Source organism: Passer domesticus, chromosome 10 (genome assembly GCF_036417665.1).
Source record: "Passer domesticus isolate bPasDom1 chromosome 10, bPasDom1.hap1, whole genome shotgun sequence".
Taxonomy (NCBI): domain Eukaryota; kingdom Metazoa; phylum Chordata; class Aves; order Passeriformes; family Passeridae; genus Passer; species Passer domesticus.
Window position 1 is genome coordinate 22,424,335 of NC_087483.1, and position 288,358 is coordinate 22,712,692.

Below are 288,358 nucleotides of genomic sequence, written 5' to 3' on the forward strand. Positions count from 1 at the left end.
ATATGTGTGTGCCCATATTTTCTTTGTACTAGCTAAAAATAATATTGAAAAAATCTTAAAACAGTGGTGCTAAACAATGTACTTTAATTTCCATGCTCTTTTATGTAAATTTACATTCACAAGAGTAGTTTAAATGAATTTCAGAGAGGACATTCCACATTTGTACAAGTGTAAATAACACTGCAAAATAAAGTGGTTATCTGGTCATAAGGCTTCAATGAGACTACTGCCATAACATCAAATCTTCTGTTTATTTGTGAAGGTATAAAACATTGGGGTGAACCTGAAGACAGCAGTGTTGAAAACAGCATCACAAATCCTGTTGCTCAGTTTAAAATTCTGAATAGATAGGGTGAAGTTCAGATTTTTTTTTTCAATATGTAGCTGAAAATATTTTGTAAGTAAATTATTTCCTCCCATATTTCAGTGTATTTAAAAACATACACGCTTGTATGTATTTTGACTTTTAAGAATGCTAGCTCCAGTTTTAAGAATGCAACAAGTTCAGCATTAATCTATCTTCTGGAGTTTCTGGTGTAGCCACACAGCTGAGTCAGGTTTAACTGACACATTTTGATCACACGTGATTTGACATAAAAAGGTGAAAGTGGTACTACAGATGCCTGCAGTTTGACTGATAATGCTAAGAATGTTCATCCACACACTGTCCATTAGATTTGCTTTGCTGAGGTGAGGTTCCTCAACCTGAGATCATTTCATACAGGCAACAGATCTGAAGTTTTGAAATCAAGAGTACTGCATGCTCCTCTTTTATGCTCCACATGGGTTGTAAGTGCATGTAACAAGTGTTAATGAGATGCAGTAAATTTATTAACAACACAAATCTCTTGCATTCACACCACTCTGCTGTAACTAGGATTGAGAGGACAAGCTTTAAACAGAAAGAGCTTTCAAACCCCTCTCTAGGCGTGTGACCAGCCGTGGTAGGTTGCTCTTGGACTCATAACTATGAGAGGACTTTTGAAATGGGCACTATTTGAACTTCTGAGCGTGGTCTATAATCTTGCTTAATAATTACATCAACTGTGACAGTTTAATTCAGTGTAGGTACCTAAAACTATTCCTGCAATTAATAATAGGCATGCTTTATAGCTTATGCATGTCAAAAGTTGTAAGACAAGTCTCATCATGGAATGTAACTATTTTAACATGACTTTTTAAACAGTCCAACCATTTAAAACAATTACATAACATTTTTTCTCCAATTTTTTAAAACAAAAAAACTTTCTTTGTATTTATAGGGTTGAATATAGTTAAGTGACCTCTACAAAAACTTCCTCTTTGAAGTTTTCTCTGAAGAGATCTTCAAGGCAGCTGAGTACTCAGATTGTGATTTTGTAAGGTTTTGATGGTAGAAAATTGTTTAACAAACAGCTCCAAAATATTGAGATTTTGATTAATAACATACAGTGTCACGGTATTTAAATAATACAAAGTTTGAAATCTAACATGTGGCAGAAGAGTATGTGTTCCACATGGTTAGGAGAATGGGAATGGGGGAATACCAATATCTGAGCAGGAGGAAAATAGTTGTATAAAGGCAATTAAACTATTGTTTAGGAATGTATTATACTGCTGTCTCTACTTGTGCCAGAACTATTCCTCTAAATTCACGGTTGAAGAGGGTGATCCTTCAGCAGAATAGGGAGTTTGGGTTGCTGTTGCTCTGTTTTTTAAATGTACATACTGTATGACTCTGCAGAGTCCTGGATTTGGTTAACATTGACTTCTCAGCAGAGAAAAGTTTGGGAATATTAGCCTAATTTCCTAATATAGTAATATATGAATAATATAACTCAGGAAATCTAGTTGAGTATAACAATCTTGAAGAGCAATTCTCACACTGAAATCAGTCTTAAGGCCTCAGAGCCTTTCACTGTAGTTAATTTCCTATAGGGTTTCATACTCTCCTCAATGCTGAAACTTTTCTCATAAAAGAGTACTCTGCCAAAAGAAGTTTTTCTCTGTCTAAGGAAGGAAAATACTGCTGTATTTGGAGTCTTTCCCATGACAGGACTTGAACTAATGTTAAGAAATGCTGTACTGGCCTACACTGAGGGGCTAATTTAAAAATCCCACCTCATTTATACCCTCATTACCATTAGATTAGGATTGCATCAAATCCTGTAGTAATTACATATTAGTTGTATATATTAGCTCTAGGGTGGGATCTGTTTTTTGCATGCAAGTATTTATTTTACTAAGTGAAAAAGAGAAATACCTACCCAGCTCTGGCATCATACATCTCTACGCCATTTGCATATATACCTTTTAAATTCTAAACCAGAAACAATTTGTAACTTTAATTTCTGTTTTGGGGTAAGCCGAAAGGGATTTTTAAAAAGCCAAAAGCGTTGATTAAAACAAAAAATTACAGGAGCAAAATGCAAAGTAGTTAACTATTGAATGTGAATACATTAACATTAGAATATACAAACTGCCATTTACCATTGCAATACTGCAACTGTCCAGACATAACACTGTTGGAAGATGAAGTGTATCTGTAATTCTTACCAATGCCAACATTTCTGTGTTGCTTTTAATGGTTGGAAGTAATGAGCAGCCATAGAGATGTACAGTGGAACAGGTTCATAACCTATATCTCTGAGCAGTTTTGCATTTGATCCATCAGTTTGAGGAAAATACTACCAAATGCAGTTCTCTATTAGTGATGGAAAGTGGTTGCAATATGAATATGCTTTCAGCAGTGCACTATGGAAAATGGACAATAAAACTAAAGTTATTCTGTCTTCAGATCAATGTAGGCATGAATCTTAAAAATGTGAATAAAAGAGCTCATTCAGCAAGCCCTACTAACTATGTCTAGCCCGCATTTGCAAATTATTTAATTGTGGATTGATATTACTAAATCTCAAGGATTATTTTGCAGCTTTTGGAATCAACATTAAAAATAGTCTCTATTTAATCTCTTTCAGAAGAGTTGAAGCTAAATGTTACAAAACTAAAATGTAAATAATGAATAAGAGTCTTATTGCCAAATTATTATCTAATGACTGGAATCCAGCTTCAGAATCATTGCAGAACTTCTTTTTTAGTGTTCATTCACCCCACCATAGACACAATTACATAAAATTGTTTAAAGAACATTTTAATAAGCAGGAATATGACAAATCTTTGTGAGTTAGGATTTTGAGACTGCAGATTACCATCTTTAATTTCAGCTAAACAGAAAATAGTCTCTCAAAATTCTTATGCACAAATACATTTTAGTTAGGGTTTTTTTTTCTCTAAATAGTTTCTGTGGGTGAATTTCCAGCCTATTGATGCACATACCTACCACAGCTCACAGTCTATTGCAATTTCAAATTTCAAAACTAAGTAGACTGGTATCTCTTCAGTCAATAATGCTGAAAGGTACATACTGAAAAAGGAGGAAAGCCCTAAAAAATTTAAATATCAAGTATTTTCAAAGTGCTTAACTCACGCAGTCTTTAGGAATTACAGAAATTTAAAACTGCACTACTGAAGTTGCTGACAACATGCTTTTCAGTAGTGAGCTCTTTGTCATGGATGGGAAGGCTAATCAAAGGCTCAGGCAGCCTTGGTGTTCCAGTTTCATCTTTCCAGAAAGAAAACTGGTCTCTGAGACACCAGTTTTTCACCTGATGGATTGTTGATGAGGCTTCAAAACCAAATCCTCATGGTATGTGAGTTACAGAGCTGGCTCTAGGCAAGTTCAAGTTAAGCCATTTGTATCCATGTCACTTTGGACGTGTCTCGTTTTGTGAGCAATTAAAAAAATAGGTCATGTGTTGTACTCTGGAGATATTGCTGTTTGTGATTCTCTCAAAATTTAAACATTTTGCATGCCTCAGACCACTTGCAGGGTAAATGGAGTCCCCTGCTGAGTAGCTAATAGGGGAACTCACACTTTCAAGAAAAGTGTGTCTAATAGCAGGGGATTACTATAAATCTCCTGGTTTGATGTACATCCTCACTTAAATGTTATGGGAGTGGCTTCAGTATCCTGCAGTTTCTGCATCCCACTTGTAGCTGCAGCCAGGCATATTTACAAATTCATTGAAAGCAGAAATTTTTAAAGAGGAGTTATCAGCTCTCCTTGGAGATATCAAAAATCAAAAATTAATTAATTGCTTTACCTTTCTGCCCTCTTTCAAAATGCTTCATGTGCTTATTATTTTTAAGTTGAAGTCACAACTCTGGGGGATTTTTGAGTTCTGTGATAATTGCATATGGACTGCATATATATTTATTCAATTTTAAGTAGAGAAGGTAAAAGAAGTAAAACTACTTTTAAAATTAATTTATAAAATGAGTGCATTGCATATAATACTATGTTGTGTACTAGATAGTATTGATACAAAACTGACCTCTGGAGTAAGAACAAAGTCCAACCACAAAATATTTATTTGGTAAATATAATGATAATGATTGCATTTGTTCGTGTTATACTCTTGGACATAGCATCTCCCAGGCACTGTTTGTGATTCACAGACTGCTGATTATTTCTAAAAGAATCTCTGGAAATTTTCTGAAAATTTAGGTTCATCCACAGAACATCACTTGAACAATGAATGGTTTTCACTAATTTTGTAGTTCCCTGAAACACTAGAGAAGCTTCCTAGATTTTCTTTTCTAGGCCAAAGATCTCTTGAGCTTTGTCTGTTTCCTGAAAGCCCTTGCTTGGGTGTTTCTAAGACAGCTTGATGTTCATCAGCTGGGCAGAAGGCATGCAAACAGGTGCTAAGTGTAATAAGGCTAGATAAGAGACCAATTATGTTTCTAATTGCCTTAGTCTTCTCCTGGTTTTGGCAAGTCGATAGTGTGTCATGCTTACTCTGCTGGTCATACTTTCAGGTACAGACTGGGGAGGTGGCTGGGATTAGTACAACAAGTACTTCTTAATAAATCTGGCTATTACAGGTAGTTTTGTGGCTAGTACAGCTGTCAGTCTGGTAGCAGACATAGCTTCAGTTCTGTGGAGGTCATTTACCCCCCTGTGTTATCACAGCAGTGAGGTGAGTACTCGTGCTGGTGACCATCATCTCTTTCTAGACTGAGTGCTGTTCTCAGGCATTTTGTGCTTCACAGTACACCTCTCCAGAGAAGTGGGAATCTTAAGCTTGAAAGACTCCTGAGGCAAATGCTATTTCAGTCTCATTGAAATCCAGCGAGGCACCGAGCACTGAACAAAAGCCCCACAGAAATTACAGAAGAAATAACAGGAGAGATTTGAAATCACCTGAATCAATAGGAGTTCTTACCCTGCCCTGCAGATTGGTGAGTTCTCAAGTGTTGCTGCTGCTATTGCTAATTCCCTCGAATACCTGACCCATGAGACTGCAAGTGAGCTGATAGGATGTTTCCTGTGTTGCCACACATGGATAATTCAAAAATATGCAGAAGATATAGGCAAAGTATGATGACTGTTTTCCTATGGGGAAATGGGAGTTGGTAAGTGTATTGAGGTTTGTGTTGGGTGGACTCTCAGTCACTCAGAATCTTCCTTGGTTGTTGAATGCCATTAAAAGTAGCCCATGTTTCTGCTGGGATCATGCAGAAAACATTAGCCAACATGAGAACTGTCACAGATAAGTGCAGTGAAAGTGCTTAACTTTATCTCAGATTCATCTGTGAAATCATCTGGAGTTTTATTCAGTGAAACATGCAATGAATGTGTGAGCCCCTATTTTTGTTCTGAGGTATATTTTCTTCATTTTTAGCTTATTTTTTACAGTATGAATATTTCTATTTTTTGTGTATTTTAATTATTCTTTTGCTTTGAAAACAAGACATGATTTGTCTCTTTGCTTAGTAAAATTAAGAATGTCATCTTGAGTCTGCTGAATTAGGGAAAGCAACTTGGATACACTGAAGCATTTTGTAACTTCTGTTTTCTGTAATAGGAGTTAAGGCTGATTGGGACAGTAGTCACTATTTGTGCTAGTACTACTTTGAAACAAAGAATGATGAGGACTGGAACTTGCAGATTCAGAAAGGGCAACTATGTTTCCAGTGTAAGAGTTAAGAAAAGAGAAGCAATCATTCAAGTTATTATTTAATGATGGACTGAAACTTGCATTTGAGAAATGACTTCAAAACTTATCCCAGATAAAATGAAAAGAGAAGTACCTTTTACCTAGAAGATAAAAAAATAGTAATATTTTTCTCAACCATCTACTTAAGAAAATTGGGTATAAATTGACAGAAATTGGTTATTGAAGCCGAGGTACCACTAAAACTGTGACTGATTCTATTAAGTGTTCTCCCACTTTGTGCTGCAAAACAATCTCATCTTCTCATTAGAATGGCTGGAGACAGCTCTGTGAGTGACTGTAGGTACCTTTCCCAGGGTAAATGTTTCAGATGCATCTGTCGGGCCATACACCAGTTACTAACATTCTCCAAAAATAATGACACTTCATTGTTACTGAGCTAACATAACACAGCTATTCAAACTTGGCCACCTACCTACGCATTCCAATCTGCAAAACACTGTGAGGGAAGAAAATTGAAGTGGGATCATCATTTGGCAGATACATATCATAAATTAGTGATCTTCCCAAGGCTTTTCACTGAACCAGCAGTGCAGCTAAATAGCTGTCACTGAGGCACTATGCTCATATTGGAAGGGAATGGAGTAAGAAGAAATCATTAATACAAACATTATTAAACAGTCATCGATTCTTTGGAAGATAAACTGAGAGGGACATAAAAGCATTCTCAGCTGTATCAAAGCACCAAGGTGAGCAGTGTCAGTTATTGAAAGCTGCTTGAGTCAGGATCCCAAGTGAAGCACAAGGGGTCACTTATGTCATGACAACCTTTTTCCACCTGTTGAGGAGCGTGGCTGCCTGTGTTGGGGCAGGACTGTCACCTGGCATCAGGTGCTGTGAGTAGACAGGTAGGAGAGTCTCACTGGGCACTTGTCTGTTGAGAGGTATGTTTACACTCAGGTGTGAGGTTGTAGGTGTGCCAGCTCCTAGTTCTATGAACATCATGTGATCTAGTCTCTTGTCACTTGGCTACCCAGCTTGACCACACACTTGTTTTGTCACTACTGATTTTTCTGGCAGTGAATGATTTTTGGCTAACCTAGGTTGCCATTGCCAAACCTGCTTTGCTCTTTTTGTTGAGGTATTATGGGGAAGCTGTTCCCATGTCTGTGGGTCTTGCTGTCACCCTTTGTGCCTGGTTGGAGTCGTGTGGGTGGCTCACCTCTTCCAGGTCACCAGCTGCCCTGGTGAGAAGGGGACAGTGTTTGTAGCCCCTGAGAAGTTAGCTGGAGCCACCAACAGGGGCCTTTCAAACTTGGCTTCCTTAGAGAACTTCAAGGAATGTCAATACTTGTATTTCAAATGGAAGGAAACAGGACACATAGGAACTAGGTTTTCTCTAATTATTACCACAAGACTCATTTATTTTGGTGTGAGAGACTGTAGCCAATTGTAAATACCATTATAAATATTTTTGGAAATGATGATCTGCTTTGGCAAGCCTCTCCAGATCTTTAAGACCTTCAAGCTTTCCATCTGTTATCCAGAATGAAATACTAATGGATATAATTTTGCAGACTATGCTAAAAAAAAAGTAATGCTGAAATCACTGACATACTTGGTAAGTGTATTGTAATTAACATTTTCCCCCCTTTTAAACCATTAAAGCACTTTGTGGACTAAATTACTGTGCCACTTCTATCAAATAAGGTAGGAAATATTTTATAATATTTTGATTCCTATTTTTACCTCAATTTACATTATGGCATATTAAAGATTTCCGTTGTTTAAATTGGTGAACTGATGTTTAACTTTAAATGTCTTTACACTTTTGGTTTTCATCATGGGTTTGACATAATGCTACTGTAACTAATTAGTACTGAAGTACAACTTTTATCACATTTTTGCAGATATATTTTTAAAACACTTATTCTGATTATTTGTTTGTTATGATATGCTGATTCAAATTAAAATGTTGACTTGTTTTAATAAGAATTCTGACATCTGTTCATACATCCTTAATGTAAAATGCCTGACAAGAATTCTGTTAGTCCCATAACATAGTGGTATTGCTATAAATGTTACCAAAGGTTTATGTTATTGCCATTTTAAACAAAGATGTTCAATGCTAATACTTATTCCTCAACTATCTTTTTGAAACCATTATCCTGAGAAGTAAATAATGTTTGAAAAAGGCAAATTTTTAATGCAGAGCAGTGTAGTCATCAATAGCCTACAAAATACACTTTAAAAATCGTGCTTTTACAAACATGACACAGACTCTGCTGTAGCACTGTATGCTCTAAAAGCTGCAGATATATTTTAGAAAACACTGATGAAGCCATTACTGCTTCATGCATTTGTTCATAGTATATATCATTATTCAAGAAATTTAAGAACCATAATGATGGAAAATCACACAGAAAGAAAAGGAACATGGACTTTGTCAGAAACAAGGGCTACATTTTTATTCAAGAGGCCCATAATGATGGAAAATCACAGTGAAAGGCAGAGACGAAACAGGGATCCCGTAAAGGACTGACACACCACAGTGGCACAAGTAGTAGAACCGTCATAGCAAGTGGATAAAAATAAAGAAAACAAAATTAACTAGAGAAGAGCTGGATTCGGGGATGAAGCAGAAAACAGAAACAAATCACAGTAAATGCTGAAGATTAATTTCAAAGAATCTGCTGAGAGTGAGTGCAGAGACAAGTTCCATCAATATTAATGAAACTGAAATAGAACTCCAAATGACCATGAGTACAAAATGGCATAAAAAGCATTTTCTTTTAAATAGGTTGGAGATTAGATCATAAGACCTTTCCAAAAATGCACAGAATACACACAAGATGTTATTATGGGAAAAGCCATAAACAATCACAACATAATTAATATTTCTGTAGTTCTTTTTAAAGATTTATCTGCACGTACATTTATTATAAAAGGATGCTTCATAGAAGAGATATTTAGGAAAATAAGCAGAGGAGTATTTTCTCATGTCCAGTGTTCTACAAATATCTTAAAGGGATCTTGTATAACTTCAAGTAGCAGTCTTTGACTTTTTTTTTAAGCAGTCTGAAAGAGCTAGATACCTCAAACCCTTAATAATATGTTCCACTTTAGGTTTATATTATGTGCAAGAAAATATTATTGTCCATCTTGAAATTAACAAAGAATAACTGTTATATGTAACTTGACAGCAAAAGCTCTGTGCAGTCAGGAAATAAACTTTCCTTCCTAAGTTACTTAAGCTGCCCACTTGTATTAGACAGCCATGATACAGGCCATGGATCTTTCAGAGATTCTCACATTCTTGATGCTGAAAGTTTTGCCCTACCAGCTGACAACTGTATTCACTTCTCATCAGATAGCCTATGGTTAGAAACAAAGGGGCACACTTTAAAACCTGATTTTTAACAAAGACCAACACAAATGTGTAATTTCTTGGATGATGTTGTCAGGAGCCCTGTAAATTGTGACTGGCATGTCAAATATTGCAGAATCCTTAGTGCAAGAGCAATACCTTTCTGATAATGATTCTCTTCCCTTTGAACATTCGTTGTGACAGGCAAAATTTCAGTGTCATAAAGAGAGATAGTATCAATCTGTTTCACTCACGTAAAAAATTAAACTATTAAAGGTTTTTTCATCTGTCACAAGAAGGCCAAGTCTTTCTTCTTCTAGCAGGTCGCTGATGTTATTTCAGTGCCTTCTCACAGCCGATCAGCAGTAGTTCTTCTCCACTTTAGGGTTCTCAATGCGCTTCCTGCCAATGCACAAACCTTTCTTTCGCATTGTAGTAAAGATGTGATGATCTAAATAAAGCTATTGAGAAGAATAAAAATATTTTCTAAAGCATAGTTTTGGTTTAAAAGGGAGACTGAGATATAAATATATACATATATGCCTTACAAAGTACATAATTCCAGTATAAAAAATACTGGAATAAGTTTAAAAATAATGTAGATTAGGTTTGGCAGAAAACCAGTTATTTGTGGTAGGCCATACTCCTGTGTTTCTTCATTGAGGCAGAAATTACATAGTGACAGCCAGTAGTTAAACTGTGGCTGAAAATCCCTTTCCAGAATTGAATTGGGTTCTGAATCCCTAGTGAAATCTGTGTCCAAGCAGTCATGCTGTTAAGTCAAACTTTGGTTGCACCCACAACATATTACAGTTGTGAGGCAATGGAATTTCTATGATCATATGTTATTTCTTAACGTGGTGATAGTAATCTTTACCACTTGATAAGTCATTTCTTAGTGTTTGCTAATAGGGTTTTATTGTCTTTCCAGAGCTCCACTGCAGAGGTGTTCTCAAGCTTTGGCTGCTCAGCAGGCACTTCTGGCATGCCCAGTCCTGTCCTGCTGTGTGCATCCTCCAGAGCAGCAGCTAGCAGGGCAGGGCAGTGATCTCTTCCTGACAGGGACGTGAATGCAGCTCTCCTTTAGGACAACAGGGCATGGGATGCACTGGGAAGCTGACTGCTGGACAGGTTTGTATCAGGTGCACTGGCACCTGAACAGTTGTTGTCAGATGATGGTTGGGTGCAAGGCAACTGTGACAAGGCACCTTTAGAGAGGAGGACTGCCAGGGTCTCTGCAGTTGCTGTGGACCCTTGCTTTGTGCTGGCACCACCAATAGTGTGCATATACAGGTTGTTTCCTAAATTAAAATGTGGCAAATCCCACATGTACAGATGAGAGTACTGCACAGCTGAGAACAGAAAGTTAGGAACAACTTTTTAAAGTAAATTATGGGGAAAACATTGGTGTTGAGTGAAGCTTTGCTGAGCTTCTAAGCTTTTCTGAATAGAGAATTATGAAATTACAAAGTAGCTAAGAGGTCCTCTCCTGAACACACAAGTGAGGCATAATTGCATTGTGACTTTTTCTTATAAACAAGAACACTACCGTGAAATGAAAGAAAATGATATATATGTGATCCAAGTTTTAAATTGATTTTATTGGATTTTTGTAATATAGTAGCTGAGTTATGAGGAAGAAATTATTGGATTCTTATTATAGCCACAAGAATGCAGTATCAGCAGTATGCTATTAGTATTTACATGTAAACTGAAGCATTGTATAGAATAAATCTCCACTGTGTTTACAGAGGTCACTGTAATGCTAATGTCGCCCCACCTTCTCTAAGGGTGCAGTGCTACCTGTGACAGTGTTTTTGAATTGGACTGAGGTATACACTCATCTGTTCATGCTAAACAATATAGCTTCATGAGGCAAAACTAGCTGACTGCAGTTGTAAACTCTTGCAATTTTCCTCTGCAATCCCATCTTGAAGGTGTAGTCTGTATCCCTGTTACCATCTCTCTAGGGCTGGTGTGCTTTGGGGCTTTAATGAATAAGCCCAGAGGAACATGTCCCACCCCCTTTTTGTGCACCAGGCTCCACATCCAGCCATACATGCAGTTTTTGTGAGCACTCTGGATGACCTGGTAAAGGCTGCAGATTTTCTAGAGCATAAAGAATTCTTTGCTATTTTGCAAATACTGTCCTAACTATTTCCCACAAGTAACTCTTTTTCTAGGCCTCTAGAAATGTAGATGACTGATTAATCCCTTTTATCTGAATTTATCAGGTTATAAAATACTTTACAATCTGAAGTTAAGAGGTAGAATAAATATAATACAGAAAAAATTTTAAAGATTTCCAGAATTGCTGCATGATGTCTTTCAATATTTTGTTTGGTTTTCATTTTACAGTCATTTTGCAAATATGTAGTGTATAAAATGTATCATTATCACCTAACTAACTTTCTTTATTAGGTATCTCATTTTGTTCTTCCATCAAAATAGAATGCATCTTATGAGGCTAGAATATAACTGCTCAATCTGCATTAGATCCAGAATGACGTTTGTGGCTTTTTTCCTGAGATCATGTTTTGAAGTTCAGCTATCCAGATCTCTCTATCCTTTTTTTTTCTGTGTTCAATAAATGAAGTCATTTTATCTGTCCTAAGAAGTTACATCACAAACATTTTTGTGCCCTAGAAGAAAAAGATGAAATGTCTTTGAAAGCTAGCAAGAGTCTACTATTCTTGCATAGACATTTAATTGCACATAGTTAAAAGTCTACATTAAATGCCAAATGTTTGATGTTTTGTTTTGTAATTTCAAGCTACACACAAAATGTAGCATTTAGAGACATTTATAGAAAAGTAATTTTATTTTCCCTAAGGTTTCTCTCTTGCCAGTGTGTCCTAGGCTGCTGAACATTGCTCAAAGACTGCAAAAAACTGATTCAAGAATAAGTCCTCCTCTGGGCTTATTCCTAGTCAGCATTCTTGCAGGGTGGGTTGGTTTTGAATTTTTGTTTACTTTCTTTTTTTGAAGTATACAGGTATAGTCCAAATTCAGAGACAGAAGTCTCCCTACTTATAAATTAGAGGATTTTCTTTCATATTCAATAATACCTTCCCAGGCATGGGTAGTATTTAATACTTGCGTTCCTTTTTCATAGTTTGTTGTTCAACTATCAAGCAACTTGATTAATACACAGTTCAGTGCTACCATCTATGCAAAATAAAGTGAAATCTACATCTTTTTATTAGACCATTATAATTCATTTTGTTTTAAAAGTTCTTTCATGTCATATGGTTTATTTGTTGCAAAGAAGGTTGGGCTAGAATGGTCCTAGTCTCTTGGAGGCGTAGAAAAACCCTAGTATTGCTCACCTCATGATCAGTCCCAATTTAATTTTTTTTCTCTGTTTTTATTACTATTAATCATAAAAATATTTTTATTTTACAGTAGTACTTCCATTTTGCTATGGTACTGAAATGTTTAAAGTAGACCTGTCATTCTTGAACTGAAATTTTATTAATTCACTGGTAATTTGTCATACTATAGAACCTCTCTCTTCTTGTGAGCAAATCTCTTTCACTATGCTCACTGTGAATATCTCAGTATGCATTATGCCTGCTAGTGACATTGTCCATGTTAAAGTTATGAAATTCAGCTGATATTTCCAGTCTTATGATCTAGAAAAATATTAATAATGTGTGGCAAATCAGATTGTTCCGCACTAGCACTAGATGCTTCTAGACTGAGAAAGTCTGGGATGCCACAGAAAGGAATGAGAGAGATGTTTTATGCCATCACAGCAGCCCTGCCCATCTTTAGAGCTGCACTAACACCATTTACAATATTACCATTAAAACAAGGACAGTTATCACAATACAAAAGAATAAAAATGCATAAATATAAAATGCAAAGGGTAGTATGAATATAAGTGTGTAAAGAATGGAGTAAGTTCAGATTCTCTGTGAGATCAGCCAAATCCACCGCTAGAAGAACACTGTTGAACCCTACCAAATATAACATTTAAAAATACTGTATTCAAGAACAGTTCAGCTGTGTGATGACTGCCTATAAACTTCACAGAACTCAATGAACACCATTTAGTTTAGACCATGCTCTTGAGTAGTGTTTCTTTTTAGAACTGAGTGTATTTATTACTGGGAGTCATCTGGCTCCCTTCAAGTGGCAGGGACCTGGGTAATTCCAAGCTGGGGTATACAAAAGCAGCTGTGTTCTTCTCACCCCCTGGGCTGCACTGAATATTACCTGGTCACAGCAAGGATCAGGGGCTCTGTCTTTATTCTTTTAGTTCTACCAAACCGCTTATTTTTGCAGTTAGCGGTGACTTTGCTGTAAATATATGTTCTGGGCAGCAGAAAGCAAAGACTCTTGGTGGCAGAAACAATAAACTGTTTGTTTTATTACTGTCTCTTAAACATTGCTTTTAATCAGGTAGAGTTGCTCCAGGGCTGTTTGGCTTCTGCACATGATCCAGCTGCACAATAAGCTGTATTTGTGCAGTACTTCAGTGTTGGAGAGTTGACATTGAGATGATTGCCTTCTAGATGTGAGTGGTTTTTTCCATTAAACTTATAAAACACATTTTTTATGTAATATGGTCAAGATTATTATGGTTTAAACTATGTATGCCAGTTGAAAATGAGGTTTTCAGCATTATGACAGATTTGGATAGAAAATTCAGCCAAATAAGGCAAACCTTGACTTTAAAAGCAACTTGAAATCAAAAGCATGTAAGATGAAGTGTTACATGGTCATGAGTCAATTTCTAGCTGAAAGAATCATATGCTTTGAAGTCCTGTATCTGCATTTAGTGAAGTGGCTGTGCTAACAGTAAGTTAGATAGAGGAGCTATGGAGGGGGGGGAAGGGGAGAAGCAGGCCATTTTTACAGTACGTTAAATGAAGAGCATAAATTAAAAACTTATATTCAAACTTACACATTTTTGTACACACATCACTGACTTTGGTACCATATGTTGTCACACTGAAGTACATCAACAAAAGTAGGCAGGATTTTAATTTCTTTTTCTCTTCCAGTTCAGCTGTTTTCCCCAACAGCTAAAATCAAAATTATACCTATAGTAGGCTTTATTTTTTGTGTATACACAAACACACACACACATACACTCCTTCATGTATCAAACTGCTTATGCCTTACGCCTGTACTGTGCTTACAAACTGGTAAGTTAAGTATTTTTATTTTAAGAAGACGTTTGTCTACTGAGAGCTATTGTGCCTAGATTGGACAACAAAATTGTCTGACAAGATGTTTGGATTGCGGGAAAATTTAATAAGCAGAAAAGCTCTACAAAAGTAGTCTTTCAGAAAGTTTGTGGCCTTATTAATAGAGCTAGGCAAATCCATCCTGTACTGTTGCTGTGAAATAGTCCTGCAAAACGCTGCTTTCAGGACAAGTAAAGTGTCTTGGACTTATAAGCGTGGAAAATGATGATGTTTTTATTTTGTTCCTGAAAAGAAAACTAAATTTGGTTACTGAAGTTTGTAATTTATGGATGTGAAGAGAGCTGGGGCTGTGCTGAGTTTATAATAATTTCTGTTAATTTCAACTTTACTGAATGTTTGGTGTAGTAATACATTAGCTTTATTCAATAACTAAGTAACTGTATCTGAATCTGAACTAGATATACTTTTTCCCCTCTTACGTGTATAATGATATATTTTAAGACAGTAGAAAGACCACATAAATATATTACTATTATCAGTATTCTAATGGGAAAACTCCAAACAGATACGGCATCCTCTTCCTCAATATTATTGTTACAAAAATCACTGAAATATAAAAGTTGTAACAGACTTTTTAATGTATAATTTCAGATTAAGCTTAGTAAAAGTGTCCTTTCTTTAAAAAAAAAATCAAAAATCTGTTCAATATTACATTCCTTTTACTGTGACTGCGGTGATATATATCTGACAATACTCTCACCTTGACTCCTTCACTCTGGTGTTTTTCAAGTTTTGAGAATTTTGTCTTATGGACTTAAAATAGGGCATGCTATAAGAATAGTTTTTACTGCCTTCTCTCCTTCAATTTTCTTAGCAGGCAACACTTGATGGTGCCTGTCTTTAGTGGTTCAGAGAAGCAGAGCCTGAGTTAAAGAAAATGTCTAATTTTTTTCAAGAGTCCCGATCTGACTTCTCTAATATTTTCTACAATTAATTTTTCATAGATTCTGAATGTTTCATCTGTTCTTCATAACCTCTCTATTTCATTCCTAGATTATTTTATTAATTTGCCATGTAAATGCTATAAATCATCACAATTTATTTACAAGGGTCTCCTCCTGACCATATGCCTTTTATCTAGATAAGCATGCACAAAAATCTAATAGTGTGCCTAAGCACCAGTGCTCCTTTGAGTCCAAAAATCCTGTGGCACTTTTCTGGGCATGGGCTATTTCACCTTTCCAGTGCTTCCTGCTCTGGTGCGGGATTGATGGGTTGGCAAACAGAAGACCAGGACCTTAGCCTGGAGAGGAGGAGGCTCAGGGGTGACCTCATCGTCTGCAACTCCCTGGAAGGAGCTTGTAGCCAGGTAGGGGTCAGCCAGGCACCCAGTGACAGGATTAGAGGACATGGTCTTCTTCAGCTGTTCCTTGGAAGGTTTAGGCTGGACATGTGGAGAAATTTCTTCACAGAAAGGCTGATTAAACATTGGAATGGGCTGCCCAGGCAGGTGCTGGAGGTGTTTAAGGAAAGACTGACCGTGGCACTCAGTGCCATGGTCTAGTTGACAAGGTGGTGTTTGGGCGCAGGTTGGACTCCATGATCTCGGAGGTCTTTTCCAAGCTCCTCGATTTGCGCACGCACTTGCGAGCAGCGTTGCTGCGGGCGCTCCGCCGTCCGGCGGCAGCCGCTGCTGTCGCTGCGGCCGGGCCGGGGCCGTGCCGGGCTGTCGCTGCGGCCGGGCAGGAGACGTGCCGGGCTGTCACTGCGGCCGGGCCGGGGCCGTGCCGGGCTGTCGCTGCGGCCGGGCCGGGGCCGTGCCGGGCTGTCGCTGCGGCCGGGCCGGGGCCGTGCCGCGCTGTCGCTGCGGGCGGGGCGAGCCCGTGCCGGGCTCGGGCCGCGCTGTGGCGGGCGGGGCGGGCCCGGGGCTGCGCCCCTCCCGCTCGCCGCGACCTTTCCCCCGCGGCTGCGCCGCCCCTTCCGCCGGCGCGTCCGCGTGCGAGGGCCCTGGCGCTGTTGCTCCGAGGCGGCTCCGTGCCGAGGTGAGCCGGAACCTCGGCCACGGCCGGGACCGCCGCCTGCCCGGCCGCAGGAGCCCCGCACGGCCCCCGGCAGCCGCCGCCGCCGCCCGGGTGCCTCTCCTCGGCTTCCTGGCGGCGGAGGCCCCGGCTGGGCCGCTGCGCCGTGCCGGGAGGGGACGGGGCGTGGGGGGAGCGCGGGGGTGTCGCGGGGAGCTCAGTGTGCCCTCCTTGTGCTTGCAGATGCCCCCGAAAAAGGGAGGCGACGGGGTTAAGTCGCACCCGATTATCGGAAGGTTCGGGACGTCCCTGAAGATCGGGATCGTCGGGCTGCCGAACGTGGGGTAGGTGTTCGGGGCTGACTGCTCAGGGATGCACTTCCATCTTTAGCTGGAAGTACTTGCAGGTGGAGCGGCGCAAAACTGGCAGCGATAGGCAGGTGTGTGCGAGTCTGGACAAGATAATAGGGAAGGGTTCAAAGAAAGGAAAAGTCTTAGTAATTGCTGAGTTTCATCAAACCCTGTGTGTTTTGTCTCTCCTGTTTTCTTACTTCCACTGTTGTGTATGTGTAATGCATGTTTGCATGCAAATACTTAGGCAAACATGCACAACAAATTCCTTTTACATTTTGGGATGATGTGCGCAGGAAGGGGTTAATCATTCCATGTCAGTAGCAGTGAAGAGGACTTTCTTGTAACTTCTTCAGAGAAGAAGACTTCTCAGTGAGACAAGCCTGAGTGACAGTTTGGAAGAGATGATGGAATGTTAATAATTGATTTCTGTCATGTTTCTCATCTCTGGTTGTTATGGCTCCTCACAGGAGCTATGCTTGAAAAGGAGGATGAACTGATTACCTGGAGGATATCCATGTGAAACTTTTTGGTGTTAATTTTTGTATCCTGTTTACTAAGAGGAGGTCTCAGCATTCTCTTTAAAGTCTTTAAATCTTTAACACATTCAATTGTGTGCATGTCTTAAACCTGGAAGCACTGCTTTCTTATGTGTTCATTATAATTTATTTTATTTTTCAGGGTGTAGCTGAGATGTACTCCATAAAGGAAATAATTAGCTGTAGCATTGTACTGCATGTCAGTGGGGATAAATAGCATTTTCAACTATGTTATGATGTAACTTTCAAAGAAAATTGTTAGTGACTTTTGAGCACGTTGGCTGTATGCAGAGCAGTTCTGATAATCGCAACAACCTGAATATTTATTGTAGAAAATTTGGGAGCTAATAAATCAAGAATTGCTCTTTTGGCTTAATAAATTCCAGGTAACAAAGTAATCTGTTACTTGGTTGAAGGGAAAGTGTTCTCTTTTTTTCCCCCCTGTAGAGTACTTGTAGGCTTGTTGCCACTGATACTTAACAAGGATGAAAATAGTTTGATGCAGTTATACCTTATCTTCGTATGCACAAAATATTATTGGTAACTGATTAACTGATGTGGTTTGCCTTTTGTGCCACTGTTTTTCCTCTTTTCATTCTTGACTTTTATTGCTTAGATACTGAAATTGTGTTACAATGTAAATAAATCTTAAGGAACAGCATAGGTGTGGAAAGGATGAGTCATAGAAAAAACCAGGTAAAAAAAAGTTTCAACCATCCTTATGGTAGTCTCACTGTGCTTGAAGAAAATGAGAAATGGCCAGTAGGGCTGTGCAGTGCTTTTGACTTAACTTTTTTGGGTAACATGTGTGTACAGTATATGTACCTAGGGGAATTTTAAAGGGTAGGGAAGAGAGGTAAGCATCACTGGGTTTCAGTGGGGCATTCCAGATGCATGTGTCTTCTGCTAGAATCAGGGGAGTGGTCAATGCTGTTGAAGTAAATGGGAAACTCAGTATTACTTTGGGTTGAAACGTGGTTTAATCCAGTACTTTTAAATGCTTCTAAATTGAACTGCTTTAAGAGTGTTTGTATGTTATTTATAGGAAATCAACGTTTTTCAATGTGTTAACAAAGAGTCAAGCAGCAGCGGAAAATTTTCCTTTCTGTACTATTGATCCAAATGAGAGTCGAGTACCCGTGCCAGATGACAGATTTGACTTCCTGTGCCAGTATCACAAACCTCCAAGGTAATTCTTAATACCTTTCTCCAGTTAGGCAGCTGAAATAGTATTACTGAACCAAAACTTTTCATGAAAGTTTAATGCAACTATAATGTCTGGAAGTTTGTTACTGACATCTGTTTTAGAATGTGAAATTATGTGTCTACCTGGATTTTACCTTTCCCTTGCCCCTGATATGACCTTTGTTTTATAAGACTGGTAAATGTAGGAGCTCTCAGTCATTGCTCAGCACCATTTGGTGCTAGGTGTTCCTGTCTTTGAAGGTGGTTGCTCCCAGGTGCCATGGAGGATCTTCTGAAGAGATTTGGAAAACACAGTAGTGGACATACCTAACTTGTCATAAGGCTGCTCATTTGAAAGATTTCCACCCTATACATTGAAACATTCAGAATATTGCATGTGCTATGTGAAGCTAAACAAATATCTGTCATTATCCCTGCATCCTCAGTTATTTGGCAGTATGTTTGTGAGCAGTCTTTTGTGGCCGATTTTCTCTCCTTTCAATAGACTCTGCTACTTGTACATCTCTCCCGATTCTTTTGTTATTCCAGAAATGTGTTCATTTTGTCACATCATCTTTTTTTTTTGCTATTGACTGTAATCTGCTGTGTATGTTCAATGCGAGAACTCTTTTTGCTTGAACAGCAAAATTTAAGGTGGTTTCAGAAAACAGAAACTTAAATAGGGACTTGTGACTCATTAATTTTAGTTGCAGAGGTATCTTGAATCAAGTGAGTGTACATAAATCATAGGGCAAACTAGTGTGCATGTGTGTGCTTTTTTCCAACTCTCAGGCCTCAGTTTTAGAGCCAGATCTCACCCAGTTAAAAAAGATTAATTAGTTGCTAACCAAAAACCCATTTCCTGACTTAATTTTCAGGTCTAAGCAAGCTGTTTCCATCTGTAACTATTGTACAGCTTTTAAATACTGCACTAATATGAAGCTATTTGTTTAGGTGGATTGTTTTAGCATGTTGTCTTGTTTTTCTTGCTCAAGTCAGTGTTAAGCATGATGGGTTACTGCATGGATCTTAAAACTGTTGAATTAGAGACAGAGCTTTCCGACTGTTGACTGTGCAGAGGTAATGAGGTAATAGCTTTTAAATTTTGTTGACAGTTTTCTTCTAACTTGTACTGTTGGTGCTGCTTTGGTCGTGTTAGTAATCCCTTTTTATTCTCACCTAGCTGTGAATGGCTACTCCCATATTAATAGTTGAAGTGACAAAGACATTCTTACCTCTTCCCTCACCCTGCCTTTGGCCATCTGTCTTCACAGGGAGTGCTAAGATTGTTAATACTTGTATGTGTGTTCTCTGACTAGCAAATTCTCCTTCCCTCCCTCCCAACTCATCGCTCTAAAGTATTAATGAAAATAATATATTTTCTGTCTTTATTCAGTAAATATACTGAGTTTGTTAACAAGCTGGATAATCAGCCTTTATTTGAATGGTCTTTTGACTTTCTCCAGACATGTATCACTTAAAGCATGTGGGCATTAGTGGATAGTTATAGCTCCTGAGTTCACTTATGCTGCTTATATGATTTTTGTATTTCACTGTAAGAGTAATAAAGCAGAGATAATTAGTGATAGTGCAGTAGGATACTAGACTGAGGTAACTTAACTGGGCTGTTTGTGCTTGTCTGCCTCAGACTAACTCAGGAAAAGAAGGCTGTAGTCACAAAGATAGGCTACTGAATTGTAATTTAAATGTCTTAATTTCTCTCTATAGTCTTGATTTTGTTCTTCATCTTTATGTAATACATTCTGTGGTAATTTTCTACTTGTTTGGATTAGTAGATGTAATCCATCTGTGCACACAGAATGTTTATAAACAGTGAATTCTCTTTAAATTGGACTCTTGTCTAGCCTCAAGATTTTGTCTTTCAAAATCTAAAGCATTTGGGTTTTTATTTCCCATATGTTACACTTAGTTTTCACAGAACTGCAGTCATTGTTGGGAGATGGGGAAAAGTAAAAAGGGTGACTTTGTCTTAACTGAAATAATGTGTGAGAGGACAAAGTGATGTTGCCTTGGTGCCTGCTGGGAGCCAGCAGAGGGGAGAGGGCAGGGCTGGGCTGGCATTTGCTGTCTGTGCCACGGAGCTGGGACTGCTCTGCTGCAGCCACACTGACTGCTGCAGGGGCATTGCTGGTGTGAGTTAGCTCTGCTCTTCTGCCATTGCAGGAGGAGTTGGCATCTTCAGGTACTGTTTGTTGCTTGAAGATCCATTCCTCTCTCCAAAAGAGGAGAGCCTCAGCTTCGTTGGGACTGCTGTGCTGTTGCTTGTTAGCCCATGCTGAAAACTGACTGGTATTAATTAGAAGTGCAAATGTTTGTAAATGAAATCACATAGGCAAAAATTTAGAGACAATTATCTACAGGTAAATCTGTACTTAATAGATTAAGGTACACTGGCAGAAGTTGTAACCTGTGCTTTTTTTCTTTCTGCAGCAGTGGGATGTATGTGACTGTTGACAATAAATAAATTGAATGATATAGACTGTACACAGAAGGTGGACTCTAAGAACTTACAGTAAAAGCTGCTGTGCTGTTGCCAAATGATATAGATGATTTCTTTGAGCTTTAGTGTTACTACTGCATGCTTTTTGGTGTGAATGCAACTGTGGATACTAAAAAAATAAGAAACCTTAATATATTAAACACAATTCTGAATGCTTGTGATTTTAAGGTGTTTGTTTATATTATGTTATTAACTTAATGTATGTATTTAAACAACTTATTTGTTTGTTATAAATTTCTCACAATATTCAGTGAAAACTCATTTGTACATTGTGCCCATGTGTAGCTTTCTCAGAAGGGAGATGGTTGATTTTTAATTTTGTTGTCCTGCAGTACAGATACTTTCAAACAAGGTTTTACAGACTGATGATTGGATTAGTTCCAGTTTAGTAACTGGAAAGAGTGTTTTCTGTAGACTGATTCACTTCAGCAGGAACTAAAGCAGAAAGGTGTATTTCCCCACACCTATCTATGAATACTAAGTAGGTAGCAGAGGATGAGGTCTGCTAATTCTAATTTCTAATGGAAAAGAGATGTTTTTCATCTCAACAGGTAGCTCCTGACATGAAAATTATGACATGGAAGCCAGAAAGAGTTGCTCTGTTAACTGCAATTAATATTTTATGGGACACTGTGTTTTTAGGAGTGATAGGTATATCATATAAAAAAAGAACTGTGTGTGTAGTGCATCTGAAGAAATTTTAGTAACTTAATAAAAGCTTTAATGAAGCTATTTTCTTGTGTATATTTTGTTCTAGATTTAATTAAAGTGCTGCTTAATCACCTTAGATTTAGAACTACTTTTTTTTAGTGTAAGTATGTCAAACTCATGTAATTTGAACAGTGATTTTTGTCCTAACTCACAAGTAGCTTGAAAGCCTCTGGGTGTATGTACCCAGCACTCTTAAGCCGTAGGTCCCCCAGCCTGTTGCCACAGTTGTGGTGTGCTGTGCCTGACCAGGAGATGTGCCTCAAGTGACACTGGAGTCCAGCCTCAAAATAATTTCCACCGAGGTGGTAGAGGAAATTGCAATTTTCTCTTTATTTCATTTATTTTGTGCCACAATCATCTCCTCACTGCCATTATTTGCATTTTTCTACTTTAAGTTACATGACTAACTAAAAGAAGTACTCGGGAAGAAGCACTGTAAGCCTCAGGTAATTAACCTACAGCCTAACTGTAAGTAACTACACCCAGTGACTGCATTGGCTGATAGGAATCAGCCTGTCTGAAAATCGTAATGAAAGGTGATTTTAAAGTCATACATTTCTGCTTCCTCCCTTGCTTAAAATCAAGTAATATTATAAGCAGGAGTGAGTCAAGAGAAGGGGTGAATCAAACAACTTAAAAAGTTGTCAGGATTTGTTTCATTCCTTGTTTGCACCTGTGAGCTGCCTTGCACATGTGTACACAAAGCCTATTGCAACCACAAATGTTTCTCTTCCACCTAGACTATTTCGGATCTATCTTGGATGTCCTTTTCAAACTTAAATTTTAAGGCAATTTTGGTTATCTCAAAGGATGATAATACCTGAATTGCAGCTACCTCTCTTCAACTCCAGCACTGTGCATTATACTTCAGGATCTCTGTCTTTTTTGTCAGCAGATTGCTGACAAATGCATTGTCAGATTGTTCTGCATTGCAGATTGATAAAATTCATTCATTTTGATCTTTACTGCTCAAGTGATGGTTACTGAACTAAGTCTGAGTAAATCCCATTGCTGTCTACATCAGGAAAGTCTTCTGCAATATTAACTGAAAGTATCCATTGTAGGATAGCATATTCAGGTACACGATAAAGTTTTAAAGTAAAAAAATTACATAATCAGTTGCTGGAAAGCATTTTGTAGAAACCAGATCAGCAGTGGGACTTTCTGAGGGACATCATGTGGGACTTAGGCTGTGTTTAAGAAGAGCATTTATCTAAATGGAAACCACCTGTAGTTTCTAAGTGAGAGATCAATGACTTAGCAGGCTAGAACTCTTAACATATCAACATCTGTAAAATAATGCTTTTTTTTACAGAAAATTGCTGGAAATTGGTAACTATATCCTGTTGTTAATGTTCTTTTTCCTTAGGTCTTACTAAGTTTGCCTTCTCTTCAGTTTGTTCTGAGCCTGTGTAAGTCAGCTGGGCTGTGATGTGTGTTCTAGCTTTACTTATTTGTCAGCAGTGAATGAAAAATCTTAGGTAATGGTGACTTGAGCCATTTTTTCTGCCTGATAAGAGAAGGCAAAATGTAATAAGTTGTATTTTGTTGGTGTAATAACTTACTGAATAGTTTGAGAATGCAGGTGTTTGGTATGTACAGGACACAGAGCATGTGTTGTAATCCACATTGAGTCTCTTACCTTCTTATAATTCATATAAGCACAATTTAATTAGCAGATTTTTCACTTCTGGTTCATCTGCCATTAAGTTCAAGTCTTGTTTGTTAGTACCATGGATAAAATGCTATTAATTAAATAATTCTTGCGTAGAAATGACCAGGGTTCATCTGCGGTATCTAGTTCTATGGAAATAGATTCCCTTAACTGCCCATGAGGGGTTTTGCTTACATTGGTCAAAACTGCTTGCAGGATTGATTGGGGGAGCTGTAACAGTCTCTTGGAAGGGAGTTCCAAACTGTTCTGTGTGGAAATGAGCCAAAAATAGCAGTGAGGACAGACTGAGAGTTGAATGGTTCTCAAAGAGATTGCCATAATATACATGTTCTCTTTCTGTGTTGCTGCTTGTACCTCAGGTAATTTGTGAATGGTAACAGATGACTCTTACTTAAATTGTGTGAATTTTCAGGAAGGAAGGAAGAATTTCTCTTGTCTGCAAAATATGTAACCCTATAGATGCATAAGTGTTTCATTCCTGAAAATGCCCTAACCACCGGACTGCAAAACTGTGCTTTATCTGGCCCAGTGAGTCTTGTGCTCTTTACTGCATGGTTGCTCATAGAATGAAGGTGGTACACTAACACAAACTCAATGCTAATGCTTTTTGAAGTGAGGTAAAAAATCCCTGCTCAAGGATTAAACCTGTGGTTAAAATATAGAGATACTTCTGGATTTGGTGTTCTGTTTCATATTATAAATCTTTGTGACATGCTTTATGGTAGATTGGTGTAGCACTGATTTGTACAAATGCTCAGTTGATGCCACCTGTTCCTGATGATCATGTGAGGCTCAGTGACATTATGCTAATGCTGACTAACGAATCTTAAGAAATGGAAATTAATTTGTTTAGAGGAGGAGAAAAAAAGCAAAATGCAGTTAAGTCTTCAATAAACCATATTTAAGACATACGGTACTTTCCCCTCATTCTGTGCAGTGTTCTCTCATTATGTAGTTTCATAATGTTGACTCCTTGTCCTTCAGAGTACAGGCAAGTGTGACTAGCTTGTGCCTTTTTCTATTTTTCTGTGTGTTCATCTTTCTACCATGAAACCATGAAACAGAGATTTAAGCCAGGAAAGGTGTCTGCCAGTGGGAATAGTTTTAATTTGCTTGGAATGTGGGCTTTGTGGTACCCGAAGTGAAGGTGAGAAAGCGCCCTGGAAACCCACACACTTCAAAGGTCTCTTGCTTGTGTTACTCTACTGTGAAAGAAATGTGCTGGGGTTTTCTTTGCATTGTGTAGCAAATGAGGTTGATTCTGGTGATAAGAGTGCTCATCTGCATATGAAGGTATCTGTCTTGCCCTGATGTGGCGTCTTTGTAGTGAAAGTGTGAATTGTTCTGATGGCTGGCCAGGAGGTTAATCCTACCAGAAAGGTGAGAGGGGAGAATAGAGCGTTTCTTAGCCCACCTTTGTTTTCCTTAAAACACGGTTTAAAATGACAATGGAGAAGTGCTTTAAAGAGTGGTGTTTTTCTGGCTTGCTGCTGTGTAGTTAAATGTCAAAAAGCAAGGACTGGGAAGTTGCCTGCAGCTTCTTCTGAAGTATGTTGGTTCTTGTATCAGGCAAAAGGAGTTACTGGATTAATGCATTAATATTTACTGGCTTCTGTCTTCAGAATGTGAGTTATTCTTCCTAGTGTCTTAGGTAAGGATTTGTTCTGAGTTTGTGTACTGGTAGTTAAAAAAATATAGTGCGACAAAAAAGTGAAATTTGCAAAATTGGTTTACTTCAGAGTGTACTTATATTCGTGTACTTTTGACTGCATTCCACAGCATTAACTTGCAGCACACAATATCTGTCTTCCCAAGGATGGGCCCTTCTTTTCATGGGCCTAGTGAGGTTTAAAGTCAGTATTGTGTTACCTGAATGTAAGTAACATACTGTATTGTGTTACATAATTCTAAGTACATCACAAAGATATTAATTACTTGGAGCATGTCACTAAGTTGCTAATGTATTATACCTGACAGGTTTAGTGACACTTTGAACTTCCCCTTGGTGAACAGAAAGATGTTGTCCGGATCTTGTATTGTGAAATTATTTTACTTGAAATAAATAATTTTTCTTTGGAAGTGTTAGAGCAAGGTTGAAAACAAAACCTTTAGGTCACCACTCTTCCAGAAATAATTGATGTTCCATACTCAAATTCTAGTGAATCATATCTCCCTAAATTAGAGAGTTAATTTGAAGTGAGGAAGCTCATCTGCTGATTTTTTTTTTGCAATCAAATGAAAGTGGGGTAGCACCAGAGGAAAAAAAGTTGGAATTGTGTTTTGTTCTACCTAAGTCAGTTGCTCAGAACAGGGACAATGATCCATAGATTTCTGTAACTGCATTTTTTTCTGAGTTATAGCTGCCATACCAGGCACTGTGATGAGACAGGTGGAGTTTCCTGCTGTTACAGATCTGACAGAAATCATGTTGTCAAATATTCAGTATTTGAAAACACATATTTTTCAGCAAGTTGTCACACTAATAAAAATAAAACTCAGTTTAGGCTGTGGACAATAACGATTTCAGAAGTGTAATACTGCCTAGAAGATTACTGGCTAGGTTATCCCTTAGCCCTCAATTCCCACTTTTGTGGTTGTTTCTGTCTGGGGACAGCACTGCAAAGGTAGGTCTTTGGAAAAGGCATCTTAAGGTGGACCACAGAATCGATATCTTTGGATTTGAATCTCATGTTGAAGAACACTCACCATAGAACAGAGGGAGTGCTTTCCAGATCAGCTCTATTCCCCCATGCTGCCTTGGGGTGCTCACACCCCTCTCCTTGGGGCTCTGTGGAAGCTCTGGGTTTGGGACTTTGCTGCTGTACCTACTGCCAGTAAAATGGTGAGCTGCTGCATTAGTCCTAGCATAGTGCTTGTGAAATATGAGGGTGATGGAGTGTTTGATGGGAATGAACTCCTCTTCCACCATTTATTTTGCAGCCATCAGGCTGGAGATCTTGAGCCTGTGGTGTGCAGTTTCTGGTCTTGTGCAAGTGGGGGATTTGCAGCATTTCACTGCGGTTCTGTCTCTGCCACTGTTAATGATGATGGTGTTAGTTGCATAGAGCATATGAAGGTTCTTTTAGGTAACACCTTATCACAAAGTTTTAGTGATTTCTTGAGGTTTTTTCCTGATTTAGCTGGATTTTGAGAAGTAATTTGGTTTAGAGTGTACATGAAAAGTTTAATGCCCATTAAGTTACTTGTTAATTTTTTAACAAGTTGAGAATTTGTGGAGGATAGAAAGTTTGCACTTTATAAATTTCCCATAATTTAAAAGCTTTTTTCTGTTTTTTGTCAGCTAATTTGAACTTAATGACTATTCTGTTGTTGTGTATAAAATGTCATATGAACATGTCTGCTTAATCCTTTGCTGTTCACTATGGTGGAAGACATCACAGCTATTTATATTATAATACCATCTTAACTTACCTGCTTTTTTTTTTTTTCAATTGTTTGCATTACTCTGGTCACTGCTAATTTTAATCAGCACTGTATTTAAAAAAAGTGCTCTTTTGAGCAAGTTGCATAACCTGCTGAACTAAATGGTAACCTTGGAGGTTTGCAGTAGCAGAGTGCAATGGCCTTTTGTGTTTTATCCTTTTGGTCCTGTGAAAACTGTGCATTACACATGACATATTTATGCCTCAGCCTTCCAGGCCTGCTTGACTATTGTATAGGTATTTGTATGATTCCACACTTCAAAAGTAATTGACTTCATTTTACATAAATATTTACAAAGAACTTACAAAGAGAATAGATGTTTTACATGGGATGGGGGGAATTTTGTTTTATGCATTCCACACTGTGATGTTTAACTTGTTCCTGAAAAGAAGTGTTGGATTGTCATGTTCTGAATTTATTTTTGTGCCAAAAATGTTGGCTAATATGCTTTAGTAATGAAATTTCTAACTTTTATATTTCAGCAAAATTCCAGCATTTCTGAATGTGGTGGATATTGCTGGCCTTGTGAAAGGAGCCCACACTGGACAAGGCTTAGGAAATTCCTTCTTGTCTCACATTAACGCCTGTGATGGGATCTTTCATCTGATGCGTATGTAAACTTGCATGTTTTCTCTAGCTTAAGGACAGCATTGTTGTACGGTAATTAAGAACTGTGGAGCAAGTATCCATTACAATTCAACTTCTACCATTCAATTCAAAGCTATCAGGTTTTTCCAGCCAAGACAATCCTCATCCTCTGCTAAGTAACAGGTATGCCTTTCTTCATTAGCCTTGTACTGAAGACTTAAAAAGAAACTGGGTTTTTGGAAATCTGCAGTAATGAGGTTTCATTTTCTTTTGCTGGCAGTGCATGGCAGTTTGTCTAATTTCATGAAGAAGGAAAAATGGAATGTGTTAATAAATGACAGAAATGGAAGTAGAAATCTGCTGCTTTTGTAAATCCTTAAACTTTCCAGATCTGGAGAGGATGAAGTTTCTTGTGGCCTTTTGCCAGGGTTTGGTCCAAGTTCCTGATGATCTGTGTAGCTTTGGGAACCAGTGCCCTGAAACCATTTGCCAGTTTTCAGCCTGGTGGGTGGACACTGAACACTGAGTCTCTGCAGTCACAGTAGAAAGTGACTTAAGTAGAAGCCAGGCAGGCTGCTCCTGTCCAAGGGTAATAGGCAGGGGACTGGAGGGTGAGACTTGTATACCAGCAAGCTGGAAAGGAGGTGGTGTTGAAAGTGAAGAGAAGATAAGAATTATAAAGTGTTGGTAGGAAGAGCTGTAACAGGAAGTGATCTGGGGATTGTGCGTTTTCAAAGCATGAAAAATTTAGTGTTTGGTTTCACTTTGATTTGATCTGGAACACATTTTCACCTTTGAGCACTGAAAGTGTTGTTCCCTGAATTTGTGCTATTGTGATACACACTACTATTGCCTGTGGTAATGGCCAGCATGGGAAGCAGAGTCCTTCAGAGAATTGGACTTTGTTTTTGATGTTTGCCAGGCAGGAACTCAGAAGCAGTTCACTGGGGATTTGTGGTGTAGACTTCAAGCTCTACATGCCTGACTGTATTGAAGAAAGGCTTGTTAGGCTTTGACTTAGCTTGGTTCAGTTGGTAATTTTGCAGAAAGCAGTTTGAAAATTAACCAAGTTTTATTAGTTAAGGTAACAATAGGTAAGAAAGTGGCTTCATAGGAATGGAGTTGAGTGTGGTGACACCAACTTTGGGTAGCTCAGCAAAGGTATTTTATAGTTCTAGGCTGAAGGGTTTGATCCTGTTTTCTTTATTTATTGAGGATGTGTTAAACTGAGTTTTCTTTAGGACAGAAGATATATTTGTTATTTGTTTAGCTGCCATGACACAATACACTGTTGTTAAGTCTTTGTGTTCCGAGATGTTTTTTGGAGAAGGCTGTTGCCTGTCAGTTCATCCACCACAAGTTGCGCACGTGAGCTCTTACATGCCATAAAGCTGAGGAGAAATTCTGTTTCCACCTGGCTAATTCTTTACTTTCTTTACTTAATTTAAAAATAGACAATACCCACATCTTGAAATGGCTGCGAATTTTCAGTCTTCCAATTTCCATATCCTTGTTAGACTGTTACTTTTCCTGATATATATATAGTTTTGATTAAATCAATAAAAACATTGCTTATGCATCTAAGGTATATCGTATATATGCAAAGAAACAGGCCACACAAGGCAACCACACATGGTAGGGTAACAGGACAGGTAAAAGGAGAGGTAAGTTTGTTTTGAGCACCACTGGTTTTTTATACATGATTAGTGACACTATGGAGTAGATTCTTGTAGCTCAGCAAAAAAGGAATTAAGTTTTCCCCTGCAGAATAGAGCAATCCATTCTTGGGTTTTGATACTTTCTGTAGATACTTTTTTTCTGTAAAAATTTACAAACTGAAAATGCTGATACTTATGCTAAACCAGTTGGTCTCCATACACTTAAAAGGAAAAATTTCAGATGTTATCCCAGTTTCGTAGGGCTAGGGGCATAATTTACTTTTGGTCACACCCAGTTCTGAAAACCTCAGATATACTTGCTTGCTTACTTACTGGCTGAGTGAATGTGGGAGTTAATTTTGAAATGGTTGTCTGTCCTGGATAGTGATGCTTGCAGTCCCACAGTAACCTGGCACATGCTTTAAGGTATAGCTTTGTACATCTTCCAAGTTTCATGGTTTAATTTGGAGCATTTCTGACAGTTCTGTTCTCCATGTTTCAGGTGTTCTGCAGTTTTGACTGAAGCAGCAGTGTTTTGTGTGGTGACAGAAGGCAGGCTGTTTAAAGGTTATCATAGTGTTTCTTCCCCAGTTTAATGGCTTTAGCCACCTTTCAACTTTTATGGCAGATCAGTCACAAGTACTTGTAGAAAATTACTTTCTTTGTATGGTGAACTATAAATGGCAATTTTGTTACAAGTGTAAATTTACAAATTACGCTTAAACAATGCTCCACTGAGGAAAATGGTAGATATCAGTATTTAGTCACTGCTCTCTGTCAAGTTTTTGAACGTATTGGGTGTTAAATAGCCAGAGCTCTTCATGTTTTTGAATTTCTCTTCCCACTGATATTCTGCAGTCCTAGTTTTCTAGAAAATATGTTCCACATTTTTCTCTTATTTTTATTTTCTTTAATGAAATCCAGTCTTTCTCTTCAAAGGTACAGAAAATGGGAGGAAGCTTGTCTGTAAAAGAACTTCGCTATCAAATGCTCCTTTTCAATTAATTAAAAAAAACCATTAGAGTTGGATGCCCAGTGTTTGAAGTAGGGCAGGCAGCGCTGGGTTTTGCGGAAGAGCCTGGGAGCTCAGCTGTGCCATCCCCTGTGTGCCAGTCCTGAGCGGATCCTGCGAGCTGCCTGCCGTCACTCGGTGCTGGGGCACTGCAGGCACCGAGGGCTGGAAGTGCTTCTGGAAGTGCTCCGACTTCGCAGCAGAGGAGCTCCAGCTGCCTTTTAGCAGGATGGGGAGTTTGGTGGCTGATAATCCGTGAAATCTTGTTCTTTGTGGTAGGAGTGAAAGAGCTGTGAAGCTCGGTAAACATCCCCTGCGGTCTCGGAAGTGACTGGTGTGACCAATGCCCGTGGGTTCCTAGAAAGCTTTAATTGCTTTGACTCCAGTTTGATGTTTGTTAAAACTGGAAATGTTTAGTCCACCCCCTGGTTCTGCCTCCTTCAGGGTTTTAGGTAACTTCTAAAGCTATTTGTCATTACTTAAAGCTTTGATAGCTATGAATCATGTCAGTTGAGTGTAGTTTATTCTTTCTTGGAAAAAGCACGAATCAAAACTGAGTTTGACAATGTTTTTGCTGATTTTTGCTCAGCATTTAAAATTAAGTTGACTTAACTATTTTTTTACCATCATGAAGGTTAATGGTAACTTTTAGTAATACTGCCAGTGTTTTGATTTGCCCACAAAAATCAAAGTGATGATAAAGTTATTTAACTGAATAAGATACATCCTCTTTTTTTCATTGTTTTTTTTTTGACTTCCAGTAAAAATGTGTGTATTTTCTATATGAAGATGCTAATCATCTGTAGCTTTTATATGCTTGAGGCATGATGTATTTTCCCCCCATGTTCTCTAAGAAGAAACCACACCTGCTGATTGCTGCTCCTGGAATCTGACTGCTACTGAGAGGAGGCAGTGAGGATATCACTTGGCCACACTCCACTGCACAAACATTTCAGTGAACAAAGTATGACTTACATCTCATCCTTTCAGCATGTGTGTTCTGTGCTTTGGGAGTCACAGTGGCTCAGATTATGCAGCTGTAGCTTGACTCTGTCACTTCTAATATCTGAATAATGTGTCAAAATTCACCTTGAAATGATGTTAATATATCTGTCTTAGAAAAAGTGGTATTGTCTTTGACATATTTTGGTTCAAATTTTTGAAGATGGTTTGGTTTTGTTTTATATTACTAAGTGCAATTGACACCTGTTAAAAAAGCGTTGCCTGTTTACAAATACAAATAGTTCACTGCTAAGCTACCAGAGTTTAAAAATAGTCTGTACATATCAAACTTGTTAGTGTTACACTATTAAGACGTATTGATATATGCTAGTGAGTAGATGATAGTTCCTATTGAAATTTTATCTCCTTATTTATTGTTAGAGCAACTGAATTAAAGTTTAATAAAATATTTGCAATGGCTCATAGTTCAGCTCAACTTTCAGTTGGCTTTCAGTAACTTCTCCATATTAAATACAGAAATGGTGAAAGCTTTCAAATTAAACTGGCAGTTGTCTGTGTATTAATCTAGTGCTTTTGGGTTTTTTCTTTGTAGATTTTTTGGAGATTTTTTCGGTCAAATATTGTACAGTGTTTCATTTTTGAGAAAAGACTTCACATAGGTGATTTTTCTAATCACAGAGTTATGAAAATGGCATTCTTCTACTCCTTTTAGTGGGATCATCCCTAAAATTGAAATAATTTGTATTTGCAGTTTCAAAATTTCAGTGCAAGAACATGGAAAGAGACTTGGGATAAAGGCTTAAAAAGCGGTTGTTTGTAGAAGGATCTGAAGAGCAGAAAAGAGCTCTGTGTGTGCTTTGGAGACTAGTACGTTATTGTCCAAAATGTTGATAGTGGAGTTAAAGGACCAGGGTGGGATTCTTGTCAATCTTCTCTCATGAAGTTTCAATTACTACAACTTTGAAATCTACACTGGCAGGAGAGAGGGAGACATTTTGTACACCAGCATCCTGTTTGATAGATCAGTGCCAGTGCAGGATCAACTGGCTTAGTTTGGCTGGCTGTGGAAAACTTTGAACTAATCAGATTTTTCACTTAGCCAAGAAGGCCAGTAACCTGTTATGCTGAAAAATTGCAGAAGAACATTGCAAGATCTGTTGTCATCCTTGAACATAATGTTAGTGTGTTTGAGATGCAGGAAATCGCCTTATAAAATCACCCTAATCTCCTGTACATTGCTGGTGTTTCTTTTATTTTGGTGTGTGTACATGAGCAAAATTTGTGGGTTTGTACCTCAGAGCTGTTCACAGTATTCTGTTTGCAGCTTTGTCTCCAGCAGAGGAGTGAGTTTGTTTTCCTGAGCATGTTGGTGCAGATCGTGGAACAGGTGCTGGAAAATTATCATCACTGTAGTGAGTTAGCCTTTGTCTTTATTGAACAGTAAATTTATTGCCAGACTAAATTAAAGTGATACCTGAGCTTTAATCTGTGTTCCTCTAAGGCCAGGTGGTTACACTTTAAAGCACAAATAAACTCAGGTAAGTGTTAAAATAGGTTTCATTTAGAAATTTCTCACAAGTAGTTGTTCTGAGAGCTGAACAAGCCTCCACAAATATATGTATATTATGAGCAAAGATTTATATGTATCATATTAATCCATGATAATTAAATATCTCTCAAGGATATACTTTACTTCTTCAGATAGAGCTATGCATGTTGAAACATTGTTATTAATCAAACAGTCCAAAATTTGTTTTATGTTGAGGTTGCCTCTTGATGTAACAAATTGAATTTTTATTGTATTGTACCTAGGAGGTTGCAGTCTCAAATATTGTAAAGTATGTAATTTTATTTAATTACTTATTCTCATTGAGAAGGAAAATTACTGTTCTTGCATTCTTGTGTAGCCTTTATCATAGCTTGATAATGCTAGATTTGTTAGTATCACGCTGATTGAAGTGACAGTGGATTTTGGAACCCACTTTGTCATTCATCTTTAGCATAATATCCTATGCCTCTTTATGTCCAGTTTCTTTTTTTTATCAGAACAGATGAAAACATAAAATTTCCTGTCTAAAGTCCACCACCCTTACTAGAGTAGCAGCATCTAATGCCATTCTATTTATAGATGGAACTTGTTAAGTTTCCTCAGCAGGGACTTAAATCTATGACCTCGCAGGCCAGAAACAGGAGAGCTACCTACTGAGCTACAAGGGCAATCTCTCAATTCTAAAGAATACATAGAAAATTTCTAATATACTGTACTGTGAGTCATAAAGTACTTGACCAGTAAACCCTCCCTCCCCTGAGAATAAAGACCAGGCAGACTGTCTTTACTGACTCATTGCTATTATTTGACCTACGACTACTTTTATTACAGTTTTGTGTGTTGATTTGGCAGTGTGTAATTGCTATTTAGGCAATGCAGATGAGTTTTTCTTCTGTAATACTTCGAAGAAATTGTCAATGTGTGATAGAGTTGGGGTGTTCAGGTGACTGTTTGTGAAATACACGTGTACCTGTTTGAGTGGGTGTCTTTGCTGATGGTGTAGAGTATCCTGACTTCTTAAAAACAGTGATAGTTTAATAATTCATGAATTTTTTTTTTTTTGCTGTTTCATGGACTTCCTTGAAAGCTTGAAGGGAAAAGTACTGCAGATGGATTTTTTTTTTCCTAATGTTTCTAGTGTTTTTGTTTTCTATTATTAAATGTTTGCCTGTTTTCCTTTGGTCAGAGGAAGGCTACCTCAGAAAATGTAAAGTAACAGTTCTTTGCAAAAAGATAAGTGGTTGTTTTCACTTCAGTTAGCTTCATGATTGTGTCAGAAAGGTGAGTAATCTGTAAACTGAGAATATTGTAGCATCCCTTTCAGAAAGTTGCTTTTGTGAAAGCGTTGGGTTTTTTAAAAAATGCTTTTGATAAAGTGTTGTTGTTTTGATTTTTATTTTAATGCAGAGTTTTAAGGAAAACTTTAAATTAATTGGGGAGGTTCCTTGAAGCACTTCTGTTTCTCAGTTGAGTTGTAGATGGCTGTGCTTCCTAGCACAGCTGAGGGCATGGGCAGTAGGAGTTTGCTCAGGGGCTCTCTATCGCTGTCCCTTGTTGCTTTGGAGTTGAATCTGCAAGTGAGTCAATAGCCAATGAGCTGAGGTGATAATTTCCTTCAGTATTAAAATAGACAAGGAGCAGTTTACATATCTGATTGCTGTGTACTGAACAGTGGACTAACTACTGCAAATGAAGACCAGGAGGAACCTGGCTTCGGGTTTCTTATTCTGGCTCTAAGTTAATTATCCTAGACAAACTAAACAAAGCTTCTGGGTTAGTTAAGATATGCTGTTGTAAGATATAATTAATATATATACCCCCTTTTTGTTCTGTGTCAAGCAAATTTCTGAGATCCTTGGATTGTCAGTTTAGAGTTCCTTTGTCTTTGCCTGTGAGAGTTTATGAGACTCTTTAATAAACTGACAGAAAATGCTCTGGTTCAGTTTCCTTTCAGAATTGCTGTTAATGGGAGCTGCCTGGTTTCTACAGTAGCCAAAATGCTACTTACAGAAAAATAGGTGTTTGTACCTTTCCAAGTCATACATTGTGCCAGACTTGCACACTGGATGGGAAGGTCTTCTCCGAGCTGAAGCGGCTCCATACTCCGACACCTTTTCTCATAGATTAGCTGCCTCTTGGTTCTGTGCTCTTGGAACTGCTTGTGAAACCATGTAGTAAAAGGGAGTTTGGGTCTTTAAAATAACCATATTCTTCTTGCCGAGTTATTTTAAAAATAGGTCATTTCTCAAATCAGATTAAATATGTAATACAGCAAATAGTCATGCTGTTCTAGCTGAGGGAGCTGAGATTGGTAGGATGAAAAATGTTTGTAAAAAGGCAGCCATAGGAAATATGCCAGTTACATAATTTTTTTCCCCCCATTTTCTTCTAAATTTACAAGACTTAGGGATGTTTTCTTTCAAACCTTGCATGTTGCCCACTGGAATCTGAAGAAATCTGACTTTCTTATGACTATTATTTATGCTGAGATGTAATTGAGATGCAGGGTTTGGTTGCAGATGTGCCTTTGTGCTGTTGTAATGCTGAAGTATTGTTGTGGAAATCTGCTGGCTTCTTTTGGGGAGCCTTCAACAAAGATAGTATGTTTTCAATATGCTTTCCAGACTTTCTCTTCTGTTCTGATGAAGTCCAGCTTCACTTTGGGTGAAGATGAAGTTTTGCTTTTCTACTTGGGTTTACAATGAGTTATGTATTAGTTATCAATGGCATCTCAGCAAAAATACTTATGGCCTGATTTTTGCTCGATTTGGAATTTGTCACTCTTGTATTTGCTTCACACAGTTTCTCCCAACTATTTTTTAGTGTATTTCAAGATGAATTTTTATTCTGGTATCTTCTGTGGAGAACAGAATTAGCAATGGGCTGGATTTAAATGCTGGATGTTTATCAACAGTAGTTGCAAGAGCTGCTTTGGGAACTGTTGTTTTTAGGTTTGATGCCAGGGAGGTCTTTAGTCTCAAGCAACACCTTGGAGCCTCTGTGCCTGGAGACAATTAACAAAATACCAAGCCAAACATTTATTTGTTTTTGCGAAATACCTCTGAAATGCTACTTTCAGTACTTATTTTAGATTTTACAGTTAAAGTGAAACATCATCTGTTGTTGATAAAATAGCAAGAAGATTCTTCAGAACCTCAGTGTTTCTCATTAGGTATGTAATTAAATTTCTGCGTATTCAAGTAATACATGATTAATTTGTTTTCTTTAAAGTTAGTTTAAAAGACTCTCTTTACAAAATCAAACAACATCCCTTCTTCCTTCTCTCTGCCTTTAAACTTTTAAAATACGTTTGAGCATAGGTTTGCATTTCAGTACTAGCCTAGATAGCTGTTACTGAGGTAACAGTTCCTTGACACTTTACTGAATATTTTTATGCACCCAAGCTTTGGTAATTTGATGTGAGAAGAATTATTATCTCAAAGCTAAATAGCAGCAGGAATGGGAAGTCGAGTGTGTGAAAGAGTTACAGATGGGGGGAAATGTAGAAGTACAGGAACTTGTGCTACCTGAGAGGGATTGCTTGCTTTCAGACAAAATATGTAAAGAAGCAGAGGGAATCCAAAAGTTGGGCAGTTTTAGACTCTGGGTTGGTTTCTATACAGTGTTAAAACCAGAAAAATTAATCCCATGAAAATCACCATAGAAATTGTGTGTGTGTGTGTAGTGTACAAGATAAGAAATATTGATGTCATATTTTTAAATTGTTAGGGATAGTATGATGAAACTGCCACGTAGAAGAAAGAGTTTATGTGAGTTTAATCTATCCAAACCAGCAAACACTAAAATGTTTTAATCATAAGCAGATGATTATTTCATAGCTTAATTACAAGGCAGAATATAATTGTTTTGGTATTCTTACTGGGTTTTTGTCTTCTCAACTTACCTTCCGGTTTTTAAAAAATGTAACAAAATCAGCGAATACTGCTCTAGGTTATTTTATTTTAGTTCTCTTTTTTTAATCTGAATTCTCTGTGTTTATGGTGTCTTTTATTTTTCTTTGAAGTTCTTTGCACTTAAATGCAAATGTAAATGAAGTATGTTCCAACATTCTGTGCAGCATAGCTGCTTTAATGTTTTTTTTTAAATAACTCTCTGTGCGTAAAAAAACAAAACTGTTCATTGGACTCTGCAGTATTTAGGAAAAAACCACGTTTTTTCTGTAATGCCACTCTTGGCCCAAAACTACATTAAGCAACAACTGAAATGCATCGCTTTCAGTTGGTTTTAAGACTTGAAAATACACTTCCAGACATTTCCTTTCAAGGGTACCACAACATTCAGCTGTTGTTTGAGAGAGATATATAAAAGACAGCAGGAAAATACAATTTTTTTTGTCTTAGTGTTTTTAATTTATATATCTTAAGCTACTGTTTAAATATTGAGTGCTTTGTGCAATTACAAAACGTTTTAAGTGTAGGCAGAGCTCAAGTCAGTGGGATGCAGAACCTTACCTCAGTTACTGTTTTTAGCAAAATAATGGATCCTTTTCCCTGAGCCATGGTTCATCTTTGTAGTTAGTATGTTGAGCTTTAACTTGTAGAGATTGTTTAGTCATTATGATAAAACTTATTATAAAAATTCTTGATAATGAAGAGTTAAAAAGCTCTTAGTGTTTTCTTTTTATAAGCCACCTGTTGCCTTAGATGCGTAAGTATATGAATTCGAACAAAGTGCTCATCACTTGTCAGCCATCAGTGGCAGCATAAAAATTACTTGTGGTGCTTGCTTTGCAAGAAGTTCTTTTGTGTTTGTGACATCAGCTTTGTTTTATACAATTAAAGTATTACACGCTAGAATAATCTAAATTGCAACCACTAAATGGTGATGTAGTTCTTTTTTCATAGAGCTGAATTTGTTTACTGGTTGTATACAGCTATTGACTACTGTTTAACATGACATGTCCCTTTTGCCTAGAACAATCTTTGGAAAAGGTGGTTTTTTGTGTCCTGTTCTTGTCTCCCACCCCCTCCATTCCTCCTCCCTTCACCATTATGGAGAGCTTTTCTTGTACTTTTTTTAACAAGTAGATAAAAATACATGTTAGGCTCAGGGTTTTTTTTTTTTTCAACTAGCAAATTAATGGCACATGATGATATTGGAACAGAGAAACAAGCCTTGCGGTGTAGTGATCTGGACTGCAGGAGATGTTTTGTTCCATATGAGCACGTTTTGATATGAACAGAATAGTTTTTGTTTGCACAGTTTAAAATAAAACCCACAAGCAAACCACGTTTTTCTGTTTCTGACCCTACTATACTAATGACTGTGCAGATACCTACTGAATAGCTTTCTCTGTTGGAAATATCTCATCTGTGATGTTCTGTTCCTCTGTTATTGCTGTATTTTTTTTTATTTACGTGTCTTCCCATTTCACACTGAATGGGAAGAATTTGCATGTGACTTGGCCATGATTTCTTAAAGTTGTTCTCCTTCTATTAAATCAGATATTCAGTGCTGTAGAAATTTGTGAAAAATCTGCTGTCCCCTTCTCAAATGACATTGTATTGAATAAAATGTGGTTTTTGTGGACAATTCAATCAAGAGGGTGAAGTTAGTAGTGTTTTGTATGTTGTCTGAATATGCAGTAGGCCCCATAACCTTAAGAAAGGCATAACATCTCTTCAGAATTTCTATATACCTAAGTCAGGTGAGGCATAGTTCCCATTTGAAGAAATGAGGCTCTAACTAAGCTACTTTATTGCTGATTTTTTAAATTCAGTTGCTTTGGTTTTGGAAGGAATATGACTACTGTGTAATTCCATATTTGTGTGCAGGACTTAGTGGGTCTACTGAATCTGTGATAAAATCTCTATGGCTGCATACTGGTCCTGGAGCATTAAAGGTTCCCTTCAGCAGTCACTCCTCCTCCTTGGGCCTGAAGCCCTGAGACAGGAGCATATAAATTCAACTTCACTGTTCTTGCTCACTGGTCTAGTAACTTGGTCTTCTGAGAAATAATCCAAGTTACAGGTTTAGATAGAAATAAAGTGAAAAGTAGCTTACAGTCAGATAACGACTACAGCACTTTTCCAACAATAATCCTGTGGGGATGGGATATGAAAAAATGTAAATGCAAGCTAAAAACCAAGCAAAACAGTATTAAAAAATACAGCTGTCATTTAATCCCATTCCCATACAGTGGCTTTGATAAGAATATTATTATTTTTAAACTGATAAGCCATTAACAACATTCACTTTATTAAGATACTTCCATTTTATTATTCCAGCATAATTCCAAGCTGTTAACTGGCTAATTATTAATTCATGCTCTCATCCTTTCATATCTTTTCCTGTTGTCATTTTTCCTAAAATGTGTATGTAAGCAAGTAGGGAGAGAGAACAAAAGTGACCTTTTAAAGTGTTTCTGTATTTTTTCCAAGGGTGTAGTTCTTCTATTTAGTCATACTATGTGATTCAAGTTCCATGAATTGCAGTCAAGTTCTGCTCAGTGTGAATAAATATGGCTTGGTCTGAACCTTAACTAATCAGCATATATTTATAGAAAACAAAAATAAACATCTTGCTCTCTTGTGTATTGTTTACTTTTGCAGACTCATGTTAAGGTGACTGTGCATTTAGCATATGAGTTAATATACATTTAGCATATGAGTTAATTGATCATTTACAAATTTGCATTCTTCTTGTGAGGATGTAGATTGTTTACTTCTAGTTGATTTGTCCCACACCAAAATAAAATAACAAGACTTGTTTAAATTTAATTTTCCCTCTCTCTGTATGGATTCACTGTGAGTGATTTTGAGTATTAATGGATACAGTTGCACTTTTAAGTAAATAATTGAGAGGGGGGTAGTTGCATATATATTTTTTCCTTAGGGAGAAGTGTTGCAGTTTCATTGTTGACTTGCTGTAGCCATTGTTGGAGCTGGGAACTGCAGTGTGAATAGGCCTAGCAGAGCAAAGGTACTGCCAGCTCAATTGGCTACTCAGCTCTTCAGTTGTCTTGCTCACTTAACCTCAGCAGGGTTTCAGTTACTAAAAGAAGGTAAAACCATTCCAAATTATTTGATAATTTGCTTTTAATGAAGCCCCCTATTTTAAAAAAAGTGTTAGTTGTTATTAAATTTTCATTTTCCTCCTATATGGTTAGTGTAATGTTGCCATGCTAAGGTATTTTGACTACCTCGTTTGAGTATTGTTGTTGAATTATGTGATGAACTAAACACTTCTAAAGGTAATTTACATCATAATCGTGATTCTCCTAACCAGCCACCATTTTGGGCAAGAATTTTGCAGTTTTTCCTAGTCTTGCTGTAGGTGGAAAGGTGCAGCTTGCTGCTCAGTGACTTAAGGGAACCAGTGGAGTCCAGGAGAGCGGTGTATCCGAGTGGTGCGTGGATGTGTCCAGTGTGCTTCCCACAGTGGTACCCCGTGGATGTGTGTGGATTCCCTGAGCAGGGGGATGAGCTGATGGCTACAGGCTCTTCTTTCCTCTGGGGGCAGGCTGGGCAGCTTCCTTGCTATTGGCTGTCCTTGTGCTGTGAACCCCTGGGGCCGGATTTGGGAGAGGGGACCCGGCATTCCCAGGAAGTGATGCTGGGAGGCAGGGCTGGCAGGCACTGCCTGTCTGGAAGGTGCCCTGAGCTGCCACTGCATGGACAGCTTGGAGCAGAACCCCAGCGTTTCCAGCTTGTGTGCTGTGGTCATAGGAGGAGTCCCTTCATCTGGTTCCCATAAGCAACATTCAAATTCCCTCCCTGCTGGAGAGAAATGCTGCTTTTGTCAGCTAAAACCAGCAAGTTAAGCTTTTCTCTCATCTCTTTCTGTTTGTGGATTTTTTTTTTTCCAGAATGCCTCTGGATGTTTGCTGATTTGAGTTTTTTTTTCCCTTTCCACTTTTGTTTTCTTGCTGTGTAACAGCAGGGTGATGTTGTTTAACAGGATTTTGTACACCAGTGGTGCTATTTACTGGAATGTTGTTAATTTATTGTATTAGAGCAGTGAAAATATGAGAAACAATAATTTGTTCACGGTCTCAGAGAACTGAAGGCTTTTTGACTGGCAAGATATCTCTGGGACCACTGCATCTATAGGAGAATTGTTCTAAGTTGAAACCTTAAATTTGCTGAAATTTGATAAGTTAGTACAAAGCAACTTCAAATCTCAGCCATAAAATCACTATGAAGTTACTTTTTTTTTTCTGTTTTGAACTTTGCCTTGGTGAACAAGTGACGTTGTTTCATAGCATCTGTAATTATATGAAAGTGCATTAATTCTGCATTATGCAAGCACTGCATAGAAATACTTCCACAAAACTAGGCTGAAATAGTCAGGATTTTTAAGAAGAAAGAACCTTTTGGAAATCTTTGGTAAGGGAAAATACTCCTTGTATCTAAATGCAGTTTGAATTTTTGGTGCAGTTTGAATTGATAAATCAGTATCATATGCCATCAGTTTTGATGTCTTGATGGAGTGAGTAGATGGGTAAGCTGGGCTTTGGGCTGGCTGGGGGGGAGAAGGGCAGATGGAGCTGCACCGAGAGCAAGGCTCTGTTCCTGTGGAATGCAGACAGGGTATAACGGCCTCTCCTAGGAGGAAGGGATATTGTAATATTATCAGCAATGTTGTATTGAAAATTGAAAACAAGTAACTGAAAGCAGATTGTAAAGAAACACATGATTTAAATGATTCGGAGAACATTTCTAATGTTAGTAATCAGCAAACCACAGAGAAATTTGCTTGTGATCAGAGTTCTGATTTTTCACCAAAATGGAAAGTCTAGTCAGGGGTAATCCATCTTTTGTTCACTTAACATGTTTTTTCTTAGCTATACTGCCTATCAATTTATTTAAAGGAAAATATTTTATATGCATATATACTATTAAATAAATGTCAGAATAGGAACTTAACAGCTTTATAATAAGCTTTTTGGAAGTTTCCTTCTTCTGAAGTAGCATGTCATAAAATTTAGAAAACTTTCATAGACAAGAACTGTTTGAAAAATAAGCATTTCGTTAATGTTGGCTAACTGAAAAACAAAATGCATCCTGTTTTCATAGCATTACAACAGCTCTGCTTTCTTCAAACTTTTTTTTGAGAAAAGTCTCTTGTTGATTTGTTGTGTATTTCTTCTAAACTTTTTGAAGTTTAAGCTTATTTTCAAAATATCTGAAGTAAGGTTTTCCTGCTATATCAAAAAGAAATAGTAACACTTTCATTGTGTATTATGTGATATAGTTGAGTTTTTATTTTAATCCCTGATCTAATTTAGGTTAGAACATTACATTACGTAAAAAGTACATACAGTATTCTGTATCAAGGTTGTTACAAAAAGAAAAATTAAACAGTGAACTGTCTTTTTATAACAAACTCATTTGAAATCATAAAGTTACTTTAAAATAGGATGTAATCTTAAGGAATTTTCTTTTCTGTCAGATTCTCCTCCTCGAGCTGGCAGGGGCATGAAGTCTGCTAGAACAGTTCTGGCCTCTGGCTTGCTCCTGTCAGCTCTGTCCTGTGGGCAAAGGCTGGGCAGGCTGTAACTTGGGTGAAACTGTGTGAAGGGATGGTGGGGCTTGGCTGGCTGGCCTGGGGGGCATCTACAGCAGTAGTGTTAGAGGCATTGATGTTGGTGTTGGAATATTGCGTGTGCCTTTTGCACATCCTTTGGAATTTGGGGAGTTTTGTCATCTTTCATGTATTCTGAAGAAGTTTAAGTATTGTGGCTCAGCATCTTCTGAGAGTCTTACTAGTTTTAGGAACCCTAAAATAATTCTGTGGTGTTTTTTTGTTGGTTTTTTTTTTTTTTGTTTATTTGTTGTTTTTTTTTTATAATAATGACAGCCTCTTCAGGATAGATGTGGTCCAAGACAAGTGCTACATGATAGCTTTTGGGGAAAAATTGCAAGGAACCTTCCTATAATAATTGGATGAAAGTTTTTTTATAGATGTAAGGGCATCTGATGGATGACAGCTTGCTTCAGACTTCAAAAATTGCCAAAGCATGATAGCCAGTATGATCCTTTTCTTTTGAAGAGTTTCTTTGAGTGTTTTGAGATGGAGCGAATCTTCATTCTGTCTTAAGAATGATTTTTAGGTTAATTTTATCAGGAAAATAAGACTAGGGTCAAACCAAACCTTGAATAAATTATGTTTTGTTCTGGAATTAGCAGTCAGCATTGTTTATTTCAGTGTTTTCTGAAAGTGTCTCACTGCCCGTGAGTTTGACAATTTGTATCACAGCCTATTGAAGAAGTTATTCTAGCAGTGATGTTTAAAAAGGCAGGGGTCAAGTGAAGGATAGTAACATTAGTATTTATTTTTCTTTTTGGAATGTTTGAACTAAAAAATACTTTTTTTTTATCAGAGAGGAAATGTTTTAAGATACATGTTTCCTCATGCTAAAAAGCAATTTGAGGTGGCCTGCTTGATACAGGCTTTCTTTGCTGTGTGATACAAATGTACATACTGATATTCAGATGTAGAGAATTTGGGTGTACCTTTGTATAAGCACATCTGTTGGATTTCAAAATCTAAAGAAACCCTGCAAGGCTGTGCATAGAATTGCCAGCTTATAGTGCCTAGGAAACCAAGGCAATACTGCTGAGAAAGGCAGTCTGCCCTCTGTGTTGGCCATGTTTTTGCCTCTGCACTGCCCTGTGCCTGGATGTGAGCACAAAATTAGCTGTGGTTGTGTGCCAAACTTTATGGAAGGCCTGATTTTTGTTTACTACTGACCAGCTACTGCTTTTTAGCTGTAATCCTTGTGTTTGCCCATCTAGTCATTATGAAACTCTGCAGAAAGGTAATACACCTGCATATGCACTGTGTTTGGAAAGCTTAGGAAACATGGCAGGTGACACAAAATAATTCTTGACATTGAAAAATTCTGTGGAGTGATAAAAATATATCAGAACAGATAAGAATATATGGAAGCTGTTAAATAATGGGAAAAATATAAGAGTGTATTTTCATACTGAAGTGTTGCTCTCCACAGAGGCTGCTTGCTAAAGCTGATTGTGCACTCAGCTTTTACCTTGTAAGCATTTTTAGGTATTACATTTAATACAGACAGATATAAGATATGATGTAAGAAGTAGAAGGTGGGTTTAAAAGTAGCATGTAGAGGTAAAATGCTGTCATTGCTTTGAAGTGGTAATTTAATAACAAAGCAGAAAATAACTATCTAGCAAAGTTTACTGCTGTACTGGCATTGCAAGCCAGAGTGTTCAGGAGAGCACAGAGGCTGTCTGGCAGCCATCCCCAAACTCCAGCCCAGGCTGCCTGTCATTGTCACAGCCTGAGGTAGCCTTTGCTGCTTGTCCCTAGCTGCAGTTCAGGTGCTGTGGTGATGCCAAAATACTTCCATTGGCCATGAAAATAGTGAGACTGTATTATTTCTTCAACTCAGCATGCATGAGGATAATGTAGAGGTTGGCCATGTTTGTGGGTGGTGAGCTGTCCTTTGGGACACAGCAGATTATGTGAATGGTCCTTGCCCTACATGAGCCATGTGGTGCAAGGGTAGTCCCTAAATGGCTTACCTAATCATGCAGAACCTGCTCTGACATTTTTAATTCATGAATTAAAAGTAGTTTAACTTCACATTCCCAAGCTGAAGTTTTCAGTGTTTTAAACCAAAAGGTTCGTAACAAACTCTTCCTCATGCTACAGTATTTTATATAATCTTTGTCTTTTTCTAGCATTAAGAAAAGTGTTTCTGTAATGTTAATTAGCTAGTAACTGCTGTTTTCAGTGTGCTTTAATTACTGTATGTTGCTTGATTATATGTTATGAAATAAACTTAAGGTTATTCTAGATTGTTAAACGGTGAGCTAATATATAACTAGTGTGCTTAAGATGAGGTTTTTCAGATATAGTGGTGGGAATATTGGGAAGAGGAAAAGCTGGAAGTGCAGCTCTCATTCTTAGAGACATATGAAGACAACTGTAAGAATTGCCTGCTAGATTTTGAAATTAATATTTATGAGAAATATCTAGTAAAATACCATGAAAATACTTTAAAACATGTATAATCATAGAATAAATTGTAAAAATGTAACTCTGGGACGATTTGCATTTGTGTTACTAATAGTTATCCTTTGCTGACAGTCTAACTGTACGATTCAGGGTACTTCTAATTTACTGTTACTAAAGAATTTTTAAAAAATGCTCCTGTTTAAATTTCATTTAGCAATAGCTACACTGCAAAATTACATGTATATAGTTTTGTCTACACATGCAGGTTTTGTTGCAGTGACAGTTGTACTTTTTAATTAGTAAGATATTCAGTTAACTTGATGGTCATGGACAGTTTTATTTTCAATTTCAGCTGGACCAAATGCTCAATGAAGGGTTGTACATGGTGGGTATATTATGTTTGGTGAACAGACAAAAAGAAGTAAGCTAAGCATTATAGATAACTTAAAACATCTGATAACAAAGATATTTGATTGCCTTCCACATTGAAATAAAGAAGTTGGAAATTTTCTTGAGTAAAAATTATGAGTATTGTCAAACGTATCCTGTAACTGCTCTGTCCCTTTAAAAAGATATTTGCAGTAGTAACCGATCTAGCATTGAAAACCACTAAGAATTTTAATATCGTTCATATGTAATTGCTGTAATCTCTGGTCTTTGCAGGAGATGGTACTTAACATACTCAAGGTTTTTTCCCATGGTGTTCTTTCTCAGATTGCTAGAAAAAGGTCTGTGTTTATTTCAGTCGTTTGTACATAGAAATAAACAGTTTACATTTTTAGTTGATGCATAACATTTTTATTTGCTTTACTCTATCTTAAATTCTAGCTTGATCCTTAGTTAAATTTTGTGGTAATGTTCAGATACTTCCCCTCAGATCTTCAAGTAGTACATGTAAGCAGCTGTGTAGCTCTGATCTTGGGCTGCTTTGCAAACAGTGAAAAATACATGAACATAAATCCTCTATTGTGCCAGTTTATTCCCCCAAAGATTTTCCTCATAATTTCTTTTACAGTAATTTTTCAAAATTACTTCACCAATATTTTAACTCTCAGTAACCTACTACTCAGTAAATCATATATTCAAGACCTTTTAGTTTTATGGGTTATTTTTATAAGTTCCTAATTTTTAAAGAGTTTTTCTTTGAAGTGGTGTAAGAGTATGGCTCAGGAGTGCCGATACCTAGGAGAATAAGGTCAGTGAAGGGGGAGGGGGTTGTTCTTTTCTCTGAAGGCTAATAAAATGTGGCATTTTAAGTGTTGTGGAGAGGGTCTCAATTGTGGCCACTCTCTGTTAAGTAACTACTTAGGGACTGAATATGCATTTTTTTATTCAAAGAAGTAAAACAATTAAGTGTTCCTTCCTCTACAAATGTTTCAAAATATGACATATATGTTAGTTTCCCTTATTTCACTATTCTTCATGGATACTGGGGCCTCAGTGCAGGTGGGGGCCGTCTCTTGTTCCTTTTAAGTTTCATGCATTTTACTGCAGTTGTTAAATACCAGCATCTCACTGCCAAGTCACTAAGTGGTGATTCTTCGGATTTTTTTTTTTCTGAGTAAACTTACTGCTCATTTTGTAAAAATCTGTTAGTGGCATTTTGACATATGAAAAGTTTGAAGTCTTCTGAATTCTTTAGTTGCCAGATAACGATATTAATAACGTAGTAGTGTATAGCAGTGCATAGGTGAGATTTTAAAACATTTGAATTCAGCTTGTGTATAATGTTGATAAATATGAGTAAATCAGCCTGGGGTTTTAGGTGAAAATATTTTTAAATTTAAAACTCTTGTGCCCCGATGGGATTATTTCAGTTGACTGAAACATTCAGGAGAAGTGAAATGTTTCTTTAATGCCAAACAGAGGGAATTGAGCTAGGAATTGGGAACAGAAAAAGGAAAAAAATCCCCAAATTTAAACATCCCTCTCATTATGATTATCATGAAACTGAGCTTTGCGTCAAGATTTTAGCCAATGCTGTGTTTTCATAATTTAATGGGTATTTATTTTCTGAGTAGTAAGTGATTTATATTTCTTAGAAGATGCCTATAACGAACTGGGTCTATCAATAAGTAACTCATTTGCAGCATTATTGTACTCAAATCACAAGAAGTTTAATTGCAGTTTGCTTCTATCATTTTCCTTGACAGCTGTTGAAAAAAAATAATGTGGTAGATTTGGATTTATACTGACTTCCAAGGAGGAGATATTTGTTCAAAAGCAGTCAGGGAGTGCAAAGATCCATGCCAATATTCAGAATTCGTATTTCCCTTGAATGGAAGGTTGTGATAAAATGGTACATGGTGTGTTTTCATTGCCTGTTGAAAGACTTTCATGCAGTTAAAATAAGCATTTTGATGGTGGTTGAATTAAGAGTTTTTGTCAGTCTCTTCTCATCATGGATGATTAGACTAAAACGTCTGCTTGTCTTGACTTGAGATCACCACAGCTTCAGATAACATGCTTTGTGATTGAAGGTCGAAATATTTTGAATTCTAATAGGCTGCCAGATGAATTGCTTGAAATAGACTGTAAAATTTCAAGGCTTCCTTTTCCATCTGCTGTGAAAAGAACCATTGGGAATGGTTGAGCTTGATGATCATAGAATTACGGGATGGTGATTCTAAAACCCTCAAAGGGAAGTTGCTATGGAGATCTAGTTCCAAACTGTGAAATGATTCACCTCTGAAAGGCTTCAGGGTCTGAGAAGCTGAACACATCATTGTTCAGGTGGTCATTGGTTAGGAAATTGCTGGTGCCTGTGTAATCAGCACTCCTGTGGTAGTTAACGATCTAAAAAGGTTTGTTCTGAATGATGTGGGACAACAGCAATGTGCATAAGATGGCTTCTCTCAATCATAGTTTGCTCAGCCTGGTGCTTGTAAAAATATAGTGAGCTAAATGGCAGGGAGACGAACTGCTTCATTGAGGAGGTCTTTTAGAAACAAAATTCTTTTCTGTGATGGATTTGACATCTAAAGTAAAAGAAGAACAACTGTTTCTGCTTAAAAGGCTGTGGTTAGATGCTGCAAAAATATCATATATTTATTTTGCAAGGAGCAGAACAGCGGGGCTGCATATTTGTATTTGCTCGCAGGCTAAAGGAGTAATACCATTGGAAATAAAGATTTCTACCCAGTCACACCTTGGGAACATAATGAAGTAGCCTTGATATATTCTTATTACTCCTGTTCCATCCCTCCTCCCATGTATTAGGGCCTACAAGGCACTCTGCTCTGGCAGTCATGGAAAAAACACCCTGTATATCCAGGATTCAGGTTAATCAAAGCCTGTGTTTTCTTTCTCAGGTTCTAATTTATTTGTGTGCTTTGAGGATAGGAAAAGGCAATAACAGGCCGGTTTTTTGCATACATGCATAAAGCAACACATTTTGTCAACTGCTGCTAAAATTTGCCGGCAGATTCTTGGATTGCTTGAAAACTCCAACATACACACAAGTATTTAATGTACTTTTTCAAGGAAGCCAGAAGTCACTTGCACAGTACACAGGTAGTGAGGATACCTGCCTACCTAATTCAACATAAAACATTTTCTTGACCATGTGATGTTCAAGAAGTCTGAGTTATTATTCCTTGCATACTCAGTATCACCCTTTCTTATCACAATTTCTTAACACAGTCTCTTAATAGTTTCTAGTAAAGAAGATGCCAGTGGCTACTAGGTGGTGCCAGATAGTTACAGAACACAATTGATATGTTCCATAGTGTAGTTGCCATTTAAGTAAAATGTTGCTAGGGAAAAAAGTAAATGTCTTGAGGGCTAGGGATTACTTTACTGAAATAATGTACAAAATTAGTTCTTTCCTTCCCATGTGATGGGCCAGCCAATCTATAGCAAGCAATTTATTAATTTTTTGTTGGGATTTTTTTTTTTATAACTGTAAAGGAAGAGACTTAACATCCAAAATAAAATACTAGTATCAGGTCTTGTGTGGCCAGCTGTTACATGAAGATTTGAACATTGAACAGGAAATGTTGCACACCCTCTTTATCAAGTTTAGCATCTCTGATAAGATGCAAATTACATATTACCTTGTGTTTTTAGTATTTCAGATTCTGATCTAAAAAGATCACTTGATATTTCTTGTAATTGCAAGCCTATACAGTGATGTGAGGTCCTAAGAACTGTGACATCTCTTAATTTATACAGAAGTAAACATGTGAAAAATAATAAGCTCTTAACCTAATGATGCAGCTAAAGCTAATGATATATTTTAAAATGATTGTTATTAATTTTTATTACCAGAAACCCATAGGCAGCACTCTTCTAAAATTGGTATTGATTTGCAAAGGATAAATCTGGATTAATAGTATTGCTTCTTTTGCATTAAATCTGTTTTACACTATGAATGTGGGTCAGAATGTCCAGAGGGAAGGCTTTATGATAAGGCACATTTTTTAAGGTAAATTTACTGAGACATGTTGCTTTTGTTTTTAAAGTTATTTTATTCACTTAGCAACACTGCACTTCATTATAAACTTATATAGGACATATGCATACTTAATGGCACTGATAAAACAATATTTGCTGATCTAAATCTTTACCAACTCTCATTTTTGTTATACATCAGCTGGTCTTCCCTTAAGTATGTTTACTCCTCCACACCTCCCTTGTGCAACAAAACAGATCCTCAAAGGAGCAGCATTGAGATAATGGAAAATAAGGTTCTTTGTTAACATGTGATAGACTGAGTTTAAAACTCCTTGTGAGTACTCTTCTTCCAAATAATGTCTTGTTCTTCTGGTAAACAATGACTTCTCTGTAAACATAGCTTTCTTTTCCCTCACCAGTCAAATTCTATAATCCATTTTTATAGCGTTTTTGTAAGGCACTGCAAGGAGTTTTGACAGCTTTATAGGGCTGTTGTTCTTTCATAGCAAAAACATCATTTTAACTTTTGGAATATTTGGAATATTCTTGGATAACTAATTTCTTGTGCTGAAAACTTCTGAGTTTTTTTTTTCCTTGGTATTTATATATCTTAAGTTATTGCTTTAAATGCTTTTGAAGAGAAGTTGCTGTATTGAAACAATTTTGTACTCTTTGCTGTGGGTTTCAGGAGGATTGTAGTTTTGCATTCTGTGCTGAACTGAACTGCTCATTCTCTGTTCATTATTTTGGAAAGACCTTTCAGGTTGTGAAGAATGTGAAACAGGGAGCTGAGCTGTCTCTGCACAGCAATCAGAGTGGGCTCAGCAGAGTTTAGTGGCTTAGACTTTGTTTTAACATTTGGAATTCAGAGTGTTTCAGTAGGAGTACAGTCATGGTAACCGCTAGGTAGTGGCATTCCAGACCCCATAAAAACTTCAGAGCTCAAGTGGGTTTTTTATATTACTGCATCTTCGACATAATCAATCTGTGACTCAGATAAATAGTCCATGAATAATTCAGATGTTTCCTATATGTCTGGTCATTTAAGGCTAGGTAAACTGCCCTGTGTGTTTCTGCTAATGGCTGCTAGTTGCTATTAATGATCTCTGTAGATATATTGTCTTAAAAACATAGTTACTGCTAGCAGTTATATTTTGTTATGGGGACCCTCAGAGATTCCAGATATAACTGGCACCATAGAGGTTGACACTGAGTATTCCTAAAGAGAAGCCCAGGATGACTGACCTTCAGATAAAAGGGGCAAAACGCAGCACAGAGATAGGGTGTTTCTGGAAGCAGTATGAATGTACAGTTATACATATGGGCATATTTCTACTTTCCAAATGGTTTCTGCTTAGGAACCATATTTTTGTACAGTGTAGATTTCATCACACTGCAAATACATGAATTCTAGTCTACTACTTTTGAATAGGAGAATCTGAATGTGTGGTACACAGAGACATGTTACAAGTTATCTAGTGGTGTTTGTGGCCAGACTTTGCTGTGTGCTGTATGCTTGTGCAGGCAGTGCTGCTGCAGAACGCTCACCAAGGAGGGGGTTCTGTAGAGACTCCCCCTTGTTCCTGTTTGCTTCTCTTCTAGTGTTTTAAACTCACAAAGGAAGGTTTTCAGTCATTAGAGCAGAAAATAATATAAAATAGCACAAGGCTGAGCTCAGGGTGACAAGAGCACTTGTCTCTGGAGCAAGCAGATGCATTCTTCAGGTATTTAGATTTTTGACCAGGCTAAGTTCCTAATATGTCCCTTCTTCCAGTTAACACAGTTGTGATTTGCAAAAATCTGAATAAAGAGACTATTTTTTCCTAGGGAATTTTAAACAATTTATGTGACATGCTAGCCATCTCAAAAAGTTTTACATTGTGTGCTGCCCTTCCCAGGGTGTCTTCTGAGAGTGAATCTTTGTGAATTACCAGGTAACGCACTGCAAGAAAGGAAATTAAGGAGCATGGCCCAATTGTGTCCCTGCTGTTTGGTGGGAAGTGCAGTGATAGTATTTAAAATACATAATCAAGGGCAGTCAGAGCAAGGCCTTGGCACACAGAGACAAAGAGCTTAAAGGTTTATTACTTCAGCTGTCAAATAATGTTCTTTACTCAGTATGACCAACTTGATGGCAAATCTCAGCAGGTAGAAGGTTTTGCCTGTGGCTGAGTGATGACTACAGCCCAGTGGTGCCAGGATGAAAGAGCAGTGGCAAATAAACATGTTTTACATCTGAAATAAATCACAAATATTTGTCAGACACACTCAAGAGTAGGAGCTCTGGAGCAGGATTTTACAGCGAAGCTCATTGGAGTGACTGTCTTGGTAACAACTTTTCTTTGACAAAACTGCCTCCACCAGGAACTGGATTGTGGTTTCTTCTGCCAACTCTCATGTCCTGAAGTGAATTGCTTTGCCTCAGTGTTTCCCAGGGAGATTTTAATTTTTATCTCTGACCTTGTTCAGTACTCGCTTTACGGGTACTTTTATGCAAATGTAAATTCTTTGTATGCTTAAGAAGTTGATACTACAGTCATTTAGAATCCTGTATTGCTTCTCCACGCTCTCATTGTGTGTCTGCTGGTGCAGAAATAGACGTGCCCTTTTTTGTCAAATACTCCCAATAGATTTGGTATTGAAAGGGCTGCCATTCAGCTGCTGTTTCAGACTTTTGGGGAGCGGTTTGCTCTCTCCTGACTGGTGTGATATTAGGGCTCAGCAGGGTAAATGTAGCTGCTTGTCTTTTATATAGGTAAGTAATGAATTAAGTCCTAACACTACACCAGTCAAGAAAGCCCAGAGCAGCTGCTTTTACCATCCTGTGTCTGTATAGCCATATGGTACACATAAACTGTAATGCTGTGTTCAAAGTCGTTAATGCTGCACCTAATATTCTGAACTGGTTTTTCTTGCTAAAAATCAGCTAAACTTGAGAATAAAAGCAAGTGTTTTAAATGGAGATGAAAACCTTTTCTTATATTTTTACGATGCAGGTAAGACAAAATAATTATTGCCAGAGTGACTGCTTGCATTTGAAATAAATTTATACATATTATTTTAAAAAAATCTAGTTAACTTTAAAATATGTAAGTTTTCTTGTCATTTAGGGTTCTGTGAAGCTGATCATCAAGAGGGTTGCAAATCATTGGCGGTTTCTATTTTCAGAGTTCCACATCCCAGAGTAATTTGCTTTAATTTCACCCAATTTAACCTATACTTCACACCATCACCATTCAGCTTTAATAGCTATGTTCTATGCATAAGAAAAGCAGATAAATGTCCACAATTAGACTGCAAGTGATTACAACTAGTTAGGGCTTTATGAAGACAAAACTTAAGGGGCTGTAGCACAAAACAAAGCCACAAAAGATGTCTAAAAAAATTCTTTCTTCAGAAGTCAAGGTTTGCTACAACGTTTTTTTTAATGTTTTTTGTACTTGATTTTGCTTATGTTGAAGATGTAGGCAGGTGCATCTTCTTCAACTGAAAATTACTCTGCTTAAAGAATATTAGGTTTGTGTTACAGGTGACTAATTTCACTTGAAATTAGCTTCTAAGGGAAAACATGCTAAACCTACTTTATTTTTGGTTCTTTGTTAACATGTGCTTTGTTTAAGGTGCTGTAAAATGTTGATTCTGATAGTATTGTTTTCTCCTTCTAATTCTAAATATGCATAGTAAAATGTACTATCATCAAAGTTTAGTACATTCTGAAATGTTAAATATACCTGTACCTCAGTCAGAAATAGCAGTATCTTTTACTGTTTAAATCTTTGGAATACTGATGATAGCATGTCAAGCCAGTCTAAGTATAGATATTATTTATAATTTTTTTTTGACACTTCTAATCTTGTTTTTTTGTAGCTCAATGAAATACCCTACTTCTAGCTTCCCACTGAAGTTACTGTATTTTAGTTTGTTTTGCTGTCTCCCCCATTCCCAGCAGTAAGTGGCCAGACAGATCTCACTGCTCGTTTGTGTCAGGGCTGATCCCAGGGCTGTGTGCGCCGTGATGTGCCGTGCCCGCCTGTGCCGAGCAGCTCCCTTTGATAGCAGTCATTGAACGTATGTGGGAGAGCAAGTACCAATTATTCTCTAGGTCTGGTTTGTGGTGCTGTTATTAAACATTCCCTTATGGTTTATTGACAAAAATGCTGGTCATTACCCTAAACACCAATGGGAGTTTCAGCTTGTGAAGCAGTTCAGATTCTGATGAAATTGTACATACCCCCCTTAATTGCAGCATAACATGTACCAATACACTGCTTACCTTTAGTAAATGAATGCAGGATGCCAGAATGCCATTATGTGAAGCTTAGTGTTAGCCAAATGTTTGGTTACATTTTACTTTAAGGGTAAGGATAATTAGAGAAATGAAGCGACTGGTATATAAAAGAGAAATTAATCTTGAAGATAATAATTAATTTCCATAATTGCAATTAGGAGCAGAATAAGATAAGTTTAGAAGTAGTATTTTGATTTGGATTTTAGCATCTCAGGGGCAGCTTGGAGCAGCTAGAAACAATAAGGTTTAGGTTATAGGCAGCTTCTTCGTTTTTATGTCGAACTAGTTTTATATGCTATATCATAAAACTTTCAGTCCAATCAGCAACTACATTTAAATACTGCAAATTGTGGCAGCAAAACAATAATTCTGCTGATTAGCCCCTTTCCATTTCTTGTAAGTGAACTGTTTATGCTGTTGAGTACCTTTTGAAAAAAGAAAAAGCCAAAACAGCCTTGATTAGTCAAGGAGTAATTGGATGACTTGATTTTAGCAAGAGAATGAATTGGTTGATGATAGCCTGTAACTAAGTGTAGTGGTTCTGTTCAGATGAATACATAACATACAGTCATCAGATCTTGACAGGTATAACATAAGCAATGCAAAAATTTCTGGAGGCTGAGAGGTAAATTTTGTCAAAGGAATTTTGAAGCTGATTTTTGAAAGAAATGGGAAGAAATGTGCATGCCATTAGATGATACCATTTAAAAGTGACATTCGTTACGGCTGTCCTGTATACATATTTATGTGCTCTTATTTTTGCTTGTCAGGAACAAATCTAGACTGTGTGTCCTGCCTGCCATCAAGACCCTGCAAATTGACAGTTCCTGCACTTGCACAGGAAAAAAACAGAGTCGAGTTGCACATCTTCTACATTCACTTGTTTTGTTTTCTGCATTTTTTAAGCTAATAATTTGAAAGAAACATGCAGAACCAGCTATTGCTGCATCATATCTTTAACGCCACTTTAAAAATTATTTTTGGCCCACCACACTTGGATCCATACAACCCAGATAAAGTGTCAGCTAAAGATAAACCCTTACCCAAAACTGAAGAATATTTCAAGTTCTAACCTAAGGGTGACAGAAGAGGGACCTGGGTGTGGCAGTGGTAATTTCCAAGCTCGTTACTTCTAGTAATTTCAGTTTATATCATTACTTTAGGGCTGTTAGCTGGCAAAAATGAATCCTGCTCCAGAGTTATGCTTTACCATCTTCCTGTCTAAATACTGGTCTTGTTTTAATAGCAGTATCTGGATACTGCTAAAACATTAAGGGAATTTACTACAGCAGATGTTTACTTGCAGTGAGCCTGATGTTTTTAGCTCTGTAATCTTTGTTGTTGTACACTAAAGGAAGTGACAGGGTTTTTTAAGGGTAGAGTGCAAATCCATCCGGATGTTATGGGAGATTATTTGAGAAAAGGCTTATATATATATGTGTGTGTGTGTGTGTGTATATAGGATACTTAAATAAAAAACATGGTTTCCGATCAAGTTCATTTTTCTGATAAAATTATAGTTTACCTCTGCTAGGATATGCGAGAGAGATGCCAGAGAAGTTAAAATGATTTTTCTAAATAATTGAATTACTAATTAGAGTTTCTTGGTTGACCTTCCTGTTACTGCTGTGTGATTAGCTTGGCTGTTGACAAACACATGGTTCCTTGGGGAGATTCCTGAGTAAGTCTATTTTATGTATGTATTGCTATTTTTTTGCCCATGTGGCAGATGGATTCCTTTTTCCTCTTACAGTAGAACGCCATAGTAGAAAGAGGGCTGTTTTGGAGCACAGGCAGTATAACTCAAGGAAGCAGTCAAAAGGAATGTGGTGTGGTTTGGGGTAATGTTTGAGGAATGCTGAGTCTCCTTATATTTTAAAAGCAAATGCTTTGGTGAAGGCATGGCAGGTACAATGGATTTACATTCCATTCATTGGAGAAGGTCATTGTCCATGGGTCATACTGTCTTGAGAACACAGTGGTGTGACTAGTTTTGGAGATGTTAATTGTAAATATGCTTTTAAATTACTATTATTTTAAAATAAATAAAGTAGTTAGATCAATTTGTTGTTTGTTGAAATTCCAGGATATCATAACAACTTTTTTAAAGATAATTTTTTGAGTGAAACTTGGAAAAAATTAATTTCTTAATGAGAACTTAGACCACAGAGCTCAGCTGCCTGTATCCTGCAGGTGTGCATGTACTACAGAGGATATTGTGTGAACAAGTTGCTAACCTTGTAAACCTCCCTCCTGTTTACAGCAGTTGAGGCCTCATTATGTCAGTAAGAAGACAGACATGGTTTGTTTGAGGTTCACCAAATTTAAACACACCTCATCGTCAGTGTGGGCTTTACCTCTGACGTGTGGCCATGTTTGCAGTCTCTGCTGTTTTACAACTATCCCATTCTAGTCCTTTGCTTCCTCACCTGGATGCCCTCTTAGTATAATTTTGGGGAACCTTTGCTCCCTCATTTTCCTACCAAGCTCTCCCAAGCTATATTCAGCTTGAGATCAAAGTAAGACTACCAAATGTCTGTTTTTCCTTTCCCCCATTATTTTTCTCATAGATTCTGTTGTAATGAGAGAGCTGTATCAGACAAGCCAGTCTGAGGATTTGTCGGTGTTTGTTTTTCATTTTTCTTCTTCAATGTCCATAAACTAACTGATTTTGGGGTTTTGCCTGATACACTAGACAGTCTTACCTGTTCCTTCAGAAAAACACGCCAGATGGAGAAGGATGTGATAATATATTATTTATATGGTCATGGAGGCTTTTTTCTTGATACAAGGAAGAAAGTTAAACATTTAGTGGGTGAATGCTATGTACCTGTTGAGAAGGCTGAGGCAAGTAGACTTTCTGTTGGTCTCCGTGTTGGCATCTTCCTACTTCTACCCTTTTTATTCAGTATTTTCCTTGTAAATTAGAACGGAGCAGTTAAACTGTTCTCTAGTATTTGCTCATCTGAACAGCCTGTATCTCATTCTGTGAGGTGGGCAAGTTAGAATTTATGGAAGACAAGGGCTATGATATCTCTTCCTTGATTGCCTGGCACTGGTATAGATTAGTGTGGAGTGTTTCCATTTAACAGAGCAGCCTGTTCTCCCATCGTGGCCAGCATCAGGATGTGTTGCTGAGGTAATTCTGCTTGTACCCAGGGAGTTCACTGATCAGCCTGGAGAGAAACAGTCACTGAGAGAGGAGAGGACTTCTGGTAACCACTATTTGAAAGACTGTTCATAAGTTTATGTAAAAATTATTTTGATATTTGTCTATGAACATCCTTTTAAACCTCCGTTCAATGTGCATTGATGTAAGAGCTTAGTTGATAAAAATCTTGTTTTTCAGTAAGTTAAAACAAAAAAATGAAGTTTAAGATGTTCATGATGACAAAGAACCCCCACAACTTTCTATGTATCAGTTAAGGAATTGTTTGGTGTTTACCCTGTTTCCTATATTTTTCAGTACAAGAAATGTCTTGGATTTTTTTCCTTTGTAAGAAATCAGTTGATTTTAATTTTGGTAATGTTCAAGTAACATTCTTTTCATGGTTGATTTCTCATGCATGTCTTTAATGTTACAGGTTAGGCATACAAATACAGTGAAAATTGATCCAGAGAGAAGTAGTAAACTCTTTTTATCTGTTAATGTTTTACTTTTAAAACATATATTGGTTTTTTGGAGAGAGCAGAATTTTTTTTAAGTGATGCTGCTTATCTGATAATTTCAATCCTAGTTGAATTATGTTGCCAGATTGTCATCAGAAGGGCATGAAGTCAGCACACATGCGTCAGTAATATCTGGTTGTTTTAACCTTATGTTTCCAGTTGGCAATTTGAAATTATGGCTTCAACTGCACTTTAAATATGTGATAATAGCATGTGTTTCTAATAAGGGCCAGCACCATTTTGTTCAGATACTGTGAATGGTTGTCACTCATATATGACAAATGCACCTTCATCTGCTTCTTTGATGGCCCCCTAAAAACCATACCCTCAAATCAGGCCGATGAAATTAGCTGCTGTGTAAATTGTGTGTCTGAGTGGTTCATTATCTAATCACCGTCAGAACCACAGTGATAAAGTAGATTGAAACAGGGACGAGGTCTGCCAGATGATTTCAGGCCTTTTTTTCTAAGCCCTGTTTCCCTTGGAAACACTAAGAGTCATTCAGAACTTCAGAATTCTTTGTCTAGAACTTCTTCATTTCTTAATACATAAAATTGGGCAGCCAGTGAGGTTTGCCAAGTTGATTTGAAAAGTTTTCTCTCCATCATTCTTGTAATCATTACTGTGTGTATTGAAGTGGTCCACGATGTCTGGTTTAGCTACCATGTTTGCTACTTCTGGGTTAGATATTGTTAAACACACCAGCTATTTTCAGGAAATTGCTCCAGCCTATTCCTTTGTAGGAGAAACTCTTAAATTCTCCAAGTCCTGTCCTGAAATGGCCAAGTGCTATGCTTTGAAAATACAGAGAAGGAGCTTTGGGTCCTGGAGTTGATATTAAACCAGTATTAGTTGATACTAAACCAGTATGATATAAACCATTGCACAGGACGATTGCACGTGGTGGGACAACCATGTGGCTTTTCAATTTCAAACTTTCTTGACTCATTAAAGTATGTTCTAGATATATATTTCTTGTCTTTTTAACTTAATAGGTGATTTAAATGTTCTTTTGTTTCAGGAGCATTTGAAGATGATGACATCACTCATGTTGAAGGAAGTGTAGATCCTGTTCGTGACATTGAAATTATACATGAAGAACTTAGACTTAAGGATGAGGAGCTGATCATGCAGAGCATAGATAAGCTTGAAAAAGTAGCTGTAAGAGGAGGAGACAAGAAATTAAAACCTGAATATGTAAGTACATGACCTATAAAAGTAAATCATTAAGTCTTCTCAGCATTGAATTGAAATATTTGTATTGTTGGGTTTTCTTATTGATTCCACATGTGTAATACAAAACACTATTACTTCTTTTATATGTATTTAAAAGTAATTATTATGAGTTGAAAAAAATACCAGACTGACTGGCTGTGCTGTCACTGTAAGATTTCATAGATATAGCTAATTGTAACTTTTAAAATTCAGCTGTTATTTTCTTGCTGACACAGCTTTGTATGAGAATTGCCAATCCTTTGTCAAACTTGCATCAATGTCTAAGTTGTAATTCAGAGTTACTTCTGACTTTTTCCTGCTGTTAAGTTCTACTATGATGCTGATATTAGTATTCCTGTAGCCTGCAAGTGAATGTATTTTTTTTGTGTGATTGCACTTTGTGTCTTTTAGTGCATGTTAAATGAAGACTGGTAGTTGAAATTAATTTTAGAATGTTGTTGTGGAAAGCTGCTTAAATGAGCTCAATTACCACAGGGTAGTAGTGGTATTTCTTTATAAATTAGTAATGTGTAATAATTATCAACTTCCAAGTATATTTTTTGCAAATTGTTGTTTTACTGCCTCTTGTCTTTTGAGTCCCCTATACTTTGCCAGTAGTCATTAATTTTTCTTTGTCATTAATATTCTATAAATATTTCAGGTGGTATATAAAATGCATTCCCTAATTATTACAGCAGTTTATCAGTGTGGAAATAGATTATTTATGTCTAGCAAGTAAGTACTAAATACATACTGTTTCTCAGATGGATTTTTTGCTAGCAAGTAATAAGAAAAATATTGTTATATTGGTGCTGGCAGGTTAATTTGTCAATATCGAAGTGCAGTGAAATTTTTTGATCCTGCCTAGTGTCTGGAGACAGATAGGAGCTGAAAGTGAACGTCCCCCTCCAAAATACTCAGCTCCATGATGCAGTGTTTAAAAGCACTTCTGTGGTAGCTTCTGTTGGTGAAGAACTAATCTTCATCTGGCATGAAAACTGTTTTATTTCTTGATTTGTCTAGGCCAGAAAAAAATAGCTATTGTTGGAAGATTTAAAGGCTTTATATAAGCCCAGAGAGAGAGAGAACCTTCATTTAAGAACCTTCATTTCAGGTCTTATCTGTCATGTGAACCTGGCCCTGAGTACATGTGGGCAGCGATTTTTATCTTTCACAAAAGGTTTCACATGCTTAGACGAACAGTGCAGTTTATGCCTGCAGTTTCAAATAGCATCCACACAGTATTTCACCTTTTAATTCATGTTGAAGAAAGGGGCAAGCAAAAATCCTGTCCATAGCAAATTCAAAGTTCATCCTAAAGCTAAATTTCACATTGGTATGACAGAATGAAAATGAGGAGTGCTGTGATGCTGTTCTGCCCCAGCCTGGAGCTCTTCTCACTCACTTTGTTGTGTGGCTGTCTCTGGAAACAGCTTTGCTCAGCTCCTTGTGATGGAACATTCTGTCTAGTTTTTGAGTGTACCTCTGTGGATGCTTTGAGGGTTTTATATCACAATATACGTTCTTCGTGTGCGAAGGAAGAAGTTGGCACTTTTGTGATTACAAAGAATCATAACTGAACTGTGTTTTAAATAGAATTTGTAATAGTGATCGTGTAACTTAATGGGTGGTAGGTACAGTAATGATTGTATGGCAAGAGTTGCTCTTAGTAATTTTTTAACCACAGGAAGTTGGTATGTCTTTGAAAACAGAAAATGCCACATTATTCTCAAATTAAAGGAGACACTAAATAAAAACCTCAAATTTAGGAATGCAATTTGAATTAATTAAAGAAAAATTTTGAATCTTCATTATTATCTTTCTTTACCCAGCTTCAGTTTCTCATCCATTTCTTTGCCTCTTCCTTCAGTGTCCTTACCATTACTTCTTCTGTAGTTCACCTATCAAAATGACTTTGTCACCTTTTATTTGTAATATACACTTCCTGTCATTTGTTGTGTTTTCTTAATCCTGTTTTTATGAACACATGCACAGAAAAGATCGGGTTCTTGATGTCATGTTGCTCTGCCAGTTCTGTTCCCAATAGTAGCTGTCACACATGACCAGTCTCAGCTGAGTTTGTCAACAACAATAGGGGTTTCAAAGGCATGAAATTCCTTTGTTTCCTGGGAAGGGGTGGCTGAACAGAGTGGGGAGGCACAAATTAATGCTTCCCTTGAGACAAAGGCTGCACGTAGGAACTATAGTCACTAGGGAATCTCTTCAAGGAAGTGTGGGGCATAATGCCCGTGAGTCTTGCTGATCTTGGACCTTCTTGCCTCTCTTCCCTATGACTTGTATGATTGAATTGTAATGTATATACACTGGACTTGGTAAAATGGACATTTTTATTGGTGAAGGCCTGTGAAAGCTCCTTTCTTCTCCTGGTTAATAAATCTTTAGGTCCAGTTATGCAGCTTCTAGAAGCAGGTTTGTGTAGCTGTAAGACTGTAACAGCAGCTCTTGGGCATTTTCAGCCACTACTGGACTTCAGATCCTCATCCACTGGGTTGGGAGGCATTCCTGTACAGTCTGCCTTGCCTCTTTTCCTTTCATATTTGGTGTTGCACAGAAGGCCTGTGGTTACATTATATATAATACACTATAGTACAGTATAGCAGGATTGACTATGCAGTAAATTATTTACAGGTCTAGGAGGGAAACCATGTGGGATTAGTGAAAAAAACAGTTAAAGGTTATTCCTCCTTCCTGAAGTGGTAGCCAAATGTTAGGAGTGTATTTGGTCTGTTTGATCAGCCTGCATTTCTCCAATCCATTGCATTCTGCATTTAGGTTGTCTGTCACAGAGAGTTCCCTGTCCAGCACAGTTAGTAATGTTTCCATGCAGCTTGCAGCTACTGTTCAAGGCTTGCTTTTTCCAGTGGAAAAAAAAAACAAACAAAAAAAACACCAACCTATGATGAGACCTTCAGACTTTCAGTATGGCCTGAAATCAATACTTTTTTCCAAACAGATTGTCTTCAAAAAAATAGAGGATGGGACAGGACTGGGAGAGAACTTCTCAGGATTTGTGGTTTTTAATTATTTGCCAATATAATACACAGCCATTGCTAATATTCTGTCCTTAGCAATATTCTTCTTCTGTATTAGAGATGTGGAACAAACAGCTCTTGTCTGTACACCCGAGTGTTCCCAGTCATTTTTCCTTTCTGGAAAACCAGGAGGTTATGAAGGAAAAAAGTTGGTATTCATAGATTGTTTTGGTTTTGTTTTTAAGCACTATGTTAAAATTCTAGTGTCTCTCTTTTTTATTGTTTTCTTTCCCCCGTTTCTTTGGGAGCAATTCAAGGTGAAGATGCTTGAGAATGTCTCAAGAATTTCAACTGGTTGAGAGTTATAGAAGTCATTTGTCTCATTATATAAATATGAATTGTCTGCTTTAGAAGATTTGCTTTATTAATAAGCCACCACAATCGTAATTTGGTAATCTGAAATCTCCAAAAGGTTTAGGAGGAGAAGAATAAAAAATCGACAGTGTATGTCAGTCAGCAGTACTGAAATCTGAGATTTGAACTTGATTGCCTGCATTTTGCATGGTGTTAATTATAATTTTTCTTCTGTCTAAGCCCACATTGCCTACAGGTGGTAAATCCACCTTTGTGCATTGACTTGGCTTGGCAGTTGAATAGTGTTAACTGTTTGTCCTGTCTCTCAGAGAATTGATTTCTCAATCCCCTGTCAGCAGAAATAAAATAGCTGGCTGTTGTTAAGGAGCTATCAATGAAATAATTTTCAAGTTCTACTTAAAAATCAGTGGCACAATGTGGTCCAAGATCACCAGCATGTAATGTTGACATAAGCTTGGAATAGCTTCCTTTACACATTTATTGTCTGTTTTGCAAGTATTCCCACTGTCTTCTCAGAAATGACTGTCTGCTATTACTAAGGGTGCTAGTCTTTCAGACTTGATATACCTTTAGAATAAAAATACTCCTGTTATTTGCTTGTATTTAAACAGTGCAAATGTAATTTCAGAAAGCAATCAGAGTACTTTTGATTTTTTATTTTAAATCTGTCTGGTGCTGGTGTATGCAGAGTTATGAGATAGATATTGAATTAAACTTTATTATTAGCTTATTATTGATCTGTCATTTTGGATAGCAGGGGATTTCAAGGTAAAATTCAAATATGTATGAGTTTATAAATCAGGATGCACAAATGATAAAATTAATTTTAAAATATATTTTTAATTGGTGGGATTTTTCAGTCCTGGAGACAAGTCTCTAAGTTAATACCATCTAATACAATGAGGTGAACATTATTTCAGGATTCTCTTCCAGTGTCCTTCCAACCTGATTCAGTTCTAGTCCTTAGAAATTGTTACCTCTGCAAGAAATAACTATTCCTTGAGTCCTTGGTTGGTGCCCAAAATCTTGAATTCCAGCACAGAAGAATTCTTATGTTAACAGTATTGAGATCTACGTATCTGACCACAAGGGTATTGTTTATAGTGGAGTTGATGCAGGTTATTGGTATTAGTGATATGAAGACACAATCTTTAGGTCAGAATCAATGTGCACATTGTTTGACCTTCCTTTTTTTGTTGAAAGGTGGCTTCTGCAATAGGTCAGGATCAGCATTCACTGGATTTGAACGTCCAGCCTTGGGTTGAATGGGATGCTTTCACAAGTCTCCTTTGTGAAGTCTGTCATTTTAAAAATAAGATGAGTTTATCAAATCAAGCACATTCTTAGCAGGAAAAGCAATTGCAGTTATGAAAATAGCAGTTAGAAACTCCTTTTTATGTAATGGTACCAGAACCATCTAGTGCATATTCAACTTAAAAGAAAGGCATCAAGCTTTGTTTTGTTACTGTGATGGGCAATGACCTAATAATGGACATGTACACTCTGCCTGTGTTCATTGTATTTGTCAGCATATATGTACTATGAAGAGTAAAGCAAAATATTCCTAATGGTCGTTTAAGTGGCTTTAATCCCTTCCATTCCCCTCCCTTACATTTAATGTCTTGGTTCTGTCCTGAGAATATAGTAACTGTTTGAAAGTTGTTCTTTTGTTAATTGTTTGTTGTTAAAATTGCCAGTATGGTATGGGAGATACTTCACATACAGCAAAGAGCTGGTAGATTCAGTTTGCTCTTACTACCAATATATACTGGATGAAAATCTTTCCTTCCTGCAATATTCTGATGAATGGGATGTGCCAAGCAGAATTTGCTGACCTCTTGCTGCAAGCACTTGCCAGAGTTCTCACGGATGGATGAACTCTTATTTCCTCTAACTGATGATGTCAGTTGGGAAGGTTCACCTTTCTTTCATTCCAAGTTGAAGATAAATACAGCGATGAATTGTATAAATTTTTTTGCCAGTTTCCTTGGTCTCCTTGTGTGAGGACAGAGTTTGGGAGGCCAGTTTGTTCCACAGGAGAGGGAAAAAAAGGAGCAGTGTACACATGCACTGTTGACATACTCTCTGCTGATGGCTTTTACAATTGCTAACTTAAATCATAGGGAATCGAGAAAATATTTATATTCTTAATGCATATAATTATGCCTAAAATCTTGAGTGGACCATTTACTGTGCTTAATGTGGTATTTAGCGGAAATTAAAGTTCATTCTGAAGAACATTTTGAATGTAGCATGGCAGATGTTTGTAAATTGATTGGTAGTAAAGCCTGACTTAAAAATACATAATGTGTAAACACACGTTTGGATTTTTTTGGTATTATTTTTTTGGTATTATTATTTAAGTGCTTAAATACTTCCTGTCAAGGCTGGTCTTTCCTGTGCAGATTTGACAAGTAGCTTAAAGTAATTAATTTTTTTAAATCATGCCTCTCTTGGTTCGTCTAGATCCAAGTAGTTTTAAACTGCATGTGCATATGCCAAAAATAACACTATATACAAATAACTGTATTCTGAAAAAGACACCTTTTTCATTTGGCTTAATTCACACAAATCTACAACAAATGCATTCACACATGGATTTATTTGAAAATTTTTGTGGATTGGCTAATGCAATAAGAAGAGTTTAGTGAAATTCTGCTAAAGATGTTTCATTTTACTTTTCAATGCAATTTCCCTGTTCTGAATTTCTGAACTGCTGGAAATAATCACTTGTAGATAGACTGCTTTCTTTATTCTTGCTTGCTTTTTTTTTGAGAAGCGACATGTAACTGAGTTGTTTCATGTATAATGCTGTAGAGCCCACAAGGATGACCCACACAGGAGAATTTGGGGATTATTAACATGAATTAGGTTGCTTGGAATGCCTGTAGATGTTTTGAGTGAAAATGCTTGTTGTGGTTCCTAAACATTATTGGCATCTAGTTCTAAGTAAATCTTATATCACGTACAGCTTGTACCAGCTCTGTGAGAAGGTATTAAATAGAAGGAAGGGTAATACACTTGTCCTAAATCCATTACTTGTCCCGTTGTATTTTTATTAAAGTCAGTGAGCAAGGGAATTGTAAGAGATTAGACATTGTTTTGTACCACAGAGGAGCTCATTGTCACTCCAGTTGGTGCAGTACCTGGCTTGTTCTCTTTCCTGCACCCAGCTGCTACAGCTTATTTAAGCACTTAGCACAATGAAAAAACATGATCTAGCCTTCTCTTTAAACTGCAAAATTTGTCTTAATTGTCCTTTAAAATACCATTGTTTTTAAACAGTGTTTTTAGAATAAGTTCTTACCGTGTCATTTCATCCTCAATCTTCTAAATTGCCACAAAACCTCCAAGAAGAGCAGACACCTGAGGTTGTGCTCAAAGAAGTGAAAAGATTTCCAAGGAAAGCCAAGGAAGGACTATGGGCTCGGTGCACTCCATCCACCTTGTGTGTACTTGGTAAATTGTTCTTGGTGCAGCACAGTTAAACTAGCTATGAGAACCTCAACTAGCATTGTTCTCTATCTGTATCTGAAAAACCATTTTGAAATTTTGAAGGCCAGATGGAATAATAATTATCCAGTTTGATCCCTTGCATATCCCAACTTAATTCTTACAACTGTGGTTAAAATGAAATGTATCTCTCACAGGAAAAATTAACCTTTATTGAAATATTTTCTGGCTAGAGTTCAATTACTTTACCTTGTATTAGCTATGCCAGTAATTAATTATCTTTATTGTTTAGAAATAAGACACCGTTTTAGTCTGTATTTGTCAAGCTTTAGCAGTCATTTGATTTCTCTATGCTAGTGTGAAAAATGCTGTATATGTGAGATTTTTGGTATATATATATGTATATAAATAATGCAATAAGAACAAAAACATAGATGTTAAGAGCACCAAATCTTCATACATAAGCACTTTCTCAAAACCTCTGGTTTTTTTCCAGTTTTTCATTATTTCAGCAGAGATAAGTGTAAAATGATTCCCATTGGACACTAGGCTATTTATATACTCCAGGATTGCATTAGTCTTCTAGTTACAGTACAGTTCATTTGCTTGTGACCCTCCAGGCTTCTCAGTCACTCTTGCAAGAGGGAAGTGCTGTGTTGGTAAATACTGTATCCACCCTCCCTTTGCCCCTGCCCAGCAGTGCATGAACTTCAGGGTTTCATATTCAAAAGCATGGTGTGCTTTCACTAGAGCTGTGGGGCAGTTCTGGTCCCTACACAGGTTCCCATTGTTGGTAAGTTACTGTTCTCAGGATGTGTGTGTCATTAACGTGGCCTTTTTTGGCTGCTGAAAGATGGTAACCAGTGAAAGGCAAAGAGTTTGTTTGGGATGCTATCAGAAGCACACATTGGGATTTTTATTTACAGTTGTATTCTGAGACCTACTGGGTAAGTGGTGTTGACTCCATTTAGTATATGCAGTGATTTATTAGAGAAATATCTTCTGCCACTGAGCCAGATTCTTTAGGGAAGTCAGAATATGTTATTCATACACTACCACCTACATTACTGATGTGCAATGGTGTTGGACTTTGAAATGAAGTGAGAGGAGCTAAGAGCTACAGATAATGTTTTAGGTACTCCTTGTAGCTTTTCCTAGCAGCAGAGAAGTGTAAATTATAGAATTTTAGACAATTGAAACATTTTAATAAAATGTATCTGAGTGTTTTTGAGGCTTTTACAGGGAGATGGTAAATTTTTACATCTTGGATGTTTTGAAGGGAATGAATGAGGTGCTGAAAAATGCCCCATATGTCCCTTGCTGGGGGGCAAAAACCTTACTGTACTCACAGTTACTCTGTAGCAGTGGAGACTTTTGCACTGCCTGCAGGATCACAGGGAATTCACTTGCACTTTGAAGTGTGAAGTGATAATCCTCACAACTGCTTATTTCTTTATTAAATTTGCGGAAGTTAATTACATGCCCTGGTAATTTACAACAAAAAAATCACAATTCTCTGATGCCAAGTAGGCAAGTGAGTATTCCAAGCTTCACTTTAGTCCCTCATGCTGTAAGAAGAATTTGGCATTGGCACACATTATTACTATCATTCATCCAGAAAGTCTATTAATGTATGCACATTTTTCTGCACAGTAGTGTTTCATGAGTAGGTCTTGGTAAATCTGCTATATGCAATTTACATGTATTTAATTGTTTTATATTGCTGGACTTACTGTTAATGTCCTGCTTAGCATTTGTGGGTTGAGTACTCGTGGTCTTTGGAAAATGAGTGCAGGACATAAATAAAATCACTGTATTTCATATGGCTAAATATACGGAGTATTCGTAAGTGCTAAACGTATTGCCATGCATATAGTCAGAAATTAACTGACTTTACAAACAGTGATATTTGATATTCATTAAGTTTGCTGTATTTCATATGCCTTGACAACTGTAAGGAGATTGGAATTTGGAGGGATTTTTGGTGGCTTTCTGAATGGCTCTTGTTATAATGTTGGTAGGTGGAAAACAAGAGTACTGCTCTCATCAAAGAAGGCAAAGTGGATCATTGCTCTATATTCTGTTATTAAGCATCTCAAAATTAACTTGAGTAGTGATTAAATGTGTTTAAATGACTAGTACAGTGATAGAGAAAATAAAAAGTTCGGGTTTTACTCTTTTACCAGTCCTAAATAGAACCAAATAATTTAAAATGGTGCTGCATGAGAAATAATTCCTTAACAAAACTTTGTTCAATACAGATGACAATATGAAGAAAGGCACATATTTCCATGTATTTCTTTTTTAACTCAGCTGCCCCAATACTCTCAACAAATGTACAAATAGCACATTTTTTGTTAAGTCTCATTTCATTGGAACACCACCACTGATGCGGGGGAATCTTAAGCTGACCATTTTTAAGTTTCTGGGCTCTCTACTTACATTCTATATGGTGTGACTGCTGCCCATATAGTCCCCTCAGAGAACTTCTTTGTGTCTCACTGCTTCATCAACTTCATCAAAAAATGCTGCATTTGCTTACGTTTCCATCTTTTACCTACAGAAAGTTTTCCAATACTTTGCCAGCCTCCCTTTAAAACCAAAATAAAATTGCAAGTAGGTGGTTCTTAGTTGTCCCCAGCATACTCAGCTGTAGATCTGCCTTACCTGTGGAAATTGTCCAGGTAATCTCTCCTTTAGAACAACAGTTGCAAACAGCTTTAAGTCAGGTGCATAAATGGGAAATTAATAAAATTAGGTCAGTGCCAAAATGGATTTAGACTGTGTGTCACTGTAAGTAGTAAATGAATGTGGAGGAGAGGTTTTGATTGGCAGCTCTATGCTTAGACAGGCTTTAGAAAGGCCAAACTTCATTTGCTGTGTTGATGCTTGAAATTTTGTGGTGGTTCTGTGTAATGTAGTTCCCCTTACAGTGTGATTACAGAACATTTAATTTCTGCTTAAGCAGAAACTTAAAAGTTTGGCTCCAGTGACTTTTGCTATAGTGGTTTTTTTGCTGTCAGTTTTTTATTGACTCCAATTTATATGTGGCAATGCGTTGCGTGGGAGAAACTGTAGTGCTGAAAGTCACGTGGTAGGTGCCTACAGAACTAGTTTAAAACCCAAAATAGTGTGTAACCAGAATTCCTTCACTGCTGAACAGGAATCTTCGTGGTTGTGTCCATTTTTATATATATCTATTTAAAGAGAAGCTGAGGATAAATATCTTAAAAGTACTTACTGGTAGAATGGCTTCCCTTATCTTATTTATACAGATTAATTAAAAAATAAAAAGCACATAGGGTTAAAGATAAGATGGTGCCAGTGTTTTCTTCTTTATGTGTAATCTTGTTGCATGTCTCTACATAAGCTGTTCTGGCCACTCATCATAGTAACCAGCTGGGCCATTTCACCTGCTGGAGCCATTAAAGAGGACTCTCTCCCCCTAGATTAATCCCCTCCGACATTAGTTTTTTGCTCTGACAACTGGAGCAGGCATTCAGAATTTGCAGGTGGCCAGTGTGACGCACATAATTGCCTACAATTTTAGGCAATGAATAAAAATGGTCTACATTACTTGTCAAAGGTTGTATATGCAGTGCCAAGTGAGATCTATGGGAAGCCTTTTAGGGTTTAAAGAACAGTTAATAGCAAAGCTGCACAGTGCTTTTTTAATCATAATGCATTTGTAATATAGCACTTTGATCTTCTCCTTGTAGGAAATGGTGTTATATTAGCCACTTTTAAACATTTATGAGTGAAATTCAGTTATAGGAGAGTAAAAGTGATTATTCTTAGGCAGAACATGTTAGATTTCATTAAAAGTTTTAGCTTGCCCCTTCCTTGTTAAAATCTGTGGGGAGTCCTGTTCCTGGAGGGTTTCAAATCAGGATCTGAAGATTTAGAAGAGCTTTTTTTTTTTTCCCCTCCACTAAAGCTACTGCAAGACTAGAAAAGACGGTAGTAAATACTGATGTTATTTGTGGCTGTTTATAAATGTACTTCAACTGCATAGCATTAAGTGCAAAAAATGTTGCGTGCTCAACAGTTCAGGGAATGTTTCCTTGTATTTTAAAGATCCTAATGCTCAGTTGCATCAATTTCAACTTAAAAAAATGCATTATTTAAAGCATGATCATAAATTATCTACAACAAAAAATAGGCGACTCTAAAATGTACTACTCCTAGAAGAGCAGAGTTTGACCTTTCAGACCCAAGAGCCTTTTATTAACACCTGCCTGTAAGGAAAACCGTGCCACACGCAGCTTTCGGATTCACGACCACAAAACTGATGAGGAAAGGCTTGAAGGGTTCAGTTTGTGTCACTTGCTGTTTGCCGTTTCCATTTCACAGATGATTAATCTTTCTGTGAAGAAAGGCCAGAGAAACAAAGCACATTGGGCTCTTCCTGCAGTTACTCCTTCTGAATGCACACTAGCTTGCTAACTAAAAGGCCTTTAGATTTCCTGCCGAGAGAGATGTTCTGAAAGTGAATGCAGCTGGTTGGAGGTCACCAGTGCAAGGCTCTTGCCATTGTGTAATGGAGGCTTTGGCAGGTTTCATTTTGGGGGGGGAGGGAGAAGGTGTTGGCGAAAAATTAATGCGGAATAAAAAGGGCTTTGGCCGTTTGAATTAATTTCTTGAGGGTGGATCATCAATAATAGGCTCCATTTCTTTTGCTCACAATTTAAAAAAAAAAAAATTTGCTGTGTTTTGTCCCACCCATTCCCTTTTCTTAATGGCATGTTTATATTGTACGTGGTCTCTCCCGCTGGATGCTGAAATGTTGCGTCTTACTGAGTTCGAAAAGCAATCTAAAATGTACTGATTTTTACATATATTTTATGAGCTCTGCTGATGTTCTTGGTGACAAGAGATGATACTTGAGTCTTGTGTATTTAACTTTCTAATTGTGGGATTTGGATGACTTTAATAATCCATATTGCTCTTTAGCGACTTTTAAAGCAGCAATTTCTGTTTTTCTGGGAGAGTAAAAATTTGTTTATAAAAGGTATTATCTAATTTTTCATTTGTGTGTATGTTTTGAATCTCAATGGATACACGCCTTGTTTATGGAAGAGAATAGTCTTGATATCCAGCTGAGTTTTTGACTTTGGGTTTTTTTTTGATCTTGCGTAGGACGTAATGTGCAAAATCAAGACATGGGTAATAGATGAAAAGAAAGCTGTCCGCTTCTATCATGATTGGAATGACAAAGAGGTAGGCTATAAATATTACTCCATGAATTGACTTCTAATTTTGCTACCTGTTACTGGTTCTTTTTAAAGTTGTTGGTTTTGGGTTTTGTTTTTTTTTTTTTTTTAGATTTCATATTCATAGTGTATTGAACGCTGAATTTATTAGCTGAATCTATACTTATCTGTGATTTATGTATTACCCTTGAATTCTGTAGCATTCTCAGACATGCCATGAAGAAAATGATCATAAAATTATTTAAAGTTGATATAAACTGTTTTTAAAATTATCCCCCTCTATTCTCACTTTCAGATTGATGTTTTGAACAAACATTTGTTTTTTACTTCAAAACCGATGATCTACTTGGTTAATCTGTCTGAAAAAGACTACATCAGAAAGAAAAACAAGTGGTGAGTGTGTACAGGTTAAATGTCTAAATTTATATTTCTGTTTCACATTTTTCAATGGTCAGTAATTCCTTGCACATTGAGATCACCAAGGATATTAGTTAAAATAGCTGTATGAACTAATCTTGCACTTCTGTTACTTGTTATGCTCCCACTGACATGCTGCTTGAGTACAATGCATATGGTGAAACCTTGACAGAAACTGCAGAAAAGAATATGCTTTCCATCCTTACGATTTAACATGAAGCCATTAACTTTGAAGAAAATAGATTGGATTTAGAAGTACTAATTTAAATAAGCATGTGGCTTTATCATGTTCTGTAATGCTGGTTGTCTGAACAGCATCTTTTTCATTCCAAAGGAGTGAATTGAGTGCCAGAAGACTAAAGCTGTGTGAGTTGCACAGAAGTATTTCAAACAAAATTGCACATTTTAACGTTACTCTGCTGTTTGTAGTTGGTTGCCTGGCTTTCTTGCCACTTCTTGTGCCTTGCATGTGGTTTTCAGGCCTCTTTTGGTGGGCTTTTATGCCATTAATAGCTCGGGTTTTAGTCAGGTATTTCCGGCATCAGTGTTGTGACTCAGGTCCATAATGTTTACAAAATCAATCTATCAGACGTTCAGTGAACTGGATGAAGATCCAATCCTAACATGGCAGACATAAGGTGGGAATCCACTGTTGAGAAGTACAGCATTTAGCATGTCATTGGAAGCTCTAGATGGCATAAATATTGCTCTGTGGAGGAGGGGACAGATTGGGTAGTTAGCATATGATGAAGGAAAATCTATGGGAGTGTGTTTAGTTTTAAAAAACCCAACCAAACAGCAAATATTTTCTTACAATTTAGAATTTTAAACGCTGTACTTGTGAGATACTTTGAAGATGTATAAATGTATGTTTGTGAACAGATATATGCATGTAACTCATCCAAACAAATCAAAAGTATCTAAAGCGGAATATCTGAATTCTCCTAAAGTACACCCTCTGTTTCTCCCTGTACTTCATTAAGTACTTAGATGCACATGGTTTCAATTTTCCATTAAAAATTCTCATTTCCATATGATATCAAAGAGTGAGAAGGCTTTAAACTGAAAAATAAACATTCATAGACTGGAAGCCAAAACAATAATTAATGTCAGATGGTTAACTCCAATAAATCATTAGAATAAATTCTGTGAAATTACTGCAACTAAAACTGTCCTTTTGATACTCCAAGACATTTTGTGTTGGTACTAAAGAACAAAATTTAATGTATTTTAGTAGCAAACCCTCTCAGTCCGAAATACAGACTTCAGAATAGACTTCACAAGCAATATAATAATGCAAGCTCTTCATATTTGGCCAAATTTTATAATTTTAAATTTATTTTTTCCTCTAAATATTTTTTGGGCAGGACTATTTAAATATAAGAAGGAAGTATTTAAGATCAGGGTAGTTGTATTTGCTCTGTTGTTGTAAGGTGATACTTTTCTCCAAGTAAAAATGCTATGGTTTCTTAAGGCTTGCTGTAACAGTACAGATGTGGAAGCTTATGTGGAAATGGATGAGTCAGTTTCCATGTCCCAAAAAGGATCCTCACACCTGTATTTGGATGATTACAGGTAGAGCTCCCTGGCTCTAATTGTACAGTAAATACCATTTCCCAGACCCTAATGGTAGCCAGACTACTTAGGCGACGCCAGTCTGTGATTTAGCTGTCGCCAGCCACCCCATGTTTTTTGTGAGACTACTTGTGATGATGACATAGTTAAACCCAATTGAAAGCAAATCTTTGGATAAATTGCAATTTTTAATTTGTAAAAAATCAGATGTTTGAGTTGCGGAGTCATATAATGAAACAGTTTAACTGTTTCTATTACAATTAGTGATTCAGTTTTTAAAAAGTATACCCAGATCTCATGGATGTGAGTGTAATTGTAGCTGAAAGATCAAAGCCTGGGTATCTGAGTGATGTTCCAGAAGAGAATTTACCACATAGCCATTTTCAGTACAGTTTCTGCCTCCTGCTGTTCCTATTTTCCCTCAAGCTAGCCATTGACTACCCCCTGTGCATCCCTGCTCGTAAAAAATGATTGAGGAAGTATTTGTCATGTATTTATGAGTGGGAAACATTGTGTGATAGGGAAAGGCATCTACTAGAACCAGAAAGATTGCCATTTCCTTTCCTTCAGCTACTCTGCCCCAGCCTTAAATCCTCTGTTTATGCAACATAGCTTTTATATTTAAGAGCAGAATAAATGTTTTCTATGAAGGATGCTAACGGTAGGCTTCTGTCATTTATGTGGTGCAAGCAGATGTAAATTATTAGAGTATATTTTACTGTTAGATGCCACTTTGTGATTTTTGTTAGTATTTTGAGGGGTAGGTATTCATATGTGAAATACAAGCCACATTTAGTTGTAGTCATTCTTCTCAAAAAAGTTTATTTCTGAGCTTAATTCATAATATAACAAAATTAAGGTTGATGCAGGAAATGCTCAGCCATAAAATGTTTTCATCAGACTTTTGCAACTATAAAAGTGTTTAAAACAGCAAAGGAGAGGAGAGGCTTTTAAATTTTGTGTGGAGAGGAAAACTGAAATTGTCTTAGTTTTACTCGGACACTCTTTCAGAATTAATTAACATTTTAATTGTTACTTAAAACACACTTACATTTAGGTGCCAATGTGTCATTTTTCAATCCAAGGAAAGAATAAAACACTGTGGAAGATAAGACTATTGTGTGTTTGAGTAGGTGTATTGACCTTTTGAAAGATGTAAAAACTGGAATGGCTCCAAGCAGTTACTTGCTGGTTTTAACAATGTTGAATTAGTCATTCAGTTGATTTATGATTAAGACCTAGCCCCTGAAGAGAAGCTGACATGGCAGCTGTGTTAGTCGCACTCGTGTTATGATCAGATGACAGTAATCTTGATGTTTATGGGGGAATCCACTGAAACCATTCCTAATATGTACTGCTGTGCTCTAAATGAATATTTTAACTCTTCTTTTAATAATTTCTAATTTTTTTAAAATCTAGATCTAGTGCCTTAACGATGGTATACTGTATTTGAGTTTAACCATGAAAATATTCAAAATAGTAATAATAATAATTATCAGTTAAAACTGCATTCTGAGTCCCAGGATGTCACATAAATCCAGGATATCTGATTTATCAGCCCTTCATCTAATTTAAGCTTTACATTTTAGTCTTGCTATAGAGCATGCATCTAGTGGCTCATAGAATAGATTCCAGTTATGAAATATATTGAGCTAAATAATGAGTGAATGTAGTGCACCATGCTTAGCATCATGCTGGTTTGGTATTTTGGACTTAATTGCAGCATGCACCAGATATACTTATGTGTTTATATGTTAGAGCTGCATAACTGATCTATTGACTCAATTTCTCTGGTCCAATAAAGTGAATTTCATCCTATGCCTAGACTGGAATTCAAAAAGCCACTTATGCTGCTTAAGATTTTCTAGTATCTCTAGCATTGTAACTAAATTGTCTGAGACTTAATAATGGATTTCTGAGCATTGTTTTCTCTAGTATAACTCAGAATTGTTGAATATCCAAATGTATGTTGACATTATTTTAAGGGATTGTTTCTCAAAATATTGTGGTAGGCATTCTGTTAAAAGTGTTGATCAGTGTTAATAGATTAGGGAACTTAGTATTTTGCTCCTGTGTATTTTAAAAAGTGACATATATGTAATAATAAATAAAATTTTACCCATTAATTTTCATAGCATTTTCAGTGTTCTTAAGCTAGAAGAGATATAATTGGGTCAGATGAAAGGTCCATCTTTTCTGGTATCATGTTTCTGACAGGCCACTAACAGATGTCCAGGGAAGATTATAGGAACAGATTAAGCAAACAGAGTATATGCATCCAGCTTCTTGCAATCTGTTATTGTAGAACTGACTAAGCCAGATATGATATACTTGTGCTTAATACTTTTTGACTGATTTTTATTCTATAAATTCACCCATTCACCTTTTGAACTCAAGTACACTTTTTGGTATCCCAATATCCTGAAGCAGGGACTTCCACAGCTTAACTATGTGCTATATGTAGAAGTACTTCCTTATGCTTGTTTTGGATCTGCCACATCATAATTTCATTTGATGCTCCTTAGATCTTGTATTATGAGAGTGAATAATCCTTTTCTATTCATCTTTTTCATATTGCTTCAGATGTTCCAAATATTTTTAAAAAATTGAGGGGGTAGGGAAATCTGACATGAAGAAAGAAATATCCAGGGTCAAGTAAAAGGAACACTCCATAGGTTTGAGTATGAATTAATCTGTTTCACTCAGTCTTTCACTTTTAAACTAGCTAGGAAACAAAGTTATAAAAGGAATTATTTATTACCATTTATGGTAACAAATGGAGCCTTGGAGTTCTTGTTTGTATTTCTGCAGGTATGGGTGTTGAGGCAGTGGCATTTTATTCCGATAAATATATTTGAGAAATCATTTAAAGGAATTTTAAAATCATAACTTGTAATGCCAAGGTGGTGTTGAGATGTTTTCTTGACTTAGATGCTTAATGATTTTAAGGTTGTTTTCTCTGCTGACAAATTTGGAAAATAATATTTAAAAAAATATATTACATAAATATATTTTTCCTGCCTTACAACTGAAGTGCTTTAAAAGAATATTAGGAGATGATTTATGTTATCTGGGTATAAGTAAAGTTTTGCACACACAAGTTGAGAAGTCAGATATTCAGAATTAATCAGATCCAGAAGTTAGGCATCCTGTGCTACATCTTTATTGCCTGACTGAGAGTATCTTACAGCTCAGGCAGTTGAAAGTAGGGAATTGTGTATGTTTTTCATGGAGCATCTACCTAGTATAGTAAGGGATAGTGCACGTTATTTGCTTAATAAACTGTTATTCTTTATTGTTTCTTATGCAAATGAATTAATGAATACAAATTAATTAGTCATCCATCAACCAAATGGCAGTCTGTTTTCTTTCCAGCACCATGTCCTGACATTGCCAATTGACTTCTTGTAGTCTTCTGTTTTACTGATTCCAGTGACTTCATTTAGTAGTTCTGTTCATCCCATACTTTTTGCCCCACTGTTTTCTTCGCTGGTATGTTCTCCATGGGTCTTTGCCAGATTCTCTCTGCTTTGATTTCATCCCATTCTTGCTGGCTTAATTCCAGTCCAGTCCTTTGGCCTGGATGATTTCTTTCACCAGACTTCCTGCTTTGCTTTGCTTTCTTTTGCCTGCCCCTCTGGAGTCCCCTGTCTGTTTGAATGGGAATGCATATTGTTTGGGTAATAGCAGGTGTTGGGAACATGTCTTTAAGCATGGAAAGATGGGTCCCATTTTCAGCTTCAGTATTTAACCTCGCTCCAGATGCAAAAGCACCTTCCTGGAGTCTAACTTCACTCATGTTCACCTTCTGCCCAGATGTGATGGTTTATCTCTGATAGCAAGTTTGCTCTGTGCCAAATGTCTTGGTTCCTACGTATTAGGACAGCAAAATTTTTTAAATAAGTTGTTTCTCTAAGATTTAAAAATGGGCAGTTTTATGTTGATGCTTTTTTCAAAAATTCTGGTCCACCTGATTACAACATGGCACTGCTAAATAGCTAAAGTGTAGGTTGCAAAATCAGGAAATAAAACTTCAATGGTTTCCTTAGAACGTGTTGACTCTTGAGCTAGTAAAGAGAGGAGTGGTCATAGTAGAGGGAAACCTGGATTTAGGGAAGACCTGTCCTGGGCAGATACAGGTACCATCACACTATGCTTAGAACCCATCAAAGGCTACAGATGTAGAGAGACTGGTGAGCAGGGAAATGAAGAACAGTCTCTCCAGCGTTCTGAGTGACACGTGACAGCCCAGCATCCCAGAGCACCACAAGCAGCCCAGCCCAGCAGCCATGACCTGTAGGCACACAGTTTGTGGTGATTGGGAGTGGGGCTGTGGCCGAGCCTCAGCCCCAGTGGGCTGCAGCTGTTAGGTCAGGTGAGCAGTATTGAAGGTAATGATGGGACATGGAGTGCCAAGGGGCACTGACTGACCACCAAAGGGACACACAGGTGCAGTGCATGAAGATAAGGATGTAAAAGGTTTGCTGAAGGATGAGAAGGGCAGATGCTGGCAGCCTTCTGAAGTGATAGGATGTTACTCTGTAAGGGCAGACACCTGATGCCTTCTGCTGAGGTATGGTGTTACTCTGTGTGGGCAAATGCTTAAAGCCTTCTGAAATGGTGTGGTGATATCTGTGTATCATGGCCATCTCAGCTGCAGCTTGTGCTGTGACGTTTGCTGTGACAATGACCCAGCAGACTTGTGGTACTCAGAGAGCATCGATGTCAGCTACAAGCAGCTTCTCAACTTCATTGCTGTGTGTATGATCCCTGTCCTGTCAGCTGCATGTCATCCAAACCTCCCTTTGAACAGTCCAGCATTGCTTCCCATCTTCTCTTCCTTTTCTTCTTCCCTGTGCAGATGCTCTTCTCAGTGTTTTTAATATTTTTGTTTGGCCATCACCACTGTAGTTTCTGCTCTGTTTATATCCAGTTCTATGGGTTCAGTTGTAATATTGAATGACTGCAGCTGTGGGTGTTTGAATGCCCTGCCAGTTTTATAGTTGGCTTGTGTAGTTTTATGAATTGTTATCTGCTAATGATGCTTCTTCTAATCTGCCATGGCAGTTGAGGAATCAAGTAATTTGTATGATATTTTATTTAAACTCTTGGACTTTCATAGGCAAAAAGTAAAAATACTTACTTGCAACAAGCAAAAACTTAACTGCTTGGAAAGTTTCCAAACCTGTGCAGGGTAAGAAAGGGCTTCTTTATTAGTATATACTGTCTGAACACTTTAGAAGCTTTGTTTCTTCCTGGTCTTCACTGGAATTTTTGTCTCTTTAATAAACACTTACTGTTTAAGATACAGAATACTAAGGGAGAGAATAATGTTGCACTAGATTCCAAATCAAATAATTACACAACTTGGATTAGTTCAGTTTTTAAAAACATGAGCAGCAGAGATAGGGATCTTCACAAAAAATGTTACGAGGTGACATTCCCAAAGACAGTAATGTAAATCTTGTTTATTGCAATGCAATGTTTCTGACTCTGGATTCATAACAAGGTACAAAGTGCTTTTTGAACTTAGGTCTTGTTTAAACCCAAAGAATGTTTAAATTGCTCAGAAGCAAACCTGAGATGCAGAGATGTCTTTTGAGTATGAATTTTGTTACTTTGTAGTGGATAGCTGTTCTTGCTTCTTCCCAGTATGCTGCGTAACAAACTTCAGTTTTCTGCTGCTTACTTTCAGTTGTAGAGAAACTCGTGCTACATGCCTCAGTTTTCTCCACTATTTCCCTAAAAGTCTTGATGCTGGTAAAATTATAGACATAATTTTTTGGGAAATGTTGTCTACTTTAAAATCAAGTTACCCAATGAAAATACCAATATTCTCTCATAATTGCAATTTTTTTTTCTGGAATGTTATCAGTGATTTATCTCCTGAACGACATCTGCAAAGACACTGTGTTCTGTCAGTCCTCTTTTTCAAAGGCCATCCAAACGTGCTCAGTCATTTAAGTGTTTGTTGTAGGTAGCTGTGGTCCCTCACTGAACAATGCTGTCACTGTCTTAGCTGGCTAAGCAATGCTTTCCTCATATTTATGATAGGTTAAAGTATAGTTTTAACAATGTATAGTTTAATATAGGTTTGCTATGTTAGTTTTACTAACAGCTTAAGGAGTTTGGGGATTTTCATTAGCTTGATACTTTCTTAATACTCTTTAAGTGAGATTTTTAGCTTCAGAGTGTCTCAGCTTGCTTTTTAATGTCCTAAGTTTTTAGATTCAGACTAGCTTATATGTAAGAGAACAGACCTTTCTCTTTCATAATACTCCAAGGCAGTGATGTCCTGAACGCTGAAATGGAAAAAGTGAAGGAGAAGCTGTGCTTTCCTCACTTGTTTTTTGTTATAGAATGGAAGAAAGCCGGAAGGTAGGCAGCTTAAGAAACCAGCTTTCATATTGAGGACCAGATTCTGTCATTTACAGCATGTTTCAGTCCAGGGTTGTCAGTCCTGAGCATCATCAGCACAACCTCATCACCTTGGAAACCTTGGAGGCAAATAGGGTGCTAGCCACAATATCAGTGCTGTCATCTCACTGTTGTATCATTATCTCAGATGCAGATTTCAAATCCTACTTTTAGTGATAAATACTTCAGTAGTGAATTTCACTCTTTCTTATTTTAGAATAAAGCAGTTTGATTGTGCATGTAAGGCTTAGATAGTCATGTCAAAATCTCTTTCACATTTGAAGGTCCTGATGAGAAACACCATCAGTAATGGAAAAGTAGAGCAGACTTTGTTTCTTTTGGGTTGTTAAGTGTTAGAAGCCCAGTCACCTTCACTGCACTGTGCACAGGTCTTACCCTAGAAAGTAGGATTGGGGGTTTTCTAATAGAGGGACGTTTGGTCCTGTTTTGCTTTACAAATAAACTAATAGAGATTTTTGCAAGAGATTGTTATTCTTGTTAACAGTCATTTATCCTTAAGTCACTGAATATTAAGTTACTTATTTCTTCTTCATATTAATTTATTAAGCCCCGTGCCTTTCATAATGAATGAACATTGTTAGCCTTTGTCAACTAGACAACATGGAAGTTGTGCATAGCCCTTAAAAAAAAAAAATTCTCTTTCAAATCAAGGGGAAAATAGATACTGTGAGGTTATGTCCCAATCTGTTGGGTCACTGTTCCTGTATCTGACATGGCATTTAAAAAACAGCAGTTGTTTTTGTGAGGGTCTGTTGAGAATCAGAACATGGAGAGGAGGCTGTGGTCTCACCTGGTGTGATGGGAGTAGATCCTCCTCTCTGTGAGGATCTGATACCTCCTCGCTGCCTTTAACTGGTGCGTTTTGAGAGGAAACACTCATGTTAGACACATCAACAGCTGTAATAACTGGCAGATAAGCTTTGATTTTAGATATTTTTTAAAGCAAGAAGTGCTTTGATAATATTGTCCTTTGTTAAGAAAAAGTGAGACAATACACTAATATTGCTTTGTATTTTGGATTAGGAACTGCAATCAGTATTGCTGTAATACCACCTCTTGAATAATGTCCCAGCTGATAAGTATCTTTCTTTTCATTACTTGGTATTGCAGTGTTTGATTTGCAGACAAGTACCTGTATATCTGTCTAAAATTCTGCTTATTGAATTCATTTCTTGAAACATTTCATGCTATCACTTCCTACAGAATTGTATTAATATCTTTAAGTTCTCATAGTTGAAGCTAATTTTATTCCACCTACCATTATTTCTCTCATGCATGGTGTTTGAGATACCTGTAGGGTCTGGGAAAAAGACTCATCTTGAAATTGTTCTTTGTGGGTGGTCTGCAACATCTCCTTCTCTGGCGGGAATACGTTCTGTAACATTGTTCTGTTTTCTATAAATAGGGACTGCATGGAAACATCAGGCAGTCAAGCATTTATTATAAATGGAAAAATAATATTTGAGGAGGATGATTCTTTTATACAATTGGAAATGTAGGTTCTGTGGCTCTGGTACCCCTTAAGTTTCCTTTTTCTAAGTGACGTCTTTGTTTCACAATTGACAGACACATTTTTCATTGATGATTATTTTGAAAATCTTATGCATTTTTTAGAAAAGAGTTTTCCTTTTAATTTTATGGTTATTTACAGCTCATTCTTTTGTCTCAAGTATATGGAAATCTGTTTTCATTTAACTGCTTGTTTTTCCCAAGAAACATATCTTACCTTCTAAAGGTTTGGCACAGTGTTTTATTTTCACAGCTAGAGTTTCTTCTAATCACTAATATGGATGACTGATGTTCAGATGCTGGTAGTCACTGGTCTTACAGTGGATGGAACCACGTATCCTTGTCTGAAAACAAGGAATAGATGCATGTTCATGTTTAAATTTGGGAGGAAAGTTTGTACATTTTATATGTTTAATTGAAGAACTGTGAGATGAGGCATTGAGTATGAGTATCATATTATCCTTTATTACCAATGCTTGAGCTTAATTATTGTTAATTTTAAGAGAAGTTGATTAGAATATAAATCTAAATAATGTTTGGAGCTTACTGTGCTCTGGTATTAATTTCTAAAGCCTGAAGAAATGTTTAGAAGATAAATATTTGGAAGAGACTTAAGTGTGTATGCTGGTATTGTACTTCATTGGGTTTAATCAGATTCATCGTATCAAGTCTTCCTCTTGTTCTTATGCATTGGCACAGTAGTACATTCCTGAAGCAAAAATGTATTGCAATCCAAATGGCTTTTATTAAAGAAAAAAAAAAGAAAATAAAGTCTTACACCTAATACATTGAAAACCTGCACAATATTGCCGATCTAAAACATGTGATGGTACTTCCAGCTCATGTTTTGTTTCAGAGGCTCATTAAATGCATACCTGTTTTTTATTTAATAAAATCTTAATGTCCCAGGATATTCAGAATAATGAAGTGTGCATGCATGTGCATGTGTGTTCAGTTTCCCATAGGATTTTTGAAAATTATTATTAGTAGTATTATTTAAAAATAACTTTATGGAGGGTAAATGTTTGTCTTTGGCTCCCTCTATCTGCCTGTCCCTACTTGTCTTTGTGAACTAACATTTGTTCATAACTTGATGCATCATATAGATTAGAATCAGTAGATAAGAGGTCTACAAGTATTTCATATTAGCATTTGGTTAAATAAATAAATAAATAGAATTATGGTAAAGAGACCTGGAGGACTAGTAAGAAATGTAGTTTTCAAGCATAAAAGCAAGGTTAATGTCTTTGTGCTCAGACAGTGTCTTGTTGAAGTACATTTCCATTCCAATCAGAGTCTAATTTTTGTACTAGGCTTTCCATAAGGACACAGATATATGATCACAGTACAGTAAATTGAAACGTGGGTTTAGCTGCCGGTCTTGCAGTAGCGTGTAGTGTTTGATAGCCTTTTGTTTCTGGTCTCTAGTTATGTTAGTACCCTGTTGACATGGAAGGTAACTAGATTGTTCTATTACTGATTTCTGACAAACAGAAATTGTTTGATATGCTAAAGCTCTTTCTGACAGAAGATAGAAAGTTTTGACAAACATGCATGGCACAGCAAGTGTCCAATTCTAAAGAGCAAAATAAATGCAAACCACCATTATGGGGAACACAAACAGCCTGAAAGCAAGTTATCAGTAAGCAAATAATTGTTGAACTGTTATGAATGGAATAGGATGTTGAAATAGGGCATGATTGGCTGATGTTACATATGTCCTTGATTACCTTCCTTGTGCTTTTATCCTAATAAGTGACATTCTTTGTATTCCCTTGGATGGCTAGACAGTCTGACACTGAAGAAGAATAAATATTGCATGTGGTACACATTAAGCTGTCATCTAGGACAGCATTTATAAAAAGTAACTAGAAAAATTCATAAGAAATTCTGCAGTGCTACAGTTTCCTGGCTCCAGTCATAATTGTCAAAGTTCTTGACACATTCAGGTCTTCTGAAATGATTTGGGTTTACAGCTACTTGGTGTATGAATAATTATTAAGGATTCATTTTTTCTGATAATGCAGACTGTTAATGTTCTCAAAATGATGCATTTTCATTGAAGACCATGGAGTGATAAAAAAAAACCCAAACCAGTGTTGTGTATGTAGCTAGTTCTCTTGCAGCAGTCGGAACTAAAAGATGTATTTGTATAAAATAAAACTGAATGATAAAATTAAGGAGCTAATTTTCAAATACTGTCTTTGAATCTTGGTAGAAAATCCATTATGAGCTCGTGTATTGTTGCAAATTATTGTAAATTATTGTAATTTGGAAATGGACCTTTTTATGTAAAATATCAACCTTCTGTTTTTCTTCACTGACTTGAAATTAAGACTCAAAAGCAACATAGCAGGATATCATCATCTCTGCAAGGGCAATGGAGAAAACCCCTTTTGAACTATCTAGCCTGATGAGTTAGTGTTTGAATGGTAATTATGTTACTCTTCAGTTTCAAGAAGAGGGAAGTGTAGGAATTCCATTCTTTGTACTCCTAAATCCCTGAATTCCTTGTGGTGGCTTGAACATTGACCAAGAAATATTTTATGGCCCGTTTGTACTTCCATGTATATATGTGTTGCCTAACACAATGCCATGATACTCACTGCAGTTTGACACAAAAATTCATGATCAGTATTTTAAAGGTTTGTCACAGTTCTGTCACTGTCCGTGTCATGGGAAACTGTACACTGTATTCATTGTATAACCTGGTTTCACTTCATATGAAAATGCAGCTTTCTTTCATTATTGTTTAGTTCATGTAAATAGGGTTTTTTTATTATTGCTATTTTTTAACTGCATTAAGCATATCCCATAAGGAAGAAGGGAAAAAGCCTGTTACCACCTCATCAAGTTACTTCAGGATTAACATAATTTTATAGGTGACATTGTGCTTATTCTCATTCCTCTTCCAAGCAGCCTATAACTTACAAGATCTCCTTGTGAGTAGCTTGGAATGGGAAAATAGACCCATTGGCTCTTTCATAAAATTTGCATTTAATGTTAAATGAAAGTCTTAAAAGAGTTCCTAGAAAAGGGTTGGAAAAAAAAATCTGTATTCATGTGAGGGATAAAGCTGAAACACCTGTTTAGGTTGAAAAAAGTTTTCTCCAAGTATAACACTACTCAAATGTTACAGGTAACTGTTAACTCTGTGGACCACTACAGAGCACAAAATATTTGCCCAACTGGTAAATTGAACTGTAAGCCCCACTGTGGGAAATTGCTTTGCTGTGCTCCAAACAGCAGTTATCTTAGTAATTGTACCTGAATTCTTTTGTGGCTAATAGACAGTTGATGTCCTTCTTACCATGACAGAATTAGTTTATTGCAGTATTTTAATTGTAAAAAATTCAGGTAAGATGTGTTCATGTAGTTTGAGATGGGCTGAGTATGATTTTTAATTGGTGCTTTGAGAGCACAGGCGTTTGAGTTGAGAATGTGCATAACCCCGCATTTCACATTCTAAACCGGCACTCGCAACAAGGAGCTTATCAGAGCAAATTGTCTAGTCCATCCCCTTCCTCACTCAAAACCTAATGACCCTTTATCATCATGGTTTAGATTGCTGGACACAGATGTGAGAAAATACAAGTAATCTACAGGTAACTACAGTAGCTGCACTGATGTTCTCAGAGAACTGACTGCTGGGAAGATAAAAAGCTTCCCACAGAGCCTGTGACTTTCCAGCAGCAAAGCACATCATGAGCTCATACATGAAGTTTTATTTGCTGAAGATTCACAATAAGATGCATTAGGACATTCAGCAGGGTCCCTTCTTAGATGAGCACAAGAATTCAGTGGGGTTGTTAGTTGATGCACTAGTGCATGGCTTCACACTAAAAAACCAAAACTAGAAAGTGTGACGATACCGATAACGTTTCTTTTTGAGAAAACCACAAACTGCTGCTATGATGTATTGATGTTAACATAGTTTGTTCCTTGTAGTAGGTCATCTCATGTCATTGGACTTTTTGTCTTGGTATGGAAAGTATTCGGGTGTGAAGCAAATGTTAGGAAACAAAGCTGCTGGCTGTTGAAATACAGTTAGCAGTACATGCGAGATATGAAGAAGTAAAGTAGAAGTAAAGTCTTAAAGGAAAGACTTGTGTATAATTACCATCTTTTTCACTCAGCATTTTTTGCTGTAATCATAAAGTAGATCTAACAGTCTCTGTGTTCAGATATTTTGCCAAGGAATGGGAAGGAAATAAAATATTGTTCAGATAAATTTCACATACCCTAAAGTTAATAAGGTAATGATCTTGTTTACTGTTTTTAATTTTTTTTAATTTTTTTTTTTTTTTTTGTAATTCAAGAAGCAGTTTTTAGTGGTTCAGTAAGGTTGAAATGTATCTATTGAACCATATGGGAATGATCAGTGTGAATCAGTGTGTCCGCACTTTTTCTCCTCTAAAGTAACTTAAGTATAAGCAAGTTACTTATGTAGGAAAAAATGAACGTGAATACCCAAATGCTTCCCCCCCCCCCCCCCCCCCCTTTTTTAATCATCTATAAATTTAGAGGTTGTGAGGAAAGAGATAACATGGCATGAGAGGTACAGGTCATCCAGAAATAATGATTCACAGAGGGTGGTATTAATTATTAAGCAGGCAGTAAGCATAACAGTGGTCTTTGCAGAGAATGGTAATCCCTCAAAAAGCCTAAAATGCAAGCTTAAGAAAACCTGTGAACAGCCTCCTCCCACCCAGAAAAAAAAACAAAATACAAATCTCACAAACACCATATCCCTTCCTCTGGTAGGATGAACATGACAAACTTATGTCTGTTTTTTAGGTGAAGTCCTTCTGCCCTGTTCAATCATCCTCAAAGCCTCTGTGTTCTTAGGGAGCTGCTTTGTTGACAGTTGCTGCGGTTGGTGCCAAACCTTTGAGCAAGAGGGCTGGCTGTCAGGCTGTGCCTCTCGAGCTGAGCCCATGGCCAGAACAGCAGTCTCCTTAATTTTGTGTCCTGTTGTTTGATCCTCCATGCAAGTGAACTACAAGACACTCTGAAAACTACATAATCTTTACTCCTCATTCTGTTCTGCTTCTTTATGTCAAATTTCCAGCTTATGCCCACCTAAGTGGTTATAAGCAGAACTCCTTATGCAGAGCCTGACAGACACGCTCTGAGAAATTATTTTCTGTGATTACACATATCTTTTGGTTCACAGTAAAGACATGCAGAAATGTTTTCTCTTGTTCAATAGCAAATAGAACATATGGGGAAAGAAATATATATTTCCTTGTTCTATTTTGTCTTTGATTGAGGAAGACAAAAGAAGTACAGTGCTATACATTCTGAAAGAATTATTCCTCCCCTTTTTAAAGTTTTAAATTATTGTGAAACCCAGGTACAAATTGCAGCAAACATTGGATATATCCTTTTATGAGATATGCTGTGTTTCGTATTCAGTAGTGACTTTAATTCTCAACTACAGTAGACATACAGAAAACCAGAAAAAACGTTGGCTGTTACAAAGTTTTGTTTGAGCTTTTTAAACTGAGTGATTAGCAGAAATAATGACCCTGTCAGCCTTAATCACATTAAAATGTGGTTAACATCATTTAATTTTTTCCACTTAATATGCGAAAATTTCCAGTAGATTTGCAGTGAAGGCCATTGAAATTCCATTAGAACAAGAATAAAAATTTCAGGCATCATTTATTCAGAGAGGGAATAAAGGTCTCGTCTGAAAACTGCTGAATCTTCCTATTAGAGAAACTATGAATCATTGCATTGAGCAGTACCTTTAGCTTCTGTAGTACTGAATCTAGGTTGCTTCTGAATGAGTGGAATGCATTTTTAGCATGGTGCTTTTCTGAAAATTGCAGCATGTAAGTGTTTTTTTCAAATTCAGTAAGAGCTTTCTCTGTAAAGGATTGTTATATAATCTGTTTTAACTGCTGTAGGGCTGGGAAATGCTTCTGGTTTAGGCATCTTATCACTGAAGTTCCATACATTGTGTTATTTTTATTGCAACATAAAAAAAGATGTCCTCTTTCTGATTGATTTATAATGTATAGTTGGGCTTTCTTTGTGGTGAAAAGTAAATTTGAGGACGTGCTTGAGGACAGCTTTGACTTGAGTATTGTCATATGAAGTCTTTAGCACTCTTGGCATTTCTTACTGCAGGCTCCACAGGTTTGTGCCAGAACATGTACAATAACGATGAATGTGTTACAGAAACTATCAGCTGCATATTTTCTGAGAGAAATTTTTGTTTCAGGGAAAGGTACAGTGTTGGTTAATGTGACCATGTTTCAGATTGCTATATTTATATCCCCATTTTTTAGTCCTTTTTCTACGTAAAAACATGGTATATATCTTTATTGTCTCTGGTACTTAAACTGCACAGTGTATTGTTTGTTTGTTTTTGTTTATTACACTGGTATTTTGTACCTGAGCCTTGTTTATTGCAGCCTATTACATAATTACTTTGTCCACTTTTTAGTGGGAAAAATCATAAATATGCATTTGATTTGTGCAGAATGGGTTTCAGAATGTCAGTATTTGTACAATTTATTTAAAAAAATATAAGAAAGTACAGTGATACTGTGATAGATTTAAAATAATCTATCAGTGATAGATGATTAATGTAACACTAAATACTGTAGACACACAGTGGTAAAGGATTTTTTCTTTGAAATAGCTGTTGCTAAATTTAAGAACTAAGCAGACCTGACAGGAATTTGGAAGTGTCTGAGATGTACCTCTGTATGTTGAAGCATGAATGAAGCTGAGCAGGAAGTGTGTCTGTGACCAGGAGCAGAACAGGTAACCCTGCTAATGAGATAAAAGGAAGTAGGGGTGTGGGAGTGAGGAGGGAGGTGTGGATTCAGTGACGTTTCAGTTCTGTGGCTCACATTTGGAAGCAACTTGCTAAAGAGCTCTTGGGCCAGGATGGAAGGCTTTGAAGACTGGAGAATAACACTGGGAGAAGAAAGCAGAGTGAGCAACAGAATGTTGGATGGCAAAGTGGCCATATTTGAGGGAAAATGATCAGAAGAGGCTGCACTCACTAGATTTTTCTCCTTGGAATGCATGGCATGAAATTCAAAGGTACTATGTGTTTTTGTTTCTGTGCTCTTGGCAAGTACCTGTGACACCTTGCAGCAGAACAGCTTCTAGTCTACTCAGGGGCAAATACTCCCTGTAGTTCCATTAGCTCAAAGATAGGTTTGTGTAATGGGTATTTAATGAGTACATTCAGTTTAGGATTCAGCATGTTTATTGGTGGCTTTTTTATAAATTGGAAATTATGTGCTGCTATATTAAGTGTCTTAATGCTGTAAAGGGACACATTTCAAAGCCAGAAAATGTCACAATGAAGGTTGTCAGTGCAGTTCACAATCTGTGTCCTGCCCCAAAGAGTTGTCTGCTTAGGAATGTGCCTTTCCTTTATGGCCAGCCTTGTTCCATGGAAAGGACAAAGGATGCAGTAGGGTTGGGTAGGTAGGAGACTCCTGATGATGGGATTCCTTTTTTCTGGAGCAAAACGCAGTACTAATGTGGGACTGTAGAAGGAGGGCCTTATGTTAAAGGCACATGCCTGAAGATCTGGTGATGAGGGACTGGATTTTTTGTCTCTTTTTGTGTCTCTTTTTGTCTCTTTATCTGTTTGTGATACCAAGTAGGAAAATTTAATTTAAAATTTTTGCACACTTCAGAATTAAAACACTCTTAATTTTCTTCATTTGACCAGTTAGTATAATGAAGTCCGGTGCTATTATTAGTACTATTTAAAAAATTGTACCTTGTACATATTTTGAGATAACTTACTGTCAAGCTATGCTTCAGCCACCTCTTCTGCTTTATCTGTGCTGTCCTTATGAGTGGAATTGGTAACTAAGTATGATATAATGGGCTACTTCTGACTTTATGTTCATTTTATTTTGGAGGAGCAGAACTCATGAAGTCTGGTTGTCCGGAAGTTTCCTTACAACAGTGATCCCAAATTTATGCTCCTCCTTTAGAAAGCAGTGACATCAGGCACTGAACACCGGTAGCATCAGTCTGGCAGTCCTGCTGCTGCTGGCCAGCACTAGCCAAGTCCAATATGTGGGGGTTGAGTTCTTTCTGTTGGGAGGTATCCCAGTGAAGGCATTGGTTCTTACAAAAGGTGTAGGAACTTGATTTGTATGAAATTGAGACCTCTTTGTACTCCTGTGCATTTCTGCATAGCATTTAAGTACTTCTGAATTCACAAAGTGTAGTGCTGCCTTGTAACTATATGGTAATCCCTAAATTACTGTAATCCCTCCTCTGCATTCAGTACAGAACCAGTTATTGTTGGTAGCTACACAGTATAATGACTTCCATAAATTAATTAAGGTGGTGATTTGTTGTGGATTTTTTTTAACAGTGGCTGATTGTTCTGCACTTAGTATTGGAAGGCAGTTCACAGAACCTTGCTGCTGCCTTGGGTTGAAAATGTTCTGCTAATTTCCAGCCCATGGTTTTGGGTTTTTTTTTTAATTTCATTGGTGGTTCAGGCAGCTTTGTCCTGTAGATTAAACAGTATCTTATCTAATTGGTGTTTATCTCCTTATTTGAAGCAGGCATTATCAATTTTCTGTGTGTCATTTACATGAAGTTCTCATCCCTCTGATAATCTTAGACCTGTTCTGAATTTAGCTGACCACAGTTGCACGTAGTGCTCCATATGCTTTCAGGAATACCTTGTGTGCAGATATAATACATCCTGTTAAGCAAAGGGAAGCAGTTCCAGTAGGATCTGTAGAAGATATTTGCCTTTTCCCTGTTGCATTGTCCTGATGGCTTGTAATTGCTTTGAAGAACACTAACCTAGTGTGATCTCCCTTCTCTGTTACTTTCAGTTGATGATGATGATGCCTTTCTTTGAAGAAAATGTCTCCTGCTCCTGTACTGAGCATAAAATTTGCGTGCAACTAATGTTTGTGTCAAGGTCATTAATGTATTTAACACGATCTGTCCTGAGTTTGCTCCTGGTGAAGTTTGATTTAGTACCCTAAAAGATTAATTTGTTCTGTTGTATTCAGTGCATTGCTCAGTCCTCAGTCTCTACAAATCCTCTTTCTCTTCTTCTCCAGCTGAACGAGTAGTTTCATACACAGCACACTATCAAATACTTTATAGATGCATTTCTCCTGCACAGAAAATCATATGTCATATCAATGAGAGAATAAATTTATCAGGACATGCTTTATTTTTTCCTTTAAACCAAATTACTTGTGTTTACCCAAGGTTATTTTCTGTCATCATTTCTTCTTTGATGGTATCATTACTCAACCAAACTAAGACTAAAATTGCATTGTGTATGTTGATTAAGTGACTCTTTGGTGGAGAAACGCATAGACTATCATGTCCCAGAATAACTGCCCAATATGATATTTTAGTATTTGGCTAGGTCTACTTTCAACCGTCTTTTACTTACTAGGGCTCTTCCCTCTTGAGCAGGTCTTTGCCAAACTTAAATTCTGTGCTGCTTCTAAAACAGAAGAAAACGTGAGCATTAAAATAGGAGCAGTGCTTTTAATTGAAAACGTCATTGAAATGTTCATTTTTACTGAAACATTTCTCAAACTGTATGTGCTAGAAGATTGTAGGTGATTGCTTGAAGCAAATAGACAGCATTTCTAATGGTAAGAAAGCATCTGGATGGAAGTTGAATAGTTCATAGTGTCAGTAGTGCTTTGGGTGTATGTATTAATTTTTGTCATCACTTGCCTAATTGCATGAAGTGTTTTCAACTGCTGTTTTGGATAGCAAGCATGAATAAAGTAGAAATCATTTTATAGAGGCTGTTAGAAGTCTATATATATTTTTTTACTTGGGAGATGAATAATGTTTTACATTTTTAATGGCTGCACATTTATTGTCATAGTTTTTCTTTTCAGTGTAACTGTAGATCAGATCACATTCCTTATAGTATATCCCATGTATGTTTGAACTACTTTGAAAAAATGAAATGATGTGATGTTTAGCTACAGAGAAACGTCAAAAACAATGCATTTATATGATATGAAAGATTTGCAAGTGCAAGCTAGCAATTGATAGTAATATTATAATTAGCTCTTTATAACAGCCTGTTTTTTATTCATGAACATTTTCATTTATGTTGACAACTATCATGTTTGCCACCACACATGGAGCCTTTTCTTTACTCAGGAGAGACTGAACATGGATTAGTATGTTTTTGGGCTTATGTTCTGAATTTATTGAAAAATGGTTTCTGGGCCAAGTCACAAAAATAAAAGTAGCTTGCTTTTTAGGTTTGGCTTTTTGATCCTATTGTAAGTGCTAGTGTTTGTAAGGGTAAAGCATACCACAGAGCACTGTAACTTCAAGGTGGAGTTCTTCTCAGTGAAATTGGTTTTTTTATTGTTGAAATTGCTGAGGGTGTTGAATGCTTCCTAATCCCATAACTGATACAAAAATTAAGATAGGTAAGATAGCAGTTTTATAATATATCACATTAATTTTTGTACTTGCAAATAAAAATGTTTTGTGCATACCCACCCACAGAATAAGATTATTTTCTTCTGACATAAATATACTTTGTCATTCCATTTTCAGCCTTAAAAATCTGTGTCTAACGGATCCTTTAGTCTGTCAGATAAATGAAGCGTGACACTGATCCAGATACTTATTCTGGCTTCTGAAAAAAATCAAAGTTACTGCTCCCCTAGGACAAGTACGTTTTAGTAGATGATTCAGACATGGTTAATTTTTTTTCCATTTCACCATAGTTTGGACAGGTAAACAGACTGTGTCTGTGGAATTGAACATTTCTGTGACAGCTTTTCAAATTAGTGAAATACATTTCATACAAGGCATCTCTGCACGCTGTGAAAATCCTGAACTCGTTCAGTGCATTACTCGGACATGGACAGGTTCATATGACAGTACAGTGTGTGCTGTTGGGTTTATTAGACATTGTTTTGGGGAAGTTGATCAGCAGGAGGCAAGACCGAGGCCCATCACAATTTTATGTGTGTCTTGGGCATATAAGGTGAGGGTTAGTTTCTAAAGCAGCCTATGGAAAGAGGAGAGGGGAGATGCTTTAAGAAGAAAATGAGAATGGGAGCCCTAATTTAAGTACTCTGAATTGCCCTCAGAAGAGCCTCCTACTTCATTAACTATATAGGGAACAGAGCTAGATTAGGTGTCTAAATCAGGGGTGTGAAATAAAGCCTTGTGTTCTTTGAGTTGTACTAGGTTGAGTATTAACCATTCAACTAAACACTTCTGCTATTATACTGAGAGTTTTGGGAATGTTCTTTCTCTGGATAAATGCCAAAGTTAATTTCTCTTCTGTTGAGTCGCATATTCCAGCCTAATAGCAAGTTTGATCTTTTTTTCATCAAAAACCCCACAATTTAGCCCAGTGTCGCCAGCTTCTGTGATTCTTTTTATTCATCTCATTTAAACTTTCTTGAAGCATACAATTGTAGTGTTGAGTGATCACAAAATGTGAGTAAGTAGTTGTTAATGGCCCAAGGGTGCAGGGGGAATAAGCATGGTTTATTATTTTAAATCAAATATTCTTATTGTAGTAATATTTGACTCACAGTTTTAATACTTACGGTAATTTTTAGCAACTGATAGAGGAAGAGAACCTTCATGTGAATTCTTTGGTCTGGAGAGGCTCTGGAATTAAGATCAGGCAGGCTAATTCTGGAGAAGTGAGGAAGGCATTTCCCTCTATCTTTTGTGAGTAGGAGAGGGTATTTCAGTAAGAGAACTAGAGAGGAATATGCTAACCCAGTATATTTAGGTTTCATTAAATTGAAACCATTAAAGTGAAAGCCAAAACTAACAATGTCATAGTCTGCATTTGTGTTACCCATTGCAGAACCTTAAATTAACAATAGAGAAATGTTGCCAATTAGTCTTTATATAGTGCCTTATTTCAAGTATCGTTTCTATATATTTATTTCCTTACATGGGATTTTTATATAGATTTTTTTTTTCTTGCAGTATGGCTTGGTATTTGCTTGCATGCACATAGTATATAAAATAATTAAAGAATAAAATAATTTAAAAAATAATAATAAAATAATGAAAAAATTTAAAATTATGTTGTCCATTTTGCGTTTCATGTAAACTTTCTGTTGTTAAGGCATCACATCTTTGGGAGGTTTTTTGTCATTACTCTTATTTATGAATGGCTCATAACTTTTTATGAGTTTATATGTTTGAGACTTTAATAGCATTGATATGAATTGTCTTGCTATGTACAGGACTCTCAAGAATAGCTTTCCATGTGATATGAAGAAGTCCTGTCAAGAGACAAAACTTAAAATTATCATTCTACTAATTTGTAATAGCTCAGTCATCATCAATTTGCACGGAAGTCTTGTGTCTGAGATTTGCTCCTTCTGCTATAATTTCTGAATGAGTAATTGTTAAATTATTTTGTTACAGTTTTCAAGATAACCATTCTAAATATGCCTTTCATAAATGATAGCAGAAAGAATGACAAGATGTGACTTCAAAAGCTTCTTTCTGATCCAAAGTGTATGTGCTTAAGTAGGGCTTGTTGTGCCCATACCTAGGAAATGTAATATGCAAGTAAGTTGCAGTCTCTGTTGTTATGTGGGTTCATCAGTCTTGGCTGTTCTTGATCCTTGCAACAGCCATCTCCTTTTTGTCATTTTAGTTCAGACAGAGTTAGTGTTCACAACTGGCAGACCAAGGAGACTGTGAGCCTTTCCCGTGCCAGCAGGTGCTACAGTGGCACTGTAGTACCACTTGTTGTTTAAGTCATAATTTGATTTGAATTGGTTGTGATACCAGTTTATAATTGGTTTCAGTCACCCTAGTGGGGACCATAATTTGGATAGGGATATTACTACAATCTTGAAAATTAAATCAGAAAGTAATGTTTTGAAAATGGATTTTAAGATCTTTATTCTTCATAAATGATGCTTCTTACAAATGTTTGAAATAGGGTTACCTTGACTGAGCTTTTGTTAGATTATACAGGCTGCATAATGTTCTGAAAAATCTTTTCTTACTGGGAGCTCTACATATATAGATCAGCAGAAAAAGTCATCCAAGATTATTTTTCTTCTTTGTCTTTCTGCCATCTTGATGTTTTTTAATTCAAAGTGGTTGTAGTCCATGAACTTTATTTTTCTGTTATGCGTGCTTCTCCTAGATACAGAAATTTTTTGTCCATTAACTGCTGTCTGTTCTGGATTACAGGTTCATGTACTCTGGTATTATTTCTTTCACAGCTCCCACATCTTGCAAACCAAAAAAGTTTCATGTCAGTTAAGCCAAATCTGTATATGAAATATGTGCAAAAAGTGGTTGATCATACATACAAATTTGTAAGTGAAGCATTGTATCCTTATGTGTTTTTAGCATACCATTAAAGTGCCAATGTCTCTGGGTAGCTCTCTAGACCAGGTAAGCTAAGAAACCTTTGTGCTACCGTGTTATGTTAGTTTGTTAACAGAGCTTTATCTTGAGGGCATAAAGGGATTTTCAGAATATTGCCTTGATTTTTTAAATTCTCTTGTCAACCAGTGTTTTCTGCCTGGAAGCATCCATTTATAAGTGATCTCATATGGGATAATTTTTACTCAGAATTCCTGCTATTTATAAGCATTCTTCAATAATAAATAACGATATTCCTGGTTGAACTTGGCTCCAAAATTGGTATTTTTTGGGTGGTTGGCTAACTTAAGACATGCTGTTCTTAGTAGTCTTCACCTGTTCCTGCACCACCCTTCAGTTATATTGGCACAGCCAGTTCTAAGGATATATGGGAAAGTGAACTGGTCCATCTTAAAAGACAATAGCTGGAGAGGGGAGCTGTGAAAGAACTAAATTCTCCCTCCAAAAGCTGCTTTTTTACTGGATTATTTTTGTTGGTGAACAGCTTGAGATTGCCTAGAGGGAGTGCTGTAGAGGCCCTGCTCCATGTGCTGCAGCTGGTAGCAGAAAAGCAAGTGTAACATCTGGATGGGTAAGGAATGAGTTGAGAAGCTCATGTCCAGGTTCTAAAAATGTTTCTTTAAAATCTGGGATGCAACTTGAATAAAATAGTAGATGCAATACTAGTCACCCCATCTAACAAATGATGTTGCAGAATTATTGGGGATTTAAGATAATGGCCATGATAGAGATCAAGGCTTTGGAAGAACTTGCTTTGACACACGAGGCAGAGAACCTGGGATTACTTACATTTCAAAGGAGAATGTTAAGGAGTTATAAACCCATCTATAATAAATGTCAATGACAGTGTTGGTCAGGAACGTCTATGATTCTTTTTTTGATACAATGTAAGTTGAAATTACAATGGAGTTTAAAAATATGAAATCTGGATCTGGTAGAACGAGATACTTTATGTATCCATTCTGTCATAAGATTCCTGTGACCATGGGATGTGTGGCAAGTCCCTAAAAGGTAAAGAATTTTAAGGGCTGTTCCACTTCTTGTTTCAAGGCTCAAGTCAGCCTGTGTTAGGAGATGGCAGTGATATCTAACATGGGAGATGGGTTCTCCACGCTGGCCTCTTGTAAGGTTCAGGTGGATGCAGTGACTAAATACTGGAGGTGGTATGGACACTGGGCTATGGGAAGGCAGGGACGAGCTGAAAGCATTCAGGCTATGTAGGATAAATGCAGAGCTGAGTTCCTCAAGCCCTTGTCCTGAGGGGCTGAGAGGAGGTGCTTGGCCAGAGAGCAGCCCAGTGCATGGACGCAGTGCTTTTGTTCTGAACTGTTACTAGAAAGCATTTGCAGGTGAGGGCTGGGAAAGGGCTTTTTGAAATTGAAGACTTGCTGTGTTTCATCTGGCCATCTGGGAGCAGGGAATAAAAAAATAAACTTATAAGCATTACTGGTGATTTAAGATGTGGTTGCTGAAGTCTGTAACCAGTACTCCCAAACCTTCTGTAGATTTGTCATCTTCATAAACTTATCATGGTGATGAAGACGGTACCTTTTTTCCTTAATGTTCTTCTGTTTAGTCATTCTTCTTATGTAATGCAAGAAGAAAGGGATACTCAAGAGAAAGGCACCTAGAGCACAGTGCTCCAATACAGCACCTGTGTTTTCCCTTTCTTCACTTCTGCCACAGACCATTTCTGTGATACACAATCATTATATACATTAGTTTTATATTTTATTTGCATATACATTTGTTCTGTTGTTTTTGCCATCCCATCCTTCGTTGACTCTAGACATTTGGAATGGAAGCTTCCTGAAGCTGTGACTGTTTCTATCTCCATAAGGATGCATACACATACTATCCTCCTCTGTGCACAGCACTGAGAACAGTGGGACCTGGTCTCCGTGGAGCCTGTGCATGCTACCAGAGCAGAAGGGAAGGACATCTCCTAGGCACTGTGCCATGCAGTACTAGTGCTTAGGTAGACAAGGTCTTCCTCTCCCATCCTACCAAATCAAGTAAACCTAGTTGTCCTCATGGTTTTAGGAAGTGGCAAAAGAAACAGTTCTTGCCTAACTCATCATCATTTTGTGGTTTCATTTGGAACCTCATAATGGATGAGATTTCAAAAGACAAATTTCACAAAGAGGAGAGAACAAGAAGAGATTTTTAAGTCAATGATTTTTCTTTTAATTTCAAGAAAAATGTTGGAACAATTCAACCTTTTAATCCCCTAAAAGCAACCCAGTTGTCTTCACAAATTCATGGTGACAGTTCATTACTTGTCTAGATTGTCAGATGTGTCTAATATTTCATTTGTGGTAAATGTAATGGTTTTGCATATAGCAAAAAAATATACTGCCTTTATTAAGCCTTTAAAGGTTTCAGTGCTTTACACCATTCTCATGAACAAGATAGGAAATATTGGCTAGATGGAAACTGCTGGAAGTTGAACGTGCAGGACTGGTTGGGAGATAATGCACGGAGTATGGTTATCAGTGGTACACTTTCCAAACAAAGAGTCTCGCGTTGTGAGATCCGCAGAAGCAGCTACTGGCTAAACACTGTTATGTATTTCCATTAATGAGCTGGATGACGAGCACTCTTGTTAAATCTCTGGATGACCCCCATTCTAAGAGATGTCCACATATGTGTAGAACAAAATTAGGACTTCAGAGCATCTCAAGAAACAAGAAATCATTAGGGAAAAATAGCCACAGTGCAACTCCTGAGAAGGATTTTATACAGGAATAATTAACTATGCAAACATAGTATTAAGAATAGCTAGTCAGATGGGGTCATGCAAGAAGTTACAACCTGAGCATGAGATAATGTTGCAATGCTGTCAGAAAAAAGCAAATGCTAGACTGGGTTTAATAAACAGGAAAATCACCTGAAAAATGAGTTAATCCTCTAGCTATTCTTAATGTTTATAATATATTATTATTGAAAGCTCTGAGAAGTGCATTGGTACTATGTGCTTTCAGAAACTTTTTGACCAATTGAAGAGAATCCAAACAAAAAGGTTCGAAGTTAGAAGTAATATGTGGCTTACAAGGAAGGCTAAAAATAAAAACTACCTAAAATTTTTAAGATATAAATAGGGAGTGTGTATTCTTGGTCCACAGCCCATAGGCTCAGTTTAACTCAAATAAAGGTGGCTGAGGCTCCACTTGTGGAAAACTTCAACAGTAGGGAGCAAGCACTAAACAGATGGAGTTTAGAAGCCTTTAAAAATTGGTATTGTGCAGAACTGCCAACAGGAAGAGCCTGTTGGAATTTTTAAGTCCTCTTATTCTCATTCCTATCTGTGGATCTTTTTTTGCAGTCTTTTGTAAATTTTGATCATTTAGTTTGGTCTTACCTACATTTTTTTCTTTCCTTCTTGTGCTGCCTGGTATTTTCTTTTTTCTTGCTGTGCTCTTTTGTTTCTTCCATTTTCCACTCATAATTCACATATAGAACAGAAAAACAGTTGTTTCTCTTCCATTAATTATGTGGGTTTTTTGGTCTTGCTTGTACAAAAGCATACTTTCACAAATCACCTTTCTTCTCAGGGGTCAGTTTTTCAGATCATCTTGTCTTGCAGGTGTCCACTGAGCTTAAGATTTCTCTGCAGCTTCTCTCTTCCATCACTACTTCAGATTTCCATCTGAACTCTGTCTCTGTTCCCAGCTGGATCTCTCATGTGAAACTCTCTCAAATATTGATTTGTAGGTAATATACTTTCTGCACCTTTTATACCTTTTTATTTTGGCTGGCTGCAGGTTTTGGTTTTTTCTGCCTCAGTCAGCATCACCATTTAAAGGGAACGAAATTCTGTACAACTCCTGTTTCTGGTGCTGTTTGCTTATTGGCCTTCTCAGTGAGTGCCATCATTTTTAAACCTTTCTCCAAGGTCTTTTGCATCCTGATTTAGTATCAGGAATTAACTCTGGTAGTTGCCCTGATCCATCTACACTTGAAGTCAGTGGTTTGGCCCCAGTGGTTTACTAGGTATGCTGATAATGCTGCTGATATTTCTTACATCCTTATCAAACAACAGTCAGTGTTAGGTGGAAATGAGCATCTGAATTCCTCTTTAGTGTTTTCCCTGATAAGAAATTTGAGTGCTGCCTTCACTTGCAAGTTGATGAGGTCTGGTTTTGCACTTGCCTTGGTTTTGTTCTTGTGTCAGGCTTTTATACAGTCATAATATGCTTTTTTGCTTGCCATCACAGAATGAATGGATGTCTTGCTGTCTCGTGAGTCTGTATTTTTTTTTCCAGAAAAGATATTTTGTCTGTTTTCTGGCATCAATCAGACTTCAATTGAGGAACCCTCTGTAGTTGCTGTTGGCACGCTCCTCTCCACAGGGAAGGGAGGAACCAAGCTACCCCACTTGGGAAAGTCTGTGGATATTGCAGAAATCCCACTCTGTTACACTGTTTTCACTTAGGTTTTGGTTTACTTTGTTAAGAAGGGTTTTCATCTCGAGCAGTTCCTCATTTCTTAAAGTAGTTTCAGCTGTTAATCATGGTCATTGGTGCTGTCAGTTCTACTTTTTGGTTTTTTACTTTTCATTTTTTTTACATTTTAGTGTGCACTGGGGGTTTTTAAGTATTAAAAGTCTTTAAGCATAAAATCCTTTTTCATTTTTCATTATTCATTTTAAACTATAGCGTGAAATAATGGTGAGATACTCCAGGATTTGCTTATCTTAACAAAGGCCCAGAATGAGTGTACTATTGCTGTCCTTTTACAGACATACATAATTTTTTTTGGAAAAATTAAGTGCTCAAATAAAACAGACTTTGACATTAATTGTTACCATTTGTTAAGACCATTTTGTTCCGTTTGGCGCACTTGGTTATCTGTAACAGGAAGGCAAACATGCACTATTATTTTACTGATTATTAGTTAAGCATTCTACTTTGGGGAAAACGTAAATTAGAAATACATCAATATTTATATTTGAGTGTTTACCTTTTTGTGTATTTTCTTTATTTTGATCACATTTAGGGGAATTCCTTGGTACTTTTCAGTAATTTCTGTGACACTGAAAGTCACAAAAGTAAAAGACTCGGGCAGAGAACCTGACTGTACAGAGTGGGATGCACTACCTTATTCTTTCAGTGAGGCTGTAGCAGGTCTGATGTCAGTCACTTCAGAGACCTTTAGACCTCAGTGCTCATTTATTGGTAAAATGTACCAGCTTTGCTCCTGCATTATGAAGATCGTCTGTCAACACTTTGAGATATTCTCCTTTGTTATTAAGCTTGTGATGCTCTACACTGTCAGGTTTTTTGCCAATTATAGTTAAGGTACAATGGTGTATTCACTGGATCAAAGTCTCACACTGGCGGTAGAGGAATGATTTGTAAGTCTTTATTCATCTGAATCGTACAATAGAATACCTGAGGAATGCAAATAATCCCTCTAAGGACTCAATAGAAAAGCTGTTAAAATGACAGTCTAAGACTATTATTATTCTGAATTGGTGTTTTAGCCAAAGTAATTATTTCTTATCTTGTTGTTCCACAATAGTTCTTAGTTTATTAGTCATGATGACCATATTTACCAAACAGAATTTGAATCAAATTTTTGACATTACTTTCATGCTCATTTCACTTTTTCAGGTTTACACGTTTCATTCCATCTTTCTTCGCTTGGCACATTATTTAATTAGTCTGGAGACCAGTGTTAGATAATTCCTTAAAAAAAAATCTATAAAGGATGTATGCATGTGTTGAAGTACACTTATGGATTGTAGATTCATTTTGAGATATATTTTCTGTTAAAAGTTGGCATTTTTAGGCTCTGAACTTTGATACCCAATTTGTTAGCCAAAATAAATGAGTTAACTGCAAATGTTAGTTTAAGAAATGCTGTTAAATGTCAGATGTCCCATTGAGAAACACACCTTAATTGTGATTTTCACTTCAGTTGTTTCTGAAGGCAGTAGTGTTTCAGTATCAGTCCTGGATACGAAACTGTGTTTTCACTGGGTAACTGGAGGCAAGAAAAGATTAGTATAATGAGGATTGAAAAACATTGACAGGGTATTTACATAAGTAAATGATAGAAGACCAGCCTTATATAACAAATGTATGAAAACTGTTGAGTGAACTTCTATATTCTTTGTACCATCTAAAACCATACTCAGTCGGCCATGCACTTAATCTCATAATAGCTCTGATCCCCTGCTATTTTCTCTGACAAATGTGTGTTGATGAACTTGTGGTTGAGTTCATTTTTTTCTGAAGTGACATTTGCATTGATTATTTAAAGGTTTGCAGGCCACAGTTTCAAAGCACTTCAGTATAATAGCAGCTAAAACCTTAGTCTAAACCTTACAGATTAGCAGGACTAAGAAAAAGAACTCAGCAAGCATAAAGCCTGTGCTGTATGGTGGGTACTTCAGGTCTGAAACATCACTGACACCAAAGTGCTGTGTTTTATGATTTGATTATTTGTGTACAGGAAGTATTCCCATGGCTCCTGTGTTTGCTTACTGAGCATAGAGCTGTCATTCTTACTGTTCACACATGTTTAGAAATAGTGTCCTATTAACAGTAGTGAGCTCCTCCCAGGTAATTTATAAATGTCTCCCTTAAATTTACAATAAATACTTGCAGTCGTGAATATAATGCTTGTGCTTAAAGATTTTTTAAATACCATCTACTACTCTTAAGTTTCTACAGAATCACAGAATATTCTGAGTTGGAAGGGACCCAAGAGGATCATTGAGTCCAGTTCCTGACCCTGCACAAAACATCCCCAAGAGTCACACCATGAGCCTGAGCATATTGTCCATCTGGGTGAAGAAACTTTTTCAAACACCCAACCTAAACCTCCCCTGACACCACTTCAGGCCATTCCCTCAGGTCCTGTCACTGTCACCAAGAGCAGAGATCAGTGCTGCCCCTCCTCTTCCCCTCACAGGAAACTGTAACTGCAGTGAGGTGTCCCCTCTGCCTCCTCCAGGCTGAACAGACCAAGTGACCTCAGCCTCTCCTCACACGGCTCCTCCTCAAGGCCCTTCACCATCGCTGTTGGCTTCCTTTGGACACTCTCTAAGAGCTTTATAACCTTCTCATATTGTGGCACCCAAAACTTCCCCCAGCACTCGAGGTGAGGCCACCCCAGTGCAGAGCAGAGCGGGACAGTCACATCCCTTGCCTGGCTGGCAATGCTGGGCCTGATGTACCCCAGGACAGGGTTGGCACTCCTGGCTGCCAGGAGGCTGCCAGTTTTAACTTTAGGGTAATTAACATTCAAAAACTAACACCCTACGTTTTTAGCTCTAAATTTGTTGTTTCATTCGACTCAAAGAAATGATGCACAGCAAACTATTGTAAATGCTGCCAATTACTGAAGATAAATAGGAAATTTTTTTTTATTTAAAAATAATCATAGTATAGTAGCCAGAAGCTTTGTCCTGGGACAACAGTAAAATGGTAGGAAAAACCAGTAGAAATGTGGAATTGTGGTGATCAGCCATGGCATACTCCAAGATCAATATGCAGAAAAAGCACGTGCAGCTTGCTATATAGGAGTGTAGTGTTCTTTCCTGTCTGCTAGTATCAGCAGTCTTAGCTACTGAGATGCCTTTTTTTTAAAATTAAAAAAAAAAAAGAGTCAGGAAAAACTAAAGGCCCTCAGTTTTACCACATTTGATAAATATAATTCTTGGAAGTACATTTTTCTGTCAGAAAGTTTTATTCACTTTTTAGACTGCAAGTATTTAACCTCTACCAAACACCTAGTTATTGTCCCAAATTATGCCTATTTCTGTAGATTAAATGCCAAACAGAAACCAGGAAACAGTGAAATGTTAATGGAGTACACCTGAAGCAATTGCTGCCTGTTAATGCCTTGACCTTGGAAAGCAATACACAAAAAGATGGCATCATAAATCCGTGCAATTCTTATGAATATGTATGTGCTACTTGATAATAATGAATGTGGTACAGCCATGCATGCACTACAAGATAATGTTGTGCCCTTTGTTGTCTACAGGTTGATAAAAATTAAAGAGTGGGTGGACAAGCATGACCCGGGTGCTTTGGTCATTCCTTTTAGTGGGGCCTTGGAACTCAAGTTGCAAGATATGAGTGCTGAGGAGAAACAGAAGTATCTGGAAGAGAACATGACACAAAGGTTAATTAGCATTCATTTTCCCTACACTTTATTATCAACTATTTCCTTGCAGTAATTTAATTGCTTGCGCTGATAGAATAATAAATGACAGAGTAATTACCATTATAAAGAGAGAATCTTCTCCTTTCTTTACCATGAGACAGAGTGAAAAGATTTATTTTAAATTAAGTTTTTAACTGTCATCTGTCATCTCTGTACAGTGTTTTAATTATAACATAGGTATTAGTTATGTATATTTTTGAGAAGGAATGATCACCAAAACTGTTTCGTCATCTATGGGGAATAAGGACAGTGGAGAAATTTTTGCCATAATTTTCTGAGGAACTGTAATAAATTGTTTCAATATTGAATTTCAGTCAAAGAGATACGCTTTCATGACCTGGAGTCCTGAAAATTGCATGAGACAAGAGTGCTGCCTGATAGGGTGATTTATATTTATCCCATGTTTCTGTAGGTTGCCAGATAAACAAATCAAAATACTATCTTTATGATTTTGCAGTAAAAAAGTAGTTCTTCTGAAGAGAGTTCAAAGTAAAAGGCTACTGCAATTATTGCTCTGTTCAAAAGTAGACCTGCTATCTTCAAAATATGTGATGTCTTTCCTCGTAAATTGATTACTTGGCACATTTAGCTGTTTTATGTGTATATGCTGAATGAATTGGATTCCTTCCCCCTTTTTTTTTTTTCAGTGCTTTAGCAAAGATCATTAAGGCTGGATATGCAGCACTCCAACTAGAATACTTTTTCACTGCAGGCCCAGATGAAGTGCGTGCATGGACCATCAGGGTAAGATTCATACTTATTCATCAGCTATATCCAGTTCCACACTATTGAATTCAGATTGATATCACTGACTTTGAAGTTTGTCATGGTGGCGGTTAGCTAGTCATTACAGATGAGGTTTTTGTCCAGGATAACTTTAATTATTTGTGAGCTGCTGAACAGTGAAAGTGGAGCTGCATTGATTGAGGCAGGTAACAATTGATTCTGCCTATTACATAGTCTGAATTTCTTCATCCTGTAGAATCTGTCTACCCTCCTCCTGTGGTCAGAGATAAGACGTACCAGTATTGTGCTTGCTTAATCTGTGTGACTGGGTTTGTCTGCAGTGAAATTGATGTTGCTTTTCATTTTGTATTCACTAAGTTTGTTTGGGTTGCGGATGGTTCATTCCTCCTGTGCTTTGCTGGGATTACATTTTAGCAATAAAAGCAATATAACGTCATTATATTCCTCGTGGATACACAGTTGGGCTCCAAATCCTAAAATCAGTGTGCAGTAATTCAGGTCTTTTACTCACTTTAGTATTTAGACCTAGTTTATTTTGGTAGTTTTATATGTTTATCTGGGTGCTTATGTAATGTCTAAAACAATATTATGTATTTTAAGTATTGATGCAGAGTGGTTATAGCCATAGACATCAACTGATTTATTCGATTTATTCCCAGAGGACAGTAAGAGCTGAGCTGTAGTGGTTTGCATTTGAATATAAATATGTTGCAATATAAAGATCAATATAGAAAAAATATTTCGGAATGTGTACAGTTGCAAACTCTTACCTTCAAAAATTACTATGTCAACTTTTTGTGGCACAGTTCAGTCTTTGAGCTTGATTTTTTGCATCACTGTATTTAGGGCTGTGCAATGAGTTTCAGTGCTGTATTTCATTTCATTCACTGGAATTAATTTGTTTTCATTAATCAACATAATTTCCTGTAAATTTATATTTTTAATAGTACTGCTACAGATGTTTGTGTATGTGTTTTAGCACATTAAACTTATTTTCTTAATAAGGTTTAAGCTTACTTTTTAGCTTTGTTTCCTCATCTCTGTTTACATGATAACTGCTTGCTAAAGTCCCTGAAACAGCAACCAAAATAATATAAAACCAGGATTTTGTTGCTCTGATTCTTGCCATAGTTTTTAAAAGCATATCGTGAAATTCCTCTTTTTTCAATAGAAGTGCTTGCTCTTTATTAGAGAATTTGAAAGCTGGTTTATCTTAAGACTGATTGTGAGTATCTTTGATTTAATGTGCAAAGATACTTAGTCAGGTAAGCATCAGTGAGTAGCCATATTAACCCAATACATCTTTTATTGTAAAAACTGTGCTTTACAGTGTCAGACTCCTTAGCACTTTAACATGCTTTATTAAGCAGCCTTTAGGTCACCATTATTGCTCAAATTTCTCTCCATGGTTGTGTGTGCACAGAATGTATGTCCTTGTAATTTGAAGCATGCAGCTATAATGCATTCTCCTCTATTGCATGAACTTAAATTATCGTATAGTTGTCGGTGATTTTTTATTTTTTAGTGATTCAGTTTTTGATGTTTTGGTAAGAATACTCAGTTTGTTCTGTATCAAACTTAGTAAAATTATTCTGAAATAAAAATAAGCTAATGTGTACGGCTTGACATACATACATTTCTCATTACAAACGTTGTTCACCATGAATGTTATCTTTAATTGAAAGTATGTGGATATAAGTGAAAGTCTTGAGTAATTCAGATTTTAAAGTTATTTAAAAATCTGTACCTTCCTCACTTTCTGTGTAGAAAGCTAGGGGTCGAAGCGAATCTCACAACAAAACAGAGTCATAGGTTCTAAAATCAATACTGCTGTTGATACCTATTAGGAAAAACAAAGCTGCTGTTCTTTAATGTCGGTTGGTTTATCTGTGGCGAAGGCTCTGCCTGTGTCCCAGTATTGAGCATCGCCCAGCTGCATGTGTGGCATTTTAGCTGATATGAAACAAAGTTTCAGCAGAACCTTAAAGCACGTAAAAAAGGAGAGACCTCTTTCCTGCAATCAATCTTCTTAAATGCAATTAATTTTCTTCTTGTCTTTCGTTTGACAGAAGGGGACGAAGGCTCCTCAGGCAGCAGGGAAGATTCACACAGATTTTGAAAAGGGATTCATTATGGCTGAAGTAATGAAATATGAAGATTTTAAAGAAGGAGGTTCAGAGGCTGCTGTCAAGGTGAGCTCCCCACTTTTTCTTCTTCCTCCACATGTGCCATTCTTCCATTTCAATTCTAAATTTTCACTGGAAAAAAGTTCTTAATGCTAAGTGAATCTTCAGTCACCTCTAGCAATAGACCAAAATTCATTTTCATATTTTACTTAAGAAGGAGTTCAAATGTGCCAACTAACTGGGCAGGAATGCAACTATTTCAGTACATATAATAGTGCATGGACTACATGCCAGCACTAAGACTAAATGTTATGCTGATATATTGGGGTGTTTTTCTCTCTGTTTACGTATTTGTGTTCAGAATTTAATAAGCTTTAAAACTGACTTGTTTTTGAAAAAAGTTTTTAAGATGCAAGAGATTTTTTTAATCACTTCTAAAAGGAAACATGAAACAGAAAAATCTGTTTCTTCTAAAAGTGTGTCGTCTTGTTTTGAAGAACGATATTAAAAATGTCAGATGCAAATGGTTAAGAAAATATCGTAATAGAAAATTGTGCTCTTTTTACAGGATTAGTGGGTTCCAGTTTTAGGCTCTGATAAGCATAATTAGGATCTTAAAATTTACCATTTCAGTATTTTATTCACTTGCCCTTTGATGTCTTAATCAAAAATTCCATGCCTTAGTTTGGTCGTTCAGGTTGGCTGCTATGTGCTATAGGCAGTGAAGGTACTTAATGGAAAACTTTTCTCCTGGAGCCTACGCTTCTTTGTGGTGACACTTGTGTTGAGAAGAGTTTCATCTGCTTTCTCAACACTAGAGGGCAGAGACTGCTCAGGTGCCCAAAGTTGTGCCCTTTTAGAGCTCACAAATTATATCTGATTTGACATTAAGTATGAAATGAACTTGTACAAAAAATGTTGTAACCAAAGCTGTTCTTCTCTGTGTTGCTAATGTGTTATTTCCTTCTTCTTTAAGCATAAAAACTTACCTTTATTTCATATACGTTTGATTTCACGTTTGGCATTTTTGACATTTTCTTAAGATTTGTATTTTATGAAATTGCAATTACAAAGCACATTAGTTTGATTTACTCAATCTCAGTATTTCAAGGTTTCTACAAGCAATAATGTGTTAAAGAATTTAAAAGGTTCAGCTTTATTGTTTGCTATTTGATAGCTTGAAAGGTATGCAAAACTATGATTTCAAATTCAGCCTATTCTCAGTGGTATCACTAAGGAAGATCATACTGAGCAGCGGGACTTTAATAGGTTTGTTTGAACCCCAGGAAGTGAGGGAAAAAAATCCCATATAATTGGTTCGTTGCGGCATGTGAACTGCTTTATGAAAAGGGAAGTAGAGTTGTAGTTGTAAAGGGAAGCCACAGCTATAAATAAATCTAATATTCTGCAGTCAGAAACCACTTTACGTAACAGATTCAAATTTTGCCACCATCAGTTTTTGATGCCCAAATATGAGTGTTTTCCCTGAGAGGCTGCATCAGTTAACACCTAGCAAATTAATCAGTATTTCGCTTGTATATTTTTATTTGCTTTTCAGAATGTGTGATTCTAAAAATGCTCAAATCATGTTTAATGATTAAATTTTTTATTGTTATGACGTAGCTGTAAAACAAGCAGATTTGCATTTGTTACTCAGTTTTAAAGTCAAGGTTGGAAAAAAACCTTGTTCTTAGAATAAAGTGTCGTATTCCTCTGGTCTTTTCTAATTTGCATTTAATACAATGTTTCATGCCATAGACAATGCTAATTGCTTTTATATTGCTGGTAAATTTCAAAATTAAATTTAGGCGCTTGTAGGAGTCATCTTAAATAACAGTGGTAATGGGAGTTGCTTGCTTTGTATGTTATCAAGTTGATCGATTTTTAAGTTTGATTTTGTGTGTGTTTAACACCAGTACAGCATAACTAATTTAATGCCAGTGCTGTGAACTATACACTGAATAGCTCTGTGTGGGCTTTGTAGTCTACAGGGATATCACATTATTAGCAATCATATCTGCTTAGGCAAAGCTGGCTTCTACAGATGGCTGCTTTCAAGTGCAAATGAACTGGTTAGACGTGTCTTGTTTAATACATACTCAAGATTCACAAATGGGTATTGATTTTTTCAACCAGTGTTTCTGATAGCAATGGAAATGGATTAAATGGTCTCTAGAGAATTTAAAGGAACACTGTCACTTTTAATTAACTGTAAACTGGTAACAAAAATACATAAACTTACATTAGTGTATCAAAATGTATTTAATTAAAGAAGTCTATGCCACACTGATAGTGTGCACTACTGTGCTAAAAAAATATGTTATGTTACTTTGTGGAGGACAGTTTTTTCTACAAATATATGTGAGTAATAAATGTATTCAACTGTAAAATGTTTCTGTACCTGTGCCTGCAGCTTATATTTTCTGATGATTTTTACTGCACTGTTTTATTAGTATTTATGCCATCAATCTGTCTAATTACTCTTGACTTTAAGCATTAGTAGGATCTTCAAAAGAAAGAACTTGAAGCCTTTTACAGTCTAAACAGATTTCCAGGGGAAAGAAATAGGAAAACATTTGCAAAGTACTATTTTGTATGTATCAAAAATGTTATGTGGGGTAAGGTCAATTACTATTTCAGTGTGTATTTGTTGTCAGGGCTATCTTAGCTGCAGTTTTCCATAGGCTAGCATCACTGGGAACCACATTTAAATAAGGTATGGCAGCAACAAGCTTATCGAGCCTCTAAATTTCCAGGCAGCAATATGGGGAAATGGGCTGCTTTACAGAGCAGGTTTTGTGAAAGAAAGGTGTCTGAGTTAACTGTGTACCATTAATCTGATCTGTTCTACAGCAACTAAGGTCATTAGTTAACAGCTTTCCTGTAATGGGATCTTAGCATGCCACCACTGTGATAGTGTCATTGAGAATAATGGCACAGTGAGGTCTTGCATGGAAGCACTTTCTCCTGCAAGAGAAAACTTCAAAACAGGAATGGTTATTGAACTAAAGCAGAAGCTCTCAACTTTTCCATATTGTAGACACTTTTCAAGATAAATGCTTCCGCGGACCACCTCCCGCCCAGCCTGTCAGGCCTAATGCCACAGCCTCTGTAATACTGGGTTTAATTACGATGAGATAACAGTAGAAAAATAGAATAATAAATTGTAATGCAGAAAGTGCTGATATTTAATAGATTCCTTGCCTATTTTCTGCTCTCCTCAAGTACAGCATTTTAATAACGAATTTTCTTTTCATGTCTTTGGTCCGTATGCCTTTTCCTGTACCCTGGTTTCACAGCCTATCTGCTCTGCTGTCTGTCCTTCTGAAGCAAATGCCTTCTAAAGGAAATTCCTTACAGAAGAGCTGAGCCTGCATTTTGTGCTCCTGAGCCCCTCATTATGTGGGCACAAGCCAACGAGAGAGCCCCACGCGCAGGCAGGCGCAGCTGTGGCTTTTGCAGGGTGTCCCCATGGTCAGCGGGGACAGCGCCCTCGGGAAGCCGGGAGCTGTGGCACGGACAATGCTGGCTGCCCTCTCCAGCAATGCTGCTCTCCATTCCTGCTGCCACTGTTTGCCATCTGCAGGGCTTTCAGATGAAGGAAAAGAATGCCAAATTGAAAAAAGAAAAAAAAAATTGAACTGTTTTAGTGTCCTTTATCTTGCCAGGTTCTACCACAATGTAATGCAGGTGCATTTTAAGCACTACAGATCCAGTGGAGGCTAAATTACTTTTATATATATTTTATATATATGTCAAACCAAGTGATGTCAAGCTGAGGAGTATTGTGGCTGTCAGACTCTGAAGCTGAAATATTACCACCTCTTAACCAAAATGTATTTAAATAATTGCCATTTGAAAATACTATAAAATGTCTAATGAAGTAACCGATTTTCCTTTTGTCTGTTCCATTTACAGGCTGCTGGAAAATACAGACAACAAGGCAGAAATTACGTAGTGGAGGATGGAGATATTATCTTCTTTAAATTTAATACACCTCAACAACCCAAGAAGAAATGAATGCCAGATTTGTTCACTCTGAAATGAACTGTGCTGCTTCAAAAAGCATATGAATTTTTATTCGGAATTGGAATATCTGGAAACAAAAAGCATACAGTTTCTACCTAGGGAACCTCCCTTCCCCCCCAGTGAAATTATTCTTGTTTGTTTTGAATTAAAATATGGCACCTCCAGCAAACATGCAAGTTCACTAAATGTGAACAGCTTTGCATTTCAAACGATTAAGACCCTACTCCAAATTGTAGAAGCTTTTCGGGAACCATATTACTCTCATGATACTTCATTAATCTCCATCATGTATGCCAAGCCTGACACGTTTGACAGTGAGGACAATGTGGCTTGCTCCTTTTTGAATCTACAGATAATGCATGTTTTACAGTACTCCAGATGTCTACACTCAATAAAACATTTGACAAAACCAGCCTTGGTGTGTTTGGGGATGTCTGTATTGACTGACTGTGGTGTGCTGAATGCGATACGGCACCTGGTGGATGCTGATTACAGAATTTTAAGACGTGTATGATACAGTAACTGGCAGTGTGGGGCAGCTGCAATTGTATCTTGAAAGTGAGTCTTTCATGGGAATCAGAAGATTAGGATGCCAATGATTTGTCTCAAAAAAGTTAATGAATTTGTAGATGGACATTCACTGAAAGATGATACTAAGGATAATAATGATGGCAGCATAAATTATTTTTACTAGAGAGAGGAAATATATGTAGAAAAATCATGTTATCTATGAGACTGAAGCTTTTTCATTCAAATAATTTTGAAAAAGTATTTCACTCTTGCCTTGAAATTAATAAATCAGGCTGGAGCTGTAGTACCTGATGTTGTGCATTGTCCTCTCAGGTCTGGTTTTGAGGCCAGTGGAGAGTGACACGGATAGTGCTGTGCAGGAAGAGGTCACACTGTGCTGAACAGGTAAGTTGTTCTGCTGAACTGAGGTTGCAGCTGGGAGTACTTTTTACCTCTGCTTTTTAACCATGAAGGAGAGCTGGTCACTGGGTAACGGTGTTGGCAACATAAACCCAAGTTTGCTTTTTCAGGGTGAGGTGTAGAGCTGCCCTTTCTCACAGTATGTTTAATGTTTTTAAAACAGCCTGGCTTTGTCTGAGTGCCCCTGTGCTGGGGGTTTCGGCCGCAGCTTCACTGGGGTCGAGGCTGGGAGAGATGCTGTTGTTACTTGTTGTGTCTTGTTGCTGGGCCAGGCCTCTTGTGTCCTGGTGATAAATTCCCTAGCTGGGAACTTTGAAAAGGCAGCTTGCCACCAGCTCACCCCCGCTGTGCATAGGGCACTGGGAGTGCTGGCTGAGGCATTCCCTGGAGGTGCCACCTTTGAGCCTCATTGCTCCTTTCTGGGGGAGTGAGACATGCTTCAGCCAGAGCCACGAGCCTCCTTGCTGGCATCATGCCTTTAATTGCACCAAAGAGAAGAGGGGGGGCAGATGACTTCAACACATAGCTGTCGTTTTTGTTTTAAAGAGCATCTCCTGTTTTCATGGCAGGAGCAGAGTCAGTATTGTAGAGCAGAGAAATTAGGGCTTCAGATGTTTTGGAATCCTTGAAATTCTCTTTTGTATCATCTCCCTGGTACGGTTAGTATTTGTTCCTGGTGTTATTTTGATGTTACATAATTGAGAAAAGATTAGGACCATCAAATCTTGTGTTAAAAGTCAAATCCAAAAGAAAACAGAGCCTACCTTTTTCTCTTGGAAGTCAGCAAGGTGCTAGTACCAGAGAAGGGCTCATGCTGGGTTTTATGAAAGGTGAGTGAGAAGTGGAGTATGTGTGCTGCTGAAAGAGAAGTAACCTCTTTACTGCACTAATACCCACTGAAACGTGTTCCCTTGTCCTGGCTGAAATTTGTTCTGGTTTCCAAAATACTCCCATGGTCCTGAATTGTTTCTATTTCATTGTGTCTACTTCATGATACCTCCCTGTTCTAAAAATAAAAATAATTTAAAATCAAACTAGTTGTTTGTGGTAGACAGGGTTCTTTCAAGTTACTACAATATCCTGAATATAGAAAATGAACTTAAAATGTTTACCACAATTAAAAAAATATATATTCTATAATGGTTTATGTTTCAATTTATTAATTTGCGTGAACAGCTATCTCTTCAGCTGTTTAACTGCATTCTTTGAACTACTGAAGCTAATAAATTCCAGAATAATCACAAATTTTATTAAAAGAATAATCTGATAAGCTGTTATTTCTATCACCAGTGACTTGTGACAACTGCCATGTTAAATATATGCAGCCCATGTTTCTCCTTAGTGGGTTTATGCATTCAAGATGTACAAGTCCTTAAAACCTGCAGATATATGTAGCAAATGTAAAGCACTCTGTTTTAAATAGAATTGTGATTTAATTTATGCTAAGCACTAATTATTTTGCATTTCAACCTGCACAGGCTACTCCAGGTGTAATGTATCCATCCTACTCACATTTGCTATTTAAGAAAAAACCCGTGAAATCTGTCTGCACACTTTTCACTTCCACTGGCTTGGTGACAGTGGGTAAGGAGACATGTTGTTTCTCTAGCTGGAGGATGGAAAAACATTGTAGGCACTGGTCTTCCAAAATAAAGTAGGGAGTTTTGCAAGGGAGGAGAAGTACTAACCCCTTCTCTTGACTTGGCATTCCTCAGTGACATCAATGGCGTGTTTCTGGGATTAAACGAACACTGGTGGTACAGGGAAAAGGCTGCTACCAGCCTCCAAGCTTCCAAAAGAGAGTGCCCCAAAATGATGTGGAGATGGCAGTGAAAGGGGCCTGGGCCTGCAGTGCCCTCAGGCTTACTCTGTAGGAGCAGATCTGGAGAGTGAAGCCGTTGGCTGGGAGAGCTGATGCTCCCTGGAATTTGAGGGGCTGCTTGGGCTGGTGGCAGGCTGGTCCCATGAGGAGTTACTATGGCAATTTCCACTTTAGGTTCAAGGGAAACAGTTTGCTCTAAGATACCCAAGGAGTAGCCAATTTGCCTGTAGTGAGTTCTGTGCCATGCAGAGCAGGCAGGGAGTGTGTGTGAAGAGGTGTGATAAGGAGGTTCACTTTTAAAGGTATGTTCCTGGTCACATAAAAGCAATGCTATAGACAAGGGCTTACAGCTGTTGGCTTTTGGCAGTATCATTAGCAATATTGAGGTGATGTGCTTGGGGACCCTGAGATGCGACATTTCAAACCATTAAGCAGCATAACAAGAACAGAAATTTAACTTTTGAACACTATTTGTATCCATAGATACTTCAGGTATAAGATACACTTTTCTGTCCTAATAGCCATTTCCTAATAACACATGGAAAGTGGGTTTGGCCTTTCTGTGTATCAGATAAAATATAGAAGTACTGTCTTAACTTCATGTCTATTTGTTCTTTCATTGCCTATGTCCAGCCCTGTAGAGATTGGTAGAATTGCCACAGTTGTTTTTAAGTATTTCATTTTCCTGAAGGATCCTTTCTTGCCTTTCTTTCCATCTGCCTTTTCTCAGCCAAGTTCACCCTGATCTCTTCCCAGCTCACAGGACCTGTCAAGGACTCTGTATGGCAGAGTGCAGGCTTTGGAGACGACGTGCTGTAAGCTGTATTTTCCTTCCCTCCTTTCCCACAGACCAGGCTTGCAGCTGGAGTGCAGCACTGCAGCTGGACTCGCTTTGCTGAACACCTCCTGGCACTTTGTTGGTGCTGGCTATGGGCAGGGACAGCCCTGCTCAGGCCATGTGTCCCCAAGCTTCCTACCCAGTGGCTGTGTCCCCCTCCCTGCTCTGCTCCAGCAAGCTGAGAAATCACCCTTGGAGCTTCACAAACATCAGGGAGGTGCATTCCTGGGGAAGTGTTTCATGTTCTTGTGGCTGCCAGGCTTGTTCAAACTGCCCTTGCACAGCTCTGTTGGTCCTTACTGGGGTAGGGATGCTGCATGCCCCATTCCAGTGGGTGGTTTAAACACCATTTATTCTACCAGGTGTGGGATAGGACCATAACGTTGCTTTTTGAAAAATCAGTATGTCTGGTGAAGTTTTCAGTTTGAACAATATTGGCTAAATTTTACCATTTCTGTCCACTCACAGACTCAACTCATGGAGGATGTAGCAGAGAAAGTCATTAAAAATTTGTAATTGTTTAAAACTAATAATCACTTCTTTTAGCTTTTACTCCCTCCATACTAATTCCAAGTGTTTGATTACACTATTCCACAATTTCAATTAAAACAGGAAAACCACCGGAGGCTTTAAAAAGAAATCAAAGTAATGGTGTTCATCTCAGTACCTCTGTGGATTGAAATAGCACTGTGCAGGTTGGGCTTAGAAAGGTGTAAAGTAAACTTTGCATTTCAGGGCTGTCTTTGGCGCAGTTATCTCTTGGCTGCTCTGCACGGGTAGTGCCCATTCCAGGTCCATGGGAACAGACACGTGTGGCAGTGTGTTTCATGTTGAGGCATGTTCCGTGTGTGTGCTTGCTGTCAGGAGTGGGGCCGGGTCCGTGCTGCCATCAGAGCTCATCGTGGCTCTGTGCAGGTAATGCCTGCAGCGTTTAGTTTGCTACATGCAAAATGTGTGTGCTCAGCAGAGAAACTGATAAACCACCCAGCAAATGAAATCTGCAGCTGTTGCAAGGGGGTGTGGGACGTGTAAGTTAACAAAATGCAGGCGCTGAGTCTCGGAAAGGCAGTGCCTGGCAGCCTGGGGCTGGGCAGCAGCAGCACGGGGGTTTCCTGCCCTTGGCAGCTCTGCTGCTGCTGCTGCTCTGCGAGGGGAAGGCTTTGGCTTCGGCCCTGCTGGCTCCTGAGGGGCAGGAGCTCTGCACAACAGGGGAATTGAAAAGGCTTAAATTGGGTATGGGGATTTCTCCAAACTCAGCTAAATAACATAACAAGGGCTCTTTTGGTAAGAGTGGGGATGGAAGAAGTGTTGCTGGGAGAAGACTGCTCTGTGTTGACCGTGTTTTCATCCCCAGTGACCCAGGCTCAGCACAGGGCCCCACCACAGGCACAGCAGAGACCCTCCACCCTCCCAGGCAGCGTCACCATGCCTCAAGGTACTTGAACCTGGAATCAAAAGAGCTGAGGTAAATTATTTTTTAGGAGGGCATGTAGGGACAGAACAAGGGACGATGGCTTTAAACTGGAGAGTTTGTGGTTAGATATTGGGAAAAGCTGTTCGCTCTGAGGGTGGTGAGGCACCGGAAGCTGTGGATGCCTGATCCCTGGAAGTGCTGAGGGCTGGGCTGGTGGGGCCTAGAGCAGCCTGGTGTAATGGAAGGTGTCCCTGCCCAAGGCTGGGCGTCGGATCCCATCTTTGAGGTCTCTGCCACGCCAACCCATTCTGTGATTCCATGAAAGCCCTGCACTGCTTGTGCCTCTGATATTAAGTTCACTTGCTGCGTTTTGGTGTAATGATCACAGCAGCATGCAAGGGAGGGGAGGAGGATTTATGAGGGTGATTTGGGAAACCCCCTTGTGAGGACCTTCAGCCCCCATGGCCGTGGCCTCAGAGGAGCTGCCTGTCCCCAAAGCACAGCACGAGGTGAACAGTTTGGTACCTGACAACAGAGGGAGTTACCCCGGGCAAAGGGGCTCACAGGGTTTGATTTATTGTAAACATGTAAGAGTTTAAAGGCCAATAAAGCTCTTGCTCAGCAATGAGGAAGGCCGTTGCCCACACAAAAGGGTTCCCAGGAGCAAGCCAAGCTCTGAGGGAAGACCAGGCAGACCAGCATGTGAGCACTGGGGGCTTTGACCTCACCAGGGCACTGCAGCTGGCCCCAGGCATGGGCAGGGGCCATGGGCTGGGGCTGCTGCTCTGGCCAGGCCCAGGCCTCGCTCCCTGCTCCTGTCCTGTGCTAGGAACACTCACCCATGAAGGGACACCTTGCCAAATCTGTCAGCAAAAGAGTCTTTCAAAAGTGCATGTAAAACCCTCTGGTTGCTGAAGAGTTAAACTTCCCTGTAATATGAATCATGTGCAAAGTATCCAAATTTGGTTATAAATCCTGTTTAAGTTTCAAAGCACAAGTGTTATTGGAGGTAGCAATACTAACATCAAACAGCCTTGATAAGATCAACAAATTACTAAGTATAATTGTTTGTGCTGGGGTGTGTGCAAGAGATAAATAACTCATAAATTAAACACCAGTGCCTGAGGGTGAGTCATTCATGGATTCAGAGCTGTCCTGACACTCACAAGCAAAAAGTAATTTTCTCTTAGTTCAGTAATTATGCATTTCAAGATATAAGATCAGCAATGAATGCTAGGTGTGCTTGCAAAGGTGGAAGGATACTTCAGCTATTGGAGTTTCCCATACAGAGATTAACAAGAAAAGTCTGTTGCTTTTCTCTGTAGTGGGGAGCATTCAGACTGAGGTACACTTCTTCAAAAAGATAATGACTAATAAAGGGATTAAGACTAGATTACAGCTCAGATTTTGCTGTTATAAATTGACAGCATTCTCCTGGCTCCTAGTTCATATTAGCAGAAAATATGTCCCAAATTGTTAAAGAAAATCAACAACCCCCCTGTGATAAGTGCTGTTAGTAATCCAGGCTGGTGCCTGCTTCTGAGAGGCACCTGGCACCTCGCTGGCTGCGCCGCAGCTCACGCGGGGTCATTAGAGCCCCTTCCTGACTTATTCATAAGACCCCATGAGGATCTTGGTCTAATCAGGGTTTTCCTAAGGACAGGGAATAGTAATGTAATCTGTTATTGTAACAACATCATCTTGATCTGCTTTTATTTACTAATGTTTTGCCAGCCATTAAATATTTTTCTGTTGAATTCAGACAGAGATCACACTGAGAAATCATATTTTTGGAAATGTGGTGTAAATCTCACAGCTGCTCAACAATAGTTGCTGCTGGGATAAACTCCCAGCCTGCAGGAGACAATTGATGTGTAACCTACACCCTCCTGACCAATCGGATCTCAAATAGCCTTGACCTCATCAGTCTGGGGAGTTTTCTGATGGGAGAAGTGTGGTGGGAATCCTTCTGGAGAAGGACAAGAAGTCTGTGACAGTCTTTGATGGGTTCTCTCAGTCCTCAAGAGTACTAATAGTGCATCAGTTTTCATCCACAGATATGCAGGAGGGATGGAAACACAGCTGGTTTACAGTTACATGTGTGACACACGCCTTGTCCATGAAGTGGTGCCATCTTCTTGTGACATCTCCATCCCGTGCACACAGCCTGGCCTCTGAAGGCTGTCTGAGTTTTCTGTGGTTCCTGCCAGCCCAGCAGTGCAGTCACATGGTGCTCAGGAACCTGCCACCAGGTAATAAGGACACTTCTGCTATTGCAAGCCACCTTTTACGTGCTGTGTTGTGGGAAACTTTCACCTGGAGGAGGTTTGTGTCCCACACCAGGTGCTGGTTTGGGATGTGCCTCTGGAAAGTGTTAGAGGTCATCACTGGCTTCACTGGCAGATCGTTCTGGGAAAGAAAGAGAACTGTTTAATTTATATTTACTATTTGGGAAAAAAGCTGTAAGCACAGCCTTTTATCCCAAAATAAAAATGAGCTAATGACTGGAGTGTTTAGCCCATTGGGGATGTCATTGTTTTCAATTACGTGCCATTCTGATGGGAGAGCACAGATTCTTAGGCTGAATGGAGATTTGTGCTCCAGCTATTTGTGCCTTTTAAAACATTTTCTTTACTACTTTAAGAGAAAACTGTAAAATGACAATAATGACATATTATTACAAGTAAATTACACTGTAAAATAGCATTAATATTGCAGTTGAAACCTAGAATTTGAAATAAGATGGAAATATTCATTTGCACACAGCTTTTGTTCTTATCAAAAGCAATTTGGATTAGGAATGAGATTTACTTAGCGCCTGCACTCTCAGGCGAGCTAATGCTCAGTCACCTGGACTGAGCAGGCTGTCAAGCTCATCTGTCACCAGCCGCCACAGGAGCCTCAGGCAAAGCCCGGCGCTCCCGGAGCGGCACAAAGGGAGCCGAGGTGCTGAAACAGCTCGGGAAGGCCGGGGCCGGGCTGCCGGGGGAGAGGGTCGGCCTCTGGTTTGTCCCCACAGCAGAGGAGGTTCTGTACCACAGCACGTGAAACCCACTCTTCTCCCCCCTAATGGAGAAAGACTAATAGGAATTAGGAATTGATAAACACCAAGAGGGTGCAGGGTAGTAATCGGGGACCTTGTGCTTAGGGGCAATGCTGAGGAATTTAACACTCCATTTCATGAAAATTTTCCCCTGAATTTGACAGCCCTGTTCTTTAGAGGTCAAGGGAGTTTGGCTGTTTTTCTATCCTCCATTCACAAACCATCAAACCCTAGAAGGGCCACTTCTGTATAGAGCAATTTTGCAGTGGTGAGGACTGCAGGAGAGCCCCTTTACAGGAGTATGTAGAAGGGATGCAGTGTCAAACGGCATTTAATTGCTCTTTTTTGGGCTGTGTTGGCCTTAAAATTGGCTGGCCTTTCAAGTAGAACAATCTATTGTACATTTAATTAGGACCACCAGCAATGTCCCATGACCACCCCATGACAGTGGATCTTAAATCTTCCCCTCTCTCTATGCTTCATCATCATTCATTTCAAACAGAATGGACCTCCCCTTCCTCACACCTTGGGCAGGGGCAGCTGGCTCTCCAGGAGATCAGCCCACTGTTTGATGGACACAGGAGGAACAGGGGAACCCCAGGAATCCAATCACTTTTTTTTGCTCATAGCTTTCATTAATTTGTATTTGCATTTTCAGCACAAAAAAGAGAGTACTGAATCTAGAACAGACCTTTCAGGCAGCTTCTGCCTGACGTTACCCTTTTAGCCCTTGTTCTCTCTGCCCATCTAAATAACCCAAGGCAGACACAAAATTCCCACAGGGCGAAATAGGTGCAGAGCCTCCTATATTTCTATAATCCTTTGCAGCAGTGATAAATCTCTATTATGTGTCTTTGCAGTAATTTTGCTGTGGAGCAGAGGAAATGAACTGGCAGGCGCTGAACCCTGTCGCACGCTCCTCATGAGCACAGGTGATGTCTCTGGGAAACAGAAAATGGCAACGAAGGCCAGAGAGTGCTGCTGGGATGCCTCTGCTGTTCTGGCTGTGTAAGGTAAGCCCCAGGCAACCTTCCCTCTGCACTGTATAAATGGGGCTGCAGGGAGGTCCAGGCTGCTCCTGGTTCTGTAAACAGCTAATTTACTCCTGCACTGCTGACACACACAGAGGGCAAGCTGGGAATAAACCAGGGTATCCTTGTTGGAAACATTCTTATTCAGTAATTCCAAGGCTCTATGAAAGTGCATTTGGAAAGGATGGAGAAGTAACTTGACCAGCAACCTCTTGTGGCTCTGTGCCAGTCCCCAACCTGGTGCCTGGGAGTGGAGCAATGAGCTTGGCACAGTTGTGCTCCATCCCACCACCCCCTTCCATTTCTCCAGTGAGAGGGGTGCTCCTGTGACAAATCAGGCATTGTTAACCTGTTACATACGTTTTAGGATACAGGAGCACTTTGAAACTGTGTCTGAGCCATAAAAATACAAGGAGTTAGGACAGCAATGGGAGTCAGAGTATGCAATCCCAAGGCTGCCTACAGCTCCCAAAGCAGCCCTGCCAGAGCTCAGGCACCTTTGCAGGATGCTTCTACTGTGGGGGCTCTGCTTCCCTCCCCTGCTTCTGTCATCAGCTTTTACAAGTGTCCTGTGTGCTCCTGATGGCATGGTCCCAATGACAGCAAATTGGCCAAGCTAATGGTGCTCAGCGTTGCAGGGACTATGCAATGCTGTGCCTGTTCCTGCAGGACTGGGAGCGTTTCGGAAGGACAAAAACCTATTCTGGCAAACTGCAGTTTTGAAACATTTTTCGGTTCTTCCATAAGGAATAACATGAGGTGTTGTATAAGACAGGCTTGAAAAATGTGTTTTTATCTCCTAAGTAAGCTCCTGGAAGGGTTTGGAAGGGCATTGGCTTTGCAGTAGGTCTGAGATGAGTATATTCACTCTGAAATCAGTTCTATTTTCAAAGGCAGTGAAGGTCTATTTGTAGGACTTGTGTTTTAATACCATGTCAGACTGTATCTTAGAAATACTCATGGATTATTTCTAGCAATCAGTAAGAATACATATGTTATTTGTTTTCCACTAGATGTCTTTACTTGGGACAAAATATCTTTAAATGCGTTAGAAATCAAGTCAGATGCTATCCCTGACAGTCACAGTGGGCATCTTCAAAAATAAGAGAACTGTTTTCTTTTGGGGGCTCAGAGACCAGCACAGGAGACCAAAGGCATTTTGGTATGTGAGCCTTGCTGGGGGCCTGGCTCAGGGCATGTTGGCTCCCTTAGGAGTCCCTGCCCAAGTGGGGTGTAGGAACGAGTGTCCCTCATCTGATGGTATTAAAAAACCCAAACCTCAACTAGTTAATGCATTTTTGGGAAAGTATCTCTAATAAGACAGATATTCAAAAGCACTGTGCCAAAGCTGCTTCATTATAACAATGAGCAAATAAGAAAAAATAAGCAGGAGAGGTCCTGAGATAGGAGAGAGGAAACACTTTCTAGTTGTCCCATGTTAACAGAGGAGTTTTTATGCTTCATGTCTGAAATAACCTCAATGGAAGGCCATATCTAGGGCCAGTTCTGTTTTGATTTTCAGGCAAATGCAATTTTAATCATAATGATCCCACTGTATCCAGTGAAACTGCTCTGAGCTTGGAGTTAGTGTTGTGCCTATCTTTGCCTGAAGACAAATATATTTTTATAAGCAAATTAAGGGTAATCATTATTTAAATCTTTGTTATCCCAGTTAGTTAAATTGGGGTCCAAGGAAACCTTTCTGGCAGAATCAGAATACACTTCTGCATCTTAATTATCTAAATATTTTTATCAAATTTGTTATTTACCAGAGCTCCTGTGATGAGTGGGTATATGGGAAATGCAATGAAATATTAAAGTGTTTGCGACATATTCTTGCATATTTAATGATTTGAGGATTTTTTTCAGCAGCTGAGTTTATGAGCCTGCAATACCGTCATTTAGGCTTTCACTTCTTCATAAACCCATAGAAACTTTTCAGAAAAGTTTTAAGTACAACATGTCAATGAACTATAAAGGAAAGGTTTATTTAGTGTATACCCTCTTTACCTGAGGTCCATAGTTAGACTCTGCATTACAGCTTCTGGATCGCGTGTGCTCAGTTTGTGCTTTTGATCATGCCACTCTTTGCACAAAGCTGAGTGAATTTCTGCTTCATAAAGAGGAAAATACAGACACATTTTGATGTCTATAGAAATCATGTTTGCTCTTGTTTTTGAGGCAGGGGAACTTAGGGTTTAACATCTCAACAGTTTTTCTTAGGTTTTTGTGCCATCAAAGTTTCCAAGACGGACTTAATGGGGAATAGAAATCATTTGGTTGTGGTGGTGATGATATCCTTGATACGTTTTTCTTTAAAGGTTGTACATGGATAAAAATAGTAAGTAACCCAGTCTACTCATAACCACTTCATCCTTAAGTTCATGCAAGTTTAGGGAGGTGTAAGTGACTAAAAGGATGAGTGGCTTAAGATTCACTGAGTGATACTGCAAATACAAGGGCTGAAATACCAAAGGAGTAAAGGATATATAGACCTTTGCCCATTACATCAAGAAAATGAAAAAGTTAGGAAGGGGGAGGGGGGGAATCCTGTGCTATATTTTTCAAGTCCTACTCCAAAAGGGGTAACCAGCCCATTAGTATAGGTGCCAGGAAGCTGCTTTTGTGACATCTCACCAAACACACCTACTTTCACTGGACCATAGAAAGATCAATCCTGTCTGAAAACCACCCATTACCTAAGACACCTAATTTATATTAGAAGCTCTCTGAAAGGCACTGTCTGGCCCCCAACCTTCACTGCCAGTGATAAAGAGGATGTTTTACACCATATGTGACACTTAATCAAAACCGATATTCTTTAACAAACCCTTAACCTCTAGCACACAGGAGTCATATGAGGCCAAGGGACAAGACACAGATCCAGCTCAGGGTGGCATATCCTTTGATTAAGATGATACAGATTTCCCATTTTTATCAGGGTTACAAATTCTGGATATATCCCTTTTTGATTTGTCAGCATTAAATTTCAGTAGAGGTTCAAGCCAAAGAGAGACCAAGACTAGTTCTGTCTTCAACTGTGTATTAGGAGATAATTTCTCTGAATCCTCTGCAGTAATGATCCTCTGATCTTCTCATCTTTCTGTAAGCAAGTTTTCCTGGGAACCTGGATTTAAACTATGGCACAAACCTTGCTTGCATCTGGGTCCTTTCTTAAGGAGGAGTATCTAAATACTCTTATTCTGTGAGCCCTGAAATGGACCTTTTTTTTCTTTCCTTAGGTCTTTTTCAAAGAGGCAAACCTTCAAGTGAGTTCTTTCACCCTCTCTTGGATTTCTGGGGCAGGAGGTTTTACTTACGGAGTATACAGTACTTTAGATGAGGATTGCAAACTTCAGGGGGTTAGACAGTTTTCACTACCTGCAGTGCATTGGAATCTCACTTATAGTTGACTTTACTCCTGGGTGACTTCCCTTTCCCCCCCAATATTTTAGGTGAACCCTTATTCTAGCATTTGCATGTGGCTGGTTTGGGCATGGAGAAGTCTCTCAAACTTCTCATCACAGCAGTAAGTTTGGCTGGTTTCTCCCTTTGAAGTCAAATTTTTTCAGCTGGAGGTTTAGATTTTGTTAGGAATGTGGTTCTGCAGAGATTATTTCTAGTCACTATTCCTTGAAAATAACATGCTGCTTTATTATTAATGTGTGAAGGAGATCTTGGAGAGGGTTTTACTTTTCAGCTGTAAGTTTTTAAACACTGAACCAGCACATCTGTTCTGCGAGGCTCTGTGGCTGGCTGGAGGATATGGGCTCACTTTTGCCAAGTGCACAGTATCCTTGCTCAGCACACGGAAATGTGTCTTATTTGGACTGTTTTCATTGTTATGGTGGTTGCTAGTACATTTATAAGCAAAGCTCTCTCTGTGAGGAACTGTCTACCTCCTACTTTTCAATAGGAGCAAGGAAGCCCCTCTACTCTCACAGAGGAGACAAAATTATCTACAAATTTCTCTAGAAAAAAAAGGACAAGATTTTGCATGAGCTTAAGATTCCAGACAAAAGAGGCAAGTAGGAAGCAATGGCTCTCAAACCTTTCAGATCTTCTTTTTTCTTTACACTCCCTGAAGGAAAAGGGGCAATATATGTAGGCTACTCTCTTTAAGAGTGAACTTCAGTCATAGAAAGACCTGTAATCATGTTAAACTATATTCAAAGGCAGCTTCTGTTTCATAAATGCAAAGCTGACAAACAGCAATCTGGAGGACTGGTTCTAGTTTATGGCATATCACATACATCAAAGGTCATTATTCTCCTGTACCTTGGTTTTAAAGCTTCTTTAATATACAGAAGCACAATCAAGGAAGAAAGACTTGCAACTCAGCTGCCACTCCCAATTCCTTACCCATCTTGATTTCTTGATCAGAAAATTAATTTGGCCTTGGAATCTTAATTTTTCTTAAATCTCTTCAGATTTAATCAGTGTGTTCTGCTGGAAGCAATCTTTCACTTAAGATTTCATAGTAATGTAGCTAGAGAAACCATGTCATTTCCTGCATCAAATACATCAAAGTTATGTGTGTTGGAGTTTTTTAACTTTGTCCCATGCTTCAGTTTTAGTCTCTTTGCTCTAAAGAATGAGTGTGTTTTATTTTTTTTTTCTGCTGGGGGGTGAATCTGCTCTACTGCAATGCAGTCTAAAATTAATAAATTCCCAGGGAAAGAGGAGCAGATGCCTCCTCCTGTGCAGTGTGCTGGTACAGGAGCTGACAGCAGTGGCAGGGATGGTTTTCACAGCCAATGCCTTCTCTGTTGCACATGGTATGAAGCACAGCCTCTTGGTATCATTTAATTAAAAGGCAGAAGGCAGACTATGCTGTGACCAAGTGCTGCCACTATTATTTAATGACACTTCCCAAACATGAATGCTCTCACAGCAGTGAGAGCTGTAGCCTCCCTTATCCCTAACTTGGGCATTCAATTTACTGTTCGCAGTGTCCCAGTGAATACTTCGATTCTCTAATGAGATGGGAGGGTAGTTTGTGTTTCCAGATTTAAAGCTTGCTGTTGCAGAGATTTGGCTCTGGCATTTGCAGGAGGAAGTTGCCTTGGGGGCCAGAAGGCTGCATTACAGCATTTAACAGCCTGCTCAGGTTGCCATTACATATGAGGTCAGCTAAAAGCAGTGCAGTCCCATGGCAAGGTGCCTAGTTTGTGGTTTGTCTTAAATTGAACCTTTCTAAAGAGGCTTATGAATGTTTGGAGAGTTTTCCTTTTTGGCTTTGTTTAAAACCCAGGATTTGGCCCCAGTGTTAAAGTCAGTGCCACGTGCAGAGAAGAGTCTTGCTTGGTTTCCTGCACAGGTGCAAACCTCACTTTTCACTCCTGTGCATGCTGCAACTTTGAGCTTTCACCCCCACCCAGGTGAGAGTCTTCTGCAATTCTCCTCTCATCCATTTACCCCTGGCTGACCTTCCCAAGGGCTGGTGAACCTGAGATGTGGGACACTGCTGTGTTGGAGGCACCTGTTCCATCCCAACCATGCCTGAAAGCACGTGCTGGGTGTCGAGTGGCTGGAAGTTACCCCATGCTTTGTGAAGGGGAGCTGCTGTAAGATGGGCTGCTGGACTCCAGTCCCCTTTTCTTCTCTAGTCCCAAGAGGAGGCAGCAGCAGCTCCCTGTCTGTTCTGTGCTTTCCTCTCCTTGTCAGCTCTGTGACCTGCTCAGAGATGGGTATACACAAATGCCTGTACCTACCCTCTGCTTTGCAGGATTAGGAAATAAGTAAAACACCAGCCATCTGTGTGTTCCAGCAATCACAACAGCATCCACAGAGCATCGACTTCAGTTCACAAATATTAATTTAAAAAACCCTCTTTCATATTTGCCTGGAAAGAAAGCTGGAGCTCATTATGGCTGCACGCTTTATGGAAGCCTTGTAAGTGGTGAGTACAAGATACCTAGTAAAACTTTTACGATATGTAATGACCTCTGAGTTATCCATTTTCTGGAAAATATATTGAAATTGCCAGTTTTGGCCCTGGGATTAGGCTGTAATACAGGACACTTATAGTTTTGAAAAAATTCAGGAGTAAAAATACAAAACAGCTTGACAGAGAGTAATAGAAGGGAAAAAAAAGGCTATCTTAAATGCTGGTGGCAGGCCAACATGAGTATTTAGAAATTAAATCCTAAATCTGATTTGTGGACTAGCAGCAGCCTGAGATGAGTGCTGCAGGGGACAAGGGGCAGTTTTGAGGTTTGTGCATGTCCTGGCTCTCCAGAGGGCTGCAGGTGCCATCCTCAGGCCAGCTCTGTTGGCTCCATCAGCAGCTGGGCAGGGAGCTCGTGGGGGCTGCTCTGCCCTCTTTGCCCCAAACCTCCTGACAGACAGACTGGACGAATGGCAGAAAAAATGAAAAAGCTGATGGCTGTGGAAGGGTTAAGAAGTCTGTTGATGCCCAGTTCGGCCATGCAGCTCCAGCCCTGCTTTCCAAGAGGCTGAGGTCTTGTACACTGGTTCTACCTCTCCCCAGGGCTTGCAGCTACCCAGGTCCCACAGACTCCCCTGCATTTGAGGGGGATGAGGATTTTAGGTCTTTCAAAACCAGACAGGAAAAGAATTTAGAGCTAAAGTATTTCATGAGCAGCAGGTTGTTGGATGCAAGCACGGAGAAGGAGCCTAACTCATTCCATGTGAGACACATGCTGTAGCAGACAGAAGGGCTACAAGGGCATGTCACCCCTGTCCTGGAGGAGGGACAGTGCTGCTGAGGGCTGACACACCTGTGTGCTGTCAGGTCTTGGCTGCGAGGTTCCATTGCTCCTCTTTACTCCTTTCTTTCACTTTCACTGCTAATTGGCACTTTTTAGCCATTTTTGCGTGTGGAGTGTGTTAACACAGGATAGGGTTATTATCAAATTAATCAGGAGCTCCCTCCAATTATTCCTGCTGTGCCTGCCGGGCTCTCCCCGCTCCCCCCGACGGGCTGATTGTCTACCTTAGCCCCTGTGCTCTGAGCGCCGGAGCGGTGCCGCGGGCTCGTTCCGGGCTGCTCCTGCCCCATCCCCGGCGCTGCTGCCAGGCTGGCTCCCAGGTGCCCGCCAAGCGCCGGCACCCAGCGAGCTCTGGAGAGGCTGGAGCCGAGATGCTGCTCCCAGGGGTGAGGGTAGCTGCCCGGCTCGGCCCAGCGAGCTCAGGGATGGCTCCAGCCAGAGGGCGGCACTTCTGCTCGCACAGGTAAGCACGGGGGCTGCAGGGCTTTGGGTGGATGCCAGAGGGCACGGCTGCAGTGGAGAGCTTATCCCAGCACCAGCCTCGCCTCAGCCAGGGTGAAGCTGCGGTACCTGGTGTAGGAAACAGCTGAGGCTCTCAGGCAGGGGACAGGGATTTATATAGTGAAACTTGCAACATACAAAACCACAAAAGCAGCTGAAGCCAACCAGCATGTGGACATTTGCTTAATTGAGAAATAAGCACATAGTTGTGGGTCAGTGACTATACAGCTGATTGGCTGAGGCTATTTTATTTTGGAATAATTTACAGTTGTTAAATGGATTTGGAAAAGCCTTAATAGTGGTTATTAAACTATTGACTTAGCCTGACGTGTTCAGTGTAGTAATCCGTGTTTGTGTTTGTCGCTGTGACGAGGCTGCTGGAGCTGGGAAAGGTGCTGGAGCGCTGTCAGCCCAGGCAGGGAGCTGCGGGCCGGGCGGCCAGGGCTCCCCCTGCGCCCACATCACCAAAGCCCTTCGCATTTTATCTGGGTCAGAAGGAATGCTCTGCTTCCTCGTAGCTACAAATTCATTATGTGCATCTCCATCATCATCTATTGAAACTAATTTAGTGTCAAAAAACCCTCCTCTACAAAGAGTGACTTTTTTGCACCTGTGCAGAATCAGACTCGTTTTCAACTGTTTGTGCAATGAATAACTTCAAGTGCAGCACTTGTCGAGTTTGCCCTTCTGGCCAGCAGTTCAAACTGTTCACATTCATTTATACCACGGCGCAGGATACATTTGCTAAGGACTACAGAGCACATATTTTTCGACGCGTGGAAGAAATCTCTCTAAATGAACTAAATATCTTTCCTACTCATCATGTCTCCTGTCCACAGGTGATGTACAGAGCAATTCCTATTTTCTTTTTATTGTTTTCTTTTGTATGATGGTTAAAAAGGCAGTGGACAGACACTTAAAAGACGAATCCCCTTTTTTTGCTCTGTTTAACCCCTTAAATGCACACAGTGGTAAATGCTGGTTTTTCCTGAGACATGGTTCTGTGGGCTGGCAGCTGTGTGTTAGTGTGGATGCTTTGGTAGAAGGAATGGAACTCTCAAATATTTTACAAAATGATTTTTTTTTCTCCAAATTGTCAGTTGATGACCAAACTCCAGTAGATATCAGGAAGAAGGAATGTTAAGCAGTCAGATTAAAAACAAAACAAAACAAAACAAAACAAAACAAAAAAAAAAAAAAAAAAAGAAAAGAAAAAAAAGAAAAACAAGTTACCTCTATATTTTGGCTCCCCTGTCTCTGACAATATTATTGTTTCATTAGTTGCCCAGTTAGCCAGAATCCCTTCTGGGAGAGACAGGGCCCTACATGTCAAAAGGAAAACAAACAAATACACAATCCTGTAAAACCTCTTATCCCTGTTAGTTTTCAAAGAAAAAGGTAATTCAAGACTTTTAAAATATGATACAAGAGCAGAGGAGGTCAGAGGCTCTGAGAGCACCTTTGGAGGGCTGCTGTCTGCAGCTGATGGCTGCAATGTTTTTATTTACTCCCCATCCTCTTTTTAAATCTCCACTTTGGAAACACACCTTCAGTGTGAAGGGGGATTTGAGGTTTCATGGGAGAAGAAAAGTCCCACCTAGTGAGCAGCAGTTACAGGAATGGTGTTTGGCCTGTTGCCAGGAGTCTGCTGTGAAGTGTGACCATCTCTCCAGTTTGGGCAAACCCTGACCTGCAATGGCCAATTCCCTGCTGAGGCTCTGCCCGCCAGGACTCCTACACCAGCCCAGTTGCCTGGCATGCTTGTTGATGTGCCAGAGATCATGTTATTGCTTTTCCAACCATTTCACAGGCCTAAGGCCAGACGAAAAGGCTCCTATTCTGGCAGCATTCCCAAGTTTTTTGTGTGCTTAGCAATGCACACCCAGGTAAGAGCAGTGACAAAACTGCATGTCTCTGTCTGGCCATTGCACTCAAGCAGTTGCATCTCTATGTTCTGGTGATGCAGGAGTTCACTTGCAATGTACAGCCAGGTGAGAGCAGTTTTGTTTTACTAATTATTATAAATTTTTATTTACCAATTATTTTTTAAACATATATGGACCTATTTTCTTCCTCTTGCCTTTTTTAAGAATGGTCGCTAGTATTTCTACTTTAGAAAGCCCATGTTCTCATTTCAATTATTCTGCAATTGTTTTCTAGCGTTGAGAGGTATTCCTGTATTAAAATATCTAATGTATAAGTACACTCAATGGATATTCATGCAGTATTTCAAATGAGAGTTGCTACTTTCCCCACATACTTAGTGATCCAATATGAGAGTTTTCTATCATGGAATGAAAAGCACACAAAAATCTGGAAGCTCCAAGTATTTCAGACCTGTGTAATGTCACTGGATTTACCTCCAAATACTCTGTGAAGTATCCTGTGTGAGGGCACTAACCTAGATAGTTTACGTAAGACTGCAGAAATTCAATTCCAGAAATGAACCTTCGTATCTCTAGGAACAGCTGGAGAGGCTCAGGTCTACTCATCCTGCTCAGAATGGACACGAGGAATTTGGATTAGATGCAGATGGAGTGGGGATTTTGTTAATGACAGAAAGAGAGGCAAACATGTTGAGGCATAACTGCCTGAACACAATCACAAAATATCTGTGTACGTATTTCTGACTTTAAACGATGAACACCATAAACATGCTATCATACAAGAGGCAAAGCATATGTAAACGTAACAATATCCCATTAACTCTCCAGCAAAGGAGAATTTTCATCACTCATTCATATCCCATTGAATCAGCACAAAGATTCACTGCTGGCTGTTAATTATCCTCTACAAAGATCTGGTTATTTTGTTCAATTTTAGTAAAGGCACAGTTGTTATTGTAGCGTACATAGAGAGAATGGTACCTCAGGGATCAGTGAGGAAAGAAATAGGCTTGTGTAGAATTTTAACTAGGAGAGTTCTATTGCACTGAAGGGGTTCGTAGGGTAGGATTTTGATATGTGCTTCAGGAAATTAAGCTTTTTCAAGACAAAACACCTTGCTGTGACTCTCTGAGTATGTGATACCACTCAGTATTTGAAAGACATCAGCCACTTAAAATAGCTTGCTGTTACTTAAAAGAATTTCTAAGACTACTTTGACTGAAGGGTAGACAGGAGGAACTGGTCTGCTTTTCTCTGAAGTCTGTGACCCTCCAATCACATCAAGGAAGGTGTATGCAAGAGTTCACAAGGCCCACTCATCTCCCTGGGGTTTTTGAGGGGCACTTGGAGGCCACTAACCAAAGGCAGCAATCCATTTCCTCCACACCAGCATGCTGGAGGAGCTGGGACCTTAGACAGGAGCTTTCTTGGCAGGACCCAGTGTCACAGCAGGAGAGTGCCAGCTGGAACTGCCCTTGGGCTGGGTGTGATGCTGGAGTCACCAGGATTCACTGGAGTTGAGGAAAGAAGAGCTGGAAACAGTGGTGAGCTATGCCAGGGAGCTGTGTGTTTTGTGCACTGAACTGCTGCAAACACTGCAGTCACTTGGCACTTTAGGGGCTCAGGAAAGATCTGCTGAAGGTGTTATTTTAGAGGGTGAGTTCTTTCCACGTGCCTTCCACTATCTGAATGTCAGGCAGGAGGAAGTGAAGCCATGAGACACTTGGGCTGCTGAAGTCACTGCTGTTGGTATGAAGCAGGTAGGTGGCTCTGGGCTCATGTAGGAGGACTCTCCTTGCTCAGAGGCAGCACTGCAGCTGCAATGAATTCAGCCTCATTCCCTGTTTCTCATTTCTCCTCGATGTCTCTCTTCTCCTTGGTTGTGCAGGGATAAGTATAGAGTTCACAGAGTGGCTGTTTGTTCCAAGTGTGCAAGTTGAAAGGACAGGACAAAGCACATATCTTTGGGTGGAAATACTGAGAAAAATAAGAAAACAAAACAAAGCTGAAGGAAGATAATTAAAACTTCTATGAATATCAACAATGGCTAGGGATGAAGGGAACACAAAAAAGATATGAGGTTAGGAAAAGGAAGCAAGAACTTTGGTGTGGGATAAAAGAAACCACAAGACAACGACAGGATGATCACTGTTGGTCACTGAGACCCTGGCCATGGCACAGCCCTGCTGGGGTGCCTGTCCCTGCCACGCCACTTGAATGTGACTCTGGTAGACCTGCTGCTGCCTGCTTGACTAGACTCCAGCAGAATGGGACAATTTCTGTTGCAGACCCTTGTGGTTAATCCAGTATAGCAGCAAAAGGCACAGTTCACTTAGGAGATGCTCGGGTTCTTGCCTTGCATTGCAAAGGAAAGACCTGTGTAGGCTTCCCTCAGAATCCCACACTTGGGCTGATTCTAACAATGAAATAGATTGATTATACCTTCTGCCCATCTGTCAGCACTGTGTTCAGCATTAAATCCTGTCCAGCTTGGAGCAGCTACTTTTTTTTGCTCCACTGTAATGGAAGATTCATGATCAGAAACTTCCCACTCAGAGCAGCCAGAAACAGTTCATTAATGAAGTGTGGTATGTTGTTTCCTTTGCTTCTTTTAAGTTCTTTCAGAGCGAGGTGGGAGATGCCCACTGCCATATGGCCAACAAGAGCTGTGGAGTGCCTCTCCTATGATAAGACCTGATAGTTAAACCTGATGTTTGTTGCTCAAGTGATGCCTGTGAGCAAGCAGGATTCCAATGCATTTCTACTATTCTACAGCTATTCTGCATTTCTATTTCTACAGCTTAGAAAGTGTTGTGAGACCATTTTTTTCTGTATGTCTTCTTGTCACTGGAATTATTTTTTTCATTTTGGCATACCCTGGGTTATGCGGTAAGACCATAAACGTTTTTAGGGTTTTAATAGTGGTACTACTAACTGTGTAATATTCTAATAGCTGCTTGTAAAGCTCCTGTTTATTTAGGAGAGACTTGTATCACATTGGCATAATTTTTGATGTGTAATATTAAAACATCTTGAGAGGATTTTAAATACTTTTTTTTCTTATTGCTTTTTAGTGATGAGTCAGAAAATAGTTTTGATACCCCTTCCACCTCTGATTTTCCTGGCCCCCAGCTGTTGTCCTGCAGCTGAAACAGATGCACACTGTACCTCCCAATGTCTCACTGACACAAGGAGAAAATAGCCCTCAGCAAAATTCTGTGGGAGACATGCTGTGCTCCATGTGTAAAGCTGGTGGATCAAAGATATAAACTAGGAGTATGTGGGGTTTTCTTTCAGTTCCTGCAGGGGGGTAAGACTTGCCTTAACTAGATTTACCTTCTAGGAATGCAAAGTCAATGTAGAAGAATGTTGAGTCTTCTGGTTTCTTCAGTGTTTGGACTGTTTTTATCAGCCTTAAAATAAAAGGTTAGAAAAAATAATGTGCAAAATATTGCAAGAGAAACAATCAGCTGGGCAGCATCTAAGGGATGTATTTGTATTCATGTCCCAGAAGTTCAAGTGTGATCAAGTTCAGGTGCTCAAGTAGAGCAAGGAAGCAGGCAAATTTTTTGTGCTCTGACCTGAGGAGTGGGGAGAGTTTGCTTTCCCTCCTCCCCTCTGTGTTTTTCCCTTCATACAGCCAAGCAGGCTGACCACCCAGTGCCGCAGTGTTTCATTGCTATTTTGCATCAGATGCACACAACCCAAAGCATGGCCTTCCTAGCACATAAATTGCATCTTCTTATTATGCCTATCCTAATGTATTTCTAAAAGTGCTAGTTCTAGTAAATGGCTGTCATTTTCTTATGGCTCAATTCATACCATGGTTAAACATTCCCCAACAAAGGAAGGGGACGTTTGCTTGTGTAGCCTTTAGTTTTGGCCTGAATACTGTCTTACACAGGGTTAGTCTTTATGCACAAGGTAAAGAACATGAAGGCAAATGCTGAGTGAAAGTCTGAAAGCTGTTGAGATGAGCTGGGATCTCTGAATGTTCAAGAAAATGCGTATCAAAATCCAGAATACCTTATTAGAGTGGTATTTGTGGTCTTGCTTTTCACACTTTGTGTTGCAGCAGCAGAGGGAATTCCCTCAAGGTCTTTGTTTCCTGGTGGATGCTGTGCCTTAATGACATTCGGGGCAGCGTTGTTGGGAAGGAGCAAATGAGCTCAGCTTGGACCACCACCTTTGAGGGGTTGGGCCCCCATAGCAAGGCCTGGATCAGCCCAAAACACCCATCAAGGACACACCTGAAGAGAGAGAAGTCTAAGCAGTGCTGGGCCACAAGGTAAGTGACTGCAACTTTGGGTTGGTTTGTGCTGCATAACAGAGCTCATTTGGGACTTCAGCATGGAAGCAAATGTGTCAAATGCACAGGTGATGGATGGAGTGAGTAATCTCAGAAGATATGTGAGAAAAACACAGAGATGAGATCAGCCACAGAGGAAATAGACCAGAGGCTGGATAACAATGACAAAGAAACAAAGGCAGGGGAGAGTGATTCCACCTTCTTTAGAATCATAGAATTATTTAGGTCGAAAAAGTTCTTTAAGATCAAGTCCAGCCATTGACCCAGCACTGCCAAGTACACCACTAAACCATGTCCCTAAGCATCCCATCTCTCTGGGCAGCCTATTTCAATGTTTGATAACCCTTTCAGTGAAGAGATTTTTTCTGATATCCAATTTAAACCTCCCCTGGCACAACTTGAGGCTGTTTCCTCTGTTCTATTGCTTGTTACTTGGGAGAAGAGGCTGAGTCCCAACTGGCTATGCTCTCAGGTGGTGTGGAGTCATGAGGTCCCCCTTGAGCCTCCCTTTTTCCAGGCTAAACACCCCCAGCTGCCTCAGCTGCTCCTCATAGGACTTATTATCTAGACCCTTTAGCATCTTCATTGCATTTTTCTGGACACACTCCAGCACCTCAGGGTCTTTCTTGTAGTGAGGGGCCCAGGACTGAAGACAGATTTTGCAAATGTGGCCTCACCTGTGCAAAGTACAGGGGGACAATCACTACCCTGGTCCTCCTGGACACAGGTTTTGGGACTAAAACAACTACCCAGCATAAGTACTGAATCAGAAACATTTTCTTTGTGTGAAGGAATCTATAATGTTTTTTAGAGCAAAAACCGCTGATAAAATGAGAGTCTGCCTCCTGGGATGGAAAAAGGAATTTTATTCAGCATGAAAGGTGTTAAAAAGTAGCAGGAGAGGCTTTATCCTTCTCCTACTCATCCTTTATCTTTTCCTATGAACTACACTTCCTCATTAAAGGATATGTTAGGTAAACCATGCAAACTGGGGTTTTTTTTAATATCATGATTACACTTCAAATGTAAAAACACACGTGTTGCTCTGGGCTCTTCCTGGGCTTCTCCATGAGTGAGTGTGTACCTAAGGCACATGCTACTGCCTTACCCAGGGCTCTGCAGGGCTGGCACTGCAGGAGCAGCCAGAGGGCAACAGGGCAGAACAGCCAGGGGCCAAGGGAGCACTGGGTGCCTGGGACTGGAGCCCTGGTGGGAGAGGAGCTGGCAATTTTCAGTTTGACAGAGACCAAACATTGAGGCAAACCATTGTTGTAATGGCCAGATAAGATGGTAGCAGGAGCAGCAACTGTGGACAGCCGGTGCCTCTGGACAAGAGAATGTTACACCTTTGTTTTGGTTACTTTCAATATCTTTATGTTATTTAACAAGGACCCTGCTGAATGCCCCTTCCTATATGCGGGCAGGCTGCTGGAGCTAGGCATGCCTGTGTGATCTCTCCCACTCCCAGTGGAGTGGGAATGCCTCGGCACCCCTGGGAGCCTGGCTGAATCTCAGATGCCAACCAGGGCAAGTGAAGGAAAGGTCTGTATGGCCCCCAGGTCAGCCTGCAGGGGCATTTTGATTTAATAATGTCTCATATATGGCCAGGGGTATCATTGTATTTTTCAGCTTTGCTTTTTCCAAGTTTTAGATACCTCATGTGAGGAAAGTAGTATCTTTTAAAGAATACGTTCTATATTTGGTAGTGAGTGATTTGAGGCATGAATGTGTCTGAAGGAGAAAGGCTTTTCAAGCAGCATGCTGCTGGCTCAAAGGATCCCACAAATTCTGCTGGGCCCTGCCTCTGAGTCGTGCTGCCCTCTCAACAGCCTGAGCCTTGAGGAATCAATTCTGGAACTGCTTGAGACTCTGCATGATATTCTTCAATGGTCTCTTTCTACTCTGAAAGAAAAATGTCAGAGAGAATTAACAACTTAGATAGGCAGGTGGCAAGGCTTGAAAACCAGAGATGATTGAGATAGGAGCACTGTCCCACAAGGAAACAGCTACTAACATCGCACTGGTGGTGGGCTTGGAAAAAATCGTTTGGGGGTTTTATTAACTACAGCACAACCTTAAGTAAAAAGGTGGAAAACCAGATCTAATTTGTCTTCAGACAGTATATTGGCAGTAGAATTAATGGACAAAATGTTGGGAATGGCCTCTATTAACATCCATGATGAATATCTCAAGTTGGCTGTAATGCCATGGGGCTGTAAAGAGACACTTGTTACACACAAGCCTGTGCAAAATGGTCCAGAGAGCATGGACCAGGCAGCAGCAGGACTTGTGGGGGCTTTGTAGGATTTCAGGCTCAGGCTTCGAGGCACTCGAGAGGACTGAGATGCCGCTAAATTCAGAGCCTCTCGCGCCATTAATGCCTCAAGTTGTTCTCCTTCTGCATAACTACAGGTGCACGGTGGAGGCAGCACCTGGGCTGGTTGAGCTTGGGAGCTGTGCCTGCAGCTGGTCTGCTGCTTCCAGGAACACCAACCAATGCTGTGTGGCAGCACATTGCAAATTGTGAAGGTATGTGGAACATCTACAAGGAAAGGAAAAATGTTTTCCAAAGAACAGAATGGAACACTAGTTAGATACTTAGTCAGAAGAGACGAAAAGAAAAACTGTTGATCCATTCTTCAAGATAGATGGTGAAATGGAGGATGGACTGGCATTAAAAAATGGTAATTTATTTCTTGGTTCTGCCATGAGACTTCACATGTAACCTCTGACAAGGCTCTTGATGCTCTTGCACATCTCACTCATGTCTCTGAAATGGGGATAATGTCTTCCATGATCAAAAAAGATTTTATGAGAACATCCTCAATGGCTGGAATCCTCAGGTGGGGAGGTGGAGTGGTATCAGAGGGAGTTCTCTGATTTTTTTTTTTCTATTATGGGCACTGCTGAGTTAGATAAGAAGCAGTCCAGGATTTCAAACAGTTTTGGAGTTGAACAGTGTTGGTATCCTACAAAGAGCAAACGTTTTTATTGAGAGATAAGGATATTTTGTTTCTCACAGTGTAAACACAAAAATATTGGTCTTTGTAGATTAGCTGCAGCAATGAAAATACTTTGCATGTTCACTAGTTGGGAGTTCTCAGGCTTGGTTAATACATCCTAAAAGGTCTGGTACAGGCTGGAATGGGGAGTTGAATTAAACACAAGATACTGGGCAGGGTGAGGCTTTTTCACTTAGGATAAAGCCAGTTCTGTTCTCTGTGAAGCCTCTGTTTCACAGGAGCATCAGTAAAGGACCATCAGCTCACTGCCATGTTGGTTGCCACTGAATTTTGATGAGAGTGTCTGCCTCTCTGCCCCCATGGGAAACCCTTAATGTACTTTAATTCCTATTGATTTCTATTTGACAAAAGTGATATCTAACTCACAGAAGTCAAAATTTGAGGTCCTTTATTCTGACTTTGACCAATAAGTTTCTTCTCCTCATGGAAAGACTGGGGGCAGATTACAAAGTTTCACAGATAATTTGTAAACCCCTAAAATTGTTGTGAATTTTTGGTTTTGTTTTGTTTTCCTGTGGCCTTTAGAAACCTGCTTCCCAGCCTCCCTCCTCCATTGCCTGAAAATCATGGGAATAAAGAAATGCTTGCTGACTTTCAAATGTGAATTACAACAGAACTGTGAGGGTCCGGGTCCCAGAACCACAGAAATCAAGTGTGTGTTTAACTTTGAGCTTCTTCAGGGTCTTACTGCTCTGGGGCCTTGACTATTTAGGGAGCAGTAAATAAGAAAAAGGCAGCTATCTCCCTCTGGACTAGAAATAACTTGCAGACTTAATTGACTTGTTTTACTGTAGATGTTTATGCCCAATTGTCCTACTACAGAAATGGTATAATTCATCCAGGAAATAAAATGGCTCCAATGACTAACTTGAGAGTCGCATAAAAAAAATCAGTGAGTACTGCCAGCTTTCTAAGGTTTTATAGTACTGTTCCCTTAGACTGTTTGGAGTCAACTTGTTAAATATTTACTTATTTAACAAACATGCTGTTTTAACCTCCTCCTTATACCCTTAAGTAATAAATGACAAAGCACAAAAAGAAGGCTACTCACCTAGTTTATTTTAGATTAGGAAAAACAGAGACTAGTATAACAAACTGAATAGAATGGGTATTTGTATTAAAAACAGCAAAATGTAGCTAGTTTAGAAGACTAAGAGTAAACTCTAAGAGTTTAGAATACTTTATTGCTCCAAGCCTTGGAGATTCCTTATGCCTTGCTAGATCATTGTTGTTCTCTTAGCAACAAAGGATTAAAAAAAAAAAGGTTCATAAAAAATCTCAGGATAAGATCAAAAACATGTAGCAGCAAGAATAACAATGCTACATACATCCCTTTGTCACCCAGTGACAAGAATGGGCACATCTGTTTTACTGGAGTTAATCTTTTTGGGAAGAAGAGGGGAATAGGATTTGGATGTTGAATCCTTTCATTATCTTTCCTTTGTGTGGGATATGAAGGACAGTGAGCCAGAGCATGGCTAGATATGGCCACAGGCATCCAAGGCAGCCTAGGTGCATTGATTGCTTCAGCACCTGCAAGCAAGATTGCTGAGCTTGAGAGACAAGTTTCCACGTTACACAATATGAAGAATAAAAAGTTCCTGCATTGTATTTTTAGAGATGTAAGTGTGCTTAGCAAAGGAGAGTCTGAGGTATACAGTGCAAGAAGAGAGGGACAGATGAAAGCAGAGTTACTGTGACTAGAACATAAAAAGTCAGGCAGTCATCCAGAAGGGATTGTGAATGTTGAGTGCCAGAGTTTGTCCCTGGAGATGTTTTACTGACAGGTGATGAACACACAACCCTGGGGTGAAGTAAACAAACCTTGTCCATCACTCCCAAGCTATGAAGAGGGAGAAATGTGACTGAGACAAGCATTATAGTGGGTAAGTGGTTTCTGGAAGATTGTGTCCATTGATACATGGTGCAGCACTGGGCTTGGACTCCTCTCACTGTTTGTTTCCTTTAGCATCCAGTGAGGTGCCAGAGATGTGTGACACTGGCAGGAGTGTGTCTGGCAGACCAGCAGAGCTGGGGGCTCTGCATTGCACTGAGAAGGGTGAGCAGCGCCAAGAACTCTGACTTAACTTCCTTCAGCTGTGTCTTCTGAAGGATACCACACCTGTATAGCAGAAAAAACAGGAACATTTAGAGGCCCAAGAGGTGTGCCACTCACCAAACTCTTAAGAATGGGTAGACCGAGGGACATCAGTGATGTGACAGATCAGAAAGTGGGATGAGAGGCTTTTTAACAGCACTGGCTCCTGCTACCTTAAGATCAAACTCCAGGCTGTCAGGGCATGAACTTTATCTCTAGTTTGCCGTGAACCGGTAGGTGCTGTTTTCTCTTTGTCTAGTGTGCTGCACATGCAGATTCTTGTAAGGGTATCCTATGGGGTCTTTAAAAACAAAATCTGGTCCTTCCTTTCATGTAGGGTTTCAGCTCATCAGGTTTGAGAAATCTGCATTTAAAAAAAAATCTTTTTTCCCCCAAAGTCAAAGGGCAAAAAATGGAGTATGTCACCATCAAAGCTGGACAGTGATGGATTAGAAATCCAGCACAAACCAGCAGTCCTCTGAGCTGCAGATCTGATAGGGCTTGGTTCCCCTTGGGCAAATCTTATTTGGATTCTCCTAGGTCTACATAGCTGGAAGCTCTGACTGCAGCTTTTCCTGTGGGGTAAGAGCTTTCATCTTTGCAGCTTTCTTGGTGTTCAATAAGGGCTTAATTCAAACGTTGGTGGGTCTCCTTTTACTCAGCAGCTTGTTGTTATGAAACATACAGGAATTTTTCAGACTTTTTTTGCTCTGTCAGATGTGGTTAAAATTGGCTACTGTTTGTTCTTGTTCCTTCTCTCTTGCACAACATGCAAGTAGGTACACGCACATCTGTGTGCACACATGCGCGCACACACAGAGATTTATTTTATATATGAAGAGATAATGATCTCAACCCCATTTTATTTTCTGTAGGAATCCAGGCTAGGAAAAAAAGTATTGCAATGTTACTTCTTTGGGAGAAGAAAACGAGAATGAACTATTTTTTTTTTCTGTGCAGTACACAGATTATTCAATTACCATTTTGCTTAAACATAATATGTTTTGCTGAAAATCTGGCACTACTATTAAAAAGTAAAAGATGTAGTGGGCTCTGTGTCCTGGAACTGCAGAGTTGTGCTTGTGCACGGCATGCACGCTTTGCCTCCAGTGCAGAGCAGTCCTGCTGAGACTGGAGGAATGCATGGGGAACTGAGGCTTGCCACAACATCCTGTCTCCATTATGTCTTTTGGACCTCTGCCACAGAAAAGAAGGAATTTTATCCTTCATTTGTAAGTAATTAAGATGATAGCGGAGTTTGAATTTTCCAACTTTGTGAAAACAAACTAATAGCAATGATCCACTTCAATAACTCAGATACTAATTGACACAAGAGAGAGAAACAATACATTAAAAAATAATTAACTTTTGTTAATTAATTTTTAGGAATAGGAAGGACACCTGCAGCATGTGCAGATGTTTGCAAGTGTCATTAGACTGGGAAGGTTGTGCAGTAGTTTGGAAACAGAAATAGGTCAAAGGGGCCAGGAATGATCTGCAGCATTGTTTGAGAAGTAAAGTGACTGCTAGTGAGCTGCAATAAAGGTGATGAAGATGTGCCTTTTTTAGGGATGTTTATAGAAGCCAGAGGTTAATTAGCAGTTAAAAAGCATCCACTGGTATTTTATGTGAGCACCATGAGTGTGTTAATTATCATTCTCAGCCTCGAATATACCTCTTTCAGACTTAAGCTGAAACAGATTGATGATTCTTTTACTGAGGAATTTTTTAGATAAATTTTAATTAGTAACTTCCCCCCTCCCCGCAAACAGTTTTCTTCTATGACCAGAAGTGGAATTTCATCTCACTCGGCTTTCCCTTCCTTGCTGTTTGTGATGCAGTTCCAGCACCTGTGGCAAAGCACGAAGGTAAGAGATAAGGGGAGTTCATCTGTTACCAAGTCTTGTCCAAATTATAGATTCGGACTTCTCAGACATGTAGACACAGGAATATGTGAAATAAACCCTAGAACTTTCCACCTCCTTTTTCAAAGTTAGGCACAAACCTAATTTGTTCTGTACATCCTAATGCTTTTGTCTGCTCTAAAATGATGCTTCTAAGAAAGACCACAGGAGTTTTATATGCCACTGTGAACATGCCAGACCTCTCCAAAAACTGGGGTTCCTCATAGGGAGACTGGACCAGGAACAATGGGGGCATTTAAGCCCCCAAACTTAAGAGATGACACAGGCTGTGTGTAATTTTAATTGGTAGCACCAATTAAAAGAAAATGCTGAGAACCTCTCTGAGGTCTGGTTGCTCTTTGCATCAGACACCTCTCAGGGAAGGCTCTCGTCTCACAGTTTCCTGTCTAGCCCTGTTCTGTAGGTTGTTACCCACAACTCCTTTTTCAAAGATCCTGTCAGGGATTTTGTTTTTCCCCAAGAAACAAAACACCTCCCTCACCTGAAGATATGTAAGAATTCAGAACTTAGATACAGGTTTCCAAATAACCTTACAGGCACATTCATTTCATCTCTCTGTTCAGACCACACTGTGGCCTTCTGGCTGCTGGACTGAGACTTGCCAGGGAAAGCACGGAATGTGGTTTGGACTACAGCCCCAGACTTCCTTCTCCTAGAGGGAGCCACAGAGTCTTACTTGCTTTTGTTTTGGGAATGGCAATTCAGACTGAGATTCACAGAAGTCACTTAATCCCTCCAGAAAGACTTCCTTTCAGAATTTGTGCACACATAATTTGCTAGTCTCTTTCATTTCACTGGCCTACTTTTCTATCAGTACTATTAAAAATACCAAATTGTGAGAAAGAATTACACTAGACAAGAAATACACAAGAGTTTTTCCCATTAAGGTGACTTTATATTTTATCTATGTATCAATTTAATTACTTGCATTCCAATTTTGTGATGGGTAATGGAGGAAAATCCTTAGATGCTATATTACTGATTCTGCAAGTCACAGTTATGTGGCCTCTTCCTATGAACAATTTTTCTAACCTTACCTAATGGATCTACAATTTTTCCCCCAATTATTTCTATGATTAGGTTTTATCTGTTGTGATGACCTTGAAGGGCATGAATTAAGGATAAACAAACAGGATAATGATGGGGCCCAAAGACAGTAACTTCTAGGAAGTTTGAAAAGACATCTATTTCTCATTTAAGAAAGGTGAAATGAAGAATTATTAACTTGCTAAATGGCAAGTTTTCAGGTATCTGAAACTGATAACTGATCTGCTTTTTCCTGTTGCCTCTTCCCACACATGAGGGATATTAGATGACTTTGTCTCATCTTCAGTATGAAGAAACTTTGTTAATAAAAAATATTCTTACTTAGATGGACTGTGCTGCCAGTTGAATAAAAACCACACATATTTTGCAAGATTTAACTAATATACTCTTTATTTATTTCTTTACACAACTAAAACCAAGATAATGAAATTAAAGGGAAAAAAACCCCAAAACCTTGGGCAATTATACTGAACTTTGTTCTCTATTGTAATGACATACTTTAACACAGGAAAGTTTTCTCAAATATTATTAAGATATTTACCAGTCAAAAATACTAGACATCTCTAGTGAATTTGAAAATTTGCAAAACATACAAAAATGTATCACCTGGGGAAAGTTACAGCTGTAACAAACAAGGAAGAATTTCTGGTTAAAAAGGAACATGACTTATTTTGTCCCAATTGCTCAGAAAAAATTCATAAATACAATGACTAGGTTGAAAGCAATGTTCCAGAGGTCTGTCCTCACGTATTGGTGCATGTAGACTTTCTGTTGGCCCCATTCCTTGAAGATCAGTCATCTGTGCTGGTGAAGACTCACAGCCTTCAGATTTGTGCACTGGGTTGTTAGGCTACTTATTCACAGGTTCTTCCTCTTACCAGGCAGCGTGTTTCAACCTCCAGGGAAGTGCACGAAGAGCCTGGAGCGGGCACATTCCTGCTGTGGCTGTCCATGAGTTTGCTAGGCCTGCCTCTACCCCATCCGTAGCTTCTACTGGATGTGAGCAGAGCAGTGGAACCCAATGTCTCCCCTGCTAACAGCTGGATCCAGGTACCACACACTTCCCTTTGACCTTTCTTTAATGGAGTTGTTTCAAGCAGAGACCAGTACTCTTACAATTGCTTCTCCATTTAAAACAGAAAAAATGCTCTCCTAAAATCCAATTTCACTAAGTATTATTTGTCTTTCATATGTTTACACTTGAATACCAACACACTTATGCAGCAAACTAAACCAATGCCTTCATATTTCACATGCTCTCACGTAACATTTGTGCTCTGCTAAAGGCTTGAAATCCGGGGCTACTGACAAGACATTTTTCACAAAACATAGCCAAAAGCAAGTTCCTGTGTTGTTCAGCAAGTCTGACACCCTGGATTAATCTACTTGCAGCTGTTGAAGGGTGTCTTACCTCTCCTTGTCTACTCCCACCCATGGAGCTCTGTTGCTCCTTGTGTCTCGTTTGACTCAATTTAGCTTGCAATATCAGAAGCATATTTTTGCAGGATTTTCTTATGGCAATGTCCATGAGCTGTTAGGTTGGCTCATCTTCTGGGTAGACCACACCCACTGCTAAAGCCTACTTCCCCCCAGCAAAATTTTTGTTTTTGTAGCCAGAAGAACAGGGAGGTGCTTTCTGGAGGATGATGACACAATGCCAGCCAAGACTCTTCTCTAACCACTGCTGATATTATACTGGCAAGGGCTCATTTCTCTATTTGATGAACTCGAGTCATGCAACTATCTCAACTACTACGTGCTGACTCACAAAACCTCACAGGTCAACTTCCTGTCAGTCCTGCCTGTGGCCCTGTGTAAAGATGACTCAATATTCCTAAGCAAATGGACCCATATGGGATGTAGAAATGAAGAGTGCAGTATATCCAGGACTGCTAGCTGCACTCTTATTCATGTCTCCTAAGACTTAAACGAATTGCAAAAGCGGGCTGAAATTCAGAATGAAGTTGAATTCTAGGAAGTTTAAGAGGTCTGATTCAAAACCTTGTCATTATCTTGGGTTTTGTAGTACCATGCAAATGTTTAGCACTTAGGAAAACATATGGATTTCCAGATTCTTCTGAAATTTTAAACAGATTACTAAAACAGAAGAATGTATCTCACATTCAAAGATACCTCTCCTGAATAGTTAGTTTTTTTGATGCTCTAGTTATTTTCTGAGGTATGAGATTTACAGATAATCCTGCTTGTCCCTCAAGTAAAGGACACGTTTAACAGCAGATTGTTGAATGAAATCCCAACTGATTCTTCACAGGCATTTCAGACCCAGCCTTTCAAACTGAGGTTGACCTGAGCCTGAGTTTTCCTGGTGTTACATTCTGTCACAGCAGAATGCATTCCTGTCCATCTTGTCCAGTTGCATTCTAGGCTTCAGCATGGCAAAACCACCACTGAACAGAGGAATGGAGTATCACAGCTGTGAAAACTGAACTGGACTACATACCAACAAACCTTCAATAATATAATCCTTTAAGGAAATGCAGGGCTACCCATAGCAGGGACCACTAAAGACATAAATACCATGTCAGAGCTCAGAAATTTCGAAGGACTATAGAAAAGCTATTTCCAAGTTTAGCAGACACTGTTCTGAATGGAAGTTGTGTTAAGACAGTGCACTTCCTTCTGAATTTGTACTGAACTGACACTGAGACTGAGCTCCAAGACTTAAACCAATGAGATATAAGTAACAGCGGACAAATACAGCATTGAGCTTACAACTGAAATACCGGGTAGGTATCAAGTTTTAGCATTCTTTCCAAGCTGCATCTTGTTTCATCTGTCAAAAGCTTCTCTCAAGTTTCATCAGAAGCTGGTAGACATTGTTTCCTTTTCCATGTTATTTTGCTACTTACCCCAAAGGCTGCATCTCAGTTCTGAAACTGCTGCATTTTGGTATCTGGTAGAAGTACTCTTATTATTTATAGAGCAGTATTACCTTCTCAGTATCTACACAGCTCAAATTACAACACACCATTTTCAGCAAACGGATGAAGACTTCATCCCAGGACCTGCAGTTAACCTGGAACTGCCTAGAAGCAGGAGTCAAGGTCTTACAGAGGGAAGGCTCTGTAAGAATTAACTGGTCATGGTTAGTTTATTCATATGGATATGGTACATCTGCTGGGCAAGCTCAAGAAAGAGGAAACAACGGCTCCTCTAGTTGGCCATGGAGCTCAGTCTCTGGGGCTACTGCCCCAGCGCTAACTCTGCAGGAAAATCAGCACCAAGGGGAACTCAGATGTCCAGTTCTGATACAGCATCTCCCTCATGCATCCAGGATTTTTCTAATGATTAATGTCTTAATGCTAGTAGTGTCTTTTCTCATTTTCTTTTTACATTTTTTTTCTTCTCCTGTGTTCTTAATGGCTGCTGGGAAGCAGTAAACAGAGGCGTGATTTCTATTACCAAGCAGTTTGTATTTAACAATTCTGAGTATCTTTACACCTCTTTTCATATGAGCATTTATTTTTTGCAACTTTCTTGTAATTTATCTTGATTTTTTGTCTATGTTTTAAACGGTCTATTCATATTCTGGTTTAGTTCTTTATCTGAATTTAATATATCATAACAGTGTCCCCCCAGCTTTACATATTTGACTACAAAAAAAATGGTCCTCTGCTAGTGTTAAGCCTGATTACATCTGAGTTTTCTTGCATTGGAAAACTCTTTTATATATAAACCCAATCCCATTATTGGTATTTCAGATCTTCAGTCACGTCCCAAGCCTGCAACCAGATCCATGTAGGTGAACTACTCTATTGACAACATCCCCCTTAAGTCAGACAGCTCTCAGCATGCACCCACCCAGCTGCAGGAGAAAGAACACCTTTCATATTTAGATTAATCCCCAGACAACATGATCTTCCTAAAGCAAAATGTCATTGATAGTATTTGGCAAAACCCTGCTAAATAGCAAGGGCTAGTTTTTCAATGTAATTTTCCCCCTCACAGCATCTTAACAGAAATTATTTCTCTTATACCTCAGTCTTTAAATGAACATCTCAGTTACTGAAAGTCTGAAGTCACAAGTAATAGCTCTGGTTCCAGGATAACAGACTCTCATATGTTTCACTAGCAGCTTCTGATATTGCCAAACAAACTCTTAAGTTCTTCTTGCTGTAGAAGTCTTTTTTTTTTTTTAATACTGCAATAGTCAGGCAAGTTTGCATTTTAATTTTTTTCCTGAAATGTCCTTATATATGTATACTGATGGATTTTTACAGGTTGTGTATATTAGCTTTCACTGGCTAAAAATGATTTCTGACATTTAAAAAAAACCCTGAGACTTCTGTTCCTACTTCCAACTTTTGTTTATTAAAATAAAAAATACAAATTGCAAAAAAACCCATTTTCTTTATGGCTGTGTTATCTACCTTGTCAACAACTAACTCTAAAGTAGAATTACATGAGACTATGTAAATAATACAGACATTTAACAAACAGAAGGGGTTGGTTGGTTTTTTGAACTACCTTGGGAAAAATGAATTGTGACAAAAAGACTGGGGACTAATTTATGACTTACTATTAAGTCACCTGAAGGTACTCTCAACATACCAGCAAAAGTAAATGGGTTAGAAATAAGACTGTACATCACACAGTATGAACAAGCTTTATCCATCATAACTTCCTGTTATTAAATTCACATTTTCTGAGTGCATTTTTTCCTGTTCTGTAATAGTTTATTAAGCTTGGGCAGTTACTGCAAGGTCATAGTGCTGGGACTGATTAAAAAGCACTGTTTATTCTCTGCTCAGAGAGGCTGTTGAAAATCCTGACCATACTTCTGGGTTTCCATGAGTTTATCTCAGGAGCCTGGGACTCCACACACTCAGCCCAACTGTGGACATATAAGACTGCGCTCACTGTATCTGCTAGCTAATCCTCAGTTCTAATTACATTAAAGATTGTACCAGGAAAGCAGGTTTGAGTTTTTTTGGCCTCATTCAGACTCCTTGGAATACCACACTAACTGTAACCATGAAAACAATGATTCTTCAGGAGAATTTGCAAACTAAGGGTTGAAACAGTGCCTCAGCCTGCACGCTGTGCTATGACCCTGCATACGCACTCAGATGTGACGGAGGGCCCAGCCCAAATTGTTCCCCTTCACAGGAACCCTTCACAAGCCAAGTGGTGTTACACACAAACAGGCCCCACTAATAATCATTCCTGTATCATCATATACTTATGTAACGTTTTAAACATATTTCCTGTCTTAGTTTAACAATCCGAGAGCTCCCAGTTTCCTTTGTGTTGCGTAACATGAGACCAGCAAACTGACGTTGAGGGGAATCTTATTAATTCTCCTTAACACGACGAAAATAAAGCCTGCTGGTACAAACGTTCGATCCGTGCCACGGCTCGGGTGCCCAGCTCACGGCAGGAACTCCCGCTGGGAGAACGTGGCGCGTTCAAACCGAACTGGCGGCCTTATCCGGGACGGGTTTTGTTCTGCCCCAGAGACAGGGGAGGTTCTGGGTTCCGCCGCCCGGCTCAGGCAGCTGCGAGCCCGCCACAGCGCTTATGCAACGGCGGCACGCCGGGGTGGCCGCGCTGCGGCGGACGCTGCTCGCCGCGCTGGCCCGGGCGCGCGGTCCGCAGCGGGGCGGCCGGCGGCAGCCGCCGGGCAGCGCCCGCCCGGGCGGGCCGGCTCCCCGGGGGACGCCGCGCCGACATCTTAGCGCCCGAGGGACAAAGCGCGGCGGCGCTGTCCGCCGGGCGGGCGCTGCTCGGCCGCCACCCCGGAGCCGCGGCCGTCGCCGGCCGTGAGTGACAGCCCCGGCGGGGAGACTTCGAAAGATCGCAGCCCTGGCCCGGCGCCCCCCGGGCACAACAGCGGCGGGGGCGCGGGGGGCATAGCGCCACCGCCGCGCAGCGGTGCCTGTGCGCTGACCCGTGCGGGCGGTCGGGCCCCGCGGTGTCAGGGGAGCGCGGCGGCGGTGCCGCCTCCCGGGACGGCGGGTCCCCGGCGGGCGCGGGCCGCGGCCTCCCGGCGGGTCCCGCTCATTGTTCCCCGCACTAGCCCTGGCAAACAGGAAGCCGCCCCGGCATGGGGCGCCCCCCCCGCCCCCGGCGGCTGACTGGCAGCCCGGGCGGCCCGTGCGAGCGGCGGCGGCGGCGCGGCGCAGCCAATGAGAGCGCGCGCGCGCGAGCGTAGGCGGGAGTTCCGGGCTGGCAGGCGGGCGGGCGGGCGGCGGTGTCGGCCGGGCCCCCTCTCCCGCGGCAAGCCCCACCTTTCGGCTTTCCCGCACCGTCAATCAAAATAGGAAAAAAAACCCGGAGTAGGCTCGGGCCGCCGCCGCCGCTTCAGCCCGCCGTGAGCACAATAAGCATGTCCCCGGCGGCAGCCGCCTAGCCCCAGCCAGCAGGGCCTGTGTGCGAGCCAGCCTGCCTGCCTGCCTGCCTCCCGCCCAGCCAGCCAGCCAGCCGGCCGCTCGCACTCACACCATGACCGGTACGTACGCACCGACCGAGCCGCCCCGGGGGCTCCCCGCTCCTGCTCCGGCCCTGCGCGTCCCCGCTCCGGCCCCGGAGCGTCCGTGTGCGAGCGAGGCGAGAGCGGCACTGAGAGCAGCAGCAGGAGGAGCAGGGGGAGGAGGGAGAAGAGGGGCAGGGGCAGCAGCACGGGGAGGAGGAGGAGGAGGAGGAGGAGGAGGAGGGCTCCGTGCGGGAGGGCGGGGGGAGCGCTGGGGTTAGGGGGGGGAGAGGGAGGGAGGGAGGAAGGGAGGGAGGGAGAGAGAGGGAGGGGGGTGATCGCTCCCGTCAGTGACTCTCCCCTCCCCCTCCCCGCTGTGCCCGCAGCTCCCGAGAAGCCCGTGAAACAAGAGGAAATGGCTGCCTTAGACGTGGACAGCAGCAGCCACAGCGAGTATCTCCAGCACGGCAACGGCGCCGCCTCGGCCTCCGCCGGGGCGGCCGCCCCCCAGGTGAGCGCAGGCCCGGCGGGGCCCCTTCCCCCCTCCCCCGGGTGACACGTTGTGAGCGGCTGCGGAGCCGGTGCCGCCGCCGCCGCTTCCTGTGTGCGCGTCTGCGAGGAGCCCGGTCGCTGTCCCGCACTAACCGCCACCCCCCTTCTCTCCCTGAACCCGCCCATTGTGGGTAGGACGCGCAGCCGTCACCGCTCGCTCTGCTGGCGGCCACCTGCAGCAAGATCGGCCCGCCGTCGCCGGAGGAGGATGAGGCCGCCGCCGCCGCTGCCTCTCACTCTGCCGGAGCGGTGAGTGCCCGCCCCGCCGCTCTCGCACGGCCTGCCGGGGGGAGAGACAGCACAGCCAGCCCGCCCGCCCGGGGGGAGGGACGGGACACACGGCACTGCCCGCCCGGGGGGAGGGACGATAGCAGGGCCGACCTGCCAGGAGAGGGGTCCCCGGGCTCCCCTGCCTCTCCAGGAGGAGCCGGGCTCCCGGGAGGAGGAGGGAGCCAAGCTCCCCCCTCCCCCGCCATTGGGAGCGGCGCCTTCATTTACTTTCAAAAACGGGGGGAGGCGGGAAGCCTCCCTCCCCCGACCCTGGCACCGGAACGGCTCGCTCGGAACCCGGAGAGGCTGGGAGGCATCTCACCTCCACCTGAGCGCGCCCCCGGTATCCTCGCTAGGCTGTCAGCCTGGAACCGCGCAGCCAGGCAGGAACACAAAATGAAGGCTGGCTGTAGGGAAGGATGTAGTGAAGTAAAATGGCTGTTTAGAAGCGAACGCGGTGGTGGAAAGCTGCTTCCTGTATCGCGCTGTTTTTCTAAGGGTTATCATGCGGTTCCTCGTAGCATTTTCTGTCCTTATCTCTCATGCACCGTTGCCTCTGAAAGGAGCCTTGATGACCTCGGGACCTGGTGTGATGAGATGGATCTTGCAGACTAGAAACGTATTCTTGCTGAAGCTAGTTTAACAATCCCCAGAACAAAAGCCTAATGAAAACTCCTGTTTCTTTAATTGGTCTAGCTAAATCTCGTAAAATTCAAAGCGATTATGCATTTCTAAATAACTGGTACCTAAAAATATTGGTATATTAAAAGAGAGTTCAAAAATATCTTCTAAAATGACGTGATGTAATTTTCTGGCCTTGGCCCTTGGAAAATTGCACATATTGCCTCTAATTTGTTTTTACAAAACCATCTTTAAAATTGAAAAAAATGTGCCTTTTTATTTTTCTTCTTTTAAAGCATGTCTTATTTTTTAACCTTGCTGTGCAACAGCCTTGTATGGTGTTAGGATTTTGCAAATAGGAAGAAAAACTGCAAAGCATTGTACTGGTAAATGAAGTGGCTTTGTCAAGCTTTTAACAAATGTCAAAGTGTTACTGACAGAAGTTTCTAAATACTTGTTAAACTTTAAAATACTTTTCATCTGTACCTTCCAGCTTACTTTACATAAAGGGAGGCTGAAGCAAAATAGCTGTCTGAGGTCATACAGCAGGTTGTAGACTAATGACAGAGCTCGAAAATATATTAGGATTCCAACCCCTTTCAAGCATCCTTTCTGCCAAACCTATTTATTTGCTCAAGCAGTTTGTTTTAAAAAAAATCTCTCTAGATGTTTTAAAGTGCCTGATAGCTTTTAAGATTTCTTTCATAGTACTGGATGCATACAGTGCTGAAGAGCATAAACATGCTGAAAAACAGATGATGTTTAAATGATTGCTTGCTTTCCTATATCGACCTCCAAGGTTGTTCTCGCTGTACAGCTGGAATTGTGCATCTTGGGGATGGATTGATTGATTAGGATGAGCAGTAGGTCTGACAGGATACTAGAATGCTGGCACAGGACAAATGGTTCCTGGCAGTTCAAAATGGGCAAAAGAGATTTGTTGTGGTACTTCTTTACTCCTATTAAGTTAATATGTTGTGGTGTTAATGTTTAAGAGGCTTTTCAGGGGAAAGCAAATGCAATTCGAAAGAAGTCAAAATCTTAGTTAAAAACTTAATTGAATATAAGCTCACTCACTACTTTCCATACGTGCAGATAGGCCCTTCCTACATGTCTTCTGTGAGTTAGGTTATAGCATTTTGATAATTTTTACACTCCTACAACCTAACTCTTGAATGATTCAGAATATTTTGGGTGGAAACTAAATATAAATTGAAGGAGATACCTAACAGTAGCTGAACTAGACACTGGAGTTAATTAATATGACCTTAATAAAGAGAGGGGAGGGACTAAAGGCCCCGAAATACATTCTTTGTGAAAAACAGAAGAATGAAAGAGATTTAGTGCAATAAAGAGTCTTTTTCTTTTTTTTTCTGGTCCTCCGTATTTATCATATTGGAGGGTGGAAGAAGGAGGAAGCTAAAAAGTCTTACATTGTAGGTACCTCATAAGTCATATGGAAAATGAAATCTATATGCACAGACAGACATCATTCTCTTCCTGCAGTTTGTGATGCTCATCCCTTTCCCAGGGGTGCAGGTCAATCTGTTTGAGACCTGTGCATGGGTGATGGTGCCTAATGTAGCAGTGGGAGGGCAGCTCTTTCCTGTTATATTCTATACTTGGACTGCAGTTCTGACTGCTGAACATCTGGTAGAACTCTCACTCTGCACAAATGGATAGTAGAAGTCAAACTAGGTATTTCCTCTTAGAAGTGCTTGAAGAGCCTGCACATCAATGGATAGCCATGCTGCTGTTTCAGGGTTGATTTGTTACTGCTTTACTGACATTTGCTTGGTAGAAACTGGCAGAGCTGGAGCCAGCATGCTGGGCTAGCATACTGCTTTTCTGGCTGAAATGATATGCTGCAGCTGCTCCCCAAGAGACCAGCAGTATGATTTAAAGGCAACAGCAAAACTCCCATAGGAACGCAGGGAATATTGTGTGTCTGGGATATGGGGAAGAGCTGGAGCAAATGTGACTGTGTTTGTAATGATCTAGCTGGCCCTGCTTTTGAGCCCAGGAGTTGGACCAGGTGACCTTCAGAGGTCCTTTCCAGCTGAAATTATCCTAGGATTCTGTATTGGTGTCTGAGTCCAGGCCTACTGTTTGAATGGACATTGCTGTAACACTACTGAAAGGATTAGTGAGGAAGTAAAAAGACTGATCAAAATGGCAGCTGCTTGTCATAGAAAGCAAATGAAGGCAATTGACAGAACTAAACTCAACCCTCTTCTCCTTTCCATCCTGTCAGTGACCTGGCAGGTTGTCTTTAGTTAGTAAGGTTTTCAGCTTGGCCAGTGATTCTGGTTGGAACTATTTCTTTTTGGATGAGAGGCACTAGCAGGCATTACTGCTGATCTTGTCTTTGTGCACTGATGAAGATTGCAGTCTTTCACCTTTGACACCGTGATTTACTCTGCCTAATGATCAACCAACACCAGTATGTTGCCTGATGGTGTTTGGTATTAATGTAGATGGCCTTGAGTTTGTGGCTGACTTACCTGAGCATCTTTTCCTTGGTTGCCATACTGCTACATCCATGGTTGGGTCAAACACTTGCCATGGGAACTTTGCCTTGAATATTGCTACCTGCCTGACCTAGAATGACAACTCATGTTTTGGCCTCTAAGGATATCTTTGTCTTGGGAGTTCAAAATCTGAGAAGTTTTAATTTGGGTTTTGCTTTTTCACTATCTTTGACTAATAATTCCACTTCAAACTTTCATATTTAGAATTCTTTTTCATTTAGTTATAAATACTCTAGTTTCATTTTAAACATCTGCAAAGATTTTAGTGTTAGGTGAAAATGAGAAGCAAAGCAGAAGATGGTAAAGCTATACATAAGGGAGGAAACAAAAGAGCAGACATATTTAGGTCAAGCAGAGCCTTAATGGTCAGCTGTATGGTTGTAGCATGATCAGCTGATTGTTTAAGAAGCTATAAAGCTGAGGTGATAACCAGTTGTTTATGTTCTCTTACTTCATTGTAATGCACAGCTAAAGGCTGTCCTGGAACTCTTATGCTCCCAAGGGCCATTCTTATGGTTGTGCTGGGTGGGACTGGGTAGGTGAGGATGGGGTGCAAGACTGATTGGAGGCTGTGTGGGAGGTCTGGAGGGCGGGTGAGTTGGGATGAGTGGCAGGCTGGCTCTGATAGCCACCAGAGAATGGGAGCTGTCAGATATGACTGCCCCAGCCAAGGTGTGTAGATGCACCTTGTGTGAAGTGGGCTGCACTGATTCACTAGCATTTAAAAAAAAAAAACAAGGTTGGGAGGAATTATTTATATGATTTATTTGGTGGTGTTGCTTACCAACAAGATGTTGAAAACCTTTGGACAGGTTAATAATTAGCATATGTGGGGAAGATGAATATAATTTCTCTGCTGTAGACAAAGCATTTTTGTGTATCTTGTGCAAGTATAGATTGTTGAGTGTTTTAAGACTGCTTCGGCGTATCTTGAGCCTTAGAATTGAGTATCAGTGCTTCACAGAATTTAATAAAAGTCTGGAATTATAGTAGGTTTATGCCTCAGAAGGTTAACCATCTGAGATGCACCTAGTTTAAACTCAGTTTAAGAGGAAATAGGAATATTGCTGACAGGATGGAGAAAAAGAGGAAGGCGTTTTCAATTTCATGTTTTCCATCCATTAGGCAAAAATATGCTTGAGTGCCACGTGTGTCAGAGTTAACCATACTACTTGGGTTTCTGGCCTGTATGGTCATTTTGAGGAAGTTCAGAATTATTCTGACATCCATTTTTGCTTCTGTGGGTGATAAAATGGCTTCCTGATGCTAGGTTTCGGGATGTGAACAGATGCACCAGAATGTGTTCAGCCACTATAGAAAAGTCTGCCTGGAATGTCTTGCTTCTCTCTGTTCTCTACTTTTGCAAAACAAAGAAGTTTCACTAGAATGTGATGGCTGACAGTGTATTTGTCCTGCTGCTGTCCAGAAGCTCACCTTTTAAAATGTTCTTTGGTTTTTGTATTCCAATTATGTCTTTCTAATACTGGATCAGAGCCAAGTGTTGGAGTTCTTTTAGAAGGTGCTTTAGGGATGTTCTTAAAAATTTTGTTTTATTTCTCCTAATAGTTTTGGAGAAAGCAAGAAAATGTATGGTTTAAAACATTTCCATATTTTAAAACTGCATAGACAAAAACGTTCTCTAATATTAAACATTAGCAAGAAGTCTAAGATTTTATAGAAAGTTGAAGCTGGTAAGGATGTCTGGAGAATGTCTGGTCTGCCCCTCCTTGCTCAAAGTATTGTCAGTGATAGGAAGCTGTTCAGAGCTGTGTCCAGGGGGTTTGAATACCTCCAAGGTTAGAGACTCCACTCTGGGCAGCATGTTCCAGAGTTTCATAACCCATATGATACCAAACTATCATCATAGGGCATTGTGAGGTTATTATTTGCAGCATTATTTCCCCTTCCTAAGTGTAGGCTGACTACTTCTGAACACTACTTTTTTTTTTTTTTACCCCTCAAGATTATTTGAAGGTTAATTTTTTCAAGGTTATTTTCAAGGTTATTTGCTCCCATGCCTTCCCAAAGATCAACCAGTGAGACTGACTGATCCCAGGTTCTCTTTCTTCTTCTCTTGATGGTTTGATAGACCCTTCAGCAGCTGAGTTGAAAGCAGGAAGAAACCAAACCATTCCATAGAATGCTAGTTTGGCATGTAGTTACATTGAGATTCATATACATATATAGATTTAGCAATTAATAAACAAAAGAGGTTACCTGTCATCTAGTTAAAAATGTCTCCTCCTTGCCACACCTCGTTTCCTAGTACTTCAGCTTCCTTGTTTCTACTAAGGTCAGGGATATTGTATTGTCTTAATTTGGAAAAGTTCTGAACTTCTGCTGATTGATAACAAACTGTTGAAGTTTTGGCTCCAGTTGTCCATGTCAAGCAAAAAGTTGTAGATGGTCTTTAACTGAAATACAGTTAGATATATTTCACTAGATTGGAATTTCTTTTAAAATAAGATTTTAAGCAGCCCTGGATAATATGTTTTTTCCCCAAAATGCTCTTTGTTTTTCTAGACATTTGATTTGGGCAGAAGTATTTCTCTAAATTGAGTGGTTTCATTGGCAGAGGGCTGAAACATGCAACAGAATTAATTTGTCTTAACAAACAGCTTTGTGTCAGCTGAACCACAGTGACTGATGTTGAGCATGTTTTTAACCTATGGCAAATACAAGATAGAATGTATTGGCTCATACTTTAATGAAAGAGTTGAAGCAAGTGCATTTTATCTTGCATTTGTAATGATCTAAGAATGCACAGATAGTTTACTGTAGCTTGGTAAACACATGGTATTATTAAACCCATGCATCAGAACCCTAACTCTTTCATAAAACAACAATTTGGATGAGGCAGTGTCCAATCTTCTTCATTAGGTGTGTGATTTTTGAATGTTTAGGAGCTCATGACTCATTATCTTCCCACCTCTGGTGGTTTTGCTGATGCTTTTGCTCCAGGGCTAAATGGGGCAAAAGTGACTTTATGAAAAGTTCAGTAAAAAGCTGTCCACCAGCACAGATGAATGTTTGGTAGACTTTTGTAATAACATACTGATGGCTAATGACATTTGACATGTTGAGATGCAGGTGTCTACAACAAATACCAGTTCTTACAGGGGTCTTTCTCTGCATTCCTCCTCTCCATTTTACTTTGGTGGAGCATATTTTATTTTTTTATTAAGTCCTATCATCCAGTATGGTTTAGATCACTTCTGAAAGGTATTTTGTCTTCTGTCTTTCTCTTATCTCCTTTCACATTTGACTTAATGTTGCTGTAATTTTCTCTAAATATATTGAACAAGACAATTACTAGATTTTTATTTATTTATTTTTTATTATGATTTTTCAGGGATGAGACTTTTCTCTCAGAGACATCTCTTTATTTTAGCCACTGGAAATTATACAAGGCCTGTTAAAGAATCAAAAGACAGGCTGAACAGTGGTTGTAGCTTTCACTCTTTGTTGGTACTTGACCTTTCTTCAGGTGGACATATCATTTGATTTTAATTCATCCTATGCCATGTGTCAGCTACTCTCTTTGCTCTGTTCCTGTCTCTTTTTCTTGTTTCCTGATGCTGCTTCCAGTGAATTCCCTGTTGCTTCCTGTTCTCTCCTCCTTGGCTGAGTGGTGCTGAACTTTCCTCAGATCTTTGTCCCTTCCTCTTGAAACAGCCTTTGGATTGAACCAGTCCAGCCTTCTCTTAAAGGAACAGCTGCCAAATAACTGCTGCCTGAGTATCAGTTGATAAGGAAACTGTTGCTTTATCTCTACCCTCTAAATAATTGTCACAGATGGCTGAGACAGCAAACAAAGTGCATTTTAAATACAAAGCTGAGTAAGTGACTGGGCTGCAGATATTGCTGCTCATGTATGAGTGGCAGAACTTTTGAGTTACTACAAAAGTGCTTAATTGCCTGAGCACGTAAAGAATGGTTATTACTCTTTAGTTAGTAGGAAAAGAAGTCCAAGAAATGTCTTCTTGTCTCAACAGACTTTGTGAAAGAACATAACAGTCAATCTTGTTTTGACAGACTGATGATGACCATTTGAGATTAGAGATCATCCTCAAATACTCTTTACCATAGGGTTTTTTTCGTGCTTTAATGCTAGCAATTTTGATAGCTGCCAGATAGCTTCTTGAAAGCCTCACCCTCTTTTTGCTCCTCCCTCCACGTGATTCAGCTGGTGGTGTCTGATACAGCCAGCTGTAAGAGCGATGTGAATAACGGGCATTTTATGTTGCATGTGTAGCATAGCTTCCTATCCTCATGTGTGGCTGCCCTGAACTTCTCCATGGACTGCCAAGTGCATCTACTAAAATACTGGCTCTATTATGCTAAAATCACTGCAGAGCAGGTTTTGAGGGAAGATTTCACTACATCATGAAAACGTGAGATGTGTGCCCAGCATGAAAATGCCAATATGGAAATCAACATATGTTTTGGGAGAAGAATAAAGTAGGTCATTTCCGTATCACTAAGGAGACGGGTTCCCTTTGAAGTATTTCTGTGGATGATGTTACATATGAGTAGACATAGACGTGTTACTGCATATTAGATCAGTCCAGTTCAACCTGAGCTTTCAACATTTGCTTGTACGTAGTTTTCAATCAGTGAGAAATTACATCAGATTTGTAATGGTTTATATTGCTCTTTTGTTCCAACAGCTATCAGCACATTGTATGATACATTTATTTTATAATGACACACTTTAAACATATAACAGTCATGTTTAAAGGAAAGGTTGATCAATATAAGCGGGAAAGAAAATAATAAAAGAGAATTCTTATTCTCCTTATTATGCTTCTTTTCCTTGAAGCATTAAGACCATAAAATTAGTTTTGTTCTGGTGATGTGGAATCTATTTACTAATATACTACCTGAAAAATTATGAATCACACTTAAGAACCACACAATATTTTAAGCTGGAAAGAATCCCCATGGATCACTGAGACCAACTCTTAATAAGAGTCAGTGGTCTGTGTCTTTGAGGACTGAAGAAGGCTATAGCATTCTTTTGTTTTTTGCACAATAATTATTTTTACTGTTCTTGAGAAGAATTTAGAACCACAATATGTGTTTCCTTATTGAAAATGAAGCTAGATAAAAACAGTAAAACTTCTTCTAGTAAGCACTCAGACTTAAATGCACTATTTTTCCTTTACTTGTAAACATTGTAGTGTTATGGGCTGGAATAGGATAAGAATGTGAAACTGGCAAAGTCCCATCTAATGCTGTGGACTAAATTCACTCAGGTGCATACTGCAGGATTCTTTCAGACTGGCTAGGTCTCAATGCTATGTTAGGAAAGAATTAAATGTGTGCTGTGTTTTGCATGCCCTCGTTTTGTTCTAAAGGAAGTCAGAATGCAGCATCAGAAAAAAGTTGTGATTTGTTCTGGTTAACTTCTCTACAAGGAGTGATCACAGGATGAGTGCAGAAGGCCAAACCAGAAGTGTTCTTTCTATGTCCTCTGGACTCAGCCAGAGAGACTAGATTTCTTTCACAGAGCTGAATTGGTTGTAGGACAACCAAGTTAGTTACATGTTGCTAATATTAAGTTATTCTATTGGTTTACTGTAGTATGGTTGAACAGATGAGGAGATATTTTACCTCATATTTTTTAGATTGATGGTTACTTACAATACCAAGCTGGCTGATTATGCGAATATGTGCTAGGCATTGCAGGATGTTAAATCTAATTCTTAATACTCTATTCTGAAAAAGCTTGCTTTGGTAAAGAAAGGTAAGTGCAATTTACCTTTTCTTTACTGAAAAAAAAAAGTCAAATGCATAATAGGTTCTTTAAGCATCTGGAGTCTACTCTGAAACACTGGCCTTTTCCATTGTTCTTAATGTTCTTAATTGTTCAACTTAATGAAGATAGATTTTTCCCCTCCTAACTGATGCATATGACTAATACAAATAGGATTTCAATGTGAAAGTTCTTCGTCTAGAAGTCTTCTTCCTTAGCAAAACTAACTCCTACAAGCTTATAAACACTATAGCTTTGTGTTATGTGTAGCAAACTGAGGTTGTCCTGTCTTTCCAACTGTGTGACTACATCACTTCTTAACATTCTCTGTACTGCTGGGAGTCACAACATGCACAAATAGCAGAGTTGGAAGGCTCCAGGAGATTGAGGCTGCACTGGTTTCATGGCCGTTCCTCCACTTGTGTGCAATAGGTGCCTAGCTGGGCAAAGAGTGTTTCTGGGTCTCAGGGCAGGTTGGTGATGAGAACTCCAGCAGCCCCTGCCAGCTCTCTCCTTCCCACAGCCAGGGGTTTGGATTACCCAGCAGCCCTGCCACCAGAATAACCCTGCTGCTGTCACCTGACATAGCCGTGACACAGGAGCTGCATTTGACATGTTCGCGAGCAACGCGCAGCTACGACCTGCAGGCTGGCTAGCCTGACTTGGGCAAGAGATCCTTATAAAATCTGTGTTTCGTCGTTTTGATCCATTTGCTGATGGTCACATGAGCTGTACTGCATGTTTTCCAGTAGTGTATCAATATCTGGTGCTGAATTGTATGACTGGTGTAACACATAGTCTGTACATTTGTTTTAATTTTTTGTTTTCTTTTTTTCTTTTTATTCAGACAGGGGATTTGGCTTCTGTGCAATTAGCTGGAGGTCCAAACAGATGGGAGGTCTTGTCTGCAGCTCCTACCACTATAAAGGATGAAGCTGGTAATATAGTACAGATTCCAGGTGCTGCCACAGTAACTTCAAGTGGGCAGTATGTCCTTCCTATTCAGAGTTTGCAAAATCAACAAATCTTTTCTGTTGCACCAGGATCAGATTCGTCGAATGGTACAGTGTCTAACGTACAATACCAAGTAATACCCCAGATCCAGACAGCGGATGGTCAGCAGGTTCAACTTGGCTTTGCAGCCTCTTCTGATAATAGCAGTATAAATCAAGAAACTGGTCAAATTCAGATCATTCCTGGCTCGAATCAAACCATCATTGCCTCTGGAACATCTTCAGCTAATATTCAGAATATCCTATCTGGTCAGTCTGGTCAAGTCCAGGTTCAGGGAGTTGCAATTGGTGGTTCGTCTTACCCTGGCCAAGCACAAGTGGTTGCTAATGTCCCTCTTGGACTGCCAGGGAATATTACTTTTGTACCCATTAATAGTGTTGATCTAGATTCTCTGGGACTTGGCAGTGGTTCTCAAACCATGACAGCAGGCATTAATGCAGATGGGCACTTGATAAATACCGGACAGGCCATGGATAGTTCAGATACTTCTGAGAGGACTGGTGAGCAAGTTTCTCCTGAAATTACAGAAACTGCCACTGATAATGACTTATTTGTGCCAACGTCATCTTCATCACAATTGCCCGTTACCATAGACAGTTCAAGTATATTGGAACAAAATGCAAATGACTTGACCACAACTAGTGGCCAAGTTCATGGTTCTGATCTTCAGGGAAATTACATCCAGACATCAGTCTCTGATGACACGCAGGCTCAGAATATTCAGGTCTCCACAGCACAGCCAATTGTACAACACATACAGCTACAAGAGTCGCAGCAGCCAACCAGTCAAGCCCAGATTGTACAAGGTATTGCGCAACAGACAATCCACGGTGTTCAAGCAAGTCAAAGTATATCTCAACAAGCTCTTCAAAATCTTCAACTGCAGCTGAATCCTGGAACTTTCTTAATTCAGGCACAAACAGTGACCCCTTCTGGGCAGATAACCTGGCAGACATTTCAAGTGCAAGGAGTTCAGAACTTGCAGAACTTGCAAATTCAGAATGCACCTGGTCAACAAATAACTCTGACCCCTGTGCAGACTCTCACTCTTGGTCAAGTTGCAGCAGGTGGTGCGTTGACATCAACTCCAGTTAGTCTAAGCACTGCTCAATTGCCAAATCTACAGACAGTTACAGTAAACTCTATAGATTCTGCTGGTATTCTGCATCAAGGAGAAAATGCTGGCAGTCCTGCAGGTATTTATTTTACTCTTTTACAAAAGATTGGGTTTTATTACTGCATGTTGTTGGTTTAAATGGTGATAATCAGAACATCATTGTCTCGCTATTGAAGCCTACAAATACAGTGGGTTCAACATGGTGATGATAGATTTTATTTGAAACTGCTGTTCAGTTAGAAACTATAATTGTAGAACATAGTTGTACCTCACTCCTTTTAGTATGACCTGATGTAACTCCCAAGTAGTTATATTAGTTAACAGCACTTCAGTGTTTGTATTAAAAGATCTTACCCTGGAGAAGATCTGTATACTAAATTGAAAAGGGGTAACCTGGCTGTCAGCTGCCACTCTTCTAAGGCATCAGTATCATTAACATTCCCATTCTTCCTAGTCCTGAATAGATGACATTTCTATGGAAAATCCAAATATTTCTGTTTATGCAATTTTTTTCCTCTTAAAATTTTCAGACCCCCTGAAGTGCTGTTATTTATCTGCTCTTTTGTTAAATTAATTTCCTACTGATTTACTATTAGTGCTACTATGATGTAGGAAACTTGTGTAAGGATCAGTGAAACAAGCATGCATATATCAAAATGGAGGCTGTGCTTAAGAATATGTGTGAATTTTCAGTACTGCTTACTTGTATTATGTTTTATAGTACAATCATTATGAGTAGCACAGTGTTTTATCATGGTGGAGAACAAATACAAATGTTTTCTTAAAATAGGCGTTTCTTAATGTGAGAAGAAAAACATGCTAAACAAAAAGAATAAGAGATGATTGTGGACCAGGAGGTTTTGCTATACCAGAAGTCATTTAAACACATTATTGGGTTGTGCCCAGGCTAGTTATGAGAGGCAGGGTGAACAGTAGAGGTCATTTGGGGGGGAAACCATTGCACAAAGTAGCTTGGAAATCCCTGTTTTACTATAATCATGTGATTCAGCTCTCTGGTTCATCAAGATACTGAAGCATAAATATTTAAGTGAAGCATGCATGGTTTGTATGTCTATTTTAGCTTGTGAGAAGAAGGCAATGTTAAGTGAAACATGCCTAGAAGACCTGCAGAGTTTTGTTTCAAAAGGCTACTGATTATAATACCTATAAGTTACTGATAGTGATATGTCAAGAAGCTTGCTTTCCCATTTGAAATCTCTAATTTGAATTGAAAGTACTGTGCTGGGATGTTTTTAGTTAATTTTGTTTTGGAATTTACTTCTGTATTATGAACTTACCATCAAGTAAAGTTATTCAGATCTAGATAAGGTTACTTTTCATTGGCTTGTAGACAACAACACCAAAGGAATATGCTCTGCTCACAGCATTTGCTCTTCTGTCTGATGTTGATTATTAAATTTTCTGTTTACAGTGACCACAGGAAGTCTTGCTTTGTCTCCATCACACATTGTTAGCTCCGAGGATGTAGATGTCAGTAACAAAAAGCATATATTCTGAATGTGAATACAGCTGAACTCAGATGCCAGAATCTAAGTCTCAGAAAAAGAGCCCTTTACTAATTATTATTAGCTCTCTGGCTAATACAAGGAGGATTATTTCTGAGATTTATATTTGGTATAGCATCATGTAGCTAATGATATTGCTTGTGGACTAATGTAGCAGAAACTTGAGAAGAAGAATAGAAAGGAGAAGGAGAAAGAAAGCAAAAAAACCCGAAACCAGCTAGGCAGTTGATAAAGAAGTTGAGTCTGATCTGTGGTGTGTATAATTTTGTGTGTTGATCATTCTCACGAGTGTTTCAATGGTGGTTTATAATAAAATGCAAGGGAGTTCCATCAGGCATTCTTTAACTGTATTCTCTTATAAGGAATTTCACGTGGGAAGGCAAGAGACTAAATGGGATATATGAAATGTGATTAAATAGGCAGAAGTACTGGATGAATAGCAGAAACTCTTGCCTGAAGTGCATAGCTATAAACACCTGGTTATATTAAAGATATGATGGAGATTTATAGTAACATTTTTCCTACTTGTTTAGGAATAATAAATGGATTGGAATGTATTAAAACTGCCATTCCCTAAATTTGGGGAGAATGTAATTGGCCCTTCCTTTATGTTAGAAGAAGCTCACTTTTCCACAGTAGTGATTAATGTGACACTGCTTCTGACAGAATCAAACTGAATTATCTTGATTGACTTCCAGTGTCTTTTCCATATGCATCTGGTATTTTGTCTGAGAGAATCTTTTTCAGAGGTGTTCCTCCCCTTCTTATTTATAACCCCTCATAGCCTTTCTTGAATTTGGAGAATAAATATGCAATTAGAAGCAGATTATGAAATCATAGGGGGCTTTTTTTTCAGTCAAAAGTATATTGTTGTTTTGCAAATAAGGAAAAACAGTTTAATTTTAAACCGAAAGAAAAAGGTAAGTGGAAGAGATAGCAGAATGAGAGAAATTAAAGTGTGTGAAGCTACTTGATTCCTTTTTTTTGTCCACTACCAAAGAGCTTTGAAGCAAGATAAAGAAGGGTTTCCCTGTATTTTCTCCCTCAAGCTGGAAAATACACTCCTTTCATACCAGGTAGAGTCAGACTGTATTTTCTGTTTTCATTTAAGAAAATTTGTCTACCTGAGGCAAAAATAAAAAGAACATATTCCTAGTTTTGTGTCAGAGATGGCTGGTAATTATCTGAAGTCCAAATGATGTACTTTGTTCTGTTAGCAGTGTGGCTGTGAAAGCAGTTAGGTTTTAGATTTTCATTGTTACAGCCCATTGTGTGAGAGGTGTTCTTCCAAGGCTCACTCCCCAGGTAGGCAGCAGAGGACATCTTTCCTGTGCTTGTGTGTGAGGGGAAAGAATGTCTTTACCTGGGTCCTACATTTTGTTTACATAATGGAAAACCATTGAAACCCTAATACAAAACTAATAGTTTTGTCCAGTAAATGTACAGTTCTCTTCAAAAGATGTCCAGTAATTATGTTTCTACCAAAATGTCCATTCTGTGCATAGACCCACATTGCAGTGAATTTGTTCTGAAAAGTCTTGGCCAAGCTTGTTTTTCTTAGGGTGTTGATTAGAGCTCACATTCCTCATGGTGCTTAGTGTTGTGGTGACCAGGGGAAGGGTATTGGTTCGTCACAGCCAGGACTCTTCAGCATTGCTTTTCCACCAAAACGCTCTATCAAAAAGTATCTGTATATTAAGCACTGCAGGGAGATACCTTTCTCACCGTTTTGGCTTCACTCTTCTGGTCTTGAGAGGAAATTAACCTAAGAAAGCTCACTAGAAATGTACTTCTTTTGTTGGCAGTTTGTTAAAAAATACTGTGTTGTGTGTAACAAATAGAGCCGTTCCATGCACAGTTCACATTACTCTTTAGTGATTTCCCTGGTCAAGAAAGGTGGAGTTTTTTATTAGCATGTTTATATAGATTTCTTCTTCAAACATTTCATATAAGTAGTGTTTATTTTGGAAAACAGGAACTGAAATGCACTAACTTAGCCTTCATGTTTCTGATCCTGTAAGTTTTGTCAGCTTGGAAGAATTTTTAAGTTACTGGATTTTCCCCCTGACCCCAAGCCATTGTCCAGCTGAAGGAAACTTAATGATGTCAATCAAATTCTAATTGTAATAGTGTCTCAGCTAATTTATTAATGTACTGAATCAGTTTGGGATTGGTTATTTCCTGGAAAAAAATTGGCAATTTTACCAGGTCTTATATAGGTTGCATAACTTGTTATAGGATGCTGGATAATTTTTTTTTAATATACTTCTTTTGACCATTGCAGTAGCACCTGAAGACACTAGCAAATTACCTGAAAGAAAGTAGCATTGACTTGAGAATGGACTTTACTGCTTATCAACTCAGACACACTCACCTGGAAGATTCATTTATTTCAATAGAAAAAACCCTGTCCTACAAACAGTTTTCCAGGTGGTCTGGAATCAAGGCAAAGGGATTCCTTTCAAGAGTTGGCTGAAGTGTCACTCCAGAACTGAGGTCTTCATTTCTGCATCTTTGTTCCCAGCTCCTCTTCTGCAGGAGTGTACCCAGCTGCTGAAGGGCTCACCTTGTGCTGCCATTGTCCTTAGAGCCAGGCCTGTAGCTGACTTACACAGTTGGTGGTGAGTGGGACTGGCTGCCTCTCGTGGTGGCAGCTCCATTCCGTTCCTGCCCCAATCTGACGGCTTTGTCATGCCGCAGTAATTCAGCTACTCTGAATTTGACCCAAAAATTGCCTGACAATTCTCAAGGTAAATAGTTGCCCAAGTGACAATTTATCTTTCATCTGCTGATATCTTGTGAGGCTTTGGTCTAATATCTGTTTCCTAAAACAGTCTAAATGCTGAAACAATATGAAAAATGAAGTATTCAGTTTTACTTGCTGGGATGGTTGTTTCCATGTTTTATAGTGCTTCAGATGAAGTGGTGCAGAGTGCTAAATAAAGCATAGCTTTCTTCCAGCCTCTAGAACTTTTAAAACAGTTTTTGGCTCGTTTTCAGTGTTTCTCAGCTTAGTTGTTTTTTAAGTTTCAGTTTTTAACCTTATTAATTTTAATTTTAATTATGCAGTTTTTCCTTCTAAGTCATTCTTTATAACAAGACTGTGAGACAAGGGCATGGTATCATTTTGAAATAGAATCTGATTTAAAAAAGAAAAAAGTCTTATGAAATGCATGAAGTAAACTGAAGCAATGATAAGTAAATATTTTCATCTGACAACGTCTGTCTTTGGCTATCCAATTTTCATTTGAGGCATTTAGTTTTCATGTCATAAAATCAAAACAGTTGAAACAATTCTCCTCACTATTTTCTTAATATGAAAATTAAATTAGAAATGGGTGAATTTAAGTTGGTGTGGGAATTAGAGCTATTTATGTTCCAATCTTGTGTAAATAGTTTGCTGTCAGCATGCTTAAATTACGTTCCTTATTTTGGCATCATTTCCAAAGGAAATTAATAAATTGTGGAAGAATTAGATGATCATGCTTGTATGTGTTTCGCAGTTGTGCTTATAACAGCACATAGTAAATTATCTCACTTAAAGTTTGCAGAACTTCAGTTAGTCTGGTTAATTTTTTAGTGCAATATCTATTCTGGAATGGAATGATATTTTTTCTTCAAATTCTTGAAAATACTGAATTGTTACATCCGTCCTCTGCATTAGTACTTCATGGGCTTTTCTCCTCTTTGTTCCAAAACTGCTCATCAATGATTTTTGGTGGTGGTGAGGTGAAAGATTTTGCATGTATATTACTCCTAAGTAAATGTATGTTGTGTATGCCAAGTGTCTGGGGATGCAATATAGATTCTCAGAGCTAAGGAGCTTAGCTTGAGTTACCTTAGTCTCAGATATCCTCAGGATGGTCACAAAAGAATATATTACCCAGTTTCAGGTACTCATTCCTTTTGCATTTTTCAAATACTCTTTTTACAAGATACTCCTGACACAAAATGAAAATTCACATACACCTGTGGGGATCTATGGCAAGTATCCATGGAGTGAAAGAAGGTAGGGATTTTTTTCCAGTACTGCTACAACTTAAGAAGAAGGCTGGAAACTTGTCTTCTGTCTTTTTTCAGCACTTCAGGGCCATTGTTTCAGGTTCTGTGCAGTTTTCTTGCCTTTTGAACCTCCTGGCAGGATGACATACTTTGTTCTGATCTCTGAGATCAGTACCAAACTTGTCAGTGCATCTGGCTCATGGAAAGTATCTGAAGTTTCTACCAAGGACAATGACAGTCTTTCTATAATGCTAGGAATACTCCCCAGGACCCTAGTTGTGATTGCCCTCTTGAAGGTCAGGCTGGGCTGTAGGTTGTCTTTTACTGCTTGTGGAAGACTCAAATTTTTCCAAAAGGCAGTAATTTCAACAGCAAAAGGTGGTAAAAATACATATTGTCAATGACATCGTCATAATTTAACATGGAGAAATGATAGTTCTCAACCTGCATCTAAAATTCATGCCAGTATTTAATTCATGTATTCCAAGTATGTCTTGTACTTCATTTAATCAAAGTGTTTTCCTGTATCCTAGTAAGACACTTGCTGTGCAGAACTCTCAAGTATATTATATCAACAACAGTGTCATCATTGATTTAAATAAAAAAATTAGTTTTTAATCTAATTGTTCATATAATTGCATTTTGAGTGCACTAATTCTGTCCCTACTTCTTTGAGTCTTTGTTTACTCTTTTTCAGTATTATCACAGTATTAGCTTTTTTCTAATCCACTGGAGCATTCACATGGCCAAAGGCTCACAGCATTAAAACTGCAGAGAGCTCTTCAGCCTTCTCTTAAAAAGTATCAAATGAAAATTATCCTAATCTGTTGATTTATTAAGTGTTTGCTTCCGTAGCTGTTCTTACATGTTCCTGACTTACTGTCAGTGGGAAGCTTTTCATTGTCATCTACTAGTAGGACAATTATTTGGCTTTTACCTAAACACAGGACAGAAACACTTACTGAAAGTTCTGTCTTCCTGAATTGCTGCTGACAATTCTGTTGTTTCACCCTAGTTGCAGTCTGATATTCTTCTATGAAGAGACAGTCCTGCTGGTCAGAGAATTCTGTGTCCTCTTGCTTTCCTTAGATATTTCTGGAGTTAGTGACTTCTTCAGTATTAAGCATGATCAACTCTTCTTCCCTTATTTAGTTAGACCTTCTTAGATTGTCAGCTGTGAGAAGAACAGAAAAATTAAGTGCATTCTGCAGCAGGCATTACTGTCTATAAGAATCCAGAAACTTGCATCTGTAGATATCTCAAGTGAGTACAGTTAGGGCAAGTAACTGTTCCTTGATGCATAGTGTGTTCCTTGAGGTAGCACTGACTGAAGAACTTTAATCATTTAAATACTTAAATATTTGCTTTAGAGTAATGTATAGAATCAGTTGGAGATACACTGTGTAGCATTTCTTGCAAGGAAACAAATCTGGTATCCTTGAGTACTGTAAGGTCCTGCTCTTAGGCCTGGACACAACAGTTGTTTTTGCTGAGAATCTTAAAATCTGATTTAGAGCTATTGAATCTAGATGACAGTCTTTTTTCTGAGTTGAGGTTCACCAGTATTTCAAGATGATGCTTTGCAGTGTACCTCACGTTGCCTTGTAATTTATTGTGTAATAAAAATGTCTAAATTCATGCTGCAGATCTGGGGCAAATCAGAGTAAAAATCATTATTTCTGTTTAGTTTCCTGTCTGAAAGACTTGAACAGCTGGTCAGCTAATAGAGGGAGTTTAATTTAGACAGTTCAGTTTAGATGGGAAGGAACAAGAACGGTGTCTTAAGAAATTGAATTCCAAGGGAATGTGGGTTGAACTGTAGAGAAAACAGAAAACAGAAGAAGATGGAAAGGAAGTGGGGATTAACATCTCTTTAACATCTCTTTTCTTGGGAAAGGTAGGAAGGGAAGCCCCTGTTTAGAAAAATAAACAATCAGAAAATTGAAATGGCAGTCAAATTGTGATTTTGTGAGGAAATTGATGGGGAGGTATGTGCAGTGCTGCTGTGAATCTGTTTTCAGTTCAAAGACCATGTTTCAGATCAGGAGCTTGTAAACCTTGGCTGGGTGGAAGGGCTGGGTGGCTTTCAGCATCTAGGAAAAGCAGCTGAACTAGAAGCTCGCATTTTTCAGACTGTTACAATGTAATACTAAGTGTAGCTTTGTGACATTCTGTAAAGGCAGATACATTAAAAAATCTGCATCCTCTTCCCTTCTCAGTTTACCCCTGTTTCTGTGGCTCTTGGGCAAACTAAAAACTTTTTCCATAGATGAAGAAAATAGCATGTTCTGAAGTCCTGGTTGAAACAGACAAGACATAATGTGAAGATTAATTGATGCATTCATCTGATACCTGGAGAAGTGGGTAAATGACTTGGCAATATCAGTGGGCAACAGTATTTTTCTCCACACTAGATTATAGTTCCCATGTACTCAAGAATAGTTTAAACTGCATTTCCATCTGCATTGTTTCATCCTGTCAGTTTAGTTATTCTTCTCTGAAGCACTTCAAACAAATCTCTTGCGTATTGGTTTTGTTTGCCAAATACACTCAATCTTGTTCCGTGTTGTAGCCAGCTCTGGGCTTTCTATGACTATGAAATACTACCACTGGATCGGAATTATTCACCAAGATCCCAGTTTCCATCTCGGAAAAGCCAAACCTAAACCAAATCTAGCACACTAGACAGGAAGCAGAGCTTGAACACAATATAAGTTTTTCAGCATCTGTTGGCAGTTTGCAACAATATCTTTGTCTAAAATTCCCCTTGATACTTACCTAGAACTAAGTCTTGAATTTAAAAGTAAGGGCATATAGAAATTTGAAAGCATGGAAATAAAAGACTAATGAAGAAAATGTAACCTTTATTTAGCCTGTATTTAATTGATAGAAGACAAAAGTTGCCTCAAATTTGCTAATGTTTGCGTCAACTTGCCATGACTTTAGGGATTATTATTCTTTTAAGCCTCTTTTTTCACAGAGTTTATGTAAATTGTCTCAGTTGAGGCTGAATTAGAATAGAGCACATCTAGAAGAACACTATGGAGAAATGTAGTCTCTGGTATCTGTGTGATTTTCATAATCTCAAATACCATTGCATTGGAGAACACTTAATGTCTAGCTCTTCTCCATGGTTTGCCCTTTCAACAGCTTCACGAGTGGCCCTCTCTCCTCCTTCCAAAAATACTGGTGGAATTTTAACCTTATCTCTTGAAATAATGTAAAAACCTACTTGGAGAGCAACAGACTCATTGGTTCTGAGGGCCTCATTTGAGGCAATCACATTCATTGTGGGTTTTGATGCAGTTCACTCTCTGCTGTACTACTCCTGGTGAGGCTGTTTAAACACTTGATGTATTGATATTTCTTCTAATTGTGTTTTGTTTAAAATATAGTCTGTATAGATAAGTATTAAAAAGTCCTGTCTGTAAATTGCCAGTTTGTATTGTACTTTCCTGTGTGCCAGGAGTGGAAGGTAGTCCTTCTGATGAATAACTAAAGCAATAGCTACACTTTCTGCCATACCAAGATAACCAGAAAGCACAACACAAAATAAAAACCATAGTACTACTTTGTCTTCATTTCAGTTGTGCATTTTTTAGAATAATGCTATAAACTATTCTATATCTATGCAAATTGTTGTCTTCTCCAGTATCCTCAACTGTTAGGTATGTTTTGACTGCCCTGCTTTTTTTTATGTCCAAGTAAGTTTCCCAATTATGTATCTATCTTTATAGAACTGTTATAAGTCTCTGCTGCTGCAGTAATGGTGGTGATTGGGAGAACCTGGGAATAGAGAGATACTAATGAAAAAGTGGAAGGAACTCATGACAAAAGTTTGTAAAGTGGAACAGACATTGCACAGAAGGTAGAAAGTCATGGATACTGGCTTGCAGTAATAGACTTTTGGAGATGCTTCTACTCTTATGTGTATCTCTATTATTAGAGTGTGACTTTGGGAGGTCAGTGTAATAGGAGAATGTTTGACTTCAGTAGTGGACTTGGGTCTTGGGAGCACAGATCCATACCCTAATTTGTCCCATTTGTCTTTGCATTTCTCTTTTGAAGTATATGTATGCAGTCTTAACTGGATTCAGCTTCTCACTTTGCATGGACACTGTATGCTACTTTCCATTGTTAGGGAGATCATAATGAAATTACCTTCTTAAAACTGTGTGTTATTTTATTAATAGTATTTTAATTGTTATTTTAAATAAAGCAAGAATTTATACAGTGTACATGTTGTGCTACATTTGATTGGTAAAAGAATTTTGAGTATAATGTGTAACACACAGTCCTAAAGAACTGGTTGGAGACTTGCATTGGCCTGTGCTGGCAGCCTTGCTGTATTTATGTGCCCTTTTGTGCAAGAGTGAATCAGGCTTCTGCTTTTTTCTAAAGTTGCTCTAAAATGTATTAGTTTACTTAGTAGTTATTTGAAAGATAATTCTATAAACTTTGTTTTATAGTGGTTTAATGTTTGCTTATATGAAACAAATGTTTTATATAACATACAGATAATGAAGTTATTTTTTAAGTTATTTTCTGAAGTTATCTCAGAAAATAACTTAATTTGGTAGCAAAAGCTCATATAGAAGACCAGAAGTTGCCACAGGTTTTCTAGGTCTTCTCATGAAAGATATTTATTGTGGTGCTGTCTGAAATTGTGAACTTGTGATGGTAACAGCAGAGATGTGCAGGTGACTTTGGGCAAGCTTATCACAGTAGTACCATGTGTGTGAAAAATCAGCAGATGTGACTGTGCTTGCTCCTGGATTTCCACAGCTCAGACCCTATCCCATTCATGCAAACTTAATTTTTCACACTGGCTTTTGCAGCCAAACCAGAAAATATTCTAGAGTTCCATGGTTTTGACCTGGCGTTCTCTTCCCAATACAGTGATTTCCTAGAGAATTACTTCAACTGTAGTTACATGAGTGATGTAGGGTGCAGACAGTCCTGCATATGGTTATATGTGTGAAAAGAAAGGCAAACTGCTGTTGGGGATGACTGGGCTGAGACTCTGTTAGCATCTAGCAAATTTTTGTGTAGCAATATCCTTTAAACAGATGAATACTAGAGATGATTTTGAAGGTAGACCAGGTAACTATTACTCTTTATGTATTTTGTTATTGGTTTCTTTCCTGATCTCTGCTGGGACAGGATACTCTTCATCATATGACCCAGCACAGTTTTTCTTATGTTTTATCAGGTAATCTGCAGCTTTCTCTTCATTACAAAGATATGATGGCTGATGCACTGACTTCCAGAAAGAACTTAAGAGGGGCCACAATGCTCAGTTAAACTTTCAGTGTTTAAGGATAAAAATCTATGTGATAATTGGGTTAGTTTTGCTGGAAAAGCAGTCTCTTGAATGTGTCCAGAAAGATTGAAGCTTAAAACAAACAAACAAACCAAATCCTACATTATGTAGGTTTGCTTATTAGTTTGTGCTAGTGGCTAATCATTTTCACAGAAAAAATGCAAAGTAAACTACTCTGCTGAACCAAAGAAGGGGCTGGGGTTCAGCATTCTAAAATGATACATACAAATTGTCTTTTTTTGGAATCCAGACTTGGGAGTCCACTGGGAATGCACAATAGTGTTTGAGGGGAAGATGTTCCTATTAAAATGTAAATTTGTTAAAACAGTTGTTGTTATGACACTGTAATTAATTCTTGGATTAGATTGAATGAATGCTCTGCAGGAAGAAGGTACACATACTTGCAAATGTCCATCCTATAAGGAATAACTAGGAGGCCTTTTTGCATGCAGAAAACTGCTAAGAGCTATTTTGACTACTGGTATATCAAAACACTGATGTGGCTAATCTGTTGTTTATCTCTGTCTAATGCTGAATAACATTCTTCCCTAAATGTTTTCTATGTGTTATGTAGAAGACATAAATTTCAGGTGAAAAGAGGGAATGGAACAAAACCATTAATTTGTTTGTTTTCCTTAGGTTATCTTGGTCTTTCTCGGGTGAAAACCTTTTATTAGATTGATCTCTCACATTACTTTATATATCTCTGTGCATACTAAAACCTTCTGAAGACCCCTGAGGAGAAGGCTGTTGCTACTACATGCGACACTAATTCAGAAATGCTGTGGAAATAGAAATGGCTACTCAGGATCATTTGAAACATGTGTTTACATTTTCTTCTACATCTGTCCAACCTCTTGTTCCTCAGTTTTTCCCATGTTTCAAGCAATATTCTCCTATTGACAGCATTCCTCACCAAGAACAGTTCAAACTTAAACTATAATGCTGTGTTATAGCTTATCTTCAGCTTTGAAATGTATAGTAAGATAAACTTTTAAATACAGGTTACAAGGGCACAGAAACAATGTCAGAATGCACTTAAGGATGTTGACTTTTGACTGGCGTAGTGCTCTCAAGAATAAAAAGATTTGATCATTATGGTTTCCTTTCTGTCTATTTAATGGGCTACTTACAGATCTGTGTTTGTTCTTTTCCCCAGATATTAGGATTAAAGAAGAGGATCCTGATCCAGATGAGTGGCAGCTCAGTGGTGATTCTACACTGAATACTAATGATCTAACACATTTGAGAGTACAGGTGGTAGATGAGGAAGGGGACCAACCACATCAGGAGGGAAAAAGGCTGCGACGAGTAGCATGTACATGTCCCAACTGCAAAGAAGGTGGTGGAAGGTATGTCAAGTTCAGTGCCATATCACACATGTAATGATGAAAAATGGATAATGGGCAAGGAAAAATGAGCTTTTGTTAACAGCAGTTGTCTGCAGTGAGAGGAAACTACAGGCTTATTCAAAGGAGTTTATGCAATAAAGGACTACCACTTCCATTTTGGGGTTTGCAGATGAAAAAGCAGATTATTCCACCCTTTTGGAGTTACTCCTTTGAGATTAGTTGAAAAAATGTGGAGTTAGATGTCACCTAGTACAAGTGAGGGGGATAGAATATTGCCCTAAAAATATGAAAATTAAATATTTTGCAATATGCACATCTGTGATTGGCTTCCTATCATATGCCAAGAACTTGATTAAATCCTGTGTTCCTGCATTTCCTCAGTGATTGAGCAGTTTTCCACAGTTTAATTGCTTTAGAGTGTTACAAAAATACAGTTTTCCTAGTTTTCTTATTCACTGGTTTCTTAGGAAAAACAAGGTTTTTGTAATATAACAAGATTTGTATAATATTTCTAAATAGCAAATTTTGAGCTGTTTTCAGTCACAATTATTGAGACTTGACTAACAAAGAGGTACTGAGTTCCAATTCATTAAACTTCAGTGTTGCACTGGAACCTATGCTTTATTATTGTGCATCTCATTAAAAGATTACTTTTTTTTGTTGTTGTTCGGAAGATTTTATTCTACTTCCAAACACTTAATTTTGAATGCCTTGATTATGGATATGAAAGGGGAAGGGTAATAAGCTGCCTTTCAAAAGTGGAAATATTTAGTTGTGTTTGTGCTTGAGAGAATTGTGCAGGGGCTTTTTTCCAATATGCTAAAATTTGTCCAATTTGATAACAGTTTCTTCACTAAAATGGAGAACTTTATTTGTTTGGGAACTATGGTGTAAATCACTAAAATGTCTTTAAAGAACCTGTCAGTGTCCAGTGGCACTGAGTTCTAATAGCACAGGCTGACTCTTACCAAGTCTCTTGTCAGTTCTTGGTGCATATTCTAGATACCTGCCTTGCAGGCACAGGGAGGTAATATCTCAGGCAGCCATGCCAAGTAAGTTTTAAGTGTGTTGAAGAGAAAAAGACTCTGATACACTTACATCACCAGCAAAGGTGGTGATGATATCTGTGTGTAATCCAGCATCTTTGTCCATCAGATTCCTCTTGTTAAATTTCTGTTTGTAGCTCACTGGAACATGTCACAGACATTTCTAAGTTCTTGGTGAACTTCTCTGCTGTGAAAATCTGCCCAAAGTACACCCTGGATTGAGATTTGCTTCATTTCAGGAGAAAACTTTGAAAATGTGATTTGCACTGCATGTGCTCTTAGAAAACAGAGATTTAACAGGTGTTAAATATTCCTCATGCTCTATTCCAAACTACAGTGGTTTAATTTAGAAATCTGTACTGTAAAATCCTTGTCCTTCTGAGTGGAGTTGCTATGAAATGAAATGAAATGAAATTTTCAAGTTTCAGCCCAAGAGAGAATCTTTTTGAGAGATCATTTGGGAAGTCTGGAGAAGGGTGTAGTCTGACTGAAAACTCAGATATGCGGTTTTTGGGAAAGAGTTAAGAGCTACAACAGAGTTAAGATGGATGAGAATCTGAAATTCCCTGTAAAGAAAGGCCTGGACACATCAAACATACAAAGTAACTAGGAAAAGTAGGACAAGGAGTCAGGATGTGAGAAGAATTAGAAGTGGAATAGAAACGGGATAATGAAGGAGACAATGGTGGGGAAACAGAAAAGAGTGAAAGTGCTTACAGTTGCTAGATTAACTTTCCCACCAGAATGCAGAAGTCCTTTAGAGTTTAGGAGAAGGAAATAAGCCCAGTTGAAAGAATATTTGAGTGTTAATGTTCCATAGCTGCTAGAGTTACTTGTTTATCCCTAGTGCTGGAATTCTGAGTTTTGATTAGTCTTTTAACTCTGCTGATGATTTGCAGAGTTTCAGATGATAAGACATTTGCTTTTGTAAATTCTTTCAGATAGCATTCATAATTCTTAAAATTATGTTCAATTTGCAAAATTTAAAACTGGGCGAGTGCTTAGTTAAGATATCCTGGGCAACTTGAACTTAATTCCTTGTGCATATACATTATCACTTGGTTTCTAATTACTTAACTGGATACTATTTTTTTCATATGGCATCAGTGCCATTTGATGGATGGGATGGCTGATACTGAGCCATCAGGGCTGTGTAATGATTGTCACCTGCTTCACTTATTGCAGCAATTGGGAGGTGTTTAGGAAACGAGACACAGGACTGCAGCAACAGGGCTCTGAAATTTTGGAGGTGTAGGTCTATATACCCCACCTTCTCCTCTGCAGAAGTACTGAGTTCCTTCCCGTGAAGAACTTTAACACATCTAGGGTACTCTGAGAAAATATGCTTCTAGTACATTAAACTTGATGCCTCAAACTGGTGGGTTTTTCACAATTTTGGCCTTAATCTCTTTCTACCTCCTAGATGGAGGTACAAAGTGATTGTACCAGTTCAGGTTCACCATACTATAATATTAAGATGATAAAGCCATTAATGTTTGTGAGCTGCTTAGAGACTGCGAGTGAATGTTGTCAGTACCTATGATGAGGAAAAAAAGCCCTGGAGAAATGAATAATTTTGTATTTAACGTAGTACAGAAATAACATGTAACTACTAAAACAAGGAAAGTACTTTAAATCAGTGTGAAAAACTGAATAATGTTTCACTCAATTAAAACTGAGCTCCTATGCTCTGAATAGAGAAGGAAAGGGAAAATGGCTTCACATAATTTCATCTGTCATATAGTGTTGCTTTTGGTATTTCTTGCTGCATTTTCTATTTTCTGGATTCAGAGGCGAGGTGAGAAGTTCTTTCTGGTTTTTCTTGTTGGCTTTTGGAATTGAACTGCATTGCAATCTTCAGATTTGTACCATTTTTGTGAAGTAGGAAGCCGCTATTATCATTTGCTTTACTTGGTGGGAGGGAAGGTAGGAAAGAAAGAAGATGATGTATTAGATTTGTTAATTAACACCTTTTACCCCAAGCTTATATAATAAATAGGGAATAAGCAAGTGGACAGAGAGATACACATCTCAAAGGATGACTCTGTTTCCAAACAGAATGTATTAGGCTTATAGTTAAGGTGTCTGAAGTTAAGGAGAAATTTAGTCTCCTCTAGGTTACACCTAGAGATTTCACCCCCCTAACAATTACATCTGGAATTACATTGAGATATAACTAGTACTGTCTGATATATAGAGGAGCTGTGCTTCTGAGTACCACTGCAGGTGTGTAACCCTAAAAACCACATTCTTCAAATAATTAAAAAGTGTGTGGTTTACCCTTGAAATACTTAATGTTATTGCTGGAAATACTGCTGAATATAAAGTCCAGTTTCCAGTGGATGAAGGTGTTTCCTGCTGAAACTGTGGCAGTCTGCCTGGTTATTGAGAAACGTCATATCCAGTCTTTGTAAAGCTAAAATGTACTGTGGAAATACTTTAATATTAATATTTTTTAGACTCCACTCAAGGGGTAGGCTGGAGTCATATACATCTATTCAGTGATGATGGCTATTGGCCAGTGCAGCAAGAAGGGCTCTTAGCATCATGTGTTAGGGCATAGTGCCAGACTGTCACAGCTGCAAAGTGTCCAGATAGAATTTGCCTTGTATCCTCTTAGTTTAGAGCACACATGAAGCAAACATGCAGGTGCCCATATGAAGTTGTATAGAGTAAATACACTTAGATGCTAATTCACAGTAATCTTGTGAGTTTCATTCTGTGGATCTTTAACTGCCCCCTCACTTGGAACTTTGGAGTGTGCTAAGGAATTCTGTCAGCAGTTAGATGAGGTGGTTGGAATTGCGTGTTCTGTATCACCTGTGCACAGTAATGACCACGAGTTAAACCTTGGTTTCCTTCAGTCTAGACTAGAGGTGCAATGAAGCCATTTCAAATGATTGACATAGGAATATTAACATTATTCTGAAGGAATTTTGATGTTATTTCATCCAATTTGTGTACTATATCATGCCAAGTAACAAAATACTTGTAATTACTGTGGAAGGGAAGACACTGGAGTTTATTTGGAGAAGATGTGAGGGTAAAGTCCTTAGATGATTCTCCTGCTGCAACAGGATCAAAAGCCTTCTGGACTCTGCTTCTGCTTCCATTCAATTAGTTCTGAAATCAAAACTTGTATTTGTCATGACAAATAATTAGTAGGTGCAGGTGATGTTTTTATCTTCTGAGATGAAATGACTAATGAAGCACTATGAAGATTGCTCTATATTGAGAATTCGTAGAAACATTTCCAAGGACTTAATGGGATTTTTTCTCCTTACTTTTCTAGACTGTCTGTAATGTTTTAGGTACATATGTGATTAGGTTGGAATCCCCTTTAGACACTGTGAAGTTTTAGAGTGAGTTCCTTTTTTTGCATGTTCAGAAATGCTTGTGGCAATTGCTAGCTCCTTGAAGCGTGTACACACTTTAACCTGAACCTTTGTTAGATGTAAACCAGAAGCTAAAGCACACAGTTTAAAGAGAAAACTTTTCATGGGGAGGCGGCTGAAAATTGTATAATCAGTCATGGATGATGGAGCACCCAAGACTGTGATTTCAGAATCCACTTAAGGTGTTCTAAGTTAATGTTGCTGATGAATAAGGTGGCATGATGCCTGGCTGCAGTTTCCAATCTCCTCCCTTGTACCAGCATTTTCCATTCATATAGCTGTGTTGTCAGCCAGACCTATTCCCTCAAGTGCCCCTTTCGGCAGTAGCAAGCACTTAAATTGGCAAAAATCAATCATGATACCCTGCACTGGCCAGACTGATCTCTTTCTCTGGGTCTATCTCTTGTGATTTGATTAAAAAAAAAGTCTGTTGTATCAGGTGCTTCCCCTGATCACCTGCCATTTTGGTGAGACAGCATCTTAAAATAAGCATCAAGTTTAGTCTGGATTATATGATCTGTGAATTCTGTCTTCATTGTGATGGATTTCTTTTTTTTAACTGAAAAACCAAGGAATTTGTTTAAATGTCAGCAAGATCATCTTCCACCTCTTTTAGTGAAAGCATTCAGGTTAGTATGCTTGTCTTCAAATCTCAGACTGATTCTCAGGTTTCCCCAAGATGCCAAAAGTCCCATCTGTTCTCTACCCAGTTGCCAAAATCTCCAGTGTCCATTTTGGCAGTTGCAGTAATTTGTGTTTTTCTTTGCCAAAACTATCTTTGATATGGTAAAAGCCTGAAACTGTGAGAAATGTAAAATATGGACACTTCAACATCAAAGTGGCACAAACTGCTGTAATAACTGTATTTCCAACTTCATATACATGTATGCTTCTTAGAGATTATGCTTCTGTCACATATATTTCACACACAACTGAATTTGTAGTTTTCTGTGGAGCTGGGATAGCATTATAGAATTTATTTCCAGCTCCTTATGGAGTGTTCTGGAATCCAGTTTTTGAAACAAGAACATGAAGTTTCTCGGGTTGGTTTGCAGATCTGTTGTGGTATGTGTAGCCTCATGTATGTATATGACCAGTATTTAGGAGGAATGTATTAGAATTAGTAACTTCTCTCTCTCTTTTCTTTTTTCTTTTTTAAACAGAGGCTCCAACTTGGGAAAAAAGAAGCAACACATTTGTCACATACCAGGATGTGGCAAAGTATATGGGAAGACCTCACATTTGAGAGCTCATCTCCGCTGGCATTCTGGAGAGCGTCCATTTGTTTGTAACTGGATGTTCTGTGGCAAGAGGTTCACTCGCAGCGATGAGCTCCAGCGACACCGAAGAACGCACACAGGTTTCCAGTCTTTGATTCTGCTGTATTTCACTAAAGGAGTGCTGTGGACTGAGCTAGGATAAATAACTTTTAAGAGGAGAACAGATCTTTGAATTGGATTGGTTTTAAGGCAATGTGATTTTTCCTAAATCAGCTAAATCTTATCTATACACTTTGGAATCTTTGGTAGGTCTGAGGAGATAAAACACACACGTCTTCATTCAGAACTGATATTTAAGCTAATGTTTAACATAGCTTAATCAGAATACTTTGATTCAGGCTCAGCAATGCATTTCATTTGTTTGAACCAGATTATAACTCTTTTTATATCTTAAAACTTCAATAAGAGAAAAAGAGGGCTAGGTGGCCTAGGGATTAGATATCACTCCTAAAATCAAAGAAAAACATGTGATGGTGCATCATTCTACACCTTTTAGTTTCATGGTTAGACCACCAGTTAGGAACTTCAGGTTCACATTTCTCCTTTTATCTAACACAAAGAAATTAATGTAGTTATTCCACTTTATTAAGGAGCAGTTAGTTTAAAATCTGTTGTCTGTTTTATCTGTTTTATTACAAACTAAATTCATACTTGCATTCAACAGGATGTTTGCCTTTTAAAATCAGAATATTTGAAAAACCCATATATAAATAATTTTTGTGTTTATCAGCATTTACATTGCTTAGAAAAATGTCTTTGGATGTCTGTGAAAAACATTCCATGTTGTTAATGCTGTGCTTTTGTGTAGACATTTTGGATACTAAATCCAAGCTGGTACGTTACAGTTTGTCTGGATGGACAGGCTGATGGTTTTTTAAAAAAGGCGAGTTGAATGATCCAGTTCAGAGGGTGTGGTTAATAGCTCCTAGTGTACCTGCCTACCATTAAAAAGGAGAGAACTGCAGGGATCTATCCTTTGGCCTCTTGTAAGATTTTTATTATTGACCTGGAGGAATCAACAGACTTCTTCTGTTAACCTTCTTAAGTTTGTGGACGACCCCAAACTGGGGTGACCAGTCAATGCACTTGGGATGCATTCAGAGGCATGCAGGCTGAAGGAATGGGTTAACAGGTATCCTAGGAAATTCAGCAAGAATAGTCACAAAGTACTGCACCTGGGATGGAATGAACACTTAGGATAACACAGGCTAAGCATGGAGAGGTTGGAAACAACTCTTCCGACAAGTACCCAGGTGTCTTGGTAGACAAGTGGAACATGGTCAAAGACCAGCAGCAGCAACACCCAGAGCTCTATTAACAGAAGCAAGAGCCCTGATCACAGGGATGATTCCCTTCTTCTGGTTAGACTGCATCTGGAATATGGCATCTAGTTTTCAGCCACTGATGACAGGATTGAGTTCACTAATGAGTGACCAAGAAGATCAGGAAGCTGGAACATTTGCCTTATGAGGAAAGACTGTAGGATTCAGATGCAGAAAGAGAACAGTAATGGCAGGGGGGAGCTTAGTAGTAATTCTCTAGTTGCCTGCAAAAAGGCCATCCTTAAGAAGGCAGGTACTTTCCCTGATGATGGTGTATTGGTTGAAGGATAATAGACAGCAGATGTATGTTGAAATAAGAAGGGTTCAGAACAGCTATAAATAAAAGGTTTTTAATTGTGGGGATAGCGAGGCACTGGAAGAGGATGCCTATAGGTTTCCTGCAGTCTCCATGCTTAAAGGTTTTCAAGAAAACTGGATAAATTCCTCAGCAACCAGATCCGATCTCATAGGTGACTGCTTAGAAAGAGATCAGACCACAGACATTCAGAGGTCCTTTCAAACCTGAATTACCCTATGATCTTGTGTGTCAGTGTCAAGTGTGATTCTGCTACAGGTCATACAGTCTTCTCTGTCCATCATTTGGTAGGTTTTGTTCTCCTCCTAGAAGTTATTTATTAGCAGTAATTGCAGTGAAACTTAGCAGCCTGAGAATATGAGATGGCTGTATTCTCTAGCATGCCTGAAAGATCTCCCCAAACTTGGTGACACACAGAAAATTAAATCAGTTCTTATATTAATTGAATGGGATTTGTATGGGTGTCAAGAAACGTAGCACAAAAGTTTATCATGTTCAATCACTTTCTTCCTCAGTATAATTCTTGTTAGAATTCTGACTCTAAAAAGAATTAAGTTTAATTTTTAGTGTTCTTGAATATTTTTTTCTTTCTTTGACAGGTGAGAAGAAATTTGTCTGTCCAGAATGTTCAAAACGCTTTATGAGAAGTGACCATCTTGCCAAACACATTAAAACACATCAGAATAAAAAAGGTATTCACTCTAGCAGTACAGTGCTGGCATCAGTAGAAGCAACATCTGATGATACTTTGATTACTGCAGGAGGAACAACACTTATCCTTGCAAATATTCAACAAGGTTCTGTTTCAGGAATAGGAACTGTTAATACATCTGGCACCAGCAATCAGGATATTCTTACCAACACTGAAATACCTTTACAGCTTGTCACAGTTTCGGGAAACGAGACAATGGAGTAAATATTACACAAGATACCTATTAATTGTGGTTATTTTTATACAGTAGTGAGAAGAATATTGTTCCTAAGTTCTTAGATATCTTTTTATTGATGTGCAAAAATTTTTGGATTGACAGTAACTTGGTTATACATGACACTGAAATGCCTTACTTTGTATGATATTCCATAGTATATTAAAATGGTAAAATTGCATGGGTTTTGTAGGTACTTTTGGAATCTAGAAGAGAAGAAATTTTACCAAGTTATATTAAAAAAACAAAAAAAAAGAATTTAACGATGGAAATGGTAGTCTAACCAAATGCATCAATCCTGTGTGGTTTAGTGTAAAAAAAATGAGAACATGTTGGTATTTATCTATTGTAAGATAAAAGAAGTTGATGGGTGAAAAGAAATCACATTATGATAAAAGAAATTTTGTAATTTTCTTGATGACTGGAATTTTTATTATGCATAACTGACAAATCAAGTTTCCAAGCAAATGTTACATAGTGTAGGCTTTACTTAGCTCATCAACTTGTCATTTTGAAGCTAATTATTTTAATTAGGTTAACTATGTACAATATTTTAAGCATTACTCTTGTAAGATTTTGCAAACTACATTTTAACATGGAACTCTAGGGATAGTCACCTTTTAAATCCTATTGAAAAGCCATGTTTAAGATTTAATTTGCCAAAATGATGTCTTGTTAATATTCTTTCAATAACCAAGGTGGGCAATATAACCAATGTTTAAAAAGCTTAAAATGTTAAGAAAAATAAATATGTATAGGTTGAAGCATTTGGGTGGTAAGGCAGATGTTATAGTGAAGTATATCCCTTCTTTTGAACATTGGAGGACCAAAAATAAGGTGTATTGCGTCTCAGCAGTGATTTTTATCAAATCTTTTTCCAAAAAAACATCTGTATGCCAGGGCCTTAAAAGCCATCATGTAAATTACCAGTAAAATATAACATATGCAAATACAAAAGAAAAATCACTTCCATATTGACAGTACTCCCAAACATATGGATATAGTCATAGTGAAGTAGGGGGGTTATGAGGTTTTTGTTTGTTTGTTGTTTAGTTTTTGGTTAGTCAATCTGCATTTAAATATCAGCCATCTTTCCTTTTTTGCTTCTTCCCTTAAAAATTGTATGTATCCAGTACATTTAACTGATAAACATATATGTTTTTTATTATGCTGAATTTTCTTTTTATTTTTTAATTACTGTTTATATTTTCAATTATAGAAAATGTACAAAATGAAGTTATATAGCCAGTCTGTAAGTGCTATATCATTTTCAAAAAATGTACAACAATAATTACTGCAGTTCACCTATTTACAAACATTTGGAAATCTGTTCATTTGTTATTCTTAAAACCACCTCAAATTTAAAGGCTACCTTATTGTACGTTTAAAGTGTATTATAACAGTGTGGTAGTTAATAAAACACTATTTTTTTTTTCTTTTGACTTGAGTTTACTGTGCTTCTTGTTAACTAACAAGGTGTAATTTCATAATATGTCTTGATAGCCTGAGATGTTTTATTACTTTTGCAGTAGATGGTGGGAAGCAGAAACCTTTGCTTTCCCTGTGGACACAGAGATGGTAATTTTCCACCTCCTCGCTCACAAACCCCCATCTGTATGTGCGTGGACACGAATGTGCTGTGTTGGTGTTGTGGGGATGTTTTGCTCTCCTGTTGAGCAGGGCATGAAGAATATGTAGGCCCCATCCTATGGGCTGTGTTTAAGTCCTCTCACACATGCACAATACATGGAGTATTAATAGGGAGCTGTGACTAAGTGAGAACTATGAGATTAAAGAGAGTAATGGTTGTATATAATGCTCTAATGAAAGTGAAAAGCTTTTGTTTGTGAGGTCTAAAGTGCTGGAATATCAAATGACAGAGGACAGACCAGGATAATTTAGGATAAACCAGGCACAGTTCAGCCTAGAAAAATGAGAACTAGAAGTCACGTAGGAAGGATTTTCTGAATTTGCAGTTAGGTGGAAAAAAAATTAATGCACATCTTTTAGAGATTCAGAGCAACAGGAATTGACAGGTACAGAGAAAAGGGAGTTAATTCAGCATCAGTTTAATTGTCTGTTTAATAAAATGAAAAGATGAAATTGGTTGGGATGAGAGCAGCAGCTTGAGGGAAGACAGTTCTGCTTAGACTTGCAGTGTTCCATGGATGTTGTCAATATATTAACATGCTCTGAATCTGCTTCCTTTAGGCAGGTGAATGGGCTTGGTTTTCGAAAGCTGTTGTAGTGTACAGAGCATATTAGTATGTTTCTAATACTTAGGTTCTGTTTCTCATCTCTTTGCCATCAGTAACTGTATTAATGCATTATTTTAAGTGGGAGGGAAGAGGGCTATTTCCTTATTCAATCTGCTTTTCACAAGTTTTATGGAATGACACTTTCACTGATGATCATCTGTGGATGAAGCTGTTTTGGTGTCAAGGGTTTTGATGTCTCATTGCTGAAGATGAGATTGCTTTATTTCTCAGAGCTTTTATATTCACTACATCAAATAGTTACTTTAATTAGTGTTTAAGTAGCACATTTTATAAAAAGATTTGTTGTTGTTAAGCTTCAGAAGGTAGATGTTTTGGAAGAAACTTAACTCTGGAAGTCTCATGGAAAGCCTGCAGCCAAAGGGTCTAATGGCTCACAGCCGTAGTGTTTGTGTTGTGGGACAGTATTTTCCAAAAGCTCCCTGCTCACCTCCAGGGCAAAGATTCACAAGCCCAAGATCTTTGGTGTATCTTGGATTGTTGCTACCTCATGGCCTCTTTTCTGGCCCTCTAGGCATTCATGTGATGCCAAGACAAAAGTGTGCATTTTGTAGAATACTTTCCAGTTCTTCATGGGTTCCTGACAATGGTTCCTTGATGTGCTTCTTGCTTCTTACTGGTACAGTCTATATCATTTTACATACTTATTTTCATGTCAGGCTTCTCACTTGTATGTTTTCTTGGTAGCCTTTAGATCCTTGGTTGGTTTTTATCTCTTACAGTCTTCTGTAATCACTAATTAAGAAGACCTTAAAACTGGGTCTGCAGGAGACCATGAGTTTGAGAGCATCCTGTGTTACCCATTTGAGTGGTTCAACTTTCAGTAAGTACCAGTCCTGTACATACACTTGCTATAATCTCAGTATTGTGTTCATTTCTGAATGAACTAATGGTTTGATCCTTCCAAGCTGCAAACTAACACTGATTCTTGCAGAAAACAAGAGCTTTTAATCATTGTTAATTACCAGGTCAAGGAGCAATATGACTAAGGACAATATCATCATCACAGGCTTGTGAGGAGCCACATTTCTGGTCTGATTATGCAGATTTTGTTCTGGCAATGGACTCTACAGAGCACTTTTTTGGGCTTGTCTGAAAAAGAAATATCAGGCCTTAGTTTTAGGCATTTTGACCAGCGGGAATCAGGAAGATAAGCCTTGCCAATGGCTTCAGGAAAGCTCTGATATGTTCTCTCAAAGTTGTTCTGGGTGTTGGGGAATGAAGGAATGGAACTAATAGTCATCTGTCAAGAGTGGTTCTTGGCTTCTTTAAGTGAAGAACTAATGAGCAGCTGCCTGTCTTTCCTCCAGATTTTTACCACTACCATTAACACCGGGTGTGTAGAGCATGTAGTGTAAAAAGGGGCAGAAGATGACATGGCTGACTTAACTGGACAGGAATAGTAGCCATTTTCCACAACAGGACTACTAGTGGTTGGCATCAGGTCATTCTGTGCTCTAGTTTCTAAAAGATTGTATCAAAAGGAAGCATTTTTACAAGCCATTTTACATATAATTCCTTTTTTCATCTTGGAACTAAGGAAAAAGAAAGCTGTTTCTGACTCAAAACAGAGTATCTGTAATTCAGAGCTCACTTTGGTATCTTGACACTGTACAAGCCTCTATTTGGACAAGCTGGTACCCTTCTCAAGCCTTACTATTGTGGATTTGGCAGAAAATGCTATGGAAATTACCTGCAAGGAAATTACCTTCCCTCCCCAGCTATGCATTCTCTTCTGTCAGAAGACTCAGTTACACAGATTTTGTGCTCAACATTTTTTAGCTCAACAACACCACCAGGAAAAGGTTCCAAAGCAAGATTTAGAACTATTTGTTGCTTGAGCACTGTTTTTCTTATGGCCTACATAAGTTCAAATCATGACCATGCTACAGCTATAACAAAATTTACTTCTGTTTATATCTTGCAACATAGCTGAATTTTCCACAAAATTTGTTGAAGAACAATACCTTTACAAGAATTATAGGATGACAGGTCACCATAACAATTAATTTTCAAACAGCAAAAATTAGTTGATAAGTGGTATCACGTGATCCAACACACCTTTCTCTCTAAAGGTCTTTCAGGTAAGTCTTGTGGCCCCTGACAAGAAAAGACCCATCAGAGAGAAGGCTGAGTTGGGACCAGGCATGGACAAAATATCACTGAAATTTTACATTATCTAAAGGAGTCCCTGACTTTCACACATACTGGGTAACCCACCTACACACATTCTTAAGTTCTATGTTTCTATGGAACCTACTTCTCTATGTAAAGTATTCACAGAATTTCATTTATCATTTATGCACAAGCACCACAATTGGCTACTTCATCACAGTTGCTTCTCATCTGGATGTTTTTCTTCTGTCAGGATATGTTTTGATTTGACAGACAAACACCAGAGAATGTAGCAGAAGAAAAGACATCAGATTTGCAGGGAAAATCAATGGGGTTCTGTTCATGTAATTACCCTGTGGTGGAGACATTATGATGATGTTAGGTGGGACTGTTCTACATTTACTGCTTAAATTGATTCTTGATTTCTGTCCTCTGTCTAGGCCATTGCACAAATCATTATCAGTTCATCAAGAAAGTAGTAGAATACAAAAAGATCTTACTGCTTCTGCCATTGTGGTTTTAGAGACTTTAATTCTGTCAGCCATTCTTCACTCTAGAAGAAGGTACTAGACTGTGATTCTCGTACTACAAAGGGTACTGCTGGAGGGTTTAGTGGTGAAAAAGATGGCTCCTGAAAGGGTAGCTGCTATGTCTTATATTGTTAGCTTGGCTGCAACCTGCACTGGGACCTTCTAACTTTTCTGAGCTCCTCTTGTTTCTGATTGTACTCTTTGCATGTTTCAGAGGTGTTGAGCACAAGCTAATCTGGCACAGCTCTATCCCTTACTATGTAAACATTGGCTGCCTGTTGGGACCTCAGCTATAGCCTTGCATAAAGAAGCAGGTAATGTTCAAGTGTGGTTTAAACAGACAGACACGGAGCTGTAGGGCAGCACTCTGCCACGCTTTTCAAGAGCAGCATAAGAAGACCTGAGGTACATGACCTGGCAGCTTGTACCAGACACCAAACAAACAGGTAAGAAAAGAGTGCTCTTGTGGGCTGGTAGGAAGACTTATGAACATGAGGACAAAGTGAGGATGGTGGGAAAGAGATAGGAACAAATGAGCTGGATAAGTGACTTGGAGTAGGGTTGCAGAACACTGTGGAGACACACAATAGTAAGAGTTAGTATAGTTTATGGATCCTAATCCCTGGTGTTCCAGTGAAACCTTCTGGAATATGGGTTCCGGACATGTGTGACTGCAGCCATGGGGGAGCTGTTGATGAGTCAGACAAGATGCAATAAAGCAAGGAAAAAGGGGACTAAAAAAATAAATTGAGAGCTGCATAAAGCTTTTTGACATTCATGATACTTTCATAGCAGTCCTTACTGCCTTTTGGTTCTTTACTGACCTGTGCACTTCTCTGTGTTGTAATTTTCCTGCTGGGTCATATATACCACAATCCCAGCAGAAGCCCACATGCTAGCCGAGATTTGCCATGACATGCACTACTTCTCGAGGACTAATGAAACTTGTACATGGAAATGTGCACGACTATAGGCGATTTATGATGGAGAAAACCAGGTATGCATTGAAGCTTGAACTGTGCTGCTTGAGCCACGTTTTGGCTGAATCCTTTCATTTGGGGTACAAGGATATTGTGTCTGTCTTAGGAACTGAGCACAGGAGAATGGATTGGGCCTGCAGGAGCGTCAGGCTTGTTTGCGTCCTCACTTCTATGGCTCTTTTGCATGTTGGTTGTGTTTTTTGTCGAGGAGAAGGCCATTTCTCAGTTACCCAGCCCCACAGGCCTTGTTTCCCTGCTGTGCTGAGGGTCTTGGCAGCTGCCCTGGGACGCTCCAGGCCCCACACGACACTGGTGGCAGGTGTGAGCCCCACAGACCCCACAGCTCCATGGCCCCACAGACCCCACAGCTCCATGGCCCCACAGACCCCACAGCTCCATGGCCCCACAGACCCCACAGCCCTATGGCTCCACAGACCCCAAAGCTCCATGGCCCCACAGACCCCAAAGCTCCATGGCCCCACAGGCCCCACAGGGCTATGGCCCCACAGACCCCACAGCTCCATGGCCCCACAGGCCCCACAGCTCCATGGCCCCACAGGCCCCACAGGGCTATGGCCCCACAGACCCCACAGCTCCATGGCCCCACAGGCCCCACAGCTGTGTGGCTGCCGCAGGCCTGTGCACGCGGACAGCACATGGAGCACACCTTTATGGCTTTTGGGGACCACACCAAGGGCTGCCAGGTCCTGCTGAGAAGGAAAAGGACAAGCAGGTAGCAGGCATGGGCATGGGTGCAAGCGTGTGGCATCGGTGGCCTTTGTTTTTAGTGGTGTTTGGCCAGCGGGCTGCCATGCCAGTGAGACGGGAATAGTGTCATAGGCAGCCATAGGTGTCACAGCCTCTGTTCCTGACTTACATCCAGAGCTCTTTGTGGGATATTTGTGCCAAAGCTGCCATTTGAGGTAATGGGATTTAATAATAATTTTTCCATGTACATTTGTAGCTGTTTTTACTACATGTAATGTGTCCTAAACACATAATTACTTAATAGCTTCCAAAGGAGCTATTCAAGTTTTTCTTTTCTGTAAATAACACACCTTTTAAAACTATATGAACTCTTAATATAATTTTGGGTCTTTTCTTACATTTCCTTAAAAAAATTGACCTCCCCAGTCAGTATTTACTTGAAGAAGTAAAATAGTTCCATTTTCAGTCGTCCTAATTAGCTTTTTATGTGACCAACTTTGTATTTGCTCATCAGAGATTTGGAGTGTTTTCCAGGGGTGTTTTTCCAGCTCCCTGAAAGTCTTAACAATCTTCAGAGAAAGAAGTAGCTATAAAAAATATTTCAAATGCAGGAGGATTGAAGGATGTGGCAAATTTTACAGTTTTCCTGTTCAGTACATGTACAATACTGAACACTAGTGAGGGAAAAATCATGATCAACTCAAACTTCAGGAGCAGAGTAAGGGAGGTGAGCTGTCACCTTCCAGTGTTAATCCCTTCACTGCCTTTGTTTTCAGCCTCCCTTAATACTTGCCTCTTCTGCAGCTCTCCAAATTTCTTAGAAGCCTCTTTGTTCCTCCTGCCTCTTCAAGCAAGAGCAGCAGATGTTTCCTGTCTGTTTCTGGAAGGCGGAGAGCTTTGGGTTAGAAATGGTAAAAACTTTGTTCTGTTCTGCTTATGAGTGAGACAGTGGGTGAAAAAACAAACTAGGACCCTGTTCTTGAATGCTGAACATGTAAAAAGGGGGCAGAATTAACTGGTCTCACTTCTAGGAAAATATATAATTAAGTTTAGAAATATGTAAATAATTTATTGCTTAAACACAAATTATATCTTTTTTGTTTTAGTAAGTTTTGTGACAGAAGTCATAAAGGGTTTGTCACATTAAAACTCAGTTTAGCATTACACCACAAAAAGTCAGGTGAAACACTCTTCTTTTGAATAAGGGCTCTAAATTTTCTCTCAATGTTCATGACTTTTCTCATACTTTAGAAACAGACTAGTTTTAAAGTTGAGCACCAAAAATTGTAAGAAGATTGTAGATTTCAGAACCAGAGCATGCAAGCAGTTGTGAAGGATTACAACAATTTAAAAAAAATTAATAGTTATCTAAGTTATTAAAAAATTAACACCAACCCTCCCCCCTGACTTGGCATGTCAAATATAAACAGTTTGCAATCTGAATGTTTAAAGACTGGTGTGTGCATGCAAAATGTGATTTGTTTTTCAAGTGCAGTGTTCAGTACGTATTAGTGATCCCTGCAATTTAAACTGACATTTCTCTTTGAGTATATTTTAACCTGTGCTTAATCTGAGGAACACTTGAAGTAGCATAACTGGAAAATGCTACAGAGGCCAAAAATTTTCTATTCTTTTCTCATTTAGTTTCTGTTTGACAGCACACTTTTTGATATGTCCATTTAGTGTGTGCAGATTACTTGTGTGTAGCAGGCAAATGAAATATGAATGTACAATCCCAAGACTTCAAAATGTATTTGAGGATTGTGAGGTAATGTGGGGATTTGTTGTTTATCATTGCTTGTTGACTTAGATCCCTATTTATTGAAGCATGGAAGTTTGGTATGTGCTAAGGAAGAAAAATGGAAAGGTCCAAGACAAGCTACAAACAAGTACCTGAGCTGGGAGTACAAACTTTCCTGATTCTCTTCAGCCAGGTAAGCATAAATACTTGCAGGAAACTGTTAAACTTTTTAGTTCTATTCTCTCTCATTCTTTTCATTTCAAGAAGGACTACAGAAGCATGCTAATGGCAATCTTAAACATCTACACAGTTACTTCATTTGATCTCAAGGATTGTGGTGGAATCTTATCCCCCTGGATGTTTAGGAGCTGCAGAATTTTATTCAAGGTGTTTATTAATTTGAGACAGCTGCTTTAATGGAAGCATCTGCCACATTTGGATCACAAGCGCACTGTTTCTGACAGTCGTCTCTCTGTCTTAATATTTTATTTCTCTATCTCTTCTCTGTTATTTATTTCTCCTAACTTTTATCTCTCAAGAGCCCTGTCTTTTCTCTCTCCCTGTTGTAGAAAACATAAACAGGATATTGTTTTAGCCTTTCTGAGCAATTTTTAGTTCTTACACATAAAAAAAACTTTGTACAGTGCATTATTGACTTTTGCTAGATTCCTTTTGATAATATTTCTGCTGTTACCATCTACAACTTCAAATTCTGGAGCAGTTGTCCTTCCATTTTAAAAGACTTTTGAACATCAGAATATGACATGATCATGTGACCATATTTGAGAATATCATGGTTCAGATTTTGGGATTTGGTCTACTGAAAAACCAAGTGTCATCTGTGAAAAATCAGAATTCATCTCAGGCCAAGCTTGGCTCTCTCAGTATTCAGCTGTACAAAATGGCCATTCATTTGAAAATTGTGCCCACCTGTAAAAAAAGAGATGGCTTTGACTGCTACAAACTTTATGGCTGGAAATCTGTTAAATAAATAATGCTGCATAGAGGAGCAGAGGAGTACTGGGTACAAAGGCAGTACCCAAAATCTGTGAGCTACCAGATTAGAGATCTGCTAATTATTGTTGCAGACTGTTTCTGAAACTATAAAAGTACAATTAAAGGTATGGCAAGCAAATAATAGCTTTAGTACTCTTTATGGAAGTAAAATATTGCTGAAATGGAGGCTTCTATATCCACATAGAAGAGAAGGAAAAATCAGGAAAATACAGAAGGATACCAAAATTCTTAGTTCAGTTTGAAGGAAATCATACAAGAATCCTAGGCTTCCCTGATAGAAAGAAGGAAAAAAAGTTTCCTTTCCAAAATAATGTTATGTGGTTATTTAGAAAGAAAAATAAAGTAATTTTGTCTATAATTTTGAATTTCTTACATAATAGGGTTTTTTTGGTCTTCAATTTTTTTCATCCTGTCTCCATCTTAGATATCTTAGATATCTTAGATATCTTAGATATCTTAGATATCTTAGATTCAATTATGTTCCGACTTCCTCATATTCAGTTTGGCCTTGCTGGAAAGAAGTTAAATGGCATGGTCAGCCCACACATCTATTACAGAGATTCACTTAGACTGGAATAGAGGCAAGTAGGAAAAATTTTCTAACTAAACCTTTTTGGGACATAACATAATGGACTTTGAAATAAAAGGTGGAGCTTCCTAAAAAATGGTGTTTCTTTCAAGACCACTGATGGAGGGGAATGCTCATATTACAAGAGAAAAAATGTGGCAGCTTTGGCAGCAGAAACGGAGAAAAGAAGCTGACAGAAACAAATTGCTAGATGAAATAAAAAATATTTGGCAAAGAAGCAGAGGAACACAGATTCTGAAAGAGCCCTCAAACAGCTTACTATCCTTAGAGGCCAATTAAACCTGAATCAGTCAGGAAAGACAGAAAGAGTCCTCCACAAGCTTAATGAAAATTTATATCAGGCAAAATAAAGCCCGGAGATTATTGTCATATAAGGTGTAGAATACTAAGGGAAACAAGATAGCTTGGCTATTAATGATACCAGAGTGGTATTTACATTTAAAACAAAATACATTTGTAAGGTCTTTGAAGATTTTCTGTGTCCATCTGTATGCTAACAAAAAATCAGCTCCAGCTGACAAAATATTTTATGTAATGAAGCAAATATGCCCCCCAGGTTCCAGCTGCCCAAATCACCATTTGAAGCTGAGTAAGAAAGAAATTAGAAAACATCTTCAGAAAATTGCTAGCTAGCCTAGAGATTGCGTCTTTTAAATACTTCTAAACACCTTTCTTGACAACTTGTAAAGACTGGTGGGCTTTTGCTTTTGGTCATTGATATATTGCTTAGCAAGAGCTGGCTAAAGCATCTCTGTTAAATGTCATTTTCGTACATTACAGTAGAAGGATATAATCACTGACAAAGGCACAGGTTAGAGTAAGGTCACCAGTTACTCAAAAAAATAGATAAAGTTATGTCTCTTGCCCTGTGTCCCTGCCTCTTGGATCTCATTTAGAGGTGTGGCAATTGAAGGCTATTTTACTGGCATACCACTTTATATAAAAAGAAGCTTAAGTAGGAAAATTGTGTTTTCATTTTCCCTATAAGTCTCCCTAAAGTGTCAAATACAAAAATAAATTGGAGAGACTTGTAATTCAGAGTTAAAATCAATACTTCTCAAATTTCCACTCTTCAGACATAATTTTAGCATCTTTAAATGAAGCATATACCAAACCTCTTGTAACTGCCATCTTAGCTGTCTTGAAAGTCAGTTGTGCTCTGGGTTGATAGACACTACTGGCTCTCTTCTTTCACAGGGTGCTCGTATCGTAGTGAAAAGTTTCAGATGGGACTCTGAATTTAGAAAAATTAAGAGGCAAGACCTAAACCCCCCAAATTACAAAAGGCAAAAGGAACCAAGAAGTAATTTATATTTGATCTAGAAAGAAACATCCAAATTATAATACATAGCTCATTGTTTAGCTTTCTTAAGGGCAGAGAAAAACCACTGGGCTCAGTAGTGAAGATTAGTCCTCATCCACAGGATTTTTGTTGTTTGCAGAGGATTTCCCATATTTGCCTTCAGAATTCAACTGCAAAATCAGTGAAATCAAAATAAGGCTTTCTTTTGTTTTTAGAAAGAAACTGTAGGGTATTTTCCATGACTTTGTTCTCATGATGACCAGTAACACATAGCAACAGTACTAAGACTGTATCTGCTTTTTGAACATTTACCAAAGCAGCAGTTTTCCTACAGAACTAGATTAAGGGTGCTTATATCCATATATATGTGAAAAGTATGGAAAGAGTATATATATAAAAACTTGGGTGGCAAGGAATAATTTTGTTCCTGAGATATAAATTTGAAATGGAAATTCTTAAGGCCTGTTTATAATTTATTTTTATATTCTCATTAGAATTAAAATACCAAGTGATTGCAAAATATTCAGATCCAGAAGAGACCGTTATTTTTATCTTATTCACCCCTCCAGAATTCCCATGCTTGAATTCAAAGAAAGAAGATCCCAATTTGGGGCTTTTTTATTTTTTTCACTCTGCAATCTAAATAGTTCACCTTTTCTCTTAGGCCTCATCACAGAGTTACATGGAGACCATGACATGAAAGTCCTTTGGAAAAGCAAAGATGCAGAGGAAGACAGTGAGTATTTAGTAAAGGGAAGCAAGGGTTAAGGCCTGGGAGTGCAGAACAGCTGGAATATGTTAGTTTTACAGGAAGTCAGCCTGGAGAGGGAGTGTGAACTGCCAGCAGGTGGCTGGGAATGGCTGGATAAGGACGTGGTGGGACTGGAAGAGAGCTCTGCCTCTTACTGAGACGACTCAGCCAATTTCAGCCTGTTTTTCTTTGTAACAGGGGACTTTTGTCAAAGCCCATTACAGTAAATTTAGCATTTCATTTAAATATAACAGGTCCTGGATGTAACCCTGCTTGTTTTGACAGTTTTTGTTTGCTCTGCTTCTTAAAGCTTTACCTTGTTCTTTCTCAGGTGAGGAAGAAAAAGCTGGTTGATTGTTACACAGGCTTCAAAGGGTGAGACACTCACGTGCCCTGGAGAAACTGCCTCCAAGTCAAGCAGACACTGTTTTGTTAAGAGAAGCTGCAGCAGACAAGTGTGGGAAGAAGGGTCTGCTGGGGTTTCTCTCCCTTCTGCAGCAAGGGAAGTTATGCTGACAGAGACAGCTGCTCTTACCACAGTGATGCTTTGCTGTGGTTTGCAGTACTGGTCTATGTCCTCCAGAAGTCCTAGTCATAAAATGGGCTTTGCTGTGGGTGGCACTGTACAAACACAAGAAGCTGGCCCTGCTCCAAAGACCTTGCAGTGTAGGTGTAACCAGGAAGCAGAAGACCCAATGGAAGTGCAGATCTGGGAGCATAGCACAGCAGTTTTCTCAGCATTTAACTGACACAGTGTTAAAAAAATAAAAAAAAACCACCAAAAAAACCCAAAAACAAAAAAAACACCGCCCCAAAACAAAACGAAAGAAAAACAAAAACCAAAACCAACCAACTAACCAAAAAAACTCACAAAGAAAGTTTGAAGGAAGGATTTGAAGATAACATGATCCTGCACAATTATTTCTGAAAAACTCCTCCTGAGCATGAAGAGCAGTGTAGCTAAGATATATGTGTTACTATTTCACCATCTAACAGGATGACATTTGGCAAAATTAGAAGAGACCAAGATGGTAAGAGCTTGGAGAAGACTTTTATCTATATGGATAGTTGGGAAAAACTTTATGCACTAAGCATCAAGGCTCTGTAATTTTTATATACAGCTATTAGAGGACCTATAGGGAAGTCTAAGCTGAAGATATCTGAAATACTTGTTTGAGGAATTAGCAAGAAGGCTGTATTATGACAGGGGACCTTGTGCAAGGTTAACTTGGAGAGAGAGAAGAGTGAGGATAGTAACATCTTTGTTTCAGCCACAATGATATTCAGCTAGTGATCCAGAGAGTGCTGTCAGAGAAAGGATGAGCATGTATGTACTGAAGGATGCAGGTGTTAGGGAACTGAAGTACTTTGTGTTGACCTGTGTACATTAGAGGGATTTATTTTTGAAGTCAAAAGAGGTAATATCTGGGGCTGGAGAAAAACAACCAAAGACAGAGTCCCAAAGAAGTTGCAGTGTAGGTGTAAGATTAGAGACTTCAGATGCAGACAGAGGAGCACAAGGAAACAAAACACCTGACAGAAATCTGGAAACTGGAGGTCATAATCACAGGAATTTATCCATAGAGTCCTTACAAAGGCTGGCAGATATTAGAAATAAAAGATAATGTTAAATCCCAGTCAAGAAAGACCAGTGCATCATGAATAGTGTTGCTGACTTTTGAGGTCAACTCAGATGGTGTATCTCAGAAAAAATTCAGACAGAAGAGATGGAAGCAAATTTAGAAAGTACATACCAGCATCATACAAAGGTGAGCATATTGAGAGTTGGTGGTAGTTAGGAAAATGTTCTATAAAGAATATAAGAAGGCTTTTTACAAACAGAATATCATAACATTTGAAGGAACAAACTGCAGCCAGAAATCCAATTCTCTCATAAATCAAATACTCATCACCAAAGTGGTCTTCTGTATATCGTTACATGGCTATACCCTTGTTGGTAAATTTTGTTATGCCTTTCTTACATTTCCAGAGTTGTATGTAAAATGTTCAGATTTTTGCCAAGACTCAGCACTTATTAATCTTGGTGTTTTGCTAATAATAAATCCACTTTTTCCCACCTTATTCTTATAAGTGGACAAAAGCAATTACTTCTGAGAATTTACAGAGGTGTTAAATAGAAAGTATGGTTGAGAATTAATAGTTGTTTTCATTACAACTACCCATAATTTTTATTCCAGGATGTGTTTAATTGAAGCAATAGCACTGTACTCCAATGAACTGTACTAATCCAGTAGAGGCATTGGCTATCTAATATTTTAAGAAAACATGCAATACAGATTGCTTTCTAAGAGAAAAACCCAGTGACCTGTTACAAAATAATTTTGACAAATACAAAATGATAAACTGCTTGGCACTTCTTATCAGGCAAACTACTGCTTTAAACTCATGTATGGATAATGAAGTCACAGTCTGCACAGGAGCTTTCTTGACAGTAAGATAATAAATACTGACATGGATAAATTGTCATGAGTTGAACAAAAAAATCCCTGTCAAATTATCATTTTGATAAGGATGGTGCATTTGATTATAATGAAAACAAATGTGCTGGTGGCTCCTTGCAGCAGTAATTTTGCTGTCCAAGATGACAGAGTTAGTTCTGAGAAACTTTTTAATTGTTTTATCCACATAATGGCAAACTGATCACTTTCATGTCACTGGGCAAGGAAATAATCTTGACAACAAAAGCTAGATTTCATACCAGAGGTACCACTTTAATTCTTTATTTGTGGCAGCACAAATGAAAATAGTTGTATAGCATGATGACTGGCACAGTGGGATCCACATTGTCCATGTCTTTGAGCTGGATAGGAGCAGATACAGAGAGTATGTACAGATACATGACGTGTGTTTAACACAAAAATGTCTGCAGCACCCCTAATAGTGTGGCTATCTAAAATATTTTCCTTGAGCTGCTCAGAGGGTCTGCAAATGATACCTGGTTTCACTGTAGTTCACCAGAATTGCCCCCAGTGTCTCAGCAGGTGTTTGTTACATTCTTCACTGCCACCTATCTCCATGGCCACTATGGATGCAGTTGTAATAGTTAGAGCTTCATTCCCAAATTATCAATCTTCCAGAGTTAATCAAGTGGGAAGTAAAAATGGCTGAATGATGGTGCCACATCAAGATTTTGTGTGCTCTTTGAAACAGAAGCAGATTTGACTGAATATTTGTTTAATAACTTAATTAGATCTGGTTAAATCTTTACTTTGAGGGTTGCACTGGGTGACCCTAAGCTCAGAGCATGAAACATGAAAGCAAATTGTGTCTGTCTTGGATTTTTGTGGGCAGCACTACATCAAATAAAGAGCAGTGGCTTGAAGGGCATAACCTATTGATCATTCACCTGAACGAGATTAAACTAAACAGATTGAACTAAATTATTTAATTGTAATTTTTAAATCAAAGTTACGAATTTGAAACTTAATGGTGGTCATGCAGTTCATAAAAATGATAAGAATCAAATTACCCTAGTTCCAAAAACTAATGTTAAAAATCAAGGTACCTAAGTGGCATGTGTTTTTTTATACGCTGCATACTATTTGGAAAACACAGGAATATATTTTGGATTGCATGTATAGAGAAAAATTTTGTTTGATACCTTATTTCACTGAATATTTCAGATAATTTTCTCAAAACCACAGTTGATTATATTTATGTTTGTATATTTATATTAATTTATATCCATTTATATATAATTTATATTAATTTAATTTCAAAAAGTGCTTTGCTTATGCTACACCTTTGTTTGGTTTTAGTAATATCAGCAGATGAAGAGACTGACCAATTTCTTTGTCATTTGGCATGTTACATTGCTACTGAAACTTTTCAACACTGAACATTTCACTGATTCCCTTTTCTCTGCCATCTGTCTGATCTGGCCTCTTTCCAAATAATGCTGCTTTCCCAATGGACATGGTTGTCCTGGTACAAGAGTTTTCAGTCAGGGTAAGGAAAATTCACATTCTTTTCTGTTGCTTCTTTGATATTGCATATAAATATTGAATGGCCATATAAACTGTACAGTTTGTAGATTCTAAGATGCATGCTAAAAATATCTGTTTGTCACAAACTCTGACTTGTGCTGTATTTTATTGAAAACCTGACTCTGTTAAAAATATTTGGTTTTCTTTCTTTATGTTCTGTGTAAGTTTGCTTATTTTGACAATTACTTTATTACAGTACCTGAAGAACCAATGTTTTGAAGTTTGGTTGGCTGGTTAAAAAATGCAAAGTTCCAGATTACACACAGCATTGCAGAAATGTTAATTCAGCATTTTGGAAATAGTTGTCTTCTTTTAGAAGTTCAACACGAAATGTCTTAGGAAAGATAGTCTACTTTAGAAGCTGAGCACTTAGGCATGTACCATTTAATAGACTGTCAAGTTGGGCACAAAATCACTAATATCTTCTTGACCAATATCTTAGGAGGTCTAGATTTATTTAAATTATGTGTTGTGGTTATATATTGATTATGGTATTATATCATATCTAAGGACACCAACAGAGAAATTACATCCTACAGATCTAAAAAATGCAATGCATCATTAAAAATACATATGAGGAAGCATTGTATTTTTATGTGCACAAGTGCATTAACTGTTGAAAAGGCAGAGAGGTTTCGTTTCACCTTCTTCCCTTACGCTAGAATCACTTTCATGCTAGTAATTAAACAGTGTGTTTTACCGTGAGCAGTTGTAATAAAATCTACCAGACACTGACAACTTCTTTTAGGAGGAGCATATCACATTATATTTTGAACTATGTGGATTATCTCTGAAGAGTGTTAGAATTTATTGTTGGACAGTTAACTCTGGGTATACCAGAATACATTTCACAAGCTTCACTTTTTCTTTAAGAGAGAGAAATGTCTTAGGTTACCTGTAGTCCTGGTTTCAAGAAGAGATTTTCATCCATTCAACTGAAAGAGTGAACCTTTGGCTTTCAGGATCTGTTGCTGTGTCAGTCACTTCCAGCTCCTGACTAGGATCTTGAAACAGCTGTCTTCTCTGGCAGGGAGCTGCAGGGCCAGCACTGAGCCCTGGCTGCTGGGACAGCACGCTGTGACTTCACTCCTTGGTTTGACAATACACACGGAGGGCAGCTGAAAGGTGTCAGCACTATTTAAGTCTCCCCTAGGCCATAACTTGAACACTTGCATTTCATTTATATAAAGGCCCTTTTCCAGCTCCCTGGCAGTACAAATGTTGCATTCCCTTACCCTGTTCTGAACTGCAAGTGTGGGAGTAGTGAGTGTAAGCATGTCTTCATCTTTTGACCTGTGCTGATACACTGAAAGACTGACTGGTAACTGGCAAAAAAGGAGAGTCAGGAATCTCTGAAATCAAGGCAGCCAAGGACAGCAATTTCATTCCAAAGGCAGATTCCAAAATTGATAAAACTGACATGTTAAAAAACTTCTACTGAAGTTTCTACCTTAATAATTTAAAAAGTCTCCCAAGATAAATAGAAAACATTAATTTTCTAGGTTTCATGTGGCATTTCAGAAAGTGTATTTTCTACTTCAGTGTAGGTTTCTATTACAAGAAAGCTCTTTCTATCTTTTGGGGGCTACCAAGTTCAGCACATAAAACAATTGTTTTTTAGTTTATTTATACGTTTATAATTTTTCTAGTGTTGCTGTGAGTTTTTATTACACTATTTGAAAGTTCTCCAGTGATCAGCATTCAATGCAATCGTCTGGAATTGTGTCTGGATTCCATTTTGTGCAATTATGATATTGGTTTACCATATTTTCTTTACTAAGCAGACACTCAGCACTCATAGTGCAGGGTGTAGCTTTATAACCAGTTATTACTCTGGTAAGCTATTTTTAAAAAACCCACTAGACTTTAACTTGCATGAAAACAAACATATTCTCATGTAAATTCCTGAAGAGAAAACTGACAGATTAACAAGTATGAAAACAGGGAGTCTGCTCTCTTCACCAAAGTTTGCCCAAACGCTGGGAAGCAGCTGAACTACTGGATAATATTAATACCTTGTTTTTACTGTGAAACAGATGTATGCTGCCAGATCTTTTTCCTGTGGGGAAAAAAAGAATACAAAACAACAACAAACACACTGACCCTCTTCACATCCCAAACGTAGCATGTTATATATGATAGATATAAATAGAGTGTGATTGTTTTCAAATGTCAGCTAGCAAATTTCCCATCAGTTCTTGTGAGCTGAGGCTCAGCCCTTCTATTTAATGAAAGATTCACTGTTACTTAATTATATGCATGTTGTCAGAAAACAGTTTTTCTGATCAGAACATAGAAATCAGATTGTGATGTTAAGGATATTGTTTTGTTGCAGATAGTGTTTTTTGGATTAAAACTGTTGACCCTGAGCCCTGTTTTGACTCAGTTGTTAAAAATAGAAAATAGACTTATGCGTGGAATTTATTTTAAAGTATTGTGATTTTTTTTTTTAAGAGACAGAGATGTTTGGAGAGGGCAAAATCTGGATAATAGTATTTTTGTAACAAATGAAAAATGTTTGCTACTGCTTGTTGCTTTTTTAGACTCTTAATTTCCACATTAATCTGAGAATTGATTAATCTGTAGCATTAGATATATATCTATTAGATATAGATATATATGTATGTACCCTTTGCATCAGGGTATTCTCCTAGTAGAGATGTGCTGCATGGCAGCTTTAATAACAGCCCCAAGACTGTTGTCTGAATGGTCTTGTCTCCCTGTTCTCTCTCTTGCCATGCCAGCATCACTGTAGTTGGAGCTCTCTGGAGCACAGCTGCAGCATGGCCCACGGTGTCTCTGCCTCCCATGTTCGTTGTTGCCCCTCCATGGCAACAATTCGAGGTGCCTCAGTAAAGCTGGCATGTGTCCTAAAATCTGGTCATACGACTGAGCCCATGCTAAATAATGTAACTTTCCATGAATGCCTCCTTCAAAGCCAGTAGGAGCACTCAGAGAGGCTAAAGCTTGGCATGTGGGTCAGCAATTTTAGTATGTCTTCCTCTTTTGGAAATGGCTATGTGGATTTGTACTTCCAAATGCTGTGAAAAGGAAGCCCCTCCCACATCTAGAGCCATCCACAAAAATATTCTGGATAGCAAAGACAGCACAACATGTCAGTCATGCTATCCTTGCGCTACTCAGACATCTGTGAAAATTTCATGCTTCTGTGAGCAGATTCTCCAAAGGGCTGAATTTGGCTGCGTGTCTTTGAGTGCATACTTCCATTTTCCCTTCTGTGCCTGTCTGTTGTATGTTTTTAGTTGTCCTTGGTATTTGGGAAAAAAAAAGAAAAAGCACATATTAAATAAAATATATAAATAACAGGAGACAGCAGGCTTAAAATGGCAAAAAGCAAAAAAACCAGACTAGCTGTAAACCTGGAAATACTGTTCCCAACTCCTAGTGCGTGCAGGAAATGCAGCACATATGGCACATGGAATCACCTGGAGCTAGGCCTCTCTGTTGCACCTTGGCACAGGAGAGCAGGAACAAAGCAGAGATGCAGACTGTAACCCTTAGTGGCCTGGTGTCTGGTGAGGATCAGCTTAAGCCTGTTCTTGTACTTGCCTTCCAGTTCACAAATATGAGATGTTAAAAATAGGATCATTACGATCATTACCGAATGATCCCTTTTGTACTTAAATGCACTAGATATCAGTGCATTTTTGTTGATTAGAATCTTTAAATATAATTCTTTCTAGTGTGTAGGAAATACATATGAATGTAATTGTACCCTTTCTTATAGAAAAGTTGGATTTTATTATAATGACACTTCATTTATGATGCTCCTTGAAAAAGCTGTTTCTGATATTATGCTTTTAAGTGAGCTTCTCAGTGTTCCTTACAATCATTAATGAATCAGACGTTAGATAAAGACAGTGTAGGTATGGCAGCATATCATTATACAGGGGAGTAGAGTGAAGCATAAGGATGTAAATATTTACTACATCTTGCACAATGTTGAGGAAAAGATAGCTCTAAGGGTAGGATGATGTTTTTTACTGTTCACAGTGAACTCATCATAAAAAGAACCCTTAAAAAATTCAAACATTTCCTAACTTTTGCTCATTATGGGCAAAGGATTTTGTCTAGAAAGGAATAAAAGAAAAGGAAAAAAGTCTGATATTGAGTATTTGTTCTGGTTTGGGTTTTTTTAAAATTTTATTTTCTTGAAAAGGCTTCTTTTTTTTCTTTCTTTGGTTTTGGGTTATTTGGTATTTTTTGCCATTTTTCTTTTATTTGAAAAAAGAAAGATAAAAATCTTCAGAATGATAGAAAATATTTGTATATTGATGCCAATCCATAGGATTTTGTTCATACAAGAGAGTGTCTTTAAACCCCCAAAAGCTGCTACTTCTATCTCCCTTTCTGCTATAGAAATTTATTTCCTTCATTCAGCTTACTCTACCACAGATCATCTTGATGCCACTGTGTGCCCTGTTATACTAATGCATGTGCATCTCTGCTCAGTTTGTCTGTCAAAACTTAAAGGTTTTTCTGTATTTCATGCATTTCTAGAACAAAATGGGTATTAATTGTCATGCATCAATCAAAACTTTTTATTTTTTTTTTTCCACAGGGGCATCTTTACTGTCACAGGCTGATATTATACAGTTACATGATTAACTGGAATCTTATGTTTAGAAATTGAGAAGTGCCGAGATTTTAAACTTGTGAGTATAATTACATATATTTTTAGAAATTGAAATGAGCTTATGCAGAGATTTTCAAAATAGACCTAGAAGAAGGAACAGAAAATGTCCAGCAAAGTGTATGCATTCAGAAGTTTTAAGAACATTTGTTATATTTAAAAGACAAGAGTTACTTGGAACCCTAGAAAAGGCGGCAGCTGTTACCCAGTGGAACTTTTCTTCTGAACTAGTATTTTCTGTTTAATAAAACTTCTGAAATGTTGCTGTATACTGAGATAATATATTTAAGCTGTATAAACAATTAAATACAATTTTATGTCTTGTATTTTTCAAAAAGTAGTGGACTTAGGAACATAGCTTAGTCTATGATGCAAGAATTGTCAGAAAAACAATGTGCATGTTCACTTGAGACAAGGAAAGCTAGAATGTTCTGGCTGTAATTAGCAGTTATTGGGGAGAAGGATTCTGCTTTTCAAAATTGTTTGTTTGCAGTAGTTGAAATTTGATTAATGAAAATTATCCCTTTATGGTATTGTGGCTGTTTGAAAAAAGTGGCTTTAATACAGTGGATTTAATACAGTGGAAAGAACATTGAACTATAAGCCTGTGAATGAAGCTGTCTCTCCCTGTGCAGACTGATTTTAACAGCCACGGGTTCCGAGCTCTGCACAAATGTTTCAGGCCAAAAGTTTTACAGCAGTTTTTGTCCCTTTTCTCCTCAGTTTATATATGCTGTTACAATATAAGGGTTTTGGATCAAAGCTGAATTGCATTTGACTGCCCTGAAGCAGAGAGCAGAAGAGCTTGCATCTTGAAATTAAATGCAGTGGGATTTTCAGTGAAGGTGAAGACTTAAATTCTTGAGTCTGACCCTAACTGTTGCAGTCTCACTTTGGTGTCTGCACTAATTTTAACCTGGTGCCAAGTAATCCTCTCTTCAGGATAAGTCATACCCTCTCAGGTTTGCATTTTATAGTATTCACCTATTTTTTCTTTTTGTATTTATTACAATTAGATTTACATGTTTTAAATGTGTTGGGGGTTGTCTGAATTAGGAAAATGAGTTTTGATGGCTTAACAGAAGAAAAGGAAGTGAAGAACAACAGATTTATTGAAATTTCCAACCTGAAATCCCAGGGATGGGGTGGGGGGAAAAATTCTCAGAGATGGCACTCTGAAGGGGACAAATAGGGGAGAAATGTGTGATTTAAAATACCCGCAGATTCCTAACTGAGTGCTCTGGTTTTTATATGTAGGAGATACAAGAAGCTGCCAACACTAGTGCTCCTTTAGAAACAGGATTTGTGGAAATAAAGACGTTTTAGTGAGCCTAAACTCTTTTCAAAGTAGGCAGTTACTTTTTGGTTGTCTCAATCTGCATTTTTAGCACACCTATTTATTGGGTAAAAAACCCAGAAACATCTTTCAGTGTTAGTGGCACATGAATGAATGAAGCCACTGAGAGTTACCAAAAGCACTTTTGCTGAAGCAGCCAAAATTAAACATCTTATAGGTAAAAGAGGATAGCAGCAGCTTTCATGTCTCAAACTCTTTTGCTGTTGGCTAAAGATTTTCACACCAGCTACTCATCTCAGCTGAAGAAAACAGCACTTGGGAGTCAGAGATCAAAAGTGTTCAGTGAAGACCTTTATTAATGAGGGAAGAGTTTCATTGGAGTTGGAAGGCAAACACAGAAAAGTAAACACAGCCCACTGGATTACCACAGGTTAGAAAATACAAATGCTATCATATTCCCACAGAGCTCTTTGTGCAGAAGCAGCTGTTATGTTCAATGCATTGTGTTATTTTATTATGATCACATTTTTCTGAGTTATCTGCCTTTTTTCATTTTTAGTGTGCTTTACTTAAAAAAGTTGTTTGAACTTAGTGAATAATAACACTGAAAGACATCAAAGTTTTAGAAAAGTATGGAAAAAAGGTGTTACAATTTAGATGAATCAGTTATTATTAAGGTGTTTTGGGATCTGCTGGTTTGGCTTCTAATGTGCATTCAGAACACCATCTTGTGGCCTAAGTTTCCAGTAATGTGTTGCAGTTGTGTACTATTTTCCTACCTCTCACAACAGTGCTGAGAATTGAGATACTTCTAATTCCCATGAACGTTGTGGCAAAACTCCCACTGAGTTTATAGAAGGGAGAGGAAGGGTCATTTGTGGCTTTTGTGAAGTGCAATGAGATACTGATGAAAGACATGTATCAACCTGAAATGCTTTTGTTCATTACACATGGAGCAATCCCTGAACAAAGAGAGAGAATATAAATCAAGTATTTATGTAACATCACGGTGCTAAATTTTAGGTGGCATATTGTAAGTAAAAAACTGGCTTTCTGCTAGGCTATTGACCTTTTGTTCTTTTCCGCTTGTCTTTTTAAACTTTCTGTTGTTTCTTTCTATTCATGCAAAATTGTCAACTTGTAAATACTTCCCTATTGACAAGATACACTTATGTCAGTAGTGTTGGCATAAAAAGTTAATCTAATGTGGACAAGCATTTCTGAACTATTCTAAAATAACTCTTTTCTGACTATTCACACTATGGGCTAGCTGATTAATTCTAATAATTCATAGACAGAAAGTTCTTAGTACTTTTGCAGAGCAGTTGAGATGAGAGGCTGGTATTTTGCATATGCTCTCACTGTCCTTGAAGCATTTCATTTGGTGTGTCTTGTTTGGGAGCTCTGTAAGATGGAGAAAAGCAGAATTGTTCCTCAAAGAAAAGGATAATGCAGTTTTCAAGCATTACTTGTTCAAATTTCATCTCAATATAAGATGATATACAAGGATAAATGAAGGAGATGAGGTAAAAGATTTATAACTGAAATAATACCAGCACACTTACTTTTACCTGTACCAGACTCTGACATACTTTAATAATTTGGGCTTAACTTCTTGTATGTGGATGGGTGGAATGTAGGAAAATAGAGATAGTGATGAAGGTGATCTCACTCCTAAGGAGTTACAGATGTGCTAATTATCAAGAATTAGGAACAGGTCACAGCCAGATCCAGTTAGGATAGGTGTTGTGAAAGAGTAGGTTGGCTGGTTGAGGAGGAAGATGGAGTTTTGTTGGCTGTGCTGAGAAGAAGAAGTAGTCAGTGCTGTAAGGAGCTGCCCATGAGAAATCACCAAGAAGGTATGAAGCTTTTGCAGTAAGATGGCAATACTTGTAAGAAATAGATCCGGGTTTTTCTGTTCTTACACTTCAGTCATAGGACTGATGGATTGACTGGCAGGCCAGTCAACCTAAGATATAGATAGACAGACAGACAGAGATATATATGTATAATGTTTTTATATATTATGAGAAATACAGTGCTAAGTTTTGCTTTAACTGAAGCATAAAAAGAAATAATTTTTATTTATTTGTATTTTCTTTTAGCAACACAGTATTTATTTGATTTTCTCATAATGCTTAGCTCTCATGTGTCTTTTCAGCCACTCCAGTAATATCCCTGTCTTCTTATTCTAGTGAGAAAAATACTTATTTTAGCAAGGCTACTTTCGATGTTTGATGATTTGTGAATTGACAGAACAACCTATGTTCTATTCCTATTCCTTTTATTCTGTAGATTTTTGCTTATGCAACTTGCAGTAATTCCTATGAAGCTGTCACAATCTGTTCTATCCAAATTACTTACAGATCCTGTTGTTCAGGGATCGTTGAAATGATATATTGCTATGGTCTCTCTTGTTAATGTGTGCTTAGGGAGTCCTTCATTTACACAATAGACTTATTCAATTTTGGGTGAAATGTGATTATTGCTCTCTCACAGAAGACACATGCTTGATCTAGATATGACTTGCTTATTTTTTAAAGAAATTGTATGAAAATAGGATGTCCCTCCACAAAACTCTGCTTTTAGTCTTAGAAACTAATTGCCTTTACCTTGCTATTTGGAGGAGTGATAATTTCATGTACTAGGCTGTTAATAACATCTGGCAAGAAGTGCAGCTCCAACAGAGGCAGATTAAAGCATGACTGATGTTTCAGGGTGCTGGAAACAGTGAAAAATTCACTGAGAAGTGTATTCCTCTCTCCATGGGCTCAGCAAGTGGCAGAAGTATGGTTAGAATAGTCTGGTACTGGTTGTGGGCTTGTGTATGAGAAGATTTTATTATTGGAAGATATCAGGTAGCTTGAACAACTGTAGTCTAAATCTAACTGATTTTATCCACAGCATTTTTATTCAGCCCTTTTTAATGAGGATGGTGTTGACTTTAAAAACTTTTTCTTACTCAAATGCTGCTTTGATGTTATTTTAGCTATAATGCCATTTCTTGGTAAGTCATCTGTGCTGTGACTGAGTAGTGATGGGTTGAGGATCTAAAACTGAGGCAGGAGAATACAGAAAATAATTCTAAATATAATTCTGTCAGTGTTTGTTTCTGTCTCACTTCCTCTAATGGGACTGTCATGGCAGTAGGCTGTGCCAGCTTATGGTAGTAGCTCATAGGGCTGAGCCCTCTGCTTGAGTCAGGAGCCTCCCAGACTCCAGACTATGAGCATGTGGGAGAACATGAACTGAGGCATGCAGGGAGACCCTGGGAGCTGCTTTTTTCATAAGATCAACAGATGTATCAGCTCTGCTGGCTGCACCTTGTGCAGTATCTGATATTTAAGCTTTTGTAGTCTCAGTTGTACTTTTTGCTTTAACTGGGTATGTGAAACCACATACCTTAGAGAAATAAACTAAATAAATGGATTGTATCATTCAATTTCAGGGGATTTATCCACCCTATCTTGTAATTTTTACTTACATGAACAATTTTTGTTTACACGCTCTTAATTTGAATGGGATTACTTGCATTAGTGATAATGTGAGTAGCAGGTACAGGATTAGTTCCTGTATTTGTCAGTGGTGTCAAAAGCAATAGAATATAGAGTAATTTGGTTACATTTTCAATTATAATCTGAAATTAAAGAGCTTTATTTTGGAGCTGTTGCTCTGAATAGCAACTATTGATATTTCTAATTGAATTCTGAGATAGAACTTTCCATACATTTGTAATGCAGAAAGCTGTCTCATCATGTGAGATTCACTTGGCAGATGAATGGTCACCACTTAGTAACAGTATTAAATCCTGCATTTCAAGAGTCAAAAGGACTGGAAGCTTCTTCTAGGGTAAAATATTTAATCTATTTCATATCTCAAAATTCTATAGTGTGAAATTACTAGGTTGAGAAACATTTTGATAAATATTTGAGTACGTGCTGTGATTAATTTGTATTAGAATTATACTTTGAACTAGAGTAATTCATGTTGGTAGGACACCTGATGAGGCAGACCTTGATCCTGAAAAAGGCTCCAGGCAAACCTCCAATGAAAGCTTATCTGCCTTGGGCAATTTTCAGGACTCGGAGGTAAAATTTGATATAGTGTGAATGGGTGGCAGGATGAAAATAAATCATGCTGCAGCTAGCCAGTTTTCCACAGCTACAGGTTTGGGGGTCTTGCTTTTTTTTTTTTTTTCTTTCTTTAATTTTCCCCTCGCTTTTTAAATTTTGTACTTGCACAGCTTGTTTTTTAAAGATTTATTTAAATCTGGTTCATGTGCAGCTTTTAGCCTTCATGTAATTAAATGGGAAATGTCGGGAAATGAATAATTTTGGCAAATATTATTTTTTCAATATCTAAGACTTTTATTGCTGGAGAAATACTATCCAGTTTTATATAAAATTTTCATGTGGAATAAATGTCTCCTCAGTAAAAAAAAAGTGGGAAAAGAAAAAGCTGGCAATAGTTTAAATAGCAGATAGATGCAGATCATATCAGTAATTGTGGCTACAAGTCACTTTGTCTGCAGGGGTGTCCAGTGACCGTGAGTCCCATCACAGCTTATTTGAAAAGGGGCAACAGTAGACAGTGAATGCAGTCCTGGTGTTTGCTCACGGTAAGTGATACTGCAGGAACTACCTTTCTGAAACACAAGATGCAGAAAGTTTTTTGCTTTAAGGTACTCTGGCCGTTTTGGAATCTGAAATATCTTCTCTATGGCCAGCTTGCTTACTGGTCTGAGAAGGTGACAGGACTTTGCCAGCTCCTTGATCGCTGGAAGTGTTCCAGACTGCAGCAGCAGCTGATTGCCTATATATATATAATATAAAATACTTCCATTATTTTGTCCCTTGAAATTACATAAAGGATATACCACAGTTTGGCGTTGAATAAAGACTTCATGTTCTGATTTACAGTAGGTATTTCTAATGTTCAGGTTTATGTTTTGTAAACTGCTGGATTTACTTTAAAAGCAAATATAACAAACAGTGGAAACCTGCTGTCATGAATTGTAGCTATGTGAGAATTGGCTTGATGTCAGGAATGAAAAATGGGTAGACAAATACCCAGGTCTGGAGAACCTGCCTTTAGAATTACCTGAAGAAGGAGGAAAAAAGGGATATATTTTTTAGATGACCAAAGAGTAACAGCAGATTTTATTCCCGTTGAAAAGAACAAGATGTTGATGAAGGGGTTGTGAACTAAAAGCTCACCTGTTTTTCTTAGCCATATCAGATGGTCTATAAGAATATGTTACTTTTTCAGACCAAGCTTCCTTGTCTTGCAGCTTTAGACACTGTGGCTACTACTGAAGACAGGGAAAGACTGTGAAAGAAAAAGAAAATTATGCATGAAATATTACAGAAACAGTTTGACATTCTTGTAAAAATAGGAGTTTCTGCTGAATGAACAATAGGCAATCTGGTAGATTTAGATAATTGTCTTAGCATCATTAATAGCTTGACTTAGTAGAGAGGATTTAGGAAATTGAAGTTGATATGTCCAAATACTGAAATGAAGAACAAGATTTGCATATTTTTGATCATAGACTCATTCATTATTCAAGTCATGTTTTCATCTGCAATAGACAAGAGAAGACCACCATAGACTGTAATGATAAAAGCAAGGGCAAAATTTCACTGTGACTCAGGGGGAAATGACTAATCTTTCCTGATTTGTTCTGAATCTTGACATGTAGACCTCAAATATTCTAATTTATGTGAAAATGTCTTCTTTGGTCCCTCAGCTATCTAAAGTTGTAATAATGCAAGAGCACAAAACCAGAAAAAGCTTTTAAAAGCTTATTCTTCTAAATAAGTGATTCTAAACTCAGATTATACCCACTAGACCCTGTATTTTCTGAGTTGCCAGGGAGTTAGCCACAAAACTCACATTAAAGTCGATGGGAATCACTAAACTCGGTGGGAATTGTGTGCCATGATCACATGTAAACTCTGTAAATTTCTAAGAAAATAGCAATTAAAGTAATGGTGGAAAATATCAAGTATCAGAGTAGATCATATATGAGTAAATGAGCCAGATATCTAACAAAATGAAAAACATGATGGAAAAGAGAAGATGGATGGAAAAGAGATGGTTGAATACATTCAGTTATGTAAGACTGTAAAGGAGAATTTGTAAGGTTTCAGGAAATAGAATTTCTTGAGAAGCTGAGAGAAAATGGAAAGAAGGCGATCAGGCAGAATTGCTGTGAGGAATGGCTTCCTGCTGAGCTACAAGAAGTTTACTTTCAGCACTGTACAAATGCTTCCCAATAACTAAAGTAAACAAAAATAGATGCATCATAAAATCAAGAGTAAGGAGTAGTTTATATAAGCATCCAAACATACCACATGTAATGAAGAAGAGACAGAAGAAAGGGAGAACAGTGCAGGAAAAAGGAAAATATGGGAGGAAAGAACATTGTACAGTGGTTGAGGAAGAAAGCAGACAGTTGATAGGATATGGCTGCCTGAGAAACATGGGAAGCATATACTATCTGTTGAAGAGGGTGATGCTGATCAAAAGAATTAGTGCAGGGAGAAGCTAACTCATCACAGCATGGATTTTTTTTATCCAGTAGTAAAGTTCAGCAAAATAACTCACTAGTTCCTTAAAAAGTATTACAGTAAAACATAAGACCTACATTGATATTAATGCTGTGGATTCTCTAATTCATTAAGATCTCAAACCTGTTAGAAAGTTTCAAAAGAAAGAGAGGGCCATTACTACCTATATTCCTTTTAGTTCTACAAAATGCAGTTGCTTAAGACTCTTATAAAATCTCACCCAAATAAAAATGGAGAAAAGCTCTCTGCTCAAACACTATGATTTAGAAATGGTCTTCCACAGAGACAAGGAAATACATAAAAAAGTTGTTGATAAAAACCATCCTTGAAACATTAGGGAGAGGGCAAGGTTTTGCAATGGATATGGAAAAATTATAAAGTTAAATGGCACTAAACAAAGCTCACTGACTGTTCATACCATGCAACTGTTGAATAGAAGAACATTATTTTATGCTTATGGTGAGACTGGGCCATAATTTCAGACTAGAGGAAAAGCAAAGTTAATCCAAGGCAAAGTACTTACTCTGCAGAGCTACACAGCGGATTGTATTGCCAAATGAAGGCATTTTAGAACTTTTTAGATTTAAGAAAATAACCTTCTTTCAAAGAGATTCAGAAAAAATGAAATCAATGTAGCTGTTGCAGCAGGGATTAAACTTAGATGCCCCATAAAAAGTTCCAATTTTTATGGGTGCTCTGTTAGCAGAACCTATGAAGAGACATAAGAAATCAAGACATGAATTTTAACAAACAGTAAACAGGCAGTACGCAAAACAGTTGAATTGCGAATTGGTCATAAGTAACACGCACGTTTCTTATGACATTTCATTTAAAAATTTAACTGCTACATTAAGCTGGCTTTATGCCTTGAAGAGCATATTTACAAGCAGTGTTTTACAGGTGGTCACAATTGGTGATTTAATACACAGGCCATCTTTGCAGCTGTGTAGCAAATCAGATGAACAAATGGGATTTGGTAGTGGTGAGAGATTGCATAAACTCTCCAAACTAATGAATTTTGTAGTGTGTGAAAGTAAGATAGTGCTCTGAGTACAAAGCAAAAGAAGCTACAAAACCCCCCAAGAACAGCAGAACACAGGTCAATGTTTTGAATGGTTGCCAAATACTAGAAGGTACAACAGAGATAAATAAAGTACACAGTAAAGATGCAATATAATAAAATACTGTAATTTGGGCTGTCAGCATGAGTGTAGTGACTTCAAAACAGAACAAGTGAGTTAGCTTTTATGGGGTATTTAACCACAAACTGCCATAAACTGAGACTGCTGCTGGTAATACATATTCAAATGCAGCAAACGTGTTATTGGGAAAAATTATATAAAATCACACTATAAATTTGCTGGTTGTATTTCTTGAATTTGTCCACTAGACATCTGCAATTTGCCTTTTGCAGACTTGACGTCTGCAGAAGTGGTAGCTTCAGTGCCATTTCCCACAGTATCATGGAAATGATTGTCACTACATTTACATGGGGTATCCCTGCCAATGGAAAGGGTTGGAACTAGATGATCAGCGAGGTCCCTTTCAACTCAGGCCATTTTATGATTCTGTGATAGTAAGAAGACTTATTTTGGACATGGACAAACCAGACTGTCTCAGATTCAATAGGCAGTTCGCAATAGCTCCAGAAATGCCTCTTATAGCATGGAGTTTTTTCCCAAGTGGTGTTAACTGAAAGTACAACCAGATCAGAGAAAAAAAAATAAGTTCTCATCTCAGTCCATTATTTGGGTAGGTAGAGAAACAGATGTGTGTCCAGTTCCAGTGCTTCAGGACAGCTGTGTTCTGCCACAATGGTTTCCTTAGAGCTTTCTACCACTGGCGTCTTGGCCCATTTTTGTAGCTTAAGAGCTACAGAGGGCAATGTCTAAGAAGCACCAATTCCTGGCCACTGCCACTTGCAAGGCTGAAGTGCTGTCTCACAATGCTATATTTTCTTCACATTTAATGTGGGTATTTCTTCACACTTAATGATTGCTGTTCCAGTGTCCTCTGTTGTTTTGGAAACAGATACTGCAAGTACTTTATGTCTTCTTAAGAGGTATTTTCTGGGCATGTTGTATGGTCTGGTTTCCAGTAGCACAAGATATGGGTCTTTCAGCAGCTGTTCCAGTCACCATTCTCAACTGCCTCTCAGAACCACTCTTACAAACTGAGCAAAGATAAAGTTTATTCAAATAATTAGTTACAGAAATAAGACGTATTATTTTCTTATCTATCTATATATTTATATAAAGTTATATTTCTTTTTTGATAATGTTTTCTATTAATTCTAAAGTACCTAGATTTTTCAGTTATTTTGTTTTCTATATTTAATTTTTCATAGCTTTAGTAAATTAGTTCCCATCATTCAGTTCTTAATAATGTCATCTTCAACACCATTACTATTCACACAAAATGTTAATCTTGCATTTGAAGAGGCAATAAATGTAACTGTAAACCAGGATTCTATGTGTATTTCCTAACACCATTCCTAATTTACTTTCCGAGCAAAAAGACCCCCAAACCAAACCACCACCACCAGAAAAAAACCCACAATTAAACAAAAGAACCACCCAAACTAAAAACATTAAAAAATCCCAAACCCCAAAAAACCCATAAACAACCCCCCAAAACTCCTATAATATTAATTACTAGAGTATTCTGTTATTTTAACAGAATAACATCGAGGAAAATGCAGGTTTTAGAGTAAAATGTTCTAGAATAAAATTGCAGTTCTTTATTTACTGTTCAGTGAATTTTCTGCAAATTTGCTGGTATTTAGTAATCTGCTGGAAAGGCCTGCCACCAGCTCTAGCTTTTATCCCAATTTTTCTGTTGATCTGTCAATGTTTGATGAGGAAATTACCTGCAACAAAAGAGACATTTGAGAATCAAAGACAGTAAGTAGGGAAAATCTCCAATTTCTTCTTAATTTAATTATTTTTAGAATTATTCATTTGCTCACATTTTATTATTTATTATTAATTAATCTATCTTAATTAGTATAATTCAATATATTTATTTCTCTAAAGAGATGTTATACTGTTATAATGGAGTTTGAAATAAGTTTTATGTAACTAGCTAGGAATTTTAAATTTTTTTCTATATTCTTTACAGTTTTGTATGTAGTCTAAGGAACACAGTAATTTTCTTTGCCTGTTTTCTGGATTATACTTACTAATTTCTCTCTTCCCATTGGGCACATGCTGTATTTTCATAGGAGCTTAGTTCCAAGGGCCCCTTTTTTTTCTTCCTTCTGCTGCGCAGTGTTTTTAGTAATCTTACTGTTCTACAAGTATATACTTACATACCCACTATATGATAACAAGAAGAGCAGATCTTTCGGGGTTCGTTTTCACACTTTGGTGATAGAAGTTAAAAATATTTTCTCCTTCAAAGAAATATTAAGATGCTTGGAGTAGTGTCTTCATTTTAACCCTGTAATTGCTAGGTTATAAGAGATGGAATTTTGTATGTTCTCTGTTTTTAAAGTAATAACTGTTCCTAAAGTAATCAGAAAGTAAGGAAACACATTTCCACACATACTGAAATTAGTCAGATGACTTAGGAAAAAGCTGAACTGAAATCAAAATAAACCTGCAGCTGGTTTTTGCTGATCTTCTCAAAATGCTGCCATGGCTTTTGGAACATTCTATACATTTTCAGGTTAGGCACTTCTGGCTTTCAAACAAAACCAAAATTAGAATTATTGAAGAAGCCATGACACAAGCAGTTTTTCCATGGTATTTTTAGCCTGATTGCAAGCAGATTTCATGGGAATTTAGTGATTTAGTTCATTCTGAGATTTACTGTACCATTCAGAGAATTTGTTATATTTTGACAATCCTTCCAGCCAAAATGTAGGCCATGGAAATTTTTTAATTCTCTCTTTACTGATCAAGCTTGTAATGATATCTGTTCCTTGTGTAGAAATGAGACACTCATGAGTATGGAAGATCATCCTCCCTGAATTAGGATTTAAAAAAGGAGATACTATAAAAAGGAACTTGACAGTTCAGTAATAGTAGCAGGAAACTGGGAGACTTTTAAAAAGCAGATGCTCTTGTGAACCAAAACACAAGTTCTGGAGGCTCTGAAATGTTCATGATAAATTTAAAAATACTTGAAATCTGAACTCTTTCTCATCTTATTTCATTGAAATTCAAATTATATTAAACTTCCACTTTAAAATGAACATGCAGATGCTTAGATTTTTTTTCCTTCGCAACAAAATTACCTTCTGATGAAATTCAGTGAAAGGAAAACACTTAAACTTTAGACAAAAAGTTGACAGGCTTTATCCAGTTCTTTAGAATCCCAATAGAAAATAATTACAGCAGAGATTGAATAGATGCACAAGAAAGCTGACGTAGCCCGTGACATTTTGGTTCTATTTCCTGTCTCTAAAAGCTCAGATCCGCACATCTTTATATAAGCAATTAAAGGTATATTTTGACGTGCATGAAAAAGATGGAAATGTACCCATAAAGTTCTCATAGGATGCTTTTTAGCTCTTATAATTCATTCAATGAGCATTGAATCATACTTATAAGTATATTCCTCACTGAATTTTTTCCTCCTAATTTCTCTAATTTCTGCAGGGACCATGTGGAAAAGTTAGCTAGAAACTTTTTAATGAAAATTGCCATGTTGGATTGATAATAGTTAAAATGGTTCTAGTTTGCATATGGACAGCCAGTAAAAAAGACTTTCCTAGGGTTGGAATAGATGGTTATATAATATGAACAGGCTGATATAATCCAGTTTCAAAAGAGGGGTAATACCCACTTCCAGATTTCTACCAGTTTAGCTGCATTGTCAGTGGACTAAAATCTGAGTATTTCACATAGGAACTATGATAGAAAGACAAAAGAAGAGCTGCAGTAAAAGAAACTTGTCCTGGTTTTGGCCAGTCATCCATCTTAAGGAGAGTGGAAAATATTCAGTTTTATAGGCTATCCTGGAACTTTTTGCACATTAAAAGCCAGGTTGTGTACTAATGTGTAAACTGAGATATCATAATAAGAATGTTGAATCCACTGAGAACCTGGAATTAGGTGTTTTTAAAACTAGAAGACTGAGGACATTTGATTGTCAGACTCTTCCCAAATGATAAGATTAATGGTTTATTACAGCATAACAGGTAAATTCAGATTTGGTGCAGAACAGACTGAATAAAGAAGAGAGGAATCTGTTCAAAGATAGTTCTGATAAACTGAGAAAGAATAAGAGTTTTTCTTACTCTTCTTATGCTGCAAATTTAACTGTATTTAAAATCTGTGCCAGAGGCCGCGGGAGACCATGCTGCAAAGCAAGTAGACTACAGTATTTGGAGAGTTTTGACAAACAACTGATGTCTGCCTCTGACTTGGCAGAATGCAGGTCTTTGTGACCATAAGGAACAGGCAGAAAGAGCTTGCTTAAAATGTGAATGAGAGAATCAGAATATTCAAGCATAATGTGAAACTGGGTGTTGTATAGAGCGAGTCAAACACCTTTTTTTGTCAAAAAAAAAAAGGTAGAAATCCTTTCTTCTATCCATTGATGTAAAAAAAAAACACCTATGAAGTACAATTCAATAAACAGTAGGAAAGATTTTCCAGATAGTCTACTTGATAGTGGATCCAGTACGTATTTTGTTCTGGGAGTAGCTATTGTCACTAAATAGGTGTAAATATTTTTAGGAAAGCCAGGATTAAGTAAAAGCTAGAACTGTTTTCAAACATTTGCACTTTGCTGATGCAAATGTAACTCCAAAGGGAAATAGTTTTCTGTAACGAGTTCCAGATGTACTTGTAAAAGTTACAATGAAAAGGTAATTATGTTGTAAATAGTGGGGATGCTTTTCTTCATCAAAGTGAGAGTTTCTTTATTCCTGGACCCAGTTAGCTGGAATAAGAAATACACACTGGGAAGAGCAATTCTAAACCCCCGTTACTGATTCTCTAAATTACTCTTTCCAGGACAATCAGTGTTTACTTCAGACAGATCCTCTTTCTGATGAATGGAAACTCTACACTGAATACATAGAACACATGATTGTAGATGGGCTGTTCAAAGCTATCAAGTGTCTTCAGCATCTGAATGAAAACACTGAGGCAACATTTAAATCTCCCTTATCTGAAGTGCAACTTTTTCTTAATAGCAGTGAAATAACTTTTAAACTATCTTTGGGCTTAATTCCAATGGCAGTTTCTATGATATTATGGGTGAACTAATCAAAACCAGCTATGATGCTGCATCACCTGTAGACAGATTGTCAAATACTTTGGGAAAGACCCTTTTCAGTTATTCCTACTATTGCTACTTTTCCGCTTTTGGGTTTTTTTTAAACTGTCACAATTGACCTTTCCTCTAGGCTACATTTGAATGTAGTTTTCCCAGCTGATTCACCCCTATCCAATGGCTTATGCCAAGAAGGCTAATATCTCAAGAGAGGATGTGAGGACTTTTCCCCATCTGTTCTCGTGAGCTGTCATATCTACTCTCCATAACCTCTGCTGCTCTTGTTTTATGAATGTATCTAGTAATTTCTGTCAGCCAATGACAGATATTTTTAAAATTATATTGGCTAACTTTTTTTTAACAGCTTCTGGTTCACTTGCCCAGTTGAGAGTGCCTTTCTACTACACACTGAAATCTGCAGCTGGATGGACTCTTCAAAGCTGGCTCAGGAATTTGCCTTCTACTTTCACTTCTGCATTGTACACAGGCAGTCTTTGGCTTTACAGTGCCTGTTTTACTAAGCATTTGATGTCAAATGACTTCTACATATTTGAGGCTGGGAACTTCTCAAGGACTTCTGTTTTCTTTGTGATTATAGGTTGAATCTTTGCTTTCTTGGTTGCTACTTCTCATCAGGACACCTGATAATGTTTCTGCCCCCAGATCTGCAAGTACAGCTGAGCTATGTATTTGCAGTAAGTTCATTCTCTATAAGCTGTGAGGTTATGTACACAGCTGACAAAAAAGTTTAGTAAATTACAGTGAAGCAATTTGGCTAGAAATTTAATGTAAATGCAAGTTTTTGTGCAAGAGTATTTTTGCCAGACTAGCAGGACATGGAAAGTCTTTGTGCAATTTCTTCCTTTTGCAGGCTTTTTTAATATGTGATGGAAACAAATATCAATAAATAAATATATCAAAATATCACAGTTTGCACAGATTAACTATAAATTGGATACACTATACAATAGTGAAAAGGAAACAAAGGAAAAAGTTGAACACAATATTGCATTTTTTGGAGCTCTACTGGAAAGTGACACTGGTCGTAAGGATCTGAAGCACAGTCCATCTCACTACAAGTGCTGTAAGTTAAATCAACATGTTGGAGGATGTGAGTAATAACAAGTGCACTGTTTTGTCTCTAGCTGATGACAGTAGGTACTTTGAATTTTTGATGTTAGTGTGATGCATAAAACAGAAATTATAATACTTGAGAAACGTGTATCCAAGCAGTCATTTCCTATTAAGTTGTTTCAGGGAGCAGACAGGAAACCTGCTGCTACCTGACAAGTTATAATTGTCATTGCCATCAGTGCAATATCTTGGGTCTTGGCATGTGACTTAGCTTTAAGGATGTCTTTTCTTTCTTGAATTTAATCTTTGTCTCTTCTGCTTTTCCACTTTTGTGAATGTTCATTTAGCATTATGTAGATCAGATGGATACCCTGGAAGAAATAAGTCAAGTAGTTATGAGGGAGTTGGCCACTGTCTGTGTTCTGGAACAACACTTGAACAAAGAATGGTACTCAATGGATCGATGATGAAATTGTATATGTGGAGCAATTTCTGCTCAGTGAGCAATTTCTTAGTAAAGGGAAGCTGGAATTTTATTAAAATTCTGAGGATCCAAAATGTTCATGAGACTTACTGCATTCTAAAGAAGAGGTATTTCCATTCTTGCAGAGGTTTCTTTGCTTTAATTTCCTGTGTCTATTAATGAAACATTAATAATTCTGCTATTCTGTTGTCTTGTCTAAAATCTCTTGTTCATCATGTTTCTTTTCTCTTCAAATCAGAAGAATTTTTAATAGTTGTTTCAGGTCAAGTTGACCATAAGCTTTCTAAATTCAATTGTTGAATTTAATTTGAAAGGGGATCTCAAATTTTAAGGAAAACAGCTCAGGTTTAGTCAAACTTTTCTAGTTTCTGTTTAATATATATATTTTTATCTATATATCTGTAAGCACATATATATGTGTATATATGTAATCCTCCTCTTTATATGTGTATATACACATACATATATGTGTATATATATTGAGAAGGATGGCTTGAATCATGTCTTTAAATTACTTCCATCCCTTTAAGCCATAAGACAGTAGAGATATTTTGCAGACTTTCAATGCATTCTTTGGGAGAGGAGCTCTTTGAAATTAGTAGCCATCCTGGACTCTTTTAAAAGATGGGTGTGGATCACAGTGCTGTACCCCTCCCCTCAAATGCCCATCCACACTATTTCTTGCTGTCAGACAGCAAGTCCCTGCCCCTGATTCTGCAGCACTGAGAACCTCAATAGGGTTATTACTTGAACCACATGCAGTAGGTGCAGAAAAGGAAGAGATGGTCAAGAGTAAATGAGTCCATAATATTTCTCAATAATAACTTGTCAGTCATGTGAAATGCATTTCTCTCTTGCTTAAAAAGAGGGGGGGAAAGGAAGGCCACCAACTAAGCCTTAACACCATGCTTCTGTGTTTTATTTGATTGAATTTACTTGTTTATTAATATATATTATGTGTTTGCTTTGCTTTCAGTTTTCAAGTGTTCTGTGCTAATTACCTCAACATTTTCTTACATTATGTGTTGCTAAATGGAGAAGCTCACTCATGAAACCAGAGCTAGGTTGACTAAGAAAATGTGAGGAGGAGAGTACACAGCTGTGGGTGAAATAATGAGACACCCATAGAATCATAAAGGTTGGGAAAGTCCTCCAAGATCAATAAGTCCAACCTTGACCCAATACTTCCATGCCCATTAAACCTTATGGTGTAGTGCCATGTCTTCTTGTTTTTTGAGCATTTGGAGGGAAGGTGATTCTGCTACTTCCCCGAGGAATCTGTTTCAATGCTTAGCCACTCCATCAGTGATCCAATGTCTATGCTGGACCAGGAATCCATAGATTACATTTTTAAAATCTTGAAACTGACCTTTTGAGAACTTGTGGCTAGCAGCTGAGAGAACTGGGGGTGAGGATCCCATGGAAAACAGGAGGTTAGGATTCAACATAACAGTTCTAAAACTTTAGTCCATATTAATATAGGAACAAGTATAAAAATAACCCTAAATACATTTGGTTTTGTGGGTTTTTTTAGAGCTCTTTACCTTGGACACTTTTACTCAGTGTATTTTTAAAAATATAATAATGTTTGCTGTCTGATCCAAATTCTAAGGAAGATGTTCTGTTGACTTAATTGTGTCCAAAATAGGAACATTGTACATTTATAGTAGTGTTCTCAAGCTTCATTCAAGAGACTTCATAAAAAGTGTTTATCAATGTTGTACCAACATTGTTCTCCTAGGAATCAATTAAAATGTTTAGGACTAAAACTTATTTGTTGGTGGAAGGCAGTTTTTCACTTAAATAGTAATGTGTTAAAGGCATTTGTTATGTCAGATTTTAGCTGTGGATCTCCTTTATTAATAGATTTCAAGGCCAGACAGGAGCATTAGTTTACATGGTGTGCCTTCCACAGAATAGGATTTCCATATTGTACAAATATGCCCTAGAAGGCCCACCTGAAAGTTTTTGCTTTTATTTTTATGTTTGTTCTTGCATTTCAGTTAACCCTGAAATGCAATCAAAAATGTGTATCAAAAATTTGCTCCTCTCCAACCCTTGGGGCTAAGAGCAGAGCTGAGGGATGCAGAGGGATCACATGGTTCAAATAGCCAAAGATTCTTGGTCAGGGGTTTCAGCACAGCGTGTGAGAGATAGTGGACTTAATCCACTGTCTGATTTAAGAAGAATTTTGGTGTTGATGCTCTCTCACATTCCAGCTGAATGCATGAAACATGGGGAAATCCACTGCTGCATTTTAATATATACATTTTTTATATAAAACTGTTAAAAGGTTGGTTCTGTCTACTGCCCTGCTGGGACAAAAATAATTTTTGAAACATGAACAATTCTGGTTAAATGAAAATTCTTTTTCCAGACGATCTGAGCTAAAAAACCTCAAAGGAAGCATATGATTTTTATTTGGCAAACAAATACTGAAAATGTCTCAATTCACCCCTGCCTCAAAATTAAATGTTTATTCTGTACATAACCTGAGGCAGGTTAAATCCCTTTACTGTAAAAATCTACAGAGTAATCTCAACCTTGAAGGATTAAGGCATCCTTTTTTTTGTGCAGGTAGGTCAGATAATTAGCAGCTTAATCACTTTGCAGGTGGGCAAACTATCAGTGTACTGAGTGTGCTAATAATTGGCTTGACCAGCTTCTCCTGGGGCTCCTCCCCACACCCAGGGAACTCCACAGAAGCTCATCCCTGTGGCCTCCCTTTCTCTGACATACAGGCTGTTCCTGTCTTGCAGGCTCCCCTCAGCCCTGCCCCTGGCGGTGTTTGGACCTGGCTCTGGACCTGTGCTCCAGGTGTGCTCTCCTAATGGACCTCAGTGGCTGTGTGCTCTTGCTTGCCCTTATCTCTCTCTCTCACCATCCTGGCTGCACTTGCTGGTGGAACCTGGGATCTGTTTCACTGCTGACTGTGTCTGGGGCTATTGATGAACCCAGTTACAAATACCTGGCACTGCTGCTGTGCTTAAGGCCCTCTGGGACTGTGCCCTTGGTTGTTGTCTGCTGGGGTAACTTTCTGCTCGGGGCTCACCTTCCCTTGGGGAGCAGGCGGCCCTTGCTGCTCCATGATGAGCATGTGCCTGTTTGCACACAGAGGTACAGAAATGGTGCAGAGATGGTACATGCAAACTGGAGGCAATCCTCTTGAAAATTTGAACCATGCTCTTTCATGTAACTTTAATCAGAAAAGTGTTGACAGACCAAAAATTGAGGCAGTAAAAATAGCACCATTGTAATGTTTGATTTTTTTTCAGCATATAAGATACTGGTTCTTTATGAATCAGAGTTTTGCTATCAGCCTGATTTTTCCAAGTGACTAAATGTGTTTCTGTAGTTATTTTTTCCCTAGCATCATTTGCAGGAAATGTGAAGACTTACACTGCATATAAAAATGGGGAATCTTTCCCAATCATTTCTTTACTATTCATTTCTAATCTGTCATGCCTCTTAAGGCAGCTGACAAATAAGCTTCACGTGCATGGAAATATCCATTTTGTTGTATGATTTATAGACAGGTATTTCAGTGTGTTCTTATTTACACATTGTCAGATGATTGCCTAGTGTTTATTAAACTTCTAGCCACTTTCTTCAAATAGTAATAGGAAACCTTTCTGAGCAACATAACTTGCAAGGAGGTAATGAGGTTCAGCTGTGTCACGGGATTGTGGAATTAAGTTGAATGAGATTCAGAGTAAACACAGATGTTTGCAAAAGCCATATGTAACTTTTTCAAAACAACATCAAGGAAAAAAACATTTATCTTTGTGTATATCTTTGCCTTTTAATTACTGTGCCTAATTACACTGTTGTGAGTGAGTCCATGTCCATATTCAACGAGGCTTGTGGCTGACCTTTTTGTCAGCAACAGGTATACCTAATAGAGCAGATGAGCCTTTGGGATGTCTAACAGGAATGTAAGGAATATGACTTTTGGTTTTTTGGACCAGACTGGGTTCAAGCATACCCTTCTTAAGAGCTAAGCAGGTTAAGTAAAACTACTTGATGTGTTTGGGGCTTACTAATACATTCAGTAGTCACTATGTGTATTTTTGTGCCTTTGTTATGGGTGGGTCAAAATAATATATTTATCAAACTATTTTATCATGAGTTGCATCACCGAGGTATTTTTTGTGTTGCTGAGGATTATTTCAAAATTTAATACACATAAACATGTTCTAACTAGAAAATGCAGGGTATTGTAAAGAATAATCTTTCCCATAAACTGCATTTAGCAAGTTATTCTGTGTAAAGAGTCCATCTTTGCCACTGCATAAGAACAACAGGGAAGGAATTACACAAACTCAGCTAATATTTTTCAAAAAAGGGAAAAAGCAGGAAAAGTTGGGGAGAATGAAAGTATGTGCATTTGTGTGGGGGGGTTATTGGCTTTGCAAACTGACAAACAATATCTACTTGTAATGTGGTTAGGAATTACTTGAAATGTGGAAAAATCTTAAAAAGATTGACTTCACTGTAAAGCATGAAGCGGTACCTCTACAGTCCAAAGAAGTGTTGGTTATCAGAAGAAAATGTGTACTTTTGGAGGTGAGATCAGTTCTGTGCTCTGAACCAAATGATTTTTCATTTTTTGTTCTGATAACAAGCTGGAGGCAAGCTTCACTGAACTGAGAAATTGTAAACTCTTAAAAAAGGCTGTCGAAAGATAACAATTCTATGTTTCTGCGTAATGTATTCTGAATGAATCTGATAATTTAAAGCCCACTCCACCAAAATGGGAGTGATGCTTGTGTCCTCTTTATCTTCAATTATGTCTAATCTGTTTCTAATTTAAACATGATAATGCTGTTGTCAGATCAAATATAGATTTTAAATGTTTTATTCTTCTCCACTGGCAATGTTTTAAATGTATGTGGGCAGTACTGACTGAGTCTATAAAACTTTTAGGTAAATTTAAAGGAAATAAGAATGCTTAAAAGTGAAATGGCTCATAGTTCATGAGATGAAACATATTTACTGAATGGCAGCTAAGGAAAAGTTAGGCAACAATCTCCATGGATTACCTGCTTAACCTCTAAGGAACCCTAATCCAGTAAGTAAGTTGTATCTTTCAGGTGAAACAGCATGGGTTTAGAAACAGATGTTTTAAAAGCAAAAGTGTCCTTTAAGCTTGTTACTCAAGTATTTTCCAGGATATGGATTAGTTAAGAATAACTATGATTTTATGAACTGTTATGATATATCTGTCACTGTCAATATCTTGGAGTGCCAATCAGAATTTCAGTCAAAATAAAAACCGCCTCAACATGATTTATCAAGGTATATTCTCAAGTATTCCACATTCTGACAACAAAAAATGTAACAAAAAGGCTTTCCCAACTAGGAATATATTTTTGAGGAAGTGAAGCTAATCTGAGTACATTGCTCTCTGAATGTCCTTTCTCATGATCTGTGCATTAAGGAATATTCGCAAGTTGCAAATAAAACAGCTGATAAATTACTTAAAAGAGGATTTTTTTTCTCCTCCATGATGAAGAATCTACCTGTATTCTTTGAAAATTCAGTTAACGAAACATTGAAATTATTCTAAAATATATTCTGATTGCAGGCTGATTATGGAGTTTGGTCTCAAGTTAGAAGTAATTTCTTTATTTGTGCTTTCTCCTCATCAGATTTGTCAAAGGAGTGTTGTTCGGGCATATGGGGCTCAGTGACTGCCAAACTGATAAATTAAGGGGAGAGATGGTGTTGTGTGTGGTATGGTCCCATTTCTGGTTCGCTTGTTTTGGGGTTTTAGGAGGGTTGGGGTTGGTACAGAACAATCATTCAGTTTTGTGTAATCTGCTAACTTGCTGAAGCTGCACTCAATCTCACTGTATGTGCCATTGGTAAAGATGTTAAAAACCACCAGTCCCAAGACAGAGCCCTGAGGGACACCACTCATCACCAGCCTCCACAGGAATGTAGAGCCACTGACCATCATCCTCTGTGCCCATCCAACCCATTCCTTATCCACGAGTAGCCCACCCTTCCCTCCCATGTCCATTTCCAATTTGGAGATAAGGATGTTCTGTGAGACTGTGTTGTGGGCTTTACAGAAGGTTAGGTAGATGACATCACTTTGGCTTCCCTCACAGAAAGCCATATTGCTCAGGCACAGTTTGTCATTATTGAAGCTGTGCTGGCTGTCTCAGATCATCAACTTGTCTTGTACATGTTGTTTTATTGTAATTTTCACCTTGCTTAGGCTTGCAAGAGCTGTAATGGAAGCATATATGGAAGGAAACTCCTTATAAAAGAATGTTGATTTGCAGCATCGTTCTTGTGATTTCCAAAAAATAATCCTAAATCCTGCTTGAACAAGACTTGACTACCATTTGGCCTTGAAAAGCAATGCTATGAGAAAGTGTCAAATTATTCTGAATGACTTCACGTTTTCATATGGAAAACAGCAATGTTGAAAAAGAAAAATAAATGCCATTAGGATGCCAGTAGCTGATAATCAGGAGCCTGACTCCTTAGCTGTCAGATGTTTACTCTGAATTCAGAGGTCACGGCCTGTCATTGCAGAACAGAACCCAGGCTGTTGTGTTATATCATGATATGTCCAGATAAAAAAGATCTATAATAACTTAAATTGGGTCCAGACTTCCCAAGAGATGGGGTATGTCAAGCCTATGTGGCTATGGTGCTGCAACTTTTTTACAGAAAGAGTTCCCACATTTTATAAAGTTTAGCCAGAAATTTTCTGCTGAATATTAGCTTAAACATTCATGTAGAGGTTTTGACTATAGTTATTAACATTTATATAATGGAATGCTATAATGGAATGCTATCTGCTGTAAACTTACTTTTATCCCTTTGCTTATGCAAAAGATTCATGCATTTGTGTTCCTAAGGATCCAATCATGAACAAAAATAACTGAGAAAGGGAGTTGCTTGTTCAAATTTGTGCATAGGTAACTTTTGCAGCCTAATCTGGGTTCTTTTGAACGACAAACTCAGGATATAAAATTATATATGTACACTAAGAGAACAAAGGTAGTTTTTAGCATTTTATTTATAATAAAACAGCATAAAATTAGTTTGTATTATGGCTATAGTTCTCTTTTTGTGTTGCTGCCTTATATCTGTCTTTCAGTGCTAAATATACAAATTGGTTTGCTCCTTTATTTACCTGGAAAAAGCTCTTTTGACTGGTTTGCTTAGCAATGGTCTCATTCATTGCACTGTTAAGAGCAAAGTGGATACCTAAGTGTGACATACTGAGGGTAGCAATTAGCATGTGGATAGGAATGAAAAGAAATTATTCAAAAGAGGAATAACTTTCTCAAATTTCACCCTAATGCCTTGTGTAATTCAAATAGGACCTAGAAATTCATTTCTATAGGGCTAAATGCAGCTATTAATCTCTTATTAAACAAATGAACAAGTGCAAAGCTCACTTGGGACCCCTAAATGCAGAATTGTTTTAAACAAGTTTCTTAATGTTTATAATTCTCTCAACGTGTCCTCCTCTTTTCCCTTACTGTATTTGAAATATTCTCAATTGTCTGCTACTTCTGTTGTTAGGCTGGAGAGCAAGACTGTCCAGATGAGAGATTACCTGTTTTGCCTTGCTTTTATGTTAATTTGCAGGCTTCATATTTTTAGAAGTGTGTACATGTATATGTCTAAATACATATATGCTTATGCATTTGTTTATAGTGGCATAATTGATGAGTCCAGCAATTTTCTGTGAAGTGTTGACAGTGAGCAGACCTTTGTTTGCGGAGAACAAAATGTGATCATCAGTACATTGCAGAGGCCTGGCACTCACAGTCCCCTATTAGCTTTATGCATTACTGACCTCCACAGGCTTTTCAGGGGAAGACACAGCAGGAAGAGACGAAGGTCAGTACAGAAAGTGTTACTGCTTTTGCAGGCAAGTATTGTGTATTTAATGATTGTCTTATACCATTTTTGCATGTAAGGCTGGGCTGTTCTTTTTTGGTAAAATCATTGGTCCGTAAGATTTTTTTTCTTATTTCAGTCCGAGGGTCAGTGATAGAGAGCACTATCAAGTTCCACTGGCTCCATGTCACACGATGCTTCAAAACCCAAGTGAAGCTGTGATCATGTCAAAGTTCTCTGGGTGCCACTGCATCCAGATCAAGACACTATTGTGTGCATTATTCTTCCTCATTGGTTCACGCCAAGTTTGTCTGTGTGTATGAAACCCAGATTTGAAGATGTGATGTGATGAAATGTGAGTAGAACCCCTTCCTGTCCCATTCCAACAGCTGCATTTAATGTTTATTTCCTGTTTGCATAGAATTTATTATTAATTAAGCAAAGTGATGTGATACTCATTAATGCATGCGTGTTTATATTTTGAATACAGAAAGGCTCTTCCTTATCTAAAAGTGTAGTGAAGGAAGTCAATATTTCCTTAGCATCCAGATTTAGACTACAGGAAATCCTTGAAGCAGAAGGGAATGTTTGAGTTTGAATAGGCATCCAGAGAATTTTTTTCATGTGTAAAATTCTTTGATTATCTGAAAATGTTAATCTATTAACTAGGTAATTAAAAAAAATAGAGCAGGTCTAGAATCTTAGTAAATTTCTTGATACTTTTTTAACAGCAAATACCCTGCTTTCTAAATTTTAATATTTTTCATATGTTAAGGGTGATTTCATGGTGACTGGGATCCACCAGGTGTAGAATCCAGCTTACCATGACAATGGGCACTGGGCAGCAATTCTGTTAGGTCACAGACTGCAGCATTGACAGAAGGACCTTTTTATACAGTGGAACCCTGAAGACTTGGCCTGACTGTTGAAGGATTCCCACAAGTTTGTAAATGTATTATTGGAACTGTAGCTCATTTACACTAATACTGATTGAGAGCATAAAAATCTTGGTGGGGGAACACACAGACAAATCTTTAAAATTAAATTTTCAGGGCAGAATTGCTGGTTTTTATTGGACAAAATGAGGAAATCAACGTATCGATCTGACTCTATGCTCTTCATCTTTTATTCTAAAGAAATAAATACAATCTATGCCTGTATGATTGCATGACCCTAGTTAAGCAAACTTTAGATGAGCTCTTAGTTGCTTATGGTACTAAAGCCACATAAGCATGCCTTATCAGCAACAAAGTAACACAGAAATAAGCTGTGATAAAAAAAAAATATAGATGTAGTATTGTGTAGTAGGCTTTAAGTGATTATAGAGTATTCTGTTTTCCAGGGGCATGCTACTGTCATGTGTTGCTACAAGTGTCTGGCTCGATTCCCAGGCCTGTGGCTCAGTTCTTGAATGGTCAGGAGGAGGAAACACCACAGAGTTACCGAGATATGTCTTAAACAAAACAGCCTCTGGGTATGTCTCATGCTTAGCACATATGCAGAAGGAATATTTGAGGAAGGAACTTTGAAATAATGCCTGTTTGGGTTTTTGCTCAAGTTTTCTGAACCTATGGAATCTTCTCAAGTGGCCTAAGAAAATATATGAAATAATTTTGTTTGTGAACTCTACAATATTACAAACCCAAGTCTTAGACTTAGTTTAACTCACTTGTATAAAAAGGCACTCGTAGTTCATTACCATAACCCTCCTTTGAATGGAAATACATTAGCGGTGTCTGCACGAATAAGCAATGAAGAGCAGTGAGAAGAAAAAGCCTCACACAGTACCATGTGAACCTACAGTGTCTGCCTCAATTTGTACCTTTTCAGTATCTGACAGTGAATGATAACATTATTGCAATGGTATTTACTGGCACTGCTGGAGTATGGGGTCTGTCATTTTTTTCTACTCTGAATTGTTGTGCATGGCTTTAAAAAGTGCCCAAGACTGAAATGTGTTTCAGAGGTCGTCAAGGCGGAAACAAATTGGTTTTTTCACTACTTTTTATGAAATTCGGCAAAACAATTTGAAGCTGGAGGAGTTCCAAACCTAAATGCACGTTATTATGGATTCAGATGGATAAGATGGTTCCTGGTGGGGATAAGTTTGTCATAGCGTCTTTCAGGAAATTATACAACTGTCTTTCGTTTTCTTCTATGTTTCTTTAGCCTAAAGAAAGGAGGTTTCAAAATGGCCATTTAATAATCCCCAAGAAGAATAACCTTTGCAGCAGTCCTATTTTGTAACATAAGAACTATGAAAACCTGGCCTTGGATGGATTATAACAGAATCCTGTCTATTGACTTATATTTTATGATTAAGTCACTAATCTGGCATCCAGCTTTACTTGCATTTGTTCAGAATGACAGGAGTCCCTTTCAGTGGTCATCACAGATTTCTCTTTTCATCAGCTTTTCCTCAGAGGTAATTGCAGCTGTACACAAGCTATTCAGTCTCCAAAAGAGGACAAAATTTATTTTAATGTCCATGAGTGCACAGTTACCTCAGAGATGAAGTTATTGTTGTGGAAGAATAGGAAAAGCTCCTTCTCTGATGAAACACAGTGCCTGACAAGATTATGAAGCAAAAGATCTTCCTTATTTTTTTTTAATTTATATATTTTTACATGAACAAAGCATTGTTCATTTTTAAAATAGAAGTTCATTAAGCTTGAACTCATTTTACAGAAGCCAAGTATTTTGTAAAGCTTATTTCTAGTACATTCTATTGGTTTTAGTATCCTGTATCATAAAGATTTTGCCACTGCAATGGAATTGCTGTCACTGTAAATGGGAGTGTTGCAGCTAATTCTTTTATGTTGATGAGAATTTTTGATACTTATGAGGTACTTAAACTTTTGAATTCAATGAATCATTCATCCCAAAGCAAAAACATATGTTTCTGCATGTTAGGTGGATTTTTATTTTACATTCTAGTCTACTGATTTACACGTGGAAGATACTTATAATTGTGGTTATACATCATCTTCGAGTGTCTCCTAGAGCTGTTTGCATAGTGGAGTTATTTCTCAGGAATAAAGTCACTTTCTGCTGGTATAGAGCACCCAGACAGTGAGTTACTTAGAGTAGCTGTAATGCAACCTTGTTTACTGAATACATATTCTAGGTGATTTTTTTTTTTGGAGAAGTTAATGAGACAACTTTTGGGATTTTTTTCCCCATTGATATTAATTCCATTAAAAGATCCAGTTTTATTTGGAGTCCTTGTTTATACGAAAGCAGGTAAATAATGTATACTTTTCTTTCAGTTTCCCTGAGTATCAAACATTTAACTTAATTGAATTTTCTTTGAGAATCTTGAGACAAATTCAGCCAATGCATTTTTTGATTATAAGAGAGATACACCTGCTTATCTTAGGTTTGAAATTTAGTTTTTTCTAATTTGTTACTTGCACACCTCTCATCCACTAATGCTACTAAAAAGATATTGAATAAGAAGTGAGCTGATTCATATTTCTGGAATTTTAATACTTTAGAAATGTGTTTTTACTTTGAAAACAAGCAAAATATTAAACCATAAAGTTAAGGATTCCTTCACTATAACAAACAGAATTCTAGCACAAAGGATAAAAATCCTCTTAAATTACTTTTCAGCATCAGTAGGTTTTAAATGGTGAAACTCATATTGTTGCATTTGTATACCATACATATTCATAAATATTCACCTGCTGATGAGTTGGAAACCATGGGCATTGCTTAGAATGTAGTAGGAGCTGTTTGTTTATTTTTTAAATTTTATAGACAAGTATTAAAGATTGGATGAAAACCCCATGGAAACAAATAAATGATGAGCACATGGAGATGTAGCTCAGAAGATTTGCAAATGTGATCATTTCCCTAATGAACAGTGTTTCGCTACTTGAAATAATCTCTCGTGTTCTGAGTACTCTGCATTATGTAGGAGCCTGTAGCTTGTTAAATTCCCTTCATTAGAGGGTTTTTGAACTCAAAGGATTAAAAAAATTGGGGAAGAGAGTATTACAGGATTGAACTCCCAAATCTCAAAGTACTTCTGAAAATATCCCTCTGAGTTTATTTTTTCTTCCATAACCAACAAATTACCCAGCTGGCTTTCACATAAGATTCAGAAGTCAAATTCCAAGATGCAGTCACTAACCTGCTTGCTTCTTTACTGCTTCTGTCATTTTGTTCACAATGTCTGCTGTATAAGAAATGAAGACCTGTCAAAACACTAGGACACGGGATATGCATTTATCAATCAAGGATTAAGCATCTGAAAAGAGCTGAAGTTTAAGAAATTAAAACTTCCTCTAATTCAGAACCCAGCATTTATGGGCACAATAGTCTTTGTATTCTAGATTTGCAGAATTTTGGATAACTTTATTCCTGCAATGTTTGTACCTTATTTCTAAGGCGAAGTTTGTCAGCTGTATAACACATGGAGGACTTTTTCATTGTACGGCTGCACAGAGGAGCTGTGAGATAAACAGCTATGTGTACCTAAAGCAGTAGGGAGAATGGCAGTAAAAAGAGATAGATGCACACAATGGTGAATGTAAACTAACATCCTAGGGGTGGCTAATAGGAATTAAATATCATCTAAACATGCAGGCACACAGTCTATGGTAATTGGGAGTGGGGCTGTGGCCGAGCCTCATCCCCAATGGGCTGCAGCTGTGAAAAGCAGGTGAGCAGCGTTGAAAGCAATAGGACATGGAGTGCCCAGGTGCACTGACCGACCACCAAAGGGAACAGAGGGCACACAGGTGCAATGCATGAACGTGAGAGTATAAAAGGTTGGGCTAAAGAACAAGAAGGGGCAGATGCTTGTAGCCTTCTGAAGTGATATGGTGTTGTGCTGTGTGGGTTGAAGCTTTCTGAATTTTTTTTTTATTGTATTGTGATACTCCATGTATCGTGGCTGTTTCAACTGTGGCATATACTGTGACATGGACACATAATAATCCAGAGTCTGTTAGGTGTTTCTCTATTCATATCCTACTTTAAAAACCCTCAGTATTTTGGGGATATGAATGGTCAGGAGGTAAAGGAACTGCCAACTTAGAAGAAACAAGTGTAGAAGGTAATAATTCTCATTCTTTCCTATCTTAAAAAATTTCTGCATGTATTGGGGACTTTTATGGACTTTATGTTGCAAAGCAATATATAGATGAAAATTTCACTTTGGTTTGGGGCAGAAGGATGAGGTCACAGAGTATTTGTTTGTATGGTATGTGGTAACATCAAAGTGGAATTGAAGAATGTCTCAGTAGCTGGGGCACTTTCTAAAGGCTGATGAGACAATGGCTGAGATCTCTTGGGGGAGAAAACTGAATGGGAGTCTATCGTATGCTTTTGTTTGAATGTAACGCTTTGAGTACCAACTGTTTGAAGAAAAACTGTCTACTGAATTTTACACCCACTTTTTACAGGTTTTGGTTTCCACAGGAAAAGCTTTCCTACTGTATATCTTGCTATCTCCTAATCTTTCTAAATATAAGAAATATATTTGCTTCTGTGGATAGGAAAGTGCTACTAGCTCTACTTTACAGCTGAGAACATGAAAGTTCTGTGATTCTTTAAATTACACCTTCAGAGCTTTTGTTAAAGCAAATCTCCTAAATCTTGGCCAGAGCCCTTAATGTTGGTCTATCCCTTCTTGGAAACAAACACTCAATTTCTAATTACATGTCTGCTGTCACCAGTGCAGTGAGTTAAGTTCAAATCCTGTTTATAACCTTAATATCTTATTAAGACCATGTAATGTTCAAGGAACTTCTTAGAAATTGGCAGACTAAAAATATTTTGCATAAGCGAATTGGAAAATATTGTGATAAAAATAATATTGATCCATCTGGAGAAAAGATGTCCTCACTGGTGAATCATTTATCAACAAAGTAATTTTGTTATGTGCATGCTTCAGATATGCACGTAACAGAAGCAACTGTTCCTTATTTTGAAGGATGACCAGATGTGTCTGTCTGCTCAAATGGTTTAACTTGTATTTCAGCAAAATGAGAATTGTTCTTGCACACAGAGCTGTTTTGCAGATTAGAACTTCAGGCTTATGATTCTTCAGAAATACCAATGAAAATTGCCTTAAAACAATGGAAATACTTTCATTTTTAACAGCATCTTTCCTCTGATGTCAAACACCTGTTTAGAGAGTAAGGTTATATAGAAAGATTGCAGTATAGAAAATAGAAGAATGACTTGGCTCTGTTTGGCTCCATTAATTTTGTTCTGCTTTGGTTTCATTTCCTTCAATGACAACTAATATTTCTAACATGTCTGCTATAGTAGTTCTAAAAATAGTGGTAAAGAGAGCTATTCCTAGAAAGATTCTATGATCCCTGTGGAAGATGGGAGTCCCCCTTCTCCATGATGCCACTTCCTCTGCAGTTGTTTCACTGAAAATCATTTCTGAGGGTAACCATTCAGAGCAGACAAACTTTTCATCCTAGATAGTTGTTTTTTAGTCACTATTTTTAGCCAAATGAAAATTATTTTAACTGTAGGTTTCTTCAACATCTATCAACAGATTGCAAAGTACTTAAGTTATTTGACAATGTTACCTAAAATTTGGTGACAATAAGAACCTGACAGTATAAGCAGTGGTTATATGTACTCTTCAGTGCCCTTTGTTTTGTGAAGGACATGTCAGATTACTGAGTAGTGTATTTCCTTGCCTGATGTTCTGCTGAATTGAAAGACATGAAGCAAATAATTCTACAGATCTTAGACTCCCTGTTTAGGCCATGCTGTCTGTTACATCTAATGGGAGAAGCTCAGTGGATCCTGAGGTCACAGCCAATTAGACAGCATTGACGAGAACTCAAGGGAAAAAGGGTATCTTTGTTGTCCATTCTGTTAGCCCAGAACCATTTGCTAATTGTACAAAGCATGGTTATTGTCTGTATTCTTTTTTGTCTCCCCTTGAGGCTCACTGAAGTGTAATTTTATGTAAAGATGATGGAAAGATTGTTGTTGAAGCTGAATTAGAAATCTCACAATGTAAAGACTTGTGTTTCTAATTAAAAGTATCCTTACACACTGGAAATGAAATAATTTAGCCAATTTGAGGAGCCAGCATAACCATGGCCACCTAGGCTTAGGAGCCAGAACAAGTGTGTACTGAGGTTTAGAGAGAATTGCCTGACACACAGCCTAGGGTCCTGAGATGAGCAGGAAGTTTGGATGATCAAAAATGATCAGTAAATTTTTTCCCCTCAAAAAAACCTCAAACAAGTGACAGAAACCCGAAAGACATTAACATTTTCTGTGGGAAAATGATGCTTTGGGTAAATTTCCTGTCAAGAAAAGCAAATGAAACCATATATTTTAAACCAAAAATAGCAGCTGCTTTTGACTGAGTCATTACTGTAGTGTGGCAAAAGGCAGAGGTCCCAGTAACCAAGTAGCTCCACAGTTCATGCTGTTGATTCCCTTGGGCCTATACGGGAAAGTGCAGCTAGTTCTTTTTATTTCCCACTCCTTCCCAGTGGAACTTGAGTCTCTGCTGGGCTGTCTATCCCATGACAAACCATGCTGTCTTCCTGTAGTTCAGCTACTGCTGCCAATAATGGGATGTAATGCAGGCACACAGCCATGTGCAGTCTGAAATATGGGCTGCCTGGAGAATGTGAGCCATGGAGGATCAGAACTTAACTTAGGACTGTGTAGATGGATGCAGAAATTAATATTGACTCAAAAGCTGGAAATTAATATTAACTGAAAAGTTAAAAGGTTGTCTTTTCAGACAACTATTTTTAAAAAGTTTTGTTCTGAAACAAGTTTTTTTAATATAGCTATTCATTTTCATTCAGAAAAAAACAGTATCAGACTGTGCTATGATATGGAAATTTCATATTTGATCTGCTTAATTTGGGGATAGAGAAAGAAAAAGTAATAGACAACTGTTTTTCCTTGAGAAAAAGAAAATTTTATTCTCTGAGACCCTGGTTTCCCTTTAACACCTGCTGACCAACTTTCTTCTCTGTTCTCTTGTCTTGCTAATGCACTCAAGTGCCTGATCTACAGGCTAGTTTAAGAGTTTTCTAAAGAAAACTAAGAAAAGTCTCATCTTGTTTTCCTCCTGGACTTTCATTCCTGCCTCAGCAAATTCAGTTGCTTAAAGCACTTGTACTTCTGTCTGAACCCAAGGAGCAGAGTGAGCAGGGGTAGGACAGGTAGGATTTTACTTTTTCCATGGTGATTTTAACTTTTTGTACAGTAAGTAACTAATTTCATGTTGTCAGTAATATTCAGGTTGTCTGAGAATAATAAAGTCTTATCCGTATGCGACTGCAGGTCAGTCAGCTATAGTGCCATCTTGCCTTTGCTGCTCAACTAGTGATTTTGACCTTGGTATGAATGGATCATTCACTCAAGTGATGAGAGTTAATTTAGCCTTCATAATAGCCCAGAGCTCAACCTTTTCAGAGCTGCAATTGTTTCAGTGATGCCAAATTATATGCAATCACTGAGTAATATGAACAGTGATCCACTGCTGTGTCTTTGGATGTAGGCCACCAAAATCATTCTCTTCATACTGGTAGAAAGCAGGCTAAAAATTCATTCAGTGCTGCACGTTGTGGAGTGTATGAACTGTGTTGCTGCATAAACAGTATAGTGGGAGAAAATGAAGTTTGGTAATTTTTACCCCATTTTTTTGTTCTATAGCTCTTTTCTCCTTTGAGGGAACTCTATGGGTTCCATTTAAGGGAAACTGCCATTAAATTCTTTCTCTTGGATTCACAAGCTTTTGTATCCTATTGTTAGAGCTTGGGGAGACAGATGAAAATAACTCATTTTTTATGCTTGTCTTCAATTGTGCCTGTCTCTGTAAATTCACATAAGGTGTGAACCAGGGCTTTTTATTCAAAGGAGACTGGGTGAAAAGAGCAGAACACCAAAGGTTTTATTCATAACAAACCTGTGTTCTGAGCAGGCAGATCACAGTGTGTTTTACAGGACTGAGGTCTTTCACAGTGTAACTCATGTAGCTCAGAGCCTGGGCTTAGGATAGAAGTTGTTCTGTCCTCTGGGGTGCTGAGCTGTAGTCCCCGGGCCTGCCCAGGTTCCAGGTCTGTGTGTTTTGCATTTTGCCAGGAAACAGGTTTAGCAAGAAGATCTTCAGAAGCACTGTGACAAAATCTGTGATGTAATTCACACTTACTAATCATTTTCATATAAATTTCTTCTTTAAGATGTTAGAAGTAGTAGTATTTATGTTGGGTAGAATAACGGGGAATTTAGAAGGAACTCTGCAACATTTTTTTCAGAAAAAATTATTGAAGCTGCAGTAGCATGTGAAAATAAACTACGAAATCAGTTAAAACAATTGATTTGATAGATATTGAGACTGCTGAGAATGTTGAAATCTTCAAGGATATAGAAGAATGGTTGGAAATCATCTGAAAGTCTGCAATAACAAGTAGGCATGCAAACCTGTTATGCACAAAATGTATAAAAATTTTAATTTTAAACAAAGGCATAAGTCTTATGGTATAAGTCCAATCTGTGAAACTTTAATGGTTTATAAAATGTAAATGCCAAAATCTAGTGATCTCTAGAAAAAGTAACACTACTTGCCACTATATCAATCTAGTATGGATGTAAGTTTGTTTTCTTTCATCAGTGCAAAAGTTCCCCTGTTGCAAAGGTGGGATTCTGCACGAACCAGCTTTTCAAAATCAGTGCCTTAATATCTTTGCAATGCTCTGTCAGAAAGATTTGTCTTGCAACCATTTAAAGAGCATATATGTGCTTACTTTTATTTCATAGCAAGTGTTATTTAGAAGGACTGTTCTGGGGTCCCCATCCCCTTCCCTCCCCTCAAAAAAATTCCAAAAAACCTTTATTGTTTTTGTTCAGAAGTATCACTTTTTAAATTAAGATGTCCAGGTGCCTGGGAATAAGTCTAATTCATAGTGACTGCCAGTGACTTCTAGGGCCATGAAGACAAGCACTCTGGGCCACCTCCTCATAGCAGCCTGATGAAGGAAGCTGTTCAGGATCCTGCTTTTCACGTTCTTCTCACACAAAAAAGCCATCATGATCAAGGCAATCAGGCCCCAGAGAATTGTTGTTTCCCTGTCCTCCCCAGCCCCTGCATTTCCTGTAGTAAACATAGTGTATTGTGACTGGTTTGGAAGCAGAGTTTTGAAGTATATGTGTGATACTTCAAACATCTAGTAGCTTTCTCACGTGTGGAGTTACAGACTAGCACTCCAAGTGCAGTATCAGACTAGTATTTATCTGTTCTGAATTAAGTTCTGGGAACCAGCAGAAAAGTGTATTTTTGTAATTCACGAGTAAAATTAAAATTGTAAGAAAACAATACCATTATTAGTTTGCAGAAGTTATTTGCTTTGATTAAAAGCACCAATAAATGTGTCTTGGTTCTATAACTGCTCCATTTAGCACTTGACATATAATAGGTTTTTTTCCCCACAGTGTAATATCTCCATTGAAATATAATTATTTTGCAGATTGCTCAACTGAATGCCCTTATAAACATGCTGTTAGGGGAAGTCACCCCTGGTGATCATCAGAACATCATGACAATATGCACAATTGATGTACATGCGAGGGTTGTTGTAGCCACGCTTATAGCCCAGAAGGTAATTTGTTGCAGAGCAATTACACTAATGCATTTTTAAAAGCATAAAATAAAGAATAATTTCATTTGTTGAAAAGATATTCTGGTGGCTTATATGTGGCAATGACAGAATATTTTGATTAAATCAATTTTTGTCTCTTTATGTTTTTTGCTTTAGATTTAGCTAATTACATTTACCAGTTAAAGAATTCACATTTAAAAATATAGATATTTTGTCCAAATATTTTAAAATGTCCATTAAAAATGTACGCTGTAATGTGACAGCAGGTTTCTCATTAATTTGCCTCCTATTACTGATCTTTTAACAGCTAATATAAATCTCATGCTTATTGGAGATAGCTAGAAAGTTTAATATATACAAAATATAAGACAGCAATTGTTTCCAGATAGCTTTTGGATTTTTTCTATAAATAGGTTTTATTTCCCTGTCAGTTTCTGGGGTGGAGTCTCTACTGCTAACCCTTTCCATGCCAGTCTTCTGCACTGCTGGTACCTATTTATAGTAATTTGCTACTCCATCTCCTGACTGTGAGCACTCAGACAGGAAGGAGGTGGTGAGAGGCACCATGCAATGTCTGCTCCCTTATGCATGGTTAGGCAGGTGAGAGAGAGCTGTTCTATCCTCCACTCCTCCTGCCTGCAGCCAGCTGACCTCCAAAGGGGCACAGAGCCCCCAGTTTGAATAAGCAGCTTCATTCCAGAGTCAGACACCTAGAGCTTTTCTGTTTATTCATGAGGAGTAACAAAGGAGAAGAGAAACTATGTAGGAATGAAGTGTGTGTGTAGTGCACATGTGCTCACCCATCCTCTATAGCCATCTTTCTATGTGTGTATTGCATTTTAACATTTACTCACTGTAAAAATCCACCTTTTGGCAACACACAGCTGCCAAGATCAAGGATTATGCTGTTTCTCTGCATTTCCAAACACCCTCCTATCCCACAATGGTAAGTAGTTTATTATTTTGCTTTATTATAGGTCATAATTTTGCTGCAGACCAGACATAGTATTTAGGTTTCTCAGAAATGCAGTCTTTACATAAATGGCCTAAATAAATAGTTCCAGATGAAGACCACAGTGAACTTGTGAAAGTAAAAATTATTTTACTTGAAAGAATAAAATAAAAAAAAAAATCACAGTAAATTATTTTAGTGTGCCATGAAACCTTGTTCAGGACAAAATAGTCTTTTACCCTTTTTACTGGTATTCTGTAAAACTGAGAGAAAAAAAGCAAAGCCAAAAGCGACACGAACAACAAAAAAATCCCTCAACGCTCTTACAGTTGCTGAACAAAATCCATTCTACTGAGCATAATCACTTTGTTGTGGTGTGATGCATAATAGCAGTTGCATCGAAAATTTGCAGCAATTTAAAATATTCTTTTCACTGAAATTGTTTATCCACATTGCCAAAGCCTTTAAGGAAGTACTGATGTTTTTCATATTGTCAGGAGCAGCTGTTTCTATCTGCTGTGGCTGTCTAACCGCTAACTAGGCAGATGGCACACAGTAGCTGAGGTGTGTCTGTTGTGTACAGGATCAACTTTTCTGGCATATAGGAAGCACAGCTGCCATGCTATTATGATGATGATGATCCTTATGTATTGCAGACATTGGAGGCCTTATATAGAGCTGCATGCTTTGAAGGGGTGATTAGGGTCTTTAGTACACTGAATAAGTACTTAAATAATCAAACTGACAAGCTGTGTGAAAATATGGAATCACTATTAATGAGAATTTTGGGTAGGGATCCGGGAACTCTGTAAAAACTGAGTAAAAGTATTTGCCACAGACAGAAACATCTCAATATGATATTGCATGTTATTATCAGTATAAATTCAATATCTACTAGAGACAAATATGTTTGTGAATGAATAAATGTTTTATATCACTAATTCTGGTCAGTTATTCAAAGCACATGCTGTAGAAAATACTGGATGGTGAAAACTAGAGAAGGCTTAAGATTTTTGTCTCAGTTGTCAGAGATTTCACCCATAGAATATTGGAACAAGCAACACTTCTTTTCCTGTGTCTAGCTTATAGTAATTAATATATTATATATACTCTTTTTTCTCTTCAAAAAAAACTACTTCCTTAACATTCTTGTGCACTGGGGTAGCATAAGAGAGCTGGAGGTGATAGTAAGATGTGTCTAGGGCTTAAGGAAGCAATGAAGTGCTGACCAGATGCTGCATTTCCTGTTGATTTAAGGCATTAGTTCATTAGGCTACTAATCAAAACCATGTGCTCTGCTTACAAACCACTTCATACCTGAGTGCTGGAGCATGCACATGCTGTTTCCAGCTAACTGGGACCTGATCCAGGTCAATGCAAAGTCTACCACCAATTAATGCCAACAAGAGAAGAGGTTGTCTGAAAATGCTTGTCCTTCTTATTATTTGTGTCTTCACATAGCTCAGCTGAAAATATTTTAGCCAGAAATATTGAATTATTGTATCTTCTGTATCTTGTTAGGGGAGTTTATGTTCCATAAAGTATCCCCCCTTGCTACAAAATTAAAAAAAATTAAAACAATTAGGAGCTCATCAGGTTGATCTGCATAAATGTTTGTTTTTCAGAACTCCCATTGCTAACCTTTATTCTCTATGGAAAGATGTCAAGGTATTGAGAGACATGGAGATTGATTCATCATTTTAGTCTTGAGTTAGGAGCTGAAACTACTTGAGATAGAGACTGGACAATGTCACCTCAGTAGTGCTTATGCTGACCACTACTGTGTGTAAAGCAAAAATGTCCAACTTCAAAGCTTACAGCAAGGCTTGTTCTTGATGGCAACATAAACAACCTAATAAAATCATATTCTGCAGCTTTTTCTAAAGCGCTGCAACCCTAAAAGCATGAACAAATATAAAATTGTGAGACATGTTTGTTTCTTCAGCTTAATGCAATGCTATCACTCTCCAAGTATAATTTTCTAAGTTTCGTAATAGTTATAAGAGCAATAATTTCCTTGCATGTGATAACAACAGCTGATGAGAAAAGCAGGGAAGTTTGGTCACTTAGACTTCACCAAATGGGAAGAGGGAGATATCAATTATCTCTTAGAAAAGCTGTGGGATCAATGTGTCGGAGAGGTGTACAAGAATAAAAAAGGAGGATGACTCATGGAGGGGAAGGTGGAAAGACAGAGCATCTTGATCAGGAAAGGACAAAAGAAAAAGTCTGATTCCTCAGAAGCCAATGGAGGCAGACCTGCAAGCAAAGTACAAGGTGAGCAGTTTACAGCAATAACAAGAAATACTGCAGGGTTAGAGGATCATGCAGAGATGGTCACAGAAGAAAGCAGAAGTACTGCAGTGCTAAGGGAAAAGGTTTTTACAAAGTCACAGATATCAGAAAGCACATGCAAGACCATCACAAAGGTGAAGAAGATGAAGATCAAGGGCGGAGAAGAGGACTAATGAGCCTGGGAGATTTTGGACAAGCAAGGAGAAGCACTGGTGCCTGCTGCACAGTATATGAAAGAAAAGACATTGATAAATCGAAATGATTTCTTCAAGCAGATGAAAAATATCACTGGGTAGGAAGTGAAGAAATTTGCCTTGATTGCAACCAGAAAAATCTGGTGAGGTAAAATGAAAGGAAAGGAATAGGTGAGTGTTCTTCAAGAGCATTTACATATGGTAAGAAAAGAGATGAAATTCCCATTTTATTTTTTGAGTTAATGCTGGCATATGCTTTTTTCAGGGTAGGATGGTTTTGTGGTTGGATAGTTGGGGAAGCAGAACTATGGATGGAATTATGGAAACCTCCAATGAAAGAAGATGTATGCATAGTGGAATTTATTCATGGAATACCATCATCAAAATTATACTCTTCTGATTGCCTGTGTTCAGTTTTACATACCTGACTCTGGGAGATAGCTTAGTGTAAGAAAAAAAAACTGAACTGAACAACCAACCAAATCAACAAAGACCTTGCAAATTCTACTGAGGTAATTTATTGGCTTTTTTAAGGAAACCATGTATTTTGGAATGAAACCTGCTCTGTGAGTAGCTGTGGTGCTTTCTTTGGGTTCAAACTACCAGCGTGTGTAAGGCTTTTCTCAGATAGCCTTCATGTTTCCTGCTGGGCCATATGAGCTACAAGATCAAAGGTGTCAGCTCACCCTTCCCTAGTGCTGCTTTGTGTTCAGTAGTAATTTCTGGTCTGGCTTTTTTTCACCCCATAGACAGAACTTGCAGACATGGTAGGCACAATTAAGTCCTAGACCCAAAGAATATGTATTATGCATTTTGGCTGACAGTATTTTTCAGTTGATCAAAGTATTTTTTTGCAGAAATTTCAGAAATGTTGACTGTACTTCTGTGAAGTCAGTCTTCTTAGAGTAATTCTGAAGAAAATTTGGCCCTCGACACTCAGATTAAAAATATGGCACAAAGTTTGAACCAAGTCTAACCTGGCAGGATTGAACACTGCATTTCAGTGAGACCAGAAGAATTTTTGTATATAAAGAAGAAACTGAAAATAATCTTCTCACTGTGTCTTATTTTACTGGTACAATATCAGTCCTAATTGTTACTACAAATTCATCATCTATAATAAAAAACCATAGGAAAGAGTAGGCTTCAACAGAAAAAAAAAATGTTTCGAGTCGTAGAGGTTGACATATCTCAATAGCCTTTCTCCTTTTTTGCTTTGTTTCTCAAGCTAAGCAACCAGAAAAGTGAGATAGAATCCATCTGCTGTATATGTATGACCATTTAAAGTTTTGTTTTCTCTTGATTTTATTTATTCAGTATAACAAGAAACATGAAGCCAATGGTAGCAGTGCTCAGGAAATACATGATTGGTATCCTTTGATAGTGAAGTAATAAAATTGGACTGTAGCTTTGCACTTTTCTTCATAAGCCTCTCTTTTGGGATGAAATATTGCTATTCCACAGTCATGAAAGAGATGTTCTCTGCTTCCAAGTTATACCATGCTTTAAAATTTTGTCAAAGTTAAGATGACCATAACAGATATTTTCTTTCTTTACATGCATTGTTTTATGTAACAGATCTCACTTGGGTTTACTTAGTCAGTTATAGTTTTTTACTTTCTAGAGTCGGTAGATTGACCCTGCAAATACTTGAGTATCTTGTTGAGCAGATATGGTCAGCAGGAGAAGGGAAGAAAATATTTGGGCAGAATAACTCACAGATATGAATTCTTCAAGATCTAGTCATTAACTAGCATTCTTTGCCTTTTGTAAATCAATTGAAGAAAGAACTTCTTTATTCTACAACACGAAAAAACCCTAAAGTACACCTGGTGTGAGCTGGCCAGGTGTCATTAGCATCAGAAATAAGGCGATGAATAACAAATTGTGACTTTACTGGATTTTCTCCATCCAATAACTCCATCTCTCTTTCATACTGGGGACCCAGAACAAGAACATGGTACTGCTGTCTTCATCTCACTTCATTTAGTAGTGTCTTGTGCCTCTGTACACTCCTAGTGCTATAAGATTTATCTACCATATAAATATTCACTCTAATTTCTGTCTACGACTAAAATTTCCTTAAATTTGCTCTGCATTTTTATTAAATGGATGTGAGACTTCATAATTTAAAAATTACAGCAGTTAATCCCTTCTGCTAAGAAAAATATGTAATAGTTCAAGACAGTTGTTTAATTTTGTTCAAGAATTTTTGAAATGAAAACAAGGGTAATCATCCCCTACCAAAGCAGCCCTAAAGTTGTCATGACTTATATCAAGACCAGTAAAACAGGGAAATCAACTATGGCATTGCCTTAAATTCAGAAGAACTGCAACTCCCTTTTTATAGTAAGACAACATACAAAATCTCATCAGCAACAGTGCATATATAAATTAAGAATATACATTCCTAATTTAATTATGTAAAGAAAATTCTGCAGGCAAGGACAGAATTGTGTATAATGCCACAATTCTCTTTTTGCTAGTGATGCACTTCACGTAATTCATTCTGATTTGAATTTTGATGATTTTTAAAACAAAGTGTTCTCTCTAGGGCAGGGGTAGTGATTAATTTTACCAGTGGTTTTGGTACCTGAATTATTGTTGTTTTTACATGATGTTGCTCTTGTGCCCTTTAGTCTCTCCTATTGTGTGCTCTCCTGCGATCAGGTCTGCTTGTCTAGCATATTTCAATATACTATATGTAATAGCCATTAAGGTCTTTTCCAACTGAAATGTTTCTATGATTCTATGCTTGTGTGGATCTCTGGGGTTAGCCTCATAAAGGCAGGCTACTTTCCAATCTCTCTAGAATAGCCTGTTTCTAAAGTAAATAAGTCCCTTGAAAGGCACAGCGGAGCCCTCTTTAGAAAGGTGGACTTCTCACTTTCTACCTCAGTGAATGGAAAAGTATCCCTTTGTCTATCATGGATCAGAAAAGATGAGATGTGCCATTGGAGTTTTTCTGCTGACAGGGTTATCCTTCTAACATGTGTACCAACAAAAGTGCCTATAGTAGTTCCTGAAATCTTTGTGAATCAAATGGACTATGTTTAAAACACTCCACAGAAAAGGGTATCTTGTTGTTCTGGGCCCTCATCACTTCAGCTGGCTCTTTTTCTCTTTTATTATTGCTAGTTTGAAGTATCTATAAAGGTTTATGGCAAACTGGAGTACGGGAATGCTTTTATGAACTCAGTTGCATCTCTGTAGATTTGCTTTCTGTTGTGGTACTTTGAGTTAAGACACTGCAGGATGGGCTTTGGCCAAAGAATAAAGTTAAATTAGCAATAAAGTGATTTTTCAAGCTTATTTTTGTGTTATCCTATGGCACAGTAACCTTTTTTTGATTTTTTGAGGGAGACCACTGAATTGGAAATGGCAGGTTTTCATAGTAGTAAATCCAGGGGAAAAAAATAAAAAGGAAAAAAAAAAGTCTTCCAGAAAATATCAAAACTCTCTTTTGGTGGATACAAAACCCTCTCTCTTCTCCTCTCCCTTTTTTTTTTTAATGGATTATAGCACTGGGCCTTAAGGTACTCCCAATAAAAAACAGGCAAAGGCTAGAGCTGAAGGTCAAGAAACTGACATGAAGACAGTTTGGTAGATAGATCTGAGATAACTGAAATTTAAGATATAATATTCCATTGCAAAACAGGCTGAAGAAGACTGGAAGGGAGCTAAAATGATTAAGATTTTAAACTATATGAGACTGTGTGGCAGAGAAAAAAAATTTTAACTTAAAAAACGAGGGTATTTTCTTCCCCTAAAAGTACCTGAAAAATATATACATACATGAAAAATGGTATAAAATAGTAAAGCATTGCTGGTTTATTAGAGGTTTTTTTCCTAACTATCCCAAGAGAGATTTACCACAAATTCTCCTCTATGTATATGCTAAACTTGGGTTTCAATACCTTTCTCATTTTATTGAATCATGATTCTAGGAAAGCATATAGGCCTCCTTTTTTGAAAATTGCTTGATGTAAAATCAGTCTTACATGCTTATAAAATTCTGAAACATTTATAGTTTTTTAATCTTGAGCAAGAAAACATTTATTGATCTGTGAACTACTAATGGGGTTTTCTTAATCTTATCTGTTTTATTGCTAGCATTAGCAACTTGTTTCCTGTGCATTTTTAAGTCTGAAAATGTCCATGTCCAAAGACTGCTATAAAACACTGTGACTGCTTATAGATATGTTATTAACTTGTCACTGACATTAAGCCACTAATGTGTTGATTGATCTATGGATTAGGCACAAATTCTCATCATCAGCAACACAGTGAGAGGATGGTGCCAGTACAACTCTGTCTCACACGTTCATATTTCCTTTTCTTCCTGCAAAGCTTATACAATGGTGATTTCAGGCTTTTGTCAGAAGAGCTGCAAATTCAAGGAGACTCATGAGAATATGCAGAGATAGATTAACTTTGTATTGTATCTATATGGGTGCTGGAGGAAAAAATTAAACTTTTTGGTAATGCTGGTGCTAGGCAAGTATACTAAAGAATTTGGGGGGCAGGGCAGTATTCATTAGAAATGGATTATAGAGTATTCCCAGCATATTCAGAAGCAAGAATGTGAGAAATACTCTTAGCATTGTACTTGAATGCCAGCAGCACTAAGAGAGAAAGCAGGCAAGTCATTAGTGTAGACTCCTGTATAAGCTCAAGTCTTGATTATCTCTTTCCAGTACCTTCAGAGAGTAGAGGAGAGAAGACTGCTAAAAGACCTGTCCTTTCTGACAGAGCTTGGGTGCACAGTTATATCGATTTACCTGGCCTCTTCCAAAGGCAGAACTGGCATCCCTTCTCCAGTCCCTGTCCTTACTAGTCTTTCTGTTCTTTCCTTTTTTCTTAACTCTCTGTTTTTGTAAGTGCAATACTTGAAGTCCCTCCTGGTGCCAAGAGCCAAGGATGTCTCAGGTGTGAGGGTACTGGGTCTTCTCCCTTGCTTCCTGGCAGTGATAACATTGTGAAGCAGCTGTGGGCAGTGAGAAGATTCTTCTCAGTTTCTTCCTTCTTTACAAAAATTCTGGTCACAGTGAAATGCAGTGTTCAATCCTACCAGGCTATACTTGGTTCAAGCTTTGTGTCACATTTTTAATCTGAGTGCTCAGGGCCAAATTCAGAACAAATCTAATCAGATGCGTCTCCTTGCTAAATAAAGCTGTCTTGTTCTCTGTAAGTTTGATTTTCATACGAAGCCTTTGGCTTTATGACTGCATGAGTGCAAGTTTCCTATGCATGTGGCATTGCCTGATGCTCAGATGAGAACATCATGTCAGACATGTTTAATCATAACAGTGTTTATTCCTTTTACTCAGAATGTACCCTCTTCATGACGAATGTATGTAAATGCTGAGATAAAAATAGCATTTGACAAGATAGTTGGATATGTTTCATTTTATTAACACATTAGTCAACTTATTCTGCTGAAAGTAATATGTGAATAGTAGATACGTGTAAGATTAGCATAATTTTTCCAGTCAACATTTGTTCTGTGAGGTTTTTGATTACATTATTTTAATTAAGCAATAAGTCATGACAAGTACAGGATTTCATGGTGAGTATAGTGCTCCTAACAAGGTATTATAAAGCATGTGGCTGAAAGCTGAATGATTTTAACCATTCAAAATGTGCATTAATAATTCCATGAGACTGACTAGAGTGCCCTTTGGTTTCTTTAATTGAGTATATATTGTGGAACAACAAAAGCATTTACTGGACATAGTTGCTAGGCAGACTCTGCATTTGGACAGTGAAAAGCTCCATTTGTGTTCTAAAGCCTTCTGTGCTGCCTCTGCAATTAGTTTGCTTATGAAACCACACTGTAACTTTTAAATAGATTGATCATTTGACTCTGAAGGAAGCCAAATTATCTGTCTGGGATTGCACAACGTAGTAGGTGCCCCATGTCAGAAATAATGAAGATAAATGAAATTATGGACTCAAAGTCCATATTTTCTAAATAAAGCTTGCCAGTCAGAGGTTGGGAAACTGAAAATGTTTCATTTCTTTGTACCTGTCCAATGGAAACCAAAGAAGAATCCTGAACCAGAAATGCTTTTTATGTAACTTACTTTGCATCAGACTTGAGACATAAAGTAATAAAATGCTGGGGTTAACAAATGTCTGTTTATTTCAAATAGTCATTACATATTTTTTTGCGCTTCCACTTAAAGATACAAAGTAATTTCAATTTCTGTGGCCAGGGTCTCAAAGTAATTAAATGTCTTTGTTGTTATTGTTGTTCTTGAAACAAAAGGACTGAAGTAACCTGGAGATTGTAAACCTGTGTTGGGTTTTTATATTACTTTCTGGATACTTAAATAAGAACATGCAGATGATGATTTCTAGACCTATGAGCATCTAAATCCTCACAATGTCATAAAACGTTTCCTTTTTGTTATTGTTCACTAGTCCTACCTATTTTCAATAACCGTTTAATGAGGTAAATGAAAGACGATGTCTTTGCCTCCTTCCAGAATCCATCCTCTCATAGGCACGTGATTCTATGATACAAGAATACCTTCCTTCCTCCTCCTAGCAGCCTGAATAACTCAATGGAATACATCTTGAGATAGTCCTGAGGTATCCATTATTCTTTTTCCATGTAACAACTTCCTTTTTTAATGTGTGTGTCTGTCATTAATTGAAATGTTAATATTTTTTAAATTCAGGTCTCTTCAGAGAACAAGCAAAGTGATGAAGTATATTGTTATATTGCCTAACTGATTTGCTTATGCTGGATATAAACTGTTTCAGGAGAATTTTCCAGATATTGTATAAGAGCAGATTGGGCTACAGAGCTTGGTATGAAGAAGGACCAAGCCTTAGCTTGAAATTCCTTACAGAGTCTACAAAGGACTAAAACATTAGAGTTGGCTTGGACTTGTGTTTTGTTGGTTTGGTTGGCTTTTTTTGAGGAGTTGCAACTTCTGATATCTTGGACGGTATATCACCAGAGGTGACATGCTGTATATGACAACAGAGGAAAGGGAACCAGAATCTCAATGTCTGGTCCTGTGAGAGATTGAAATCTCCTGTCTGAATATAAGTGGAATGATAAGGAGAAAGTGGTTGCTCTTGGAATCCAAATGTGTGTGCTTCAAGTGATAAAAACCTCAAGAACTACTGCTTAAATCAATCTTTGCCATTTGTTATCATCTAAATCCTAGGAGTCCTGTTTGCAGAAAGCTAGGCTTTCAACAGAGGTTTTTTTTTTTTCCCTGTATTAACCTTAGTAGTGAGTGTGAAGGTGATTCACTGTTCTTATATACCTACAGGTAATATGAGTATGATGAAATAGGGTTAAAAAATGTCATGAGATTTGATAAGCATTCATACATTTTATCTGACTTGGGGCATTGAATCCATGGAAACATTGGCTTTTATACATAATTTTCTCATTCACAAAATTAAGTAATTACATCCTGGGAGAAAAGCACTGGCATTGAATATACGGCATCCAGACTATGCCACTACAGGTAGCAGATTGAGTTTAACTAGCCATATGGATTGTAATTGTCTAAGTATGATTAATTCATAATGTTTCTTAATTTTATGCCTTATATTATGGTTTGTTACTATAATGTCAGTATTTTCTCTCTCTCTTTTTTTTTTTTTTTGGTTTCTTTTTAATCTAGGTTTTGATGAGAGGCCTCAAGGGAATTTAATCTTATTATGACATTGACTAATGATGTCCTTATATTCCGGGGTCTCATCAATAGCTTGTTCCCCTTTCTGGAAGTTTCATGGAAAAGGGTTCTGAAGTTAGAACAGATGGTGCATCAGTTCATTGCAGAACTCTGTTTTCAGCCAGAGGAAAACTTTATACTGAAGGTGGAAATAATGGTTTTCTGCTTAGCTTATTGTAAATTCTAAATGGGGTGATTGAAGACTGTAATGATCACTGCTGTTTGATGCCTATGAGTTTCAACATCTGGCTAATGCCTTTACTAGCCATAACAGTAAGAAAAGGCACTGTAGACCTTTCTGCTTCTTTCTCTAAAACAGAATATAGCATATGTATATATATATATTTGTAAATACACACAAAGCTTGCATATGACAGTGTGTGTATATATATACTTCGTATGTATAAATCACTGTCTATATTACTATCTGATTTGCACAATACTGAAATTGAATATTACATAACAACATTTCAATGCCAACACCAGGCTTTCTAGTTTTAATACCCAAATTTGATTTCTAGTTTAACAATTGGAATTGAGTTGACCTCCTTATCTACTCTTGCCTACAGATCTAAGCCATTACCCCAAAGGAAATTAGCAAATATATCTTTGCTTCTCATGTAGGTTCCAAGAAGAAAGCATTAGTGGGACTGACAGAGATGGTCTTTGTAAAGGAGACTGAAGATGACTTTGTTCAAAGTGATGGACCTCATTGCCCCAACATTTGTCTTATTGGCTTCTCAGCAGGTCATTCACTAAATCACCAAAGTCACTAGTCTGTTCTGTCACTATGTTGTAACAGACTTGATGGAATATTGTTAACTGGAATTGTGATTAAAAATTAATGTTTTAATGGGAAAATTAAAAAGTTATTTCTCTGCTTATGTTGTTTTGGTTGGTTGTACTTCAACCTAGATAATGAAAACAGTTTAGGAAATTTTATTTTAGAAATGCAGATGGTATTGTCTCAACTTATGCGGCAACTTGGCCTCGTATTCTTGAAACAAATTGCTAAAATCTCTAATGGCATTGTACTTATGTTGTTTTGTTGTTTTGGTTTTATTTAAACAGTCTGACTGTAATGGAAAAAAAAAGTGGAAAGACTGAACTTTAGGCACATGCTGTCAATGCTTTGAATTCAATGGAACCTTAATCACCTTAACAGAGGCTTAAGATGTTTTTCTGAATTTGGGCTGAAACACCTAACAAAACAAACAAAATCCAGTGGTCTGGTCACTCCTTAACATTGTTATTGGGTTTTGCTCCTGAAGATGTGATGCTTTGTAGTTTTTTGCCACAGTTGTGTAGTCAATGAATTATTCAGGCCAGGCTTATAAAGTACCTGTTGATAAAAAGAGTGGTCAAAACATTATACTTTTGAAATAACTATGTGGGAATTTAAAATTATTTTTCTGTATTTCTGCATTCTTTTTAAACTGGCAGTGTATTTGCAACTAATGCTGCCTAGCGTCAGCCACAAGAGGGTATGAAGATATATGCAATGTATTTATCTACATGATCAGATGGAATAGAATGAGGCTTGATAGTAGCTTGGTGATCAAAGGACAATGCTGTTGACAAAATAAAAAAATCAATGATCACAGAACTGTGCTTTCTTTTAGTTGCTAATATTTTTTTTTGCTTTTTTTTATTACAGTGTGAATTGCAAGACATCTTCCTGTACACATAAATTAATTGACTTAATTTCTGTATAATCAAGTTTTATATTGGACTAATACTTTTTCTTCTCTTATTTTCCTCACAGATGCAGTGAAATTCATAACAAAATCCACATATTAATGTTTGACGTATCAATTTCCTTTGCAGGGAGCCAGTAATAGTGGCATCAAATGCCCATTCTTTAGTAAAATAAAAACACTCTATCACTTTCAACATGTTAAGCTCCCTAAACAGACTTTAATGTGATTTATATGTATTGCTGTAACAATCACCAAGGCACATAAAATATAAATCAATACATAGTAAAGCATCTGTGATTTGGTGTGTGGGATTTCTGTTCAACATTTTCTACAGTGCTGGTTAGTTATGCCTTTGTGCCTTCCTCAACAGGACTGTTTTGTCTCACATGGTGACTGCAATGACAGTGATAATTAGCAGAGTTGCAAGTGTTTCTAATTACTTTATATCAGTTTTAGAGAATCCTAAGTAATCGGCAAATTGGACTTGGCTCTCCGAGCTTCTCAATTGGATGGGAAGTAATCAAAGGAGAGTGTCAAAAGTATGGAGAGATGGCTAGTGCTACAAATATGAATAAAACAGCAGGCAGCACTGTTTTGAGTAGCTAGATCAGCTAATCATCCATTTGGTACACCATTCTCAAAAGTGTATCCTCAAAATACCAGGCCAAGTTGCAGAACAGGACCATGCTAGACACCTCCTAGTGTCTGATGATCCACTAACAGAGCAGATGGGAAAAGGGAAGAAGATGGCAATTTGCACCATGGTAGGGCTTAGTAGGGGTTTCATACTCCTTGGCCTATTGACTGCTTTGCCTTCTATTTTTTTACTTTTTTACCACTGCTTCAAGGCTCCAACCTCTGAAAGGCATATGAGGCCTGCTCCCCACCAGGCATACAGCTCACCCTTCTGTCTGCAATCCTGTCTTGCTTAGTCATGCTTTCTGTTATAGAAACACTCAGGTATATTTTATTTTGCAGGTGCTTCCTGGGGAAAAAAAATGGAGGTGCGTTTAATGATGGTTTCTATGGATTTTCATTTGGCATAGGATGAAAGCACTCTAAGGATCAACTGAAGTCTGAGCCAAGGTTATCTCCATAGGTTATTCATCACCATCACGTCTGCTATGCCAGATCTTGCAGTATGATTGCAGAAACTCTCTAGTGCATAGGTTTACTATACTGAGTCCTATTAACATGCATGGCTGTGCTATATTTGAAGATCAGAATATTTTATTGAAATTGCAGTAGGGATGCCTGTCTTATGTCAGGAAGATGTAAGTATTAGGGTAGTTAAATTCTGTCTTTGTGTGTGCTTAAAACATCTAGATTCCTTTTTGGTTCATCTCTTGGATAAAAAAAGAGCACTGCTGCAAAGAACAGGGTTGGGCAAAAACTGCTTTGAGGCGCCTATGCGCACTTCATGATAATATAACTTTGTTTAATTTATCATTCTCCTTATTTCTTCTCCTTGGTTTGTTATGCCAAACCCTTTTAAACCAATACCAGCAACAGAGAAATTCTATTAGAATATATTTCAGGTATTACAAATTCAATGCTAACCTTCTAAATTTTTAATTGTTTCTTTTTCTACTCAGGTTTTCTGCATATGAAACGGTCAAAAGTCAGGAACTTATTCCCAGCTTATAGCCAGGTAAAGAGAAAATGTAACTGTACTTTGGCATTGTTCTTGTCATTAGAAACTGAAGCTGCAGCATAAAAACTACAGCAACTAGAAGTTAATGTCACTTTGAAGCAACATTAGCCTTCAGACTCTGAGTATGGTAAACATTGGGTATTTCTTCATCTTGCAGTGGAGGAGTTGGGAGTCTCTGATATCTTCAAGTAAAATAGGATAAATAAATGATTAACATATTACCTAGCTATGGCTAAAGGAAATCAACTTTCACAGTTCAGCTGAAAGTTTTCACCATAGTGCAAAAAAACTTGTTTTCAACAAGTGTAAAAAAACCTAAGTCTGCCACAATTCATGATAACCCAAAATAGATTGTGCTTAGTGGAGATATTGACCGTATTCAACTGAATCAGTGAACTGTCATGGACAGTTAATGAGGTCAGTGAATTGTTGCTATTACTTCTGTATTACTATTGCTTCTGTGCAGTGTACCCTTTATATCAGTTTTAGAAACGCCTTTATTAATATTGGTGTAATCAAAGTAAGTGTAATCATGATCAGACTGTAATACATGAATAACCACACATACAAAAATGATACATATCATGCTATATAAGCAATTGTCCAATACAGAGCAATCAAATTCATAGCTCAAAAACCATCACTTGTATGGTGGATGTCAAAATGGGAATTCTTCTCTCTCTACATGTATGTTTGGTGTTTTCTGTGAGGTGCCTGTCATTTTAACAAAAGTGACATGCAGAGTAAAGTGGAAAGGTCCTGTTTCAACCTGGGAAGAGGGTGGGGCAGACAGATGAATTGTTCCGTATTTTCTATGAAATCTTAATTGATTAGACGATCACCTTTATTCACCACAGAAAGACTTCTTTCTTTATGATGGATACAACAGCAGGAGAGCAAACTGTTGGAATTGATATACTTTGTTGCTTATCTGAAAGGAGATTTTTTGCCCTAATTTTGCACAATAGTAGAAACTTCCTTTAAATCCCATTTTCCTAACCAGTGCCTAGAATAGCTCTTGTTGTTAGATTCTAAGGACTCTATTGTGGCTTTTAAGCCAGAGCCCGCAGTAGGGGTTTTGGAAGGATGCACCGCCCCCAAGAAACTCCTAGAGGGTTTGTACTTGAGGACAAATCTGATGATAGAATTTAAAAATGGAACAGACCATTGTAGATCATCCAGTCTTCCTATCTGCCAGCACAGGATTTTCCCTCCCAGATATTCTTAATGCATTGTTCAATGTAAAAGTCTCAACTCGGGGAGTTTCCAAAGCTTTGCTTGGAAAATTTTTGCCTCCTTTTTTCCCTCAGAAGTAGGAGGACACAGCAGCAGCCATGACCATGTCTTTTAATATATATCAGTGTGTACTTTGGACTGGCTTCTGCCTGCTGGCTGGTGTGAATAGGGGGCAGATGGATACGACATTTCTCTTTACTGTCTCCAGATGACTTAAAAATACCACGTGATCCCTGTGCCCTAGGAGGAGATTTGGAACTGCCTTAAACCATCACCTGTCCTTTAATGAATGTCTCAGATTTTGTAAAGTGTGATCTAAAGTGTAATTGCTCAGTTCTGTAATGTGGTGCAGTTAATTTGTGTTTCAGTCAGAAAATGTTGTCCTAATTTTCTGGGTGGTGATTACTCTCCCAACCAGTGAAATTGGCTTGAATGTTCCAGTGCATTTTGTTTACTGTTTAAAGGCTGAAAACTCCAGTGTATTATTTCTGTTTTGGAGAATAATAATAGTGCATTCTTCAATCTTCAGTATTGATATAACCATCTTCCAGAAGGATTTTGAGAGATTTCAATTATCAGATATTTGACAATGCTTTTGTAAGTGCTGTTGGAAAGCAGACACTGAATTTTCAGAAGTTATGCAAGTCTTTAGTGTAGATGAACCCCCAATCCTGCAAAAAAAAAATCTTGTTTAACATTGTTGCACGTGAACAGTACTGTCAGATTTATAAATATCAACTCAGAGGTTGATTAACCTATGAGGTAAACATATTAATGCTGAATTATCTTGGCATTTACGCATCAGGCAATGTCTATGAAGTGTCCAGTGTTTTAGATTAATGTAATAAGTGGTGTAAATGGGACTGTTTTGTGGGAGGCATGTAGGAAGTCAGTGTTGTACAAAATCTAATGACTATAACAGTCATAGAAAACCCTGAAGGCATCATGAAGATTAAATTTCCATTGTTGTATGCACCATTGTTCTTTGAGAATCAGTAAATGAAACAATATTTTTTAACCCAAGTGATTGGAGGTTAATATTGAGCAAACAAAATTTAAAAGGATTTTTCCACTTTCAAAATAATGTTTTTAAGCCCTACCTGTCTGCACATTCCTAAGTGGGGAAAAAAAATTTCTCTAACAAAAGACTAGTAAAAAAGTCTTTAGAGGTTGAGAGAAGTTTACAAGCAGAAGGGATAGAAGCAGAGGAAAAGCCACTTAAAATGAGAAGTGGCCCATTTCCTTGATCTCGTGATATATGGTAGACCTGAGAAATTATCAAAATGCTTTTGTTAATGCATATTTTCAAGATATACAAAGAATAATTGTTCAGTTGATAACATTATAGTGTTTTGTAGGAAAAAAGACTGTTTCAGTTGGACACTATGAATCCTGTTCAAACACTGAATATTCTGTTCAAATATTGCAACCACTTAGTAGCATGCAGGTGGCCATGACAATGAGCTCTTGCTTTTTTTGGTCTGCACCAAGTAATGAAAGTATTTCAGTAAGACTTCCAGGGATTGAAATGAGGCATTTTTGGGCAGCGTATTTTTCTGCAGTATCCAGAGGTGATACTGCATATGTGAATACATTTGACTCTGGCTGGAGTTCATAAGTAAAATTACCAGATTAATCAAAGCATCAGGCTAGCTTGCCACAAAAGAAATGTTTAATTTTATATGCTAAAGTATTTTCCATTTTAAAGTACAGACAGACTTAAGGTGGGAAGCCGGATTTCAATATCTAAAGTTCTTTGTCAGTTTAATTAGCTGTTGTCTGGTTTTCTAATAGTTTCAGAATCTGATTTTACATATTACAGTTTGATGGCTGTGGTGCCTGGGAGGAACCACAAAAGAGTACCTCTTCCAAAAATCAGATGAATTTTAGAGCTATTCCTAGAGGCATTTTCCATCTACATCATTGTCCTGCTTAATCTTGTGCCACTTTCAATTTCCAGGTAGAAAAACATGGAGCATTGTATAATTCCTGAACATCATTTCTCTGCAAAACCTCTTTCAGAGTTTATGCCTTTCCACTTCTAAGTAGCAAAGACTTAATAGTTGTCCTGGTCAAGGTGTAAACATAAGGATGCATTTCCATGTCTGTGAAATGGCAGCACAGACAGGATGATTCTTTACCCTTGTATTTCGCAGTTTGCTTGTAGTTTGTTTATTCTTTGCCAAATATTTTGAAGACTGTATGTGCCTACATTTCCCAGCAGTTCGTTCACTACATTTTGCACACTTCTATTCACCCCTGCAGTGACCTCATGGGCTTTCTGCCATCTGCCATTGTTCCTTTATTCTAATGTACGGTGCAGTCTCACGTAATTTATGACTTTGCCTGATATTTAGTAGATAGACAGGATTATTGCCCACAGATGGCTGTGGTTCACAGCCAGAGGCATCTTCACAGAACTAGTGGGAAGAGATTTATTCATGTTACCATGTGACTTCTACTGTAAGCTAATTTTAGCTCTGGGTTTCTCTTGATAAGTTAAAATGAAACAAGAACTCTGGGTAAAAATTATTATTGCCTCAAGTGATGCAGTTTCATTGATTTCTGTTGAGTCATACCTGTATGTCAGGTGTGAAATTAGCTGTCCATTTTTTCATTACTAAAATGAAATATATGGGAGTATATTTTAACTATAATGCATGTGTGCAGTTACAAATATTTCTGGTCTTGCAGCTGTACCTTTGGAGCAGAAAAAACAGAAAAGATTTATAAAGTCATACAGTTGTTGCCAGTAGATGACATTGTCTGCCAGCTTTACATTTTCTCTGCTTCTTTTTATGGGCCACTGGAGTCATATATTCTGTCATTCTCAGTGTGATACTCGGAACATTTCTTTGGCAAAGTCAGGGAGACTGGTGTGTTGAAAGTGAGCCAGCGCAGTCAGGTGGTTTCATTTGTACTTGATTTTGAGACTAGTTCTTGCAGCAGATAGGATATGAAAATTGTATTGTATCTTTTTGGTGTGTTTGTTTCATTGCTAGTGAAATAGTTGCTGCTGGGAAATTTAAGAAATCTAATTAGTAATAAATACACTGAGTTTAATCAGTGGCTTTTCTAATATCTGCAAATTCTATTCAGCATAGTGCAGCCTTAAGTGGGTCTATGTTATAACATTGCAACTGCCAGTAAGCAAATTAAAATGCCTACATATTTCCTTCTGCTGTAGTCTGAAGCAGAAATTCCTAGCCTCCAGATTGTAATCTATAGGGCGTTTATAAGCAGTTGAGTTTGAGGGGAATGGTGCTTGAAACAAAAGCCATCTGGAATACACATTTAAGTTTCTGCTACAGGAGAGCTAGGAACAGAAGCAGACGTAGGAAAATGCTGCATTCTCACCCTGCAAGGTGCTAAGCATCCTTTCCATTTCACTAGGAAGTCAGTGGGAATTAGGAGCACTCAGCACTTTCGGCTTCATGTAATTCAGGAATGTCATATGTAGTTAAATATGTTAAACAAAAAGGTGAAGTAAGTAAATATGCTAGGTGAGGTTCTGCCAGCAGTTATTGATGACAGCATCAATATAAATTCCCACTATTTGCCTTTCCTCCTTTTGTTATTATCACAAAGATGATGTTGGCAGTATTTTTAAAGTTTTGCTTTTTTGTGTTGAAGCTAATCTGGACTGACACTCATGAAGAGCACATCGAATTATACTTTCTGACATGTATGTTCCCTCTCTTTTGATAGTGCAACTTTAAAGCCATTACACTCCTTTCTCAAAATGGGACAGTATGGGTAACAGTAAGAACAGAATTTCAGTTCTGCTTCTTATTGTGCGGCCTGGTTTTCAAATATGCTTGTTATGGATGAGAGAAGAGTAAAGGGAGCATGCTTGCATGTGGAGCATTTGCAGTTGTTTGCTTTGACAGTATGAACTCAACACTGTTTATGTCCTTCTGTGGTCATTAAAGTTGAGCTGGTATAGAAAAGAATGCAGTACATGTGCCACTGGAGACTATAAGGCTTGTGTAGGTGGGTCAGCACATCTGAGTTCACTGTTTCAGGTGCAACACCTGCAGGATTTAATCCTATGGAAAAGTATCTCCCCACCCTTTACTAAAGACATTTCTAGAAGGTACAAGCTAATTTAAGATTTGACATGTCAAGATGCAGAGAAAAGTCATTGACACAGCAGGTGCATTTAAATATGACTGTCTAATTATACAGTGATGCAAGTTTGCTCCCAAGAAACTAAATGTACAGTGCCATGGCAAACATGGTATCTGCCTGTCATGCTGTTAAATAGAAAAGCAGTATTTGGCAGTAAGGCACATTTCATGTATGAAATCATAAAAATCATGGTGTGGTAAACATCTGATCATACTCATTCTTAGTCAAGTACTGTGCTGGTTTCAGCTGGGGTGGAGCTAATTTTCATCACAGTAGCTGGTACGTGGTTATGTTTTGGTGTTGTGCTAAACACAGAGCTGATAATATAGTGATAATATAGGTGGCTTTTTTTTTATTGCTGAGCAGGGTTTATACAGGGCCAAGGCATTTTCTGCTTTTTGTACTACCCCAGTGGTGAGGGTGATGGGGGTTTGTGGGAGGCTGGGAGATGACACAGCCGGGGCAGGTGACCCCAACTGACCAATAGCAAGGGATATTCCAGACCACGCACCATCTGCCCAGTATATAAAGTGGGGGGAAGAAGAAGGAACTGGGGACATTGGGAGTGATGGCATTTGTATTCCCAAGTCAGTGTTGCATGTGGTGAGGTCCTGTTGTCCTGGAGGTGGCTGTACTCCTGCCTGCCCATTGGAAGCAGTGAAGTAATCCCATGTTTTTCTTTGCTTGTGTGCACAGCCTTTGCTTTTCCTATTGAACTGTCTGTAATCTCTGCCCATGAATTCTCTTTTACCCTTCTGATTGTCTTCGCAGTCCTGCTGTCATGTGAGTGACTGTGTGGGGTTTGGCTGCTGGCTGGGGTTAAACCACAAGAGGTATGTACACTTATTTCCCTTCTGCAGACTTGGGGGTTTGCCACAGAGTTTGTTACAGAGAAATGTAACTTCTGAAACTTGAGTAGATGTTTTAAGATTTGATTTCAAGTTAGTTTTGGTTTGAAAGTTGTGCAGTAGAATTCTGAATCAGTTTTAAATTGACCATAATAGCAGAGGATAACAGAGCAATGTTGTTCTGCAGCTACTGCCAGTCTAATTCTGGCACATGGAGAAGTTCACTGGTGGCTAAATCTAAACAGAGCCTGGAGCCTTATTGTGTGCTGGGGGTGTGAGGAAAGTAGTTTGCAAACATGGTCCTGGCTTGAGGGCATCTTTCAGTGATGGAAGTGTTTTCTTGCTCTTTTCACATGCCCTATATCAAAATTCTTTGTTTCAGTTGGCAGTTCTGCCCTAGACAAATGATGCTTTATCTCTATCAGTTGCTGAAGTCTAGGCAGGCAAGCAAATATAAAGGAATGAGAAACACAATAAAAATATTATCTCAAATTATAATCAGACAGTAATTGTTGTTACCTATGGAGAAAATCTAAGTAGTAAATGAGAGTTATTGCATCTTAAATGGATTGTGTTATTTCTTAATTTACTTGCACAGTGAAGTACAGGCATTCACAACCCTTACATGCCAAATGCTACAGAATAAGATTGTGGTAGGTTTGTTCTTTCCATCTTTTGCTCAGTATCCAGTTCAGTACTCACATTTACAAATTTTAGCTGTAAAAATTTTAGCTAGTAGAGTTGACTCTGCAATGTTGACATCATTCAGAATTTCAATTATTGAACCCAATAATCAATTAATGTTTTGAGATAATATGTATTCCCCAAAAAGCCATTACAAAATGCACTACATTTTCTTAGCACTCTCTGAAATACCCCTGCTGAGAAATAAAATGTTCCTGCAATGTACACATTCTGTCTAAGACTACCTAATTAATGACTATAAATGCCATCTTCTCTTAGTCATGATGGAGAAAGGTTATTTGTTTTGAGCCCAAAAACATTTACTGAATGACAAAATAGATATTCAAAGCAATCCAGAACAAAGACAGTGAACACTGTATAATAAAGAAGATGAACATTCATGGTGAATCTTTTAATATCTGAGTTTGAGATCTATCTTCAGTGAGATCCCTTGGTGTTCTTGTATCAATCAACTAGACAAAAATTGCAAAGTGAAGGGTGTGACTCATGTGCTCACTGGTATATTCAGCCAAAATTACAGAGCTGAGCAGATCCCATAATTTCTGGTTTTCCAGCACTGTCTCTGGCTCCCAGTATCGTTTCATCATCACCACTCTGCCAAGAATCGCTACATTCAGCAGTCACTAAAATATCATATATGCAGAAACCATTCATCAACCTCAGACTTAGCTTATACAGGTTTTTATTTAGGGCAAACATCAATCCCATCTCATTTCTGTTGCCCATATCCCTTTATACATTCACTCTCTAAGATTCTGCTGCCATCTGTAGCCAGTACTTAAGCCACAAATTAATTTGAGCCAAGACACTTCCTCTGGGAGAGAAAAAAATTTTCCTCTGTTTTTTTCATGTTAGTCATAGTCTGAAGAGTCTGTCCTGGAAGATCTACAGAGATGGAAAAGGGACTTGATATCCAAAGATGGAAATGGATGGTGAAAACTGACGCTCTGATGAACAAGAAATACAACAGATGGTTATTACGTGACCTGGTATAAGTTATGTCTTTATTCTCATGCATTTTTCTGTTTTATATTCAGTGTTGTTTTCCCTCCTTGAAAAATTACTATCTCTGTACTGACATCAGTTCTTAAAAATTATGTTTTAATTTGCTAGGATTGTCTTGCAGACTGCTACAGATTCTCCCTAATTCTGACTAAAATATTGCTGTGCCGAGATATTCAGTTTCTGAAAAGAATTTTGCTAATTAGTTTATTGCTTACCAAATGTTTATTTATAGGTCACATTAGAAACACCTTTTTTAAGCATCTTGTAACTATTTAGAAAATTATATTTTAAAAAATTATCTGCTTTTGTTGCTTATTACTATCTGATGGGACTGCATATGGCCACACTGCAGGCATCATTCTCTAAACAGTTTTCTGCAAGGCTGAATCCTTCTGAAGGCCTAGGAAAACTTTGTGAAATTCTATGTTTTCTGGAAGAGAGCAGTTCGCTGCTCTTCACAGACTGCTGATTCTGGTCATAGCCATAAAAGGCCTAATTACAGCCTTTACTGGAAACCCTGTAGTATCCTTGGCACCTGCTGCTGCTGCACAGTGAGTACTTTTCTTGTTGCACAATGGAGCTGTCCTTTTCATTGCTCAGCAGTCTTGCTTCTCACACCTTCAAACAAATGCCATTGTTTCCTGGAGAAAGAACATTTACAGGGTGCTGTAGCATTCACCCTTCCAAATGGCAGAGCTGTCTCTATGGAGCTCTGTCATGCTAGAGGGCTCGTTCCAGTATACAAGTACTTCTACCTAACATAATCAGGAAAGGACAGCTAACATATAATTTCATGGTTTAGGTTGTCAGGTGGTTCTTGGCTCCTTAGAAGCCCAGATCACTTCAAGGAGAGCAGCCATTTGTTCCTGATGTTGAGCACTACACAATCTTCCTGTACCATCCCCTTCTATTTTAAAAGGAAATGAAAAGGTGAGTTCTCAAAGAGAATTACTGATTATTAAATTTTCATTGAACTAAAAATATAATCTGCAGGAGTTTAAAGCAACTTGCTGCCACTGTTTAAAAGTGGGGAAGGTAGAAGTTCTGATCAGATCCTGCCTGATATGAGAAGTTAATGGAAAATTGTAGGAAATACAATCTAGAAGGTTCTGGAACATATTGATAATTAGACCAAATCTGTGATCATTTTTAAATCAGAATTTTTTGTGCCAAGTTGCTGGTATTATACTTTGTAGCGAGTTTCAGAGCAATTCACAGAGTTTTCTGAAAACTTTTTTTGATTAAATGGTTCAGCTGTGAAAAAGAGAAGGCAGAAGTAAAACTAGAGCTTTGTGAACAGTGTACAATGGTCTTTAGTTTTAAATTCAGGTCTGGGTCCAGCTTTTGAATTTCTGAGTCTTTGAATCCAGGCTTTTGGTTTAGGGGCACAAGGTAGTTCTTGCAGTTTTTGCAGGTCTAATTAGAAGCCTAATTTCTTTATGAAAGAAGAATATGAAGTTGATTTTTTTTCTCTATTTATTTTATAAGAAAACCCTATGTTCTATGGGGCAAACCAAAGCTAAGTTTACATGCTGTGCCTGCACCAATTGACAGGTATGATCAGAGCTGTTCAGACTAAACACTTCTCACAGTATATAGGGAAAGAGAATGCATAGAGACCTTATATTGTTTTGATGTCCAGACCTAGGAAGAGTGGATATCTGGAGATCAGGGCTATGAAATTACTTACATAATTAATGGAAGACTTTATTTTTCTCTACAGTGAGTTTGCATGTAGTCCTGTTAGGAAAAAATCCTAATGCAAAGACTATATCTCATAGTCCTTGGGCACACACATGCCAACTCTGAGTTTGGAAGCATAACTTATTTCCATTAATCCCACAGTAAAATATTTTGCCTGACCTCAGAAAGTGTTGTAAAATTTATCACTTATGGAAGTTCAAAAATGGGACTACAGTGCTGGATGTTTATTGCAATATTAATAAAAAGTTTGTGAGGTCTTCATTTTTAAATCTTCTCTGTTACTATTCTCCTGTTCAAGGGTTTCTGCTCATTGCTGGATTGCCTGCTGATTCCAGTCTCAGTTCTGTGAAGTATATTTCATTTGCACATGCAAGTGTCTGGGTTTAAACATGTTAACAGGAAACATGTCATATAACAAGCATTGTATGAAGAAAAGCTCCTTAATTCTGTTGTTCCACAAGAAGAAAGAGTGTTGGTTTATTATGTTTGAGCTCAGTTGGGTTATCCATATAGTAAATACTACATCTGTATTGTAAATTATGAACCCTGGAAATGGTTAGCTATTCCCCATTTGCCTTTTCCTACTAGTGCCTTAGGCCCTGCAGTTAATTCCTCTTGCAGAGACACCAGCTTTCACAACACATTTGCAATATATTTCCCCATATCATACACACATTCTGGCAACCTAACTGTTCTCCATTATTGTAAGGTTTTGGTTTCCACAAGCCATACTATTTCTGGAATACTCAAGATTTCTGAGCAGACGCTTTTATCAACCAAGAAGAGTGTTTTTTCTAGATAGTTCTTAATATCCCTGCCCTATTTTTTTCCTTTAAAAAATTTTCCTTGAGGCAACACAAATTTTAAGGTGCCAGATGTTTCTGAGAATTCAGTAAAAGTCATATAAATTGCCTATTTTCTCCAATTCTTTATTTTTATTTAGTTTTGTCCGTAGTGGCAGGAGAAGCATTACTGATCTTGATTCAGTTTTAATTAACAGTCAAAAACTAAAAGACTTTACAAGAAAGCGTTATTTGTTCCTGCTTTTTCATAGCTGGAATTTGGCATTTTGGTTGATTAATGCTTTTCACTTTTCCCTTGAAATAGGCAATGAAATGAAAGAAACTATGATCATGGAAGTTTTTGCCAGCAGCAGAAACAATATGCCCAGGGGTTTCTGACATGTACATATTCTCTCTAATATAAAAGATTAAAAACTCAGACCAAAGCAAGTCAAAGAATTTTGAGGTAAGTCTGAAAAGTGTATTCTAACTTCTGGATATAAGTCTGAGCCTATGGCCATTTTAGATTTGATCATATCTATGGCTATGTGCCAAAAAGATTTATTGATAATAGCACGTCTTTTGTTTTCAGCTTTTGTTCTGTTTTCTAGCTAATTGATTATTTCATGGAATTTCGTAATTGATCAAAGAAAAAAGAGCAATAGAATTTCCTGCATGTTTGCTTCCTTGACCTAATACCCAAAGTTTACTCTTTGTTCTGAAAAAGTTCTGGATGTTAAAAGGGAAGAGGGTACTCCTTTCCAGATATGGACTTCTTAATACAGTAAGAGGAGCAGCAGCATATTTTGGATAGGTACTGCATCATTCAGGGAGGTTTGCAAATCATAACAGAATGACAGGGTTGGAAGAAACCTTCAAGATCACCGAGTCCAACCCATGCCTTAACACCTCAACTAGATTGTGGCACCCAGTGCCACATCCAGGTTTTTTTTAAACACATCCAGGGATAGTGACTCCACCACCTTCCCAGGCAAACCACTCCAATACTTTATCACCCTTTCTGTAAAAAACTGTTTTCCTAATATCCAACCTGTATTTCCCTTGGCGCAGCTTAAGACTGTGTCCTCTGGTTTGTCAGTTGTTGCCTAACATTGAAGTCCAGGTGACAGTGACCAATGACAGTAACCAACAAAGCAGTAGGATTGCAAAGCCTAGAGATGGTACAAGGACAATACAGAATTCCCAGAATAAACAGTGTTCTCTTTGGCATAAAACAGTTGTGAATGTGACTGTAAACAATCTAAAATGAACTTACAAAATACTTTGTAGGCATTGGCTCAGTCAGTACTGAAATGCATTTCTCCTTGGGTTAGAAAGCAAGAGCTGTTCTGATGAAAAGCAGTACAGAGGTGTTTGTTGCTGGCACTGGGGAAATGGTGCCAGTTACTCCTTTCTCAGAATGGGCCACATCAATCCCAAGCACTGAGTACTCATATAGCTAGTGAAAAATGGCAGCCTGGGAATGCAGTGCATTTATTTGGGATATAAGTGCAACATTGAATCGCTAACATCGCTTTCTGTAGATGGAATCTGCAACCATTTTGTTCTAAATTCATGGTGGGGGAGGTGGGAGGAAAGTGTTATACCCCTGTGAAGTATGGTGCCAGATGACCTTTCTGCCTGAAATAGTATGCTGCAACAGATCATACTATTGTACAAAGAAAGTAATTAATGCTACCAGTAAGTTGTACAAGAAATCATATCGTTAAATTTGAATTGGAGTTTTGCAATTATTACTTTTCACCTCCTTAAAAGGATTATGTTCTTCAATCTTGTGTTGGTGGGCTGAAGTGAAGTCATAAAAAAATTAGTTACAAAATTAATATCTGGCAAGTTTTTTCCATGTGGAAAGAAATGGGAGATAACTATACTCATGGTCTGGAAAAGCGCATGGAGGAAAGAAAGGAAAGTTACTGCCAAGTAGGCACATGCTGCTCAGATAACAACGATCCCATGCCTCACTTATAATGCTTGCTACTACAAACTCTTCAAACCACCCTCTTAGCAGATTTGATTTATGTGATTGAATATAGCTAGGATTGGGCTTGAAAGGCAACTGAGTATCTCTAGGCAACTTCTGAGTATGTCAACAGAGCCTGGGCAAGGAGGCCTAGTTTCCTCCTTCCCTGGAGGTCAAATTGCTTGTCAGAGACTTCTCTACTTGCTCCAAACCTCTTTCCACCCCAGCCTCCTACATACACACCTGCAAGCAGAGTAGGCAGCTATCGCTGGGAGCTCAAGGAACATGCTCCTGGCAGTGGTCTTGATGTGGAACTGCTATTGGAGATTAAATTCCCCATTGCACACCTGGAGAGGGGAGAGGCTTACCTGCCTTGCCAGCTCTTGCTTTGCCTGTGTTCTCTGCTCTGTTCCCTGCACCACCCATTCCCTTGCCCTTTCTCCAGTATAGCTACAGTGGGTGGCTGCGGGGCCTTCCTGCTGCTGGCTCCCTGGAAGGAAAAAATTCCTTTGTTCCATTTCTGTCGTACAGAAAGCAAGACTATGGCTGGTTAGGGTGATGTGGGAGGCCTGGACAGAGATGAGACCTTGCCTCTGTATGCTCTGCTTCTGTTCCTCCCAGTTGCAAATAGCTTTATGGTCTTTTTCTGAGGGGTGTGGATTTACTTAAGCTATGTGCCAGGAAACCAATTTCAGCCTCTGAATCCTGTAAACTGTATAATAGATCATGTGTTTCTGAGCCTGTGGTGAGGACAACTTTGTTGTCCATGCAGGAGCAACTTGGAGGACAGTAAGAGGAGCACCTAGGAGCACATTCACTGTCAGGCAGGTGCTCCTTTGCTGGTGAGAGAAATGGTGGAAGAGTGTTTTGTAATGCTGGCATAAGGCCTTCACCTTGAAGGCAATGGGCTGGTTGGGGACCAACCCAGTTTCCCTGGAGCAAGAGGGAGAAATACCTGAGAGTCTGGGAGAGGACTGTGAGCTCTGTCCAGGCATCCAGAAGCCTGGGGCATGTAGGGCAACAGCAGTCAGCGCCTGGCATTTGGCCTTGGCTAGACATCACTTTCACAGGAGCAACCCACAACAACTTAGTCAAACTCCCCCTTCCCCACCCCTACCCTGGAAATGCAGGTGACACCCTGTGTTTTCTTGTGAAACATATTTTCCAGTTCTACTTTTATATCCGTCCAGTTGCTTGGGATCTTGTATTTCTATCTGCGTGTATGGTTCTCACTAATTAATAAAGGCTGCCACTTTGGTGGGCCTTCCTTTTAATTTCTGATGGATGCACCGTTCTTGGAAGAACCTGCCTATGATATTCTAGAGAGAACCTTGCAGGCATATTAAGGGATCTGATCTTTTGACTAGTAAAGTGAAGTAAAAATGTGCTATCACCAGTATGCCAATTTTATTTGTATTATAGCACCTCAACCTTGTAATTAGGTAGATTGTGCTGAATTCAGTGAAGTTATAAAAACCTAAACATTCATTCAGTAGCTTTGATTTACTCACTTAATCATTTACTTGTTTGCAAGAATAATCTGTTCTGCATCCACCTGGAGCTTTTATTTTATTACACTTTGTGATCTAAAATTTGTCTAAAAGAAAAACCCTCAAGGTTGACAAGGACTAGGATTGACAGAACTGTGGCTCTTTGAAATCCCTGTTGTCCATTTAAATTTTAATGTTTCTATCATTTGTTCCTCAGTGTAAATTAACAGCCATGGCAGTGTGTTGGGTTTCTCTTCTGAAGTCAAGACTTTAAATTTAATTCAATAGCCTAGATTTACAGCTATTCTATATTTCACAAGGCAGAATCAATAATGTGACTGAAGTGAAGAAGATAAAAATTTATGGTATCTTGCAATTTAATGGTTGAAAAGATGCAATTGGAGAGATCATAAATTGTGAAGGAGTTTATGCTTCATTGCTCCTGATTCAGTGCTTGCTGTTAGAACTTGATTTGTGACTATTCACAAGGTGTGATTAATGGTGTGATCGATGCTTGCTTCAGTGCAGTAAAGCAGTTGTAATGCTCTTCATTAGAATAAATAAAATAAATTGACTGAGGCTTTATAAAAACTGTGTAACATTTAAAATCTAAAATGTCAATTTTTTTTTCCTGTTACAATTTAGGTTTCTTCAGGCAGTTTCCACCTACATCACATCAGTCATTGTCATTCTTTTTGGATATTATAGAAATCCATGTGGGTTTGGGTTAGCTTTATGCAAAGCTCAGTGAAGGGGAAAAAAAAAAAGATTTGAATAGGGCTGACTAGAGACTAAGATTTCTCTCTGGCTGTGTTTTGCCATATCCTGGAAAAGTACATGTATTGTCCTTTAGCACATGCAAGTTTAAAGGAATCAAGGCAGAAAATGAATCTCCCATATACAGCTCTACTAAAACCAATAAAAATTAATAATGTTCATTGTTTTTAAATGGGATGGATGTATGATTGGTGCCCTAGCAGAGACAATGAAGATAAAGAGTCCTTTTTGAATGGTGTTTTTTTGGTTTAAGGATGTTCGTTACATAATCCAAAGCTATCTCACACTGTGCTCTAAAACAGACAGGGGAATACGAGAAAACTGCAACAGCCATGAAAGGCAGTAGAATGTAATGATTTTGATGTTGTCATTTAAAGAATTTGGCTCCAGGAGATACAAGCAAGAAATAGGGTGGAGGATGCCTTGTGCTGTTTAAATTCCCTGCAGTATATGGATCATTTCAAAGCCTTACAAGTGTAAACATGCTGTGTAAAACCTGGGGGGAGGAAGAAATTGTACCGTGAAACTTAGGGAAAAAATTCTACTGGGGCTTGAATCTAGAGCTCTTTCATTTACTTTTGTTTCCTTTATAGAGAGATAAGCCTGTAACTAGCTGGAAAAGTTTATCAGGTTTCCACTGTGCTCCCTTGCTCTGATTTTCTTTGGTGTCCTTTGTCATGGTGTGTGTAGAGATTTCAGGTTTGTGTTTGATTTTAAGAGGAACTATAGGTAAATCTAAAATTACTAGACAACAAAGCACCATTTGAACAACAGCAGTGAACTAAATATTTCCTATAATTTTTCTATGTTAAAATATGCTGTAACAACTTCAGGCTTCAATGATAGTGCATTTTCTGATTGGAATTGCAAAGAGAATGAAAAATGTAAGGAAACTAAAAATGTTTTTGAAACATATAGCTATGTCAAATTAATGCTTCTATTATTGCACACAGTATTTACAGATTGGCAGTTGTAGCTTCATCCAAAAAAAAAATCTTAAAATAGATCATATCCTGTCTTTCAGCAGTCTGGCAGAAATTCAGATGTTAACTACAACACATTCTGACAGTAAACACATGGTAAAATGTGTGAGACTATAATGTAAGTAGCTACGCTTTTATTTTGTAGATGATTTTTTGCTCCCTCACTGTCAATTGAAAAGCCAATAATTCACATACACATGCGAGTTTCTATGAGTCATAAAAACTGGGCTGGGTAAGAGCAGACACCATGTAGCTGCAGCCATAGACCCCAGAGCATTGTAGCTGAAAAATCCCAAGAGCCATGGCACTGTAGTGGGCACAGAGGTGTAGTTAGATGCTACAGTCATGGTTACTTGACCACCTGAGTTTCCCTCTATCCAATAACTATGCAAAAACGTAGGCCCACAAGGAAACGTGAAGCTCTAGTTTTGCATGACAAAACAGAAGGTTGACTCAACCCAAAACTCCACCAATTGCATGGCAGAAAGAATACCTTGTGTGGCCGAAAGTGTCCCCACTTGTTTGGTTTGATTGTGGGGTTTCCGATATATTATCATAATTTGGGAAGAAGCAATAGCATGGAACCCTTAGAATCTGCTGTTTTACTTCATCATTAACAATTGCATATCAGTCTTGCTTTATAGAAGACTGAAGCATTGAACAATTTCTCTAATATCATATGCCAAATTTGCTGCAGTGTGCTTTCCATCATCTCTTTAGACCAGTACCATATTCAGAGAATCAGAATATGCTGAGTTGGAAGGGACCCATTGGTGGCCCTGCACAGGATGTCCTAAGAATCATCATGTGCCTGACAGGGCTTTTTCACTTCTCTTTTCAATATAGAAAGCCACAGCCATTTATAAAGAGTATCAGAAAGGATGCTGTGATAGGAATTTTTTGGGACTTTTTTGCTTGCTTTCAACCACTTAAAATTCTTTTAAGTAGGTATGTTTTCAGCTATTTTGGTATTTTGCAGATATATTCAGCCAGAAACACATGGGCAGTATATAAAGAGTAGGTTTTGTTATCAGGCTGATGAACGGTGATTTTGTCATATTTTTTCAAATGTGACATGCTGTAAGAAAATGGCTCGGATTAGGGCAGGTGCTGGAAGCAATATGACAATACTGAAGAAGCAGAATAATACAGTGCAAGGGTTTTGGGAGGGCTGAGGCATTACACCATAACTGCTTGTTGTACCTAATCTAATCTCCTCAGAAAGAGAGGCACTCTACACTGTGCTGTGTATAGGCATTCTTGTCTGGCTCCACCAGCACTGGAGGTTTCATCTGGCAGAGGAAATTTTTGTGAAAGAGGAGACTGTTTAAACTGAAATAGCTCTTCCACACTGCCCTTCACAATGGACTTTTCTTCTATTTCCTCCCCTCCATTAAATGCCTTGCTGCAGTCTAACTTTGTCCCCTTCAAAGTGGCCTAGACAAAAGGGTTACCCTTCAGGCAGAAGGAGATTCTCCATGTAGGAAACTACATGACCTGCTTGAAATACGAGAAGGATAGATTTACTGGTGCTGGTTCATCAACACACAAAGGTGTTGATGGTTCCTCTTGATAGTCCATTCTCCAGCTTTACATGCCCATGACATACTATGTGAACAACCTGGCAGTTTGTGGTTTCTATTAATTTTTTTCTCCAGAGGAAATGTTGTTTCTTGTCCAAGCAAATATATTTCCTCCTTGTTTGGGTTACATCGGCAAATATTGGCTTCTCCCTTGAATCAAATATTCCCTTCTCTGTTTTCCCTTTCTTTGTTACAGTGTCAGTGGTGAAGATTTCACAGTACCATAAAATTCTGAGTGCTTTCAGTTGAGGTTCTTGAATAATTTCAAGTTATAGGCAGAAAGGCTGAAGCATAGCACAATTTACACAAAGCTGTACTCTTATTTCCTTGAGCTTAACCCTGCATCCTGTCTAGTGGACCATCCAAGCAAGAGGGAAATCATGCCTCTATACCGAGTGGTGTCTTCCCAATTTTTGAAGGAGATCCTGTAGTAACCAGCAGATGCTGCTGCAGAGCATCAATACTAAACCTACTCTTGCTATTTTTATTAACACTGTTAATTCTGAAAGGGATGCCATCAATTCCTGTTTAACCTTTGCAAATTTGAGGTGGGCTGATGGGGTCTATTTCTTTGTTTCATATGAGAGAGCGTTTCGTCTTCCCTTTGCTCTTGCCATTTCTTCCTAGTTATGAGTGTCTCTGTCCAGTGTCTATCAGTTTCTTATAGATCCCTCGCAGTTCATTATGGTGTTGCTCAATTTATTAGGGCCAATCGTGCATTCATACCTTCTTTCATCTGAAGTGCACTTTTAAATGTTAGACTACACACTAATCAAGTTGAACATAATAATGAGAGCACGTTCACATTGTTAAGGTAAATGATCCAATGCATTCCTAGTGAAGACATATTTGAACTACAGTTTGTGCTTTTTGTCGCAATATTGAACATTCTGGACAAGTATGAATTATGTTGTTTTGCAGCTGCTTGCAAATATGTGATTATTATTGCATTGCTAGAAGAACGCTGGATATTTCATTGCAGCTTTGTGATAAATTTTTAAGTGCAATTAACTGGGGAGGATTTTATTGTGTAAATTTCTTCCTATAGATTAGAATATTAGCACATGAATGGCTGTGTATACATACACCTGTCCATACATGCATCTTTACACTTACACTAGTGACTGCTGTATGAGGCTGAGCTTGATACTATGCACTTCTTCTCAGGGAAGGCAGTAGCTATTTATTAGCAACTTCAGTGTTGTTAATACAGCCTGTGAAACTGGTGAGGGGAGCAAAAAAACCAGTAAATTATTACTTTGGAGATAGGAAGATGGGAGATAGTAAATGTATAAAAACTTTATCTTTTTCATGCTTAATGGGGCACATTTTGGGATTAGGGCATTTTGCATTTTTCCATTCCTCAGAAAGGGAAAAAAACTGTTTGATGTAGTTATTAAAATTCTATAGGAGTACCTAAAGGCTCTTTGTGCTGTGTGAGGAATTCTGTTCCAGGACTTCTGCAAAGAAAAAGACAGTTTTACATTAGTAAATTGGTCTGATTACATTCCTACAGAGCAAGTAGAATTAGGCTTCAGCTTTGTAAAAGGATGTCCAGTCTTATGACACAAAATGCACAGCTAAATGATGATGAAACATGTGCAAGGTAATCTAGTGAACATGGGTAGTGACAGCAGTGACCAGTAGCAGACATCTGTAACCATAATACAGTCCCAAGGTCCTGGTGTTGTTTTTCTACTGTTCCCAGTATTGTTTGTCTGCTGCTGTTTGTCTTACTGGCCAGTCTGCTCAGTAAAGGTGGAGCAGAGCTCACTGTTCTTGCCATGCCTTCCTTCTGGAGAGCAGCAGAGTCCCCAGGGCAATGAAATGCTTCTTTCTGTTGCTGCTTCATAATGTGGGTTGGAAGATTTTCTCCTGAGAACACTTCATTACCTACTGTCAGTAGACTCATGCCAGGATCCAAGTGAGGTGGTTCCCATCTGTGTCATCTGCTATACCTCGTAAGGAGGTATAGCAATCTCTTCTAAGTGGTGTGGACCAGATTTTTCCACACTCTGAAGCAAAACTTTCCACAACAGTTAATTTAATGTAAGTACCACTCCCAGAAATATATCTGTACTGGAGATCTTTCATTGCTGTTATTATGACTTTCCATGCATCAGTTAAGTGTCTCAGCATGAGGTTCAGCTGTGCTTTTAAGTCATTGTTCCCATTTTCAAAGCTGTAGTTTCATTTCTGTATAAAATTCTAGACTAATCATATCTCCTCTAAAGTCACATGGGCAATTGCACATTGAAGACAAAATTTGGCCTAAGCTTTGCCAGCTTTTTACAGGCCAGGGAAAATGATGAAAGAAAAGGGCATAAATCATGGAACAATCCAAGCTCTGTACCAAAGTCTCTAAGCCACATTTCTCAGAGCAGCACTGTATCCTCTCCACATCTTTCACCTCAGAACATCTGGAAAACAGTATTCTACAACTTAGGAGCAATATGAAAAGAAAATTTTCACTCTGAAATCATGTTTAGATATAAATACAGTTTAGAGTACAGTGGCCAAAATATTTACAGTAGGTTGTTTATCTTTTACCACTCCTTATTTTGTTACATTCTCTTGATAATTTTATTTTTTAAACTACTATAATTTACAAGGTAATATAATTGGTTTTCATTATTTGGCTGTACCACTCATGTTCATAAAATAAAGTAACAGTGAAAAATGGGCACTATGCCCAAACTCTCAAAGTTAGTTATATGTCTCTAAAATCCAAACTGGAAGAGGCAAAGCTAAAATTTGCATTTCCTGCAGTTGAAGCAAGCTTAACATTTTGCTGAAAGTGTCAGAAAGCCCAACCCAAATTGCATGAGATATAAGTGCTGTACGTTAGTAAATATTATCTTACCCAGCTGATATGAAAACACATGTGCAGCAAATGAAAATAATTTAATTTGTGATTTTTTTTTTCAAGAGAAAGGCATAATGCGTCACTTGGCTGTACTTCATTTTCCCTCTACAGATAAAGCAGTGTCATGCACTGTGTGAGCCCCTGCAGTGCTGTCAATGAGCTTCAAGTTCACATGGTTTCTGCAGAATGACTGACACTGAAAGGTGCTTTCAAATATTAAGCTGCCCTGCTTTAATGCATCTGATCTCTTTGGTCAGAGAAAATCCTAATTAGAGAAGAGCTATTTCTGATGACCCTGTAACGTTGTTGTAGGATAAGTACATTTTCTACTGCTCATAGTTTCAAATAAGAGAACTGTAAGTTTCACTCTTTTACTTAAGATGACACTGCATAGTCTGATGCATCTCTTTTCTCAGATATTTAGTCTGTATTCTCCTTTCTAAAATTCTGCTCAGTGCTATTGGCAGTTTTTTCACTGTTAATAACATTGTGGCTGTTGCTTTTAAAAAGAGAAAACATCTCATTTCTCATTTTGATTCTACTCTAATTATTATTTCTCTGGGTTTCCCTCTCTTGCTGTTTCTTTCATTCCTTCATTTTATTCTTTCCTAATAAATAGTTTTCCCTGAAAAGGTGGAGATCAAATAGTTGTTTCTGCAAAATTTAGCAGTTTACAGTGTAAGCCTATGTTTGCCAATGCTGAACTTGGCAATGTCCTTGCAGGCCTCTCAGCAGCACATTCTTACATTCTGTAGAGAAGGGGGAAAGTAAGAATTCATTCTTTTCAAACATAACACGAGCTTCTCCAGTTCCCCACTTTCTTTTTCCCTTCATTTGCAATTGAAGCAGCTCTGCTGCATGGCCTTGTTGCTGGACCTGACAGCTCTGTTGAAGGAGGGTGACAGTGTTGCAGGGTGTGATGAGTGCGAAGTGCTTTGGCACGGAAAATCAGGCTGTAGCATTACTTTTGTCTCTTTATTTGATGAATAGGATACACTTGTTGCTGGATGAATGCTCTGTTCTGAAAGATCCAGCTGGCTTCTGACCTGCATTTATACCATTCATGTTAAATAACTACACATTTTTAATTCTTAATAAAAATATTTATTGTATTGCCTGTATACAATTGATCAAATTTTTCTTCAGATGCTGCTCTACTACTTCAGTTTTGCAAATGAGGTGTCATATTTCAGCACCTTTCACTTGCTTTAGTTTAATAATTTCATAATTTAAAGCATCTTTCAGATACTTTCTTTTTGGTGATATCAGGCTGATTTCTTTATCATCTGAGAAGATAATTTTCCTCTCTAAGGTGTGCAAAGAGGATCATGGTAGAGGGCCTCTGGCAAATTATCTTTTTTATTTCTATGTTGTCTCATCTGAAAAGCAATTATCTATGTTTTGTAGTTTTTGGTAGTGGTTGAGAAAATTTCCAACCAATTTCTTTCCGTTTCAGAAGTGGACTGGTTATTTAAAGGTTTGCTTCTAGTGTTTTCCAGACTAATTTGCACTGGGCAAGCCCTTGCCATGATAAGTAGTTTGATTCCTCAAGGTAGTACCAGCTGAGCTGATAGGAAACAGTGAATCCTTAGAGTACTCAGTGAGTTTTCAGAACAACACGGTGAAGGCTGGATAAGTATACTGGCTAGCTGGCTTGTCCTGCTTCTGTAATGAGCTTAGGTAGTGTTAATTCTGTAATCTCTGCATCCCACTCAATTCTATGTTGTAAGCATACTCTCTAGCACCTTACTTTTGTCCTCATTTTTCTTCCTTTGACAATTAGATTAATAAAAAAGGATGCCATATTGCATGCATTCAGGAAAAAAAACCCCAAAACAATAATGTAGCTATTTTTAAGCCAGACCATTTACCAATCCAGATCTATAAAGAAAAATAATTTGTTAGTGGAAGTGAGTTGCAGCTTAAGCTCAAAGGTGCTGTCATCTGTCAAAATGAAATAGTTGTGTGTATACAGAACTCTACACCCAAGGACCTCAATGTTAAGACCATTAAACCACATAACATCCCAGAAAGGGACCTAATAACACCATATCTGTTATAGAGATCAAGGAGTTAAAACTGAGTTTAATGACTTGCCCAAGAAATAACTATCTGCTACTGGCAAGAACAAGAAAGGAACTAATTGACCCCGTCTTTCAGAATCTGTTTTAATCTTGAGACAATTCTGCTTACTTATCCACATCTATTTTACTCACAGTTTATCTTAACACATTTTATATAAACAGCCAGAAAACTGTAATGTGTCTGAATTATGTAGCGTGTTTTCCAATACAAAGGGCAGATTAAACATATTCATTTTTCTGTCTGGCTCCTCCAGTTCATAGTTTCATCTCCATGATAAGGTATTACGAAGCCCTATATTGTATTTTTCATTTGAAGATTTATAGACTGCAATTTTTTTCTTTTCCTGCCAGCTTATCCACTACACAAGCTAACTTCATACCTCATTTCTGCCATTGATATGGCTATTTTCTACAGTGTGACTGAAATACCTGGCGTGATAAATATTGAAGTGCATCTGCAGTTTCATTTTCACATACAATTGACACTTTTCAAAGAATAAAACCATTGCTGCAGTATTTACTAAGTGTCCCTATTTTAATTCTGATCTTCTTGAAGAGTATTTCAATAGAGCAGGAAATTCAACATAATTTCTGTTCATTTATGACCATGTTATATTATTTCAATATAATAATGCAGTAATAAAATGAGTTATGTTTATGATACACCATTCATATTAGAAAATGTGCATATAGATGCCACAATAATTTAATATTGCATTTCACTACCTCTTCAGTGTCAGGAGAATGCACTGTTCTACTACACTGTTACAAATGCTATATAAGGTAATCCTGCTGAAATACCTGTTTGCATTTTAGTTTTGCAGTGTTAATAATCCTGTATTACCAAAAAATTAAGATCAGTTTCAAGTCCATGTATTTGTGAGTGCTGCTTATTTCCACATTTTTACTTTGTCTGTTAAGTGACTCCTCATCAGATTAACTAAGTGTATTAAAAACACACAAGTACAGTGATTGGTATTAGTGTGTGAACTCCCCTAAGAGTTTAACGTAGTATTTCTTTTGCCACTAGTGTAGAGGTGTTTCTGCTGCTTGTCTTTGTGAATAGGTTGTCTTTATTCTTACTGCTAAGATAGCTGGCTTGCAATTTTATGTACCTGTCTTTCTGGAGAAAGGAAAACCACTTATGTTGGTTAGAAAGGCTGAAGGTGGGAAATAAGCTGTTCTGTCTGCCAAGGTTATCAAACTGTCAGGGAAATATGCAATGGTCCAAGTCCTTGCAGTCGCTTTCGCTATCTCCTGTGCTCCACTGTCTGTAGCTGTAACAATCCTTGTGCTTCAATGGGTCTGGTTCCTTCACATGGCTGGTTTTTGCACCACTGCTGTAGTAGAATCAGTGAAGTCTCTTTTGAGTAGAACTGTGTAACAAAGAAAGTATTAGAATCCCTATAACTCATGCACACCCTCTGAGTAACTCGATAAGCTCAATCAATGATGAATGGTAACCCTTCAATAGGAATCTTGTCAATTCTGAATTTTTGACATCCTTTTTATCTATTCTTGATCGAATCTAGACATGTTTTCTAGAAGAACAAAACACTTATTTAATGTAGTATAGCTATCACTCATTGTTATAAATGTGTAAGGTAACTGATTATTCTTCTGGTACCAACTATTAGTATTATAACCTACATTTCAAGAGGAAGAGAGAGATAGTTGCAATTACAGGGATTTTGGCACACTAGTTATTCTGTTTTGAATTGTTGGACATGAAATATCACAGGAAATACTGTGATATACAGATTTATTTTTGCTGCCTTTATGCTAAAGACAAACTCAAAAATAATAGTTATTATTTCTGTACATTCTTCAGTACTGCCTGGTTGAGCCAGGTAAAGTTAATTGCAGACATTCTTGGACAGGATTTGCTGGAGCAAAAACAAAAATAAGTGAAAAGGTAGTGGGCAAAGATAATAAGTGTCAATGGCAAAGAAATTGATAACTCCCAGAATCTTCAAGTCATGGCTTGAAATCCTCTCTGTTATTAGTGAGAAATGATTTGAAGGCCTCACTTAACTTTATGAGGTTTGGAAAACCTTCAGCACCTGCAAAGCAAACGTGGCAGAAAAGGCAAAAAGTTACAGGATGTTTTCTGGCTGGACTGAGATTTTCAACAACTTAGGATGAAACTTAGGAAACTTATTCTCCCACTTCTTGTACTGCACAGTTCAGCACTGTGAAAACAGAAGAGATTTCCTTTTTGGCATTGTAGTGGCCTCTCTTCTTTAAATGCGCTTAAAGGCAAAGCAATAAAGGGAGGTCATGCCAAACACACAAAAGGAATATTTGTTTTTTCCAAGGTGTGAAACAATGGAAATGATAAATATACTAAAATCTGTAGAGGTATTTTAAGTTTGGTCTGTGATAACCTCTTCTGATTATTAATCATGAGATTGATATTCAGGTGACTAATGAGTAACATCACATATTATTTCAGTCAATTGTATTGTTCCTCTTGATTTGGAAGAGGAGAAGCTATTCAAGTTAATACTAAAACAAAACCAAAAACATTTAGCCCTGAAGCAGTTGGTATTGGAGAAGTTTGGGTGTGGTAGATCTCATGGGTGGTCTCCTGAGAGGACTGGTGCTTAAAGTGAAATACCTGCTTGGATACTTCTAGGCCTGAGGCATGGCTTTAATATTGACTATAACAGCATCTACTTTGCTGGCTGTATTCTCAAAAGCATGGAAGAGAAAACAGAGAAATTATACTCCTTTGAACTGTTAAAGGTAATTAATTTTGTTGATGATATTATTATTCCTGATACTCCTGTTCTTCCATTTACTTTCATTCTCTAATCCAGCAATGCCTTCACTGTAGAGATTAGTAAAAGTTTTAATAGTTTTCAGCTGATGCTGTTTATTTAAGATGACCATGTTGTAGTGTTTGCCTCCACTTTTGTTATTTGCTTTGGATGTTTAGTGCTGTAAGAACCCAACTTTGGATCAATCTGCAGCATTCACTGAGAGACTGAATACCTGATATTTCAGAGAAGGGAAGTCATAGGATATGTGTCTTTTCCCTGGACTGCACAGTGGGAGAAGAAATTTTTAAAAGGCCAGCATAAAAGCCATTGATTCCTTTAACGTTGGAGGTAGACTGTGAACTTTAGTTTGTGCACCAACTCTGAGGCATCCAGTTCCTCACCTGCTATCTGCCAGTGGAGATTTCTTTACAAGGAAATTTCACTGGAAATTTCAGCATGAAAGGAATATGTGGGAAAAGTAATACAACCTTAGAATCTTGTATGGTTTCTGTTGCTTCCCTGTTTCTATCTGTGGCTATTTCCATTATGGTCTTTCTTCATGGTACTTGGAGAGTTCCCACCTGATGTGGCCAGAGTCACAAAGCTGTGAAGTTGACTAATACTTGTCTTTTCAAAAAGGAAGACAATGTACAATGAACTGTGTACAAAAGGAGAATCTCCACAAGGGTACAAAGGAAATGTTTCCACACTTGCCAAAGTAAACAAGTGAAATCTTCTAGAGAAATATTCTCTGCTCACTTACAGAGGTGCTTACACGTTCTTGCATGTCCAAATAGTGACCAGCATATCTGAGGAAAAAGCTGTTACCAGAGTTTAAATGCACAGACCTAGACACATGGGCTTAGAGGGAAATGTGGGTTCCTGAGATTCCATCTTATTTTGCAGTTTCATTTGGCACTACAAAATAGAGTTGTTAGAGACAAAAAAGAAAACCTGAGGAAAATTTAACTCAGATATTGGGACATTAAACACACACACACACAAAAAAATTGGTTAATGTTGACTTTTTCCTGCAGTTTGGGAAAAATATTTTTTTAACATATAAGTTCTACTTAAAGCTTTGCTTTAGAAAGCCTCCCTGATGTGCTGAAAGGTTCAAAGGAGTGTTAGGTAATAACTAGTGCAGCCAAGACACAAAATTACTGCATGGTGAGCAAAAGAAGCAAGCAATGGATGCAGAGGCTCAGGATGGGAAATAAATTTTCAGACATTACTCCTGATTTTCTGTAACCTTGTGTTGTCAAATCAAGCAATATATTTCCAGTCTGGTTTAGAAGGAATACATGCTTTATTTGCTTACCTGCAGTATAGTATTTTGTTGTTATTGTTTTGCTACAGTTTTGGTTATGGCAAATATTTTGGAGCTGGCTAAATGAAAGGACAAAAAGAAATGTTGTTGTTCTTTTTTTCCCCAGAAGCCCAACAGTCTACTAAGGTGTGCTTCTGGATTTGTTGCCTTTTTGCTTGAAAGGCTTTGAAACATCTTATGGCCAGGAACTCCAGATCACCATTGTGTACTCTGTTAAATTTCCAAAAGGATGGGGGAAATGGGAGATGGATCAAGGAAGCTGCCCTTTGTCCTTTGCTGTTATTTCACTTTAAAATACTCATATGTGTCTGCAGGAAAAGTAGTTAAGATGGGTTAGGAGTTTAGAGCAAATACTTTAGGATGCTTGGATCCAAATGTTAGTATTCTGCATACAGCTGTCTAATAAATTGAGACCACAAGAGATTATTGTCTAATGGCCTATGTTAGGCATCTGCATTGAAATGAATCTTTTTTTAATATTTCTATTGGATTGTTAATGTGAGGAGAAGACAAGCATTCCAACTCTATGAATTTACATTCTCTTCTTTTTTTGTTTCCTAAAATAGCTAAGGGATTTAAACATTTTTCTGACCTAAAATTATACTTTTTCTATTGTCAATTACAATCCAACAGCAGATTTGCAGTCCTATGCTATTGCAGTAAAAATTTTAATATCTCTAAGTAATTTTTTTTTACTGACACAAATGTTCATTCCTGGAATCTTTTTGGAGTAGCGTGAAGCAAAATTCAACAGATATAATTTAATCATATATATATCCTTTTCCTTTTCCTTCAGGATTCCTTCAGATAAAAAGAACCACCTGGCTTTCTCATATATTGAGAAAATTTTATTGAGCAAATTTGCAGCCTAGAAAACAATGATCCAAGAAGTTAACTATCTGTCATTGTTAATCCCATGCAACATGATCTGTAACAGAAGAGAAGCCAGAAGATTACTCTGAAAGTTGTAAGTAAAGCTCTGGTAGAGCACTCATGTGGTGGTAATAAAATAGAGCTTTCAAGGGTGCTGTGGAAAGTTAGAGGCGACAAGCTGAACTAATAAACCCTCTATCCCATAGGTAAATGAGTCAGCAGAGTGATTTTTCAGCCCAGTATCATCTTAATACATAGGCCAGAAGAGGAGGGATAGTGCAGAACATAAACCTGCATTTTGTGGGACAGAAGAGGAGATTGTTTCTGGCTTATTGGCTGACCTACATTTAGAGGAGTTAGCCCTTGTCTTGGAGGTGGCTGCTGGAATTTTTTCCTATATGGAAGATATTCCAAATCTACAAATATGAATTGGTTGAGAAGAGGCCAAATTTGGACCTGTCAACTTTGACACATCCCTTAAAATATTCCAAATGATAGTAATGGTGTGTGAGAGAGTTGTAACAAAGGAGAGATTTTCAGCTCTTTTAACAGAGAGCTATATAATCACACTTTCTTGTAGAAGCATTCAGTGTGAAGATCTGTCAATAGAAATCTCAAACTGTGAATATACAATTGCACTTTATTATCCCTTTGTTATTTTGTAACGACATAGGTATGACAGACAGAAACTGATGTTAAAAGAAATCCACAATTGTCAGTCACATGCATGAATCCCACTGCTGGAAGTTTTTCAGTAAATCAGCATCTTTGGGTAGGTACACCAAATGCCATATTTTAACAAAATGTTTTTGCTCACAGTAACACTCAAGCTCTTAATTTAAGGAGAATGAACATCCTAAGGTTTTGTTACTGTAGTGCAGAGCAGACAGATGGTGCTCTGCCTTGCACTGAGCAAACAGGGAACTAAACAGCTATGAGTACCAGATAAAAAGTGCTGAGGGGACAGAGTGTGTAGGGAAAGCTTCAGTTAGACCCATTGCCAAGGCATAGCAATGGGAGCCCACATAAGTAAATAAGTGCTGTATTGTAAAACAATAATCATGTGTAAGACACCCTAGGTTTCCTCAAAAGTCCTTTGACTCTCTAAGGAGTGCAGTGAAAGAGTACACAGAGGTCTCCAAACCTTCACACACCAGCAAGATTATTTGTTTTCCTTTGTGTCTTAAGCATATATGGTGCTACTGTTCTTGGCAGGGCCTGGAAACCAGCCACACACAAAACAGAGTTACATGGGAGCATCTGGTGAACTTCAGAGCTCTGTCTTTCATGAAAGATGAAGAGATGGGAGCAAACCTCTGGTGCGGGGGTCCTTTTTTAAAATAATTAACTTCATTTTGTGTTAAAATTGATTAGTGAATTCTTTATTTGGAGTTTTGGGGAGGATGTGTTGTCTGTGATTTGTCTGTCAGCTCAAATGAGCTGTTTGTGGCAGTTGTATAGCATTCTTTTTCTTGCCTTGTCCCAAACCTTGGTTGCTACTATCTGTGCTCAGGATCAAGGGTCTCCATTTTTAAGGTGGCTAGTGTTTGAATTCCAAAGATTGGAAAAATGTATTTGTTAGGATGTGCATGTAACAATTACCTCAACAGTCACACCTTTCTGAAAGCCAGTGTCTGTGTTCTATTTATTAAATGCATAGATTATTAAAGGAAGCAACAATTCAGTTCCCTTAATCCCATTTCTGACAGACCCACGTGCAAATCCTCTGAGAGAGCCATGCACCTGTGACTGAGCTGATGGAGCAGCAACGCAGAGAGGGGGCCTGAGATCAGCTCCCTAAACAAGCAGACCTCAGTGAGTGACAGCTTGTTTGTGTCCTGAGTGATGTGCAGGATCTGGTTCGGAGTCTCACAATGGAACCGCTGCTCTGTGACAGTGACCATAATGTACTCCAATTCAGTCCCCCCACAGGAGCAACAAAGGCCAAAAAATCCACCACAAGTATGCTTGACTTCAAAAAGAACAACTCTGTGAAAACAGGGAAGCCCACTAAAAAGAAGCTAAAATGGGCCACTAAAAGAATTAAATTCTTCCAGGAAGTAAGGTCTCTGAAGTAGGGACACAGCAGCAGAGCATGCCCCATCCTTTGGGAAAGACTTCAGAAAGGGTGAAAAGACCCTGGCATGGCTAATGAGCAACGTGAAAAAAGCTACTAGAAGTAAGGAAGATCATTCAGAAAACCAAAGCTGTATCTAAACTATGTAAGAAGGGCTGAATACCAAAGACTAAAAATAAAACTGTAATCAAAGTAGCCAAGAGAATTTAAGGGCTAACCAGTGTCAGGGATCAGAATTTTCCCTAAACATTTTTTGATAACTTTAGCACAAACAGATGATGACCAGCACATAAAATGTCAAAATGGTTATGCATTTTTGTAGTGATATTTGCTGCGAGTCAAAGTGGGGCTGACCCCACATAGAAACTTTTTTTTTTTTATTTTAAGGAGAGAAGGGAACATCAGCATAGGTCTGAGGAAGGATTAACAGTACCAAAAGGGAGATCTGTGCTATTTGAAAATACATGAGAAGTTTGGTGACAGTGTGGTGTTCTTCCATGTAGTAATAATTGAGGATCAGTTGTGAAAAATTGCCAAAGTGAGTGGGTAATAAAATTACCCAGATGAAATTCAGAGTAGATAAATGTAAAGTACATGTACACTGGGGAAAAAAAGCCTTTTTCATCCAGAAGATGATGTGCCTGAACTGATGATTACCACTGAAAAGTGAGATAAATAGTTCCATGAAAATATCATCTCAGTGTTTGGCAGTAGTTAAAAAAAATAAATCAATAAAAGTTATAAAAGTTATTAGAGGACAGAGAACAAAAAGAAAGCTTAATTATCCTACTATATAAAGCCATGATGCAACAGGACATTGAAAATTAGGTGCAGTTCTTGACATGTGATTGCAAAATTGAAGTTTTAGAACTGGAAAAAGTCCAGAGAAGGGCAGCAAAGATGACAACCAACAGCTTCTGTGCAGAGCTGGGAGGCCTGATAGCATTGAGAGGAGGCAAGGGGAGCAGCTGTGTCAGAGATCTACAAAACCACAACTGCTAGCAAGAAGGTATGTGCAGACTCACTGCTGTCTCTTAGAGTGCAAGAACATGTGAAAGGAATGGGAGAGAGGAGTTTAAAGCAAGAGGAACTTCATGCAGTGGATAAAGGGCCTTTGCAACTCCTTTCCAAAGGCTTTAATGAACACAGGTTTTCATGCAATCAAGGGGAGACTGGAGTTTATAACTGGAAGGATGCTAAGTTAATGGGTGTAGATAAAGCACAACCCACTGAGAAAATCTCCCGAGCTGAAAATATTCAGAAACTACGCGAGTATTAGGGGTGAAATATCACATGTTCTTGTGTTGGTTTTTTTCTCTTCAGGTGGCTGCTCCTGACCACCTCCTAGTCTGACTGAATCCTTTCTCTGGCCCAGTATGGCTTCTCCTGTGTGTGTGATCACAGGTAATTACAGCTGCAAACTTTGCACATCCAGACAGTTGTAACATATCTCGCTAAATTAAAGTATGTGTTTTTTGAGATCAAAATGAGTATCAAAGTATCAAAATGAGATTATAGTCTTAATACTGAGGTAATACCATGACACTTTATACTTAGTGACTCACACTATTTTCCATAAGGTAGCTGCTAATAATGAGATTGAGTGTTGGCTGTGAGAGCTGAGACAGTGGTGTCTTGGCTGTGGGGACAGTGTTTATCTGGGCAGGTTCACTTGGTGTTTCAACCATTCATTCATTGTCTGGAACAAGAAGCTCCAGTTCACTTCTTTTCACCTGCTAATTTCAGCTCAAATTCAGAGATTAACTAAAAAGGAAGGACTCCTTTTATCTCCAATAGCAGACTTTGTACCTGGCTACCATTTTGCACTGTTTGTCTCCTTTTATGCTTATATTTTACTGGTCACTCAAATATGTTTAGCATGTTTTTTTGCTTTACAGTGAGTTATTTCCTAAGCAGCAACTTTTATTTGTGTAGTTTTAGTATCTTTTAGTGCCTGAAAATGTATAGATTATTTTTTAAGTGTTTAAGCACTTATTCATTCATTGAAAGTATCTTTCCAGTTTCTGAGGTGTTCTCTGTATTGTATTTGAACTTGTCAAAAATATTTTTTAATAGAATTGAGAAACACATCTCAATTAGCTTCTCATACTGTTTTTTTGAACTGTTATGAATCACTGTTCTGATACAGCCTATGTTAGTATGTTTTATAATTAGGTTAATTATAAATGTTCTATGATATGATTTTATTGGAAAATGTTGACTGACAACTGTCAACTGTTAGCTGTGGTTTTTAAGCTTTCTGATTTACAGGTATTATTTTTTTCTTTCACTCTGAAAATGAGGGATTCTGTGTTTTGTCCAGTCCTACCTGAGCCACACCACGGGGGAAAAGCCATCCTTGGATAATTTTTTTGAGTTCTTTTGTTTTTAGGTGACTGTTAAAAATACCGTAAAGATGTTAATAATAGAATTATAGTTGAATCGATCCAAGGCAGGGGATCAATATGTCACTCTCCTTAAGAAATTTAACAACTCTATAGTCCCTTTTTGCTTGATACACCACTAAGGTGCTATCTAACATTTTTATTTTTTTAGAAACAACATTCACACTCTGAACTATCCCAATCTGATTAATCATACGCAGATAATTAGTCATTCTGAAAAGAAAATGGCTGCAAAGGAGCACGCTGCCCTGAAGTCAGGCACATTTGGCAGGCTTCATACTAACTTGATAGTAATTATGATCTCCATCGAGTGAGACAGGCAGTGAATAAGATATTTAACGCTGTGTGCTTTGGCTGTGAAAACCTTTTCGACTTGTGCTTTCAATTTCTGGGTTTAAGTGTTATTAAAATATCTATGTGGGTATATTTTAAAAAGAAATAATTATCCTTTCCTATACACACACTATTTTTTAATCTCAGGGAATTTTCTCTGTTTACTGACTGCTCCCCAGAGATGGATGCTCTAACCACCATAGAGAGCAGGACCATAAATATCCTTTTGCAACACAGGAGCTGCAGTTACTGTGTAGTGAAATCTATCATCTCGCTCATATGAGATGCAATGTGTCTGCATCACAAAATTACCCAGAACTTTCTACCCACAGTGACTAGATTAAACTGTGGTTTTAATTTTAGGGATTTCATGTATATATTCCAGGTAATATCTAGGTCTTTCTAGGTAGTTCTTTATTTATAAATTGCTCTTCCTCTTTACTAAGCATTATAGATTCTTGTATGATTTATGTAACACTTTTTTTTTTTAACACTGTAGTCTAACTCAATGGACAGTTCCCCAAATATACATGTACAGGCTCTGTCAATACTCAGAGTAACTGCTATGCCTGAACATCTAAATTCTGTAATACCTTTTTCTCATGGTAGTCCACGGGCCACCAGGAAGACAAGGCAGCATTCTCAGTCAGTGAGGAGCTTAGCCATAAGGTATCCAGACTGTCATGTACAATTGCACTGGATTCGGTTGATTCCAGACTGTTCTTAAATGCCTGAAAAAGTTGCTGTTGTTTGTAATAATTATTTTTAAAACTGTAATACATTGCATAACAGCCATGATCTTATTCTTAGGTTTTTGTTGCATAAAGCTTCTAGCTGGAAGTCTAGTATTTATTAAATACATTTGCCAGATCTACTAGTAGAACTCACGTGTCTTGCTTCTTGTGCTGTTCCAAGGCACTACTTGGAGGCAAGAGTAGCAGGGAATGAGAGGAGACCAAATTTTCAGAATGTTGGAGTAATGCCTCTAGTCCAGTCAAGAGTATGAATATGATTGATGACTTTGCAGTGATGTGGAGGGCAAAATACTGACATGTTACAATAAAAATTTTTTGGAAGTTCAGAATTTTGGCACCTATGACAAGTTGCCACATGATTAAGAAAACAGGTTTGTGTTCCAGAATGCTATGAAAAACTGAATGTGAACAGTTACTGCAAATAGTAGTTCTCCTAAATGTCTTTATTCTAAGCCTGTCTATACAGAAACTACCATCCTGAGGTGTGAACCTTGAAAAGCTGATTCAAGTACCAGAAACAACCTAAATGTGGCAGATCTGTGGTCCCTGCGCACTTGAAAAAGCCAGGTAAATATGTCTGCAGAGATCTGGTTCCCACATGACCGGGTTGTTTTCTTACTGAAGGCAGCTCAGGTGTAAAGCTTACACAGTATCACTCCACTCTGCTGTAGTCTAGGAAGGAGGCATCTCATACATGGGATCTGACACAGCAAAGGACAGCATTTGGGCTCTGGGTTACAACTGCCAGCTGCTTCCTTCTTTGCCTCTTTTCTCCTCTTCCTGTGTTTGTTTTGGTTTATGTTTGTGTTTGCTTAGGCAACAAACTTAAGCACAACTCTGAGATGTCCTCTCCTCCCTCCCAGTTTGGCAAATTACCAGAAGCCTACACACAGAGCAGCCTACAGGGAAGGAAGAGCATGCAGAGTGCTGGGAGTCCAAGGGGCTCCCATTGGAGATCATGGCTTCCTTCCTCATCCTGCTCAAGTCTGCCTTCAAATGTTACCATGGTGGTTGTCTTTTCAAATATGAATGGTCCTTCCATTTCCTTCTCTTGCCTTGCGCCCACAAATTTTAGCAGGAGCTTTTTTGAAAAAGCACTCTCATCACAGTTCCTGTACTGCCTCCTGCATGCAGGCAGAAAGTGAGGATGGAGATAAAAAAATAAGGGAAATCAAAGAACATCTAACAATTCTGAACATACATTTCCTCAAAAAATTATTGAAAAAATACCATTTGGCAACTCGATGAACCTAGTGTTATCTTTTTTTTTTTTCCCAAGCTAGGTTTCTTTTTGTTTAGCCTTCCTATCTGGGTAGCTTTTAACAAATTCAGCTGTCACTTTCTATATGAGTGAGAACATTTTTAGTTCTTTGGATCAAGCTGGCAAGAAGTGAGCAGTAGTGTGAGACCATCAGCAGGTGCGTGGGAGACAGCAGCAATTTGGGAAGCCTGGAAGAGTGCTGGTGAGGGAAATCAATGTTCAAGAAGCATAGTAAAAATCTTTCTGGTCATAAGAGGTATTGCTGGAACAACTGTGCTGCTGAGAGCATAATTTGCTTTTCTCTTCTTCAGCAGTTTCTGATCTTTGTATGTTATCTCTAGGATTTAAAGACAGTTTCCTTTTTTCAATGCATTTGGAAATATTAATCTTTGGATTGAAGTAGAAATTTTAGCCATAGTTCCTGAGGGCCACATATTTAACATCTGTTTAAAAGCAAGCAGGAGAGCAATTTTTTGAATCTCATACTACATCCGGATCAAAAAGTCACTGCAAAAAGGAGCATTGTAACAAGAAATACTCCAATCATGGAACATTTCCAAGTAAAATTTCCTAATAATTATATCTGCTAGACATAAAAGCAGATAAATTATATTGAATCAACTTGTACATAAATATGAAAGCAGTAGAGGAAGTATGGCAACATGAGTCACCTACACACCAAATAATTATTAACATTCTTGTTGATTTTGGTCTTAAGTGTCAGGGTGATTCCCTGCTGTAAAAGCCCCAGTGAATGCATTTGTATTAGCACTTAGCAGCAGAGGACTCTAATCTGCCAATTCCTAAAAATGAATGCAACATTCTTGAGGAAACCATGCTGGAACTGGCACTCTGGGTGAAATTCTGAAGAGGAAAGTTTTCACTGCCTTTAAGAAGGCCAACATTTGTTGACTGATAACAACTAATGACAGAATGGAGAGTTTGAGTATCAAAGACATAGTTAATGAAAGGTATACTAAAGGGTTGAGTTGAAAAACACATTATAATCAAATGGGAATTGTCTTAGCCTCAGGTCTGATGTGCTTTTCATAATGCTGGTGTAGTCCTTTGTTATTCAGTGTGTCAGGATAATCTACACTGGGAGTGAAATTAGGAATATTACAGAGCAAAAGAGGCAAACCAGAAAAAGAAATTTCAAACAAATGCCTGGACTCCAGGAGGACACTGTCTGGCTGTCCTAAAGAGAAAGAGGTGTGCCAGAGGTAAGTAAAAGGGAATTATATCAAAGATGAAAGTCACAGAAAGAAGAGGTAATGGGTAGGATTCTCTTGTTTCCAAGTCAAACCACCTAATTATTTACAACAGAACATTAATTGTCCATTAAACATAGGTGCTGTGGAAAGTAACTATATAAGGAAAAAAGGTGTTTGAATGAAAATGTTTTTGCAGGGAGCACTTTCACCTTCCCGGTGATATGCAGGTTCTTATTTTCTTGGTCCTTCTATGGCTTCATGAAATCATCCTATATTTCCTTAGTTAAATGTTTGGAGGAAAAATACTAAACATTTTATGTTCATCCATGCTACAGAAGGAACTTTCAGGTATGATTCTCTGCTTGAGGTAAGACATGTATCTGCCCTGTTTCATACCATATTATAATCTAAGTACTAGGAAGATGAAAGGGATGTTATTATACTGAAACGATATATTTTGTTTATTTTAGAGTGTTTTTTTACTCTGTGCCTGGTCTGGATGAACATGATTTTGATATAATATAAAAGAGGAAAAAAACAAAATCACTGGAGTCATAAGAAGAATACTGTCTTCTGTTTTACTTGAAGAAGCATTGTCATTGAAGTTTCTTCTTTGTAATAAGATTATTGATCTTTTTTTTCTGTTCAGATGCTACCAACTTATGGTTGCATGCCATGGTAAAGACTAGGAGAATATTAATAATCAATGGAGGATACACAGAAGGAGAGTGTACTCCAAGGAGAGCAGAGCAAAACTATAGCATAAAGTGCCTGGAAAAAATAGTCTCATAATTTTGGTATGAACTTGTTTCCCTGCAGAAGAGGAGCTGAAGTGAAAATCTGTCAACAAAATCTGCATTGCATTTGATAGCCTGTTCAGCTGCCTGCAGAGAGAAGACACAGTCCAGGAGACCTAGCAGCCAGAACTTCTAGAAATGGCATGCTGCCAGAGTCTGACAGAAAATAACTTAAAATACTATCTACTGGTTCTATAGCTAACAGGATTGTTCCCAGACTTCATAAGTGCATACACAAAAAGAGACAGTTGTGATAAAGGGTTAATATGCTGGGTGAATACTTGTTTATATCTCTATATTGTTAGCACCAGGGTGTTGATGAGCACATATTTATCCATAAGCCACTAATTTACTGCCACTTTGCCCATGGTGTTGGAGAACCTCATTACTTCCCAGTATCTGATTGGGAGAAGCTGACCAGAATTTTAACAGAATCACGAGAGCACTACAATGAGCTTCATGCTGCAATGAACCTGTTGTCTAAGGCTGCCACACAGCTCATGTAAGTTTCTTTACTTTTGATACATATAACATGTGCTCTAGCAGAGTTAATTACTGATGTGCAAATTCATTTAAAGGTGACCTGCAGGAATATTGAAAATAACCTCCAAGGCTTAGGGATATATGCTGAGTACCCCAGGCATTTATCACAGTTTTAATATGAATTGTCACCATTTTTACTTGTAATGTTTCCAAGAAGTCTTCACTCACAGTAAATTGTTGACTCCTTCTCAGCATGACCCACTGGCCTGCTACTGGTCATGTCAAATGTTCTGCAGAGCCCTGAGGAAGATTCTGGTTTGAGCCATCCAGGTATGTTAAAATTCCTTATTACAATGTTACGGTGGCTTCAAACATTCTCCATTTTACGTGGATAGGAAATGGATGATACTAAAAATCCCAAAACACAACAACAAAAAAAGCTCTGCATGTTAGAAACATACACAGAGCTTTAGAAGAGATTTATTTAATGCTGTTAAACTAGCCCCATAATTTGCAAAGGGATCATGTGGGGCATCAGCTGTCATCTGCTAAATGTATTCCAAGGGGTCATCTCATATAAGAGCAGTTGCTATTATGCAGTTGGAATTCAGAAGGTTTTGAAAAGAAAATTAAAAGTGTAGTTGGATGGAGAGAATGGGGTTTAAATGTAGATTTGCTAAAACTTCTTTTGGAAGAATTTCGGTGGCATACATTCCGTGTTTCTAAATCTGACAAGTGCTCAAGTACTCTGACAAGTACTTAACCACATAAAGTGGTTTGACTTTCCATTCCCATATAGATTTTATTTTTGTGCTGAGATGCTAAATTCTGCACCAGTTCAGTGTAATTATTTTAATGATTTATTAATTTTTTTCCACAAAATTTGTTAGACAGTCATTATGTCATTTAATTTAGGATTGTTCATACAAGCAAGGATTTCCATGTCCATTTCACAGAACAAAATACTCATTGCTTTTGCTGGGTGCCCACTTATTGCATTCCACATAGTTTTAACAGTAAAATGGCCTTGGTTAGATTTGTTTTCTATTTGTTGGTTCACTCTCTGCTTCTCATACTAATTTTAATTGGTATCAGCTTTGAATTGCTGGCACACTGACACACTCAAAATCTGCATCTCTCCCATTTCATAGCAAGGTAAAATTAGAAATTATTTATGTTCAAATTGGCTCCTTTCTTTCATCTCCTCAAGCCTAAAATGACTTTAGTATAAATTTAAATAAAGCATCTTTTTACAAAGATCTTGGTGCATCCAAAAACTACCCATTCATAGCATTCTCAGGAAAATAATTGGATTTATCTCAGTGCTAAATGATTAAGAAACCCCAAGAAATACATACAGGCTTCATCCACTGGGACCCAAAGCAGAAAGCAAATTAGCTCTTTATCTTGTTTGGATTTTTGTTAATCAAGAAAAATGCACTTAATTACTGTGACAGGAAGCAGTGCATGTAGAAACTGCACTGAGCTTGGAGCCAGATGTCATGCAGTCTAAGATAGCTTAAGTTTGTTGTGCTGCCTCTCTGTCAACAGAAGAGAACCTTCTCAATCACAGCTAGAACTTGTTACTTTATTCAAATAGGAATTTCAGTGACTCACATAAGAGAAACTTTTTTTTTCATGGCTATAAATGCTTGTTTGTTGGGTTTTGGTTTTAGATTTTTAACATGGCCTTGTGGGATTTGGGATTGTTCTGAAACCTGGATGAACTTAACATCTCTGTGACCTTTCAACCTCTCAATTTGTTTGCAACTGGCTAGTGAAAATGGCCAACTTTGAATCAACAGACAAGCATGATGTACTACTGAATGAGAATGGAAATAAAGCAAAGTAGCTTCCTTAAAAAAACCCTACATTTAGAGAAGCTGAATTAACACAAAATGCAGAGCAGGACTCAGTCAAAACTGTGCATTTTGTTCCCCCTGGCTTTCTGGGAATCACAGAAGTTCAGATCAGGATCAGTTGGATCACCTTGGATCAGTATATGAAGATTTTGCTGCTGTATCATATCCCATTGTTTTTGATAGTTCAACTATCTTAAGAATGCCTGCTATCATGCAAAAAATAAATATTCTTAGTCCTATTTTTATAATTATCAGCTGAATTCTTGAGACTTCTACTGGCAACGCTTTCTTAATTGGAGTTGGAAGTAGTATCAAGCCAAGTCTATGCTGTTTGGCAGTCTTTCACAGCTCAGTGGAATTTTATCAAGCCTCCAGACTTTAAGGAGAAGGTCGGGGTATGGATTTTGGATTGCTGTGATGTTTGTTACGTTACAACAGTTCATAAAACATTGCTGACTCCCAAATTCCAGCAAGGAGAGAGTGTTTGATTCTCACAAGGAATTACCTGAGTCAGATTGTGTGTCAGCAGTGGGATTTAAGTTCAACAGCAGATTTTAAGGTTTCTTTCTATGTTAGTGGTTGGACTTGATGGTCTTTTCCAGCCTTAGTGATTCTATGATTCTTCTTCCCATCATTGCAGAGCCTTCAAATTTTGACCCTGGAATACTGCTCTGTGGATTGTCTGGTTTCATACATAGGCTGTTCTTGTGAATAAATTCCATCAGTAAGCAATGTCAGAAGGCAAATGAAGAAGGCTGGTCACTACATGTGTGCACAGTTTCTCATCTGCTCTTTTCTTTTTTATTTTTCTTAGCCTTTGTAAGGAATGCTAATTTAACTTCCATGTTTATGTTGTTTGGGCACCTACCCCAAATTCAGACCATCATTCAACAGCCTATTACACCAGTTCCCAACAGAGTGCAGGGATCTATGACAAATGACATGCAGCCCAGGCAGGGGGTGAAGGCTGTGGTGTGAGAGAAACACTGTGAGAGGCAGAAGATCCCAGTTCTTAGCTCTGTAAGACTCAGCACAAGCTGGGAAGCCACCAACTCACAGACAGCTGATAGGGTACCAGACAAGTGGCTAGGTGAAACCTAAATGCCTGTTCCTGGCTCCTACTGCGTTCCTGCTATCACAGTTTATCTGTAATTTAGGAAAGAAACATATAATCTTACCAATTGCCTTGTGAAAGTTGTCAGCTCCTTGTTTACACGGTTCCATGAAATAGATAGTGTTTCAAGGTTACTTTGTGACTAGCTTTTGTTCTGAGGTGGCAGGGGATGTTGCTTCTAATTAACTCATCATGTTCATCAAAATCAAATTCTGCAAATCTTTGGGACCTGCATTACAGAGAAATTGCCTCCAAGTATGATGTAGTAAGAAGAAACTAGCATTATTTAATCTATTGGAAATTCATAGAAAATAATGTGACATTTGCCCCATTTTGACTGACAAAGTAAAAATATTACAATATTACAATATTTCTCAAAATATATGTGCAGCAAAACTATAGTTGTAGTGTCCAAATTATTATTTTTACATTAATAGAAAGGCTTCAAAGATGGATCTTTTACTAGGAATATGCCTAGAGTTATAGAAATTAAATAAGTATTTTATATTTACAATGTACAATAAAATGTAGTCAATGATGAAAGAATGCTATGAAATGGACTCCAGAATATCAGAAATAAAATCTGCAGAGAAGATTTTCTGCTTTTCTCATCAGCAAAATTTTGTAATTACAAAGTTTGCTCCTAGGTGTCTGATGGGTGAGAGTCTCTTTCACAGCACCAGGCTGAAGGCAATGCTTATTGAAGACTGATCTTGGTATATTTGTCTGTTTTTTACTTTAATTTTAGAAACAGGTATACTTATGGTGTCTTTATTGAATCTCTTACAACTACTTTGATTTGTAACATTGAAGCAAATTTTGGCTCAAAACCCCAGAGTAATGGCAACTAAAATGTCTTGTGTTGGTTTTGAAGAATTTTTAAAATACCTAAACTATGCTTCCAAGGATTCTGAACTCTTTGCTCTAAAGCTGGTAATCACTCAACTTCTTGGCATAATATTATTTTGAAATTATCAAAATATTTTGGTTATCCCAAAAGTAGTTCCTCTACCCCTTCTTTGGGAAAGCTTGAAACTGTGTAACTTTTGCTAATAAGTAAAATTCTTCTTTTTCAAAAATGGAATTTCTCATAAAGTTGCAACTCTGATTTTTCAAGCTTGCTTTAAACCTGCTCTAAAGACAAGATCATGTAAAGCTGATGGTTTGTGTGAAGCTTCCAGAAGTGGCTTTAATATGACAACCTTCATGGCAGGATAATATTTCATGTGGAACCTCATGCTTAGAGGACTGAACTGGGAGATTGTGGCTAAAGCTGTTAGAGAAGGGCATAAGTCCTCAATGACAACATACAAGTGGCAAAGGTAACATAAAATCTTGTTCAACAGCACTAATTTCCTTACTTGCCTTCTGTTTCCAAAATAGGGGTTTAGTGTAAAAAAGAAGTGTCAATGTTATTTATCAGTTCTAACTTGGAATCAGGAAAAGCAGCTGGGAATTTCATATGAAAGATCTATATTTTTGCCTTTCCTGTGTATAGTGCTATTTGATGTG

General features: G+C 38.2%; 2 protein-coding genes and 6 long non-coding RNA genes across 31 annotated transcripts in view; 7 read left to right on the top strand and 1 right to left on the bottom strand.

The window, feature by feature from the left end:
* The first annotated feature begins 4,764 nt into the window (after positions 1-4,764).
* On the top strand, positions 4,765-109,126 carry OLA1 (Obg like ATPase 1). Of its 3 annotated transcripts, XM_064434408.1 has the most exons (14): positions 4,828-4,860; positions 4,927-5,021; positions 5,095-5,283; positions 10,298-10,497; positions 16,787-16,887; positions 18,478-18,621; positions 27,451-27,578; positions 58,070-58,245; positions 70,224-70,304; positions 70,593-70,690; positions 101,630-101,770; positions 102,460-102,556; positions 104,629-104,751; positions 108,604-109,126. In XM_064434408.1, the coding sequence occupies exons 4-14, from the start codon at positions 10,465-10,467 to the stop codon at positions 108,703-108,705; spliced, it is 1,224 nt and encodes a 407-aa protein (XP_064290478.1). In that variant the 5' UTR covers positions 4,828-4,860; positions 4,927-5,021; positions 5,095-5,283; positions 10,298-10,464; the 3' UTR covers positions 108,706-109,126. The 3 variants fall into 3 exon arrangements, with proteins under 3 accessions (XP_064290477.1, XP_064290478.1, XP_064290479.1); XM_064434407.1 differs by lacking the exon at positions 4,927-5,021 and having other exon boundaries at positions 4,765-4,860; positions 5,059-5,283; XM_064434409.1 differs by lacking the exons at positions 4,828-4,860; positions 4,927-5,021; positions 5,095-5,283; positions 10,298-10,497 and adding an exon at positions 16,421-16,567.
* On the bottom strand, positions 14,611-16,238 carry LOC135308855 (uncharacterized). The gene is made up of 2 exons (XR_010369202.1): positions 15,763-16,238; positions 14,611-14,809 (listed from the first exon to the last, which is right to left on the bottom strand). It is a non-coding gene; the product is annotated as an uncharacterized LOC135308855 (long non-coding RNA).
* A 4,071-nt stretch (positions 109,127-113,197) lies between the features above and the next one.
* Positions 113,198-144,173, top strand: LOC135308857 (uncharacterized). Of its 14 annotated transcripts, none has more exons than XR_010369211.1 (9): positions 113,198-113,332; positions 113,659-113,769; positions 115,776-115,970; positions 117,622-117,774; positions 123,521-123,694; positions 130,989-131,201; positions 133,635-133,751; positions 138,116-138,211; positions 140,197-144,173. It is a non-coding gene; the product is annotated as an uncharacterized LOC135308857 (long non-coding RNA). The 14 variants fall into 14 exon arrangements; XR_010369210.1 differs by lacking the exon at positions 113,198-113,332 and adding an exon at positions 113,453-113,537; XR_010369213.1 differs by lacking the exon at positions 113,198-113,332 and adding an exon at positions 113,455-113,588 and having other exon boundaries at positions 115,763-115,970.
* Positions 144,174-145,492: 1,319 nt separating this feature from the next.
* SP3 (Sp3 transcription factor) lies at positions 145,493-179,541 on the top strand. 2 transcript variants are annotated; one of them, XM_064434411.1, is made up of 8 exons: positions 145,507-145,787; positions 146,135-146,259; positions 146,436-146,549; positions 156,328-156,418; positions 156,524-157,690; positions 169,622-169,814; positions 175,419-175,615; positions 177,773-179,541. In XM_064434411.1, the coding sequence occupies exons 1-8, from the start codon at positions 145,781-145,783 to the stop codon at positions 178,087-178,089; spliced, it is 2,211 nt and encodes a 736-aa protein (XP_064290481.1). In that variant the 5' UTR covers positions 145,507-145,780; the 3' UTR covers positions 178,090-179,541. The 2 variants fall into 2 exon arrangements, with proteins under 2 accessions (XP_064290480.1, XP_064290481.1); XM_064434410.1 differs by having other exon boundaries at positions 145,493-145,787; positions 156,328-157,690.
* Positions 179,542-183,012: 3,471 nt separating this feature from the next.
* LOC135308858 (uncharacterized) lies at positions 183,013-198,973 on the top strand. Of its 8 annotated transcripts, none has more exons than XR_010369219.1 (7): positions 183,021-183,466; positions 183,905-184,017; positions 185,485-185,619; positions 186,519-186,642; positions 190,023-190,094; positions 190,441-194,078; positions 198,699-198,973. It is a non-coding gene; the product is annotated as an uncharacterized LOC135308858 (long non-coding RNA). The 8 variants fall into 8 exon arrangements; XR_010369221.1 differs by lacking the exon at positions 198,699-198,973 and adding an exon at positions 195,079-196,726; XR_010369222.1 differs by lacking the exon at positions 198,699-198,973 and having other exon boundaries at positions 183,036-183,466; positions 190,441-191,878; positions 193,889-196,726.
* A 1,383-nt stretch (positions 198,974-200,356) lies between these two features.
* On the top strand, positions 200,357-236,503 carry LOC135309450 (uncharacterized). The gene is made up of 6 exons (XR_010369716.1): positions 200,357-200,497; positions 222,112-222,652; positions 223,640-223,771; positions 232,773-232,904; positions 233,789-233,850; positions 235,482-236,503. It is a non-coding gene; the product is annotated as an uncharacterized LOC135309450 (long non-coding RNA).
* Positions 236,504-236,620: 117 nt separating this feature from the next.
* LOC135309451 (uncharacterized) lies at positions 236,621-243,558 on the top strand. The gene is made up of 3 exons (XR_010369717.1): positions 236,621-236,857; positions 242,837-242,942; positions 243,032-243,558. It is a non-coding gene; the product is annotated as an uncharacterized LOC135309451 (long non-coding RNA).
* Positions 243,559-253,339: 9,781 nt separating this feature from the next.
* Positions 253,340-288,358, top strand: part of LOC135308860 (uncharacterized) — a 45,877-nt gene continuing 10,858 nt past the window's right edge. Inside the window, exons 1-12 of the long non-coding RNA XR_010369225.1 lie at positions 253,340-253,431; positions 253,541-253,602; positions 255,178-255,311; positions 256,130-256,257; positions 258,139-258,279; positions 274,469-274,639; positions 275,219-275,317; positions 276,255-276,360; positions 277,946-278,026; positions 280,569-283,889; positions 284,123-284,200; positions 287,964-288,168. This is a non-coding gene — a long non-coding RNA (uncharacterized LOC135308860). The remainder of the gene's footprint in view (positions 253,432-253,540; positions 253,603-255,177; positions 255,312-256,129; positions 256,258-258,138; positions 258,280-274,468; positions 274,640-275,218; positions 275,318-276,254; positions 276,361-277,945; positions 278,027-280,568; positions 283,890-284,122; positions 284,201-287,963; positions 288,169-288,358) is intronic.

Excerpts from the sequence above, each read along its gene's own strand:
- SP3 (XM_064434410.1), top strand. Across the intron at positions 146,260-146,435 it reads CCGGGGCGGCCGCCCCCCAG|GACGCGCAGCCGTCACCGCT; the intron begins GTGAGCGCAGGC and ends CATTGTGGGTAG. Across the intron at positions 157,691-169,621 it reads AAATGCTGGCAGTCCTGCAG|ATATTAGGATTAAAGAAGAG; the intron begins GTATTTATTTTA and ends TCTTTTCCCCAG.
- OLA1 (XM_064434407.1), top strand. The coding sequence starts at position 10,465 with ATGGGATGCACTGGGAAGCTGACTGCTGGACAG. Across the intron at positions 58,246-70,223 it reads AGAAATTAAAACCTGAATAT|GACGTAATGTGCAAAATCAA; the intron begins GTAAGTACATGA and ends GATCTTGCGTAG. Across the intron at positions 70,691-101,629 it reads ATCAGAAAGAAAAACAAGTG|GTTGATAAAAATTAAAGAGT; the intron begins GTGAGTGTGTAC and ends TGTTGTCTACAG.